Source organism: Anguilla rostrata, chromosome 8 (assembly GCF_018555375.3).
Source record: "Anguilla rostrata isolate EN2019 chromosome 8, ASM1855537v3, whole genome shotgun sequence".
NCBI lineage: Eukaryota > Metazoa > Chordata > Actinopteri > Anguilliformes > Anguillidae > Anguilla > Anguilla rostrata.
This window is the reverse complement of record NC_057940.1, coordinates 27,856,017-28,143,393: the sequence shown is the minus strand read 5'-3', so window position 1 is coordinate 28,143,393 and position 287,377 is coordinate 27,856,017. Positions and strand designations below refer to the sequence as shown.

General features: G+C 42.5%; 12 protein-coding genes and 1 long non-coding RNA gene across 31 annotated transcripts in view; 10 read left to right on the top strand and 3 right to left on the bottom strand.

The window, feature by feature from the left end:
- The first annotated feature begins 70,209 nt into the window (after positions 1 to 70,209).
- ppp2r2aa (protein phosphatase 2, regulatory subunit B, alpha a) lies at positions 70,210 to 87,952 on the top strand. Its single transcript, XM_064347540.1, has 10 exons — positions 70,210 to 70,500; positions 72,908 to 72,985; positions 76,971 to 77,068; positions 77,191 to 77,356; positions 78,908 to 79,020; positions 79,452 to 79,629; positions 80,195 to 80,359; positions 80,908 to 81,077; positions 81,701 to 81,792; positions 83,556 to 87,952. Exons 1-10 carry the CDS (start codon positions 70,494 to 70,496, stop codon positions 83,833 to 83,835), a joined length of 1,347 nt encoding a protein of 448 aa, XP_064203610.1. The 5' UTR covers positions 70,210 to 70,493; the 3' UTR covers positions 83,836 to 87,952.
- Positions 87,953 to 88,233: 281 nt separating this feature from the next.
- Positions 88,234 to 98,933, top strand: bnip3la (BCL2 interacting protein 3 like a). 2 transcript variants are annotated; one of them, XM_064347542.1, is made up of 6 exons: positions 88,234 to 88,385; positions 92,185 to 92,461; positions 94,268 to 94,349; positions 94,439 to 94,545; positions 94,840 to 94,989; positions 95,798 to 98,933. In XM_064347542.1, the coding sequence occupies exons 1-6, from the start codon at positions 88,328 to 88,330 to the stop codon at positions 95,844 to 95,846; spliced, it is 723 nt and encodes a 240-aa protein (XP_064203612.1). In that variant the 5' UTR covers positions 88,234 to 88,327; the 3' UTR covers positions 95,847 to 98,933. The 2 variants fall into 2 exon arrangements, with proteins under 2 accessions (XP_064203612.1, XP_064203613.1); XM_064347543.1 differs by lacking the exon at positions 88,234 to 88,385 and adding an exon at positions 88,804 to 88,864.
- Positions 98,934 to 105,674: 6,741 nt separating this feature from the next.
- On the top strand, positions 105,675 to 133,068 carry dpysl2a (dihydropyrimidinase like 2a). Of its 4 annotated transcripts, none has more exons than XM_064347539.1 (15): positions 110,641 to 110,794; positions 110,964 to 111,064; positions 120,990 to 121,078; positions 121,404 to 121,588; positions 122,999 to 123,163; positions 123,668 to 123,729; positions 124,738 to 124,818; positions 125,188 to 125,256; positions 126,137 to 126,257; positions 126,584 to 126,740; positions 126,954 to 127,095; positions 127,250 to 127,420; positions 128,465 to 128,644; positions 129,152 to 129,320; positions 129,578 to 133,068. In XM_064347539.1, exons 2-15 carry the CDS (start codon positions 111,023 to 111,025, stop codon positions 129,667 to 129,669), a joined length of 1,725 nt encoding a protein of 574 aa, XP_064203609.1. In that variant the 5' UTR covers positions 110,641 to 110,794; positions 110,964 to 111,022; the 3' UTR covers positions 129,670 to 133,068. The 4 variants fall into 4 exon arrangements, with proteins under 4 accessions (XP_064203607.1, XP_064203608.1, XP_064203609.1 ...); XM_064347536.1 differs by having other exon boundaries at positions 110,657 to 110,726; XM_064347537.1 differs by lacking the exons at positions 110,641 to 110,794; positions 110,964 to 111,064 and adding an exon at positions 105,675 to 106,590.
- Positions 133,069 to 133,756: 688 nt separating this feature from the next.
- tmem230b (transmembrane protein 230b) lies at positions 133,757 to 181,062 on the top strand. Of its 5 annotated transcripts, none has more exons than XM_064347535.1 (4): positions 133,757 to 134,213; positions 178,158 to 178,267; positions 178,800 to 178,922; positions 179,418 to 181,062. In XM_064347535.1, exons 2-4 carry the CDS (start codon positions 178,172 to 178,174, stop codon positions 179,556 to 179,558), a joined length of 360 nt encoding a protein of 119 aa, XP_064203605.1. In that variant the 5' UTR covers positions 133,757 to 134,213; positions 178,158 to 178,171; the 3' UTR covers positions 179,559 to 181,062. The 5 variants fall into 5 exon arrangements, with proteins under 5 accessions (XP_064203605.1, XP_064203604.1, XP_064203600.1 ...); XM_064347534.1 differs by lacking the exon at positions 133,757 to 134,213 and adding an exon at positions 177,568 to 177,722; XM_064347530.1 differs by lacking the exon at positions 133,757 to 134,213 and adding an exon at positions 177,568 to 177,722 and having other exon boundaries at positions 178,149 to 178,267.
- Positions 142,030 to 158,551, bottom strand: adra1aa (adrenoceptor alpha 1Aa). The gene is made up of 3 exons (XM_064347529.1): positions 158,271 to 158,551; positions 148,905 to 150,641; positions 142,030 to 143,588 (listed from the first exon to the last, which is right to left on the bottom strand). The coding sequence occupies exons 2-3, from the start codon at positions 149,806 to 149,808 to the stop codon at positions 143,062 to 143,064; spliced, it is 1,431 nt and encodes a 476-aa protein (XP_064203599.1). The 5' UTR covers positions 149,809 to 150,641; positions 158,271 to 158,551; the 3' UTR covers positions 142,030 to 143,061.
- A 1,379-nt stretch (positions 181,063 to 182,441) lies between the features above and the next one.
- igsf9b (immunoglobulin superfamily, member 9b) lies at positions 182,442 to 225,439 on the top strand. Of its 4 annotated transcripts, none has more exons than XM_064347525.1 (22): positions 182,443 to 183,918; positions 196,028 to 196,123; positions 197,611 to 197,817; positions 207,623 to 207,769; positions 209,682 to 209,833; positions 210,521 to 210,638; positions 211,800 to 211,941; positions 212,366 to 212,511; positions 212,795 to 212,937; positions 213,054 to 213,194; positions 213,418 to 213,534; positions 213,960 to 214,110; positions 214,455 to 214,566; positions 214,667 to 214,842; positions 215,176 to 215,414; positions 215,911 to 215,995; positions 216,352 to 216,522; positions 217,226 to 217,262; positions 217,785 to 220,841; positions 221,555 to 221,730; positions 221,951 to 222,160; positions 222,509 to 225,439. In XM_064347525.1, the coding sequence occupies exons 2-21, from the start codon at positions 196,063 to 196,065 to the stop codon at positions 222,142 to 222,144; spliced, it is 5,772 nt and encodes a 1,923-aa protein (XP_064203595.1). In that variant the 5' UTR covers positions 182,443 to 183,918; positions 196,028 to 196,062; the 3' UTR covers positions 222,145 to 222,160; positions 222,509 to 225,439. The 4 variants fall into 4 exon arrangements, with proteins under 4 accessions (XP_064203594.1, XP_064203595.1, XP_064203593.1 ...); XM_064347521.1 differs by having other exon boundaries at positions 182,446 to 183,918; positions 217,785 to 221,282; XM_064347524.1 differs by lacking the exon at positions 221,951 to 222,160 and having other exon boundaries at positions 182,442 to 183,918; positions 217,785 to 221,282.
- A 264-nt stretch (positions 225,440 to 225,703) lies between these two features.
- gatd3l (glutamine amidotransferase class 1 domain containing 3, like) lies at positions 225,704 to 229,290 on the bottom strand. 2 transcript variants are annotated; one of them, XM_064347527.1, is made up of 7 exons: positions 229,078 to 229,290; positions 228,684 to 228,736; positions 228,335 to 228,445; positions 227,769 to 227,900; positions 227,121 to 227,213; positions 226,466 to 226,631; positions 225,704 to 225,984 (listed from the first exon to the last, which is right to left on the bottom strand). In XM_064347527.1, the coding sequence occupies exons 1-7, from the start codon at positions 229,195 to 229,197 to the stop codon at positions 225,850 to 225,852; spliced, it is 810 nt and encodes a 269-aa protein (XP_064203597.1). In that variant the 5' UTR covers positions 229,198 to 229,290; the 3' UTR covers positions 225,704 to 225,849. The 2 variants fall into 2 exon arrangements, with proteins under 2 accessions (XP_064203597.1, XP_064203596.1); XM_064347526.1 differs by having other exon boundaries at positions 225,704 to 226,631.
- A 1,596-nt stretch (positions 229,291 to 230,886) lies between these two features.
- On the top strand, positions 230,887 to 235,438 carry gins4 (GINS complex subunit 4 (Sld5 homolog)). The gene is made up of 7 exons (XM_064347528.1): positions 230,887 to 231,476; positions 231,816 to 231,902; positions 231,992 to 232,105; positions 232,301 to 232,398; positions 232,650 to 232,738; positions 233,205 to 233,295; positions 234,470 to 235,438. The coding sequence occupies exons 1-7, from the start codon at positions 231,384 to 231,386 to the stop codon at positions 234,564 to 234,566; spliced, it is 669 nt and encodes a 222-aa protein (XP_064203598.1). The 5' UTR covers positions 230,887 to 231,383; the 3' UTR covers positions 234,567 to 235,438.
- Positions 235,439 to 243,277: 7,839 nt separating this feature from the next.
- On the top strand, positions 243,278 to 245,728 carry ppp1r3c2b (protein phosphatase 1 regulatory subunit 3C2, duplicate b). The gene is made up of 3 exons (XM_064347520.1): positions 243,278 to 243,521; positions 243,983 to 244,056; positions 244,144 to 245,728. Exons 2-3 carry the CDS (start codon positions 244,046 to 244,048, stop codon positions 245,141 to 245,143), a joined length of 1,011 nt encoding a protein of 336 aa, XP_064203590.1. The 5' UTR covers positions 243,278 to 243,521; positions 243,983 to 244,045; the 3' UTR covers positions 245,144 to 245,728.
- A 2,248-nt stretch (positions 245,729 to 247,976) lies between these two features.
- Positions 247,977 to 249,827, top strand: LOC135261323 (uncharacterized). Of its 2 annotated transcripts, none has more exons than XR_010331876.1 (3): positions 247,977 to 248,019; positions 248,848 to 248,995; positions 249,501 to 249,827. It is a non-coding gene; the product is annotated as an uncharacterized LOC135261323 (long non-coding RNA). The 2 variants fall into 2 exon arrangements; XR_010331877.1 differs by lacking the exon at positions 247,977 to 248,019 and adding an exon at positions 248,454 to 248,758.
- A 1,879-nt stretch (positions 249,828 to 251,706) lies between these two features.
- LOC135261322 (phytanoyl-CoA hydroxylase-interacting protein) lies at positions 251,707 to 261,533 on the bottom strand. The gene is made up of 5 exons (XM_064347519.1): positions 261,260 to 261,533; positions 257,315 to 257,492; positions 255,386 to 255,563; positions 254,611 to 254,728; positions 251,707 to 254,269 (listed from the first exon to the last, which is right to left on the bottom strand). The coding sequence occupies exons 2-5, from the start codon at positions 257,486 to 257,488 to the stop codon at positions 253,726 to 253,728; spliced, it is 1,014 nt and encodes a 337-aa protein (XP_064203589.1). The 5' UTR covers positions 257,489 to 257,492; positions 261,260 to 261,533; the 3' UTR covers positions 251,707 to 253,725.
- Positions 261,534 to 264,209: 2,676 nt separating this feature from the next.
- On the top strand, positions 264,210 to 269,156 carry polr3d (polymerase (RNA) III (DNA directed) polypeptide D). 5 transcript variants are annotated; one of them, XM_064347510.1, is made up of 11 exons: positions 264,229 to 264,415; positions 264,735 to 264,794; positions 264,882 to 264,926; positions 265,170 to 265,339; positions 265,484 to 265,527; positions 265,636 to 265,790; positions 266,287 to 266,411; positions 266,734 to 266,926; positions 267,384 to 267,634; positions 267,744 to 267,896; positions 268,164 to 269,156. In XM_064347510.1, exons 4-11 carry the CDS (start codon positions 265,193 to 265,195, stop codon positions 268,281 to 268,283), a joined length of 1,188 nt encoding a protein of 395 aa, XP_064203580.1. In that variant the 5' UTR covers positions 264,229 to 264,415; positions 264,735 to 264,794; positions 264,882 to 264,926; positions 265,170 to 265,192; the 3' UTR covers positions 268,284 to 269,156. The 5 variants fall into 5 exon arrangements, with proteins under 5 accessions (XP_064203583.1, XP_064203580.1, XP_064203582.1 ...); XM_064347512.1 differs by lacking the exon at positions 264,735 to 264,794; XM_064347511.1 differs by lacking the exon at positions 264,882 to 264,926.
- A 755-nt stretch (positions 269,157 to 269,911) lies between these two features.
- gpat4 (glycerol-3-phosphate acyltransferase 4) overlaps positions 269,912 to 287,377 on the top strand; it is a 26,008-nt gene continuing 8,542 nt past the window's right edge. Inside the window, exons 1-7 of one of the 2 annotated variants that reach the window (XM_064347507.1) lie at positions 269,912 to 270,068; positions 271,664 to 272,391; positions 279,819 to 279,888; positions 280,184 to 280,484; positions 282,948 to 283,022; positions 283,163 to 283,252; positions 287,285 to 287,377. The exon at positions 287,285 to 287,377 is cut by the window's right edge and continues 1 nt beyond it. In XM_064347507.1, coding sequence (XP_064203577.1) covers positions 272,224 to 272,391; positions 279,819 to 279,888; positions 280,184 to 280,484; positions 282,948 to 283,022; positions 283,163 to 283,252; positions 287,285 to 287,377 — 797 coding nt within the window. In that variant the 5' untranslated portion in view covers positions 269,912 to 270,068; positions 271,664 to 272,223. Of the gene's footprint in view, positions 270,069 to 270,329; positions 270,756 to 271,663; positions 272,392 to 279,818; positions 279,889 to 280,183; positions 280,485 to 282,947; positions 283,023 to 283,162; positions 283,253 to 287,284 lie in introns of those variants that run through there. The other variant, XM_064347508.1, reaches the window with a different exon arrangement.

The window sequence follows — 287,377 nt, the reverse complement described above, 5'->3', positions numbered from 1 at the left end:
ACCTCAGTGCTTTCATCATGCTCCCGTCCAGCAAACGCTACACAGAGCATGACCTCTTCAGGAGCTTGTCAAGCAGGCGCTGGACGAACCATTTGGCCTGCCAGTATTTTCCATCTCTAATAGACTGCAAAGTGTGTCTGCTGCTCTCTCAGAATCAAGCAATTAGTTACAGACATGTGTTAATTGGTCTCAATTATTCAGCATTGGAAGAGGCTCATTCGCTCCTTTTGTGGTTGGGAGTTCTGGCTCTTTAATCTGTTAGCTGTTTATATCCAAGTACCACCCGTCATCTTTCATAGGACATTGAGAATTGCACTCATATAGCTCTTTTGGATCTTTTTTCTGTGGTCACAGCTGTTTGGTATGGAGATTATATGAATAGCAAGACAAATGTTTGGCAAATATAAACAAATGGATTAGAAGGCACCAAAATAGACATAGAAATAATTTTGCAGTCAGCCATGGTTGTGTGTCAGTCACATGTTACTTTAAACAATCAATCAAACCTGTTTGCTGTTGGGAAGGCTCATTAGGATAAGGCACCACACTGTGGTCCATTGATGAGCCTTACGGTCTTGGATTGACTACAGACTGTGCCAGTACCAGCTGTGGCCAGTAGATCGATTGGGCAATGTGCAATTGGCAAATTAATTTCCCAGGAAATGGGAGGGTTCTGTCAGATAGGGTCCCACACTTATTGCCATCTAGCCCGCAGATTTCAGTCAAAGCCGCATAGGAAAGGTCTTCCTCCTACTCCATTCTGTGAGCTTAGCTGTATTCTCAGTGTGAAAAGATGCAGCTGGTGACACCATGTGTTTCAGAGGAAAACCATAGATGTCTACATTCTCCTGAATCAGCAATGGGGTCTGCGCAATCTGCGCAATCTGCGCAGCTGCGGTCGCAGATGATTGGATATTCCAAATTGAGGTGGCAATTCGTTATGCTTAGGCATGTTGGGCATAAAATTTCAATTTTTTTACTGTTTGCTTTTTTCAAATAAATACAAAAAACCCTAATTTCCTACTCTTTAGTTTTATCTAAATATTTGTTGTATATACATATATATTTGTAAATTAGTAGCTGTCCACTGCACATTAACTCACATTATTAGATTAGCAGAGACTAACTTAATAGAGACTAATCCTGAAACTAGCTTTTATTGGGTGTCATCAGTGATGTGTGGCATGATCACACATGAGTATGTGTGCAAAAGCTGAACTGGTTATGCACTATTTACACTGCGTATAAAAAGAAATTAAGTCTATTTCAGGGTGCAAATACAAAGTATTTTAGCTGGCAATTCACAAGAAACACATAAGCTTCCTAACAGCCAAAATGTCAATGTCAATTTTTGCAAGACACCTAGATGTATACCAGGCCTAGAATGGGGATCACTTTAGGGCATCATCAGCCAATTAACACAGAGAAATTAACTCAGGTATTTGCAATTTGTCTGGAAGCAGTGCCAGGGCTACTTTGTATTAATTATCACCAATTAACAAAAACCTAATCATGAACCTTGGTCGTTTTTGTGACAGATTACACTGTCTGACATCAGGTTTGGGTAACCCTGACATGTCTGAATGACCCAGATACAACTATCACTGGAAAATGTTGGTACAGTAGGAGATTTTGAATCCAGTGCACATGGATATATAGCTACAGGAACGTTCAGTCACGGAGTTATAACAGACACCACAGTCTGGCATCAGTCAATGGTTCCGGTGGTGAAAGACTTTGACGGCTGACTATTTCTGCCAATGCATGCCCTTCATGTGATAACATTGCATTAATGATTCCGTATAATTTTACATTGGAGAGTGTCAGCACCGGGAACACAGGAAACCTCCAAACCTGTACCAAAAAAAGAGTGCTGTTGACATCCCACTCTCCCACTCACAAAGGCACCCAGTGTAGTTGTAATTTTTATAACCAGCCCTGATGAGGGCAAAACGCAGCACCTCATGCATCACTGAACTGTATACTTCTCTTTAATGCCATCCCTTTAATTAACAAATATAATTGAAAAATAGCATACTCTTCATCGTATACCATGATATCTTATTAAGCAATTAAAGTAATGTTTTCATATCTTAAGCATGTAACATATGCTTAATTATAGCAATGTGCAATTTACAGTTCAGTATTATACATTCATAATTCTTCTCATTAGTTTAATAGATAATAGAACAATATTGCCGCCTATTACTGATACATTTCAGTCATAATAAGAAAAAGCTGGATGCGGTGTGTTTAATCCAGCTCCTTATTGAGACCAAGAGCTGTACCAATGTTCAGTGTTATTATTTAAAAGGATTCTCTTTTTTAAAGTGTTAAATTAAGATTGATACTACTTCTTGGGCACTGAAGTGTTTCTGTGGCAATACCTTGTGGCTAGTGATTGGATTATTCTGTTGAAAGAAATGCCCAAATATTGCAGAATCTTTCCCGTTTACAAATTGGATCTCATGTTCATAAATTCACACATTCAGTATTCTTTATTTCTTACATATGTAAATTAGTGTATGCACAAATGTATTCCAATTCTACACGTATGGCTACCACTTCATATTAAAGCTGACTTTAAAATTCATAGCTCACATTTAAATAAACCTGATGAATTCAAAGACAAATGACCGCCACAACATTATTATAATCCCCTACATTAATCCTGTTTGATGTTACTGTAAAACTTTAAGCAGCTAAATTACTGTCCTTGTGACATATATGAACACAAAACTTTCCAGATGGTGTTGAAAGACACACCACTTATAAAATGACATTTTTAAATGTAGGAACCAAACACTGTCATTGATTTTGTTTATGGGGAGCTGAAATAATGATTTGCTTTGAAACTCTCAATATGTCTGACTCGTGTACCGCCTATGCATATTGCATGATGAATTTAAATATCAATGGCATGTTTGTACTACAAGTTGCTTGCAACTGCTTTTCTGTACATTGATTTTGAGATTTCTCTGTTCTCATTCTTATGAGATGAATTATGTTTCAGTTCTTGGTTCAATGTCTTTTTTTACTTGCATTGGGTGACACAAGAGTCAAAAGAGAAATTAAAATGGATGAGAGAAATTAAAATAATCTCTCATCATTGTATTGTCCCTCTACAAGAAGTCAAAACATCAATGCAGTCAATTTTATCAAGTCCTTTGCATGTAAATTTTGTCCTTGGATATTTACCATTTTTCTTGGCTGCAGCTTTATGTCATGTTTATTTTAAACCAACAGCATGCACGTATGTGCTTAGAAAGTCCCTGAGAAAAGCGGCATTGCTTCTAAATGCTGTCACTGGGATATACTGAAAAATCCTAACTACAGTGACAATGTATAAATGATAAATAACCCTTTCAGAATTGTTCATGAGATTTCTACGAAAACTCATGAGTTTTTCCTTTCTAGCTTTTCCAACTTTTTAGTGATGCAATCCTACCGACATCCCTTGATTCGGCAGCATAGACATTTAGGCAGGTGTTAACAAGTGTTATAAAGCATTGTCTGGTTCTGCCTCAGCAAGTATACATCCCTGTTCTGGGACTAACAGTGAGGAAAGGACTGAGGAGACATGATATTGTCATTCTTATGAGGAGATGGAATCCTTGACACAAATCTATTCTGTGATCCTGCAGGGCATCTGAGACAGAGAGTAAGGTGTTGGCACTTGAGTAGCGAATTACGGAAAGAAGGGCTTGAGCCATATGGCTTGCCAATTGCGGAACAGACCAGGGAGCTTTTAAAATAACTGGCTCTGTGTGTATTGAATATTACTGTTTCCTGTGGTTGCTACCACAACTATCTGTCAATAGCATATTTGTCTTCCAATATTCACATTAAAAAGTAAATATTTCTGATCAATTACTGTGACAATTAGCAATGTAAATGCTACACTCACATTTACATTGGTACAATAGGTTATGTGTGCAGTTTTCTGCATTGTAAATGGTAGTTATATATAAAATATAAAATATTCTAAATTGCAATAACATATTCTAAAAAGGGGGAATGCGAATCCATTACAGAATTTAGTGTGTTCCCAAACAGCGGTCATCGTAATTTTGATTTCTCATATTCAGAATGCTTGAGTACTCCAAATGTGTCTCTCGTGCTAATGCACTGATTGCTTGAGCATGGTCCTCCTGGCCTGTTTGTCTTATCAAATGGGCTCAAATTGGATAATGACAGCTTTGGTAATGTGGCATTTGGCACTATTACAATTGCGAGAATTGTGCCTTGACAGAATTCTATACATCAGTTCTGCTAGAAAAATTAGCTTTTTATGTGTTTGCATTTCCTCTATTTGTATGTCTGTCTGTGTGACAAGAATAATACTTTGAAGTGAAAAAAGCATTGAAATCTGGTATTTATACAGGTAGACGGTATATAAATATAGAATTATGTGGTATCCTTGCTATTCAAAATACAATACTTGACATTGTTTAGTGATGAATAAGAGGCACGAAGCAATAGCAACACAATGAACAACTACGCAGTGATATGCCAGTGGGAAGGACAGCCAAGGCAGGGAGAGCAGCACTGCCGCAAGATCAGCGAGAGAAATGAACTACCTGTCACTTACAAGCCGGAGCAAGCTACAGCCAGAGTGGCCCTTTCAAACCCTTTCGACTAATTCAAGAGGGAGAGTGACATTAAAAACAGGGAAGGAGGAGATGGCGAGAGAAGGACTGCGATTCCTACACTGCGCGAAGCGTAGGAGGAAAAACACAAAGAGGGAAGGTAAAACATGGCAGAGAGACAAGCAAAGAAAAATGCACTCTGTGATTATTCTGTGTTCGTTTGCATTTGTGCCTTGCTTTCTCTTCTTCTCACGCACATTATGTATGAATGTCTATTTTAGACCAGGCAAGCTTTTGCAATGCATTTTTTTTCATCCCGTGTACCTCCCACATCAAGAATGCAGTTCTGACATATCCCAGAAATAGTGAAATTACACTATAAGCGACGTCATACCTTTGCCATGAAATCCCTGTATTCCCTATTCTGTCTATGTGAAAGAATCCAGCAGTACTCAAAGGGGACACAATCAGAAGTATTCTAGCTATGTCCACCAAATGATTTGGTAATATGGGAAGTATGTCATTCAGAAGATTCAGCAAAGAATGTTATGCACATGTAAAGCCAAGTTTTCAGGCCAGACACTGGCTCCAGTTCAGAAAACCCAGTGCAGAAAGTTTCTAGAAGTGCATGCCAAAATCATACCGCATTAAATAAACAAGGACTTGTTGGTTTTTACTTATTACACAGGACTGAATTGGTTATATGAAGCAACCAATTGCACAGTCATTTCACATCTCTTTGGTTCTTGGGTAAAAATTTGTTTCTGATTTTATTGTGCAAACAGAAACCAGCAGGCCCTGTGACTTTCCAAGTGTTGGGAAACTCTTACGTTCTAGTTGTGAATGGATGTCATGCAGACTTGTTAATTCCTACTTGGTGGCATACTTCACAATCTGTAGTCCTCTTCAAAAAGCCAATGAAAAATAAACATACAATAAACCAATAATCCAAGAATAAATTGCTTCATAAACCATTTCCTATCGAACAATACGGAGAGGTGACTATAATGGAAAAAGTTACTAAATTACACACAGGACAAAAATGAAAGATGAGGAAATTGTTGAGCTGTAGACACCAATGAATGCACAAACCTTGGTTCTTTAGTTGCTGTGCCAATAGCTTACAGGAGCTCAGTTTTCCAGTATATCACAGTGCCACCAGTGCGGTGATTTATTTGGAAATCTGACAGTAGAATTTGCAATGTGGAATAATCAGGATCATCTTTTTGTTGTTGTTATTGTTTGTTTTCCTAAGCAAGTGCCCAGGATTGTGTGTGAAGCAGGCCCCATCTGCCACAGTATTGTCTTGTACAGAGGGTGCTCTGTGTATATGATAACCCAGAAATCTCAAGATTAGGAGAGAATGCAGTTAAACTGAAATGTGATTAATGGCTCTCCCTTGTGCCTCAGTTAGGGGAGTGATGATAAATGCCAGGTACCTAAACCACAGTCAAAATATGCTTTATGGAAAATTACGCCCCAAGTACAGATACATCTGGATGCACGTACAGAGGAACGCTGAGTTACAAATCGAAGATTTCAAAGTAGTTTGTTTACTTCCCTTAATTGGCTGAGCTCTGGAGCATTGCAATACTGAGGTTAGAAAAGCCTTTTCTCACTCATAGTGCTCAAACAGCAAAAAACAAACACAGACACATTTTCTTGAAGGGTATTCAGTCTGTCTCTGGAACCCGGACTGCTTGGGAAAGTGCTGTGCTCTGAAAAATCATCATAATTTATGTCTCAGTGAACATTTACAGCATGCTTGTCTAATTAGGGCTTGATATTTCTTTTCTTTTTTCAGAATGCTTGATAAGTACCTGAAAATGAATGCCCCAGAAAGTGTTCACGTTAAGCATACCAAATACACAAAAATTCAGTGGCCCTTAATATGCTGTTTTAGAATTGTTTTGTGTTACTTGCTGCTGTATAGTTCATTGATTTCCTGATTTCAGGAAACATCAAAACGACTTGAAAATATGAAAAAATTGTGTCCAAAACATGCAAAAATATTTTAAAATATATTTGTTGTTGTTGTTTTTTAATTGCTGAATATGATGACACCCAGTGGTGGATCTTGCACACTGTTAAAAATATCTTTTCAAACTGAATTGGAACGCTGCCCAATATGTCTTTGTTTGGCTTTCAAAATATTGATCTATCCATTTTCAGCAGCTACATTACAAACATGGAGGACTGCAGTGAGCCATAGCCAGATCTGGCAGCACTGTGACAGACTTCACAATGGACAGGACGCTTGTCCATTACACAGCACAGACAGTTATGTGTGTGCATATGCACAGAAGAAAGAACCTCACACAAAAAAAGCTTCTTAGCTGTGAGGACAGAGCTCTACATAATGCCATCATACCGCCGATGACATACTCATATTATTCACGTTAACTAATCGTTCGATAAAATTGTTCTATTCAACTGTCAGGTAAATGGTGTTACATATTGATATTATGTACTTAATTACATCATAAGACAAGACTTCTATAAATAGTCATGGATGGATAGTATGGATGGTGAAGGTTAGAATCACTCAGAGATATCTTTATTTTCTGCGATGCTGCTTTTAGCCAGTGTTTTCATGAGGTATTTTTTATTTTTTATTTTTTTTATGTGCTCCAGCTCCAGCTTCAGCTTTCTTTGTGAGGGCCATTTACATCTTATACATCAATATTTTTTTAGGGCTGAACTAAAGTGACACAGGGAGCATCTAACAAACAGAAACTGAAAGACCGGACTAAAATAGCTAAAGCTAAATAGCTCCTGCATCCTGTTTGTTCCGCTCTGTCCCTCTTTGATAAAAATGATATAATGTGCAATACTAACCATTACTTTAATCCAAGCTTGGTTTGTTAGACCACTCCCAAGTAAACGCCAAATAATCAATAAGCTGGAACGAAGTGAGGTCAAAATGATGTGTGTGTCTTATACAGGAAAATAAACACAACCCGAATAGTTTTCAGGCAGCAATTACTCCAAAAGGAACTAAGAGCGAAGTACTCACCCATCTCCTGGAGTGAACACTGAGCTCTCTGTTCAGGCTACTGTTTGTCTCCATGACTGAATGGAGGTGTTCCATGGGTTCTTTTTGGGAAAGCTTAGGCATTTCAGACTATTAACTTTCAGTTCAGACTCATATTTCACTCTTTTTTATTTTTCACTGAATGTGAAAAATGGCCAAACAGAAGATGCAGGACCAGAAAAATCCTCATATTTTAGTTGAGGCCTCCTAAAACTACCGCTAAAGAGCGCTCTAGCTTTGTTGTCAACTATTCAAAGAAGGGTCAAGGGAAGCACCACAGGCGTCAGTACATAAAAATTACAAATCAATGCCTAAAGGAAAAAAATAGCATCAGCACAGCAGTTATCAAACAAAAGCACCTTGAAATCAAACAGCTGAAGGTACTGACAATCAGAAGAACCAGACAGCTTCAATATCGTTGATAACCACATCTGCTGTCTTATTTTCAAAAACAACTAAACCTGACAAAATCACAGGATTTCCAAATGCTCATCACTGCAATAACATTTTGTGCCAGCTGGTTAGTTATACCATACTCAGTTCAGTTTGATTCATTTTTGTTTGTATAACACATTTTTACAGAGACACTGTCGCAAAGACGTTTTACAGAAAAGCAGGAAAACATTAAATTGAGCCTGAGCCCCTAAAACCAGCAAGTGAGGTAAAAATCCCCAGTGGGAAGAAGAAACACTCTAACAGTATGAATACCCACTATATCTTCATTGCATTTAGTTACAAAGTGCCCCACCTTGCTCACCTCAATTGTTTTATTGATTTGTTAAATCATTTAATGTTATGTCTCTGTGGGATATTACAGGTAAATTCAAGACTGGAGATTTAATCTGCAGCAAATAATTTTCTACTGAAATATCTTTATACTTTTTATGTATATTTTATACATGCTTATGTATAAAAATATATGATTATTTGAAAAAATATGAGGCAATCCGCAGAAATAGAAACAGTATTTGACACCAGGAAGGGTGAAAGGAGCAGCCCTCTCTCTCTCTCTCTCTCTCTCTCTCTCTGCTGTATCTGGTGCGATGTTTGTTCAGCACCTCTGGTGTTTCAGTAAACTGGGAGGACTACAGGACCATGGACAGCGCTAGCTCCACTTACAGGCCGGGTAGCAACTGAAACCTGCCAGCCAGGGTGGCTGTCACCCATTGGGCCCTCTAGAAAGACCTACCAGGTCTGAACAGTTGGTTGTTGTTTTCTGGTTTATTTACTGAGTCTTTTCTTTAATTACATTCAAGGCCTGAACAAATAGCAATAAGCCAATAGTTTTCCTCTGTTCATCCGGTCACTGGGACCAATTCAACATTGCGCCACAAGCAATAGACAAAAATAACTCAAATGTGCAACCACAATTATATGATATTAAAAGTTTCATGGCCCACAGGGACACTGTAGAAAATGTCATGTTTCAAATTAAATATTAAGACAGGGTCCTGAGTCCTGACATGCTGTGGTGAACCAAGCCCAGAGGATTTATTTTTCAAATTTTCAAATCTATGAATGGGTGAAAAATATGTAAATCTTTCTGTTGATTGTTAGGCATTACGAGTCCTGCAATACGCCAGTACAACAGGTAACCCTGCTATTATTTGAGTTTCAAAATAAAGGGTTGCCTGTTAAATTTATACTATGATTCCTTGTACAATCTGAACTTAATGAACCTGCTTCTCTACATCTGTAAACAAACACTATGTACCATCACCCAGCTTTATCAAGGCATCCTTCCCCAATCCCCTTCTCCACCTTCTTCTCTCATTTTTTTTTCTTTTTCCTTTTTGTTTCCTGATTTCCCCAGGGGGCCAACAACCTCATCCTTACTGCCAGGTGGAATATCACCCTCCAGCTCAAAGCCCGGGTTAAAATTTACAGAGGCTAATATGCTGTAATTGTCAAAACCCATTTGAACACATTTTATTTCTCAGTAAACAGTTTCCGCGGAACAGGTCCCTATTAGGCTCTGTGCACACTTTCAATTCAATTCAATTCAATTTTAATGAGTATTGCATATGTAAATTGGGGATTGCTATGAGGTAGTCTCTTTTAGTGATGATCTATGTGGGGTAAGCTCTCCAGCAGGACCAAGGAGTCTGCCGTGCTCCATTTTGCTGAAAGGAATGATCGACCTGGTGAAGCAGGCAGCTGTAAGTCCAGCCACACACATATGAATCATAGATGGACATAATGTTTTGCAGCTTGACAAAGACTTTAAGAGATTTACTTGCAGATAGCAGATCATACCAAACATTGTTTTCCATTTTCTGTCCTCACACACATTACGTAACATACACATTCGCATATATATTTTTTTTATGCTGTAATATTGTTCCTTTTATATGCAATCATATTTTCCAATGATGACACTCCTTTTGTTTGTGACTCAGAGTAGCCATTGATGTCAGGTATGTATAAAATCAAAACTGTAAATTATGTTTTACAATGAACACAATATCTCCTAGATTAGCAATGGTAGCATAAGCAAATGCAAGCACAAAATGAAATATTAGACTGCTGAGTGAAGCTAGCCACAAATTAATCTGGAGTTTGACTGTCTTAGCACAGGATGACTGACTACAGAGGACGTGTAATTTGGCCCAAGTTGATATTTAAGCTAAAATGTCATATTTGATATATTAATCAGGAATGACCTAAGTATCATAATTATCAGCCTCAACAACAAATTATATATCAACTTTGTAATAAACCTGTTGTGGTCTGTAGAATAAAGTGCTATACTTGCAGTACAGGAGGCAAACGTGCTGTCCATATGGTCATGCACACACACACATGTACACATACAGTACATACATACAGTACATGGACGCAGAGCTTGCTGTCATTGCATACCTTTATCGATCATGAGCTCTGTGTAATATACAGACAATGAAGGGCTTCTGCGGGCTCTTTTCCAGAGGAGTCACCACACACCTGTTCTCGGGTCAGTTTCCACCGTGGTGCAGTGGGGCCTCGTGCTCCCCTCCCTCTCCCTAATTCACAGGCGTGACTCCGCTCCGGGCAGAGCCCCGGAGGATTTATTGACGGGGAAAGTGAATCTGTCAGCCGGCTGTGGCACCGTCGCCATTCCGCCTCCCCTCCCCGGCTCTGTTTGCTTTCGAAGGGCTGCTAATGCATCGTAATGAGGCGCGTGGCGGAGATGGACAAGTGTGACCACACCTCACCCGGATTCAACATGGGGCAGAGATTTGCTGCGTTGAACACAATCACTGCGGATTCGTTTATATAATTATTCTTCTTCCTTGGGTTCTTGGTACACATGAACGCTAGTCGCTAAACTATAAATATTTGTATCTCAGACAGGCCAATATATAGGCTTTATGACATAATTTTTTCATTCACCTTTGCTTATATCCCTTTGTTTCTGTTTGGTTATCCATCTCCATCTCTCCTCACTTTACCTGTGGTGGTGGTGGGGGGGTCTTCTGTGCCCGAAATCAAAGTGCGCTCAGCCAGAAAAGGCCCCATCAATCTCAGCACGTCACATTGATTTACATTTTCCTGACGGAGAGCAATTTATGACTCGTGGAAATCCAGGCCTTTTTTCCCCCCCTGTTCTGGGCACCGAATCTATCAGGAGTGATCTAATCAGAATCACAGTCGGAGGAAACTGCTTGAAGGGTCCCCATTGATCATCGTTCCTTGGCTCTTAAACATGCTTTTTAGTCATAATTAAACAAAGGCATAGGACACTAATATGCACTGCTGAGCCACAAAGGCATTCCTCCAGAGGGCTGCAGTTTGTGGTGCCTGGAAGGCAGATGAGGTGCTGACCATCAGGGGGCAGCACCAGCACAGCTCACAGGCAGAGTGGCAGCTGAGGCTCATTGTAATTAGCCCAGCTGCTACCTATTGCCTGATCATTGGGCTTTATAAAAGGCCCTCCTGCCAGACCTAAGGAAGCTCTTTCCTCCATGACTGCAATTGTGTTCGATACTGATTCTGGTTTGTTGTGGACTTTTTGGCGTGACTTAGCCTATGGAGGGTTTTGGTTGCCATATTTGACCACTCTTGTTTTATAAAGCATTTCTGTTGTTTTCAGTTTCAGTTCTAAATAAAAGACGGTAAGGCAAGTATTGTTTGAGTTACACTTGTCTCTTTACCACATGATCAGTGGCTACCCCCAGCCCTGTATCACAATTATTATAAGTCCCTAAATGTTCTGTGTTAATATTAACTCTAATAGTCTGAGTACATTTGATCCCTTTCAACTCATATAAACACTGTTAGAGTTGAATTAATACTGAACATGTAAGTTTTTATGGCACAATGAGGTGGGCAATATGCCACCAACTGAACCCCTCCTTGCTTATGCCATACTGCAGCCAATCATCCTTTCAGACTGCCAGACACAGCTGGCACAGGGGTGGTCAAGATTCGGTCTGGTGATCAGACACCTTACTGCATCTATTGCTAATTGGATGCACCATCAAAGAGGTCCCTAACAACAGGATATGTTCAGAACAGTGGCCATTTATAGCAAGGGGCTGTAATATGAGGTATTTAAGCCACTGAAATACTATGTGGAGACCAGGTCTAAATACGTCTTATAACTAACAATAATAATACATTTAATTTATAGAGCAGCTTTCATTGCACCGCTATCTCAAAGTGCTTTACAATTGACCGAATAATAGTGCAGCAATTAGAAGCGACAAATTCCTGAATCAAAGAAACAGAACAGAAAAAAATGTTATAAAATGGCTGAACCATAAACACGAGTTTCTCATGCCTGACTTAAAGACCCACTGGAATTAGAAGGCTTTACGTTATCTGGGAGGCCATTACAGAGACTCAAGCCCAAGTAACAGAAGAGGCTAACCTCAATTGTATGTAGCCCTTTTCTGGGCACATTGAGGAGCCTGGAATTGCCCATTCTGAGTGTTTAAATTGCTTCTCATCTGTGGTCAGGATGTCAAGAACCTTTTTAGATTTCAACCCTAACCTGTACGTGTGCAACCTCTGCATGAGAAATGTCTTTTTCCATTATATGCTGGAAGACAGCAATGGTCTGTGCTGAGTTGGGGTGCATCCCCTGAGACAGTCCCCACATCTTAGGACAGATCACCTTACACCATTATAGCATTCACTAATGTGTTTATCTATCAGCCCTCAGCACCAACCTGCCAGAAATAAACAAACCAAGGGCACCAAGGCTTTAGGTTTGTGCCACATAGTTTAACATATCCTGTCATATCACCAGTAATCTGTTTAGTCAGCACTAGGAAGGGAAATGCATTAAATGAGGAGAGATGCTAATCGTAACACAGATGCAAAATCCATCTTGTGTGCTTTGCTGCTACACAATCATGGGCAGTCAGTTACCACCAAACTGGCTGTGCTGGTTGCACCCTGTCAATTCTCCATAGGTCCCCACTGGTCAAAACCAAAAGATTTAATGATGAACTCAACACTTTCAGGTATAAGTGGACGGTCTTTTCCAGGAAGGCACACACTGAAGAGAGGTTCAGTATGTATGTTTGTGTGGAAGTGGAATTTTCTACAGTCCGCTTGTTATAGTTTGGGGGCATTTGTGAGCACTGCTTTACAGAAAATATATCTTTTCATAACCTTTAGGTTGGCAGCTGATTCACAAGAGACACAGGTCATAAAATTCAAAAGGTCCAGTTTCTCAGAATACACCCCACCCCGGTGGTAATTTTGTGTTGATGCTTCTGTTCGTGTTTTCTGCAAATCTGAATTGAAAATTTTTAGAAAAAAAATGCCATGACGTCAATTTTCTCATAAAAAATAAACAACAGTTCAAAAGCCAGGCTTTGATAGGGGATTTTAGTCATGTCCAACGTGAATTATTTAATAAGAGCTATAATAAACCTATAATCACATATTCTGTGACTGGCCCCAATGCAAGCCTCATTGCTCGTGTTCCACTAGGAAAAATTATTGTTGCCATGGTTCCTACATCTGCAGGCATGCGGACACTGCATATGCTTAATGCTAACCATAATCGACAGGCAGCATCTGTCGGAGCGGATCATTGTAATAAATTATATTTTCTTTTCTTTAGCAAGTAATTTCTCTGAAATATATGTGGCAAGTAAGCAAAAATGAGGCGGTACACACATTGCTTAGTCCTCGGACTAAAACATAAACAAACTGATTAAAATGGTTAAAAAGGCCCAAAAGGAACAGCTGAAGAGATTTGCTTTTCATTAATTATGAAATACAAATATGCTTTTGAACCTTGTGCAAATGGCATGCTGTATCCATTATCACACTTGTTTAATTACGTCTTTGTGTATATACAACACAAAATGTGGTTATGAAACCCAATGTTGTAATGCAAGCAAATATTCCCTGTTAGGGATTCAATCGTAATTCCGAGAATGACAACCACAAATACAAGATAATGTCATCATGAACATCTTGAACAAACAAACACAGTTTTGTTAATCACTTGTTTAAAACCAGTGAAAAGCTCATACTGCACTTGGGTCTGAATGGTGGGTGAGGAAGTATCTGGCAATACGATCTCTCTGTTCTCATATTGGCCTAACATTGTGGACACTTTACCTCTCAGTAAATCTCAATGAGGAGGTCAGAAGCAACACAGGACTTTCTGTGAGACCAGAAAAAAGGCCCATCTGTGGTGAAACATTTGCAGAGACAAAACACTGCCCCAAGGTCATAATTTTCAGTCTTGTTTTGTCTCTGTAGTGAGAGATCATTGTGGAACTTTGCCACTGGACTCTCTGGAACCTTTGCAGCAAACATAATAAAAGGATCTTTCATATGGCACTGACTCCAAATGGAGATGCAAAGATGTTTCATAAAGAACCTAGCTGTCGGCGAGGCAAATTAAATGCTTTAACACCCACATTACCACATTTCACCATTAGGCAGGGTGAAAGAGCACATATTAAGGATGGAGCTATAAATAGTTTTTACTGAGAGAATGATGCCCTGTTCTTGGACAATAAAACAAAAGGAATTTCTGGTCGCCCGCAGAGAGAGAAATTCTGAGAGAATACAATCATGTCCAGTGTTCCGTGAAACACACAGATCTGGGTCAACAGAGAAGAATACAGAGGAAGGGATAGGATCGGTTCTCTGGCAAATAATCAAGGAGAAGCCAACAAGCTCAAACAATCCCTAAACAGACCATTAATAACGAAAGCACACCGAAACTCTTCAGTCCCACACACGTCTGTTCCAGAGCGACCATCCGCACGCTCCAAGACAGTCGATGCGGAGTTATCAGCTGTGTGAGGTCACAACCTGAAAGCCACCATCTCATCAGGCCCAAAATGCCCTGGAGCCTATTGCCCCTGCTTTCCACCATATGTCACCCAGGCTTTCCCCAGGGCACCTCACACATTGTGCCCGCGTTTTATGCAGAAGGGAAGGCCTGGGCTGTGGGGGTTGTGACATTTGTGCTGATGGTCGGGAGCATACTGTTGTGTGACTTTTTGCTCTTGCCTGAGATGTGGGGGGGGGGCTGGTGTTATTTCACAATGCATGTCCATTGGCTGGGCTCCCACATGCTGACATCATGGATAGGGCCTGCCAACCCCTCCCAGCCTCAGAATGCCAATGGCTGCATGTCATCAGTATTTAAGGCCCATCCGGAACAATAAGTTTCGCTGTAATGATAACGATAAGCTATAAATTGTTTGCTAGGGCCCTCACTAGAGAAAATTTCATTTTCCACTCTGTCAGTCAACGCACATGTTTGGATACAATAAATAATGTTTGTGGTTTAAAATGGTTGATTTTACTGATGTTTGTGCAGTGGATGCCTGTGTGTGGGGGGTGCAGTAGTGTGGGGGGGGTTGACTCAAAGTACCAAGGAAAAAGTCCTAGATTTTAATACACTCTGCACCAACTTGCTTTGGCTATTATCATAGTACATTTTGTGTGCACAGCATATCACAAGCATAATAATAATAATAATAATAATAATAATAATAATAATAATAATAATAGCTCTGAATCAAAAGTATTGCACACAATTGGCCAGAAGTTTTTTAAGGCTGTTGAATGTCACTCATCCCAGAAGCAGGGAATTGGAAACTCAGAGCCTTCTTGTTCTCATTTGAATAATTCCACACAGGCTGAAAGCTCAAATTAGGCTAAATGTTACTGCTCTGCCTGGTCACAATCAGAGCTGCCAGCCTGTGCGATGGCAACAACAGTATGTAAATAGATCTCCTTTCTCTGCTGCTGTGTCTGTGAAAGTCTATGCAGAATGGGAAGACACCTTTATTTTGGCGGTTTTTCGCAAAGGGCAAAGAGCTGGAGAGGTGTAAGGCGGGGATGCATAATCAGTGTCCATTCTTTGGTATTTTTGTATTTTCATGAAAAAGTATTTCCTCACTTGAGAAGGTCACAAAGTAAGTTTAAATCAGTGGAGTAGTCTGTCGCATGTTACATTGTGCATGACCCGCACATCCCCACCATTCCCCCTACCCACCCACCCATCCAATCTACGGCTTCAATTGTCAGGCACGGGTCTTCAAAAGTCAGGCAAGGGTCCATCCACAATATGAACAAGAAAAACACAGGAGGAAAATGATTGAATTAGCAGAGATGTTATATGACGACTATGAGAATATTGCCCATGATTAGTCTACCCACCAATTGTCTACTCATTTGCAGTAAAGCATGTTTTTCCTAACAAAACATCCTATTAGTTCTATTCATTCCTATTTAATTGTTTTCATTTTTCATTTAAAAGACACCGCTACCCCTTGATTTACATTTTATGGAAACTTTTGCTCTCAAAAATAAACCAATGGCCTGTGGCAGTCATTTACTGTATGTGTTTATTGTTCAGCTCGCATCTTTCTGTGTTACGCGAACTGTTGTGGCATTCAAAACAAAACCAGAAATCCGATATCCCCGAAAGACTTCCATGGGATTTATTTACTGATTAGAACGTCGCTTGTTCTCCCCTGTCCTATTTCATTAATGAAGGAGGAATTCATTGCAGTTCATTATGGCAATGAGTTCACCAAAATTAATTAATCTGCCATTCAGAAGTACAAAGAGCATAGAAAGCATGCGGGCGATACTCTGTTGATGTTACTTTAAACAGGTTTATTAATCTGAGACTATAAGCAGAAGACATGCATGAAAACTCCTAAGAGAAAAGATGCCAAAGTTGTTTTAAAGTGTTGACAGTCGGGTAGGTGAGGTTCCTTGACAGAGGCAGTTGCTTGATAATATAAGATAGGCCCATTCGTCTTTTGGAAACTTCAGACGTGGCTATGTTTTGTTGTTTATGCGCAGAGCTCGGCAGAGCTGTGTTTGCAGCAAAGTGCTGATTTATTAAATTGCTCGCCTTGCTGCAGTCGTGAGTTCTCACCGAGGATTATGGACGCACTGTCAACGGATGAGCGAGGCTCCACCCTTACAAGACAAGACATAATACCGGGGCAAGCAATAACAGCACAAGCGCACACCTTAACACTCAACACCTAAAGTGAGATTATTTGCTGTGATGACTCCACTAAATCATCCTTGCCCTTTATACGAATGAAGGTATACTATACTAGTCAACATCTTCTACACTTTTAAGTTGAAATCGTGTTCTACACTATTCCTTCTTTTATATTCCTTGAATGTCTGAATTTTCAATGTTTTTTTTTTTTCATGACAGTCTGGTCCTTGGAAAAAATTTGTTAATATAGAGCCAATTTAATTTTCAAATTTCATTTTTATTTTTTTTGCATCATATATTTTATAGGTCATATAAAAGCTGAAATGACTATTTGCTAGCTCATTTGATAGTCGCCTCATTTGACACAGAAAACTATATTTTTGTGAAATTAGTCTTTACACAAAGGTGTTTATACACACTCAATGTTAAGCATTGCCTGAACATCCACTTCAGCAAGTCTTATGCTGATATTTTGTTTTGGCCCTCCGAATCTTTCTGTTCAGTCAGTGTATTACTCTTTAGAGTTAGGGAGACATTGGCAGAGTAAGACTCAAACAGGTCTTTCTACATTGTGGTTATCATGTTTTACTCTGTTTTCTCCTTTTCACCCCTCTGTCTCTGTATTGCTCTGCCTGAGGACAATAGCAAGGAAGACATGTGTGTTGTCAATGAGGACAACTGCAATTAGCCATCCGGGGGCCTGCCACTGGCTTGGCTACAACAAGCCCGATATGGATAGACGATGAGGTGTTAGGGTTATAGGACAGGGAGATGACATTTTACTCCAGCCTGCTGCCACATGCACTGCTTCCGCAAGGAAGCGCTTATCGGTTTTCAGCCCGCTCCTCATTTTCCACATGAAGAGAAATTAAACCGTGGCGAAGGATGCAGAACAGGGGAAGTTATCGCCGGGACCTGCTTGGAGGAACGGGTCAAGATAGATTGCTGCTGTCATTTCTCTTTCTTTTATTTGCCCTTCTTATCTCACTGTTATTGCCTACATGTGCTGAACATGCCATATCACAATTTCCTGCAGGAAACATTTTGTTGTATTGTAACAAGTAAAAGATACGCTGAGGTTCTTAAACATACACTCCGCATTCAACATACTTTGGTCTATTACTATTGAACGGGTTCATGGTCAATGCACAGAAATGGCTATTTAGATGCTTGTACAATGTGTGTGTGTGTGTGTGTGTGTTCAATATTATTATTATTATTATTATTATTATTATTATTATTATTATTATTATTATTAAATCCTATGAGGTTTCCATTTCCTTGCATTCTGTTTTCATACATGAAATAACAGAAACATAATAATTAGAACATCAAATGTATTTTTTCCCCGAGGCATCTTGGCTCCCTAGTGATAAACTAAAAAGGCTTTTTTGTATTATAAGCCCTGAATGTGGAGACCAAAGTGTACGTATTGTCAAAATACAGAGGATCTGGAAATCAAAAGTACCTTCATTAAAGTCCGATAGGTGTAGTCAGGCCTTTCATAACTATCTTTACCTGAAATGGATAATGTATAAAAGGACTGGACTATGTAGGCACTGTTATTTCTACCTGGTGAAACCAAAATAAATGAAGTATAAAAATACCTTTTGATAAAAGCTGAGAATGTACAAACCACATGTGAACTCTTTGATTACAAACTTAAACCTTTGGTGTTAAAGTTTTAAATATCAATAAATATGTAGATTTGTCGCACTTGCTTTTGTGGTCCTATTACCTGTATTGTTGCAGTGTAAATACAGTATTATATAAATAAATAAGCTTAAATATCTTTACATATGTAATTTTGGTATAGCATATTTAATGTTTACATCTGTCATTTCAAATTTTATAAATGTAGGAAAAAAATGTAGGTAAAATGTGGTAAAGGGAATATTTTGTTTAAATCTGGAGGAAAAATGCATGGTAAAATAGTCATATTTGATCTTGCATTCAGCACCCCATGCTATGTAGCAGTTAATCACGCCTGGTCTTAAACACTCAATTGTCCTCAGATGCAAGTCCTGGTAAGCTATTCCAAGCATTAATACATGTGTGTCATTGTGAGGTCTTTAACTAATATCTAAATATGGACTCCTGTTCTGCAGACAGAACCTGGCTTGAAATAGCTTCTGTAATGTACTGTCGCCATTAAGTAAGACAAACTACTGCATGAAAATAATATTATTTTTTGATAAGCAGGCTGGCCATACTTCTATTCCATCAGTATATGGGTATTCCATTTTGTGCACCCACCATATTCTGTAATTAATGAATGAAATATATCTTGCTACTGAGTTTTGACAGATCATAAGGGATCCTGTTGTCAGAGTCATTTTGTCTCAACCACATAGTCCTCTCCACTTCTGAGACATTCATCTCTCTCTGTTGAACCACAAATTCATCCTGCAGCAAACCTTTAAGCCACAACACTCAGAGATAGGAAATGCCAGCCTTATAGGCAAACCCCCAAATGTCTCATTTACAATGTGGAATTTCATCACTTTTTACATGCCTGCTTGCTTACCTGATATAGCTTTCTCATCTTGAAATGCAAGGCATTTCCTGTGGCTTGCTGTTTTGAAGTTTTTATTTGCGGTTCATTTACCACAAATAATATCTCACTTTAACAACCCAACTACTACTTCATTCCAACTTTTCCTTTCAGAACCCTTTAAAAACAAACAGATTATTTTTTATTGGAGAATACTGTTTGACATTGACATTGTATTGAAGTGAGTCAAACAATAACAATACCAACATTTTAGCCATACACTGTATATTTTATGTTTTAAGGAGGAACTTTGCACTAAACTTCTGTTATTGCATTTGATTGATTCCTCGATTGTTTGAAGGTTTGAAACTTTTAGTTATCTATATAGCTTACTTGCTGCATCATTCATCTGAAGCGTGCCTCTTTGACTAAGCTATACATTGACCTTATACTTCCCACAATTTCTCTTTTTAGTTCTGTTAGGAGTTGATTGGACATGAGGAGTTGGGGTGCATGGGATGAGATGGCATGTAAATATACTACCTTTTCTACACTGGAATATCTTCCCTTGACCTCCCTTTCCTATTGTGTTTATTGTATTTGTTTAGCAGGTCTGACAAGCATAAGAGATGCCGTTATGTACTATTAAATACGAAAAAAGGATAACATTCAAAATCAATGAGTTTATAAACTGCAATAGCTACATTAAGTAAGTTAGCAAGCATGCTAGGTATGTTTTGAATAGATACATATCGATCCGATTAGACAAATGCTGGCTACAGAAGACCTGTGTGAAGCATTTCAAAATGTATGTGGAATGATTGCTGGGTAGCTGGCTAGACTACAGATCTGCTTACTATCTGAATATTTAAACATGATATCTGCCATCTAAGCACTGATCTGGTGAGGTAGCAATCTATCAAGCTAGCTAGCAGCCAGCAAGCAGGATGGCATTATTTACATGCTTGCCTTCTTTGTTCCTTTGGGCTTAGATGTCACTTCTAAATGACAGTTGTTCTGGATAAGAAGACATCTGAAACAGAATAGTGTTGTAAGCCACTGGTCTTTAGTGACAGAAATGCTTCACCTATTACTTGCTCTATGGGTGGAGCTGTGAATGTATGAAGATTTTGGGAAATGATTAGCTTTTGAGAGTGGGTGTGGCTGGGTGTGGTCACTCAAGCATATTTTTGCAGGACTGGAGACAGACTAGAAAATTACTAAACTGTAAATTTAAAATATGTAACCTTATTGGGGTGGTGCAGTGGATTGCACTGTTGCCTGCTCATTGCAAGAATATCACAGGTTTGAATCCCTGCCAGGACCTGTGTGGGGTTGACACGTTCTCTCTGCATTCAGGTACTCCAGTTTCTTCAGACAGTACAAAGACATGCATGTTAAACCAACCAGAGACTCAAAATGGGCCGTAGATATGAGTATCTGAGAGAATGGGGTGTGTGCCCTACAATGGATTGGCAACTTGTGTATTCCTGCCTCTAACCCAGTGTATTCTGGGATAGGCTCCAGCCCCCCAGGGACCCAGGCTCCAGCGACCATGACCAGGATTAAGCTGATTAGTTAGTGAATGGATGGACGTAACCTTATTATTGGTGGACAGACTAATTTACTAATTTACTAAGTTTCCCTTTTGGCTTCTTTCAATAACAATGAACATTTATCAGAAGCTATGGTATGGCTATTTTAACTGTGCTGTCTGTTTTGCTTTTCCACATGCTCAGACCTGTTTACAGGCTTTTACATTCAAGGCAGATTTTGTGTTGTTATGCATCCGTAAATGTGTCCATGTCTAAAATGACAGAATCAGCTTGGCTTTCAGATGTTGTGTTCAAGGAGCTTTCTCAGCCTATGTTCCTGTTGTGGAGAAATCCATGCGCTAACCACCGTTTGATTGAATGCATTTTCTCACTAGAACACACACACAAGACGACCTGGAAGCAATGCCCATGTGACAAGCACAAGCAGGTGGGTTAATAGCTCTTTGTTTGTGTGCGAGAGGAGGTGGGGGAAGTAGGGGGCAGATGCCAGTTGCCAGCAGTGGGATCTGGCTAATGTAGGTGCTGTCAGGAGATGCCTGAGATTAGATGTCAGCACCAGATGGGAGGCAAAAGGGAGAGGAAGTGGCTCTTCTACTTGACCGCCTTGTCACAGTGATATAAAAAGCTTTCCAAGGCCCGCCCCCACACCTCTCTCACAGGAAGTGTCTTGTCTAGGGAAGCCAGGAGCAGTCTGTGTTCTCCATCAGCTCAGAGGGCCCTGGCTATCCTGTCAGCTCTGGTAAGTACAGAGAGACCATGTGTCTGTCAGCCCAGAGAAATGGCTCTCCAGGCGGTCTGTTCAATCTTCTTACCCAACCCGTTTTAATTACCACTCTTAACCATTATATTTCTGGATGGTTCCTAATATAACCTGGCAGGTTTTTCAATTGAGTAGCATGCTGTGAGGCCGAGCAGTCTTGATCCTCCACTCTGGCACGCGAGTGCCTTAAAGCAAGTTTGGAGCAGAATCTATGTTTTGGAATTCCAGACCCACAATGTGGTCTTTACAGTGATAGTAGCTTGTGCAGCCAAAATATTTTTCATATTTTTTCAATTGCCATTGTTCACAATGTCTAACATTGCCAATGCTGGTGATGAGTGCATAGCTGGTGTGACAAACCTTTTATACAGAAAAGATTATTCCATTCTGGATTTTATGTGCTAATTTATGTTGCGCTGCACTATTTTCTCCTATGTACAAAATATTCTGCCAGTATATTCTGAGGAAATTTTGCTTGTATATTATTGGGCACTGTGTGGAAAGAAAACATTTAGCTTCCCTTTGTTTTCCTAATGCCATAGTTTCAGCAGGTTAAACAAAGTAGTGAATTGATCAGGTTTGATCATTGACTATGCTTATGAACAAACATGCGTGCTAAAGAAAGGCTGCTGTTTCAGAGTCATTACAACACCAGTCAAAAACAATATGGAGCCTCGTCCAGCACAGTGGAAGAGGATGTGTGGCCTTGAAAGAGTTGATTCAGCTCTTCACAGTGTTTTCTGGGGATGCTGCCAAGTTATGAATGCAAGTCACTTCTGCTTCTTCAAGGTGCACCACCAAGTATTGACAAGGTGAAAGGACTGGACCCACTTTTGACAAAGTGAAAGAAAATTGTTGATTGTCCTCTCAGAAAACATTGCTTTTATGCATTTAAACAGGCAGCCTAGTTATTCATCTTTTATCTGAGGAAGAATAACAAAACTCTTATTGCAGAAAGTTATCCAGTCACCTGCATTCCTTCTCTTGTTTGTTTCTGTTAACATTTTAAAATACCTCTTCAGCTCCCCTGGGTACAGAACTACACTGAAGGGAACCTTTTTCCAAATCACACAGAAGGAGAAAGCAGTGAAACAAAACTGATTGCATCAGTGAAAAAAAAAAGTTCAAATGAGCAACAGAAAACGAGGACAAAAGAAAAACAAACCAAACTACTCAGGACAGGTTTCACCTCCAATAACTGGCACCAAAGGCACATTTGTGGGTAGTAGTGGGGGGTCACCCAAAATATTTAGGATTTCAATGGTGCAATCAGTTGAATTTCTTGAAAAAATAAACTTTTATCTTGTATCAGCTCCACAAGATAATATGAGTGCAGCTCCAAATGCACAAAGTCATTTCCCATACCTTCAGATTTAATTCCAGAGGTGCAAATATTGCACTGTGAGAAATCTACAGTTAGCTCCTGTTTCGTGATTTATATGGAATAGATGACAGCATTTAATCAGACTGCAGGGTGTGATGGAACAACGTTGTCAGCTGTGCAATAGGGGATTGAGAACCGTAAATCTGCAATGCTCCACAGCTCTGTCTGGCTGGTAAAGTGCAGAAAGTGGAGTCAATGCCACATAGATTCAAAATGAATCCAGACTCAGTGTGGAATCAGTTCAGTGTGGATGTGAACAGAATCCTGAGTGTGGTGACTAATGAAAAATGCATAAATCAAATGTGCCTAGCTTAATCCACTGCTCATATTTTGAAGTGTTTTATTTTGAAATGTTGCCTCTGCACAGATTGTTTTTTGTAACAGACTTTCCCTTGATGTCAGTGCGACAGATATTCAAATCCCTTCGCAGGTAATTTGTAGGTCATTTTATCTTTGTTCAGGTGGCAAAACAAGTTAAAGCTGTGAAATGTCTCTTATTTGAAATGTGTTTTGGACTGTATTTCACAAGCGAAATAGTATCAACGGCAGAACAGCACATCCTGAATTATAACATTGAAAATACATTACCTGTTTATGAGGGAATCTCAGCAATTCTGGTTCAGATGTATTCTACTTCTGTTTCTCAAAGGTTGCAGTGGTGAAGGACAGCTTGTTTATGACGGCGTGTGTGTGTGTGTGAGGGTGTGTGTGTTTGTGGTGGGGTTGGTAGAGATCAGAGTAAAAAAAGTTTTGAAGTCTGGGAGACTGACTGATTGGCTCAGATTCCAAGGAGATTAACAGATTATAAATGTTTAGAATTTGGCAGGTCTTTGTTGGGTTTCTAGTCATGAAGCGTGGCTCAGAAGGTGACCTTCACAATAAAAGTATTGCTGTCATGTTACTTGTTGTCCATGAGTGGTTTTCTCTATGTAACAAGTAATCAAAGAGAAGACCAGAGAATCAGTCCTTTTTGTTTCCTGCTGCCAATGGAGCACTTCATTCCTAATGCAATGATTGTGAAAATTATTACTTTGACAGACTGCCGTCTTGTTGACCTCCTGAAATAAACTATGGGGGATGTGATGGACCATCTACATCAGTTGATGGTCCATCACATGCCCCATAGTCTATTTCAGGAGGTTAACAAAAGGTCATACATCATACATCCATCGCTGTCTGGCAATGTGTTATTTTAATCCATATGTTATTTTAATCCAGTACAATTGTGAGAATATAAAACCACTTTAGAAAAATAAAAAAGGCTTAGGATACAGTAAGAGCAAAGTTAATATAGACTTCAAAGTGATGTTCTGAAAGAAATTGGCATCCTCTCGTTTTTCCTCCAAGTTGATAAAGGCAAGAGAGCAAATATGCAAATAGATTTAGTTTGAAATCAGTCGAATCAAATGCAATCCTTAAATGTCAGGTAAAACCCAGAGGAGTAGGAAATTTGGACAAAAACCAATTGCAGCCCTTGAAATCCTATACATGGTCTCCGCTGGTGTGAATTTTTCTTTTTTTAAATGAACACTATCATATCGGATTTGTGTTCTGCGCATTGTATGGCAATTCCAATTTTCCAGGCAATGTTTCGAAATGAATAATGTCTCTTTGCAGAAATCCCTAAGTTAAGGCTGGGTCATTTGTTAAATTGTCATATTGATAAGTGGGGCTATTTCAGACATTATAGGTCTGCAACTAGTGACCCTCAAATGGTGTGACCAGGTCCTTGGAGCACCCTTGGGGGGGGAAAAAACATTATATTCTTAATTTGATAAGAGGTTATTGTTACGAAGGTGATATTTTAAAATATATGCCTCAGTGTAATATCACGCATTGTGAAAACTTTGAAGTATTGTCAGCAAGGTGAGGACTGTTTTATGTTCAGAACCTAGCCGCTTTAACAGCCAACACCCTTGTTTGACATCCGGCACTCTGAATGATGAACACAAGTACATCAACAGTTAAAATGCCTCACTTATCCAACATGTAAACTATATTTATTTGATGTAATTTGGTAATTATTATCAAAGATATCAATTATCAATTCAATCGCCAAATTAATTGATAGGCAGAGCAAACTGTTGGATCACCCTCTATCAAAACAACTCACAACCAGATGAAACAATTAATTTAGGTTAATTAAAACAATTAACAAAGGTTACAGACATGAACAGTCATACACGAAATGAATGTAAGAAGATACCAAACCATAGCACGTTTGTCCCGAAGTAATCCAAGGCTGTGCCAAGACCAAAATTAAAAAACCAAAAGACACCTGAATATTCCAAAAAAAACCAGAGTTTCTCCACATAATGCAATCTAACTGTTCCTGACAATCAACTTGTAAACACCAGCACTGGTGGGTGTATTGCACTGAATGACAGTCAGAACAGAAAGCATATGCATCACAATGATATCCTCATTAAGGGGTGCTGGACACCCAGGGCCCGGAGAGTTTCAGTTAGCTGGGATGACAGTGTCCGATCCACAGCTGGTCAGTCAGACCCCTGCTAGTCCACCCGTTAAGCTGTACATGAAGTGTCCTCCTCTGACCCATGTCTGTGCAAACTGTGCTTGCAAACTGTGATGAGAAACAATGGCACCAAGTGCTTTGGAGGAGAGTACATGCTCGCCTGATCTCTTCTGAATAAATATTGGAGGTTGCAGCAAAAAATGTTGCACTGAAAAAAATGTAACTGGGCATTCCAAACTGGGGAGAAAATATATAAAATCATTAAAAATGCAACCCAAAAGAAGCATAAAATTTTTTTTTAAGCTGTATTGCTCATGGTTTGAAAAGATGAATTAAGTGAGCTTTAATTCGGTCATTTAGCAGGTCGCAGTGTTCAGATCTCCTGCTGGTGAACCCACAGTGGTGACCCGCACTCTGCGGACTGAGCCCTACTGAAGCCGCAACCAGATGGGCCCTTCCCGTCCAACCCAGGATGCCGTCCAAGTCTGCGTCCGAGAGCGGCCTCCACCGCCAAATGTCCGCCACTGGCTGCAATTAAAGTGGTGCGGCGCGACAGAGATGGAGGGCTGAGGTTGCGGGAGGCCGTAATTGCGTGGATGCGCGCCATTACCTGTCCTTCCGAGGTCAGCTCTCATTATTAACCTAATGGTCTTGAACAAACGAGCTGTGCCTAGGACACAACTGAGCACACCAGCATCCCCACTCACCAGAAATTCAGCTTGGTAGTCTCTTATAGAGCACTGGGGTCCCAAGGGCATGGTTTCCTGAACTTTTAGGGGCCTGCGGTTCACCTAATGAGGAAATACACCTTCTGTAATTTATGACTGGTGATAAGTAGCAGATTATTTCCTGAAGGCATAAGGCAACATGCTGGGTCTCAGTAACTTGAGTCAGATCTAAATTAAACTTAATGGTGATTTAGAAAAACTTGGTCTGTACACTCCACATAAAGCAATGCAGCAAAATTCTACCATGGCATGAAGGTTGTATCCCTAAAAGATATAATAGTTATCCTAAATGTACTGTATTATATAACCAACCCTGTAAGCATGCATATGTAGTCGCGACATCTGCATGATATAATCAAATTCTTTGATAATGTTACACAAATACTTTCATCTTATTACCCACAATTCCAAGGAATACCATGGAGTTGCATTGACATTGATGCGCTGATGCTATTAACAATAATTGGCTCTTCTCTGCATGTCTGCAAAGCAGATTTGACTTCATCTCAAGTTGATTCAATGAGGACTTCACTCAATTTTTAAATACACATTTTCTTATTCTATTTTGAGAACAAACAGATAGATCTGAACACATAGTTATGTACTGTAATACATAGCTATTATACAGAGTACTGGGAAATGTTTATGTCAAGGTGACTTCCTGATGTAGCTTACAGATACTTTGGTTAAAATGTACGTATTTAAATGTCGCTATTGTTTAGATCAATGGAACTAAATACTATTTTCCATTGTCTTATCTGCAGACAAGAAATGCAAACCTGGCACTAGAGAGAGGGGAGAATGCTAAAGAGGATAGTCCCTGCTTGAGAATATGAGTCCCAGGGGCAGAGGAACTCTTCAGGGACCGAAGTAAAGCAAACCCTACCCATCACTGCCGCGTAAGATTCCAAATTAATCATGTGTGTCCTGTACAGCTAATTCAAACCAATCAACAGGTTTGAATCTGAGGCCTCCTTTCTGCTCCAACTGACCCAGTCAGCACAGTAGGTGAAGTTGATAAACTACTGCGCATGGGAAGAAAAGGTAGTGTTATGCACAACAAACAAATCACTCAGTTCTTATGCCTCACCATTCCAATAAGGATTCCATTCTCTCATAAGTGAACAGAGGTCCACTGGGCGATGGACCTCTCTTCAGTGCCAGGGAAGGTTTAATTGAATTATTATGAAAATAATTATTTATTAAATAATGGCATATACATATATAACATATGCTCAAACTTTTTGTCGGCTTAACCCAGATGTGGATACTGAATTCACCGTAAGGTTGATAGATTTTCTCAAACACTCACGAAGGAAAAAGTTCCAGTCAGACGAAATGCCAAATTCCATAGTAAGAAGTTAGGTTTACATAAAGTTGGAAATGAACAGGATTTTGTCCCAAGGGAGGCTATGAAACCAACCAGCAATTCCTCATCAGAGTTCTCACAGCATCAACACAAGGTCACAATATGCGACCAACTGACCACCCACACAAAGAATCAGTAACAGATTGGAATTAGCTGGAGGACTGTCTCCAACAGTCTTCCATATTACAGCAGACAGTGACGGATAATACGTTTAGTTTACAGCTTTAGATCGTGGAGTGTGTTTTATATTTGAGCAAAGTTCAAGAAAAGTTCTCAGTAAATACTAATGTGAAAAGAAAGTTTCTAACTCATTTTTATATCATTAGTATTAAGAGTGATCTTGTTTCATTCTGATCTTGTGAAATAGAAATGATGTTTGTTGTTATTCTATCATTCTATTATTCTAATTAGTTAGGCTCTACTGAACAATAGAAATTGCATTGGTGGTCTCCAATATTATTATAGCTTAATCATTTAAATTGTGCCTCATAATAGGAGGAAACCCTCTATCCCATCTTTGAAGAAAAAAAATATATATATTGCACTAAAAGTATTGAGTAGCCAGCACCACAACACAGGACTTAATTTACAGTCGGAGGCTTAGGTTTTCCTGAAAACATGCAACTGAATAAATGAATAAAATTGTATTGTTTTAATACAAAATAAAACACATTCCTCTGTCTGGGAGATGCCAGGTGGTTTTGGAACTGGGTCTGCACCTCCAAGGTTTTTAGTTCAATTCCCAAGTGGGGCACTGCTGTTGTACCCTTGAGCAAGGTGCTTAACCTGAATTGTTTCAGCAAAATATTCAGCTGCGTAAATGGATTGCACGGAAAATAACACAAGTGGTGTAGGTTGCTCAGAATAAGAGCATCTGCTAAATGCTGAAAACGTAATGTAATTGTCTCCTCAAGTTCTCGCTCTGACACCAGCTTATAACCTCGGGTTCATTTGCTGGTAGGCCCGGGGCCCAGTAATGTAATGAGCTGAAACGGGTCAGAATCTGAATTTGATTGCTGTTCAAAATATGATCGTAGTAAAAATAATACTGTAATAAATTAAAAAAATTATTATCTGAACCCTCGTCATAATAATAATCATAATAATGACAAGCACCAGTTGCAGGGGACCAGCACATGCTAATGCCGCTCTTAGTTGAAATGAATGACCTAAATACATTACTTTGGACATCTGTAATTAATTACAAGCAGATTACTTTTGAAAACATGAAATAAATTACGTCCCATCTTATTTAATGAGGACAATATTTTCCCTGAAGACATGCCACTGGTTGACAGAACGCACAGTAATAGACATCAGGGTCATCCTATTACAGGCGTTTTCTTAACCGTTCATGTTGCCAAATACATTCACACTTTTACACACTCTTGATGAACACATTTAATTGTGCAGTCGTTTAGTAAACGAGGCCCCTGATGCAAAGATCATTCAGCTTTTTTTTACCATCAGACTTTGTGCACAGAGACTTTACCTCTGTGTTCTCACAGTAAATACAAATGTGCCCAAGCAAATGGTGCCCGACACCACATTTTAAAAAGGTGCCAAATTCTATTTCTTACTGCTGTTGTTAGATTTGGGTGCATCCTAGCATGTGAAAATATATTAACCCACCTGGCATCTCCCTGACAGAGAAATGTTTTATTTGCACTAATGTCATTTCTTTTTGATACACTGGCCTTCAATGTCCAAGTGCGGTTAAATCCTTTGTTGGCTCCACAGAGCTGGGTGGTTTTTGGATGAATTCAGGACAAGTCTTGAACTTGTCGGTGTGGAGCTTCGCTATGCTAGTTCCATGCTGTTTACAATTAACTATCGCAGCAGATGCATAATGGTACTAAAGATTACTGTACTGTATAATGCCTTCATTCTGGTTCATTGTGCTGCACATAGTTCTGATGTGTTTGGTACTTTGGCATTCTGAATGGAAATGGACCTGAAAGAAGGCAACCATGTAGTTCAAATTCTCTGTATTTTCTGTGACTGGGAGAGATAATCTTTTAAACCACCTAGTCCCTTAAATCACTCCTCAATTCATGATATATGATATGATAATAATTTATTGTCTGATTACACAGAAATATCCCTTGGGGCACAGTTTTGCACAGTTAGAAACATGTATGACAGATACATCTACAGAAAAGCATACAGAAAACATACAGATATTACATACACTGTAAATATCACCCTAGTGAAACTCCTCACCATCAAACAGAGATGACATGTCGGACCTTGCATTGAGCATTCAAATTGATTCTGGGATAAACAATGTTTGAATCTCATGCATCTGTCCTGTGGGACTCTATACCACATCCCTGATGGCATAAGCTTAAAGTCTGAATGTAAGCTTGGGAGCACTGGTGGTATTATCTGCCAAGCACATCATTTTCTACAAACTTTCCTGCCTGAAAGAATCTCAACCATTTTAAAGTCGTGAAATATAAAAAGTTTGTCTATGTGTCTATCAATCCATCCATCCACCCACCCAACCATTTATGGCTCGCCTGCTTGACAATAAAACATTAAAATACAGTGTCTAGCAACCTGATTGTGTCGCATGGGAATGTGGCCTCCAGGGACAGTGGTCCTTCATTGCTGCATATTTGGAGGGACTGCTTGCTATCTCCCAGGCAAAAGCTCATTAGTCATCGGGAGCATCTTGAATAGGTGCATAGAGAATATTCTTCTCTCCTTTCTGAAACTCCAGCTCTTCCATGTGTGCTCTGCAGTACACATGCAGACAGAGCTCAGGTGCAAATACAAAATCTGCCATGTCTCAATCTCATAAGCAGACCATTGAAGAGTAATATGTTGATTACACTTTAGAAGAGACTGTGGGTATTACTACTCAATAAGTAATTGATAAAAATTGTTTTTTGTACATCAAAATATTGGTATATATTTTTAGTACCTTGTGAATTAATAAATGTAAAAATGACATTTAAAAATGAGATCAGGGTAAGAACTTCAAGGTGGCCACCCTACAGCTCTATTTTGTCTTAATTTCACATTAATAATTATGTATATTAGATTTATTCAGCCATTTACTAACATTTATTAATCCTGCTAGAGGAGACCACGATGACTTAGAAAGTGGGGGAGGAATTTGGGGCATATGTGTAGGGAGCTTCAGTGACAAAGACAGCTCAACTTGTTGATGCTTCTTATTGATGTGATGTTGACGTGATGTCAGTGTGGAACTCCAAGGGAAATATATCACCAGCAAAGGGCAACAGTAAGTGGAAGCACATACTTCAGCAGTGTAATCCATTAAGAAAAGCATCTGTAGATCATTTGACTGCATATTTCAAAATGGGGCAAGAGAAGTCAGTTTCATCAGAACCAGCAATGGCCAACACCCCATTCTGTGACTTTATATTTATGCTAGTTTTTTTGTTGTTGGTGTTCACGACTTGTATATATGCTGTAATTTGCAGCATAATGAATGGGTATGTCTTGATACTTTAAATAAGGATGTCGAAACTCCCACTTGCATGGCTGTCTGGATCTGTTTCAAGGTTTCAGGCAAAAAGAAGCCATGCATTCTTTGATACCACACGCATCCACTTGCCCCCAAAATAAGCACAAGGACCAATCTCACACCTGCACGTGGGCTGCAGCTGGCTAATGCTAGATGGATCACAAATGCGCTTCTCTTTTGGCTGGCCACCTGGGGTAGCAGATTGTGGAAGGATCTTCATTTATTCCATTATTCGTCTTCCCCGAACGTCTCTATCGAAGGCAGGGAGGACTGAAGGAGCAGCAGGAGAAAGCGAAACTGAGGTGTTCTTCACGCCGAAGCAACGGCACATGAAATATGCAGCTGTCCCAGTTTCGGGGCCCACAATTAATATAATGTTCCCCGACAATCCTGTTAGCTCCCACTAATCCGGCTCAGAGTGGCAGACTTCCCAGATCAGCCTCGGCGTCCAGCCAGGGATTACCGAGCTACGGAAGCCATCGCTGTGCCAAGGGTGCCCTTCGCTCACCCACCTCAAGGCCTCTCTCGCCACCCGTGTGGGTTCTTCTCCAGGGGGCATGAAACCCCAGTCTCCTAGTTTTGTGGCAGATTTCTCCAAGTAGCAGGAGCAGCGCTGTACTAGTCGGTCAGTGATGGTCTCCATGAGATGGCTTCACTCTCAATTAAGGGATGGGCTTTATTAACATAATTGACATGTCAATTGCCAGTATGCCAGTACAATAAATTGGTTGCAGATTCAGTCAGACTCTCAATTCAAACAGTTATTATTATTATTTTCATACTACAGTGTTGCATTTGGAATTTTTCCACTGGTCTGGTCTTCAAGAACAGAATGGATGAAATCTCCGAAGTGGATTTAAAATGGTAACCCAAAGGAACTTGCATTACAGCAGAAGGCTCAAATGGCTAGAATGGTAACTCAACACAATTACCCTTCTATATCCAGGGGGTGAAATTACCCATAGTAATGTACCCTCACATCGAAGGGAAATGGCATTCGGCAGATAAGCAGCGTTCATCCGCTTACATCAGTGCCATTTGGGGTGAAGGGGCTATGGGCTATGGATGTGCGTGTCTGTGTCCAATAGTGCCTTTATCAGCTTTCCGCAGATGACCTTCGCACTTTGAGTGCTCAGCTTCTCTGGTCTGAATGGCTTAAGTTCTGTGCTCGATTTCAGCACAAGAAAGAAAGGCGCCCGGATCCTGTACTCGCAGGCAAACAGAAGTGCTACTCTGTCACACAATCCCTGATAACCCCTGTCTGGAGGTCTGCAGTCACAAATGGCGGAAAGAAGAAGGAAATTCTTCCAGCGGTTTTTTTTTTTTTCTCACTTTTATTATTTATGATAAGATTCGCATCTGTTGGGTAGATGTATATGGTGCCGGAACTTTTTCCGTCTGGCTGCTGTTCCCGTCCTCATCTGTTTTGCTTTGTTGGCGGTTCCTGCTTTTATGCTTTACATGGCCGTTCCCCGGGGGCTGCTTCAACTGTTCCAGACCATCTATCTAACTGTCCACGGCTGATGCAGACACCAACAAAAGAGGTGCGTATTTATATTACAGAAGCAAAGGAATCGCAGAGGGAAAATAGTGGACAATGCTGCTGCTGCTGCTGCTGCTGCGGCTGCTGTTACTGGATTCCAGCGTAGCACGACAGGGTTTTTTTTTGTACCTGTGAATAAAACATAAATCACATCTTAATTTGTATGCAGCACGCGCAATTAAAGCTAATTGCGCAGATTTTCGATTCGGGCAGCACCAGTCACACATCCAGTGACCACATTAACCGGCTGCACTCTGCCCGCCTCCCCACTCGAGGCGATGGCACTCGGGGAGCTTTTAGTCAGCTCTTAGCGGCGCTACGGCGCACCTGAGAGTTATCGCAAATGCGCGTGGGCAGTCCAGGTTGAAGTCACTTCAAAGGGCGTCTGTCGCCGCAAGCACCCTGCTTGACAGCGAAGTGATGGATTTGTCACTTAATTTATTTTTTAGTAATGTCTGTTCCCCTTGGGGTGGGGGGTGTTCGGCCACCGACCCCAGGACGCTTCCTCGTGGTATCACCCACATGACAGAAAAACAAAGGACAGTAGTGGCAATTGTTTTTTATTAAGAGGAATTTGGTTTCATTTTGTTTTTATAAATAGAGCAGGGTCTCCTGCTTTTACCGCTGCATCCCTACCGTCAGCTTTTGGACCTCTTTCCTGCACCACCTCTGCCCCCAGAGTGCTTCTGCTTTCTCCCTCTTGCTGTCCTAGTCTCTGTTCTTCCTCTCCTCCCCCCACCCCACCCCCCTCCCCGCACTTTAAATGTAGAGGCAGAAGCAGCCCTGGGAATAAAAATGCAGATTTCTGTCTCTTCCCCTCCTTTTTTCACTTGCTCATGCTCGACTTATGCAGTGCAGTGCTTGTAAGATGACAGCAGTGCTTAATTTTAACATAAAGGTATTTGCCGGAGTATTCAAGAAATGAGTTATAGATTTTTCCTTGCGTGAAACGCTAAAGTGCTAATAAGGAAACTGGTTTCTGAGTTTATTAAGGGGGGGGGGTGGTAAATGCATGGTCTGAAACATGAGAGCCATCTTCTTCTGTGGTGCTTCAATTTAGTGGGAAAAAGGTAAAATTGCTTTGATTTAGGCTGGAGGGGAAGACGGGAAACTGACATAATTTAGATGGATTAACCTGACGTCGCTAGACTTGATATTGCGGCGTTTTATCCATCTCTGTCAATTCTTATCTAATTGATGAACTTATCAAAGTCACCAAAGGTGATGTAACATAATGAAAAAAAACAGAGGGACATTTAGAGCTGCGGCAAGATTGTGTTTACTTACATACCGTAGGAGACCCAATGTACTTTTTTCCCTGCCAAGGATGATTCATGCACTGCGGTAGGGGATTGCATAAGGTTTAAGTACGTTTTCCCCACGGATTCTGCGAGCCTCTGAGAATTTAACACATGGTTGGCAGTGTGAGTGTATGGGCATTATGAGTCAGGCCTCCGATGCAGATCTAAGCCTCTGTCACAATTTGGTATCCTTACAAGCGCGTGATAAAATGCGCTTCACTGCAAGGTCCAACGGCATGAGGGATTTAATCACGTAGACCTAAACCCCCGGTAGGCTGCAATCAATAAGCTGGAACTGGAAGGCCTCTTGCATTAATATGAGCCTTGATTCCGCCGCACTGATATTTTAAACCTGAGTATAAACAAAGGGTGTGGGTATGGGTATTTCGGCAGGCTTATTAGTATTGGCTGGCTGGTATCGGTCCCCCTCTGCGCAGGCATCCCATGGTGCTGCTTTCGGTCTCAACGGGCCTGGCTCTTGGGGACCGAGACCGTGGCGACTGAATTGCCAGGGCTTCTGAGTGATCGCGAGTTTCCCAGGAGACCTAATAGCAGTGACTCATTTTCTGCTTTTTGGGGGAGCGGGAAAGGTACCTCCCACACCTGCCTCCATTGCTCTCCCTTTCTCTCAGTTCACACCTTTCTGGTGTCTGTCCTTTCATGCCTTCTGCCTCCGCATTCTTTCAGTTGCTTGCTGCTCAAGTGCTGGTGGTTTTGCAACTCACAGCTAATGGCTTTGACATGGCTTTGAATTTGACTTCAATCAATACCTGCCTCAGTTGTTCCCCATTGCTTTAAAATACATTTTTACCAACAATGATTCCATGGTGCAATAACTTTTTTATATTCTTTTATTCTTGACAAGTATTGCATATCCCTGCCCCCTTTGCACATGGTTTTTATTTTCCTTGGTGATAATTAGTAGAAATCAGTTCTGTCGGGAGAAAGGTTCTGGGGGAGGTTCCCATTTGCTAAAAGCCCTGCAGGAGAATTAGACAACAAAGAAGAACAAATAAGAAATGGCTTGATGAATCTGAACTGTGCGATTCTCATCAGAGATCTAACCTTGAAGAAATCCCACAGTGGCTGAAACCGTAGTTGCAACAACACTGGGGAATTAAGGGAGGTCTTGTGTGTTTCTGTGGTTGGGTTACTGCCTACTACAAACTCAAATAAGCTCCCGAAAACCTGTCTTGTGCGGTTGAGGATCAGCCCAAGAGGAGCCTCAGATTCCATGGAAGTGGGTCACTATAACCCAGATACCATTCCCCTCAAGACACACGTCTTAATTAAATCGCACTACACTTAGCAACAACTGGATGGGCTCAGTCTCCAGACACCAATGAAGGCGGTAGAACAGCGGGACTTTGGAGAGCAAGGCAAAGTTGCAGCACTTAACCCCACCACTTTGTCTTCACTGGTTCCGGTGCCCAAGGAGGGCACGTCACCTCCTGCCACATAGCTCTCCAGACACTCAGGACAAGGTGGTGAGAAGCCCTAACGCCCACAGTCATTCCGCAGAGAGTGCAATTAAAGAGGGATTGATGGCTTTGTTAGCCATGTTAATGTGTCCAATTAAACACTTCAAGTTAAAAAGGCAGCACTGGCGCTCTCTAGGTGAAGCACTGCAGGTTACAGGTTACAGCACAGAGGGAGAAAGAAAGAGGGGTTGGTGTAGAAGTAGTGCAGTGAAGAACTCTCTGTCTTCAAGCATAGTAAGAGCATGGATGGGGGACTAACCCTCATTCCTTCAGCAATGTGCACAGTCTTGGATGACTACGGGCTATCATTTTATTTGTTGCAGCAAAGAAGTGATTTGTTTCTTCTGTATACTTATTAGTATTCACAGATTAACTTTGATCTATTCAAGAAGGCACAAGATTTCCCCCTGGCATTTCCAACTAGATATGCTCAGCTTTATTGGAAACCATTTCAACAACCCTCCCCAAAAGTGCTCTTCAAGCTGAAGTTTAATTTGTAACTGTTCAGTGACTTCCCAAACATGAGCATCCCAATCAAAATTATCCATTGTGAAGAATTACATTCAGCCCTACTCCAGCATTTGATCTATCTAGATTAATACAGAATTTATTTTGCTATGAACAAGGAGAATAAATAGCATCTATTATAAACAGAGAAACAGCATTTGAGTTTTTTTCTTCTTTTTTTGTGCGACTATGACTGAATTCAAAGAGGATGTAAAACACATACAATTTGAGCCAAAAATAGGATCACATCAGAAGTGATGTTCTTGGTCTCTACGTACTCCATTTAGATTACCCTTGAATGTATTTTATTTCTTTACAACCTACTAAAAAACATGGTTTTACATGACAATCAGACCTACCAGGGAAACCTGGAACTGATAACTGTGTTTCTGAAGGTATGACCATTTTAATGACTCTTGCTCCCCTCCATGGTTCTTGTCATGGTGGATGAATGAGCATAAGCTCATCTCTGTATTTGAACCGCAAAGATTGTGTTTTAAAACTCCATTACCATGTGGCACACTGCTAATTTTCTCCATTTCGAATGCTCTCACTCCCTGTCTCCTCTGAGAATAAACGCGGTGGGGAAAGCCAGCAACTATTCTAACCGGCATGCAGAGCCATTAAGGTCTGTCAGCCCGGGACGGCATTTCATGCGGCTCGCCACAACTCTGTTGCATTAGTATGCAGGGGGACACCTAGAACAAATGAATACATAATCTCTTCCATGGAAGGGCCTCTGCTTACATGTGTAAAATCTGCAATAGATTAAAGGTGTAACAGAATACCGGTCAATAGTCTCTCCATGCCTGTGCCCAGAGCTAATGCAGAGCTGTTTAAATGATCTGAACTTGAACTGTAATTTAAATCCGTCAGGATCAAACTATTGTGTAGCATGTGGCAGGGTGGGGGCTGGGAGGCAGCGGCGTATATCTTCTCTCATTGGCAGTTGGATCAATCAGGTCTCTGGACGACATCTTTAGAGTGTTTTGTCCTGGTGTGTACATTTATCATTTCTCTGTTGCGGTTGAACGGTATGTTCCACCTGTTTGACTGCTTTGTTTCGTGCCCACCAATGCAGCCCCCATGGAATCGCGGAGCTCCATTGCAACATTGCAAGCAATTTATCATAATTCTTGCGCTGAAACACAGGTCCCAGGTCCCAGAAGTGCCGAATCTGCTCGCCAATGCAGCAGCACCAGTTCAACTCCCAAAAATGCTGTCCGCTTGCCCCTCTGCGATGTATTAGTATTTCTTTACAAGTGCAGACTCCCTGCTGCGTGACACATCATCTTTATCCAGTCAAAAGTGATGCCCTGCTTTTATGTCAATCCTGAGGTTGAAAAGTGTGTGTTTAAAAGAAATGCAGTTTTCACATTTTTGAGAAGCCATTTTAAAAGCTGGAGTTCATGACAGCTCGTCCATTGAATTTCTTCCCGGGGCAGGTAAAGGAAGGCACGGGCTCTTCAGAAGATCATCAGCGCTCATTCCTCCCCAGCCAATCTCTTTGCAGTGGAACCGGTTTTTTGTCCAGATGTTGGTTATATTTAGGCCTACAGCTGTTGATGCCATTAATGTGTCTCTTGATGATACGTATTAATTATAGCAATCACTTAGACCATGCAGAACATGCAAGCAGTCATTTTATTTTTGTGCATCAAGGTTGAAGTAAAATGAAAGCATGGATGCAAGGGCAGTAACTTTTGTTGGGCAGGTTTTGTCATATTATGACATTTCAGACACTTAGCAATATTTCTTATCTGCTGCTACGTGTAGAGTGTGGATCTGTTTTTGTTATGTTTTTAATATTATGACATTAAGCTGTATGGACTGCTTAGGAGCAATCAGATAGGGATCCAGAAGGCAAGATTAATCTCGATGCCAGAATTAAACTAGACAAGATTAAATATTTTATATCTTATCAAAAGAATTATTTTTGCGATTTATGAAATTCCAAAAACAGTAAATAATCAAGAAGGACTTGATTAGTTTTACCCAGTAGTGTTTGTAATTATCTGCAATGACCAGGGTATGTTGAGTGCTGTGTATGATGGGGGTATAGTGCAGCTATAGTTTATTTGCTTCATTTGTCAGTGTGCTTCAGATATTCTGAAGTCTTATCACTTCGCTATCAGTCCACAAGAGAAATATCCCACCCATACTCAAGGATGGTAATCACTGATCAAAAAATAGCAGACAGTTTGGTGAACAAAGCACAAGGTTACCTTAAGGTTTCGGAGGTTAGGCAGCTTTTGAACAGGAAAACAAACTCAATGTTCCTCTAAACAGACTAATCTGTTACACATCTTTTTTGTTACTATGGTAACAGCCTTCATCGCTGTGTTGGCGCCTTTTTTATTGACAGTGAACAAAACCTTAGAATTGTTAATACTGTATTTCAAATCTCACAAATAAAATATAAAAAATGAATTTGTGTCACCCTTTCATGAATTACTAATCACAAAATCATTGTCACATTATAGGTCTTATTCTTTGAAACAAAGTGGCAAAAATACTACAAGAGACATGTGAAAAGACAATGAAGAGGTCATGAATATGAAAGACTAACAGTACAGTAGGTAAATTAGGATGTGACACATGAAGAGTTCTCAGCAACAATTCAAAACCGCAAACACCACCAAAAACAAACATAACCAAAACTGTCTAGTCAATCAGTAGCCACGTAGAAGATATAGATGAAATATGAAATTCAAATGTTATGTTTCAACCTGTGTGATTATTAACGCACTGTTCTACTAGTAAGAGTCTACCTATTAGACTTCTCAACAATGAGATATGACATGTATGAATCTGAATATAAGTTCTTTGATGAATTGGATCTGATTTATTCATGTTTAACACACTAATTGTTCATAGATGCTATTCAGATTTTACTTTTTGTTTTCTTTGTTTATGTTGATTTTGCATTTATTACATATCACGTTTATTATGCCAGAAATTGTTGCAAAATATTGCATTAATTGTCAAACTCTGTTTATAAATGCACTGTTTTCATAATTTGTTCCAGCACTGTACATGCCATTAGAAAGGAGATACCCCATATGGGCAGCCACTAACATGTTAATGGGTCTATGTAAAAGTGGCTGTACAGGAGGATGGAAGTGAATTAATATCAAACACTGATGATATTAGAAACAAACCACTGCATTTCCAGTATTTAATATCTGACATGCAGTACTCATCTCTTCTGGCTAATATAATATCTTGCATAATTACAGAACAGGGCTCGACATCTCAATATAGTCTGCAATCAATGATATAATCACAACTGTGCACACACTTCCTGTAGTGCCACAGTACTTAGTGACAGAACAACTGCAGGGAAATCTGGGTTCTGTGGAGATGGGCCTAATTTAGAGGGACTAATGACTTCTCTTGGACAGAGCTCTGTTTGGACCAACTCCTGTTTCTGTTCTACTGAGGGGAATAAGCTGTCCATGTTTTTAAATTGGTGTTTCACTTTCACAAACGTCTCGCAAGCCCCACCAAACTCTCGCTTATTTGAGACAGCAGATGTTTTTGGCATGTTCCGCAGTATGCTAAACCATGCGGAAATCTAGCAACCATTTGTCTTTTCTAAAATAAACATCAGGCATTATAAATCTTAATTTATTGAGTAAACATAAAAATATTGTGCTTTCATCACCCAGTGACAATGCAGAGGCTTATGTACTTTTGTAGTAGATTATAATTACAAGTACATACTGTGCAATTTCTCTATGAAAGAGAATGAGGCCAAAATGAAGTGCACCTGCAATGCACATTTGCTCTAGATAATTAAACCAGTATTATTTTCTTTTGTTCTATAAATATTTCATTAATTTCATTTGCTGGTGAACTCATGGGGTAAGTATTTCTGTAGTACCTGCTTTGCCTGAAATTATCTGTATCAATATGGCAAGTACTGTTATATTTAGAGATTATAAATATTGACAGATATCTATACATTCTGAAATTTAGAATTTGAACTTTTTCATGAAACTGAATGTGCCATCATGTCTTATTTATTTGTGTAATAGCTATGCAAAGCACAACACGAAACCTGAAGATGAGTTATGCTATTGCTTTATGCAAATTGTAGTAACCAAATGAAATCATAGAGAACCGTCAATACCCATCCATGAATTCCAATTAAAGGGGCTCTTCTTAAAATTCTTCTCAGCAGGGTGCATATTTCAACTCTTTGAAGGTGATATTCCCATTGAGATCAGTCTGGAAAAAAAAGATTGCTCAAATCGGAATGATGGAAGCAGTCACTTAATTTTTTGAGGGAAAGAGTAAGAGACCAAGAGATTATTGTATGTCTATAGATTTTGTGTGTTAGACATGGATTGTGTGTGCATGTGTGTGTGTGCGTGCGTGTGTGTGTGGGTGTATGTCTGTCTGTCCGTCTGTCTGTGGTGTATATATGAGAGAGGAAGTGTGTTCCTGACTCTCCTTTGTTGTTTCTGTGCTAATTAGTTAGTGTAAGTTCAGAGCATGAAGAGAAGAACCAGTTTAATATTGTTATGATGATTAGTCATGCCAAAAACTAAACATCGCTGAGAGATGCCACTCTGTTTTGGATGGAAGATATTTCTATTTTGTACTCTTCCCACCAGCTGAGTTCTCAATTGCTCCTCAACCCTTCAGTGAACTATATCCATCTGACAACTATCTTAACAAAAGGGATCTAATTAAGAAATTGAGCGCTCATTAAAGCTTCGCTCCAGTAATTGAAAACTTGGTAGGAAATGAAATCAGGGAGAGGCAGGGGTCCATCTTCTTCTTTGACTTAACAGCTGTTTACCACTAACAGTAAAAAAAAAAAAAAAAATTAAGCACTTTGTGGCCTTCTGTCAAAAGTTAAGATTTAAGCCTTCCTCACTCACTTACAGCATAAATGAGAAACCTGAGATTCCTGGAGGCTGTTTTGCATTTCTTTATGTAAACCAAAAAAAAAGTTTTTCAAACCTCTTAGCACAAGTTTACTTCATTAATGTTGTTTTGTTTGTTTGTTTGTTTTTTATTAATGTGTTTTTATTAATCAATGTATAATAAGAACAAGAAGATTCCTGTTGCATCGGATCATCTCATTTGTGCTTCAGATTATAATTATCTCCATTTTGACTGATCACCCCAACATTGATATCATAAATGTGAAATGCTATAGGCAGGTAAGATCTGGTAAGAAAGAAATCATTGCAGACTGAGAATAAGCAGTGAACATGAGGGATGTAAACAGCATTTTATATCAGAACCAAACTGTACATAGATATAAGTGGTACACATAAATGACATTTTTGAGCAATGTCATTTCTGTTGCCCATAAAAGAATTTGAAAATGAAAATTTCACTAGCTACATGTCTCAGAAACCAGGAGTTACAGCTTGTCTGGTTCATTGTGTTGAAATTGAATAATAGATCAGATTTACTTAACTACTACTTCACAATTGCGCCAATCACGGTTTATAAGCCATGTATATTTACAACCGACTTGCTGTCAAAGTCATATTACTGATTACAGACACATGTTGATTTTGGGTTAACTGGTTTACTTTCCTTGGTAACACTGTTATATTTCCTGCAGATATAACTGTATAGGTTGTCTTGTCTACACAAACTGAAGGTCCATATTGACCAAATTACATTTGCCTCTGCTCTAAGACCTGATTTCCAGTGGCTCTTGTTAATTTTTGGTCCCCTGTTAAATACCACTGTGCCATATATTTGCACCAATCCATACCCCCCAAACAACTGACCCAATCCCTTTCCACTTGCCTAATGCAAGCAAATGGTTTTGCTATTTACACTGCTCCAAAATCTTCTTGGCTTTGCAGCGACTACATTTTCGTGGGCTAGGGGCTTATTGCATCCTCAGAATAGATCTTGTGGTGTTTTTGTCATCTCTCATGTCATGTTATTATTTTGAATAGTTGAAATTGAATAATAACCGTAATCAGCATTTCTGTGAACCACGTGATTTGCAACCAACACTTCAGAACTAGAACACAACAGGAGGTTGAACAGCCTGTATTATTGTTTTACAAGGAATAATCTGTGAATGCAATTATTGAAAATTGGTGCATGATTTTGGGAACAAAATGCACCTACAAGATTGCATTTTGGCTTGCAGAGTGCTGTCATTTCTTCTTTTGCTCCCCAATCACATCTTATACACTGGCCACAGGTTACCTAGCAACATAGCTATTGGATCCAAATCAAATGGAAGATGAACTTATGTGTCATTGAGCTTCCATGGGAGCAAGAAGACAAATAAGTGGCTTGGAGCAAGAGCAAAAGGTATCCCAGCTTTAACAGGAACGTTAAAATAAAGTATGTCTAAAATAAAATGCTTAGCTTGCTAACTAGCCGCAAAGCTTTCTGGCTTTCTTTGTCGCTAATTATTTAGCTAGCCAGATATATTACAATAGGCCCTCAACAATAGCTGTCTACAGCAAGCTGTTGTCTTTCACTGAAGTCTAACTATGCCCTTAACTATAGAGTCCTATACCAAACAAAATTCTAAACCTGAACTGAAAAAAGTCTAATCAAACAGTTTGACAAGGTCAGAAACAGCCAAATTATACTGCATAATAAGGTTTTAAAGATGAATCTTACAGTTTTGTTGATTGTTGCTGCATTTAAAGTTAAGAGTTTCACAATTCAATTTACTCGTCGAAACAACAAATACTCCCCTAGAAACGGTTGAGGCATCATAAAGTTCCAGTATCAGTTGGCAGACTGTTCTGCTGAGTCTGGCCAAGTCACATCAGTAGTCCTTTCTTTAATTATTTCATCACACATTTTTCGGCATGTGAGCATAGATAAATACAGTCAAAAAGCATCGGGGGCGTTCCTACCGGAGAGATGTGACAGTTGCTTTGCGCCGTGCCAAACAGAAGGCTGGAATTGGGCGACGGAACCCCGTGGTTATTAATCATTCCGCGGCTGCTCGTCCGCAAGGCCTGCTCACCGTGTGCGGCGAGGAGAGAGAGATTCAGGGGCACGGCGTCAGCCCGCAGAGTCGGACAGAGCCGGGGCTTTAAAATGTACTTAAAAGTCCCCTCGCTGTTGTCGGGGGAACGCACAGGCGGCGCGAGAAAGAAAAAACAAGACGCATTTCTCTCTTTGAGGGGGCCACGGCAAGTTGACTGGTGTCACGCCCAGTGGGAAGTGCGCTGTTTAATGATGCTTAGCGCCAGGCGATGGAGTACTGTAATCACTTGATCTGTGACCGCCGACATGTCCTAGCCGCAACCCCTCTCTGGCGATTAAGATTCACCCCTGTGAGGGTTCTGCGGCGGGGGGAAAGGGCCGCGCTCCAGCCGCGCGCCCTTTGAGTTCACCTTGACCGCGCTGAAATCCGCTCGCGTCCCCCCCCCCCACAACCCCCCCACCCCCCGCCTCCGCGCCCTGGCAAAGCTCTGTTCTCGGAACCTGTCAATATTCTAACACTCGCTGCGTGGAAACAACGCTTTAGAAAAAGGGGGAGCGAGCGAGAGAGACGGCCGCCTGTTGCTAGCCGCTAGCCTCTGTGCTTTGGGTGGCGTTAATTCTGCACTCTTTCCGTGCTTTTGACTAATGAAGACTAATGAAGGCCCGATACGTCAGCGGGCACGGAGCGATCGCGCTAAAAAGCCTGGCATCTTACGATCAGAGGCTTCCCGCGGGTGGGGGGCGACGCGCCGGGCCCTCAAACGGCTGTGTGAAGCGAACAGCCCCCTTCTCCCCAGCCCTGATGGAGCCCGGTTCGTATTTTCACAGGTTTTTTAGTTCCCATTTCCTCATATACATTTTATATCTTTTTCTGAAGGATATGTTTGCCATGAAGTCATGCCTTTGGGAGAAGTGCAGCAACTTGCTTTGGAGCTATGTTCCCAGTAATGTAGCAACATCAAAAGTAAGCATATGTTGGGTGTGATAGTCATGTCATAGCCTTTCGGGCACCTAGCCTGAACATGTGATTTGTACATTTCAAAGCATCTGCCCATGCATTTAAAAAAGGGGTTATATATTGGCAGGGTAACCGAAAATTTTATTTCCACAAAATCATCAGAAAAGTCCTCACGGAAATGTTCATTTAAACTTATAAAGGCATTTTGCATATAAAAAATTATCCTTATTTAGAGATTAATTTGAAATGAAAACCGCCTCACGACTTTAAAATGAGCATTTTTCCCACATTTAATCGGTAGTAAGAGACGGATCCCCGTCGGCGCCAACAGCAATTACCACGGCTGAGTACTCCATTATTTAGATTTCCCAGGTGCTGGAACGTTGGTCCGCATGCAATTTAACAATATCTCTCGTGTGACTTTGGCTCAAGTTCACACTCTCAGAATTCTGACTGGCACACAGGTCAGTACTTTCAGAGGACATTTCTCAAATGCCACTTCCTATCGTAAAAGTCCCAGATTCCAGGTCAGCGGTTTAAATGGGTCTGGGGGACTTTTCTTAAGATTTGTTTCATTTCAGGTGACCATGTACCAATCATTCCTTTGTGACCCATCATTCCTCGAAGTCGAGGAAATAAATATTTGTGTGGAACACATACACAGAGAGCTCCAATCCCTTAGAAGGATGAATTGCAGCTTAGTGATGTCTGTGTTTTTTCAGAAGGATATAATTGCATTTATTGCTGGGTCTTTTGCAAATTATTGAGGGTATTAATCGAATGACTTCACATTTAATATTCAGCTGAAGAAGCACGATTATAGCTCTGTTTTGTGAGCTGGAGCTGTTAGATTGCTCTAGCTTTCAGTTTCTGCACTATACCACCCTATAGAACTGCTATTATTGAAGGCTTGCAGCAAACTAGGGCACAGTTATTGTGAGTTTGACCTCCACTGAAGCAAAGAAAAAAAGTTGTTCTTTACTTTGAGAAGTTCTACCTCTCACATGCACACACTGCTGCCTTCGTATTATGCATGTACCCCATGTCCACAGGGTCTAAAATGTCCCACCCAAACCAGACTCCCCTCTTCACTGAATTTTAAACCCTAAATCTGTATTTTTCATGAAGAAACAACCTGTCACTCATCAATAAATCGGTGAATGACTGTTTTCCAACTTCACAGTCCAGAGAGACTGTATTTCTTCTACCTACACCATTCGTTTTTACTACAAAGCATACATCATAATCAATTTTGTTTTGCTGTAATAGTTGTGTGGCGCTTAACTTTGTTAATGACTTCTGATTTCCTAATCGCAGGGTTAAAAAGGACTCAGCAGGGCTCGGTTTGCAGGAGGAATTCAGGGCAATTAGGGGACCACACCTACTGGTTAAGTTGACACGCACCTGGATTGTGTTAGAAATCAGTCCAGGATTTAAAAGTGTGCTTCTTTCCACAGTAGGCGTCTGAGATCAGGGATCCCCCATGATGGTGAGGAAGGGAGAGCACGGCAAGGCAGAAGTGGGCTGAAAAGCTAAGATTTCCAATATAATTTATTTTGTCTTTGTTGTTTCAGTTTTTTATTTTTACCGGGATCCCGTGAGGGTGACAGGCGAAGGCTTTTCATTTGTTTGTTTTCGTGGGATGAGAACACTCTCTCTCTCTTTCTCTCTTTAAACAAACCCCCGGAGTAATCCGGAATTCATGCATCTCCCTGTGTCCAGCTCTTCTCTCTCTACCAGGGTGGTCACGGTATGTGACAGACTCATAAGACAATATTTGTACCTTTATGGTGTTGGGGAGAGTAGGGAAACAGTTTTTGTATTTGGCTCAACTCTGAGAATATTACTAGAGATAGATTAATCATTTTGTAATACAAACAACCTACATCCCTTGGCTATGATTACACACCACCCTGGTTTTGCCCTACTATCCAATACCACTTTTCTAAAAATATAAAAAAAGGGAAATGTTTAACTTTTCAAAGTGTTGGGTCACTCCCAGAAAAGTAATCACATTTCATGCTGAAAATTAACAATTTTCCTCTTAAGATAGGGTCGTTTTTGACCCTGGGGACAATATGAGGGTCAAGCTCAATTTTTTTTGTCCCTACAATATGATGATAGCTATAGCACACCAACAAGTCCCACACAATGCTTTCTTGTTTTTTGCAGATTGGTACTTAATTTCCACAAAATACAGCAGTTATATGAGTCAGGGTCTCATTGGGTCTGTGCATGCATGCTACATATTCTTTCATGTGTAAAGGCAAAACTTTTTGCATCGACATCCCCGGAGCCTGGTGATTCAGAGGCATGCTGAAGCAGACGTGGGTTTGCAAAATAGGCCCATTTGTGATGGCTCATTGTGAGTTGGGGGTGGGTAGGTGAGTCGGGGGTTGGGGATAGAAAAACACGCCCACAGATCTAGTTAGTGATATCCATCTTTCCATATTGCTATTTGAATATTTGTGACAGGATTAAAAGACTGTTTACATGGTCAAACATACAGAATTCATTATACGCAAGCCACTGGAGAGCCAGTTAACCACCACGCACGCACTGACTCATAGTAGCAACAGAAGTATGACACGACAAACATTTAGTGTCTTCGAGTAGTTCATGAATTTCAGCATCATAATGGAGGATGGGTCACTTTTAAATTGGGTTTACAAATACTCTGGGTTAATTTGGCCTCTGAGCCGAACTGATTCTTCACTATTTCTTGCAAAGAGCATGTCAGAAGCCATATTCATAACAGAAATTCTCAGAGTAAAAAGAACTTTGCTTACAAATAATTAGAATAAGAGTAATCCTCGAAATAATTCCAGAAATACGTCATTCGCATAACATACCCCTTTAGAATACAAGATTACTCATAAATTGTTGGGAGTACGAATGCTTGAGAAGACATGCTGAAAATTTAATGAGAATTGCTCATCACAGATGATTATATCAATCTTTCAGTTTTTCTCAAATTCTTCGAGGTAAACAATGACAATGAATGAATAAGAAGAAACTGATTAAAACAAGTGGAGTTTCTATTTGTGACAGATTTAATTTGAGAATCAGTTTGATCACATATACAAAAATGAATTGTGCTAGCCTCAAATTAAAAGTGATAACAGTCCTGCAAAAATGATCAGATATTTAGCTATCCCAATATGACTTCTTGTTCATAAGTTGTATTGTAAAAAACATTTTGATTATTCATTTTTTATCAGATATTATGTAATGCATTTTACAGAACACTCAGAGGACATACTTTGATTATCCTGCTGAAACTAATGATTGGTATTTCAGTCCATGGTCTTGTTTATTTACCTGTCAAGTGGAACAATGGTTAGACAATAATGGTGATAATTGAAAAATAAAAGGATGAGAGCAATCGCTTTATTTGTGGCATTTTTAGTTATTCTCAAAGCAGATGGAACAGGTTTTCAGTGCAGAAAATAAAAAGAAGAAAGAGGCCTATGATCATATTTCTGATGCATCATAGAGCTTGTCAAGCAAGTATTGTAAGATATGTTTTTCCCAGTTCTCTTCCTAAAGTCACTTACCGCACTTTTAAGAATATGCTCCTGATTTCAACTTTTAGAACAGGAAGAATTTTAAGCTTGAAGCCAAGTCTCCAGAGAAACACACTCCCCACATGCTAGGAATTGTTGTTTTTACATCCACAGACCTCTAACATGTAATTTACATGTGTTGGTGAACATGTGCAGCTAGCTTAATAGCTCCTTGACGATACTTCATGGAAAGACGCTCTTTGTACTCATAGTTTATCAGGGAGATGGCAGACTGGGGAAGGCCTGTATCAAACCTCCTGCAGAATCTTTTGTATTATTTCTACGACTCACATTGCATTGTGACGATCACAACCTGTTGTTGATTACCGAGAAAGTAAAACATGGCCTGTATAGCTGATGAAGCAGAGCCTCTGCTGAAGAGGCACTTATTTATGGAGCAGAGTCACATCCAACTGTACTGCAGAAAGGGACTAGGGAGACAGCCATTGGGTCTTTTGTAATTTTAGTCAAGGCACTCATTTCATGTGCTGTTGAGAACTATTTCATTTATTTTATAGTCGGGCATATTGTGTTGACACCTCTTCTGCAATGCTGTGTACATTAGAGTTTTGGCTGGTTCGGCTAAATGTAAAATTTAATTACTGAATTTCAGCCTACTCTCAATCTGTAATCCAAGCCCTCTCCTCATGCCCCATAGACATAAACAATTGTTCTGTTGTGATATGTAAGCCATAAAAGCTGAAGCATGAAGTACACCAAAGCGTATTCAAAATCTCACAGAAAATTATCCGTTTAAGGCATTTAGTGGCCACTCTTTCCCAAAGCAACTTACACAGATTACATTTTTACATACAATGCATTTAAAGAGCTGAGCATTAATTGGAGTAAATACCATCCTTAAAGGGGTACTGCACCCAAAAAAAATTTCCCCATTATCCTATAAGCCCATCATGAATATGTTCCCCCACCCACCCCCAACAAAAACATTTTATCATCACTTGTTGTCTAGATAGAGCTATTCCAAATTTCTGAAAGAAATATTCTCCAGCCTTCTGCTGATACTTCAACTTCCACAATGCACTGCTTTACAACTTTCCTGGGTATTCCCTGGGGTGGAGAGGGGTGGTGTGGGCAGTGCCCCAGATAGGAATCTAATTCACAACCTTTCAGGTTCAAGCCCAGTTCCCTAACCATTATACTGCCCTGCCAATTTATTGCAAGCGCACACAGCACTACAGACTGACTCTCGTAGGCCTAGTATCTCTCTAGTCATAGGTTTTTCTTTAGTCGTTTTTGGAAACAGAAAAGACATCTTCGTTTTTCTCCTGAAAATTTAGTTGGCAGAAGTTGTTGGTAATGAGTCATGTAGATTAAGCCAACACTTCATTCACGAAGTTTCTCTACACTGAGACAATGCTTCATCTGCTTAAATAATACTGAAACTGAAACTAAAAACAGATCCAGCCTTCTGACAAAAGCGTCATGGGAAATGTAGTTTTTTTCTTGTGATTAGGGTTCAATTTATATGCATCTCTAAATTGCATGGCCAAGAGTGTGGTATAGACTTATTAGTGTGCATAATAATGCCTCAATAAACATGTGAACACTGATCTAATGGGGTGCACAAAGTTATATAGTTAAATATCTTTTTGAGCAACAGTCTACTACTCTAATCTGCTGCTGTGTGTGTGTGTATATATATATATATATATATATGCACTGCACTGAGCGTTCCAGTGGTCAGTTTGCTAGCATTTGAAATAACTCACCTGCCATAACCATCTGCTGTGGGCTGAGCTGATCTCTGGTGGGAAAGAAGACAATTCCATTAACTCCACAATGCTGCTTGTTCCGCTGCAGGGCATAATGCAAATTTCCTGACATGCATGCGGCGGGATTCCTGGGATATGTCAGACATTTACATTTAGATTCAATTACTGAATTTGGCTTGGTAAAAGATAATACTATAATTGTCATGCTGTCACTGTTTCTTGCGAGACCTTTTTTTTTTCTTTTTTTTTTAAACCTACCTCAAGAAAAAAATATCATATGTGGGTGGAGGGAAGGGTGCAAAAGAAGCTAAAAGTCGAGGTTTTCTGTAGAGGTAGCTGATATAACTATAAATACCCTAGAAAGCAGCTAGTCTGGGCTGAACAGCTTTTGTTATTTCTCCCCAGCTCGACATGCTGAGAGGAAGAAGACCCCAAAGTGCTTTTTACGGGCGATTTTATTAACTGTCAGCATTCAGCCGGACATCCTGTTGTTTAATGACATGTGGGCGAAAGTCAATCAGAGAGGGCCTTTCAGTATCCGGGAGTGTAGAAGCCAAATTGGGTGAATAATAACAGAGTAGGGGGTGGAAATAAATAAGGGCTTTGACTAAGTCACACAGTAAGTGATGTTATTTACTTTTCAAAGTGAAACAATGGAAGGAAAATTGAGTCATACATTCGAGTAATTTTTTTTCTTCAACCGTTTGTGGGAGTACATGCACTTGTGTGAGTATGTGCAGTGGGTGGCTGCTGGCTGTTAAAAAAAACAGCATTAGGGGCTCTATTGCTTTTGCCTTCAAGTCGATATGAGCAGCCGTCTGTGCCCATGACAGAATTAATGGATGGAGTTTGTTCTCACGCCTGCCTTTGAGGGTATTCCAAGATCCACAGAAAGTTCATTGTCATCGTCGGGTCTCAGATCAGCTTTGGGGCATGTGTCTCGTTTGTCAGTCAAAGCCAGTGTGTGAAGCCCTCCTTTTGCTGTAGGGAATCCTACTAGTGACACTGGATAGTTGATCCCATGACGTTAAGGTTTCATATTTAAACGCAGAGCTTAGTTTCCTTCCTGTGGCATTAGCGTCAAACACGTACCACAGAGAGAGAAGCACTGTGCTCTGTGCTGCCAGCTAAGGCTCCTGTTATGTTTTGGGTCAATTTGACCCCATTCAGTATTACAAATATCTACAATTAATTTAAAAATAAAGGAGTAAACTTGACCCCTAGCCCTGTACATTCAGACAAAAAAAATAATAAGAACCCTCCCAACCATTTTTTCTCTTCACATAGAAGTACAACTCAACTGTTATTCTCTAATCCTGAACGAGTGTGTGTTTGAGAGGAAATGGAATCGGACCTGCATGAGCGAGGAGGAAAAATGGGAAGTGGACAGAAACCAGGGTAATTTACATGGCTCCGCCCCCCTGGATTTAACATGTCGACCCCACACCTCGCAGGCGGCTCCCCCGCACCTCACCCACACACAGGCACACACCTGGTGTGATTTCCGGAGGCTTGGCTGGTGGCAGAACAGAGACCCTCGGCACCGAGGCACTTCCCTGATTAAGACACGACAAGGTCATTTCATCTTCGGCTGAGGGCACTGCAGAAAAGCCGAGGAATATTTGGGCAAACATTTCATTATTCCAGCCCTGCAGGAGCAATTGTCCGATGAATTAAAAAAGAAGTGAAAGGTTGAAATGAATTGAAGGAGATTTTCCAGTAAAGGCGCTGAGGTGAATTTCCATTAGCGACCAAGGAGGCGGATTAAGGTGGGCAAACAGAGCCCAGAGTGGTGTAGCAATAAAATCGTCCCCTCACCTCTGACGACGGGTGTATCTCTCTCAGCCTCTGCGCTGAGAGACATCAGCTTTTTCTTCTACTTCTTTCATTCATTTGAGAAATGTCATATGGTACCCCTGCATTATTCTGAGAAAGCCAGCACCCCATAGTTAGTCAGCTAAGGTTTGTGAAGGAAGAGTGTCACAGAATGGACAGGTAATATTTTTCTTCCAACATATTTTTCACTGCACACTTAATGACACGAACTTATTTGATCCCTGCTGAAAGAGTGATTTCCTGTCATTTCATTAAAATCAAGACAATGGATTGTAACCTGAATACCGCTTCAAGGCCTTTATTTACAACCCCCCCCCCCCCCCCCCCGAGCTCAGGTATTGCTTCACTGCTGCACAATTTCATGTTGCATTGTAATGGTGTATAGGGTTTAATGTTTTAATGCAATTATAATCATTTCAAATGACTTCCATTAATTCACCAGCTGAATGAATAGACGATGATACAAATGCTTTTTTTGCAGATAATGAGGGTAAGAGATGCTGGCCCAGCGGAAAAATATGGCTCCAATCACAATCATGCAGTGAAGAATGAAAGGCAAGTGGTATCTCACATTCACCAAATAACTCCATTTACTGACTTGTAATGAGATGAAATAAAGCTGCTTGCCTGAAGGGAAATGTGGGGAAGCCAACGTAAGAATATAGAATAGCGAGTTGATATTACACCGGTGGCTTTGTGTAGCGACTGAATAGCTGTGTGTGTGTGTGTGTGTGTGTGTGTGTGTGTGTGTGTGTGTGTGTGTGTGTGTGTGCGTGTCTGTGTCTGTGTCTGTGTGTCTGTGTGTCTCAGCAGTGCTAATGAATGGGTTGCAAGATGTCTGTGTCAGACAGACCTGTGCTCTCTGATGGGACTGTCAGCAGAAAAGGTAGGGGGGATAGGATGATGTATGGCTATTGCAGTAATCACCCACTCAGTGACATCAATTACACTCACTAGTGACAAGCAATACTTCAGTCACCTCTAATGGTTTTTTAAATGAGTGAAGTTGAGATAAACTCCACCATTCTGCCGTAACAAAATTCTTGCAAGAAGCAAAAAGGATGATTGATGGACTACCAAACTCCTTCTGACCTAACAGCAGTTGTCTGGTGGCTTTGTTTTAATAAATTCCTTTAATTTTAAGAAAATTAGCGCATTCTGGACTAGAGGCTTTAATTCAGCCCCCTATGGCCACAGTTTAATGGATGTACAAATCATCATCTTTAATGGTGCTTGAATATGACTGTCTTCAAGTGGTTTGTGAGACACGTGACAGAGGAAGCCGCAGTCCATCATCCCTGTTGAAGGAGATCAGTTTGAACCACATCTGTGCTTAGCTTCAGGCTGATGTATCTAAAACTCACCATCGATTGGCAGTGCAAATATATGTTGTTCTGCAATCCGATTGGTGGCACGATTTGTGGGAGGGCCACTGAAACTCAGAGAAACACAGACTGCACCTCCTGACCTCCTCGGTTTAGACAGAGGCCTGACTGGCTGATGAGCTGGAGTGAAATTCATTGAAATGCAAATGACAGCGATGCTTTCAGGAGGATGAGAGGGAACACGAAGAGTGCCATCGCATAGACTTCACTAATCTGTAGTCTGGACCGATGCACTGTGTGACTGCAGCTTTGTGTATGGGCTGTTGCCTGTCAAGAAATGTGTGTGTGCGTGTGTGCGTGTGTGTGTGTGTGTGTGTGTGTGTCTATGCTTATGTATATGGTATGCATATCTCTATGAGAGTGTGTGTATATACAATCTGTGTATATACATTGTATACACTGTATATTATGTGTATGTTTGTGTGTGTGCGTATGTGTGTATACAGTGCATATGGTGTGTGTGTGTGTGTGTGTGTATGTGTCTATTCTTATGTAAATGGAATGCATATCTGTATGAACATGTGTGTACGTACAATGGGCCTCCTTCAAACTTTTTAAAAATTATTCTTACTTTTGTTCTTAAAAAATATTGCCACGAAAAAACGATATGTGATTTATGACACATATCGCAGACCTTTGTTTTGTGCACATCCCAGGTGTATGAGATGATGAATGCTGGCTGTTAGTAAATTTTATGCACATTCTTGTTCATGTGATTTGCATAAGGAAAAAGCCATGAACAAATACAGATAAGAACAAAATGATGAATGCCGAAATGTTCTTGGAAACGTTCTTACACACCGTTTATGATCAAATGTGATCGTACACATGTTTTGTGAATGAGGCCTAATGTGTGTATATACATTGTATACACTGTATATTATGTGTATGATGTGTGTGTGTGTGTTTGTGTATATACACACATTATATATACACACAATCTCATTCAGATATGCATACCATATATATGAACATAGATACACACACACACACACATAAACACACACAAATTTCATATGTACTATATGACCAAAAGTATCTGGACAACCCTGACCTCAACACCAACCAGCACCTTTGGGATCAATTGGAAAGCCAACCACAAGCAAGGCCTAATCTGTGCTCTACCTCACTAATGATCTTGTGGCTGAATGGAAGCAATGCTCTAACATCTAGTATAAAACCTTCCCAGAAGAGTGGAAGTTGTTATAGCAGCAAAGGGTGGACCAACTCCATATTAATGCCCATAATTTTGGATGAGATGTTGGACATCGGGTGTCATGTAGTGTCTGTGTGTGTGTGCGCATGCATGTATGTGTATATGCCTATGTGTGTGGCATTTGTGTGAGTGCACAAGAAAAGAATGCCCTCTTTTATTGGGTAATAAAATAAAAATACACAAACCTTGTATGACACACGGTCCTTTGGGCCTTGTCACAAAACAATGTGACTACAATTCCTCAACGTCTGAGAAAGAGAAAGGACGCGTTCAGGGAGAGGAGGCCCTGCAGTGGTCACGCTCAAGCCCACGCCAACCTTGACTCTTCAGCCTGACAACCTTCCGGAGAGGAGGGGGGAGGAGGGGGTGGGGGGGGGGGGGGCAGGGAACCCTGGGAGGTGGGGACATCACTCTCCTGTCCGTGTGCACATGAGCGCAAAGCACCAGCTTCTTCCCCGTAATGCAAAACCTAGGGATCAGGGTTTCATGGATGATGATTTATTGCAACGCGGTGTACCCTTAGAGCACAGCGCACGACGGTCCACGGTCCACCCACAGCTCTACTCCCCCCTTCTGCCAGTCTATGCTGCATACCTTTCTGGCCTTAGTACCGGCTTAAAAGAGAATGCGGGGTTTTCCATAGTGCCAAATGGCTTTTAAGTCAGTCCAGCACACGGGCTGCGTTAGAGAAGAGAAATGTTGAGAAATCCCACAAGCTAAGGGTGGATTTGAGATGACTTTAAAGCTGTCTTCTGGTTTTCATCTGACCTGCTCTCTAATTCATCACAGTCAATTAAGGATTCACTTAATAGGACCTCTTAGCCCTTTCTTCCACTGTTTTAAACTCCCAATTCTTTTAGAAGGACGTTTCAAAACAGTTTGGATGGTTAAACCCATAAGGACCAGAGCTGAGCTGTTTGCTTTGATTAATTAATCATTTTTATATAGTCGATGTGTCCTTTCAATAACATTCCAAAAGCTTGTAAGAGAAATAATAGGGATTCCAGTTATTTTCTTTTTTTTGCTTACTTACTTTTTTATTCATTTGTATATTTATATTTATATTATTTTACATTTGTATATATATATATTCTTTTGTTAAATTAAAACCATACGATTCAACAGCCTCTTTTGAATCATAAAAAAGGCTCAGTAGAAGGCCATAGGCATCCAATCACTGTGTACTTCGAAAAGCTAATTAATCAAAGTCAAGAGTTGTTTGTTAAGCAAAAATCTCTCTCTCTCTCTCTCTCTCTCTCTCTCTCTCTCTCTCTCTCTCTGTGTATATATATCCCTCTTTCTCTCACATGGACATGCATACACTTTCATACTAAAGAGACAGTCACTAATGTTTAGCATAGCTGCTTTGTGGGACTGCATGTTCACAAGGACAAAACTGGAATTATCCACTGCAATCTGTATGCATAAATACATCAGGACATTGAATTACGCGCTGTCAGCCCCCCACAGTGATTGTTATCTCGGCATAATGTGTCAGAATAAAAATCTTGCACTTGTGCATTGTCAGTTATGACACATATTGTCTGTTTAACATGCGGAATACATTTCCAAAGTGTAATTTGCGCTCTGCAGTCTCCTTAAAGCGGTACGCCTGACCCCCAGCTGTTCGTAGGGACCAATTTGTCTGAAATGACCAGGTCTCTCATTAAATACCGATGATGGATCGATCCAGGACGCTTTGCCGCTACTCTGTAATTTCCGGGGTGGCGGTCGGGGGTCCGAGGGAGTGTTTTCATCCTCCGCGTCCCTCCTTAAGCCGCCAGAGGGAAGTGCTGAGGAGCAACCATTAGTCTGGGCCCTGTTTAATTTGCATAAAGACGCCTTGGCTCCTAATGAATCTCGTGGCTTCAGCTCCCTGCTTTGTTCCTGTCACTTCCTAAAAATGAAACATGGCTGGCAATTTGTTAAATCAATTATTCCAGGGAGGGAAAGAGAACCACGGAGAGAGCGGGGATTTGAAGGAGGTGGTGGTGGGGACGGGGGGGGGGGGGGCGGGGGGGTAGCGGAACGGAGAGCGAGAGAGGCAGGACGGAAACAGCAGTGGGAGAGCTAGGAGTGGGCGTCCTCAGGGCTTCTTCGTTTGAAACGAACTCAAAACTAAAAAAAAATAAATAAAAAATACAAAGAGCTCAGCGGGCTCTGGCAAAGGAAGGCTCTCCCCTGCTTCAACCCGATACCCCACATCGCGCGCGTCCCCCCAGACGCAGGGAAAGCGCCGCGAGGAGTCCGCGTTGTTTACTCGTCCTCTGCGCGCCACAGCCTTTTTCTCCGGTATCAGTCTCATCGTCACGCCGTCTGTTGTTTAACATCAAGCGCAGGAGCCGGCAATTATCTAGCTCTGAATTATGTTTGTTCTCCATTTGTTTTCGTCCAACATGCGACTTGTTTGATGTCTATATATTTTCAGTCAGTCTCCCCCGTTGGCGGAGTTTTAATAATGCACATGGTGTTTTTGTGGCACGGGAAAACCAAAAGGAATCAATACTGTGTGGAGGAACGGGGGAACAGTGGACCCCATGGAACAAGCCATATCTCTGTTGAGGAGGTTGTTGCACAATAATTCTTGTTTCTTGGTTTAATCCCGAATTGTGAAACCTGTGTGGGTCTCGCAGTGTGAAATAAACACAGTACCTCCTTTGTTGCCGTGAACCCACCTGTCAATATCCGACTCAGAGCTTTTGTTAAGTTCCAGCCTCGAGGACAATAGCACTTGTTGATTGCCATCACCTCTTGAAGAATTAGTCATTCTTGCAATGTCATTGATCAATGTATCACCAGAGTTGCTCTCTCTTTTCATAGCTTAAGGCAATTCCGAGCAGTAGAGAATATGGCTTCCCTTGAAGCAAGTCATGTTCATGGGAAAAGAGAAACCTAACTAGGCTCATCCGAACCTGTTGTGGAGCAGCAGTTAATTTTTTTTTTTTTAAAGCAGCTGTACATAAAGCTTTTTGGATTCTGTACTAATAATTATTGCTGTATAACTGTTGCTCTACCAGCTTGTAGCGAGTCCCATCTCAATCAGGTCTTTGGCAAAGAGATGGTGAGCACAAACTTCCCTCTTTGTATGATGTCAGAGATAGTGCTCAATAAAATTATTGCCCAGATTCAAGTGACCAGAGTAACACTGGCCAGGCATCCTGCACAAAAATAAGAGAGAGACGAGAGGGCAGGAGTATTAAAAAATTTATGTTCTTGAATCTTTCCTGTTTTACTCCAGGTGGAGTTAATGACATGCATGGATGGAAAAAGCCAGCTCCATTTAAATTTGCCTGTGCAATATTGTAGCAAAACATATTTCTCATTAAGTCTAGCAGCTGGAGTGGTGGCATTGCACAGCTACTCATTCATCACACACTCATATCAGGGGTCTCTCTCTCTCTTTCTTTCTCTTTCTTTCTCTCTCTCTTTCTCTCTCTCTCTCTCTCTCTCTCTCACTCTCTTTCCCTCACGCTCTCTCACTCTCTCTCTCCCTTTGTAATTTTGGCCATAAGATAAGAAATCATAAGCCCTGCTTGTATGATTTAAGACCTTGCACTCTCCCAGATACCTTACCTTACCTCAATTTGAGTATCTCTTTTATTTCCCCCCTACATTAAAGTTACCCATAGTTTCTACCAAGTTAATGGTACAAATCATACAGAATTGCGAAGAAAGAGAAACGAGGGCCAATTAATGGTGTGAAACAGGGTTGAGGGTAAAGGGGTTACAGAACAGGGTTTAAAAATGGAATCATTAAGCCTACGACGATGTAGCTTATTCTGTACAGCGGTCTTGCCACTCTGCTCTGGTTATTAGACACCTGATGCCACACAGCTATCCTTGTCAGCTCCTCTGGGGATCTGATTTCCCTCAGCATTGCCATGAAAGAATGTCACTTTCCCCACAATGACGGGTTGGTAGAAGGCCCTCTTGTCGCTGATGGCGAAACTCTCGCAGTAATTGCTACGTTCCATGCGTCCCTTTGCGCCTTCATTTAGCAGCAATTTGCGCTTCTTTCGCCTCTGAAAGAGAGACTTGTACACCAGTAATCCACCTTTTTGAGTACAGGCTGCCTGGTGGCTCATCCTGAGCTTCAGGATGTGATATGCCCCGCAGTCTGCTGCCCAATCCAGAGCTGACTGTGGCCAGCTGTCCTGCAGAGAAGCTCGTAATTGGCTATACTGTTGCCCAGGGAGGGAGGGTCTAAGCCCTTAGGATTGTCATTGGATGACTACAAGAGGATTCAAAGCCTGCTTTGTATGACTGGTTTTCTGTAGAGCCATAAACCTTATTTTTGCAGAATGCCGGTGACATCATTTAAAATAAAACTGCAGCTCACCTCAGAACAACCAAGGATGAAGCATGGGATAGTGATTAAGGCACTGGGTTTATATTCAGTGGAGTGCTACCATTGCACCCTTGAGCGGGGTGCTTCAGCTATATTGGCTCAGTAAATATCTAACTAAGAATGTATGCTATGTCAGTCAATAAATGCATCAGGTGAAGGGCTTTTGCCAAACAAGTACAAATTTTATGTAATAAGGCAGTGTGACAGTAAACAATATTACATTCCATTTAGTCTCAAAATAACGGCAGCTGATTCCATTACATTCAAAGGCACAAAGCAAGCTCACATTTGAAAGAGTCACAGGCGGCATTCCTCACCAAACAAGACTGGAAAAAAGAACACACTGAACAAAAGGGAAAGAGAGGGAGAAATGCACCGAGTGCCAAGGGAGAAAGAAAGCTGAAGAAAGTAAATGTGCAATTGAGTTTGGAGGGATACTGGTGCTGTGAAACTTGGGGGGGGGGGGGGTGGCAGGCAGAGGAGGAGAAGAAATGAAATTGAAGTAAATCCCAGCACTGTCTGGACGGCCGACGGTCAGCCTCTGTCTGGATATTAAAACTTTTCGATGCTCTGAAGTCCAGCTGACATATTAATCTGTTTACGGCTGCCGAGCGAGGAATTACGCCGAGCCGCGTCTGGGTCGGCCCGTGGAAAGAGCTTTCCCACATGTCTCAGTAGCCATGGCGATACACAATTGAAGCCTGATCTTTGCAGACATGTAATCCCTTTTTTATCATCCCTGTGTTTCAGGTGGTCCGGATGGCCTCCCGTGCTTCGACCGCGGCTCCTCTGTGGCAGCTCCAGATCAATATAGGCGTGATTCAAAATAGGCGCCAGCAAAACTAGCGCTGCCTGCCAACCTGTGTGTTTCTCACACGGTGTAAAACAAGTAGGGATGCGAGGAACCTACTCGAACAGGTGATGGAGCGAAAGTATATTTGTGTGTGTGTGTGTGTGTGTGTGCGATTGTGTGGCCCCATTGTGTAAACACATGCGCAGACACACAACACACATGGACAAACTCTGCAAGTGTACAGCTGCAACCTGTTGTCTTTTAGCATTGTCAGTTTATCCTGATCCCTGCACACATCAGGAATAGAGAGTTCTCTTATCTTGTCTCTAGATTACATAGATTAGGGGTTACATAGACTGATCATAGGAGCGCCTACTTCACAGGCAAACCCCCCTTGGGCGAGTATGGGAACTCTGTGTTTTTCTTGAAGATTTGACTATGATTCCCCGCTCGAGGAGACTGCATTAATCCCTCCTACCGTGCATTTCTGACTGTGCAATGCCCTTGCAGCTCTTCACTCACAATACAGCACTTTAATTGAATCCTTCAGAACTTGCCAAATGGCCCCTTTTGTTTTTTTTTGTTTATTTCTATTTTTCTTTCGAGAGCTCACAACAGTATTGTATTGGAAGTAATATCTTTGTAGGCTTCAGACCAAGCCTTGGGTGTGGAGATTAGATTTGTATTTCTGGATAGATTGAGTTTGTCAGCTTGCTAATGGAGCAGTTTAATCCCAGGTTCAGCCACTAATTTATTTACCAAATTAGACCTTGGAGATAGGGCCTTAATGCTGAGGCCATTTTCCCAAATGTTGAATAGAACATTTGAACTATCAAACATGTGACTCTTTCTCCCATCACTTTAAAGTAAAAACAAAGAATTTTTATTTTTTGGACGAATGCCATTTTGATGCAGCTGTTGCCGAGGAAGCTGTTTGGGCCTAGAAGAAACTTTTGCGGCTCGCTGGGGTGATCGAAGACATTTTAGCATTTTTAAATTTGCATAGAGAGTGGCATGTCTGTCCTGATAAATGGGTAATACCACCCCTGCAAGGCACAGAGGTGGGCCAGTGGGAAGTTTTCCACAGGATGTGTCATCTCAAGGAGTTTTAGCTTGACACCGTAGCGTCACATAAATCCACCCACTTTTGTCCCGAATCTGTGGACAGCAAAAATTTACAATGGCTGTGTGATTTTTTTCTCTGCTCTCAAATTTGTAACCGGAGCCACTCCAGTAGCTGCATATAACATGGCTCAAGAGCTGACATTGTGAATTATCCTCGATAAATTGAGGGGAGAAAAGCATTTCCGTCCATTTTAGACCTTGGCTTCTCTAAGCAATAACAGAGGTCACCAAAAAACTGTTGTTGTTTTTTTTATTCTTCTTCTTCTTCTTTTTTCCCCAGCCACAGAAATCAGAAATTCATAGATCCTCAAAAGAGAGTACTTCACTGGAAAGGGCAGAAAAAGAGCAGATTTGAAGGAAGGAATGTTCAAAAAGACGCATTTTAATATCTGATGCAGAGGACTGGCAAGAGGTAAGAGAGGTCACAGTGACAACGAGAATCTGCGAAGACAAGAAAGGTGACTTTGTTCCCGCTAGTTAGTGTAACATGTCTGGATGTAGCGTGGCATTTAAGTGAACAAAGGAAACCTACACAACAGCTAACATGTTTAGAGCCAATGATAAGTGCTCAAACCCTGCTGTTTTCACAAACAGAAAACCACAGGTCTGAATTTAACTGGGGTCCGTCTGGTTAAAAACACTCTTCAAAGAACAATGGATTTTTTATTTTATTCCACGATGAGATAGAGTAACGTCAGTCAACTTCCATCCACCATCCCTTGAAGTTTCAGTCGGTTCAGCCACTTGAAATGTTGAATGTTTAGATGTTGAAATAAAAGGTCACAAAGACTGCTCAGTGTATGGGTCTTGTCCAACTAGCAGCAGATCAAAATGTAGTAGTGCGACAATAATGTTCTGTTAACTAACATGACCATGCATTAGGTCCTCACATGAACTAATGCTTTAGTTGAGATTGACAAATCTTTAAATGATGCATTAACAAAACCTTACTGCATCATGTCAACAAAGCCATTAATTAAAAGCATGTAGGATCGTTCCCCATTTCATATGCTTCCATCAAGTAAAATGAACTTAATCCTTGTTAAAATGCACATATTAATAACTTACATATTAACAAAGCACCAACAATACTTGTTCATGTCAAGAAAATCAACAAAATATGTTTTTTAACTTGAATTATGGTAATGGTGAGGTCTGTAGAAATGGGCAATGAAGCCAATTGACATAGGTTTTTTTGTCAGTGAGTTCATTGACTCATATGTATATTTTGGATAAATTATTCAAGTTATGGCTATGGCTTAATAATATTTGCTGAACATAACCTCAATGTTCTAAATTAAAGATTATATAAAAAGGATGAATAAGATTTTGTGCTTACTGTGCATTTTCCAAGGCTTTGATTTTATCACCTGTGAGTTCAGCGTCAAAGTAGCCCAGTTGAGCTCCAAGAACCATAGACATGGCTGAGTCCAAGTCCAAGTCTTATTGTGACAGAGAACTATCCTGGTTGTGCTATGAAATGCATCTCCATTTCCTGTGGTCCTGTTTCATGAAGGGGCACCAGCCCTCCAGAGGAAACAACATCTCAGACAACAGCTGGTATCATCGCAATTCATCATTTAGTCCACTTAGACTCTGTCTGTTATCACCAGCAGAAGACAACAAGGTTCCTCTTCTGTAGATCTTCATTTTCAGCTCCACAATGCTCTCATACAGTGTTAATGAAATTGTTAATATTGAGTGTATCACCACAAATTAAAATGGAATCTATGGAACCTGATAGCTTTCATCCCTAGAGAGCTATTCCATTATAATTAGCTGTGAAGCAATTACTCTAGTTTTAAGGCTGGGCCTGATATCTGCCAAGCTTTTGTTTAGCTCTATTTTTGTTGTTGTTGTTGTTGTTGTTGTTTGTCATCTCTGAAATACACTGTTAATGCTATTTAAGCATGCCTCTGACCTTACCCAATGTCAGAGATTCCTTCATTCTCCTTATTCCATTTCTATATTTTTTCTTTTTTTTTTTTTAAATCAAAGTAGAATTTTCATCTCATTCTTGTCCATTATGAAAAGACGGGGGCTTAATTCTGAGTTTCTGGAGGTAGACTGCACTATTGAACCATTGACAATTGCAGATAGTGAAATGGAGACTTACAGGGAACTAGAATTATTTAAGTGTAGAAATCAAACGCTTTGTGAGGCTTTCGGTCCCTTACCACCTGCCCAGCAGGCATCCTTGTGTTATCCCATCCTATCCTTACTTCTGTCACGTAACAATGAGTAAAAATGGTTGTAGGAAATTCACTTAATTCAATAATCAATCCTCTTGAGAGGCCATTCAACCTGTGCATCCAGTTCAAGAAAGAAAAGCTAGCAAGAACATCCGTGACAATTAAAAATTTCATACTGATAAAAAGGTTGGTTCAGTGGGTTTTTTAGTTCCATAAACGTTATAATCAGCTTGAAATTGCTTTAATGCGCGCATATTTCTCTACAATATATTATTTTCAGCATTCACACTTAAAATACGTAGACATGCAAAATGAATGATAGTTTTTCTAATCCTACAGCTATTTATGACAGCATGGGCTGCTAGCAATATAGAGTGTAACAATAAATAGAAGTACACAATTCAGGCTCAAGTGGATCATAAAAAATGATCTTTTTAATATTTATAGAGCATTAGGATAATGTTCAAGGTTCAAACTCAACCAAGCAGCTGATTAGTTTATTTTATAATTAGGCAATTGAGTGCAGGACAAACCTTCTCAACATGATCTTGCCTTTTGGCCTAGGGGTTGTGGATCAAAGAAACACCTTTTATCCTCGTATCCTCAAAATGTTTGACTGCAAATGCATGCTGATTTGCACATTGCATGAATTTAATAAAGATTACATATATGTAATGTTAAGATGTATTGACTCTCACAAGTGATTTTTTACCTGAAACCTAAATATAACAAATTGATGAATAAACAGTAAAATTACTTAAAACGGGAAGTGTTAAAGAAAGTGAAGGACAATAATTGGAATTATGAAGTAGAGATTTAATTTCAGAGATCAGAATACATCACATGTGAGATGGACTTGCAAGACAGCCAACAGACTGATTCGCCTCCCCTCCCATTGCTGAGGTATGGCTTTATTATTTGTCTATAAGACCGGAACACAAGATTTCCTTTCAAACGCAGGTTGAATGGTGAATCGGCCTTGTTGAAGGGTTCAAAGCCTGCGTCTCATTTCCTCAGAGATTCTGACAGTCAGTCAGACCCTGAGAAATAAAAATAGAAAATCAAACAGTGAATTAGTTGTGTTTATGAGATGGAGATTTCATTTCCCAGAGCATTCCTGACAGCTGCCTAATGAACATTTGCCCTGATGAAAGGTCAGCTTGGTTCACGCCTAATATTTCCAGGGAGCCGAAATGAAATTGCTTGAATAATAATAATCTAATTGCGAAAGCAATGAATATATTTATGTGGAATGACTGTACTTCGGACAATTTTGGCCCCCTTCCTCGCCTTTCATCCTCACATTTCCGTGCACTTCTCGAGTCACACATCACAAAAGACAGAGAGTGGTTGGTTTGGGCTAGCGCTAAAGACACTTGCAAATCCCATACTGAGTTCATCGGTTGGCTTTTTATGTGAGCAGTCTGGGTAAAGGCTTGACCCCGAGACCTCCATGAACTGCAGCTGTAGACAGTGGCACTGGGCCGTTGGAGCTCCATTGCGGAGCTCAGAAGCCTTTTTCTCCAGTGAATCCCGGGTTGCCGACAGAGGCCACGCATTTGACTTGAGAGCACTTCCACAGAAAGCAAACAAATCACTGCTGCTGCTCTGTATGTGCCACAGCGCCCTACACCTTCTATTACTGTTGATGCGCATCCGACTTCCGTGGGAAATGGATGCAGCTGAATGGATCAGCTCCTGTGTTTTGAAAACCGTCCATATCTCTGTCTGCCTGTCTGTTCGTCCACATTCTCTCTCTGTCTCTCTTTCTCTCTCTCTTCTTCTGTCTCTCTCTGTCACTCTATCTCAGTCTAATGCTCATTGTTTAAGCATATTTCATTCAAAACTTTATCTTAATGTTCTTAGAACATTTAATGCTAATTTACCTACAAAGCATTATTCATTTAAGTATCAATAATCTGCTTCTATTGCAAATCTCGGTCATCTGCTACAGATTAAATAACAATTACAAAGCATTGCAGGTGCTTGTATCCATGCATTCGTGTGTGTGTGTGTGTGTGTGTGAGTGAGAGAGAGAGAGAGATAAAGATAGGGAGAGAGAGAGAGAGAGAGAGAGGGTGTGTTATGTAGATTTATCTGTCTATCCTTGCATCACTACAGTAGTCCGTTCATCAGGTTTTTCCTATCTGCCTCGCTGTGACTGCCTTTGTGACACTTATATCCCGATTTCTTCATTTATGTTTCCCTACTGACTCCTCCTGTATCAACCTTGATGAAATTGAATCCATGGCCAACACATATATATTATGATTTATATTTTAATCAGGTGAAAGCATGCTGAGTTTATATTTAAGATCGTATGACATATGGATACGCACTGGCAGCCATCCATTTTGGCACAGAGTTACGTTTTTATTTACTAAGGGAGAGCAGAGCTGCAGACATCTGCTTCCCTGTGTCAATTCTGCAGTTCACCAGCAAGCACAATGAGCACTGCAGAATAACACTGCAACTATAGTGCTGCACCCCCATCTTGTGGTTAGATTGAAAATTGCATGCATAATTCATTTATTTGACTTTTATCTGGCCTCGAGAGTGCTGCATTTCTATCCATGTCTGTCTTTTTTATGTCTGGCACAATGCTGGCTATCTGGCATATCAGCATATCAGTCTGTTTGACAAAACTGATTTTCCGTGGGCCTTTTTTAAACTCTTTTTTTTTTTAAGTTTTAGATTTAGTAAAGGTTTGTAATTGCAGTAGTCCGCTCTGCCAAAATATTTCTGTCAAACTCTCTGGATGTAAAAACATTTTAATGATGTTTTTGCCTAACAATAATTTAAATAATGATATAGCAACAGCGGCAAATTTACAAAATGTTTTATTTTGCATACCCTATTAATCCTTATCATACTACGTTTTTCTTGCTTATCTTTGCCCTATCATAGGTAGCATTAACTTTCAACACTGTAAAGACATGTTTAATTAATTTATTATTATTTGGGTGTCTGGAGTCTACATATGGGGTGTGAAAATGTGTTAAGGAAAGCATATGCATTGCATATGGTTCCCAGGTGCTTATGATGCCTGTGTGTGTCATCTGCCTCCGTTGTGGTTCATTTGCATTGTTTATTATAACAGATTGTCTTGCTATTTTTCAATATTCATTTAAGGCATCTGACGAAGGACTGTATTTTCATGGTAACAAATTTTGTCCTTACAACACAGTATGCCAGATTATACCTCACTAGAATTCCTCTAAAGCCGCGTTTCCACCGCAGGAACTTTATCCCGGAACTAGGAACCTTTTGAGGAACTCAGTGCATTTCCACCGCAGGAACTAGGGTCTAAATTTAGTTCCGGGGGCTTTATTTTACCCCCCAAAAAGTTCCTGCTCGGGGGGTAGTACTTTCCGAAAGTACAGGAACCTTTTGGGTGGAGCTTGCAGCGCTGAACATTTCTGATTGGTCGAGTACTCGCAGCATTTTTTTGTGTTTGTTTTCAGCCGCCATGTTTAAAAATATGCAGCCGCAAACCAATTTATTTTCATAATAACTTCAAATCAAACTTGTATGTTATGCGGCGCAGTAGCCTAGTTTTGGTTATAGCCTGCCAACGTCTTGGAATTATAACGTGTGCTCTTCTGTTCTTTTCTTGCTTTAGTATTCGTTGTATAAAATGCTAAGCATTCGGGCTGGGACAGCATATTACGTAGGCTACCAAAACATTCAAACGGATTAATTCGGTTGCTGAATATTTTCTTCCAGATTTTCTTTGTTAGCCCGTTGTAATTGACTCAGAACGTTTGATACAGTTATGTGAGGTAAGCGGTAGTTCTGCGTAATTAACATTGGTGATACAGTAAAAGCAAACTGGAAATCACCTTCCGCACTTTTTGTCAGGGTAAAATAACAGGTTAATTCTAGTAATCGTCCCTTTAGCTTTTTCAGACTGCCGTAATTTTACTCCATTTTACTGCCATTCTTCAATTCCACGAAAAGACCAGGAAGACTATGGACTAATTTATGGTGCATGGTTCGCATCTGGAGGGCACACTTCGCTGCTCGGCTAGCAGTAACTTCGAAGGAAAGCAAACGGTGGCTAATACTATACCTGAAACCTGACAAAGATGATCAAAGAGAATAGTTGCTTAAAGAAGACAAAAACAACTCCAGAGATGGTCTGTATTTAAAATGAATGGTTCATTTTTAAGCAAGAAAACAAAGAAGTAAACCTGCAAAGCACAAGTTGTGTCTTTTTGTAGGCAAAGTTAAGATAAGTGACTTCTCTGACGGCATTCCTACACTTTGCTGAACTGCGAGCATATTCGCCGCCCACGAGCAGCTGGGAGTTCACAGGCAGAGTGGAATGAAATAGAGAGACCTGCAATGAAATGGGATGAGTCACCGGGGATCACTTGTTCACTTTATTAACTTAGGACCTCAGCCACTCATGAAATGTGAACTTAGATTTATTGTTCCATACCTCCACCACTAGAGGTCACCAAGTTCCACAAAATATATTTGTGCCACAGTGTGGCAAACAGAAACGCAGTGTTTCATCTTGCACAACAATATTTGGTTAGTTTTGTCTTATTTGTTTGTTATTCAAACATATGGATGTATTCGACAAAGAAATGTTTCTCTAAAACCAACTTTTGCTCTTAATTATTGATTTCTGTAGTTCCTAATCTCATTTCACAAGGCACCAAGCACAAGAGGAGGGGGTGAAGCGGGTCTTGAAAGAATTAACTTACAGTAAATTAATACACTTCCCACTGACATTCACACATAATTAAACATTTGCTTTGTATGTGCACAAATTACAGTGCACAAGCAGCTGTTTTCATACATATTAAAATATGTAATTCCATATGAGAAAATATGTTTGGCCACCTTTCAAGAAAGGGGTGGGTCACAAAATATTTTTTCTCATTAAGTGGGTTGCAAATTCAGAAAATCTCTGAATCCTTTGCTTAAAGTACTATTATACCCCCACCCCCCAACCCCACACCCACCCCCCCACACCAAACCACCACCACCACTGAAAACACACATACAGGTAGACACATGCTCTCAGATGCACCATTTCACACATGCAAACACACGCACACCTTGGACAAATACACACATGCCCATTACAGGAAACATTTGTGTCCATACAACCTCAGATATTTTCAGTTAAAACATACAACTGTTATGTCTCTGTTGGCAGTCAATGATTCTTGCCTGAAACAGTTTTATAATTATGCTTTTAATCATCTGATTATGTACTTAATCACTGCTCTTGTGTTTGCAAGAGACTTATTGCCTATGAGTTTGAATATTAACATTTAAGGTTATACATGTGTAGGCTGAAATGATTCCATTGGTGTATAATTATTTTTTTCAAAGGTCAGTTTCTGGCTTTGGAATGTTGTGATTGCAGTCATGTGATTCATACCTTTTATTCATAATAAAAGGTCAGAACTGATGGTGAACTGGGTTCTGAGCACACATTCTCTCTCTCTCTCCCTCTCTCTCTCTCAACAACAGCAACTACAGCAAAAATGAAAAATGTAATGAATATTTAATAAGCAAATAGAAATTTTAAAACATTTATGTCACAAATCATTTTTTGAACTTCAATATTTGAGTATGGTTAACCCACTATATAATTACATACACAAGGATGACTTTTTTGCTGGTTCAGGTAATAGGCTTTAGAATGCTGGGGCCTGTATCACAAACCAGGATTACGCAGTTGGCTGGATAACTGCACTGAGTAAAGCTCGAAATCCTCACAAATCTGGAACATGGACTAAAGTAAAAACAGTTGTTTTACCCAGCACAGTTATCCAGCTAACTCTAATCCTGCTAATCCTGCTTTGTGAAATGCCCCCAAGGATTATCGAGTTAGCTGGATAACTGCACTCACTAAACCCCAGAACTGCTCTTTTTTCTTCAGTCGACGTTTCTGATTTGGGAGGGTTCCGGGTTTCAGTCAGTGCAGTTACCCAGCCAACTCAGTAATCCTGTTTTATGATACAGGCCCCTGGAGTCAATGAGAGAATACCTATATATTTATTTCAGCCATGCCCTTAAAGCCCTTTTTTTTACACCTCGGCCAGTGATGTAGTAGGGGATTCAACGCTCAAACTAACCAAGTAAAATATCACAAGCTAGTCAGCATATGAGTCATCGTGGAGGACTAGCAACACTTACAGCAATCTCTCAGTTGTTTAGTGAAATGAATAGAACTGTATCTAAACTGAAAAAAGAAGAGAAATACAATATCTATTTTCCAATGCAGACAATCCCCATTAATTCTCATCTTTCTCACCTTTTGCTGGTCCTTTGGATGCCTAGCAGGCTCAATGTGGTAAGGCACTGGTCCTTTGTGTCCATAATTCATTGGATATTACACATCGTCCTTCTTCCTTGAAGCAAAAACATTGTACGTACCACAGTTAGTGTCAGCTACTTGCTACACAGTGTTGGTCTTATAGATCTTCATCAGGCTCTATGTGCATTCAATATTGTGTATGTATTTTCCTACCTATGGTATGCTACAGAAATTACTGCTGCATGCCTACATTTTTTTGCAGTATATCAAAATGATGCAGAATCACTGTTACTGACTGTTCTGTGCCTGTCTGCATTGACCTTGTTTCCTCAGTAATATTAATTGAGTGTACCTTACCATGTTGGCCTTGAAAGTTATAGTTTATTAAAGTGCTTTACATTAATTTAGCACAGGCTCTTATCAAGTGATTTACAAAATAAAGTGCATAAACACATTCATGAGGTTAATAAGAAATGTGGCACTTAAGGAAAAGGGTAAAAATTAATTACTCAATCAAGTAATTAACCAAATTCAATTGATAATTAGGCTTGTAACCAGCCTCGAATCTAAACCTCACTCATATTAAACCTTACCATCAGAGGAAAGTAGTCATTGCAAAGTCTACAAGCACACTATGTCATGATCAAAGAAAATTCCAGAGGAGATTAGAAAAAAAGTTGTTTAAATACATCAGTCTGCAAAGGGTTACAAAAACATTTTTAAGGCTCTGGGACTCTACAGTGAGAGCCATTATCTTCAATTGGAGAACACTTGAAACACTGGTGAATCTTCCCAGGAGTGGCTGCCCTGCCAAATTTTTTCCAAGGGCACAGCAGCAACTCACTCAGGAATTCACAAAAGATCCTAGAAGAACATCCAAAGAACTTCAGGCCTCTCTAGCCTCAGCTAAGGTCAGTGTTCATGACTCCACATTAAGAAACAGACTGGGGGAAATGGTATTCATGGGAGAAACCACTGCTAACCAAAAAAAAAAATTAAAATTAAAAAGCACCTGGATGATCCCCAAAGCTTTTGTAATAGTGTTCTATGAACAGATGAGTTAGAAGTGGAACATTTTGGATGACATGGGTCCCATTACATCTGGTATAAAGAAAATACTGTACAAGTGTCACAGTAAGAACGTCATACGAACAGTTAAACATAGTGTGATGTTGTGGGAATGCTTAACTGCCATGGCTTGTCATTATTGAAGGATACTTTTACACAGCACTGAAAATATTTTTTATGTCCAAATGATTTTCTTGGGTTTCAGAGCATTTATCGCTAAATTACCCATTTACAACTGCTTACATGCAATTTTGGAGACATTACTGTTTTGTTTTAGAAGTTTCGTGTTTGTCCACTCATGAAAAATCATCTCTGTATTATCTAGGCCCAGGGAATTTTGTGAATCTTTAAGGTTTACTGTCACATACGGACTTGTAGTACTCGACTGCGATAACAAATAATGCGCTTCTACGTGGTGCATTAAGGTCTAGACGTATTTAAAATGCGTCAATTCTTGCCGGAAAGGGAAGAGGTATGTATCGATTCTCAGCGCATTTGGCGTTGATTGGGTTAGAGTTAATGAATTTTGGGCAGCCGCCAATCAAAGTCCAATGTTATTGAGGCTTCGATTGGAAAAAATAGTTACGTTTTATGCCACATCCCTCCTCCTCCTTCCCACGGGTTTACGTCGATCTCCCTGACGTCAGTGCGGGAGGAGGTTGCGCCATTTTGAAAGTGTAAGGAGAGAGGGGAATATATCACTGGAATAGAGAGGGAGAGTGACTGGGAGAGTAACGAGTGAGAAAGAGTGAGAAGAAGGCAGGCAGACTCAGAGCCCCGTACTTCTAAGCTTAACGTTCCGCCTCCATCCTAAGCGAGAGTCCGCTTGCACACACCCAAGCCCGGCAAAATTGACAAGACCAGGGCCCAAACCCGCGACAGAGATTCCCTCTCACCATGGCAGGTAACTGTAAAAAGGACAAGTCTGTCGCTACGGTGGCCGGTCTTTTCCGGTGTATCTTGATACAGTTTTACACCCGTTTGCTATGGAGTAAAAGGGTGGTGAAATAAATTCATCATGTTTTGTGCAAAGGTCATTCACGCGATGCTTCCCCCAGCTTTCATTTAGTGGTTCTTCACGTTGTATTCCCAGTGTGAGATGTGCTAAGAAACCTAGCTAGTTAGCTGAAGCCTAGCTAGTTAGCTCTTACAGCAAGTGCGTGCTAGACAGCTCGGCAGAGAGCTAGCCGAGCAGCCCTGTCCTGGCTAGCAAACGTTAGTAAATGTTCGCTGTAGCTATAAGGTATAATGTATAGATTTCATCCAAGAATTGATTAATGGTATCTTCATTCACAACCGCACATTTATACCACAGGCAGCACTGCTAATCTACCTTGTACGAATGTATTGTTTTAATGATAGCGTTACATCGTATTCAGGTACCTTAACTGGCTGTGCGTTTGTGGACTTTGCTAAGTTCCACCATAGATTAACAAGCAGAAAGACATAGCTATAATGGTAGCATGATTTAAATTTTGGCTGACTATGACTGTGCTGGTTCTCTGATGAAAACGGATAAGCTAACTTAGTTGGCTGGGTAACTTGCAAATACCGGTAGCCTACTCGCTGGCATTGCCATTGATATGGGGAGCAGCTAGCTGACGTGAACCTAGGTATTTAATTGTACAAATCAATAACGCAGTTATGTTCAGGTTGGTTGGCTAGCTAGCCACTCATCTAAACAGCACTTTAAATGCATGCCTTGATATTTAAACGTTGAATAGGGAAATACAGGAAAATGAAGATGCGGAGATGGAGTCCGGGTGGCTCGGACTCCCAAATACTTCCTCGATTATGCACAGCAAGCGCGTGCTGGCTAGCTAAGCTAACTAGCTAACGAATTAGATAAATTATACGTTCTTTCATCATCTATGTAACATCATCTAAGATATCTTCTTAATCTTTTCAGTGTGGTATTTTTCTCCTGACTCTTTCTTTTAAATGTTCGCGTGAAATCCATGTCTTGCTGGTTAAATGTATCCCTACTTAACGTAGCTATTTTAGGCGGGGTGCGCTCTGATCTTTTCAATTGTTGCACACGCATAACTAAATCGTCTGACTTGGGGAAGGGCTCCGCTAGCATGCTTGATGGAGTTGAAATTTCACGCTTTCATGTCCCTCCTTCCTCACACTATCGGACGACTGATCGCAAGCTGCTTTTGTGAGCCTGCAACAATGTATTTGCCAGTTTCGTTCATGTTACGATTCAGCATCACAGTGGATAAAATAATTTTATAATACAATAGGCCTATGTAATATAAATTGTCATATTTAGCTACATGCTACATCGTGGTATTGTCAAGGAGCTGTAAACATGACTAGCTTGAAAAGGGGAGCAAAAGTTTGTCATACGGGCGCTATCATGATCTTAAATATCCCACTACATCATGCAGGTGTTTCTTTCTTTGATATGCATGCTATTTTCTTTTAGTTCCTATGCTGTATCAGGCGTGTCTTTAAAATGAGGCCAACCGTATTAATTCTGATGTCATAAGACAGTTACCTGTGCCTCATTCATCCAACCTGTTTTATTGTGCGGCGTGAAAACAACCCGTTGGTTGAATCATTGCAGGGTGTGGTCTGCAAGGATTAAAAAAATATGCAATGGTATTGTAAGTACGAGGAATTTTTCTTCCGTAATTATATCGCATGCATGGAGGTTATTCTTCGACGTAAAGGCTTTTAGGAGGGTGCTGCATCTAATTGAGTTCATGATGCTTCCTATTTTTCCTCAGCAATAACCTCTTGCATGGTTAGATTGGCTCCTAGGCATTATGGTCCTGCACATGTAACATCTAGCTTAAATTAGTATCAGAGCATTAGCTTGCAGGAACTTGTTCTTTTCATAAGTTCATGTTGGAGCCATGAACATTTTCACCTGCTGTGGACTTCTGTTTTACATGCGGGAAGATATGATCTCAGCGGAAATGACGGGAAAGAATTCAACCATTTCTGAACCTGTCTAACCATTAAACCTGTATAGATGATTTTGATGATTTGCACCCTTGCCAATTAAAATGGTCCGTTTTGTTGTTGTGCATTCTTGGCAATGAACAGGGGAAATAGTTTGGTCCCTTGGAATTGGAAGTTATTTGAGGATTTAGGAGTTTGTCCTTATTTGACCTTATTTGGGAGTGTCCTATCACTGTGATGCAATTAATGAAAAAATTTCCATAGTGGTGGCATGAATGGAGCAATAAACAGGCTTTACTGGAATAGATCACATTCAGTTTCTTAGCTGTGGTGTGATCGACTGTTTTAAAATATGGATGAATGATTTGGAGGTAAAAGGGAAATGTTTGTGGTTTCAGGAGCCGGAGGTGGGAGCAATGATGTGCAGTGGTGCTTCTCTCAGGTGAAAGGGGCCATTGACGACGATGTGGCCGAAGGTAAGAGCTGACCTCGGGTTCAACGCAGCCACCGCTCGCCTTTCCTCTCTCTCTCTTCCGTTCGACCGCGCCCCAAATGCACTGCAGGTAGACTCAGCCCTGGAAAGGTCATTGTGATCATGCTGTAAAGATGGGTGGGTGGGTGGGTGAGAGGGCGGGCGAGCAGGCCGCGGCGTTCCGTTACCTCCGTGCTGGTCTCTGTCTCTGGCATCAGTGTTTGTACCTTCTGTGGTGTTTTGCAAGGTCGTTCTATCCGGAGTGAAATGGGTGGCGTAGTTCACAGCGCCTCTTCAGCATGTGCTCCTGCGCTAATGTAGCTAATCGCAGCGCTAGCAGGGTGCGAGGAGCTGCCGGTGAGGTGTACTTTTATGCTCCGACACAGGCGGGAGCAGCAGGCTGTGCAGGTAACTGAAAGCATTAGTCTCCTCATCCTGTAAACTGGCACAGTAAACATGGCTGGTGTTTTGATACTGGCATATAATCCCAAACCTGGGGTCATCAACAGGGCAAACTGGGATTAGAGTGCTATGCTACACCCTAATTTGGATTTTAATAAGGAACATCCTGGTCCTGGGGAATGCTGAACAGGGGGAAAACTTTTAGAATCTGAACAATAGGCACCAACCGGTCCTCCTAAAACTGTACTTTGTCTGCCAGTACAGTCTCACACTCAAGTCACATGTGCTTTGGTTGGAAATGAAACAAAAAATTGCCACTGGTATTCCTCAGTCATTTGTCAGATTTTTTATTTTTTTTGCTTACCTTACAGAAAAAGGTCCTGTGCTCAGGATGGTAGTTAATCATGACAAATGGACTGTGCAAAGGTAGACCATCGACCAGATCTGACCATATATGTTCGAAGGTGCTATGATTTAAACTGCAGTATAGTGAGTTCTTGCAAACTGCTCACACGATTACTAACCTGAATGTTACTATATTAAACTCTCCCTAAAATGAAGGGGATCTTAAAACTCCTGCCACCCTTAGTTGTGTTGTCTCCTGCTCCATATACTATGGGGGAGAATGAATACTTTGTGTGCAAAGTATGTGTGCAACCAGGCTGTCAAAGGTCCCTTTGTCAAAGGGCAGAATGTGAGAGAGACCTGCACAATGAGGGGAGATTGGTTCTGGGATTTCATTCCAGGTTGCTGTTTATCATTCAGGTAGCCCAAATGTGATATGAAATTTTTCATAGTCACAGATTGCACATGTATCCTTTGTGAAAATGTTTTGCTGTGGTTAGGTATGAGCGTGAACTGGCGTCAGAGTGTACAGCGCTATTGAAAACGAAGCCAGAATCATTGTTTGGGACAAAAACCAGCTTAGACCGCAACCATCCTAGACAGGGCGGGTTAACCAACATGTAGCACAGTTATGTGGGGAACTAGACTTAACCGGAATAAGGCACTGTGAAATGTGGCACTGCTCTTACATACATAAGGAATTTACTTAAATAAACATCCAGTTACTAAGAATGTGAAAAGAATGCTAGCTATTGGTTGCCTTCCATCAGGGGAAATCACACGGAAATTATGTCGTATACATTCATCCCAAGAGGCAATGTGCGCTATTGCACTTATGGAGCTGGGCTTGTAACCGCAAGCTTAAATTTTCCTTCATGCAGTCGGTTTTGTTGAGGATACCTTAGATTGGCAGAACCCTAAAGCAAAAAGATTTTGCTCTAATTATAATCTCAACATATGTGGTGCAAGTGTGAGGTTGATTGATGGATTGATTTGAATCGCCCTGGACCCCACCCCCTCACCCCCTCACCCCAGCAACCTTGTATAAACACAGTCTAAGGCATTTACTGAATATTTTTGCAAGATTAGCCATTTTCACAAGTGTCTGCTTGGTGGCAGTGCTATACCTGTTATGGAAGGCTTTGCAACATTGCTATTTCAACTCTTTTTGGTGCAGAAGTGTTGGCTTAGAGCTGCTCGGGCTTTCACCTTGTAAGGGGCATGTGATTGAATGGTCTCCACATTGCTGTATTCCACCCTCAGGTCAAGTCAGTTAGCAGTCCACAACTTGTGCCATCATTTAGTCAACAATCTCATTGCCAGTAGCAATTACTAGGCTAGTTCAAATGCATTTCAAAATGATTTGCATCATATTGTTGATTGGCAGCAGTCTACTACTTTTCATTCTGATTATAATGTGTCTGGGATACCATTTGTCCCAAGGATCAAATATTTATGCTGGTTTTTCCCATGCATTTTAATTATGTCTACCGATCTCTAGTACCTTGCAGTGAAGCAGAAATTTATAATTGAACAAAGAGCATGTGGCTTAATCATTCAGATACCTTTTATACTGATGAAGCGGCAAATTAAAGCCACGTGGAACAGTATTTCAGATTCGCAATGTCAGAGTGTACGATAGCAGTACTTTAAATGTTCTGGTTTTCTGTGTGAATGCTAAAATGCGTGCCCAAAGGCCCTGTACTGTCTACAGTGACAAGAACTTTGACAGTCCCCACTACCTCAAACTAACAGGGGTTCAGTAACCCCTTGATGCTAGTAAAACGCAAAGCAAGCCCTGTAAGGTACAGATATTTGCAAATTTATACTGACCTATAAAATGAAAAACATGATGCCTGTTCCAGAATTCTAGCAGCAAGAACAGTGAGTCCACTGTGGTCCACATTCATCCATGAAAGTGCAGGACAAGAACATAGGAGAACTTCAGAGAACATCGAGGATGGCCTTACTGGAAATGCAACAGAGAAGAATAACCAGAACACAGTATTGGCACATCTGCAAGTAACAGTGAGCCTTGATAATTATAGTAATTACTTTGATCATTGTAAAGCGATACCTCAAACAAGTAAATCCATTCCTCCCATTAAATAATAGGTACTCTCAGAAGCACGCTGCATGGTTGTGTTGAATTGTGTGCGGCTCCCACGGCATCCTCTTGTACCCAGAGCGTCCTTTGGATACAAGAGCCACTCAAGACATGACCCTTCATGTTACGTCTACATGTTGCAATGTTTTGTCTACAAATTGGTGTCTTGATTGTTGAGTCAAAGCAGATGGGGTTGGGTCGTCGAGTGTTTGTGTGTACTTCCGTGTGGGGGAACGAGCACCTAAAACATGCGGAACGGCGGCCCAGAGGGGAATAAGCCAATCGGAGGCCGGCTCCTAGAAGCAGTAGCGCACACGGGCACGCCACCGTGGGGGCCCTCTGTGGGCCCCGTTTGTGCGGAGAACAACAAACATCTTATTTTGTGGCCTGTGGGCCAAAGTGGGGACGTCGCCACCCAATACCGGTCCTGTGCCAGAGATGAGAGCAGGCTTGTCGATGGATCGAGAGACGTGAGAGAAGGCAGCGTTGGCGAGAGCAGCGGGAGTGGGAGTGACACTGCAACCGCATACCCCTCATACCCCTCGCTGAATCATCCATCTCACACAACCCACATTATGCCATTGATGTATGACACACTACTGTACACAAACCTCCAGTAAAGAGACAGAGCCTGCATGCACAGGCTGAGGTTGGAGGGGGGTAGAGTGTTCATCACAACAAAGGGAGATCTCATGCAGACTTTCACATTCAAGGCTATTTATACCACCAGGCACAGCAGCAGTGCTGGAAAAGCCATGAATTGGTGTCAGTTCTCTATATATCTAAAATGAAAAAAGGATGTTACCTCTGGTTAACTTAGCTCATTATTTCTGACTGCAATCGGTGGCTTTCAAGCTGTCAGAGCAGAGTGTTTTCTGTGTAAAGGATTTCATAATTTTTTTTCTTTGCATGTGTGTGACCGAGAGAGAGGCTTTCTTTCACCCATGTTGAATGGAGGACCTCTCAAGAATTGGGAGCAATCCCTATATGTCCCAAAGGCATTCTGCCCCAGACCCACAGAATTGACAGCATTAGGCCATACAGACCATTAGAGGTTCTGCCTGCCTATTCTCCTTGAGTGTTTGGTTCTACAGCCACTTAATACACATGTCTGTGTTTTTTTTTTGTGTGACAGCCGACATCATCTCTACAGTGGAGTTCAATCACTCTGGGGAGCTGCTAGCCACAGGGGACAAGGGTGGCCGTGTCGTCATCTTCCAGCAGGAGCTAGAGGTCAGCGTGGGGCCTCCTGCTACTGCAGCATGCAGTAGTGTCTTGAGGTGAACGTGTAGCTCATTAGCCTAAAGCCCGATGAGGATTTGGCTCAAAGTGGTTCTGCTGTCTCTTTACTGCAGAACAAGTGCCAGCCGCAGAGCCGGGGCGAATACAACGTTTACAGCACCTTCCAGAGCCACGAGCCAGAGTTTGACTACCTGAAGAGCTTGGAGATCGAGGAAAAGATCAACAAAATCCGCTGGCTGCCCCAGAAGAACGCCGCACAGTTCCTGTTGTCCACAAATGGTCAGTACAGCATTTCAGACCATTTTGCTAGCAACTCCCTCTTGGGATTTAAGCTGAACCAATTTGACCAGTAGAAGAAAATTTTACAGACCAGTTTCCTGCGTATGAAATAACATCTTATGTAAAGAACCAAATCCAGTATTCATACTGATCTTTTGGAATTAAAATCTTGTAATCTTTGTTGTGTTTTCAAAAGTTACTTTTTCTTGCATTGAATGTGTTTATTAAGCGATAAAGATGTATTTGTAGTTTTTTCATGATTTATAATTGGGGTAATTATTTAATTTTGTTTTGATGTGAAGTATGTAATTTGTAAACACACAAACTGGAGCATGTCCATTCTGGCAGTGCAAGTTCATTACTTATTGGCAGCACACTAATCAGTGTCGCTTCTAATTGGTTACACTTACATAAGCAACTGTGTGTGGTTCCCCCCCCCCCCCCCCCCCAAAAAAAGCCTATACCAAATCCCAACTAAATAAAATAGCCTTAATTTCACGGTGTTATCCTTTATCTGTTTATGCATAACTATTTAAATTATTCAAATTTAAATAGGTCTAATTTGATTGCACATGGGCTTTCGAAACAGTCTTGTACTTCTGCTAGGTTTGTATTTGTATACTTTCAAAAAACCACCTGGCTAAGCACTCTGTATTTAAGTAGGTCTCAGTATGCAGGCACTTTGACAGCTTCTGCATTAGTATTAATCTGTAATATAAATGGGTGGCGAAAATAGCAGTTAAATAAGTCATGTTAAAGATTTATAGCTTGTCAACCTCAGGCCGGGGACAAAACGAGCTCTGAAACTGGGAGTGTGATAATCAAACCTCATGCATTTTCAGCGTTTAATCCCTGTTCCTGATCCAAAGGCAGGGCAGGGACCGACATAGCTCTCTTAAACCGGCTACACAGGATGTGGTGCCCTGATGCACAGGGCTTGTTAATCTTGTGTATTTAACTTTTTTTTCTCATCTCAAGGCGGGGTTGCGGGTGAAGATTTAAGGTTGGCTCCGGGAGGGTTCTGTGAAGGAAGGGCGATTTGAGCGGCGGCCCAAAATCCCCTGCTGCCTTTTTTTTCCAGATTCTGGAGTCTTGTCCGTTATGCTAATGGTACAACACGGGGCTCAGGCGGAATCAGACTAGCGCGATGCAGCGAATGACTTATTAGGCCGGCGTTGCGGGACGGACCCTTCAGGTGTAATTGCGTGTCGTAACACGATCCCAGCCCGGTCGCTCCGCGTGTTATTCATAGCTCTAGTTTCGCTGATATACGCTCGTATTGGTGAACCGTCCGCATTGTTGCTGACTAAGCTTGCCAGCAGACTGCTGGAGCCGTCCTGCATTAGTGATCAGGTCCTTACTCCACACTCGTACCGTAAGACTGTGTGAAGAGGACAGGCCACCCAGCCCTTCTGGGCTTGTGGATTAGCCTCCCGTCATTTTTCTTTGGAGAATACCATGAATTGGTATATGAAGGCTGCTTTTGAACACCTCACGGTGGGAGTTCTCGGGACTGATTCTGCACGGTTCGCCTTGTGTTTACCCCCTCAGATAAGACTATCAAGCTGTGGAAGATCAGCGAACGTGACAAGCGACCAGAGGGCTATAACCTGAAAGAGGAGGATGGAAGCTACAGAGACCCCAACACCGTCACAACACTAAGGGTCAGCTTGCACTTTAACAAGTCCCCATTTTATCATTTGGGCATCGCCAAGTGATGTAATGGACTCATTGTGGTATACATGATGAAATAAAGAGCATTTTTCATTTCTTACAAAAGCTAGAATATACCATACTGTTTGGGATTACTTGCCTTTAGTTTTTAGTTTAGTTTATATCCAAGCTAGCAAGCAATTCCATTTTGTGTGGATCTTTGCAGTGTCACATTGAGTAATGGTGATGAGCAGACTAAATTTTGAACCGAGGCTCATTATTCTCAGCTGCATCAGGACATCTGTTAAACTGCGTAGACTGTGTCTACTTTGTTCTATTCTGTAACTGTGAAAATCTGAGATAACAGGTGAAGGTGAGGCTGGAAGTGTTCTGAAAGGAACCCTAATCGCGGTGTGTGTGTGTGTGTGTGTGACTCTTCCAGGTGCCTGTGTTCCGGCCCATGGACCTTATGGTGGAAGCCAGCCCCCGGCGAGTGTTCGCCAACGCCCACACCTACCACATCAACTCTATCTCAGTCAACAGTGACTACGAGACCTACCTCTCCGCTGACGACCTTCGCATTAACCTCTGGCACCTGGAGATCACTGACCGCAGCTTCAGTATCCTTTGCTTCGAGTGTTCACGGTTGCGCGTGTGATGTTCACGAGATTTTCCTGTAAATCTGACTGCGCTGACGTTTATCCTTGAAACGTATGGTCAAAAGCATGGGTGTGCGCAGTTACTTATGTGTTCTTGGTGCCCATGGTAATGCTAGGTGGTTTACTCTAGAAGCACAGCCACTTTGGGGATGTGCACCATCTGCCCTAATACTATATCCACTGATATGCACTGGGTGGCAGTGTAGCATAGTGGGTAAGTAACCGGGCTTGTAACCAAAAGGTCATAGGTATGATTCCTTTGTACCCTTAAGCAAGATAAGAGCGTCTGCTAAAGGCCTGTAATGATACTGGCCTTTATGAATGCTGTTGGTGTGGGTGTGTGGCCTCAGTGCTACCTGTTGGCTTCAGAGCCGTAGAGCAGCTGTCGCTGCCTCATTCTGGGCAGGAGATCAGTTAATACTTTATGGATTAATATTCCCTTCACAGCTGACCACCTGCAGAGATTCTTGCAGTTTATAAAAACGTAGACCCGTGACCCGTGTCTCCTTGACTCCCGGGCCCTCAGACATTGTGGACATCAAACCCGCCAACATGGAGGAGCTGACGGAGGTGATCACGGCCTCAGAGTTCCACCCCAACCAGTGCAACACCTTCGTCTACAGCAGCAGCAAGGGCACTATCCGCCTGTGCGACATGAGGGCTTCAGCACTGTGCGACAAGCACTCCAAGCGTCAGTACCGCCCCGGGGCTGGGAGGGGGGGCATGGGGCAGTACTGCATCTGGCAGGGGAATGAGGGGTGTGTGGCCCCAAGGGGAGGGCAGAGGGGGGAGGTTGTAGTCAAAGCCAGGGCAGGAATGGCATGGGGTATTGCTATTCTGTCTAACCAGCTTGCAACTTTGAGGTAATTCATCTCCAGCAGAGGGCAGCAAGTTGTAATAGCCGATAATGAGAAAGAGCAGGAGGAATTGGGAGAGGTTTTTTTTTACTCATTCAATATATTGTCAAAAGATGACTATTTTACTTGATTGTGATCTCAATCTGTTATGTTTTGAATGCTTGTTTATTTTAAGGGTCCTGGTTTACTATAGCAAACAAAATAAACTGCAGGTGTCCAGTCTTTACATTCCTGGTATTGACATAATGAATCCCTCGTTATCTTAAATGATCCCATCCCATAAATGATTTGAATAGGAAAAACTGACTGTGAATTTTCCTTATTGCTTTCGTGCATGTTTACTGCCGTGTATTTACCGGATTGTGGGTTTGTTGTTGGTCAGTGTTCGAGGAGCCGGAGGACCCGAGCAACCGCTCCTTCTTCTCCGAGATCATCTCCTCCATCTCTGACGTCAAGTTCAGCCATAACGGCCGCTACATGATGACCCGGGACTACCTGTCCATCAAAATCTGGGACCTTAACATGGAGACGCGGCCAGTGGAGACCTACCAGGTGAACAGGCATTGAGAATATAGTGCTGAAGCATCTCCAGCCTGAAAAAATAATTTCCCACCAGGGGGCGCTATTGGATAAGATATGTGCACCATTATCTATAGAATGTAATTATGCTCAAGCAACATGTTTAAAAAACACTAAATTAATTTCAACCTGGTGCACTTCTGTTGTTGTCGGTAACTTTAACTGGTTATGGTCCGATGACTTTCAGTATAATTGCTTTATTTTGAGTATGTTAACATTTTAGAAGATTGACGTATGTAATGGAATGCAAGGTACCTATCCACCCTATAATAAGCCTTTTATAAATGACATTGTTTGCATTTCTAGAACATAAATAGTATGCACATACCCTTTTGAACATTCTGCCTGCATAGCCGTGAGGTTGGTCACAAAACACTCCCTCGTCGCCACCCAACTGCAGCGACATACCAACTCACGGTTGCAGACAGAATGCTTGCCAGTTGGGTGGCGACGAGGGAGGGTTTTGTGACCTTGGACCTTTAAGTAAAGGCTGGGAGCGGCAGCCTCTGGTCTATTGTGCAGAAGACACAATGGAAGGAAGGCATGCAAAGCGAAGTGCTTGTGAGTCGAGCTGACCGTGTCTGTCGTGTGGGCAGGTCCACGAGTACCTCAGGAGCAAGCTGTGCTCGCTCTACGAGAACGACTGCATCTTCGACAAGTTCGAGTGCTGCTGGAACGGAAACGACAGGTGAGCCCGGCCGTCGCGAACGTCAGTTTGGGAAGGCAGGGAGACCATCCGCTTCCCTCTCATTTCGGCATGACATTGGCAGGCTTGCCTGTCGGCGTGGTGGGACTCCTAGCAACAGAAATTACCGCTGTGCTATTGCCATTTTCCCCTTTCCCCTTTTTTTTCTTTTTATATGCCTGTATCTGCATGTAGGCCCAGAGCTTGTTTCTCATTTACGCCGATGACCTAGCGAATCCAAGTGGGTAGGGAATGTGAGGAAAAACGGCTATAGGGGGGTGATGAAGACTTATTGTGAGACCATTTTGTGGAATGTGACCGGGACACCAGGGTTAACATGGCCATTATTTCAGAAAATGCTACTGGGTCTTCCGTGACCAGAGAGCAAGACCTTGGAATTTCTCACCCTAAAGACCGCAGCTTTATAAAGAACAGTGTCCTGTGATGTGCCCGGTACTTGATTTTATTTGTTTCTGTTCAGTCCTGTAAAGAGTGTACCATACGGCCCCACCAACACCTGTTCCCTGTGTCAACTTAACTTCCCCAGGAGGCCTGCATTCCAAGCACCAAGTCCAACCCTGTTTTGCTTCAGGTCTCTGACATGAGAGGGCTAGTGGGTGGTATGCCTGCTTGCAGTGGTCTCCTGGTAGAGCTTTTTGACTTCATGGGATGGGTCATGGGATAGTTACGTGCATGGAAATACCCCCTTCGTATATCAGTACTGAGCACTGGCGGTTTGTCGAGGCCTTTCCTTATCTCCGTTTGACAGAGCGAATGAAAATGAAAGGCGGGTTGAGTCACTAAGTGGAGAGAATTTTGTCGCCAGACTAAACTGAACAAGTCTGAACAAAATCAGACTGAGCAAGATTGTGAAGGCAACCAGCAAGTTCAGTAGTCTACAGCTAACAGAAAGTTTCAGCCAATGGGTTGTTCAGAAGATCAGTGTTATTCTTGATTCTCACAACCATCTTCTGCACAGTAACTATGAGTTGCTTCCATCAGGGTATTGATTTAGGTTAGCTAAAGTACAGCAGAACAGAGTAATCCTTGTCCTATACAAGCATAATATTCTGTATTTGCATGTAATTTGATAGTCCTCCTTTTGTTTGCCATTATGCTGACCTGTGTATTTAGTGTATTTTTCATGACACAACTCTCATGTTCCTTTTCACAAGTATTCAGAACAGTGCTCCTGACTAATAGAGCTTGTTGACGGATGTTGTGTTAAGTGGTGTCCTTTTAACCTGTCTGCAAAGCAGATTTACCATCTGCACTTTGAAGTTGAAGCTTGATCTGTCTGGTTTGGGCAAGCAGCCCCTAACATTGCCTGACATTACCACATTTTATTTATGGCATGCTAGAAGTGATCCCTCCCCTGACTGATTTCCTTAAGTGCATATTTAAGTGAAGTAAGTTCTTGAGACGTCATGCCACAGCAGTTGGTGTTTAGTCGTAAGTATTGATCGCATTCATGAGCAAAGGTTGTAAGCAGAGCCATGTCGATGTCCAGCCCAACAAACGTTACAACACTGAAGTGTACCAGCCAAGCATCTTTACCAGGAGAACACAGAATTTTAAAGATTATTTTATTGTAAGATATTGCTTTGAGTCTAATTGCATCGATCTCCTCGAGCCAGTCAGATAACAGGTTGTAAAGGTGAAAGGTTGCGGGTCTTCAGAGCGCGTTCGATGACGAGCGCCCTCCTGTCCTTCATCTCGCCCTGACTCTCCCCCCCCCTCCGCACCCCGCTTTTTTCTTTCTCCAGCGTGGTGATGACCGGCTCCTACAACAACTTCTTCCGGATGTTCGACCGGGGCCAGCAGCGGGACGTGACCCTGGAGGCGTCCCGCGAGAGCAGCAAGCCGCGCTCGGTGCTCAAGCCCCGCAAGGTGTGCGCCGGCGGCAAGCGCAAGAAGGACGAGATCAGCGTCGACAGCCTGGACTTTAACAAGAAGATCCTGCACACGGCCTGGCACCCCCAGGAGAACATCATCGCCGTGGCCACCACCAACAACCTGTACATATTCCAGGACAAACTGAACTAGACCTCAGTCTGACGAAAGGCCCTTCCCTCACCCCCACCCCCACCCCCTCCTCCCCTTTCCCACAGTCTCCATACACGTTCCTCAGCCACACATGCACCAACGCCAGCTCTAGTTTTAATTGCGCTCTTTACTTTCCTGTTCCACTGGCTCCCGCCCCCAACCCACTTTAACCCCTCCCCCCACCTTTCCTGTCACACGCACACATGCACGCACGCACACACACACGCACGCACACACACACACACACAAACCGTTTTCTCTTGTCCCAGCCCAAAGAGAGCACTGAGAGCCTTTTTTATAAACACCATTGCAGTCATCCGTCAGTCTACTTTTTTTTTTTTTCTCCCCCGTTTCTTTTAATGGGGTATTGTTGTCACCTTGTTTTCTCATGTGATTATTTCATTATGTTGTGCCATTGCAGCTTTTTGTATTTTGTGTACATACACTTTTGTTTCCGATTGGTTAGCCGATTAGTCAATATTCAGTACATTTTTTTTGTCAGCGAGGTGCTCCTCGTCGCTTTTCTAGTCTGTTGCCGAGAGGAGAGAGCTCTTTCTTGATCGCCTTGCCAATTGTTTTTCTGCCTCAGCCACGCACTGCACACGCACAAGCCTCTACACTTAGTCGGTGAGCCGCGTTTCTTAGGGGTTGGGGTGGGGGTGGACAGTGGGGGTTCGGGTGATGGGAGCGGTGAACGGTTAGACATGCCGAGCCATCAGTCACTTGGCCGCTAAGTAATAGCAGAGGCGTATCTGCCCCTCCGAGGCAGTGTCGCGCGGTCCTAACTGTCCCGGGTTATCTGGAGATGGGCGTGCGGTCTTTAACACCCAGGCCCATGTTGAAGGAGCGGCCCTTCCCGCGTAGACGAGGCACAGTGCCAGCGCTAATGCTAATGCTAATCAGCACCCCAGGCCTGTGCGGGTGCCTGTGGTTCAGGAAATGGGATTGCCACTCCGTGTTGGGCTGTGTATTTTCACTGAGCTGTACTTTTCTTTTCGAGGGTTAAATGGAAAAAGGCTAAAGGCTTTGAAAGATTATATTTATGAATTGTACAAATCTCTCTAGAATATTTTAGTGATTTTTTTTCATAGTTTTTTTTTTTTTTTTAAATCACTTCATTGTTTGTACAGGAGTTAAAAGAATGATCACTATAGTTTATTTTTGTATGAATAAGGCACAGAATTACCCACAGTGCTCTTCACTGCACCGTCTAGTCTAACTACTGTTTTGTAAGTCACGGCAGTTCCATGAGATTTTTTTTTTCTAGTTTAAAAGGATTTGTTTTTGTAATGTCTATATTTAGGTGTATTTTTTTCAAAGACAAAAGCATGGCACTACCAAAAAGCAGAGAGGAAGAAGGTGTTGCTAGTTTTTGTATTAGGCCAGGTAACTGGTCATACTGCAGAGGCAAGTCGCATATTTAAGCTTTGCATTTAACTCGGACATGCGTTGACCTAACTGAACTAAAGCCACCAAGTTAAGTGTTGCCCTGGTTTGGTACTGGACTGGTCTCATTGACACCCTATGGATCATTAAGCCAGATTCTCAGGTCATCCCAAAGCAAGTGCTTTCGGTGCCTATAGAAGCTTTGGGGTCAAGCAGATGTCAATATTTTTGTTGCGGTGAGGAAGGGTTGTCATCCCAACCTTTGACTGGTTGCCGTTGCCATCCTTCGCCTCCACTGCCTGATAACGACTGGAGTTCTTTCAAGTTTACATCATTAACCGCTGTTACTAAATGGTTAGTGAACTGTAATGTGTGTGTGTGTGTATGTCTGTGCGAGAGATTGAGTGACTGCGAGTGGGTGGCATCTAGTAATTGTCGAAATATTAGCTTAGAGTAGAAGGAAATGAGGTGCAGTTCAAAGGAATGGAAAGTATTTAGGTCCATTGTGTCTCTCTTCTTCCGAATTGATGACAACTTTGGACCGGCGTCTGTCCTGAAGAGCAATCTTTCCGTATTGTTGAATCAAAGACCAAAAAAAAACAAAAACAAATTGTGCACTGATAGTGTGACCTGATCATTGATGTAGAGCTATTTTTTTATTTTTTGAAGGTATTGGTTCTGTTTACAGACTGCTTGCAAAGTTCTTATTTTTTAGAAAGCTTTGAAGCTTAGTAAAAACCTTGGACTTTGTCTTTGGCACATAGTATCTCAGACGACTGGATATCCATTTCCCTCCCCAGATCCTCTTTTGGTGTGAAATTTTACCACTAACTTGGATGTCGGGGACAGCATTTCAGACATTAAGTAGTGTTTGAGAGTATGTACTGTAAATGTGTGTAATTAACAAATATGGATTTTTTCACAATAGTTATGGAATATCAGTGTACATTTTGTATGCGTGTCTTAAAATACATTTGGCATTTGTTTTTGTTTTCTTGACAATAACGGTTTGAGATCAGTCCAGATGTTTGTATTTTCTCATTACAATGGATTACAGTACAGACTCTGGATTTGTTATGGGCCATTAAATCATGACTGTGATGAGATGGAAAGGTTAAATGTATGCCCTCTGATAACTGAAAATTCAATTGATATGAAATTGAAGCATGGGAACGGCACTTTCTGCTTGCTTATGCTGTTACTGTATTTGTCCGGAAAATTCAGTTTCAGCTTTTGGACAACCTGTGAAATGTCTGTACATGCACCGAAAGTGGATGTTTGAACTGTAAGTCCTATGTGGACGTTCCATTAAAACAGCAATTTAGGGTGGGGGAGAGGGCCTCATTTAGTAAATGGTGATCTAGGTTTGGCACAGGAAAAAACTGCACAGATTACATTTTGCGGGTGTTCTGCACATGAAAATTTTTTGGGGGATTGTTGGACATGGTATCTTAAGATTTGCCCTCTTTATTTTTAAGCAGCTTTGACCGTCATAATCAACAGATTTCTTTTGCGGCTGAGAAAGGGTATTTACCAAAATTACTTTATGCTTGGTAACATTTCTTCCTGTTTCTTTAAAAAAAAACTGCCAATTTGTAAACCATTTCTGTTTGATGACTGCAGTTTACAGATTGACATTGCTCAGATTTGTAGATGGTTGAATACACAGTGGTTTCCAACTTAAAACATTTTGGAAATGCACTTTTGTATTGTGGACATTCACATTAAATCTGACCAGGTGGATTGAACCCCAGGTTAAGTGCTCTTGCAGAAGGGTTGTTGGATGGAGTGTTTTAACACTGTCTTCCTGCAGCATTGCCTGCCTTTGGCCTGACCAACCCTTGATCTGTTTTCTTACTGGCATTACAGTTTGATAATTCAATTGGACTGGTTTTCATTGGGGAAGTCGTAGGTGCCAATACGCATTCTGTCTCTGACGCCACCCCCGCTCCCCTTACCTTTGGGCATCAGGGTTCAGGCGAAGCCTCATCCTACCCCCCCCCCTCCCCCCTTCACCCCTTTCAGTGTGATGGAGTGCATGGGCAGTGGCAGGCCCACTCGGTCCAAACTGAAACGCCTCTGCTCCAGCTGTGGTTGGGCCCTATGGGACGCTGGCATCGGTAGCTCCCTTGTCCAGTCCATGTTCTGGAGAGCAACAGTCCACTAGGGACATTTTACTTTGTTTTATTAGTTTTGGTTTTTGTTTTCATGGCATTTTGAGCCTCTTGTTTTCTTTAGTAATGGTTTCAGTTAAGTATGTGAGGAAACGTAAGCCCAGAGATCAATACTTGAACAATTCCCACTTAGACACAACCGGCAAATGCAACCAAGCTCACTTGCAACTCTCCAACTTGGACTAACTTTGCAGCCTCTGCACAGTTTTCAGAGGATCCAATGACCAGGGTTCTTGTTGAACACAGTGCAGTGGTGGTATTTTGAACGATTGCCTTGTTCATGGCCAGGGAGAAGTATTAATTAGATAATCAAATACATTTCTACAAAACCCTCTACAGGATGCACTTTTTTCTGTTAATGATACTTTTTTTTTTTTTTTTTGAGGGTTCCTTGGGGAAAAAAGGGCCCTTAAACTTTGGGTGATCTATGTTTCAATAAATATACAGGTGTTTTAACAAGTTCACTGTAATCTTCTGTTTGCCGTTTGGCACCCAAAAAATAAATGAATAAAGATGAATACAGCACTGAACTACTGAATAAAAAGGAAATTATATAATGGGTCTGAGTGTTGTCTTTCAGGTGTTATCTTGGCTTGCACTCCCGTTTGTGTCATTGTCTTTAGTTTTGCAACGTTATGTGTCCTTTAAGTTTTTTAATGGTTCTCATGTTCATTGAAGCTAGCAAATTTAATTAGTATTGATTGATAAATTAATGTTGGTTTAAAATTATGCGTTATGCTATTAATGATAGTTACATTTTGTGCAGCGTACTGCATACATGCATGCCACATCAAATTACTACGTGTCCCCTGTGTCTACTGACGTCATCTCGGCTCAGGTGGGGCCATATATGGCGGACGCGGTTGCGCGCACGTCCAAATCTGTGAGAGTGCGCGTCACGTTGGTAAACGCGAACGACTCTCACTGACAACATGTCCGTCGCTGCTGCTGCTGCACAGCAAAACAACAACGAAGAACCAGGGCTAAACGGTAAGCGACGTCGGCATTTTTGTATTAAATAAGCTAGAACAAGTGCTTTCGTATATATTTTAGATGTATATGTGGCTATTTTTAATGACGAATATTGGTAACCAATAAATGCCGTTTTGCTTGGCTCAGTGGACGGAATTTCCTCTGGTTTTAGACGGGAGGGGCTGGGGCGGCCTTTTAATGTTACGTAGTTAAAGTTTGAACAGTATGACAGCAGAGCACCAATTGATTTGCTCGGCGTAGAAGAGGGCGTGCAATAGATTCTCTAATTCGCGTATTATTTCTTGATTGACTGAAGCAAAGCCAACCGCAACTCGGCAAAATGTGTTCTTATACAGCATTGGGGGAGGCGGGGCCATGGAACATGTTGATGCCAAAACAAGGCGAGAAGAGGAACTAGAAAAATGGTGGCGGGGGCGGGGTGTCTGCAAACATGTCCGAAATGTTATCTTTTTTTTATCATGGTAACGGTTTACAATGTGCGTGATATTTAAATGCGCGCAATCAGTTCCCGCAATTAAGTCTAACTGCATGGAATTCAAGCAACAAAATTGCTTATTGCCAAACGTGCAGGGGACTCTGCAGTTAGCCATCTAGCTAACCCTTTGTTTAGTCCATGATGGAATCCATGTTTTATGTTCAACAACTTCTTACATAACTTGGCTAACGCAATACACGCTATTATTATGACCGTTATTCGGAATAATTCGATAAAATGCAAATGTGGCTAAGCAGATGTTTTTGTTTTTCTTTGCTAAACAAAGAAGGCTAAGCTGTCTGGGAGAAAGAGAAGTGAACAAACAAAGGCCCTTGAAATTTGGAAGAGAATGTGTGTGTTGGGGGGTGTCTATTGTGGGGTAAGGTAGACCGCTGATCCTTTAATTTACCAAGTAATTGGCTCATTTGCGTTTCTCTTGAGAAAATATTCGTCATGTGATAAAATCAGAGCTCTAGTTGTCTTTTCGAGCTTCAGAGTATGTTCTCCAGCCATGAAAAGCATTGGCAGTGCTGGCTGTTGTCAGGCACCACTGAAAATTTGGTTTGTTGGCTCTTGGCTAACATTTGATCAGTCAGGCATGGTTTGTCTGACATCACATTTATTTGAAGGCACCAGCCCCCTCTGGTGCCTGTAATAATTGGCACCTATCTCCTGGTCTTTCTAGGGAGGTCAGTCTGTCTAAGGACATTTGGTTGAACTAGTGTGAGCTCGGAACTACATAGGGTCAACAACAACTAGGTCAGGCTGCACTCCCAACCAGCTGTCCTAGAAGTGGTAAGCAAGGAGCCTCTGTTTCACATGACACAATGCCCACTGCATATTTAGCAGTGACACAGGCAAATGCAGAACATGTGGAAATTGGGGCTGGGAAGGATACTAAACAGTCACCCGACTGTAGGTCTGACAGGCTGGGATTAATCCTCCATGACTATTACGTAAGGAAAATAATTCTTGCTCAGGATTGCTGAGTAATGGAATATATATGGTGATAGTTTCTTTTTGTGTGAAGTAATCGTAGACTGTGTTTAGGAAATAGTGACCATGAGTGAATTTGCTGCATTTGACCCTTAACTACTTCTGAACAGAATGTTCTTTGCCTGTTTTTTCCCCCTTTGGTCTTCTTGGCCAGTAGACTAGATACCCAGAAACATGCTGGCCTGTGTTATGAAACAATTCCTAAGGTGTCTTCATACTGAAGTCAGATATAGGACCAAGCTTCTAATCCAAACTTGAACCAAAACTACTACATCCAGTGGTTTGTCTGTGCTGTAAGTCTAAGGGGCAGTCTGAGAGTGCTGAGAGGTGCAGTTTCTTTTTTTAATGATGTGTGTGACTGAGATGATGCTTTCAGCCTGATGACAGAATGAAGTTTATGCAGCCGCCATGTGATTTTCATGGCTAACGGCAGAATTGTATTGGATAAAGCAATTCTCCATGTTTTTATTCCATTCAATGATGCGGACTGGGAATCAAAGGTCTGTTTTGTTTAGTCTTACTAGTGAGGACTCCTTAGAGAAGTTTATTTCATTTTGCTTGCTCAGTGGGATTAGCCTAGTTCCAGTTCGAGCCTGCTGCATCATGTAGGCTTGTAATGGGAAATGTTGTGGAAAAAGCTCCCACTTAGGTCAATATTGTGATAAAGCTCCCACTTAGGTCCCAGTTTGTTGCCTTTCCTAAGGAATTTACACGTTTCATAACATTTTGTGCAGTGGGTGTAGTTTTTACCATTGTGACTGCATGGATTATACATTAAATTGTTTTTTCATGATGATGTGATAGAAACCTCTTACACTCATCCATTTGTTTTAGGCTATGTACTTCTAGACAGCCACCGCTGTGAGAATTGTTGTACTACATTAGTAACACATTCAACTAGTCTGTTTCATTTAATACTGATAAACAGTAACCCTCAAAGAAGCTTATTGAGCGTGGGCTAGCTTAAATTTACTTTTGATGCTACGTTTCTTCCTTTACACAAAGACATTGAAAAGCAGCTTCTTGTTTACTGTATGGATATATCCTACATTTTGGACATTGGCCATCCAAACTGCATATGTGCACATTTCTAGAAATCTCTTCTGTGGCCATTAGGCTATCTGAGGTTTTCACCCTGCTGCTGACAACCATTGCCCCCTCCATGAAAAGCTTGCGGAATGCTCAGCTCAAGCGGTGTCATGGCAACTCTTTTATGACGAGCAAAGACAAAGGGCGCTGTCGCTGTCGCAGAGCGTCTGCTGAAAAGCAGGGTGGGGGTGATGCAGCAGCCACTGGCTAATCTGCTGGCTAAGGCTGGACATTAAAACAGGGCTGTGGATTCATGCTTGGCCAGTGAAACCATTCAGACACTCATGTACCAGGTTCAGGCCCTGTGTGACGTTTACTTACTCAGAAATGTGCTGCCATTTTGTATCACTAAAGGTATCCTACCTTTGTTTTCTCTTGTTGCTGTGTCATTTTAATTTTATTCATATTACATTATTGAACTGTTTTCTCCAATATGAATTACAATAGGCTTTAGGCCTGACTCCCTCCTTCCCTTTTTCTGATTGGTTGCCTTTCCCTAACAATTAACACTTCAGACCAAAACCAGAATCTTTTTTTCTTAGGGAACATTAGAGTGTTTATTTTGTGGAAAACACTTCTTAAATATTAAGGACAACTGAAGATATGTAACGTACAGACCAATGCTTAACAGTTGAAGTAGGCCTATGTAACACTGAGATTACATTAAAATGTTCAATATTTTTAAATTTTGTTATCTGAAGGATGGCCTGACAAAGCTAGGGTGGCTTTCTCTGTGGGAAATGTGGACCCACTAAGAAGCAAAATGTAGGCCAATTGGCTAGTCTTCAAAATTAGAGTGGCAGGCGGTCCAGCCACCTTTCTGCCATGCACATTTTTAAAAAAGCCCTGCGGTAGAGTATGCTGCATCACATCTGATAGGCTCTTCCTGTGTCTGCCAACACAAATGTGCTATTAGAGTCAGGCTGAACACAAACACAGGCCGTAAATCTGAGCTTTATGGTGCTTTCAGTACAGGCACAGCCCACATAAAACCCTGTTTCCTGGAGTAAAGCTATTTCCGTCCCCCTCTCTCTATCTGTCTATGCATTTATCCATTTATCTATCTATTAATCTATCTGTCTGTTGGTGTTAATTTTGGTCCAGGTGTAAGGAGGTGAGAATTGATTGAAAGTAAATGTATTTTTGGGGAGTCAGCCAAGGGACACCTCAGCATCCAGTAAATCTGGCGCGACTCACCGTTTGCGTTTGGGCCGTTCCTCTGCTCGCGTTCCGCAGGCTCCTGGGTGGAACTGGAAATGAACGGCAACACGGGGCCCCCCTCCCTGCCAGCGGCGCTCGCCGGCGCGCCCCCCTCCGGCCCCAGCAACGGGAACGAGGGCGAGGGACAGGCCCCGCCCGCTCTGGCCGCCGTGCCGGAGGAGGAGGAGGAGGACGCCGTGACGGGCGGCCTGGAGCACGTGCCCTCCTCGTCCTCCATCCATAACGGGGACATGGAGAAGATCCTGCTGGACGCCCAGCACGAGTCCAGCCAGAGCAGCTCCTCCTGCGACAGGTCAGAGACGGGGGCCGCACGGGACGTGCGAGGGAGGGAGACATGAGAGAGAGGGGGAGAGAGATGGGAGAAAAGAGGGGAAAAGTACTGAGGGGCATACTCACAATGGTGATTTTTGGGTGGAACTGCTGGTTGCTGTTTATTACCTGTTATCAGTAATTGTGTTAGAAAGCAAAACTAAGGCTTATCAGTCTTGAAACCGTCACATTTTTTTGTCCTTCATTTGCACTAGCTTTTTACTATCTGGCCTCCATTTAGAAACTTTCCATAAATAAAGGGGCTCTAACGACAGACCACCCCCTCATCCTGGTTTCTTGGCGTGAAGCCTTATTTATGAAAGTGCTGGTCGGGTTGAGGACGTCACTGTGTTTATTGACCCAACCCAGTGCATCTGCAGCAGTGAAGTCAGATATGACCTAGATCCACATACTTGCAACATAAGGCAGACTGATAAGATATCAGCCAGGACTAAATCACACATTTATTGAAGAAAAAAAAAACAATTTTGTGAATATAATTTGAATGTGGGCATGCGACTGTATATTGGATTATTCTAATAGCACCATCATCACAAATCAATAACATGATCCTTCTAAGACTGTTAATCATGTTTACATAGAATAAGAATTTAATGGAGTGCTTAAAATTGGGTGTGGCTTTTTATTTGAAAGACAGTATATGAGTATCAACACTTTAAAAGATATGTGTATTGATTCTCATTCAATGGTTTATTTTGTAGGTAAGACAAGCTCCCAATTAAATGGAGGCATATGGCATCAACTTAAATCTCACAGTCAGTAGGAGGTGCATTAGTTGGATCAAACTGCATTAGCCTGGACTGTCTGATATCTCTACACTGCATCATCTTACAGTAGTCACGCAAGTTTTGGTTGCCATGGTTTCTGGCAAATGGAATTTTAACATTTTTCTTAAAAAGGAGAAAATAGTGTTGGGTGCTGTTCACAAAATGGTTCATTTTCAGATGGCACCTGGTCACTGAGCTTTCCCACACCACAGTGAGTCAAAAACATAAGTGACCACTCTCAGTGTGCATTTCATTGCTTTATCTTGCTTACCTGAATCCCAAGGGGTTTGACCACAGAATATGTTTAAACCACCATAGTTTTTGGGGCTTAGATATATCTACCTATTTTGTCTTCATCATATGAGTGTCTGTTTTCTTCTTTCTTTCAGCACCTCAGAATTAAAAATTACTGTGTGGTTATTTTATATTACATTACATTACATTTATTTGGCAGACGCTTTTATCCAAAGCGACGTACAAAAGTGCATTTCATGGTCATAGACAACTACTAAACACAGGGTTCAGTAAGATACAATACTTATTTTGTACAGCTATTTCAGTTTAGTTCACACAGTGAACACTATTCAGACCTAACCTCTGCAAAGCCAACTAGGCAGAAGAATAAGCTACAGTATTAGGACAAATACAAATTACCAAAAAGTGCTGGGATGGGGCAACATGCAACAAGTGTCATGAAAAAGGGGGGGGGGGGGGATTTAGAGTGAAATATACAGCGTGGTGGTGGTTAGTCTAGGTATAGTCTGAAGAGATGAGTCTTCAGGCCACGGTGGAAGATGGGTAGTGAGGGGGAGGTTCGGAGGTACATTCCATTATAGTGTATACTTGTCTTTAAAACACTTTGAAATTGTTGATGAAAAGTTTCATATAAAATGCTTTCTTACTGTTATTATGTGCACTTTAAGTGAATACTTGCTTGTTTTTGGAGTCCCAGCACTTGAGTGATGTTCCTCTTTCTGTATTTCCACACGCCATTTCTGCAGTCCTCCCAGACCTCACAGTCCCGACCAGGACGAGGGTCAGATCACCTTCGACGTGGAGATGCCCAGCAGGAGAGAGAGTCAGGTACACCGTCGCACCACTAGCAGCCTCCGCCTTCCAAAGTAACCGTGTTTCTGTTCACCTGAACGCGCTTTTCCCTCCCCCGCGCGCAGTCGGAAGAGGAGGGCCCGGAGAAGGAGCGCGATGAGGACATCCTCATGAGCAAGGGCACAGACTGGGTGGCTGACTGGTCCAGCCGACCGGAGAACATTCCCCCCAAGTGAGTCCTGGTGCCTCGCCAACCCACAAGTCCTTTCTGGAAGGGGCGTCATGGAGTGGGGGAGGAGGGGAGTACACTTCCAGAATACATGCATGTCTCAAGTTTATAAACTGCCTTTGGCGGGTCGTGCTGAAAGGTCAAACCTCGCTGCTTTAGTTTTGTTCTTGTTGTGTCACATTATATTACAAGTTTAGTTAGGAAAAAATAGTTTTGTGTGCCTTTTGGATTCTAGAGAATATATCCAGGAAGCATATTTTCGGTCTTTTTTGGGACTGACGATTTTTGGGTCATCAGGGAGTTCCACTTCCGGCACCCCCGGCGCTCGGTGACGCTCAGCATGAGGAAGACGGGTGCCATGAAGAAAGGGGGCGTGTTCTCCGCCGAATTCCTCAAAGTGTTTATCCCCTCCCTGCTCCTGTCTCACATCCTAGCGCTCGGACTGGGGTGAGAGCCCCGGAAGAATAGCACGCTCACTCACACACATGCACACACACACAGGCTGCTGTGCAAGGACAAACACATACCCATACTCGCTCACACACACACACACACACACACACACACAGGCAGCTGTGCAAGGACAAACACATACCCATACTCGCTCACACACACACACATAGGCAGGCAGCTATGAAAGGACACACATGCACACACACACACACACACACACACACACAGAGGCAGCTATGCAAGGACAAACACATATCCATAGTCACACACACTCACACATGCTCATACACACTCTCCCTCTTACACACAAGCAGCTATGCAAGAACACCGACACGCACGCTCACAGGTTAGGATTTACAATGCTGTTCTTGCCCTACAGCGTGTACACAAACACGTGGGTCTGTAGTTCAGGTGTAGGTCAGCAGAGGGCATCTGAGAGCCTCAGAGCCGAGTCTCTGTGGAGAACCCCGCCCTGTCTGGCTCTCACTGCAGCTGCTTTCATACAGACATGCAACACCTGCTGTCCAAGGCCTTAGTCCCGCACACAACAGATAAACACCCTTTTACACCCATTCAGCCTGAACATAATCACATCATCTCTGCCTGATCTATTAGAATTTCCTTATTAAATAACATGTTTTACGGACAACGGTCAAAATAGTCTACCCAACTACATAACCACATCCAACACGTACACATTGTGATAACTAAACACACACATCCTGTATAATTCAGGGTTTAAAAATATTGTATGCAGTATTCAATGTATTTTTCCCTTACTGTAATTTTCCTCTCTTTTCAGGGTCTATATTGGGAAAAGACTGACCACACCCTCCACCAGTTCTTTCTAATCGCGAATGACAAAGTGCCTGGGATCGATCGAGTCGTGTTGAGACGTCACCATTTGTATGATGAATGCTGTCTCTCCTTCTCCCCCTCCCCTCCTTTATGTTTTTCTCTCTTTGCACCTTCAGTCTTCCTCTCTTCTCCTTCTCGTTTCTTAAAAGCTCGTTCTCTTTTCAAAGCCTGATCAGTCTTTCCCCATCCTTCTGCATCAAGTTTGGGGGAAACGCACCAAGGAAAGAAGCTGGGGTGGGGACAGAGCCACCAGTCCTCCACCCGCACCTCCTTTTTCATCCCCCTTTCTTCCTCTCTTTCCCTGATCCTCTCATTCGTTCACACATCTTGGGTTTGCGTGCCCGTCAATGAGATGTTACGTTTTTTGCTTTCGCTTGGTTTCGTTGTGATCACGGGCTGGTCTTCAGCTGTAGTTTTATTAATGAAGCACCTCCGTCAGGAGAACCTTGTCACTGCTACTCTGAAACTGGACAGGAGAGTATCCCCTTCCAACTGCCACACCGTTCCTGCCAGCACCATAACAGGAGTCACGTCGTTTATCAGGAACAGGCTGTACCAGGAAGTAGTAGACTCGTAGGGTCAATTCAGGGTGTCTGCAGTGGGGGGGGGGATGGAAGGTTGGAGTTTGAGTTGTGGGATAAGATGTTAGTCATTTTCTAGGGTTTCTATAGGAACAAAGGTAAGACAGGCATATTGTATGAAGGCATGGGGCTGTGTGTAGAAGAGCTACATCTGAAGCAGAACCATTTTCTGAACTGAAGTTTACTAGATTCGTCATTTTCTTTACCATTTAAGGAATTTCATCATGGGTCTTTGAAGGATACTAACACCTCAGCTCTACTCAGCTTATCAAATGTGTGTATGTGTGTGTGTGTGTGTGGGGCGGGGAGGGTGCATCAACTTAGTCATGTGGCAATATTGTGGATAAGTACATTTAATTGATGTGTTCACATTATTTTGAGGGTGGTAGGCAGCCCAATGGTGTTGTGCTGAGACTGGAAGCTGGAGTTGTCTATAAACCAATAAACAGACTCCATTACATAAACAGACCTATTATGGGTAAAATCCCCTGCTAAACATGAGCAAGCTGTTAAATGATTATGATTATTACAGTAATTATTACATAATTGTCATTCACATTATTGTAATGATGCTTCCTAGCCTGATTTATTACCTCAACAAATCTTCTATTCTGTGACATGCTGTAATTGACAGCCAAGAAGCGAAGACTGTTCCCCACAGGAAGTGGATAAAGCCTTGCTTCCTGTAACCGCCTCCTGACTATGAACAGGAATAAAGCATAGGTGGTGTCACCGAGGGAACTGGCCCTTAATTAAGGTCAGCGGATGGATGCTGTGATGTTCCGGGTGTAGTTTGGGTGGAGTGGCGGGGAAAGCTGGTCAGCAGCAGCCAGTGGGATCTGTGTTGAAGTGCGAGGTGAGCTATTACGGAAAGGAAGGGGCAGAACCCGCGACTGAATGATCCTAACAGGCATGGGTCAAGTACATATTTGTTTTGGATTCAAATACTTTTCCACGCTTTACTGATCTTCTCTGTTGTATTGGAACCAATGGAATACTCTCAAAAAGTGCAAGACCCGCCTTCTGGTCATATTGGCAGGCTCAATTACACTAGGCAAGATCAATAGAGCACAGAAAAGTATTTGAATCCAAAACAAATATGTATTTGACCCAGGTCTGATTCCTAACCCTGTATGCTGCAGTCTGCACCATTTGTGATGCCTAGACTTTCATGTCATTTACTGGATTTCTGAATTAATTGATTCAGACTGCTTTGTTCTTTGATTTAGTGTTGGTTCTCTTGGAGATTCATGCTTCAAAGCACATGAATATGTATTTAAGCATAGCAAGTGTCTCAGTGGTCTTTCTCAGATTAGAACAGCCCCATTTATTGTGATGTGTACTATGTTTGGTGCTTATCCTTGCTCAACCACCCTGCTGAATGGCTTTTCTCCACCTTTATGAGTTCCTGCTTTTGGGAGATCCCCACCTCTCTGTGAGTGATCAGTCTTGCCTTCTGGGTAACTGGCTTCTGCACTCTGTTCTGGAACGATAAGTTGGTACATATCACAGTTTTAGATTAAGCATGCATGGTCGCGTCCATAACAGTGCCAAAGGTTTTTGGTTGTTCTTTTGGTTTTACTTTTGGTTGGTACTTTTGTTGCTGCTGACCTTGAGCGCCCCTAAATCCTTTTAATTTACCAAAACCTACAACCTTATGTAGGTTTTGAATCCAGACAAAAAGTGTGAATCAGCCAAAGTGAGCTGGGGATTAGATATGTATGATACAACCTTTTTGTTTAATGCCCACTTATTTGCCATGACAATAATGCTAATTTGTATAATCTTTTGTTATATAAGGCCAATTATTTTTTAAGACGTATATTTTCTAGTTTGCTGCTTCTGTGTGGTGGCCAGGTACACCAAGGTACTAAGGCACAAAATAATTCCTGGTTTACCACTGTGTTGGTGCCATAGGAGTAAACAAGAACATACCAACCCTCACTTAGCATGCCAGCTGACTGAGAACTGTGAACTCTCCACCAAACTTGGTTTCCTTCTAGAGAAAATTTTTCACAACTCTTATCAAGCAGCCATTTCATCATCCCCACAGTTGTTTGTGCCTCGAGCTTTGTTTTACAGGATTCTGGCTCTCATTTCGCACATGCCACAGAGATGTTCCTGAGGATCAGAAGGACTTATAAAAAATATAACTGAACGCACAGACGGAGACGGAGGTGTAGCTAACAGCAGAATAAACTAGTCAATCCCTGGCTTCTAGGGAGATTTAAAAAAATGTTTTAAAAATATTGTTTTATTATTTTTTTGTTGTTGGTTTTCTGTTGGTTTTGTTTTTTTTTTAATCATCACCATGCTTACTGGAAAGGACAAGAAAAGATGCGATACTGATTTGTACTGAGGGCAGGGCCCATGTGAAGCAAAGCACATGCAAATGTTTCTTTTGGATGATAATGGTAACCGTAATGTCAGTGCATAAGCTTTGTCCTTTGTTTTGTTTCTCTCCAATTGAAAAAAGCAAATTAAATTTCTCAAAAGCAACACCACGGTTGTGAAGGACACATCTTTGCTTTGTTCTTTGTCTTTTGTTCAGCATCACGTCCATTCGTTTGTCTTTATGTTGATTTTTCAGAGGTACTGTATGTTACCAGGGACAAAGCTTTGAGAAGCGGGGAAGTAGACAGACACACACACAGACAGACACAAATATATTTCATGTTTATGTTTCCTATCTAACCTAATGTTCTACTGGACAAAGTGGCTCTGTTGTGGCTTATTTTGTGAAGAAGAATGTACCCTGGGAGGGGAATCGGAGGATGTGTGCATGCAGGAACAGTGTGTATAGAGTTGCTGTTTGTGGCAGCAGTGAGCCTATTGTCAAAGTGAATGCATGCATTTGGATGGGGGCTGTGGGTTGGGTGGGTGAAATAAATGGGGGAAGGGAGGGGGGGGGGGGTGGTGGTTAAGTGGCGCTTGTGTCGATTTCAGAATGTTACCCATGCTTCCACCCTGTTTTTATGCATGGACCCTGTAGGGGATTGCATGGCTGGGGTTGGGGTGGGGTGGGGTGGGGGGGGCATCTGTTTTGTAAGAAGTCTTGGCATGTATCCAATTCAGCTTTTTGATAAAACGAGTAGTTATAATTGGATTGGGAAGGGGGGAAGGGGGGGGTGCTTTTGCAGAAAAGGCACCTTAATGGCATTAGATATGTTTTTTTTGAGGTCTTGCCCCTCGTGTTCATGTGGCCTGCAAGCATAGTGCATAAGTCTTTTTCTTCACCATGGCGAGCAAAGATTGGGGCAGATGATCACCGTGCACTTCAAACTGTGGCCAAGTGTGTGAAGGTCAGTGTGTTCTGGGTGTTTGTGTTCTCTCTGGCAGGTCCATTCAGTCTTCTGCCACAGCTCAGTTTATTTGTTTGAGTGCGTGAGCTCAACAGTGTTTTTTTTTCCCTTTTTTTCAGAGTACCACTGCTTATCAAATTACATTTTGTTTTTGTTCCAAAGCTGAGCCAACAGTAACAACGGACTCCCTTGAGTTTTATTCAGCTTGGCAAATTGCCTTAATTTGATCATTCCGAATATCTTTTATTTTCTTTGATTGCTTTAGCATTTTTTTTTTTCCAAACGACAGTGGGGGTTTTTTGTAATGTACAGACTTGTTTTACCTAATGACACAAGTTCTGGTGCATTCAACATCAATGCAATCGAGTAATTTGGATTTGCATTGATAGCACACCTCATACCTCAACGAGGAAATGCTCTGCATTCTTACCAGTCAGCCTTCAGATGCTACAGATACGTATAATCAAAAGCGTACAGGCGACAAAACAAAATGCGGTCTGATCTTTCTATTTATACGTGAAGTATGTTTTGCAGGGCATTCTGTGTCAGCAGTCTGTCACCGCCAGGAGCACATCTTGTCCCTAAACCATGTCCGGGGACCAGGTGTCTCTGGTCACTGAGTACACCTGTTGAGGCTGCAGGAGGGTTCTGGTACTGGGAACTGTGTAAAGAGAGATTGTTTGAATTCTGGCTCGGTGAATGAATCTCAATGAATGGGCCTCCCTGTGTGTACAGGACTATGAATCTCCCCTCTGTCTCACTGGGGAAATTTCAGATCTCTTCAGAGATCTCGTCTAGCTTCGGGCACTTCTACTCAATACAGCAGGATTTACAGTACAAAGTTTATCTCTTACCGGTTTTGATGCTAGTTCTTTAGTTTTTTCTTTCTTTTTTTAAAAGAAAGCTGTGCGGTGAAATTCTCTGCAAAGGCGATGAATTGACTGAGCCAAAGTATACCCTTTTCTCTGTCTATGGCTGTCCTTTTGTAAAAATCTGTAATGAACCATCCAGCGTGTAAAAGTAGCACTTCTCATTTTGTGCCATTAAAAATAGTCTCTATATGAATGCTTGCATTTTTATGGAGTTTGTGTGTGTCTGAGAGAGAGAGAAAATGCATGTATGAGCGGGTGTACATGTGAGTTATCTATTGCAATTTGCTGATGCAGAGATTATTCAAAGACCCATATAAATGTTCTTGCATTAGTGCTCAAGTGACACATATTTATCTCCAGTAATTAACCTGCCAGAAATTGTACTAATTCTTTGGAATAATTATTCATTATTCAGGATGTCGGGTTACCTCTTGCAGATAATTATAGGTGTTGGGGTGGTAATGTGCACATTAACCCACAAGTGCAGGGATCTTGCTGACTGGATCAGTGGTGAAAACCTGGCTCCTCTGCATCTGTCTCTCCAGGTCCCAAGAACCTTGGTAATTGAATATCATCTGCATCTCTTTACTTTCAGCGCATTTTTCTTTCCTTTATTACACGCTTATTCCATGCTTTATGGTAAGGTGATATCATGTTTCCTCCTGATACAAGATGGGAGGAAATCTAAGTATGGTATTGATTACAAATGCTATTATGAGGTTGCAGTTTTTTCTGACTCAATGCTGTGATTGCACACTGTAGGATCTCAACGCTACAATCTCCAGTAGTCTCTCTTATAGATTGTGATTTAAAAGCCTCAGTTAATTCATTACTTTACAAAGCATGCTAATCCATGCCTGTGCAAGAAGGAATTGTAAGGTCTGCTGCAAAATGCCTGACTTTGCTGGAGAGTGAATTATCTGTGCTATACTGCCTTCTTGTGGTGAATCTGAAGGCTGCAGGGTGGCGTCTCATATTGGGCAGAAAAATTAATGGAGATGGGTAAGCACTTATTTTTGAGTGATAGTCTGTGGGTGTGAATTCATGTGGAGCTGGGTGTGGACATGATTTTAAATCTCTGATGATTTATCACTGTGTTGCCACACATTAAATAATGTGATAGTCAATAGGGATTGTGTGTGTGTGTGTGCGTGTGTGTGTGTGGGAGGATGTGCGAGTGTGTGCACATTTTCCAGTGTTCCTCTGTCTCTGTAACTGTTGTAGCACAGGTCAGACGTAGATGAGGCAGAGCATGACAATCAATACTGATGCATTGTAGTCTATGTAGTTATGTGCACAGGTTCAGCTTTGACTACAAACTAAGGAGTGCCAGCATGCTATATCAAATACTCCACAATCTGCTGTGTCACGCACTGACATGAATTGATTGGCAGTGATAAGCACAATTGTATACAAGCTACAGATGAACTGAAGGTGGATGGATGTATGCTGTGGTTCAAACAATTGGGTGAATCTCCTTGTCGGAAATGGTGTGGGGGAGGGGTCAGCTCCTTTGTGGTGAACCAGAGAATGATGTACACTACATGACCAAAGTACGTCGACACCCCCTTCTAATTAGTAGGCTTAGCTAGTTCAGCCACAGCCATTGCTGACAGGTGAATAAAATTAAGCATACAGCCATGCAATCTCCATAGACAAGCATTGGTAGTAAGAATGGGTTGTACTGAAGAGCTCAGTGACTCAGCTCACCTTTCCAGCAAGTCAGTTTGTCAAATTTCTGCCCTGCCAGAGCCGCCCCGATCAATTCTTAAGTGCTATTATTGTAAAGTAGAAACGTAAAAGCATCACAAGCTCAGCTACAAGCGGTAGGCCACACAAACTCACAGAATCTGTCCTTGGTTGCAACAGTCACTATCGAGTTCCAGACTGCTTCTGGAACCAACACCAGAACAAGAACTGTTCGTTGGGAGCTTCATGAAATGTGTTTCCATGGCCAAGCAGCTTCACACAAGCCTGAGATCACCATGTGCAATGTCAAGCGTTGGCTGGAGTGATGTAAAGCACACTGCCATTGGACTCAGGAGCAGTGGCAAGGCGTTCTCTGGAGTGATGAATCACTATCTGGCAGTCCGTCAAATGAATCTGGCTTTGGAAAAATGCATAGTGCCAACTGTAAAGTTTGGTGGAGGAGAAATTATGGTCTAGGGCTTTTAATGGTTTGGGCTCCACCCCTGTTCGCGTGCCAAAGGGGAGACCAACTTCATATTAATGTCCATGGTTTTTTAAATGTTCCACGAGCCCATATGGGTGTGCTGTTCAGGTGTCCACATACTTGTAGTGTACATGAAAAATCAGTTTTTACCCTCTGACACTGGAATATAGGGAATAAAAACAGTGGAAATGCTTTTGAGGAACATCAATTGGATAAACTGAGAGGGGAAATATTTCAAAACTATCCCCTCACCAATATTCAGAGAAAACCTGTCTACATCAAAGCCTTTCCTCTTTCTTGAAGTCTTTCTCCAAAACGCATTGAGTTTGTTGGAGCTGGGTGGCTGACATCACCGCTGCAGTCTATATTAACGGATCGTATGGTGAGTACTGGGTAATCAAATCACCTCTGTCCAAGAATCCCGCACTGATCGGCTAATGGGGTCTTGATGCGATTAGGGAAGGAAGGGTAAGATGTGAGTCATACTGTAATCCAGTGAGCAAGACACAAGTAGGAGCAATGTAAAGCTAATACAGCTCAGGCTCAATATGCCTGGAGTACAGTGGTGATCATGGTGATGCTTGCCCTCCTTTTATGCCTTCATTTCCGTAAATGAATAGTTTTTCACTATTCCATCACAGTGCATCACAGTGCTTGCTTTAATGTCTCAGGTGATTTTCTGGACGTCAACCCATATTTGTTTTTTATGCCTAAAAATTCTGGTAAAGGGGAATGGCCACATTTAACTACAACACAAGCAAGCATGCTGTTTTATCTTCCATAAAACAGCATGCTTAATTTAGTTTTGTATATCTGGGGGGGAGACACATAGAAAATAACTGTTTTCTACGTGTTTATTTGTCATAAGGAAATTATACATTGTTCAGTTAAAATGTAATTGTTTGTCTATTAGCGTAACACTTACTTGTAGCAGTAAAGGTAAACAAATACATTATTTTAGCAGCATCCTTTACTATCATTTTGTTGCTGTGCCTCGCCTTGTGCGGGGGTGAATTTCTCCCTGAGGCAGCCAGCACAGTCACCACTCTGTAACCCATGGTAACATGACAAGCTGCACTGGGAGGAGCCAGGGCCCTGCCGCCCTACAATTGGCTGACAGCAGGTGTTCTGAGGTACTGTGGGCATGGGTGGGGGTCTAGGGGCGGTGTCCACTCCAAATAGAGTACTGCGGTTAGAGATCAGGAATTCTCATTTTGGTCAGCTTTCTTTTTTATTTTAAAATAATATTTGGTTTTAGATGTATGATAAAAAGTAGCAAAATAACGAGCCCCTTATGAGGAGAAAGGGTGCACGTGGACTATACTGGGTTTATGAATATGCAATAAGTGGTTTTGAGATCCATATTTGAATGCACAAAATAATGTGACTGAATACAGTAATTTGTGTTTAATTACATATTTTATTTATCCAGGTGTACATGTATCAGTAAATAAATTTATTGTCAGGAAGAAAAGAGGAGGTCAATTCTTTTGACGGAGTTCCCAAGCAGCAATTAACATTTTAATTACTCATGAGTGCTCCCACAACAGTTGCTTACTTCAGCTGTTCAATGCCAGAGGTGTTGTTTTCTAAATTAATCTTAGTGTGCTTGGTCATGTGTTTTGTTCCAGCAGAAATGACAGACTATGATGTGAAATTTCATCCAGTATAAAAAGAGAGGTGCAAGAAATGTTGTGTTTGATGCAGCACCTATAGTGTAAAACTTTCACTGCTTTCATTTGGCCTCATGTCACCAAGTTCGCACGTGCGCACATGCAGGCATCCCGATCCATAGTCCCCTGTAGGGGGAAGGTGGTAGTCGAGAGAGGGGGAGGGTGGGGCTATTGTATGGCCATTATAACATCGTTGTTATGGAAACTGTGCCTTGGCTTCAGTATTCGAAGATCTATTTTAGCAAAGAGAAAAGACTGAGTATGGGGCGCAGAACCGACATGTAAAGTAGGCTATTCCACGGAACCTCTTGTGTCCTTCGCCAAAAACTCTCGCGTGCAGTTCTAAAATATTTTTATCCCAAACTCAAGCCCTAATTACTTCCCATATAATTATCATCGGGATTGTTTGTTTTGTTTTGTTAATCATTCGACACGGTATAGAAGGCATATTAAAAGGCTGATGAGAGCAACTGCAAACGTTATTTGATATTGCAAATATAATTGTACGTTGCCAAAGCTGCTAGATGACTGTATGCCTGTAGCTTCATTGAACCATATATGTCGCCAGGAAATAATATGCTACGTTGAATCATGCTCACTGACGAAAAAAAGTTAAGATATGTGCGCGATTACAAGAACTGGGCGAGCCAAATTCGTTCGGTCACGTGTGCGCGTAGTGCTGAAAGGATAGCGCCGAGAAAAGAGGAGATGACGATGCAAACGCTCAAACGTGGGACCTGTAGATTAAAACATACAGAGAACCTGCTGCTAGGATTCTGTTTCTCAACTTGTCGTAAACATAACCAATAAGGTCATTTTCCAAAGAAAAACTATACACAATTTACAGTACATTTAGCATAGCCTACAAGCATGCAATTACAAGCAATATATCTGGGCTTTACATGTCTTTATTGTGTTAAATAGACTATTGTGACATAAAGCTAGTTCTGTTAATACTTTTAAGTTTACACATTAAGCAGGTAATTCATTTATTAATCAATGTTTGATTTGCTCCAGTTGTTGTTAGCCTATTCTACAGATTAAGTGCCATTTTATCATAAAACAATGGCAATTCTCGCAAGAATCAGTGCGGAAGAACCGTTCATTGATTTAATGTAAGGACAAGGAAACTCCTAAACGCTTACCAAGTGTGTAACTGCCTTCATGATTACTATGATCTAGATATTTAACATAAATAAATTGGATCTTGGAACTGAAATGTTGCTCCGTCACCAATTAGTAAGTGGTTTTGACTGACGGCCTGCCGTATAACGAATTGCATTTATTATACAGTACATCACCAGTGGATCCAGTTGTGTAGCTACAGTAGGATAACACGCATACCACCAATAGACTACTGCATCGCCTCCACGCGAAGTATCACCGCCTCCCTTTCTCTGCGTACTTACTTTGCAGCTTCAGCTGCGCCGCTCATCTTACCGTGTTGCTCGCACCAGTCGTCGCTGATTTCCGGTGATTCACACTTTTTATTGTATAAAAGGGGAAGAATCTGTTGAAGGGCGTCAGAATAGGATTGTTATTCTAGAGGTTATCGCAAGACTTGTGTTTATAAATATTGGTGTTTGCTAGAGTGCAAAAGGCTACCAACGATTTTATGCATGGAGACAACATGTCAGATTAAATTTTGATACCCTGGTATCCTATTAATACAATAAAATCAAGTAGCTAAGATGTCATTGTCGTATTTTATCTTCATTTTTCAGCACTGAATACCTGAAGCACTGCTAGACTGTTGACTGACTAGCCTAACACCTACACTTTCACTACAAGGCGGTTTCTCTCTCTGGTAGGCAGTTTTTTTCTTGACAGTAGACTATCAGCCTCAGCAGCTTGTGTCTGACCATGTCGACCATCGAAGAAATCCCTGGTTTTTTTGGTAACATGGGCTCAGGAAGCCCCAATCCCCGCCAGAAATTCTGTGGCGTGTTCTGTCCGGTGGAGGACTCAACCGAGAACAAGACACTGGATTTCGACTGTCTGTCTATGGGCAGGGCAGGTGGCAAGGCTGACAAACGAGTCATCGACAAGCAGAGGGACATCTCCAAGCCTGTCGCGAGGAAGGTTGAGATCCGAAGAAGCACCGGTAAAGAGGCGCTACAGAACCTTAACGAGGAGGTAAGATCTGATTATTGTGCATAGTCATGCTGAAAGACTCGTTGTGTTGTTAACTCTAGTTGTAAGGTTGTCCAGGTGTTAGCAATACGTTCTCTACTACATAGTTCGTTTTATTTGCCATTAGGAAACACTTTGCTTCAGTGCTTAAAATATTTTTCCTCAATGAATCACGTTTGCATTATTTAGCATTATTATTTTACGTGTTTACCTGTGATTTAGCTTCTTTAGGACGTGCAAGTGAAGAAAATAATCATTGCCAGCACTATTCTGCAGCATCACTCACTTGCCAAGATATCCAAAAGACACGCCCTAAAATGTCGATCATATTGAAAAAAATTCTTAAATGTAACATCTATTACTGTTTCTGTGATCAATTCTGCTTTCTTTTTGTGTATTTTCTAATATATAGTCAAACGCATTTTAAGAATAAAATGTCTTCTTCATGACTATGCTATTTGCAGTTCAGTTCTTTTCCATTAGTGTATAGCTCAGGCCCACACTTTTGCCACAGAAGCTTCATGCAAGAATGATTGAATCTGTACCTTCAACTGTATTTGTTTACACATTTAATTCACACTTTCTTGAAAACACAACTTTATTTAAAAGATGGATTTTTCATGAGGATAGAAGATCTTGCTTACATATGCCAGCATATAATATGTGGGGGAATTCAATGGACACATTTTATGCTGTACAATAAATGATTTTGTCCTGCCAGTCGGATCATTAATTGAAAACTTTTGTGCATTATCCAGTCATATTTGTATTGTGTTCCATTTACACAAGAAGAATTTAAACAGTGCACATAGTTTCTTATTAGCACCCCAATTAATACTGCCATGAAACTGCAGTCATTGCATCTCAGCAATTACAGGTGCAACTGGAATGAATGGCTGTGATTCAATGCATGAATTTCACTGCTTAGCTTGTCACACCTGTTTTATAAGAGTGACATCCTTCTTAAGGCCAGCAACGCCCCTATCCTGTGATGTTTTTTTTCTTCTGCCAAATGGCTGAAGATATTCTGTATAGCAGTGGTCTCCAACCCTGATTCTGGAGAGCTACAGGGTCTGCTGGTTTTCATAGTGACTCTGCACTTCATGAATCAATTAGAGCAGTTGATTACACAGTTAACTCAACTCACCTGGTATCTTGGGTCTCAATTGGGTGCTGATTTTAAGGTGAAAACAAAAACCAGCAGAACCTGTAGCTCTCCAGGACCAGGGTTGGAGACCACTGCTGTATAGGAATGAAACAGTCCGTTTCTGCCAGAAAATGTGTTGGACATGCAGCAGGAGGCACTCTTCCCTAGAAATTAGACAGAAATTACTCAACACTGTCAACTTCCAAAACACACCAACCAGACTAGCCTAGGCTTTTAGCCTAGCCCAGCGACCTCAAACACAAATCCTGGATGGTTGCTGAGGTTTCTGGTTTTTGATGTGTCCCTGCACTTAAGTGCTTATTATAAGTCACTGATTGGCTGAAGAATCCGGGCACCTTGTTTCCAAGGCTTAAATTGGCTACTGATTGTAAGGAAATCCCACAAACCAGCAGAGACTGTGGTCCTCAAGGACTGGAGTTTCAGACCCCTGGTCTAGCCAATCTTTGCTCAGTTAAATTGGTAGAAAACAAACATCATTGTGCTTCCATGGTTTTAATTGGTTTGCATTTGATATTATTGCTTAACTGAGCAGAGCGTACATGCTTCTGCCATTTTTCTCTTGCCATATTACATTACATTTAATTTACCCAATGCCAATCCTATCAATATTTAAGACTGCACTGTTTAATTATGTTTATAATGTTTTGGTCTAATTAATGTATTAGCATTCAGCGAAGTATTGCATATCATTCAGTGATGTATACCAGCTATTTCTATTTCATAAAGTGGCCTTAGTAGTCATAAATATCTAATACAGATCCATTTAAATATATTACTTTAGAGAAACTGTAACGTAGGTCGGTATGAACACCCTGGATCAAGTATAGGAAATTACTATTGCAGATGCCATCTTTCATATGAGACAAGAACCAAGGTGCTAGCTCACTGGCTATTGAAAATTAGGTACTGTGGTACTTATCATAAAGAAGGGGTGTGTCCTGGCCAAAATCCCAATCGGGCTATATTAAACTAGCCAACCAACTGCTGCATCTCAAATGATATGTGGTACATTATTGGTTGTTGCTGAGATTCTTGAAAGGTAATTAATACAAAGGTCATGAACATGTTATTACTAATGCATATTTCTGGGAATGCCCAGGGAATTAATGGGTAAGTAGGCATTTCTGGCTACTGATTTTATACTGTGTTCTCTTGAAATACATAAGCACACTCATTTTGTATTCAGGAATTGCCCCTATCTGCAGCATTCCTAACCATTGCTGTTAGTGAAACACAGGGTCCTTTTTGTCCTGGAAGCCGTGAGTGAGTGAGTGAGTGAGTGAGTGAGTGAGTGAGTGAGTGAGTGAGTGAGTGAGTGAGTGAGTGAGTGAGTGAGTGAGTGAGTGAGTGAGTGAGTGAGTGAGTGAGTGAGTGAGTGAGTGAGTGAGTGAGTGAGTGAGTGAGTGAGTGAGTGAGTGAGTGAGTGAGTGAGTGAGTGAGTGATAATTAAAAATAATCACTTCAAAGTCACTTTCAGCCTTAGACTGCTTTCCTATTTACATGTTTTGGGTCTGCAGAACACATAATGTTTTATTTATGTAGCACATTTCAGAAACAACTGTCACAATACACTTCACAGACGAGCCTCACCTAAACCCCCACAGGATCAAGCCTAAGGCAACAGTGGCAAAGAAAATTTATCTTATCACAATTTCAAATTGGCAAATTACAACTATCCACCAGCCAATAGCTCTCATTTGGCTCTTTCCTTTCCCTTTGGACTGGCTGACCTCCACCAAACAACTGTTGTAGAAGTCACTTCCTAGTGAGAAAAACTTGGCAATAGGAAAGACAACTATGAAAAATGCAGTGTACAATATATGTGCATGGAGAAACATGAATTAGAAACATGAAATGTGACCTTTTTCTTTAATGCACAGTACTGTACTGAATTTAATTTCCATAATCCTGGTGCATTTTACTTTAGATGGGGTGCACTGACTGCACTGCAAGTCCTTTTCCCCTAGATGTTCCACCTTGAAGAATGGAATCATTTTTATGTTTGTTAATGTGACGTTATTGCAGATACCATTTATTTATTTATAGCAACAGGTTTCTACTTGGCACCAAGACTGTGAAGTGTGTGGGAGGTGGCAAAGGGTGCTGGGACTGTGGGTCCCTCTATGTGTGTCATTGGGTTTGTGCTGCTCCAGATCCCTCTTTTTTCAAGAATACCTGTGCGATGCTTAGGCTAAACTGACAGGCAAAGCTTCAACACACTTCCTTCCTGATGGCACATCGTTGATATGAATTTATTTTCTGATGACGCTGCCTTACACTATAGGGAATGCAATGGTTAACAAATAAGTTGACACAAAATAAACATCACATGGCCTGGATTCAGTTTACTTTTATTGTTATATTCCTGATTCCAGCTGACAAAGTTGACCCTTAGTTGAATTGAGCACTATGAATTGATAACTTAGCTGCCCTAACGACTGAACGCTTCACATAAAGAATTTCACACAGCATAAATACTTCTACTATATGTGCAACCCTGCCATTCTTTTCGTCCTATTTTATAAGAATGCTAAGTTGAAATTACTAAGTGACTAGATCCAGCCGGAAGACCTCATCAATTGTATAATACTGCTGATAACGGCACGCAAAATATATTTTATTTATTTACCTTCAGTGATGAAAACAATTTTATTTGTAGCCTGTGTGTTTAGCTACTTTTCGCAATAGGCCTACATCGTACTCAACAAGAACTTACCTAGGATGCTGTTTCGGAATTTGTACGAGGACCAGGCTGTGGAGACTTCTTTCGCAGAAGGCACTGGGGAAGCACTGAGCAGTGTGCCCCATTCCCCGGTCCAGTTCTTCCTCCAGGTTTTAGAAAAAAAAAAGCATTATAAATGGAGTTACGATCTCACTCCTTTGGAACAGGGCGGGGCACTGCGCATGCACGCTGGCCTTCACTGTGCAAATCTCTCCTGTCTGAGTCTGTCTGAACAGGCTTGGTGCAGCGGTAAGGAAAACGCTTACGTTGGAGCCTAAAGATTTTTTCACAAATCTGCGATCACTGACCTCTTCACTGTGAGTGACGTAAAGGCCACTTGGATTTTGTCCCTTTTCTCTGTAATATAACTGGTTCGCGGTGATTGTGACTGTATTTTGCCGGTCGTCATTTGTCCAAAAAACGAGAACCCATTGCTTTGGAAACCGCAGGGGAGCAAGCATCCATTCCTTTGATTGCGGTTCACAGCTAGCTGGGTTGGTGACGAACAATATACACCGAGAAGCTCTGAAGTCTCAACCGTGAAGATGTCCGGGTATCAGGGCAAGAAAAATATCCCTCGCATTACAGTGAGTACCAAAATATTTCGTATGCTCCGGTTCTCCATAGGAAACATCAGAGCGCATTAAACGGTTGTTCATGTTAATTCATGGCTGAATTGCTAAAGCCGTGAGATTAACCACTATGGGCTACATTGTATCTACCGAGTTGTTTTGAAACAAGCTATTTGCATCAGTTGCAAAATATGCTTGGTGTTTTGTTCGTTATTTTGTAAATTAGTTTTCGGTTTTAAATGTAATTATGATGTGCAAGTTTATTAACAGCAATGTAAAACCGTCTGCAAGTGTTCTTATCATCGTTATCGTAGGCTAATGCAGTCTGATAGCAAGGTGTTTTCATTGACATGACGTCTGGGAGTTATCCTTATTATCCGTGTATGTATTTATTTTTGTTTTTAATTTGTAGTAAGATTTAAATTCCGTGATTGTAATCTAACATTCACTGGCAATATTATTCGTATCGTAATATTGGTATATGAGCCTGATTTCATAGCTTATGTATTAAGCAGGAATCGGTTTGATGACCAGCAATATGGTAAAATACATGCTGACTATTTCTGTGAAGACATACAGTTGGAATGAATTATGTATGCATTTCTTCCCAGTGACACGCCGATGTCCTTTTGTATAGTGCTGGTTGAATGAGCTAATGCTAAGGACGGTTAGAATCCGCCCAAGCACTCTGAGTTTATTTCGGGATCTCATTTTTCTCGGTTTAACATGGTTCATATAGGTGTTTATCAGTTTTAGCGAGTGCTTTGCTTTTTGTGCATTTTTGTGATATCCCTACAGAAGCCACAGAATCATGGCGAATGGGGAGTATGGCGAGGAACGATAATAGAAAGAAATAGATGGCAGTGGTTCTTTTCTCCTTTGCTCATTAAGGGGAGTGCGAATAATGCTCAGATCAGTAAGAATGCTAGGGGGGAAATGATCGTGATTTTATGAGCTGCCGGTTATCATGGTAAAAAAAGATAATTTCCCATTTATTTATGGCTACCCCGAAGCCGTGCTTTCAGTATCTCCTTCTCTCACAGTGAACTCCTCAGACGTCCCCACCCTATTATTATGAACAGATGTTACGATCGATTTCAGTATTGTGTCATGGAGAAAATAAATAATTAATCTATTAGCATTCCAGGGTGAACTAGCTACTTTGGGAAATTAGGTCACAAGACGCAGCTCTTCCCTCAGTGAAAGCTGTGAATGTGTAAATGTGTATATTTACATGATAATTGTCCTTTCAGCATGGCCTTTCTTATAACAGGAAAAAAACACTCATGGGCATACACATTTTCCCACGTATTTCCCCACCATGTGTTTTCAAGAAATGAAGTTTAGGACCGGCTTCACCGATGCTTTTGTGTCGACAAAGGAAACGTCTTTGAAGTGGGCTCGGGCAGACAGATGGGGCGGGATTCTTCAAACAGCTGTCAGATTTCCCTCACAACTGGAGGAGTGTCAGCTAAGCCCTTGTCATCTCAGGCATGTCATGCTAACATCTCGTCCAGGGCACCCGACAGGTCTTCAGCCATACAAGCCCCAGTGTGTGTGTGGGGCGGGTAGGCCTGAGCAATCTACATGTGGGACACTGTGATTAATCGATTTCCCTCACCATTTCCAGTGCAGTGCCACTTTCTCTGACAGACTGCACCGGCGACTAGTGGAGCATGCAGGCTTTGTTGTGAGGTTTACCCCTTCCTCCCTGGGGCTGTTCCCATTTTCCAGCCCCCACTCTCTCAGTTGAGAGGGCAGAGCTGTTGTCTGTCTACACCCATTTTGGCAGTGCACACTGTTGTACTGCTGCCTAGCTGCCTGGGACTGTGAACTGGCAGCATCTGCTTAACGCACACATGCTCAGAGATGCACGCGCACGCACACACACACACACACACACACATAGGCATAAGCAGGCTCACACATGGTCAAACACACGCGCACACATACACACACACAGGAATATGCGAACTCACACATGGTCAAATACACACACACACACGCATAGGCATAAGCAGGCTCACACATGGTCAAACACACGCGCACACATACACACACACAGGAATATGCACACTCACACATGGTCAAACATACACACACACATACAGTAGTCATTTGGCAGATGCTTTTAGTCAAAGTGACTTTCACATGGTGAGCTAACTCTCCTATAGCTAGAGATATGCAAAGTATATACCCATACAAGCATATACACACATACAGAACCTCATTCCTCTGGAAATCATTGTTATCAGAATGTAGCTCCTCGTTTGAGCATGGCTCCGTCTAAAAAAGATGAGACGAAGTGTGACTAAGCAATCTGGTTTCATTTGTCAAAGAACATTTTACTTTTGTCATAGAAAATGTGTTATATTGTCACACTAACTGAAGCAAAATCTTTTCCTCATGTTAATTAAAACATGGTTTTTATGAAGACAAATTTAGCTTACTTTGAATAATTTTAACAAGTAATTTAAAACATAGCCAGCATTAAGTCAACTTTAAGTGTGCGCTCAACTGGGTTCACTACCCTGGTTAGGACAGCTATATATAGTTGATATATAAAAAGAGAGAGGGAGAGTAAGTGATAGATGTATATCTATAGATAGATCTGATAGATAAACTTTGATTTGCTGTTTTACACCAACGTTCATCATCAGTATTATGAAAGCACTGCTGAGTACTTTTTTGTGACCATTGAAGTGGAAATGTCTGCTGGGAGACTGATCGCTCTTAATTTCCTTTCCGTTCTACCAGTGGCCTTGGGGCTGGCATGGTGAAGAGCTGCTCGGAATTTACGCGATTGCAACTGTTGGCATCACATGATATTCTCTGTGTGCTCTTTAGGCCTTTTGTTTGACCTGCCAGTTTTTTGTTTGTTTTTGGCTTCAGGAAAATCCGTTTCTCAGATGTGAGATGGTCCCCTGTCACATAGTGTGAACCAAATGAGGGAAATTTGTTGATCTGTGCTAATGGAGTAAAAAATATGGTACTCCCAGTGTACGCCTCAAAGAATTTGGACTTGACAGGCAAATTTGGAAAGCTGTAGATTTAGCTTATTTGTCCCACAAGAGTGATCTGTGTCAAGGAGGCGCTGGAATCTTTCTCCCGCGTGAAAGTTCTTGGGTATAGTTGTGGAAAGACATGTGTTTCCCAGTCACTACTGTTGATGGGGGATCAATGTACGAGGTTGGTTTTTATGATTGACTCTCTCCTTTTGGGGGGCTTCTTGTGGGGATCTGGACGAGTTTTCATGGCCTGGATCGAGGGATAGTTAAAGTTAATTTCCCAAAGATTTACCACCACATGGAGCATTTGCAAAACAATGGTGATTCTGTTAAGGAGGGGGAAAAAAACTGGACAGGGTAGCAGCAGTAGGAAGTTATTCCAACATGCTCTGCTGGTGATAATAAAAGTCATATGGGTCTCCAGCCCTTCGAACATGACACATAATTGCAGCTTAACATTTTTTATGCCTTCTATGTACCACTGTCTCGATTGTGATTTATAAGATGGTACCGATAGCACTTTTACTAGGCACCACAGCAGACTGTTTTTGTTAAGTCAATTAAGTATACAGAGGCCCTTGTAGAGAAACAAAAAGGGGAGGTCTGGAGGACTTTCTTGATAAGCACAGGGCTCCTTGGACATCACCGAACTGTACTTTGTATAAAATATATTTAGGGATGTTTCTGTTGCCCATGTTTGGCTATGTTTTTGTAAAATTCCTTTCCAGTTTTCCAGATTGTGTGACCCTAATGAGTAAACAGTGATATGGTGCAGTGCTGTGGCAGGCTGAAGTCCAGTATCTGTGAGAGCAGTGCATGAATGAAATGTGTTCTCAGTGAACACCACTTAAAATGTACAATACGTGTTAAATAAAAAATATATGTGTACCATTCTGGCTGGAAAGGTAGCATTGTTGTGCTTGATTCAGCCAGGAAGGGCACTGGCCATGATTCTTAGCACTGAAAAAGCAGGGGACTGCCCATGAAATTGTGTTCTCAGCCAAATGTAGCATCTGTTGCACCGTTATGTCTCCTCTATCTTCTTTATTGGTTTAGCACTTCCTTCTTGAGGATGAAGCAACAACCTTAAATACAGGGTGAGCTGGAAACTATTCAAAAGGCCTACTTAAAAGAATGTTAAATATTCATCCCAAATTTGCATAAAGAATGGCAGTGTGTTTTATACTTCCCATTTAACCTTCATTTAATTCCTAGTTGGTCTGTAATGGTAGTTGATGTTTTGAAAGGTCATTGTGCTGGGAGATATAAACACTGCATTTCCTGTAGGTCAGAATGTTGGTGGGCTCTGTGCTCCTCATTATAATCCTCCCTTACCCAAGAGAACTTCTTCTGGAAGAAGCCCATGGAAATTAGGCTGCTTTTAATACGTTCCGTTCAGATAAAGGCTGGCGGTTTGTCCTCAGAGTTCCCCATTACCTCTTGTTTTTTTTTTTTCATTTTGGTTTAAGGCAAAGAACAGTCTCAGTTCTTAAGGCCTGGCATCCTTCCAGCTGAGAGTGATTTCCTGAACAGCAGAAAGTCCTGATTTATCACAATGAAGCTCTCAGAGAGCAGTTGCAGTGCACAGTTCAGGCAGTTTGGAGATGAGGTGGCCCCGAGATCGCTGCTCGCATTGAATTATTTATGGAGTCCATCGCAAGAGGCAATCCCCTCAAGGAATAGTTTCAGTTCTAAAATATAGGAGGTGAGGAAAAGTCAAGATCTCAAGTTGTCAACCACATTTTTTAGACAGACTCTTGTCTCCAAGTCTGCACACGTGCCACAATTAAGAAATGAGTCAAAAGAAACGGCATTTCATGAAAGCTAATTCCATGGCAGCCCAGGAGGAACTGTGCAGGCAAAATCTTGGATGAACAAACACTAACAAAAAGATCAGGAATGTACCTCTTTTCTTTGACCCGCATATGTTAATCACTAATCTGTATCCTAATGGAATGGTTGAAACAGCCAGAAGGAAGGAGTGGAAGACAAATGCAACTCCATAGCTGTTATGAACATTATTATTATTATAATTATAATTATAACAATAACAACAATAATAATAATAATAATAATAAATATTATTATTATTATTATTATTATTGACTGTAAATAAGTAGATTTTAAGGTATTTTTGGAATTGTATTTTAGAACTGAATTCCAGCTTTGCAGTCAGTTTGAAAACATAAAGTATCGGCACAGATTTTTCAAAAGGCACTTGCTTTATTTTTAGTTTCTTGAACTTGCCTTTGTCCTCCCGGCCAGTTGAGTGGGAGCTCCGCTGCCTCGCTAAATGGAACAACAGCGGAATGGCGCAAAACAGCTGAACGTGCCAAGTCAACACTCCGTTTAGTGGAAGTCTGCATTCCTGGAGCGTAATATCCGGCCCACACTTTGTATCCCGTGACCTCATCGCTCTTCTAGAGTGACCACAGCTGCTGCTAAACGGGTGCTGATTAATGCATAGGTCTCTGGGAGATGGAAGCAAACAAAAATGAAGAAAAATGACCATGCCTAAAGAACTTGGAAAAATGGCGTACGTAGCTATTTGTGGTTTTCCGTTGACTCTCCCGTCAAAGTATCCTAGACTGTGGGGCATCGACTTTCTATAAAGAAAAGTTATTAAGAGAACATGGTCATATTTAAAGGTGGAATATCAGCACCCTGATGTCTTTATCTGTGGAGTTATGGCTTCCTTTCTTTATTTATTTTTATTTTTTTCAAATCTTTATAAAATGGCAAAACCTTATAAAATGGCAGGACAAAGCATGACACTGTACCATCTCAATACACATTTAATGCTCTACTTGGCCAGTGTCCATACATATGTATACAGTAAACAAGGCCTGACAAGAAACAGTGTGTAGTGTACAGAAACAGTGTAGAGTTTTATGTGTAACTCAAATGCAAATGCAATAGCATTGAATCTCAGTGTAATACTGTGGCAGTGATCAAGTCTTGTCTCAGTTTTGTTACAAAAAACCTCAATATGCTGTTGGTGCCCAGCCGCCCTATGAATGAGTGACCCTGTTAGGGTGGAACAGTGCTGGCAGTGACAACTGGCTTACGGCCTCTGCTCCAACAACTCTGTGCACTTAGCACGACTCTCAACAAATCAGTTATGTGTGTACTCCCTGTGTTCTTTGGAAATATTTATAGTGCACCTGCAAAATGAGCTGATGTTGCCCGCGTGTGTGTGACTCTGTGTGCTCAGAAAAGTGCTTCATTTCTGTAAGGGGAGACTTCCTCCAGTGATTTGTGAGGAGAAAGTGGTTTAGGGAAATTTCTGGCAGGAATATGAAACGCTCTGTCCTGCTGGCTTGGATTTAACAGGCCAAATAAACAGAATTAGGATGATGTGGATGTTACCAACTGCATTAGCGGTGACACACAGAAGCGGTCACAGCATCGGCCTCGTAGCTATATAAGGGCTCGAGCTGGATGCTGGCGTGTGTGAAGACACGAAAACAGAGAACAGAGGGCCTTTTGTTTGCTCAAACCGGAGGCCTCATGGACCAATCTGTTCCTGTCCCAAGGCAGAGGCCACCGGGTCTGGGAACCGGCCCATCTTCCTGTCCTGCAGGCAGAGAAGCCCATAGTTACGCATGGTAGTGGAGCGCTTTCATACATACCCTTTTCATTTGCAGTTTAATCTGCGTTAAGCCATCTATAATAAGCAAAACCAAAACTTTCTTGTGGATCTTGGGAGCGTTTGGGTGAGGTGGTTGGGAGGCGGGACTAATCTGGTTCGAGTAAAACGATGACAAACCATGAGCCAAAGGAATGTGGGGCTGTCACTGTACTGTACGTTTGTTTGTGCTGGGTCAGTTGTTTGCTTGTGTGGATGGGAAAAAAAACTGGTAACAGGGGTACACCATGGAAGGGAGAGAAACGTTACCATTCTGTCATCATGGATGCATAAAAGTGACAGCGTGTACTATGTAGCTAGTCAGTAAGGTATTTATTTGGTTGTATGGAACGCAATTTATTTTCTTATTTTTGCAGTAGCCTAGTCAGAAACAGTGTAGCTGGGTGGATACTTTAATGTTGCTGCTTTGCTCTCACTAAAATAGAACATTTCCGTTAATTTTACTTGGTATTGAGCTTGCAAATTACCCGAGCAATGTTTCCATAATGCTGACTCCAGCTCTTATTTGCACGTGTCCTGAACCTAAACTTTCTGTCAAATTTAGAGGTAATGCTGCATGGGTGAAAAAAGAATTTTCCTACAACAGAACCTTTAAACAGAAATTTGGCTGTTCAGACTTCACAGTCATGAGGATCTGCCAATGGTGTTTAGTCATATGTTTAGTTTGGAGGGCTGTTCCTGTGTTTAAAGTCCCATATTCTTCACTAGCCTGGGGGGGGACATTCTGAAATGTCTCCAGTAGAGGAGAAGAAAGCTGATGTAGATGATGTGTAGATGATCAGTTCTTCCTGGAAAGCGATGTCGCTGTCATGAGATTACCATAAGGAACTTGAGTTAATGCATTTTCCTTCATACGCAAGGAATGGCTGATCTTTATCAGCTAGACAAAATGTCTTACCGATGTAGATCCTAGCCAGTGGAAGATGCCCCACCCCCCTTTTAACAGATTCTGCTCATGGTTTCTTATTGTTACTGGCCAGGAAGGTTTTTCTTGCCATTGTAATCTCAGGCTTGCTCTTGGGGAGGGGGTTCCAGCTTGATTCAGGCCTAGAACTCTATAAATACATTTCCTTTTCTGGTCTGTCAGCTACAGTTTTACGTATTTTGCCTTTAACAATGAAGCCTTGGTCTTGTGCCAGGCTACCTCCTTCCTTGTCCGTGTGTGTCCTATTATCTTTCAGCAACCCTGACATGGCAGGGAGGAACTGCCCATAACATCCCTGATCAGATAGCAGAGAGGTTTCAGAAAGCTGAGCCTGTTCTATTGCAATGGACCACTTGTATGATTCAGAAATGATAGTAAGCTGGGTCATCTGCCATATTTAGAGACTTGGTGGAAAGGAGGGGATCCAAATCTTGTAATAGCAAAATGTAATAGCACCAATTACCACATGGTCTCTAACCTACTTATAACATGCTCATGCTGTAGTTTGACTATTCATAATATAAGGGTTATAGTCCAGCATGTCGTCAGCTGTTTCCTTGACCAGCAAGGAAACCATTAAAAAGCAGAATTATTCAGCATAATACTGTTAAGAATGTAATATATATGAAAATGTTAGATATATTACTGGAAAACAGAATCCATAAGAAATGTTGGTCGTAAGTAAAAGGTTGAAACTAATTTTTCTAATTAGACCTGCCTAAAAATGGTGCAGACCAGTAGGCACATCATCCATGTAAGTTATCTTGACTTGAATGGGGGCTTTTGCTGAGATATCCTCCTAAGACCCAAAAATAGTTTTCCTCTGAAGAGGAAATGAGCCTCTGGTCTTATCTGCAACATGTTTTTTTATCATCCAAGACTGTAAATGTAAAAAATTTAAGTACTTAATCTAAAGTGCTTCTTTTCTGCCGAGCCTTTGGAGGATAATGACTAATAATAGAAACATGCTGAGAGTAGAAAATTTACAATGATGTACCGCTGACTAAGTAATCATTTGACCACCAGAAATAATCAACCTGTAAAGATCCCTAGCCACTGTTGCATACAAAAATTACTGAGGGATAAAAGATATGGTACACTAAATCTGTTATGAACATTCAGTGTTTTAGTACTTCATTTAGCTAAAACTTATCGTGGGAGTGGTAGTGAAATTCAGTGATGTGGACACAATAAAATGTTTAAAGTACTTTGTAAGATTCCCGTTTGTATGGGGGTAGGGCAGTTGGCCTCACATTATCACTCCCCTATTCGCTTTATGGCCTGACTCAACCTCAAGTTCAAACTAAATAACACCATGCGAAGTAATGCGAAGAACTGTGAATTAATATTGACGGGTTCCTATGTTTAATATAAATTAAGAATGAACTTTTTTTGACCCAGACACATTCAAACAGCAGACGTCACTGAATTGGAATCCAGGAAGGAGATAGTGTCCTTTTTTTTTTTTTTCCACGGTAGTTGCTCTTCCTAACATGAAACGCTGTAGTCCTTCATGTGCAACACTGTCTTCCTCTCCCCTTTTCCTCTTCCCCTCTCTCTCTCTTCCTTTTCTTCTCTCTCTCTCTCTCTGTCCCTCGTGGTAAAATGTGTTTATATTCTGATAAGGCTTCCATGGGGATTTAGCCTACTTGGCAAGCTGCTGCCCAGTACTGCCGCTGTTCTAAATGAGAATGCATGTTCCGGAATCTCTCTCCCCGTCTCCCTGTATTGGGGTTAACCCCACTCACAGTACGCCTCCGCTATTCTTATATTTGATGTCTATGGAAAAATGTGCACCCTCGGAGCAATAGGCTTAGTAATAGGTCTGTTGGCCGACAGTTTAGAACATCTGTCTTGGGGAAACAAAATGTATTGCTGTGGCTTTCGGTGCTCAGTTAATCTGAGCTTCAATGAATGGTGCAATGTTAATTGAGATGTCATTAAAATGTAGAGGGTGCCGTGATTGCGCCAAAAACAACAGTCTGTCTCATAAAAATGACTTCACTAGGCCTGTAAAATTAATTTCATGCTGCTCCAGTTATACACTGGAGTTCACTTCCTTTCAGTGTGTCAGGGCCTGAGAACTTGTTGCAAAGAAGGATTTTGTTACTGCTGAATAGACAGAAAGGCTACCAGAGAAATATATTCCATTTTTGACCATAAATGGGAAAGCTCTTTGTTCTTAGACTTACTTTATTGGTTCTATTTCTCACACCATGATTCATTAATTCATGTAGGTGTGAAAGACTATAGACAGGCTGTGCCAGTGTGTAGCTGAAGAGTCAACCTTGCAAGTTGATAGGTAGGAATAGCTGTTACCAGGCATGGAGTTAAGTGTTTTTTTCTTTCTTCCACCAGAGTGACCGTCTCTTGATCAAAGGGGGCAAAATTGTGAATGATGACCAGTCCTTCCACGCTGATATCTACATGGAAGATGGGGTTATCAAGTAAGCGTGTTCTGTCGAATTGATGTTGATGTGCTGGTGTGTGATGCTCTTACAGGTAGCTTCCCCTCACCCTGCAGTTTCAGCCACCACATTATTAATTGGATTGCAGCGTGATTAGTTTGAATTTTAAATGAAGGGCACTCTTCAGTTATAGCCAATAAACAAAGGGACTGGTGATGTAATTGACATTTAGCTACAAATTTACACAAGTGAACTGTCGTGTGATTTAGCAAAATCTTATTTTAAGACTGGTTTTGTACTTAGAACAAAAGAGCTAAGTCCCTCTTTCTTTCTAACATCCTGCTCCTCCTCTTCCTCTTCAAAGGCAAATTGGGGAGAACCTCATTGTTCCCGGCGGGGTGAAGACCATCGACGCCTATGGGCGCATGCTGATGCCAGGGGGCATCGATGTGCACACGCGCTTCCAGATGCCCGACCGGGGCATGACTGCGGCTGACGACTTCTACCAGGGCACCCGCGCTGCCCTGGCTGGGGGCACCACCATGATCAGTACGTACTGCCACGCCTCAGTCACCCACGTGGAGCATGGCACCGATTGAGATGCAGCAGTACTGTGAAAATCCCAGTTTGAGTGTGTTAGTGTGAATCACACTCACTTTCTGCTTCACCATGCTGCTACTACACACTGTACATAATGTCTAAGATTAGGAGGATCTTTTATTATTATTTTTTAAACTTGATGAAGTTTTGTTTGCAAGTTGGTATTGAGCCTAGGCAGCTTCTGCAGTGCTTTTATATACTTGTAGCAATTATATTCAGTTCTATTGAGTCATATCTTGAGGATATTCCCATATGTTAACCTACAGTGCTGCTTCAAGGTGTTGCTGTCACTAGCATATAAACTTATTTCGTGTTTTATTCCTTTCATGGAACTACAGTCGTATTAGATTACCATTTCAGAGCTACTGACAGTCACAGAAGAGACAGACAACGTGTGTGCACTTAGTGCACTGTTGGGAGGAGCCAGTGCAAGAGTAGCCCATTGAATTATTGCTAATTTAAACCCACCCTCCCACTGGCGAGATAAGGGCCCTGTCACCACATTCTACACCACTCTCACCACTCACATGTTGGTCAGAGTCACTTAGTAATGCAGCCCAAGCTCAAACCTGTGGTCTCTCGGCTATATTACCCTGGCTGCATGTGTAGAAAATGCCTGTATTGACTAAGCCACTCAGAAGCAAACCAAATCAGATATGATTTTTTCTTGAAATACTGTACATGTATTTCTGAAAAACGACTGAGTTTATAAAAGGAGATACATTTTATGTCAGTTAAACTTCCATAAGTTTAAGCCTGACTCCTGCTTAGTCTGGTTCTATGCTTTACAGCTTGGCCGTACTCTCCAAGCTCACACGTTAACACATTGTCTGGTTGGGTTGTGAAATCGGTTGGAACACCAGCTGACATGGCCGCAGCAGGAACATCGCCAACTATTCGCACCACAGGATGAGGATTGTCATTTAAGCCATCTGTAAAATGTGTCTTTAATTGGAAAAGCATGCGCGAGCTTGGCAAACGCAACACGCCATGTTCACATGTCCGGCTTCCTTTGTTATTCTTTAGGCTGTAAAAATGAAACGCAAACACACTTCGCTAAACAAGTCTGCGATTTGTTTTTAACCTGCTGTGGCCCTTGAAGCACTGCTGAGTTGGCCCAGGAAAGAATTTCGATATTTTTTTTATGAACAGAGACAGACTGCGTGCCAGCGTGTGTAATGTCAGTTTAAACTCTGAATTTAAGCTGGCACTTCTCTCTGATGTAATCCTTTTAAAGCTGTCATTCCACTGCAGTTGAGAGCCCTCCAGCTGGTTATCTTGGTTGGTTCTTGCGGTGAAGTAAACGGCAGAAAGCATGCAGTGTTCTGAAGTGGCTGCTGTGCGCGCATGTCTGTGCAGTCGACCACGTGGTGCCGGAGCCCGGGGTCAGCCTGGTGGCAGCCTTCGACCAGTGGCGTGAGTGGGCGGACAGCAAGTCCTGCTGTGACTATTCCCTGCACGTGGACATCACCGAGTGGCACAAGGGCGTGCAGGAGGAGATGGAGGCTCTGGTGAAGGACCACGGTATGAGGCCCGTCGTATCCACACTCACTTCCTGGCACTGTGGGGTTTGTTCAGTCCAGTGCAATACATTTGGCCGTTGGATATGTTCGAATCAATTACATAAAATGGAGGAGAACAAGTAGAAAAACGTTTTGCCATAAAAAGTCCAATAGCCAAAATCTGCTGTAACATATAGCATATTTTTCAATATAGAAAAAAATATATATAGTGTTTGTAATAGAAAGACATTTTGAATTAGCTCTCTGTTTCCTAATTGCCTATAAATTCTCCTATGGCTAAACTCTTTGCAGTGTATTGATTCTGCCCCTCATTTGTTGACCAAAGCAGATTCTTTGCTGACCAAAGCAGATTCTTTCTGACAACCTCCCCCTTTCTCAAATGCCTGATGGGACTTGTAGTGTGTGTATTTCCTTCCGTTGATTTTCCTTTCCTGTACTTTGCTTCTGTCTGTCTCTCTTTCCTTTCCTGGTGCTGCTCCAGCTCACTTTCATTTTTTGTCTTTAGGTGTCAACTCTTTCCTGGTCTATTTGGCTTATAAGGACGTGTTCCAGCTCACGGATTCTCAGGTATGGTGTTGTTTTGTATATCTTTTTTCCCTTTCCTTCTTAATTTGCCATTGTCCATTTTTTCTCCTGCACCAAAGGCAAGATGTACTACCACTGAGGTGCATGTTCCCCTCTGGTGCACCTGTACACCACCCACAATTTCGGTAAAGTCACATGGTTCTACAAAGCAATTTGTGACCCCAGACTGCAGAGTCCTGGTGATAGTCAACTGAAGACATGGCTCCAGTCTGCAACATTGTGACTGTAGGATTAGGGCCCAGTCTATGCTCATGCAAACACCATTACAGACTGAGCCCATCAGAGGTCTCTCTCCCATGTACCATTTATCATAAGTGTACATAAGGTAACATTTTGTTCTAACTTAAATTAATGCAACCACATTAGTCTGAAAAATGAAATCTGAGTTCAGAAGAAAGCTTATTCCCTAAGCTTTCTACCATCTGATGGGAAGATATGGGCGTTTTGTGAACAGTGTGGGAACGACTGCTCTTCCATTCAGTTAGCTCGACTGCGCGCTGTTATCGCTGAGCTTTGGAACGGCCTTATAATCCATCTTCCATGCGGTGTAACTGAGTGAGCAAGGAAGACAGACTGTCGCTTGGGACCGTTCCCTATACAAGCGCGCTGAAACACTTCCTGTTTCCCCTGACCTACTGCAGCTGCGAATTCCTGCTGGCTCTGTTGCCACACGGCAGCCCTCCAAGCACAAGCAGGCCCAGAAGCGCGGCCAGCTGGGGGCTAACGCAGTGAATGAATGAATAAGCATGAGCACTTGACTCATTTCAGAATGCTGAGAATCTTGATCTCGGTGGACACCCACACCCGGGTGAGGAATGTGTTGATGTCTACTGTGCAGTTTTTTGCCAGAGGCCAAAAACATGTCTTGAATATGTTTACATGAAAAGTGTTTTGTTTTACTTGCTTATACACAGAATGTCTGCTGAGAGTGAGGACCCTGCACGACCTCTTGCCCTGTGGTCTGATTGGCTGATTTCCTTCTCCTTGCAGATGTACGAGGTGTTTAGTGTGATCAGGGACCTGGGGGCCATTGCGCAGGTCCATGCCGAGAATGGTGACATCATCGCCGAGGTAAGACAATTGGCCTCGAGATTACAAGCATTGTGTCCATGGTGGATAAACCTTTTTTACTGTAATAGTATTTTTAAACAGTTTCTTTGGGGGGGCAAGCTCCGCAGACCAAAGAATTGAGAGTACAAACTTCAAAAGTCATACAAAATTTTTTGCGAACAAAATTATGGGATATTGGTGGGATATTATCCCACCAGTGTAGGCTTATACAGTGAAAATAAAGCATGTATAGCAAAAGTGAGCAGTTATTTAAAACATGAACAGCAATTAATTAAGGTACATAGAGGGCTCAAAACAGTCTCAAGTCTGCTTTTATTTTTTCACTTTTGTTTTTGCCTGACACTTATATGGTCTGGTTTGCCCCTGCAGGAACAGCATCGGATTCTGGAGCTGGGTATCACTGGACCTGAAGGTCATGTACTCAGTCGACCTGAGGAGGTACATGCGCCACCTCGCTACCTACCCGCTACCTGCCACACCCACGTTGTTTAATTACACAACCTTGGCTAGTAACTGACTGAGGATGCCAATTTTTGTCACTTTTATCTTTGATTTAGTATTTATGTGGGTTTGTCGTCAGCTGATAGTTCTGATTGATCTGATTAAAGTTCTTTTATGAGAGCGATCAGAGTGTTTATGCCAAAAGAAAGATACAATTAAAGGTGTTTTATCAAATGAGTTAGTGTTAATATCTGGCTTTTCAAGTTATTTCAGTTACAGTAAGATGTCTCTGTTGGACAATTATTAGCATTAATGCCTAAAACAGTTAAATTGATCAACCAGTTTTTAGCTGCAATACAGTATTTCTAATATGGGGCAAAAACCTTGTATCATGAACCAACAAACCGACAACGTTTTTCTTTCACAAATGACTAGCAATACATACCATGTGCCCAGATCAATTAGCAGCTCAATTAAGCATAACCAATTAAGAGTTCTGTTAGAATGAAAACACGCAGTGTACCCCCAGAAATGCAGTTGGGGGACACTGAACTCTGCTATTGTCCTGCTCTCATTGCAGCCATTGAGACCCTGTGAGAGATAGAAGTAGCTAAAAGGCAAAGGGGCATCTGCCATACAGAGGTGTACTGTCTTCATTGATACAACCCTCATTATATGGACATTGGAAACTCTGCAGCATATTTACGAACTCATCCCCGCTTTCCGGCTCCACAGAATCTCTGGCAGTCATGACATGAATGCTAAATGGTTGTGTTGTGTAATTACACTCTTAACACACAATTGCTGAGGTTGGAGGAGTAATCGTATTGCCCTTATCTTGAACAGTCCTGACAAAAGCTCTCCCCCATCTCTCCAGGTGGAGGCAGAGGCAGTCAACCGCTCAATCACGGTGGCCAATCAGACCAATTGCCCCCTCTACATCACTAAGGTGATGAGCAAAAGTGCTGCTGATGTCATTGCCCTGGCCAGGAAGAAAGGTGATGATAAATCTATTTAATCTAGAAAACTGATTCCGAGTTGTCTATCTGTTCTATTCCCTATCTGGGAATTGTACACCAATATAGTTATAAGTTTGTTTCTCTTGTTGTTTCAATGCATAATCTCCTTGACGTTTGTTAATTGTTTTGTAAGTAAGCTTTTTTGGAATTGAATTATTTAAATTGAATGTAAAAAACTAACTTACAGTTAATATTAGCTGTCATCCATGGTGAATTCACATACATAGTGAGGACATTCAGTTGCTTAATACTTGGTGGCACAGAGCCTCAAGTGGTTATTTAATGGGGGGGGTCTCCTCTTGCAGGCACTGTGGTGTATGGAGAGCCCATCTCAGCCAGCCTGGGCACCGATGGGTCTCACTACTGGAGCAAGAACTGGGCCAAAGCTGCTGCCTTTGTCACATCTCCACCCCTCAGCCCTGACCCCACCACCCCTGACTATCTCAACTCTCTGCTGTCCTGGTAAGGGTCCTCCAGTATACCACAATCCCATCTCAATCCAATCCAACCTCTTTTAAAAATGCCTCTTTTTATCTTCTTACAGTATGCTCACTGAACTTCAGTTTGCAGCTAGTATAGACAGTCCCCAGCAGAGCCTGTCTAGTTAACAGTTAACAAGCTAACATTTACTGCAATTTTAACAGCCAAACCACCTCCTCCTCCCTCTCTTTGTAGTGGTGATTTGCAAGTGACTGGCAGTGCCCACTGCACATTCAATACCTCTCAGCGTGCCGTGGGCAAGGACGATTTCACCCTCATTCCAGAGGGCACCAACGGCACGGAGGAGCGGCTGTCTATAATCTGGGACAAGTGTGTGGTGAGGAAGAAATATTCTCACATACGCAAATGACTCACATTCTCTCTCTCTCTCTGACACGCACACGCAAGCACACAGAAAATCACCAGTCAATGAAAGTGCTGTGTGTTTGTTAGGAGTCCCACTGTGGTCTTAAGCTCCTGCCTTCCTTCAGGTGACGGGAAAGATGGATGAGAACCAGTTTGTGGCTGTCACCAGCACCAACGCCGCCAAGATCTTCAACCTGTACCCGCGCAAGGGTCGCATCGCCGTGGGCTCCGACGCCGACCTGGTGCTCTGGGACCCAGACGTCACCAAGATCATCTCGGCCAAGAGCCACAATCTGGTGAGGGCATGGCAGCAGTGTTCTCTCAGCCAATGAACATTGCCCATGGCAGCCTTCACTCTCAGCTCACACTCTTAGGAGTCACAGGGATTAAGTCATTTGAAAGACTTAAAAGACTCAATAGCAATAGATTTGTGTGGGATTTGATTTACTCCAGCCCTCAAAAGACATGTCTCATCATATCTGTCACACGCTCAGTATATTTGCACTTAGAATAAGTGATCACCATTGCAGTTTGGATTTCTGTTCATTTGCGACTCCACTACCTCTGCATGGAGTAATAAGAGTCCATGATTACATAAGGGGGGTCGTAATGACGCATGACTTCATGATTTTTTACGCTGCCTTACATGCACCGCCCAGTGGATCCGCCCCTTGTGCCCTCATGCTTTTAGCCTCGTCCAGTCGATTTCCCACAGCGTTCCGGGGGAACAATCACCCTTTCTCTCAGCCCTGAATGACTTGCATCACATGCGGACCGGCTCCCGAGTGGCTTTTCCAGTACTGCCTCTTCACTCAGAGGCACCGTGTGTGTGACTGAAGTGTAACACTGGGCCAGTTAAACTCCCCTGTGATTTACTGCCTAACAGTTTATTTATGTGGAATGGGCCTCTACATCGCGCAACATCCTTTTTGAATTCCATGATTTAATAATTATGAACTTTACAGGTGTGTGCTGGTATGTGTAATTTTTTATTTGCTGTATGTAGTCGATTAAAAGATTGAATGATGACAAGGCAAAGCAGTTTGTGTTGCAATACTTCGCGGTATATTTGTACAGCAGGTACACTGTCCACCAAGTTACAGCATGATGGGACATGCACTACACCTATACAGCACAGATAGTTTGGTGCTCTTCTGGATTTATTACATAAATAAGCAGAGTAACTACAGACTTTCAGTTTTTACGGACATTCAGTGGATTGCAAGGGTGCTACTTACGTTTGTACATTCAGTTGGGGTGCCTGAAGTGCTGTAATTGGGTAAAGGTTTCTCTAACTTTCCATGGATTTGTTCATCTGGACCAACCCTTATCCCCGCCAGGCTGTGGAGTACAACATCTTTGAGGGGACAGAGGTACGTGGCGCTCCCCTGGTGGTGATCAGCCAGGGCAAGATCGTTCTGGAAGACGGTAACCTGCACACCACCGAGGGTTCAGGCCGCTACGTGTCTCGCAAACCCTTCCCCGACTACGTCTACAAGAGGATAAAGGCCCGCAGCAGGGTGAGAGCTGTGTGTGTTCATGTGTGAGCACACATTCATGTGTGTATGTCTGTGTGTATCTTTGTTTATGCGTCCTGGTTTTTGAGTGTTGCCTTCCGGCGTGCTTGCTTGCTTGTCACCTTAATATGTGCCTGTTAGTCCTTTCCATGACCTCAGCCAGTTGCAAGTAGTTCATCTTCTCCCTTAACTACTGACACGTGACAGGTGTTCCTGGTGAAACATACTGTGTTGCTAAGGATATGCTAAAGATATTTAATTTTAAGTGGATCTACTCTGTTCTAGGAATATAGTAACATGTATAATTGGTGAGATTGTTGTCTTGATGGTGGCTGAAATTATAAGTTAAGGATGAATGCTGATTGAGATGGACATCTAGAGTAGACAGGGGTGTTAATATGTTGGGCAGATGGTTATGTAAGCATACTGGCAGAGGAAGAGAGACGATCAGTCTCGGATGGTGGGGACACTGGGGGCTGTTTTAGCTGACGGTGCGTTTTGTCTCTCCAGCTGGCTGAGCTGAGGGGGGTCCCGCGGGGTCTTTACGACGGACCAGTGTGCGAGGTGTCAGCAACTTCTGCGAAGACCATCACCCCAGCAACTTCTGCGAAGACCTCTCCGGCCAAACAGCCCCCCCAGCCTGTCCGCAACCTGCACCAGTCTGGATTCAGTCTGTCTGGTGAGTGCGCACATTTTTCCACGTGCGTGCTGTTTCCAGGGAAATGGGCTGTATTGTCTAAAGACAATAAATTTGGCCTAGTTTCAACAAATCAGAGCTATGAATGTTTTCAAGCTATTATCTGATAATCTACTGGTTTGTCTGTGATAAAACAGGATACAGATAAATGTATCTTTTTGACTTCTCTACTTCGAATTTTAAAAGGTTTGCTCGTCAGCGAGTATTGACTTTTTTCCCCTTTTGATTCATGGTTTCAGGTGCGCAAGTTGATGATAACATTCCTCGACGCACCACCCAGCGCATAGTGGCGCCCCCTGGTGGGAGGGCCAACATTACCAGCCTGGGTTAAGCTCCATCACCTGCTGACTGGGGAGGGGGCAGCCAGGAAGCAGAGGGGCCCAGCCCAGAGAACATGCCCACCACAGGAGCTGCATCTGAGAAGATCCCTGCAAGAATCCCACCCCACCCCCCCCCCCCCTTGCCCCCTAACCACTCCACTTCATTCAGCGCACTACACCCATTATCCCTCATGGAGACACCTACAGAAGCAGAATTTGAAGAATTCATGTTTTAGCACTCCAGACTGTATTATTTAGTGTTTTATACTGTATCTATCTACCTGCCATATGCCATTTTGAGTTTTGAAAAGGAAGAGTCAAGTGAATTGGCGAAGTTTTAGTTTTTTTTACTTTTTAAAGGAAAAAAATTATTTGCAGACAATAGTGCTGTTTTCGAAAGCCAGTGTGTTGAAGACTTAGCAGCCCTTGAGCATCAGTGTAATAGCCTGTTCTTTCCAGTGTTGTGCAGGATGTAGGAATTCCAGAGTGACTGGTTGTTTTCAAATGCATTTCAGTAACCAACTTTGGAAGCCTGTCCTGGTTTGCCAGGGTGCTCCTTTAACTTGCTGATGGGGAGGTCTTGGAAAGCTTGCAGCCATTGGCTCTGAGTGAATAATGCATTTTGTTGTGTCTGAGAACTCTGCCTTGACAGTGCTCTCATGTGTGAGGGCACTGGAAAGAGATGTGAAGGAGCCGGAGGCTGAAAACCGGCCTGTCATTCCTGCACAATGGCGTCTGTCGAGAGAGCGAGACAGAAAAACAGTGAGGTGAAGGATATTTTGTTCCTACGACTGGCTCTGTTTCCTGACATTTTTCTCTCGGAAGTCAGTGGTCATATGTTACCAGAGTAGCAAATGGTTATGCTAACCCTCCTTGTTTTGATTAAACTCAACATTCAGGCCTCAGAAATGCAGTAGTACAGTCTACACAGCCCTTTTGTCTTTGCATCACAGTAGCTAGGAGTAAGTTCATTGTGGTGTTAACATTTTGTGACTAGGACCCCCATGGAGACCAGACCCCAATATCTTGTGTTTCCAAGAATGAGGACCCTGCTTGAGACTACCGGGGTAATTCAAGTTGAAGTTCAATGGAAAGGGAATGTCATTCCCATCTTATCCTCACCACTTCCATATATTTTTCCCTGCCTCTTTGGCTAGATTCAGAACCCATGTAAGACATGTTGACATCAGGGTTTTTGCTACAGAAGTAAAACAATGCAGGTTGTAAACTGTAAAAACAACTTGTAACAACCAAGCGAGTGGCTGCTAGAATTTCTGTATCTGATTATATCTGACTTTTGGTGGCAGTCAGTATTACTGTTATATTTTCCCCAAACATACATGATAGATGTGGCTTTTCTGAGGAAAGGGACAGTTGAAATCCAGCTTCTTTTCTGGTCCCAGAGAGCCATAAAACCTTAAGGAAATCACTCAATCAATAGCTCTGCAGAGCAATCTGTTTTCCATTTAGCAAAGCAATTTTCCAGTTGTGACCGCCCCCCCCTCCCCCTCCCCCTCCCCTTTGCATGTTAGAGAAACATTGGCATCAGTAACTAAACAGTCTCTCCCATACAGTGATCTCTCCATAGACAGCAGGGTTTTAGTAATGCACATGGGATTATGGAGTAACTGCCTTCTCTCCCCTGTCTGGTTGTTGTTTGCACTATTTTGGTACCTCACTGCATGCAGATCATTTGAAAGGGGTTTTATGTTTACGTTTACGGCAGCTGTAGGTACGGGATAGTGGCTTTCGGTGATTGTGTGGTAGTCATGTACAGGAGATCCATAGGGATGGGTCTGTAGCATTCTTGTTGCCATTCAGACTTAAAAGACCAGTTGTCTGTACTAGTCTACTAGTTTCAGATTAGCTTTCTGGCCAGTCCTTCGGCTAACCGAGGCTCAGCAGTCTAGGAAAATGAATTCACTTCAGTCTTCCTTTTTTCTCATATCGATGCACTTGATATTTCCATTTTTTATATTTTGTTTTTATGTTTTTACTCTGCATTTGTGTTTTTTTTTAGAGCACACATTCTTAAAAACCTTGGCTGTTAGTGTTTAGGGCAAGTACCCTATTTGCTTGCTTGGTGTAGTATGGCACACATCTCTAGGCATTAGGACAACAGAGGGTTAAAACAGGTAATTTCCTTGCATCCATCAGCTAAAGGACTGCACTACAAAATCAGGCAAGCCTGCTCTCTCTCGTGACTAAAGAACATTTCCCTTGCTTTTCCATCCCTCCTTTTCCTGCCGCCTTTAACTCCAGCCATCCCATTGCTGCAATCAGAGCGTTGCCAGGACAACAGGCCTATGAGCCACTCTGGCTGTGCTCTTTGTTTGTCATGACAACGCTACTGGATCAGAAGTTGCCCCTAGCAACCCCGCTGGACCTGGTGCTATTAGAACAACACTGTCTGCGGAAACATGGCAGCTCTCTCGCCGCACCATTTTACAGCCACACCCGTTGCACAAAGCCCCATTACCGCTCTCAGACTCCCCTCATGAGCAATAGCTGCTTCCTCTCTGCTAGTCTCCATTGGCAACCCCTGCAGTTTGGACTCATTACAGTTAGCAACGGAACCATCGTATATCAGTTTATAATTTAAGTTGTGAAGGTCAGATTTATTTTTATTTGTATGTATATTTGTTGTTTCAGGGTTTTTTTATATTTCCGTTACAAAAAACACTTCCCTGACTGACTGTTTTCACAATGATTTGTATCTTAACTAGATGCTATTTCAGATGGAAGAGCTGTACTTTGTGTGTGCTTTCCTATTGTGTATATAATCCTGCCAGTCCCCCACCCTCCACCCCCCCATTTAACTGGTTGTTGGATGGGGTTCTTGGCTCCTCTATTGAGTTTGTCATGTTATAGCTATTGGAACCGTGGAATCAGGAGGGCTTGGAGGACCACATCCCATGATCCCTGTGGGCTTGAAAGAGGACCATCTGCCCTCAGTATTTTGCCTCCCACTCATCTCCCACACTTTCTTTAAGAGTCTGGTGTGAGCCAAAATACCTGTCTCGAATAATGCATGACAGAACACACCAGCGCTTGATGCACAGGAACTCACGCATTTGTGCTGATTCTTCTCCACTCCACACTGCTGAACACTTCCCCCATCTTGCCTTTTCACGTTTTTTTTCTGTTCCATGCTAGTATGTGATGTAGGCAAAGTGCAGTTTGAGGTTTTGTTTTTCATTTCTTTTTTTAATTTGATGTCCATTTTTACCATTCATTTTCAGAATCCTCATATTGCTACCCCTTTCCAGGCCATTGTAAAAGTGAAACTGTTGATGGTGTATGTTTCGTAGGTTATGGGATTCAAGGATGCTTTTCCCTGAAAGCATCAGATCCCATTGATGGTTACGTAAAATGGTTGAAAAAATTAAAAACAAAATAAAAATACAAAATGTATGACTGATTTCTTTCAGAGGAATGACAGTGATAGCGGCCTCATGCTCAATCCAACATGAGCTTATTCCTGTGGGTGGTGTAAACCATTGTTTCTGTCAGATGCCAGTTCTTCCATAACCTGGTGACCAGTCTCTCATGAAGTGATCAGTCAATGGTCAGTGGCCCAAATACCATATTGACAAAAATCATAAAGATCCTCTTCCTCCATTTCCTCACACAAAATCAAAATCATGCATTTTTGGAACATCAATCAATTTGGAATAATCCGTTTCAACGGTAAAGAGACAACGTATCACAAAAGGTTGAGGGTGAGCTTCTCTCATAATCCTTCTTGCTAGATGCTCTACATTCCTCTATTTTGAACAATTTTGAACTATTTTTAAGTGCAGATGGACATTATATATGTATTTTTAAAGTGTCTTGTTAGGTTCTTTTGAATGGTGTAATTTTTAGACCAGTGGTCTCCAACCCTGGTCCTGGAGAGCTACAGGGTTTACTGGTTTTTGTTTTCACCTTAAAATCAGCACCCAATTGAGACCCAAGACACCAGGTGAGTTGAGTTAACTGTGTAATCAACTGCTCTAATTGATTCATGAAGTGCAGAGTCACTATGAAAACCAGCAGACCCTGTAGCTCTCCAGGACCAGGGTTGGAGACCACTGTTTTAGACAGATCAAGAAGAAACTAGGCCTATCACAAGAAAGCTACTGCATGTTTGGATAGAATCCATCACAATCCTTCCTGCTAGATGCACTATATGCCTGTATTTCAACAATGTTTTGAGTATAGAAAGGCATTTCAAGTATTTTTAAAATGTATTTTTGTTTGGGCCTTCTCAGTTATGTCATTTTAGACAGACCAAGAAGAAACCAGCCCTATTGTAATGAGACCTGCCATTAATGGCTTAACTTTCTCAAATCCTTTAAATATCGATATATTTAATATCAGTATTATAACCTCTTGAGGAAGAAAAGAAACAGCCGGGGAGGTGGGTTGGCTATCTACGTTCAAAGCCATCTACCATATCAGGTTTGGGCTGACCTCAACCCAGAGAACATTGAAATCCAATGGGCACAGATATATTAGCCATTCACCAAACCAATCCTGGCTGCAGTGATCTACAGACTGCCTAACACTGACTGTGAGTACTTCCATTCTTTGTTTAGATCTATTGAAACAGCATGTGAAGAGGATAAGGAGATTTGTCTTTTGGTGACAACAATACCCTTCTATTGAAGAATAAGCTGAATGAAGCTTTTGTGCAATTTAACTCAAATGGTCAAAGGAACAACGTATATCAGTACAAACAGATAAGGTCGTGGTACAACTACTTGCATTGACCTGATATTCACTAATGCATCGAAGAAGTACACAGCAGCTAGGTCGGTAACTTGGGGTTGCACAGACCATAATATTATTAGTATTAAGGTCATGAAGGAGCATTGAAGTTCCCAAGAAGTCACCACATACTGTACATAGGAGAAGCCATAAAGACTTTAAACCACTGGGATGTTATACAGGAAAAGGCAAGTGCACCATGAGAGCTTATCACTTTGATAATGTTGATGACTCTTTGGATTACTTTATGATACTTTATAATATGGCTGCCAACCATTATGCACCAGTTAGGTGCTTCACTGTCAAGTACATCTCTGTGCCTTGGGTGGATGATGAATTTAAAGAGGCCATGCACCTTCAAGATGAGGCTAAGATTTTTACAGGTGCTTTTGGACTATCTTCAGAAAGAAGTGTACAAGAAATTAAGAAACCATGTTGTTAAGATTAACAGAAAGAAAAATATGTTTTTTCTTTCTAATACTAATACCATGGAGAATTCAAGAGACTCGAAGGTCGTATGGAAGACAGTTAATGTACTCATGGGACGTAACAGCAGGGCTTATCCATGTAATATTGTAGCTGATTGTAAAAACCTAACAAAGCCTCAGGACATTGCAAACCATCTCAATAACTTCTTTTCTGAAAAGATTCGGAAGTATAGGGAGGGTATGAATATGTAGAGTGGTGAAGTCACAGAACAGGATAAGCAAACGCCTGCTATCCAAGTGCCTTCACGTTTCACTGTGCTGCCACAGAGGAAGTGGCCAGGCTGCTGGCTGGTGTACCTCTGGACAAATCACCAGGAATTGATCATATGGAGAATAAGTTAATCAGACTCTCAGCACCATATATTACTGATGCTGTTCATTATATTTAATCATTCTTTAACTTCCTGTTGCTTTCTGAACTTGTGGAAAGTTGCTGAAGTATACCCTCTGCCAAAAGACCCCAGAGCTCCCTTAACTGGCCAGAATAGCAGACCAATTAGCCTCTTGCCAGTGATAAGTAAGTTACTCGGATTGTCCATGATCAAATATTTGTATTGTACCTTAATGCAATTATTATGCATTACTTTGATTTGTTTGTATCTGTGGTGTATTTGTGTATGAACCCAGGAAGAATTGTTCAATTGAACTAATGGGTTTCTAAATAAATAAAAAAATAATTAATGAATTCATTAAATTTAAGAATCATTTAATTAATATTCCCCTTCAATAAATACACCCCCTGGTGGCAGGTAAATCCATCCTTCGATCATTGCTTCAACATTGGATCCCTATACCTCTAATTAGGTTTAAATCATGGTCTCAGCTGAGTAAATGACTTGCAATGACCTTTACTCATATGATAAATATGCTAAAATAAGCTCCCAAAGCTACTCATTTTAAACACATGTAGATATGCTCCAGTGTGAAAATAGCACAGAATAAGATAAGGGGTGAGAGAGTCAACTGAGGAGCAAGCTAGCAGGGTTTTATTGATCTCTTCACACTTCTCCATCGGTTATAATTCATAATTAAGTTGTGTTCAGGTAAATTCCAAATAATCATGTTGGTTATGATGTAACGGCAGGCAGTGTAGTATAATGGCTAAGGAGTTGGTCTTATAACCTAAAGGTCGCAGGTTCGATTCCCTGGTAAGACACTGCCGTTGTACCCTTGAGCAAGGTACTTAACCTGCTCCAGTATATATCCAGCTGTATAATTGGATACAACGTAAGTCGCTCTGGATAAGAGCGTCTGCTAAATGCCTGTAATGTAACATATTAATCGCTGTCATAATCTAGATTAGTTGTCCCACATTCAACCAACAGCAGACTGTATCTGCATGTAGCTACACTTGAGAGCCACTAGATGGCGGCATACGACTTCAATCTTGCTGTCTGTTGGAAGATTTGTAAAATAAACAGTTCGGTGTCATTGATGACAGGTTTGATTTGAGCTTTGCAGACTCTAAGGATCACAGTGCTGTTCTGTGGGAAGAACACTCACCCCTGGCCCTATAATCAGCTGTCTCCAACCTTTGTCAATACTTAGCAAAAACTATGAAATATCATGGGATATTAATTTCTCGGAAGCTAAAAGGAAATAATTTTTTTTTTTTTTTTTTTCAGAACAACTCTTTCAGTCAGTCTGTAGATTGTATTGTTTTATAGGGGAACCTTTTTGCCTGTGGGTCTAACATGTGTAATCATAATGGATTTGAATGTCAGTAATATCACTAATCCATTGTGTGTGGCGTTTTTTGCCTCTTTTTTTGTGGGCATCTCAGCAAGTTCACAGCTGCAAGGTGGATTCTCTCCTTAAGTAGCATTTTACCTGTCTTTGAGTAGGCTATACAAAATAATCTTGACAGTTTCTTAACACAGACTGCTAACCTATGACAGTTAAGAGGCAATTATTTATTTGTTGGATTCCAGATTCTGATTGGTTAATGTGCTACCATTATCATGCCACTATCTTTTAATACAATAGTTCCGGTCAAGATCATTTGTTTGTTTTAAGAGGCATCCCAGCACTATAACTTTTTTGCTGTAACAAATCAGATTTGAAAAGCTTTGTTTGTGGAGTGACACATTGTGTTACACTGTTGGCAAAAAGTCACATAGCAGCTTCATTTGCACAGACAGCCCTAAAATGGTTTGGCCTACACTTCTGAAAATAGGTTGTTGAATGGCATTTTACCCTTTATCTTTTAAATGAACTTAATTAGTGTTGGTTTGGTTTTTTTTTTAAAGCACACAAATGTTTAAACTTTTTTAAACAGCACACCAGCCACAAAGTGGTAGGGAACTGCTGCTGCAGACTGCAGATGATCCAGTTTTTCAAGTTACTTAGCCCACGATTGACTACTAATGTGCTTTATTACAAAATTTGCTAACCGCACCCCTGCTTCTGCAAGGTGAAAACACCATTGTCCAGAATTCCTGGTGTAGTGTGATTAATCTGCCCTCATTAGAAATGTACAGGGCATTCAACTTTGAATTTACACTGAAAATTAATTTTCAAATGTTGAGGCCCAACTGATGTTCAACTTTAACCTGAAATTACTGGCGCCTTTGATAGTCATTTCCTGAAGAATATTGCCAATCAACCCACCCCCCTTTCAACCCACGCAGGCGAGTGTAACCCTATGCAGCCTTCCTGCCTTAAGAAAAGGAAAAACATTTTAAAACTAATAGATAATGCAAGGTTTTTTAGTTCAGCTGGAAGTTGGAAATAGCTGATTAAATAATTTGTGAAATCATAACCATATACTGTAACAACATTAGCAATATTAAGAGAAATATCATTCTTGTAATGCCATAGACAACTGAACACAGGTATGGCATTTTTAATTTGTCGAAAAGGGCCAAAAGGTCATTTTAGCTAACTAGTTCAAGAGGACGTGGAAATATAAACTATTTACTATCAGTTAGTTTTACATCAAAAATGTTTGTTTTGTATTAGAAATGAGTAATTCCACAGACACAATGGAAGTGTCACAAAAAAAATTCTCAGACATCAAATCTCTGGACAAATTTTAATATGATATCATGGCATTGTAAATATTCTTGATCATTGTTCAGTAACATTCCATACTCGTTGTATTAAGGCACTACGCTATTGGCATATCAATGCATGCTGCATATTGACACCACCATGACATGTCAGATGATGTGTAATTAGTCCCTGTCATAGTGATTAGACGAACTTGGCACAGCAGACAGTATGATTGTGTTCTCTTTAATAATGAGTGCCCCGCCGTTTCAAACGGCTTCCTGTATAATCGTTAAGTTAGATAATTATCTTACATGGTGTCAGAGTGGGGTCGTCTGCCGGAACAGACGTCACATTCAGCCAGTTCCTTCCACCGATCCTCTAACTGAAGCGGTTCAGGAAGAGACACCACAAGCTAAAAAGGCGACAGTTCAACTGACCTCCACCGTGAATCCGCCTGACAATGTCCGGTCCGAGTCAGTCCCAGAGGGACCGTCGTCCACTTACCTGGGCTTTGTAGAACACGTAGCTAGCTATATGAGGCAGAATAATCGTCAGCAGATAGGTGAGCGGTAGTCCACCCTCAGGTCATGGAATATTTGTTTGTTTTATCGAAAGAAAAAAGAAAAGACTGTGTCGTTTATTAAAACTGTCACTTTATAAAGGAAAAAAATAATAAAACATGAATTTGTGTATACAAGACACACCCACATTTAATTGTAATCAATAGCCTATGCAGTTATGTTATAGCATACATTCTTTAATGTTAAGATGTAACCTTTCAACCTGTACACTCAAAAGAAAGCACGATGTAAAGTAATGTTCCTTGCTTGTATTAAGGCACTACATTCTTGGCATTTTATGAGTGCTGCACATTCAGACAGCGATTTGGTTTGGTGCTGTGTAATTAGTCCCCATTGCAGTGATTAGACAAACCTGGCACAGCAGACAGTGAGATTTTGTTTGCATTAATAAAGAGTTCCCCGTTGATTGAAACAGCTTCCTCCATATTTGTTAAGATATATAATTATCTTTCAATCATGTTAGCAAACAATATTTTAAATTCTTATATTTCATTTTGACCAAAGTAAAGCATTGTAAAATTAAACATTACATGGTTAAACTGGCATGTGGTGGCACTTCAGCAGTGACACCACAGAACTGTCACCATACACACAAAGTACAGTGTACAATTTCAAATATAACTATGAAATAATCAGGTAATATAACTAATCACTATATCATGTTAAAAAATAATTTAAATAATTTAAAAAATTGAATTCAATAATGTCTGTGGAGTGCGCGGCATGGTGATGCAGTGAGTACTACTGTTACCTCACAGAAAGAAGGTCCTGGGTTCGAACCGACCTTTCTGTGTGGAGTTTGCATGGTCTCGCCGTGTCTGCATGGGTTTCCTCTGGGTAACTCCAGTTTTCTCCTACAGTCCAAAGACATGCAGGTAGGCTAATTGGAGACTATAAATTGCCCATAGGTATGAGTGTGCGAGTGAATGGTCAATGTTGTGTGTGCCCTGCAATAGATTGGCGGCCTGTCCAGGGTGTATTCCTGCCTCTCGCCCAGTGCATGCTGGGATAGGCTCCAGCACTCCCCGTGACCCTGTACACAATGCGTTCACGGTTTGCCAGAAGGTCCAAATACAGACTGGCAGAACATGCCATGATTCTCCAAGTGTAAATATGATGAAGGAATTATTTAGGCATCAGATAGGCAGCCAGGCCGAGGCCCACACCCAAAGCCCGATCTTTAACCTTTGTCCATGGCCAGGGTCCGGCTCCTGCCTTGGGGCCTGCGTTCTCTCAACCACTGCTGAAATGCTGGGAACCATGATCGAAATGCACTAGACCTAATTTATTAACAGTGCCTCCACCCCTTGAGAACTCTCAGCGTAGTCTTGATGTCTCACTGAATTGATGAGTTTTGGAACGATGGAAGCGTGCAGTATCAGAGCTCTGAAACCATATTGGCAAAGCCAAATATCAAAAAATGTTCCATTTCCCTAAAATGACATTACTTTAAACTATTTCTTGCACAGCAGACATCCCTATCCAGGCTGACTTGTATATCTCATTTCTCTCATTCTTTAAAAATGAGTTACAATTATAAAATGCTGCCTTCAAATGCTGCCTTCTAAGGCAGCTCACTTAGTATTTGGACACAGCCTCTGTCTTCCTTTGCCTCCCTTTGGCAGTGCAAATCAACTTGGGGCCTGCATCTAAACTGGTGCATAAATATTCTTTGTGTCTGCACATGTTTCCTGATTCCTCATTGTGGAGCAGCAGTTAGAGAAGTGGACTCGGGAAAGGGAGGTTGTCATTCTGAGCGCTGAGCTGTGCCTCAGGCTACGGAGTGTGAGAGATGATAAGGTTTCAGAACTGCCCAGAAAATCAGCCGCCGAGCTAACGGGCGACCTCTGAGCCCGTGTCATCTCCCGTTCTCTCTGTCGGGACAGGCAAGGAAGTATGTGCCAAGATGCCTGTCAATGGAAGTGACCTCCCGGTGACATCAACCTCCAGGGAATGTTCCTCATAGGCACATGGTGAAGGCACTCTGTGGGGGGGGGGGGCAGGTGAGCTGTTTTTCCGCCCATGACTCTATTAGATCAGCAATTACATTTATGGAAGAGGGTGCTCTGTGTCTCCGGACAACGAGTGGATGGCATACAGATGGGGTACTTGTGACGGCATGAGCCTCACCAGTCTGAACAGAGAGAACGTGATACGCATCCTGCCACCGAGAAAAGAAAAGACCTCTGGCATGCCTTTCAATGAGAGCTGCTTTCCGTAAGCCATAAACCACGTTGTCCCCCTGGAGTCATGCATATACATATACATAGATTTATTGTACTTCCACAAGCCACAATCCAGTTCCTAGCATTGTGCTTTATTTACACGTCTGCATACGTTGGTGCCTGTGCAGCCTATTTGCAAATGTCCCCCTCTCCACACACACACACACATACACTCTTCCCTACCCAGGGTGGAATGCCAGGGAGTGCTCAGCCCTCAGTGGTGGATTTCAGAGCTTGAAAGACAGTTGTAAGAGCTAAAAATGAGCCTTTGACCGCTTTTTCATATTCCCCACTCGCATACAACTCCCACCATGGCACCGAGATAGGCAGCGGACTACCGTGGGAATCAATGGAATTGCCACACCAAATACATGGGCTCAGTGCTCATGGCAAATGTGCGCGGACCTGATTGACTGGCTCCATTAGACGAAAGAGGGACTCCAGACCGACCTTCCGACTCCCAGATTTTTGAAAGCTCATAGTCTTTATTACGGTATTTGACTTGGAGAGACACCATTGTCCCAGGTTCCCACTGCTGCCAAGGCTGCCCAGACTGAGTGCTGTAATTAAAAAGAGCTGGGCAGCTTGCCTGCACTCCGACCCTGGTGGGAGGCTAGGACGACATCACGTCAGTCAAGCGCAATTCTCACAGCAGTCAGACATTTTGGTGGAACACTGAGGGGGATCATGTTTTTTTTTTTTAGAATCTGAACTACATTCCCTACATATTCCCACAGTGTTCCTTAAAGTCTAAAGTTGACTGAAGAGTTTCATTTACAGGAATATCCACAAATGCTTACACACATTTTTACTTTACTGTGAACATCACATCACATTTGATTTGGTCATTTCACACAATGGCAAATAAACGTGAACAATAAACGTTTTTGTATGTTTCGTTGTTTTTCTGCATTACACAGCTGATATAAATATTGTTCTTGGATAATGAATTGTTGATTGGCAGTCTTGATTCCAACAGGAAAAGTAAAAAGCACTGTGGCTTTGGCCCCCTTCAACTGAAATCAATCACTGAGGCTAGTTCTGTGCTTGGTAGGGGTTGAGCATTGGAATGTGACATCTTTAACTTTGATTTCACACTAAGAATAAGAAGCGGTACATGAAAGAAATTAAGCAGCTGCCATCATTTTCTCATTGTCTCTGCTGGTCTGAAAAGACAGCCTGCTCTCATGTATTTCCTACACTCCAATATTTACAGCCATTAAAGTCTTTAAAGCCATTAAAGCATTGACGTCATGTAAATTACATCCAATTCAATTAATACATTAGCACACTAACAGCACAATAGACCCAATTTTCATATAGATTCAAAAAAAAAATCCACTTAATTTTACCTTTTACACCGTCAGAATTCTTAACAATTTCAGCCATTCGTCCATTAATTCTCACTGAAACCAGAACAACACAAGCTTTTTTTTTTCTTTTTTAAAGAGTCCATATAGCAATGGGGATCTTCCTATAGCGTATGCTCTGCTTCTTCATTATATTTACAGAGAGTCCTCTGCTGCTTAAAGTATGGAATCTATATATCACTCTGGCCTTGGGGGCGGAGTCACTTGTTTTGAGTTTGAAGACAGTTCTGAAACAAGAGCTACGAATTTACTTCCAGCCTCACCCTCAGATACCGGTTGTATTCCATGTAGAACGAAATTTCCCAGTCCTGTGCTAACCCAAATCAATATGCCAGTCTTATCCTTAAAGAAGTGTAATTTACTGCTTGATTTGCAAAGCAAATCAGGACTTACAGGATTTACAGAAAGCAATGAACTGTTTTACAGCGGGCAAAAACTTGTTTTGAAGAATAGATACTGAAAAACAAGGTTTTGCCAGTTTGCATATTTACAGTGTTATCGTTCATTGCTTATTGACTGTATCCTTCAGATGGTTATTTATGACCATCAAACATTTGGCATTGATATCTCAGAAAGTGTATCAAGTGCCTGCAGCACTTCAATCGTTTATTAAATAGATCAAAGTGGCAGGAGTGGTTGGCAACCTGGAATGCCTACGAATCCCATCCAGTGTTCTCTCCCTGTGTTGGCCATTCCTCTGTGCTAGCTCAACAGATTCACCCATCAGGCCAAACACCCAAAAATACAGATGTGCAGATTCTATCCGGCTCCCCTGTTTGACAGTTCTGTCCATTCTGCAGTTCTTTGGCTCACTGGGGTAAGGGTTAGCAAACTGAGGAAAGTCTGGCTGTGTTTGAACGGACCCAGAGCTCCAAGCATGATACTGGTTCAGGCCTCTCCAACACCAACCTGTGTTTTCAGTAACTGCCTTGGATTAGCCCCAGGATACCTTTCAGGGTATGAAAGAGATGAGACTTTAGCCTGAGCGCTCAGCTACACCGCCTCCCCGTTCTCAGACAGGGAGAGCTGGTGGATCTTGATGTTTGGCACGGTGCCTTGGCCGGGTGACTGTGACTGGGCGGCTCTCCGGGCGGGTGTGTCCCCACCGATGCAGCAGCAGGTTCTGAGCAGGTTCTTGCTGTGAGCCCGTGCAGTCTTTCTCTTGTCTGGCCCCACCCCTACCCCCGAGGCCCCTGAAAAAGCTTTGCAGTCCTTGCCACCACCGGGGGAGGGTGTGCGTGACAGGGCTGTGTTGGAGGTGGGGCTGAGGCGTGATGCCCCACCTTGGGCCTTCTGGCCCAATGTGTGGAAATTACACTGGCTCTTGCCCGGGTGCCCTGGCTTGGTGTTCTGGGCTTTGCATTTCCGGCAGCCAATCCCAAGAACGTTCTGGAAGGCCTTCTTGAACTCCTGGCTGGAGCAGGGATAGATCATAGGGTTGATGCAGCTGTTGAAATAGCCCAGCCAGAAGGTGATTTTGAAGACCAGGTTTGGGGCTTTGTAGGATGGAAACACGGAGCCTGAAGCCACAAACAGCACACAAAAACACAGAAGAGAACTGTGATTCATTTTTAAAAGAACTTCTAATGGCACATAGGAAAAGGGCTCTGCAAATAAAATTGTTTTTTTTTTTCTTTCATAAATTTGGCACCCAACATGGGGCTGAACATCTCCATTTCCCACCACAGTTTGGAATGGGCAATCGTCTGCAATCACAACCATGTTCATGCTACTAACCCCAAGGCTAATTTGGGGGAATGCAGATTTCTCCTCCAAAATACGTGATGTCACCAGCTATTTCTTTTTATACCGCAGACTACAGCTAAGCTCAAACGGAGTGGAGTCGGAGGACGACCTCTCATATATAATATTGACAGATGTTATAGATTGTATGCATGCTGTTTGTATTTAACATGCTGAAAATCCTATTGTGTCCATTGTGACTGTAGACTATCATATGTGATCTCATATCAAGAACAAAAGAACTATCAGGCACACTTTCCTCCACACTTAGTGATAACCTGTAAATTCAGCTCATTACACTGTGGTTTTAAATAATTTGCTTATTAAATGTGGCTATGTTCAAAAGATAGCCAGCTGTCAGCAGGGAATAAATCTTCAGCTCATTCATAGATTCAAATTTAGAAACCTCCCAAGAAAAAAACATGGGTTGCCATATTGTGTGGCTACCTTTTGTAGTCTGACACCGTTCATCATTTCTGGATTCAATTTCCCTGCCAATGCCCCTGTTCCTAATCAAGGTGAATGGCTTTATTGAAATGATTTCATAAATCCCTCCCTTTCTGACAAGTGGACGAAGGCATCACAGAAAAAATTAATAGCAAAGATCATAGCGGGAAATTAATGGGGTCAGCTCATACGTTATGACAAAGCCACAGTGCTACCTTAAACGTAGGTGACTTTTTAACAGCCAATGCCTGGCGCATTAATGTAATTAAAATGCTCAAAACCCAAATGGCCTTGAAATGATCTGCCTTCAAAGACATATGGGGTAAAAGCTGTCCGCTTTATTGCCAGAGCAGAGAGGTTTGTTAATGGAAGGTTTTTGAAAAATGAGGGAGCAAAAGGAGATTGAGGAAGGAGGTGGAGGTAGAGTGGTACGTGGGGAGGGGGAGGGGGGGAGGGGGAGGGGGACAGTTTCTCTGAAAGCCATTCTCTGCTAGGAAGCTCAACACGCTCATTTCATTTCCTGCCATTCCCAGGGCAAAGGCCACTAGGCTCAGCAGCTGAATCCTCAAATTCTATTATTCTGTCCACAAGCAGTCAACATAATGTCTCAGGAAACCAAAGAGTGCATTAGACTGAATGCAGCGATCTTATTCTTTTTCTTTGAAGAAACGAGAGACACCATCTGTGTTTATATCCCTGAATAACTCAGAGATATGCCTACAGCAGCAGAGCCCAGATGGTTTTCAATCACGTATGATTTCCTTCATTGTCCTTCAGACAGTATATGGCCTGAGAATTCACGCAAAACTAACAACTCTCATGAAAAATATATAAACAAATAACAGGTAATGTAGCAATAATGACATTACCCACCAACCTTTCAACAAGTTCAACATGCGTATATGTCACTTCCTCATTTTGATGAGGTTGGCAACCCCCATTCTGGCACAAGTTCACTACAAAGTTAATTTAATCTTCAAAGTGACAAAGGTTGTACCAAAGTATTGCTTATGCCATACATAGCTATAATTACATTTTGTCCTTGAGTTGCCGGTATGTCATTATGGGGTGGTTATTATTGACAGCGTCTAAACAAAGGTTCCACGAGCTCCTGCTCCATGATAGTGACAGCTCAATGACAGTAGTTGCTGTTCCTTTGTAACATGGGCCACAGGTGTGGACAGTGAAGGACATTTCAACTGCTCCTATCAAAACCACAAAAAAAGGTTCTTTGTAACCCTGCTGCCACCACCGCTTGAATTGATACAAGGGTACATTTGTTTTACGCATTGAACCCGTCTGTAAGAGTCAGAGACCAGACAAGCTCTTGAGGTTATTGGGTTCAAAATGTATTCCACCCCACCGCATGTGGCCACTACCATAAATAGGCCTGCCCATCTCTGCTTTGGTCTGAACTGAAGACTGTTCGTGTTCTGTGTAGAGACTGGAGGGAATGCTGTGGGGGAAAGAGACACTGCTGGTTTGTCATTGGCCAGGATGATCTACTGTCACAGGATCAGCCTCAAAATAGGCCTGATATACGGCAAGCTGACATGTCAGCAAGGCGTGCTCTGTGCCAGCGGCGCTTTGATCCTCTGGAGGAAGCAGAGCATGCTGGGATTTGTAGATAAGTGAGAAGGTGATGGTGTTTTTCATTGTGAATGGAGGTAGCTTGCAGGTCAGGTGCAGCCCACGTCAGCAACAACGTCTGTGGAGATTTCTGTCGCTCACAATCTTCCTGAGACAGCTTGTCTTTCTCCTCTGCAGACTTTGCTATTAATATTCAATTACACATACAAATGTACATTGGACCTATAAGTACTTTTATGCTTAATGCTTTAAGGCTGGGTTGCCATGACAGAAAGGCCTGCATTATCACAAAAACATTATGCACTATATTTCAATGCAGCATTCTGGAATGTTCAAGACTATTAAGCTTTTATGAGGATCTCTGCTTGTTGCAACACCCAGCATTATCCAAAATAAATAGCATCTTACAGAGCAGCTAGTGGTGCATTCTATGACCGCTGTCTCCTATGACTGCTGTCTCCCTAGAATTAAATCCACTCCGCGGCAGCAGTCATAAAGGTGCATTTCCTGAATGATGGAAATATAGCCATTTTCCGATTCTTTACAAGGTCATTGAGACTGCAGCGGAGGAAAATTGGATGCTGCTTGCTCAAGCGCAATAGAACTGTTGATAGCCGCAAAGAAAGAAAGGTTTGTCACCTCCACTTTTCATTTCTAAATATGCTTATCAAAAATAAAAAACCTGTATTTTTCACTGACAAATGAGCAGCAAAATGAATGTGAATAGCGTACATGAGAAGCATCTCAAATAATTGTATTCAACCACGAAGACCGTGGTCTTATCATAACTGTTAAGAATACACCTCTGTAGTGCTCATAATTTATTCCCATTTACATTTGGATTGTATTTACTCATAAATTAAATCAAAACTAAGCATGGCTAATGCATAAATGCATTGCTTTTAATATTCATTAATCCAGAATACTACTAAAATTGGTATATGAAAACAAATGTGTACATGCACAGATGTTACTGTTAACTTGACTGCACCAGTACTGCACTAAAGAACATTACACAGTTAGGAGATCTGTTTGCTTGACAGGCAAAGCACTAATCCCAAATGAAAATGGGGTGCACTGCTCGTGTGCAGACACATATTTTAGATCAAAACCAATAAAAGAACGGCAGAATGGTCTCACCACTATAAGTACACCAAGAATAGGCCATCGGCTTTCCATTTTCTCTCTGTCTTCGAGTCTTTCTGAATACGGTTTCCGCAAATCGTTCTCCACATCTAGATGAGGTTGATTTCTATTTCATGGTTTAACAGACTTCAGCCTTGATAAATGCCCATGCAGACGTAGGAATGGAAATGGTCTATTATAGGAAAATGAAACAATGGTAAAACATCAACACACTCCCTCCTCAAGAGGCTTATGCTTTTTCTGAACATGGAGACACATGGCCTTGCATCAAGAAACGCTGTCACCAGAAAGATAAATGAAAATAGAAAAACCAGATGTGGCCTACGGTCAGAGCCAAGTCCTAGATCCTGTGCATGCCAAAGGACTGTACATGACTTGTATCCTTTCCAAAGCTGTCTCAACCATTTCTTTCTCTATTTTGCCTGATTTATTTGATAAGACACCCAAAGGCCTGGTCAGCTTCAGGGATTTCATTGAAACTGGCCCATGGATGTTTATTCTGTTATGTCATTCAAAGTCATAAAATCAAAATTTGCATTGTAAACATCTACTGGTTGCAAGTGGTGTAGCATTAAAGATTTTTTATGTAAAGCGTTTGTGTACTGTTACATATAAATACAAAAATCCATCTTTCAAGAAGCTAGCAACACATGACTGGAATTCTGTGAGCAGGTGACCGTCCAGTCAGGGTGTTCTGGGAAATGATATTTTCAGTAGGCTCTATTCTTTTGATCTAGAGCCATTCTGTGAAGAGGTGAACAGCTGTATTTCATGGAAAACCTTGCTATTATATTACAATAATGTATTTGTAAAGTAATAAAATGAGGTGCGATAAAGCAGAGGAAATCATACTTGGTATTAATATTTAATTAAAACCATTAATTAAGCGTGTGCAGCCTCCATAAACAATGATTGAGGACTAGCCCATCCAGAGCATAATAAGGTTGTACTTTTATTAAATAGGTGTTATGTATTATGATTAGCTGGTATCCACCAGAATTCATCAATTCTACATTAATATTACTGACTACATTTTAAGTCAAATGTTTGCATTTGCATATGATCATATTCATAAAATGAATGAAATACAATGGTAACACAATTTAAATGCACAAAACAAATTGTGAAAAGGAATTTATTAGCTAGCTCTAATGTTCCTCTTTAGTGCAAGCTGGCCATATCAAATTAGTTAACGTTAGACAGTTAGCTAGCTAGCTGTGTAGTAATGGTGTAACAGCTATACCTAAATAAGTATTTGGTCGAGCCAATGGCGATTGTAGATTGAGATTAAAATTGTTTTTGAAATACCAAGGTTAATAAGAGATAAATAAGAGATATCGAGGTTCATATATCACTGTTTTACACTGGAGAGCTACCACACATCAGTGTAATTAATGAGAGGGGCTCCCAAGTCCATCCAGATAATGTACTAGCACCATGGCAGCACTATCTATGGCTAGGAGTTCCACAAGGTGACATCCAGTTACTCCTTCATCCAGGGAGGACAGCTCAGTCTGGGTTTGTTGCTATATCATCCCATAACAGAAACATCTGTGGCTGACTGGGACCCAGCCATTCTTCTACAAGTATTGCAGCCCTCTAGTGCAATTAATGTGTGACACAGTGGATAATTGAGGAAGTGGTGGCTACCTAAAAATATATATAGGACTCACATGCTAGCCTACCCTCTTCTGAATTGGCTGAGGATGTTGCAGGGATGGGAAAGACAGTAATGCAATGCACAAAGGCTAAAAATGTATCTCAATGGAAAAATAAAACATTACAAAGATTCACAAGCTCCAGTTTGTGTTCTGAATATGAAAACGGACAAAAAAGGTCAGTACAACTGCAAGAGAGGAATGAGGTACCACAGGTATGACCTGTGATTATGCAGCACGGGGGAGACTCACCTATGGGCATCACCAGGAAGAACGGCAGCCAGCAGAGCACGAAGCAGCCGACCACGATGCCCAGTGTCTTTGCGGCTTTCTTCTGCCGGGAGAACTTGATCAGCCGCAGAGCGAGGTTGGAACGGCTGTTCATGGCCTCCTTCTCTGAGGTGGCGGCATTGCCCCGGTGTATGCGAAGCATCACCTCCCCCTCCTTGCGGCCCTCCCTCAGGCTCCGCGTCTCCCGCCGGGCCACCACGTACACTCGGCAGTACATCACCAGGATGACGGTCAACGGCAGGTAGAAGGAGACCACGGAGGAGAAGATGACGTAGGTCGGGTCCTCCGTTATGTTGCAGACCGTCTCGTCCTCCGGCGCCGGCTCCTTCCAGCCGAACAGCGGGGCGATGGAGATGGTGGTGGAGAGGGCCCACAGGCAGACCAGTGCCAGTAGGCCCCGTCGTTTGGTCACGATGGTCGGGTAGCGCAGAGGGTAGCTGACCCCGATGTAGCGGTCCACTGAGATTATGCACAGGCTCATGATGGAGGCCGTGCAGCACAGCACGTCCATCGCCGCCCACATGGCGCAGAAGGGCCGGCCGAACACCCAGCGGCCCAGGACCTCTAAGGTGGCGGAGAAGGGCAGCACGGTGGTACTCAGCAGCAGGTCGGCGATCGCCAGGTTGGCGATGAGAAAGTGGGTGACGGTCCGTAAGTGCCTGTGGCAGACCACTGAGAGGATGACTAGGATGTTTCCCAGCACCCCAAAAAGGATGAAGATTCCCAGTACCAGGCCCAGTGCCACTGCCCTGGTGACGTTGAGTTCTGGCACGGATGCCTGACTGCAGTTAGAGCAGTTCAGGGGTAGAGAGACTGGAGTCATATTCTCTCCTGGAGTTACTACCTGCACATTGTACTCTGCCATTTTTCACTAAGTCAACAATGGTGATTATGTCTACTCACATAAAAAAATGTGTAGGTTTGACTCTCCTCACAATAAATGCAATTAAGTGTAATACAAAATGACTTGCCATGTGTCAGACTCAATCAAACATTCGACAAATTACTTGCTTGTGCGTATTGCCAAGTAAAAAGTGCATACTGGATAAACTACATGCTATTATTCAATAAACATTAAATAAGCTAACTGGAAATTATATTTCAATTTTTTTATATTTGTGCTTTATGGATGTTTGAAGCTGGCGGTCCAATAAGGACTGGAAAGTTGCGAGTTGCGATTTCTACATAACTATTTTCGCCTGGTTCCCTCATGTCACAGTGCCTTCTGGGAGCTCATGCTTGGCAGCAGTTCTTCTCTGGGATTTTTGCCTCCGGTTAATATGTGGTACAACTGCCCAAAGGGATGGTCATTCTGTTCTTTCATCTACAGCATGAAAACCAAGATTGTTTCCTGATAATGCTGACAGTCTCACCTGTGCACAATGTTTGAAGCCCTCCTTTCAACAGTGGGCCACAAGCCCTGTAAACTGGTACCATTTAGTCCATGTTGCTGGAATTTGAAGAGATTCTAGGAAAAGTTATTTCCCACTTGGCACAATGATTGTATTGTGTCCTTGATATCAAATTATAGAAACTGAACGATTAAAATAAAACAAGTGCTGGAGGAATCTGAGAAGAGAAAGTTGTGAAAGGGCAGGTTGATGTCAGCTTCTGTCTCTGAAGTGTGGGAACATCTCGTTGGATTTGCTCAGAGAAAAACAGAGTAACAGTCAAGGTGCACTGCTGCCATAAATCCCCCTGAAACACAGACACACGGACCAGAATGAGAGCTCGGCATTAACTTTGAAAATCATAATTGCACGGAAAACCTTTACCCTCAGGTCTCCAGACAGTAGATCTGAGCCAATGATTGCTACCAGCTTCAGTTTGGAGTACGTTTGTAGACCGGCTCAGTAAATCCCCCACCCTTATAACTTTAAACATTCCCAGCTCTGTCTCTTTCTTATTGGAGGCAGTATCAGAGACATTTTCATGAGTCAAGATCTTTCAAAAATCATAATCCTGTATGGCTTTGTACAAATAATCTGAATACTAGTAAATCGGCTAAATTTGAACTGCATTACTGTTGTTTGGGATGCTTATTTATTAATGCTGTCTCAATGGCTGTTTATTTTATCATCTAAGAGCAAGTTATATTTGCCTCAATCACTGCGGAAACATTTGTTTCCCGAAAACAGAGATACAGAGGATACTCGTGGCCATGTACCAAAATACAGGCACATTAATCAAATCTTCATGCATATTTGGGTGTAATGTTTGGTGAGGTATACCAAAAAACAGGAGCAAACGTTTCTTGATTTAACCTTTTCATTTATCATGAGTATCTATCTATCTATCTATATATATATATAATGCAGTGGGTGGGGTGAAATATGGCAAGAGGTTAATCTGTAACAGCAAATAAGTATCTGCATTGCATATTTACGCATATATATCCCTCTTCCCATTCCAGCACATTGTTATTCTTTGTCTTTGTTTAATCTTTGCAACAATTAATCACCTGCTTCTGGAAAGAACTAAACTGGCATATTTTGAGAAGAATGGGATGAACAGATCCTGGGGAAAGATTCTGCCATCGTCTGTGAGACATATTAAATGAGATTTCTTTTAGTGCTTGAGCCTGACCTTGTGACGGTGGAAATGCAGGGGTGGTCTCCAATCTAAGCGGGTGGCTGATTAATGGAAGGATACTGCTACCAAAGCTCTGAGAAATATTCTTTTTCTACCTTTTTTCTTGTGAGGACAGATTTTCTGATTTCTCTGGCACAAGGTCAAGTCAATAGATCCTTTCAAACAGCTCTGCATCTCAAAATCTCAAAGGGGGATTTCAGACCCTTGGAAAAGTCATGATCGATGTAATTATACTTGGAGATCTAGGGTCTTTTATCTCAACCCTGTTCATTGGAAATTCTGTCCTGGACACAGCAAAGGGCATAGAAAAGAGAACCACAGCATTTGCCCAGATCAATGAATTAGCTAGGAGCAGCTTTGTTATCATTTAGAAAGGAACCAAGGTCTGTGAAGCCTGAGAGAAACTGAGACCAGTTTAATGAAACTCACCATACTTCCTTTTCCTCTCTGAGAGTGGATTTGAAATACTGTATGTCACTTTGCTAGGTTTTAAGTATTTGATGCTTCACTGCACCACCTTTAGTTTTCATCCATTTTTTGTACCACTCAGTTGTTCCACCATGTGATGTAACTCAATGGGCCCCATTTTAAGTCAAAGCGCAGTTGTCTAACACCAGCAGTAACTCACGGTGCTGGCAAATTTGGGTGTGTCCAACTCAATTTCCACGACACCAGACTTAAGCTGAACTATGGTGCGGTAGTAGAAGAGACTGGTTCAATATGAATAAATTAACAGAGGGTGTGATGGAGGTTTGTTTTATTATTGTCAATCAGAGTCCCGTTTCATTCTCTTTAAAAACAGTGCCTAGGTGCCACTGTCAACTGATAATTTTGTCATGGCCTCAAAGCAAGTCTGCTATGAGAGGCTCTGTTACGAACCATTACTTGTGATATCAAAACAAAGATGTGACTGAATAGTTTTAATTTGATATCGATTTCCCCCTCAAACAAAATATATTTTCCATGTATATGCCAGTGCTGGTATCTTTGATGTCAATTTTTGTTTAATACCACTATTTAAAATAAAGTCATACTACTTCAGCTAAGTTTCATTTATGCCAGGCATGCACTTGATGAGATGCACACTCCCTGGAGAAACAACTCTGCAGCCAACCAGTTTCTGCTCTCTCATGCATTTTTGGCATCCATTTATACACAGCTTCTGCATTTTTTTACATCTGTTCACATAGCTGGATAAGTACTGAAGCAGGTTATGTACCTTCCTCAAGGATACAATGGCATCTGAGAATCAGACCTAGGTTACAAGTCCAGGTACTAAACCATAATACTACACTTGTGCCACAGAGTCATGTAGAATACAGCATGCCAGAAGAACAACTTCCTGAGGCCTATATTGTAATGTACCACTGAACTGGAATGAAATGCATTTTTAACATTTCAAAGTTTCGCTGAATCATTAATCTAGCCCTGCCAAATGTACAAATAAAAGAAAGTTGTCAGCATATTCTGGGCTCAATGTATTGAGCCACAATTTTAATGGATAGCAACTGTCCCCTAAAAGCCACTGTAAATGCACTTCCTGTAAATGCACTCTCTGTTGTGCCACGTCATACGTCGTCCCATTATGTATTTTATTTGACTGTAGTGACGTTTAAGAAGCAGTGAACCTACAGGCATTCAGCAAATGTGCATCTTACACTGTTTGATGGGTGTGTAGCCGGTCTTTTGCTTTCCTAGTGACTCTCATTCAAGTAGCTTACATCGATTAGCTCGATACAGGTGCAATGCCTAGCTGACATTAGACTGCATAACTGAACACAGCTTGTGTATCAAATAGTCAAACTGAAATCAATGAAATATTTCTTGCATCTATGTTATGTATTCATGCACTCATGTGTGCAGTGCATTCATAATGCCACCAAAATAGCGCAATGCAGCAGCATTTGCTTTTACACCTAGTCTGGGTTGGTTTAAAGCACAAATGCAGTGTTGAACACCAGACCTGAACAGCGCTGAACGTTCCCCTTGACGCACCCCCTGTTTTACCAATGCGCGTTTGCGCTTCTCTTGTCATGAAAATGGGGCCCTTATAAGTGACTGCATCTTGGCACTCTCGCTGCGGCTTCTCTAGACACAAGACTAAATGAGATTACTTCTGGCCCAGATACAGACGGGAGTGGACTGAATGTCAATGTGTTTTAATGCTTCTGCTGGAACGCACTCTCAGGTCTCCTGTGATATTGTACGTCAAAATTTTATTTCTTCTTAAAAAAAAAAAAGAAAAAGGAAAGCTAATAATAGCAGCCATTTTGAAATTTTTGTCCCATGACTAACAATAGTGCACAGACTTGTATTTTATGCATTCTGAGACTGTTTATCCTTTGCCATTTGTCAAACGCACACCATTTTTGGCAGAGTAATTTCTAACATACATTTTTTGTGTCAAAACGTCAGTAATTCTCTTGTACCATATCCAGGTACAAGATTGTAAATATAAAACGAGTTGTGAATTCCTAAACAGAAATGCCTGCGCATGTGTGCGCATACAAACAACACTCACTTGAGGGTTTGCTTGTCAGGCTTCATTTCTGGCGCCATTAAGTGGATTTAATTTTGGATTTTGAAGTAAAACCAGTAAAAAGGCTTGGTAATGGATTTCAATAATGAAGTCACAGGCCTATTTTAAATAATTTCCACATAGACAAAACTTTCCCTTAAGTCAGTTTGATATACGCCGCAAACTAGATTTACTTCCTTTCTGCTGATAGTAATTAATGCTGTTTTTGTGTTTTTTAGCCTGTTTTTTAGCCTGCCCTCATTTACATTGCAGTTCATCTGTTTAATATCCGCAGTGTAAGAAGACACAGTAGTACATCTTTGCGAAGCCATTATTCTGAATGGCCTCCAAAGTACACCACATCTGACAAAATCAGACACAAGTGCAAAGAATCTAAAGATAAATTTTTCAGTTTCTCGTCCCTGCTCTCTAATCGATGTTTTGCAGATGTGCTGGGTGCACCAGATAACAAAAATATAGTATTGTATTTACTGATTATTTGTGTGCTTTGTTGCTGTTCCCTTATTTGTACATTTCCTGACAATACAGCATTTTGAAATTGAATTTGACTGATAGTGCTGGCAAAGAAATTGTCTACGCTGGATATGGTATTCTGACTGAAAAGGTGTTCGTTTCATCTCTTAGATACTAAATGACCTATTATCACTCATAGCAAAGTCCTGCCTTTGGGCATTAGCTTATTGAAATCAGTATTAATCTGGAATGGTCTAAAATATCAGTCACAGCTGTCCCATGCAGCCAAATGTTCATATTCATAAAACTGTGGCTGCTGTTTACGTCTGGCTTTTTCAGTGACACACATGATGACCAGTATTTCTCTGGAGACTCAAGCATATATAGAGTCTTGCGACATATTAACTGTGTACAAGCTGTGTGCACGTTCAGAGTTGTGCCCTATCCTTAAAAAAAACAGCAATTGTGGACACAGTATTGGTATTTCTTGCTTGATCACACTGCAAACCTAACATTCCACACCTGATAGCCAGTACTGAATTTGTCGCTCCGGTGCAGGAACTTTTAGGGACTTAATTTAAGTTCAGGTTAGAAATGTCACTTGAGAGATCTTTTCCATTCCTCTTGCTTGCCCATACCCAGAACCCCCATTTTCAATTTGCTCTTTGCCATTTTTGCCAAACGGTTCCTTCTGGCTCCCTTCTTGGTGTATTTAAAGGCCATCCAGTATTCTTCTGAGACATATTTGTTGGTATGGGGTCATAAGCATTATTTGCACAGGCAACATCAAAAGGTGTGTATGAAAATAAACCCCACTAACTGTTTATTTGACATGAGACTTTGTTCGATTTCTGGTGACTGCAGCATGGCCTATTCCAAGCCAACTTTCCCTACTCCACCAACCCCTTAGGGCATTCCAATATAACGCACATAAATATGACAGTTACATAATATATATTTCTGAGTACACTGCTGTTATTCAATACACCTTAAGCTGCCTGTGATCAATTTTTCACCTCTTTGAATAAAACGTATTCTTAATTAGACATAAATGAGCAAGTAATCATCTTCAAGAGCCGAAGCTGTTTGAGAAGCGAGAGCCAGTGCGTTCTGCTAACCCGCAGAGGCACTGATATTGAAAACTGTTTTTTTGAAGATAAAGAAACGGTGCAGAAGAGGTCGTGTATTCAGTTAAACTCCGTTGGTAGCTCTGAATTGCTGCAGTCATGACTGGCACTGAAGCCAAGCCTCCTCTGTCTGAGATTAAATCACAATTATAGCTGCATTTCGCTGAACAGATATCAAATGCTGACAGCAGTATGCCTTCTCCAGAAAGCATATTTTGTTGCTAATCCTGTGAAAGGCTGTAAACCAAGTGAGGACTGTGGTCTCTTATCATTGTGATAAAGGAAATGAGAGTCCCTTTAGGAAAATTCCATTCGCTGGTATTCTGAAGTAGGAATAAATAAATAAAAATAATTTGAAATTATTGGAAATAAATGGTGCAGTCTCAGTAAAACCTGGTGCATTAGGAATTAGATACTGGTGCATTAGGAATTGAGGTCATTCAGAATTCTGAAATTCTCATCACTTTGAAGGTGGCATTAAAATATACAAAATTTGAATCCTTTATTGGAAATCATATGCCTACATAATGGTTTCCTTATTTTTAAACCATGCTTAAATTTTTAAGCCTAATAACTTTAAGCTTAATAACTAATAATGAAACCAGCAAGGATTAGAGCCTCTCAGGTAACATGATGCAAACATGGTATTTAGATTGCACCAGAAATCTGCAATAATTATTAAGTTATTTTATTATTTATCCAGGCAGGCCTCCACTAAGACAGACATTTCTTTTTCAAGAGGACGCTGGTCATAGTTATTAGGGGGGTCCTCACAATGACATTACAGTTCCAGTTCATTCTCTTCTCCTTTGCCGTATCTCTAGAGAGGGGTCTGTTGATTTGACTGTTGACTGTTCATGTGAACACTGTTATTCATTTTTCCATGCAAAGGTAACATTGACATAACTTGGTATCCTTTCAACACTTTGTCTTACCTGTGTGCTGCGGCATTGGTTTTTAATGGTAAACAACAATGGAATTCTTCACTTTTTACAATATTAGCCAAAGTGAAACCAAAATCGAACTAAATATTTGAAGAGGATTTGCTTGCTGAACATTCATTTAATAAACCTGCTACCAAAAGTATTCTAGGGATAATATTTACATAAAACATGGTCCAACAAAGGAGTTAAATACCCCTAAATTGCATTTAATTTGCACAGCACAGGGTCTTGATAAAGTGTTCCCTGTGCTGTGCAAATTATCTAATGACCTAGACACCGTGCAGGCGTGGCCCGTTCATGAGGGGGGATTGGCGGGGCTGTTTTGATTGCCATTTCAAATTCTGTTATTATTATTTAGTTCGATCACTTTAAGTAAAATTTATTTAGCGAAATAAAGCAAAAGATAAAATAAAACTTTAACACACTATTATTCGAACCCTAACCCAATACAGATTAACCAACGATATTCCCACGTTAAACAGCAAATGTTCACTGGTTATTTTGGTTATGATCTTTGACAAAAACCAATCAAGCCATTTAATAATAAATTATGATTGATGTTTTATTGTTAATGCGTTCGGGGGGCCTGATAAACGGTTCCAGAAATACAAAAACACGCATGTTAGACAGAGGTACTGCCATTAAGCAAGGTCTTCACATAAAAATGCCAGCAGGCTTTCCCACAACCTTGACATTTCTTGTTTTTACTCGGAGTTTCGTGACTGAGTAGCTAATCTATATCCTACTTAAATGCAAATTACTGTCGGTCCCAAAAGAGCAGAAGAACACAATGAATTACATTTTCAAATCACGTTGAATCTCCTTGGCATTTTCATAATAGCAAGCACTTCAGAGAAATGAATACCTTGCGTTAAATGCGCCCCTAAATGACATTTTTCAACCTGAAGCAGCAGGAAATTAATCGAGTCTATGTATCTGAAAATGTAAATCAGTCTACCACAGTCTCATGAATGAAAATACTTACGTCCTGATTTGCGCTTTCAACGCATAGCGTGCAGAATTTGAAATATATCTATGACGGGATGTAAAATATCCAATTAAAATACAAATGCAAATTTAACATAAAGACCCAGTTGTGTACCTTTGAAACGTCAACGAGATGAAGAAAAAAATTAAGATTATTACAATTAAAGTAAAATATACAGCCTAGTACACTGCTTGACTACATCGTTGTCCCGTGCGCCTTTGTGCACAGAATAGGTGCCAAAATACCGGGAATTTATAACGACAATCACAGCCAGCAACTGGTATAACTGAGCTACATTTTAGACTAAATTTGTCTTAAGCAACGTTTGATGTAGCAACGTTAGTCTACAATAGCCTTGAAGATTATAACGTGTTGTAAAAGCAGATGCCGAGTAACCATAATACTTTGTGTTTCCAAATAATTTTTGGTAAACACGAATTTTAATGTACACTGTAAGTTATTCTATTTCAAACTTTCTCAACAAGCGTATCAAGTCATTTTACAATGAAGCTATGCTTTTTAGGTGCAATCTTTATTGTCGACAATTACTTTTCGAGAAATGTCTGCCCATGAACGCCGTGGGTTATAACTTACATTCTGATAACAAGAACCGTCAATTATTTCTCGAAATCGAACGTTTCAGGTAATTGATAGGTTACAGAATTATCTACACCAGTCACTTACCTTGTTTTTTGCAACTGGATCCTGGAAGGGAGTTATTTGGCTCGACTATATTTTTCAGATAAATTCACATATAGCAAACTGCCACAGATGGTTAAATAGGAAAACGATAAAATAAAACAAACAGATATGAAGAATACTGTACATTAACACTTTATCTAACGTCAATTGCACGAAGCGTGACACTGGATGTGGAATCTTTGCCTTTCAGTCCGCATGACATAGTACTATGAACTTGCTGTTCGCTAAGTCACTGCAAGCAAGCCGAGCGCGCTCCTATTGGAAACTTGGATTTACTGATTGGGGTCTCGCATTACAAGCGCTCTTCTTAAGGAATATGAACTATGAACTCCTTAAACCCCCCCCCCCCCCCCCCCCCCCCCCCCCCCCGTTACACCCGTTTCCATTTACTTCCCCTCCCTCTCACCTTATCTTTGTCCCACCGCCGACCAGGTTTGCCACGAACTAGGAGTCACTTTATAAATTATTAAAGTCCGCAAAATGCTAGTATAAAATTGAAAGCTGGGAGTTTGTAATGTGTGTATACAGACTTCTGATTTATCACAATATTATTAAACAAATAATATCATAAGTTACATGTGTGCGTAAAAGCTTTAGGATAACTTTCTTTCGTTTTATAGATTCACACTATAAACAGCAGCTACATTAATCCTTTAAACCTAGCATGTGGAACGTACTTTCAAATCCGCAAGAGAACACAACATCTTCCACACTTCATACAAATAGTGAAAGTGATTTGTTAAAGATTCGAAGTGACGCTTTTTTGAAAGTAAGTGACAGACCAGTTTAGACTTGTGAAACGGTTAGTTGGATCATCTCCAGATAATTATCGATACATTAAAAACTTGTCAAACTTGTTACTTTTACGATATATTTGAATATCATATTTTCGTTACTAATCAGAGTGGGCCGCTGGCATAAACACTCTGAAGTCGTTACGGCCACAGCCGTCCCTGGGCCACATAATTCAAGTTTTTTTAAATGTGATTTTGTGATTTATGTAGGAGCACTTTGGGGCCAGCCAGCATGTGGGTCACCAAAACCCTAAGGCTGATTCTGTAACTAGTCGTTAGGAGTACTTAAAATGTGGGTGCAACCAATCAGATTTCTTATATATCCATAAAATAAGAAAGATAATTTATTGAAAATGTAGCATGCATTTTCATGTATATCGTATTTTTAATGTGCATAGATCAATTAATCACAGTCTTTTTATGAGCCTGCAGTTGAATTATATTCATTATTTCCTTGCTCAAAGTTTTTGAATCAATTTAGAATTTACTGATCGTTTTGCCTACCCTTACACAGGCCTATTCCATTCCATTTGTCCATTGAGCTCTACCCAACCCAAAAAAAAACATAAATTGTTCTGATGATAGTTATATACAAAAATAATATACAATAATTAATTAATAGATGTTACACACAATTTCCCATCTCAGGATCCATGCAAAATGCAAAATGTAATCACTTTTTAACTTGATTCAATAGAATTATAGATGGAATCTTTCAAGAGGTGTTAAAAGTGGCACCCAAAGCTTCCTAGCTTGTTAGCTGATGGCATTATCGGGGATGGAATGGGGTCAGGACCATGTGAAAGGCTTGACGTTCTGTCTGGGAGGAGTACCTGTTCATAAACTTGCTTCATACCGCAGATATCTGGATAATTTCTGGCCCTATGAGTGACACTCAAATATGTTTTCCATGTTTTATGAGTAGTGAAACACAAACTTAATTAAAATGCAATTGACAGCATTTGGCAGCCTATTAACTGACTTCAATGCTTCGTGGTTACAATGGAGCAATAAGTTATGTGGCCTCTTTGTCAAATACGTTTTACCTGGAAGGTGACTGGAGGAATCCAGAAGTTTGAGACTTGGGCACACAAGATGTTTGATTTAAAATATGATGTGCGCAAATACAGCCGAATAAACCAAACCACAACTTAAGTATATTGCTGTTATTTTCTTGTGTAGTTGCATGATACTTCTGCGGTGTGGTTGTGTTATTCATGCATGAGGCTCAATCAGCAGTTAAATCTACATTTTGAGAGGTTTTACTTTTTTCTAAAGATTACATATTTAAGATTTTAAGCTTTAGAATGTTCAGGTCCCATAACAAAGCATAACATAACATAACAAAGCATTGTCTTGTATGAGACCCCTACAGTATGAAGGACGCAGTGTAGCACAGTGGGTAAGGAACTGGGCTTGTAACCGAAAGGTCGTAGGTTCGATTCCCGGGTAAGGACACTGCCATTGTACCCTTGAGCAAGGTACTTTACCTGCATTGCTTCAGTATATATCCAGCTGTATAAATGGATACAATGTAAAATGCTATGTAAAAAAGTTGTAAGTCGCTCTGGATAAGAGCGTCTGCTAAATGCCTCTAATGTAATGACATCCAAGTAGGTTTAACATGTTTCAGAAAGTAATTTCTTGTGTTCAACCCACTTTTAGATCAACAAAAAGAACTAAATAAAAGAACATTCTTATGGTCAGAACTCATAGAAGATATATACAGGTACATATATACAAACATATACATGCATTGATGGGCAAAAATGTATCTTTGTTTCAAAAAGACACATTACCAGTAAGAACATCCTGATGTTTTTCCTGTACCCCTGTACCTTTCTGTTTCTCTTCTCCTCCCCCCCCCTCCCCCCCCCACCCCCCCATAATTTGCGATTTATGCCTCAAAGAACTGACTTTCCTCCCTCATATTTTCTGTCCTGCATTCTTTGAGGTCTCTCATTAAATCTCCCTACAGTAATTGACCAGTGGCTGAAGGTCTCTCTCAGGGTTAAGTCTGTCTTGGATTTATACAATGGTGACACTGATGACACTAGACAGGACACATGAAGACACAGTGTTCTTCTGTTCTTCTGAGTCTTTAGGTCTTCACTGAGCTATATTGGTCTTGTCGTTTCCACATTAACTTACCGGGACCTTTTTTAACAATCAGGGAGCAATTATGGAATAATAAAATGCTAGCCGTAGCTCAAGTCGCAAGTTGATGGTGCAAGGTGCAGCTGTATTGACTGGTTTGACGTGAATAAATTAGCTGTGGGTGTGACAGGGGTTTTGTTTCATTATTGCAAATCAGATCACCCCATTTCTTTCTCTTTAAAAACAGAGCATTAGCACCACAGCAAATTTTATCATGACCAAAGAGCAATCGCATGATAAGAGACTCTGTTGCACGATTTATACACCATATGACCAAATGTATCTGGAAACCTCTTGGGCTGCGACTGTTTTCCATCGTTTGGGAAAGGCCCCTTGGTTCCAGTGAAGGCAAATATTAATGCTACAGCATACAATCACATTCTAGATGATTCTGTGCTTCCCCAACATTTTGGGGAAGGCCCTTTCCTGTCTCAGCAAGACAGTGCCCCCAGGCAAACAGTGAGGTCCATGTAGAAATGCTTTTATTGATATCGGTGAGGAAGAACTTGACTGGCCTCCACAGAGCCCTGACCTCAGCCTCATCCAACAACTTTGGGATCAATTGGAAAGCCAACTACAAGCAAGCCCTAATTTCCCAATCAGTGCCCAACCTCACGAATGCTCTTCTGACTCAATGGAAGCAAATCCCTGCAGCAATGCTCCAGCATCTACTCTAAAGCCTTTCCAGAAGAGTGGAGGTTGTTAAAGCATCAAAGGGTGGACCAGCCCCATATTAATGCCCATAATGTTGGATGAGATGCTTGATGGTATGTGTCCACATACTTTTGGCCATGTACTGTATGTGTGGCCTATTCTTAAAGCCACAAAAATAGCACAATGCTGCAACCTTTGAGTTTAAACCTGGTGTGGGTTGGTTTAAAATCCAAATGCATTTTTGAACACCAAACTTGTTGCAGAACGTTTCTATTGGCACCACGTCCCCTGATGTGGCACCCAAACCATGTTGACGCAAGCAGGTTTACTGCAAACCACGAAACTACCTGAACTGACATCTACGCTGTTTGTGGGAGACAAAACTATCAATTCTACTTGTGCCCAGGTTGCACTTCCATTGCCACAAAAATTGGGCTCACTGTTCTTGAAAATAGGATGGTGGGTGGCGAGGGGCAGGGAGCAACATATTTACGAGTGGAGGAATCGAATGAGATTCCCCCTACCAGTAAATCATTATTTCTCACCAATGTTGTGTCAGTGACTTATTCTCTGAGTCAACACTTAAAGGAGTCAAGCCACCATGTGAGGGGAATCTTATCTATTTCCCAGCTGACTCCAGATATAAGGGATTTACAGTGGTCCTGGGAACTGTGTGAGACTGGGGCCTTACCATATGATGGGACAACATCATGGTCCTGGAGTTTAATGCCTTTGTCAGTGAAGGATGGATCAGTCTGTGAGAGGGTTATTCAACGAATCATCAACTTAGTGATTTATTGGATCTAAAGATCTCCCCCCCCCCCTCGCTCTCATCCTGTCAGATCAGTATTCCTTTCTTGCCTTTCTGGATTAGATTGGATTATACTTTATTATATTAGATTTCTCAGAAATTTGCCTTGTGTCACAACCCACACAACCCATATACTATATCGCATACAGAGTGACAGGCACACATTGATACAATACAAAAAGGCTACTAGTTGTTGCACATTTCATTGATAATGGATCATTATAAAACATACACAGGTACCTATCTTAATTGTACTGGGCCTCAATGCACCCATAGCCATTTGCCACAATGACACAGCATTTCCCCAGCCCATTGCACTTGCCCATCTTTTTGTTAGCAGCGTGATAGGCTGAAGAATGAATGAGTTCCACGACCTGTTAAATCTAACCTGTGGGACCCAGAGTCGTCGAATTAGGTGGCGTCAGCAGATATTCTTCGAATAAAACATGGGAGGGGTCAGTTGAAACCACCAGCTAGAGCTTTTTATGTATGCAGCTTGAAATATTAGCCAAAGTGTTTAACTTACATTCTTTGAGCATATTTGTGAAAGTCTGGACAAACTGACTTTACGTTGTATACAAAGACAGTTGCACCTAATGGTGATCCCATATTGCATGACACTGTATTGTGGATGTCAAAAATAAAAACAATTTAGCCTTAGCCTTCAGAGAAAACAGATACTCTGCTGTACACTGCTGCAGCTGTAGTCCATGTGCATATTACAAGAAAACTTGGCATCGACATATATACCAAGATATTTATAGGTAGTGACTTGTCTGATCTGCATATTATGGATTGTGACTGAGATTCAAATGGAGCGCTGAAAATGAGCTCAGTTTCATGGTTCATTGAAAACTCAACAGCACAATCAAACCATGCAAAAGCCTTCAGGACAGCTGTCTTTGGATGCCGAGTGAAATGCTTTCACTTTGCCACGGGCAGACGAACAGTGGACTGTTTGTACCTGCTCCTTTTGAGCTGAGAAAAATAAGCTTCTGCTTTCTTTTGTGTCAGCTTTCAAACGTGAAACATCTTATTTACTTCAAGGGGATGCAAGATAATCTAAATGGTGTTCCATAAACAACTGAGCTTTCTTGCTGTTGCTAATGTCTGTGTGTGTGTGTGGGTGGGTGTGCGTGTGTGTGCGTGTGCGTGCATGCATGCTCACGTGTGTTTGTGTGTGTGTAAGAGAAAGAGAAAGGGATTTTTCTATCCAACGCTTCAATCACCTTTGATGATTCTTTTTTTATTGATGTCTTAAATCAGAGTTAAATTAGCCGCAGGACAGAGGGAGGGATGATGTGGCTGTTTTAGAAGTGATTGTGTTGAACAGGTGACAGAGGATGGTAGCAGTGTTGCATTGGTATTTATGTTTGTCTGAACATAGTTGTTAATGGCAACTGTTGATAAGGTAATTAGACTTGCTGTTTGAGGATAAACAACATGAAGGGGTCAGATGAATTAATATAACAGTACTGTAGCAAAACAAGATGGGGTTAGAAGTAATTAGGGGCAGAATTAACATCAGGTAGCTTCACAGTATTGTGCTTTTGTCAGCTTTTTCTTCCTACAGTTGGGTCTTTCAAAATAACGATGCCCTTTGCCATAGAGCACGTTTTCACCCAGCAGTCTGAGTAACATGACACGTTGTCCAAATGTTTTTCCTTCTCAGGCACCAAATCTGATGCAAAATCTATCATTTATGGGACACTTTTGGATCAACGCCTGAGACGGTGTTTTCCACTTTCATGAACAAAGTGTGGAGAATGGTGTGTTCCACCAGAAATATTCAAGATCATGGTAGACTAAATACCACACATGGTAAATGGACTGCATTTATATAGTTCTTTTATCCAAAGCGCTTTACAATTGATGGATTTAGTTCATAGCATTTAGTCCATACAGGACTCCATTGCCATTACCTTTCATTTTGAAATATTGTAGCTGAAATATCTGAGATTGCTAAAAACAATAAGCCAAAGACCCAAAAATATGCTGCATTCAGGATGACAAAAATGATGAAAGCATTCTTGAAGGAGATTTGAACATGCTATGTGTGTCACTGGGAATTAATCATTCAAACATGTGTCACTTAATCATGGGAAGCTGACAGGTTAGTTTTATGCAAATTTCAATGCTGTTGGCATTTGAATTAGTGTGGATTTATGCCTGTTATCTAGAATTTTCACACTCTGATCGCTTGGAAAAAGACATTCCATTCAGTTTTTAAAACATTTTTAAAAACTGAATGGAATTTCACTCTGTTACAGTGTTCCATAAACAGTGTTGTTGCTGTTGGTGTGCATGTGTGCTTGTGTGTGTGTTTGTGTGTGTGTGCGCGCACGTGTGTGCGTGTGTGGTTGTGTGTGTGTGTGAGAGAGCGAGGGAGAGAGGGAGGGGGAGAGGGAGAGGGATAGGGGGAGAGGGAGAGGGAGAGAGACAGAGAGAACAAGACAGATTCTTTCTATACAAATCTCTGATCACTATGACAAGCATTTTTTCTTGATTTTTTTATTGATGTCTTAAATCAGTGACAGAGCCCTCAGGACAGCAGGTGGGATGGTATGAATGTTTTACATTTGAACTGTGTTGAGCAGGTGACGAACGGCTGGTAACGGCACGCATTGGTAATTATGTTCATTTGAACACACCTTGTTAATGGCAACTGCTGATAAAGTGATTAGACTTGCTAATTGAAAATAATCAACATTAAAGGCTCAGGGGAATTAATATTACAGTAAATATTTCAATAAGTTCGAAGAGTTACAAATTAGTTATTCATCCAGGAAGGTGACAAGTAAGTTTTGTGCAAATTGGAATTGTCTCCATCTGAATTAATGTCAATTCATTCTAGTTATCTTGAATTTTCACACATAGTCAGCTTGAAAAAATATATGAAGTACCATTGTGGTACAAAGTGAACAAACTTCCATTCTGATGCAAGCAATTCCTGTTTCCATTTGGCATGTCAAGCATATTTTGGGAATCTTCATTCTAAAATGGGGTGAATGGAAACTTAGCTATTAAAATACCCCCCCGCCCCCCTTCAAAAGAAAAAAAAAACTACACTACAGGAGCCTAGTCACCCTGTGAGCAGGTGCAAAAGAGATGTGATTAACTACTGAAGCCAAAATGCCTCCCACAGAAGCAAACAGTCTAAAGAAAGCAGGTGTCATGCATAGCCATCAGAGCCAGTGTGACGCAAACTATCACAGAGATAAAGAGGAGAAGTAAAGAGAGATACAAAGGGAAAGCAGAGGGTGGGAGAAATACCCTATTTGATATCAAAACCGTACATTCTAGACTAAGTCTGTCCAAACATATTTTAGTTGCTTTTATTCTTAAAAGAGATGTGCCATCCTCCTTCTTCTTCTTTGTAGTGCAATAGCTGTTTATTGTTCTCTCCTATGAGTTTGTCATCATTCCAGCTTCACATTCAATGCTGCAAGCTAAATACCCACTGGCTTATATGTGCAGTTTTGCAATGTGGGGTTTAGGTGAACGTTTCCTCATAGACACATTCCTGTTGAGGATCAGGTTTAAACCCACAGTGCTGTCCAAACATAGGAAGTTTTTTAGAAACATCTGCTATTAAAAAAAGACTTAGCATACAGCACTGTTTTTTTTTTAACAATTTGTGTTCTAAATTACCTCATTATTAACAGTACACATAAATATATAAATGTAAATAAATAAATATAAGTCAATTCAGCTGGACAGTTCAAGCTCAATTAAGAATATTGACTGGCAGAAATGCAGAAGCCATAAGAGAGATTAGCCAGTGGTGCAGATGAGCACCTCCACGTGTTCACTCAATAATTCTGCTATGGAGCCGGGCCTACTGGCAGGCCCCGAAAACCCCCTGCCGTCCTGCCGTCTCTGGGGCTCTAATTCTGGCTCAGTCCCTGTAGCCTCACTGCAGTTAATCACCCCTTAGGGCAGTGGGCCAGGGTAGGCATTGACCACACACACAGCCCTATGGCCCTCAGCCCACTCTTCTGCATGTTGATGGATGCACCGCGTGCATGCATTTCCATGGTAGCTATCTCTTGGCTGGTTTGTGAGTGAGCATTTCATTAGCATTGTGATTACAACAGGCTTTTCTGAAGGTGTTGAGTCCTGCCGGTGGCCAATGAATGGTAGAGAATGTTGCTCTATTCATGGGTGGAAGTGAGAAAGAAAGCTTGAAATATCAATCTAAATTGGATGTACCCAAAAATAATAACAATGGGACAAGTGATGCTTAATTAAATGAGCGGTGCTATCGTACTGTTCCATCAGCAACTCACATTTGTTTTGTTTGTTTTGCTGTAGAGATCAAGGACTTCCAATCGGGCCGTACGAGTGATTGACAACCAGCAGCACAACATAGCTCCACCTATTATGCCATTTTTGCATTACATTTTGAATGTCATCCATGGCCTAGTGAAGGCATTTGAGGTACTTCCCTAGCAGTGGTATTTTTAAATGTTCCATTTTTTGTTTTTGTTTTTGTTTCTGTTTTTTGTTTTTTGTTTTTTTACATAATTAGAATGCGTAAATGAAAACAGTGTTTGCATTTGAAAAATGTCTTATAGTGCTGTTATTTTGACTTCAATATTTAGTAAAATACAGCCATCTAACAAACATCTTAAAATCCCCACTTGTTAAGTCTGAGCCCTAATTAGCTCATGGAAATATGGATTGAGCATGCAGGAGATGAAAGTGGCAAGTGGCATAACGTGGGTGAGAAAAAATAAGACAGTTCGGAAACATCTAATCAATGCAACTGCCTTGCTGGGATAATAGGAATAGACTTTTTGAACACATGACACAAGCAACAATTATCACAATAAAAACGAATTAAACTCATTATTATTTATTTATTATGAATCACCCCCACCCCCTTAATTTTTCCAGCCCACCAGCTAACACTGTTCTCCAGTTATTGATTATTACAAGACAGTGAAATTCTATATTTGGTTATGTACAGCACTTGGCACAAAGGCACTGTGTATTGGCACTGTGTATTGAAAGGCATCATACATTCCTTTTAATCACAGAGCAAGCAAAACAATATTCCAGGTGTTGCATTATGTCACATACAAAAGACATTGGCACATACTGTTTCTTCAAATTGAGACTTGCCATTCACTGTGTGTTCTTCCAAAAAAAATTGTTGTGACATATTATCCTAGAATATTTTGAATACACCTGCTATGATTCTCTTGCATAGACCTCCAGGTATTTAATGAAAGTTAAATATAATTTCGTTTTTAAAAAATGTACATTGAAGCAAGTATTCAGAAATGTTTGTATTGTTATAGGAAATTAGACAGCAAACAATATCATGTACAAAGAAACAAATGAAAGGGTCAGAATGAATTGCATAAATTTCAAAACAGAAAGGGCATTGCCCCAGTATTGCAAGGACGTTTACATGGAAGGCTTAAATATTGTTTAAAATTTTCTATTTTCCCTTTGAATGTAGAGTAATATTAGTGAAATGAAACATTCATCTCTAGTCTGATGGTAATATTTCCCTCAGGACATCCTATGATGTTATTCTATTAAGGAATAGTCATCTGCAGTCAATGACTCAGCCCCCTGAACTGCCTTTGTGAGTTCTTTCAGTAATATTCTATTAATCTCCCTGCTGTTTGCAGTAATAAGATTGTTATTGAAGATCCATGCCTAGAGTGGGCTCTCCCTTTGGGTGAATCATTGACAGGCAGATTTCTGCCGCCCCAGCTGGGTACACTCACAGCCGTGCGGCGAGTGGGAGTTTCTCTGCTCTCTGGCTACGCTCGGGAAGACATCATTTCCTTTTATCGGCTCCAGGTGGCTGAATTATTCATCGGAGAGAAAAGAGCTGCCCTCTATGAGATTGAGTTATTTAGTTTTCTATTTTTCTCCCTTCCAGTTCACTGTTGGGCCTGCAGTGATAATGGTGATGGTTCACCACAAGAAACATGGTGTTCACAGCGCATACGTAAATATCCTCCTCCCTAAACAACACGCACACTCGCACAAGTCCAAATACGCCCCCTCACTCCTCCACGCACACACGCACATGCAAACACACACACACACACACAAACACACAAGCACCCTTCTCCCATTCCAACTCCCACTGTGTATTTGTGGCTGTGCTTTATATAAATTCAGTCGGGAATTAAAAACAGATGCCCAATAGCAACTCGAGACCACCAGAGCCACTAAAGCCTGCAGATAGCCTATGAAGTGGGTCCTTCAACCTCTTTATTCTGAGCACTAGAAAAGCTGAACAGATGTTCATTTGACTACCCACAATGTAGACACTGTGGCCTTACAAGAGTGGCAATATTGCAATAATAGAATTAAGAGGCGGAGGGCCATGCAATTGTGTATTATGCGTTATATATGCAGTTATATTTAATCACTGGCTAAAACGTTCAAAGAAGAAAGTAAAACTGCAGTACTGATGGTAACGATAAGATGAAAGATGGGACTTAGCATGGTCCGTTAAAATAACGTGGCCACAGGCTTAAATAAAGGGTTACACAGCAGATAAATCTATCCACAGCATGACAGTCAGATTTTCTTTTTCAAGCACTGAAAAAATATAAAGGATGTACGTTAAAGTACAGATTAGAATAGCCAGAAGCTTTTTGGAAGACATATTTCGTATATTCCCAATAAGACTTGGATCCTGAAACTAAAATACCACAAAAAAAATTGATTCTCGGCACAATGTGAGCACTTATGTGGAGGACAGCCTCAGTCTGGTCTGAGTCCCTGCAGGTGTTTGGGGGTACCCTAACAAGAACCAAAAATAGCAAACCCATTTGCAAGCCTGACAATGAGTCATCAATGGAAATTCAATGAAAGAGGGAAACAACCTAGACTCCCTGAGGCAATTATTCATTTGTCCGCTGCAGAAAAACCGAAGATCCAAATCCATTGGGTCTCTCCAGCAGACATACCATTTCTCACCTCCAATATCTCGTATCTACGAGACACCAGAGAGAAGCATAGCGGGTGCGCTGTGAAGACACAGGCTGAAATGATTTGCTAGCTATTTATGAATATGATTTCTAATATGAACAAGAGAGCTGTCTTGTATGACCACGTCCTGGCCTCTCTTGATGACTGTGTGTATTCCTTGACGTAGTGGATGCAGGTTGTAGCATGTAATGCCGCCAGTGGGCTCTCTGTCGTTTGACCAGCACCTGGTTATCAATGAGCGGCCACAATGGCTTAAGCATATACGAGTATGCTGAAGGCATGAAAGATGTATGCTATAAAACTGTATTTACACATCTCAAGGGACGGGAGTGGGCCTGTCACCTGACTAAGATTAGAACATGGTTCAGTGACAGTCGGCTCTGATTAATCTCATCGATAAAAATAAATGGCAAGACATGTGTTCTGTCAATAATAGGACCCTTCAGGATGTCTGTCCTTGGAAAGTTCTGAGGTTATTTACAAATTTTCACGACTCCCTTATGAATAAATGCCTTTCTTCTTTTTTTGATTCATAATTTCCATGACTCCCTTATGCATAAATACCTTTATTCTTTTTTTGTTCATAATTTTTATGACTCCCTTAAGTATAAATGGCCTTATTCTTTTTTTATTCAAAGACATGAAGAGGCCACCCAGCCTTCTTTTCAGTTCGGAGTTCATGACAGCAAAGTTTACCAGAAAGCTTTTGTAAAGGAAGAACCACTTTTTGCAGCATGCCTTGTCTTGTTTTATGCTTCTTTATTGACATAATGAAGTGATCTAACACCCTCAGGCCAGGCGTGCTGCACAAATAATCTCATTAAATTTGATCATCTGATTGTCTTCAGTCAAGTAATGAGACCTATGAATCCACTTGGAAATTACCTATGAATAAAAACCAACATTCAGTGCTGAGCTCCAGGAGCTCACATCTCTGCTTTGGAGGCTGAATTTGGATTTAATAGAACTTTCATGGTTCATGGATCCTTTGCTGACACACGCACCGGGCAGACATTGAGAACTGTCTGTAGCTCAGGAACCTCAGCATGCTGCTTGGGCTGTGACATAACCAAGGGTCCAGTCTCTATAATTGAAAATTCTGGAAACATCTGTAGCCCTAGGTAGCAGGCTGTCAGAAAGCTCGGAGGTGTCTGGTTCGAAGGAGAGAAAAATAAAAGGCAGGGTCTACCTCACTGGCACTAGTGGCTCATTTCAAAAGGTGAAGTGTAGTCAGCTTGCACCTTAGTTCAGTGTCTACCTCAGTGAAACACATCTCCACAAAACTGTTGGTTCAGTTATGCCATGTCCACATCAGTGTGTCCACTTCAATTAATTGGATGTAGGAATATTCAAGATACCACACATTTGATCTCAAGTCAGCCTTGCCGTGGTTAAGATTTAATTTGTCCAATTACTACCTTGATTTGGAATTTCCAGTTTGCTATTTACAGCCATGTTCATGTGGAGATCCCTGCTGCTGATTCAGGAGAGTGTAGGCATCCTAATCCGAAACATGTGGTGAAAGTTTGAAGAAGTTATTTCATGTTCAGTGTTGGCATGGAGTTCACTGGTGGCTAATTGACCAGTGGGGGTTGTAAGTGTGCGATGAAGCACAGACCCCTAACCAACTGAGCCCTCCAATCCCTGGACGACGCAGTCAACCGTGGTTAAAATTAATCATCATATTTGTATTAATTTATATCAGTAGTGGTCAGACCACTGTGCTCACAACAGCAGAAAATTAATTTGCGAAACACTCGCAAATCTTTATTATTACACCATGTTCTTTTTAATTATGTTTTGTTTTGCTCCTGAAGTCAGTCAAACGGAATAAACAGGTCTCTTCCTTCTTCTATCTCCTGAAACCCACACACGCACACACACAAACAGAGCGCATGAGTTGTGGTTTTCCCTTTAAAGAAAAATACAGGCAGGATTTAATTCTGCTACAGTGTACATGTGTCTTCAGGGTTTTTGCTTCAAAAAACTGTCAGAAGGTTAATTATGTCACTTCCAATCAAATCAATCCATATTGGGGCTTAGTTGGTATTGTCCCACCAGAGACAGTAATCAAGAATCAAGTAACTGCTGCATTAGCTCCTCCCTCCCAGCAATGCACCAAGCAACCATAGGCTGCCATTTATTCTCAATGCAAGATGCATCTCTTCTCCAGGCATCACAAGTATCCCTTTAGTATTGTACAGCCTGTTGGGTGGAAGAGAGTCACTAGCCCACAGGGGGGTGCATTAGAGATGTGCATGCAGCTCAGCAGCAGTAGTCTCTATGCAGGTGCAGGTGACAGGTGATTATGAAATTGCTCAGGGAATTTTGATGTTACAACACATAATCAGAGCCAGCGTTGCCCAGGGCGGCAGTCATTTTCAGTGGGGCATGATGACAGCGTCTCATTGTGCAGCAGTGACCCCCACTGGTCGATAAGGTGCTTACGTTTAGACAGTTGAACTACACGTATCTCAGGTGTATTCCTCCAACACAGGTCCATACAGGGCTGACTTGTGATTTATGGTTTGATGAAAAGCAGTGGTTGACATCACATGCTTTGGAGGAGAGCACGTATTTGTCAGTGCTCTCCCAAATCAACAGTGGAGCTTTGCAGCCTGAGCCTGATTGGACACTCAACTAAAGGAGGAAAGGGGGGAAATCTTAAAAATTGTACAGTACTAAAAGATAGATGTCTTGTTGCAGGTCATGACAGCATACAAACCCAGTTGTTTATTAGTGAGCCACCACATATTTACAAACTTCATGGGGCTGTTTCTTGGAGGGGGGGGTCCATGAGAGGTGGGCTGCCACGTGAATTTTTATTTTACTTTAATTTTTCTATTTTATTGTTTGGCACCCCCACCAATGGATGACGCTCTAGTCCCTTGCTGCCTACACTTAGAACTAGCCCTGTCCACAGGGACACCAAAATGAAAGCGGGTACTTTCTAATCATATAAGTACCAATATAATTCCTATCCAGTTCAGTACCTTCACCCCCTTTCTTCCATCTGCAGTGCCCAGATCAGTGACTTCTTATCAGGGCACACACTTGGTGCTTCAGGAGGGGAGAGAGAAGAGAATTCATCTTGGCTGGACTGTGGGTGGGATCTATTGGGACCGGTGTGGGGGAAGGGCAGCTAATGGCATCTCTTCCTGGCAGAAGAGTTTGGCCTGAGCTGCAGGGATGTGCAAGTGTGATTACTGAAAATGGCCATATTACTAAATTACTAAATGAATACCCATCATAGGATGGAGCTTTGCTGTTCATTACAGATGTCTGCTACCTGCCCGGGAGCATCTCTATCCTAGGCTGACATATTCCGGCTCTATCGAAACCTCGCTCTATTTCCCGGTGGGGTCAAATCTCCCTCGGCCCACATGCAGTTTATTGATTGCTCTACAGCCGTCAGCTACTGCTCTACGCCACACTGACACCAGACACTTAATCAAATATTTTCCAGTCTGTTAAACACCCTGTCTGTGGTGGTAGCAGCATAGCGCGGTCCACCAACACCAGCACACGCTGACAAACCATGGATTTAATTGTTGATGTGGAAAATTGGTCATTCTTTTAAACCATATGAGCAGGCGTGCTCACAGATCTCAATCCATAAATTGACCTGGGCTGACAAATAGGGTTTTATTGTACAGCATAGATTGCTGTATTTTTTTTTTTTTCAGAACAATATGTCATTTTTGCAGAACCTGGTGTAATCTGCAAGATTGCCCTGCTGAGGAACTCCTGCGGTGAAGCAATTGGCAGAAAAAGGGACCCAACTGAGGGATAGATGTGCTATTAAATCCGATGCACCAGAGTGGCTCCATTAAAAGCACTTAAGGTTGGGCGACGGAGTAGCCCCATACCAAAAAAATAAGCATGCAACTGTGCAATTCTGTACTTTGGCAAACACAAGTGGAAATAATTATTTATAAAAGGAGATACTCCATTAACTAAACTGACTGCTAAAGGGACAGGAAGAAAAAATTCATAAATGACGGACAAAAAAATGAAGACATGGCCAGAGAGAGTGGGTGGACATTTAATAAAGATAGAGAATGAAATTTGTGTGGAGGCCATTTAGCACCGTTTGAAATGAGCCAAGCCCTCATCAGAACCAATTACAAAGGAAATGATCTTTTCTTTCTCAAAATGGTTAGACTCTTTGACAACCTTGTTTTTGGAATATTCAGCTCTTTAGGTTTTTTGACTTTGATCTTGGTGTTCTAGTGACTACTTGAGAGAAACAAGCTGTGGATTGGTATCTTCTTTCATGCATTTCTTTTGTGACTGTAACTTGTCTATGTCTGTAACATTAATAGTTTTTTAAGGTAGTCAACGTTCGTCTTTGATTTAGACGTGGCATACTTATTGTAATAAATCTCTTAATTTTAATCCAGTTGTGAGTTGTACATTTGGATAAAAGTTGATGGACGAATTAGACAATTTAATTGATGATTGATATCTGATAGTAATTAACAAATTAAATCAAATAAATGTATTTTACCTGTTGGGTAAGTGAGGGCTTGTGTTTGGTATATAGAGCGCCAGACATTAAACAAGGCTGTTAGTGGTAAAAACTTCTGGATATATTTTTAACACATTTTACATAATCCTCACTTCCCCTTGCAAAAAGAAAATGTTTTTTGATCACACAAGCTTCATTTTACATATGTTCCACCTTTATTTCCTATAAAAATGTTGTTTTTAGATGTAAGAAAAATATGATGATTAGGTTACTATTCAGCACACAATATTATTGCTGTTATTGAATGTACCTTTAAAACCAACTTGTTCATGTTACTCATTGTCAGACACTGTCCCACATATGGATAATGCAATTAAACAGTAAAACATTGTATGAATTTGAATATTAAACATGTTTTAGGCTATTTATGTGTATTCTTTGACTATTTGTTCTGATTTGTCCTTGAAACTGTTTTGTGCCAAACAAAGGGTGAGTTTTTAAGCAAGGAGAGTCTAGAATAGCAAGTACAATTGGGAAGCTGCATTAAATAGTATGACAGCTTGACAACACGGAACGTCAATGAGGACTGCCAGTTGTTTCAGAGAAATGTGTCATCCTTCCCCACTGTTGCTTCAGTTCATTTAATTTACACAAATTAATTTGCATTACTGCGTTTCTGGCCATGTGTCATGAATTACAAATAAGTATTATCCGGATTACAGATACACCCTAATATACCTCCACTTCAGGAAACTATTGACGGAGGCAAAGGGTGACAATGATGATTGTAGCCGATTTTAGAAGTGATTTTATTCTTACTAGCCATTGCTCCTACTGTAAATGTTTGGACCCTGGACCCTTGCAGAAATTTCACTTCTTTCTTGTGACCTATCATAAACTCCTGAATTAAAGTAAATATTTGGGTACAAAAGGTATTTCATTTTATGTACACTGATTATCCAAAAAGACATTACTTAATGTTTTAACAAAAGCTTTAATGGATATAATTAAATGAATCCAAGATCAACCAAACACTAGTTTGCCTGGGGCCCATTTTGGACCCAAACCTAAAATGAAATAAGCAATGGCTTTAGGTTTCTTGGGTGGTATCTCCAGAATAAACTGATTCTGAGTGCAGGGGTGAGCCCCACAGTGAGAAATGAATATGGATTGTCATCAGGGGTCTGACAGGGCCACACATAATCGATTATATTGTTGCTCAAGGAAGGTTATTCTCAATCAGCAGAGAATTTCCACCTCATCACGCAACAGGGGCTTATTGGATCAATGGAGCACCTGACTTCTGCATGTAACAGTAACATTATTTGTGCAGTCAGCTGATTGACTATGAAAGTCAAATGTTGGACTGTTGAATGAAAAGCATGCATTTCAGAGGATGACGAACCTAGTCAGCACCCTCATGAATGGACACAGGATGTTGCAGCAGTGGAATTGACTTGCAAATACTACTGGGAATTCTAAATTGGGGAATCAAGAAAGAAAATGGGGATTTAACATACATAATCACTGGCTTTTAGAATCACCGTTAAGAGCTGAATATCAGCCACATCCGGCAAACTACATTTGCTATTAGTAGCTATTCTTATTCATAGCACCTTAATCACTTCCTCCATGCAGTCTCTATTGAGCGAGTAGTAATTACTATCTTGTCAATCAACTTGTTTTTTACCTGATGCAGAACAGCCTGATGCACCATCAAATGGCAGGTAATCCACACACTCTTCTTTCGGAAAGTCTAATTACAACAGTTCTGCGGCTAATCTTGGCATACACAGCTGCAAGGAAACTTTTATGGCTTTCCATTTCACAACCAAATCAAACAAACTAAGGATGTGACAAATGTGAATTCATAATCACTCTGGCCTTTCACAATGAAATATTGTATCAATTATTTATTACTATTTGTGCATACATTATTTCACTTGGTAGAGCAGACTAGAAATCTGATTTCAGATCATGCGATATCAATAGTTTTTGCCATAGGAATGGCTGAACCAGGACATAGTTAACATTAGGATGAGAAACCGCCTGGGAAATCCAGCTTGCAATTGGAAGTCCTATTTGTATACCAGTAGGAGGCAGAGTTCCATCATAATACAAGCAGGAAGAAAATGCATCACTCTAGTGATGGGGATGCAGTGCTGGAGGAAAGACTGGTCTGATCAATAACACCTCATCCCTGAGTTTCTGACACTAAAATTGTTCACCTTATTGCAAAGAGCAAGCGTAATCTGATGTTCTGACAAAATTCCCAACACGGCTCTAGCAATCTTGCCATCAACTGGTTTTGCAAATTCCTGAGAGTTTTGGCTTCTGTGCTGTGTTTTTATATTCCAGTTCCTGTAATGAATTTGGTCTACGGAATCTTCACAACATTTTTTAATTTATTTGTTTGTTTTTCTAATCAATTTTTGCGTATAAATATTATGTTTTAAGCTGTTATTTTTAAATATTTTCAGGATAAAGTTCACGTCATTGGGGTGTGAATTCGTTGCCCCTGCTGATTAAATAGTGCTGTTAAAATGTACGAGTTCAGGTTCGTCTGCTTTTCATAGCTTTGGGCTCTATTGAAGCGGCGCGCTAACCCACTTTGTCTTACAGCGCCCCTTGGTGGTGATTCAGCTTCAGTTTAACATTCATTGTGATTAAAATACTTTATAAAATACCGAAGGAAAGTAAATAAATTTAAGATTAACCACAATATAACTGTGTTATCTAATTTATTTTAAAATGAAGAGGTGTTTCTCTCACAAAATATGGGCTGTAGTTGCGCCTTCGTGTGCCGTGCCAGGGGAGGACGCTGCCGAGAGTGCCAACCAGCTCCATTTTCCGTCCACGAAAACATCCGTATTGCCCGGAGTTGTGAATGGGAATCGATGGGATTTTCTCCAATCTTGTGTTATGTTATTTTCCACAGACTAAACTGATAGTATTTAAAACTATCCGTTTGCAATGTATCCATTGGATGGCCAATACAATATTTTGAAGTCTCTAATGTGAAAATAAGTCATATTATATAATTGTAAAAGATACTTGGGCCCGTGAGCAGTATTCATCGCATGCATATGTAATATGCTTGACATTTGTTCTGAATGTACCTTACAGGATTCCCGAAGTGCTCACACTTTCTTATACGACCAACGTATCTAGCTACCTTTGAAACTGTCTAGACATTACTGTTTTGATCAGCGGCCGCTTGGTAATTGGACGCTTATGTAAATCATTATATTGGAAAAACAGTTCGCCTCAACCATGGGGGTATGGGTCACTCATGTCCCCGACTGACTATATTCTGACCACAATTTCGGATACCGTTCTCTATTGGCTTGTAAACTAACATTTGTTTCTTGTAATTTTACCCACAATCTTTGATTTTACGTATGTGTCCAGTTTACGCAGGTACGCGCAGCAGTGGAAAAGGAAACACGGAAATTGGACGTTCTTTTTGAAAAGAGTCTTTTCTGACAACATGAACTTTGTATTAGCTATTACAATTAAAAATAACAACAGAAAAGGTGGCCTGATGCACAAGCGGGGATTTTAAAAGCAACCAAATAGTGGTAACTGGTTAATACTTCCATGTGTGCGATAATTTAACCAACCGGATTTCAGTTCAGGTGAAACAGATATCACTCGCTAGCTAGTTAGACGCAATTCGTTAGCTAGATAGTTTGCCGTGCGTAGCAGCTAACTAGCTGGTAGCCACAAGCTATTAAAATATAGCTTACATGACGATAGATTCAGTTTTTTTGTCGTTTGCTTGCTACGTGTATCTTACTAGTCTATCTTACTTCTGGTTGGCTAACTAAGTAGCGAACTGTTAACGTTTGCTAGCTAGACTAGGTTAAGTTTAATTTTTTAAAGATTTTACCAATTAGCTAGCACCTTTTCATATCTACAAAATGTGTTGGCTAGTCTAGCTAACTAGCTTGCTAAGTAGTCTTAGCAATATGACGCTATCTAACTGTCAATTTCTTTTCTCCCAGTACACGTAGCTAACTAGCTCAGGATGCCAGCCCGCAGCAGTGTGACAAGTGGGATCCCCAGCAGTAAAGTGAAGTACTCCAAGCTAGCGGACAGTGATGACGGGTACATAGACTTGCAGGTAAGGGAGGCATATCCGCGCGTTCCCAAACGTAATAATCTATTTGATTTTGATTTCACTGTATGGTCTGAATTATCTGAAAAGAATAGCATTTTTAAAGTAACTTTGTGGTCATGTTCCTATTTATTGTGGCTCATAAAGTTTGTTTCTGGGAAATGCAGTAACGTCTGTAACCTTCCCAATTTAACTCTGAAGCTTTAGTATTCTTGTGTTTTGGGTAGGTAACAATTTGTTGAATTCTTTTGGGTTCTGACCAGATTGCTTCTTCATTTTTATATGGTCTGTTCAATCAATATACCGTGCCCAGTGTGATAGCTAAAATTCGGATTTTGTGGTGGGTTTATCTCAAAAACTTCATGAACTGACTACCAGATTGTTACTATTGACAGAGAAACCATTCAACATAAAACAATATAAATCACTATATTTTGTGCAAGTTGGATCACCAAGCTCTAGTTTGTATCACCAAGTTTTATGACACAGGGACAGTCTGCGGTCAGTGTTTGATTGCCATGTCTTAACTATTCTGCAGTTTAAAAAGAGCCCACCCAAAGTTCCATATAAGGCTATTGCGCTGGCTGCAGTCCTTTTCCTGATTGGCTCCTTGCTGATTGTCATAGGAGCACTTCTTCTAACGGGATATATTGAAGTCTCGGTGAGTTTTTTTTATTTTTTATTGACAGGATAAAGGAAGGGGCTTTTTGGGAATGGGGCTACAGGTTGAGAATCCCAGTGAAAGTTAAAAAAATAATCCTTACTCAGTAAGAAAATATTGTGGGGATACTTGACATTTTTATCTCAGTGTAGATTAGTAACGTTTTTGAGAGGAGATTTATGGTCTCAATTTCATATGACAATTGGTCTGTTAGATAACTAAAGATCAGTGAGTGAACACACCTGACTCCTGAAAGCACAGCTAAGCATAAAGCATTCAGGTTTTAGTGAAGTATTTTAACACTGTAGACCACCTGTCGTATCACGTATTAAAATTATGCAGCTAAAGTCACTACAGCTCTTGGTTGTTTTATAAGCTTCCATGTGAGCAGTAGGCCATGCTGTGTCAGATGCACAACATTACAAATGTATTTTGTAAAGCTTGATATCTTTGTCCATTACTTTGTCAATAATGTTCTTTTGTTGCCCTCTCCAGCATCCGGATCGCACTGTGCCTGTTCTTATAATTGGAGTCCTCGTTTTCCTTCCTGGATTCTATCACCTGCGGATCGCCTACTATGCATCAAAGGGTTACCGTGGTTACTCCTACGATGACATCCCAGACTTTGACGATTGAGCCAATCGCAGACCGAGTTGATAGTGCTCCAAGCCATGATGAATGAGGTCTTGGTTTCCTTTGTCACATGATAGTGCATGAAATACATAAAGTTTTTTCATTTTAAGATTACCTTCAGAAATTTGAGGTTTTACTCAAAGCACCATAACACTGAAGTGTACGATTTAAAAAAATGAATATGCAGTAGCATTCATAGTATTTCATGTAGAGGCAGCCATTTTCTTGCTTGTAACATTCCAACTCAGACACAAATAGTTCATTTGGTTCTATGTGATTCATTTCGCATTCAGGATTATAAACAAATGAGTGTAATGTGTTCTCGTATAATTGCTTGGGAGAGTTGAAAATATTGATTTTACATTGATTAAAAACACACCACAGAAAAGCATTTAAAAATTTCTTTGTATTTTTGAACATGTTTCTACTTAGATATAGTACTTACTGTACATTAAACGGAGTAGAACATACAAAATGCACTCTGGGACAGTAAAGGATTTGTGCAGAAACCTGGGTGAAGCCTGGTGCCACCTGATCTCTGTTTTTCTCATGAAATATCACCTGTGCATCTAAGACAGTTCCATACTGGAGTGTCTTATGTGGTTAATGAAAATCTGGTGAAGGAGGACACATCGGCCCCCCAACAGTAAAGAGAAAAGAGCTTTAAGGAGATCCTTTCTGCACCTTCTTAGTCAAATTCACTGCATTCTCCCTTAGGTTTTAAAACACCAGTGTATATTGTGAGGTGGCTTGAATAAGTTAAATACATGTGCAGTTTTTAGTTTTGTGTACAGTCAGTCTCATGAGTTGTCCTGGTATCCCACTGTGATACAGGGCTGTTGACTGTAATGCTTCTGCTGTATATTAACTGAGCTACTTTAATAGAAGATAGATAGACTTTAATTTAAAGATCTTGGTATGTGTCAGGATAGGTGATTCAAGGGTCCTTTACAAGTACTCTCCATGTATACGCAGCAAATTTCCTTATGTGGCTGTAGACCATGCATGTTGTTGTTTGCTGCAATTTGTTTTAAATTTTTTATTTTGTTGTAGTGAAGTCATGAAACTTAATATTTATAAATTAAATAATTAGGTTTAATTAGACCAAGCGGTCAATGTTTTTCCTGTATTTGCTATTTTTGTAACATTCCATAAACATGGTTTCGAAGACCCTGCTTCATCTTGTACGGATTATTAAATATTAAAGTACAGAAAAGGACTATAGACTTAATATGAAAAATAAATCTTTTAAAAAGTGTACATATACCATTAGTCTAACCAAACTGTGACTGTGGTGTAGGCTTTATAGAATTATTGCAGGCTGGTGCATGAAGGAATTTCTTGTTTACTTTAATTGAAAATAGAAAGTGCATTTTATGTTCAGGCTGCTGTTGCCACTGCAGTACTAAGCTGTCTGTATCTCAGGGCCTCCAGAAGGCTCACAAGTACCATTGGATTGCTGTCTGCTCTGTGACATTCAACAATAAAAACAAGTTGAATAGACTAATTTGTTGCTGTCCTTGGCTGTTTTCTTATGTGCTTCTGTATTCTATTCTTTTTTCCCACATTATTAGGGAAGTGATGAATAGTGCTTGTTTTAAGGAGGGAAGCTTGCTATTCACCCATGTTTCTCATAACATGGAAATGATATCCACTGTACAGGTCATCCTGAAATAATCCTAAATTTAACGTTTATCTCAACAAAAAACGTTTTCAATGCACAAAAATGCTTTGTTACTTGTGCAAAACACTGTCAACAAGTCCTTAATTAAAACTTGTTAAATCTAGGCCTGCCGTTAAAAGTATTGATATTGGCTCTTAGCTCACAAGCGCCATTCCAAAGCAATGCTGCCCAATTTTTCCTAAATTATTTAGCTACTACTTTGATCAGATGTTGTTATTGGCAGAAGATGTAGCTAAATTGATTGTGTGACTGGAGCATTTGTGATGATGAAATTGGCAGGAAAAAGGAGGAGAAAAATGCAACGTGTGAACTTGTATTTTAATTGTGTATGTTTAATTGAAGTCAGAGGTACAGACGTTAAATATTCTCAAGGGCTGAGAGTCTGTGGTCATTGTGGTGATTTCTGTAGGAAACCCTGAAAAGTGGCAAACTGCCGGTGTTATATAGGCATGTGGCATGCCCCGCCAAGCCGTAACGCTAACTTGGCGGATGGCATATCAAGCATCCCAATGAGAAGATAAAAGCAGGTAGAAATGCACTGTATGGAGAATCTGTCGATTCGCGCCCTCTTCTGGTTATGACTGGAACGAATTTTCGGGAACGCTCATTTAAGTATTGAACACTTCAAATCTTCACGTTGTGAGTGGAATTGAATAGTTAAAACGTGCACGGACCGGCACCTACGTTTGCTATTTAAGCCTGCAGGCTATAGGGTTAAGGCTAAATAAAAGTCCAGTCAAAGAAAAGCACATGGTAGAGGTGGCTCAAACGTTCTTGCTCAGTTGAGTGAAAAAGTACTATGTGGACATCTCACGTACTGGAGACATTTTGTCATTTAAAAAAACACCATTAAAAGTGAAAAGTACTGGGGAAAATCTTATTTTATCTATTTGGCGGAATGGGGCCACGTAGGCTATCGTGATACTTTATTTAACTCTGATAAGTAAACTATGACAAATCAAACATCACAGAGTGGTCATTGATGTCACACAAGGACAAACAAAATGCACAGAAGCAGGGCTTCTATGCATTTTGTCTAATGAGCACGTGGTTGCGCTTCTTAGACCTCGAGTTAACTCTGTCTTGACCTTAAAAGCCAACCAAAAATGTTTAATATTCAATAATTATATTGTAAACCGGTTCAGAAATAATGCAGAATAACACAAAGTAAGACGAATATCTTGGATGAAATGTGATTTGTTTCGAGCCATGTAAATAGAGATTCAAAAGAAGATAAACAATGTTAACTGAAAAGTTGAAAGAAACCCTGTTTTAAAGGGTGTAATACATCACGGGCATTTAAAATGAGTTGACCTTTTCCAGGAGGTCATTAAATGTTCGGGACGCGATGAGGTCAGATCACTGAAAGAACTTCAGTCTAAGCTTTCAATCGAGGGGGAAAAGAATGAAACACGTTTGAATTTGGGGAAGGGGGGAGGGAGGCGTGCGTATTGTCTCTGGGAGCAAAGCGCTTAGTTAGTCGGCAGCACGGAGGGAGGGAGTACACTGAGGGAGGGAAAGAGGTAGAAGGAAGAAAGGAGGCATCGCATGTCAACACCGCACACTTCTGGAACGAACGAGGATGAGCAACAATTTTGGAAATTGCATTATAGCGTTGGACTTGAATTAACAGAACTCAAAACTGAAGAACGTAGCTCTGGGCTGAACTTCAATCACAACCTTGTGCGTTTGACGTTGCACTTCTGGTGCAAAGATAAGCTACAAGATAAACGTCTGGGATGTCTGTCTTTTAAAAACAAAAAAATATTAACTTTCAATTGGGTGCAGTTGCACACTGGCTGTGTTAGTAATTGGTGTTTTAAACTTCTGTATTGCATTAATTTTTTCTTAGCATTGAAACTAGCTGGCTTTCAAGAAAACGCAGCCCATCTAAACACTTCCTGCAAAATCCGAAAAGTTATATTGCGCTCTTACTAGCAAATCTGCGTCAGCACAGAGAATCTGAAGACTGTGAAGATTTCGTGTCGTAGGTGGAGGAAACGACATGTAGCAAGGTAGACCTAACTGGCTTTGGATACATTGGTGAACAACAGAGCTCGAAAGTATTGCCTACTTTCACTGCTTTTAGTTTTATCGTTGTATAGGTCACGGAAAAATCCTTTAACGGAACTATAGCATACTTTTGGGAAATATATAGGCTACGTCAGTCAGATGTTAATTTGTTAGTCAAGGACACCCATTAAGACTGGAAGTCAAATACGTTCGAGGGGATATTTAATTGTACTACACGGGTAATGTGTACGGAAAACCACAGGTATAGGTTAGGTTAAGCTAGGCTACTATTGAATAATAGGCTAGTGAAACGAGTCGGTCCTTGGGCTGCGTGTCCATGTTTACGCTTTGAATGTATTTTTCCTAAATGAAAAGTGATTTCCATCAATTCCTCTGCTATGCCAAGGGTTGACACAGGCGGCACAATCTTCGCATTAGTAGATATTTATTTGGTGACATCAAATTAACTTTTGAAGGAATTGACGGTAGATAAGTATACACCTTTTCACGCGGGAAGCATTTTTGTACATAAATATACCAATATAATTCGGAGCGACTATCGACAGTGATATATGGGAATAAGGAGACAGAAGAATAGAAGATAGTGCCATTTATCAATGGACTGACAACCTGCGTTGATTGCCTCGGAAAAGTGCCTGAAGCAAGGTAAAGTGGATTATATTTTTCTATTTCATAAAAACAAACCACTGAGTGATGCATCAAGTCAGTAATTTACGCTTGAGCATTTTGATATTCTTGCACATTGTTTGAATTACTCTGTGACACGAATGTTGGCAGCGTATACCTGCTGCCTGCTTGAGATACTGTGACCAGTAACAATAATGCCATTTACTTGGGCTGCTCATGTTTTGCACTAGACTGTTAACTATATAAACGGCTGTAGTCTGTAACAAGCAAAACCTCATACAACAAAAAAGCGATGATTTATTATGTTAGTTTATTTTGGATTTTATATTTGTTACTCTGTTATTTGTTTCTTTATTATTTTTGGATGGTGAATAAAATTGTGTGTGTTTGCTATATGCAGCATGTGGCTACACTGAAAATGCAACATGCGTGTGCGCCTGCGGTACAGTGTTGTGTTTCTAGAACAATGGACACCCCAAAACCAGAATGGTGCTCTCCATTTTCATTGTTTACAATAACATTCATTGATCATTTTCCGTTACCTTGAGGGGAAGTTAGCTTGATACCAGTATTATACTGCATTTTTCATATTTTAAAAAGTTTTTTTCTAGTTATTTCAAATCAGAAACCAATTAATCACTCTCCTGCGTTTTCAGCATGTAGCCTAATAGTACCTGTTTTCATCAGCATGGACATGACTTATGCTGAATGAAAACGCGATTATGTTATTAATGCGGTTTTATTGTGGTAGGATACTAAGACTTATATGGCCATAGGAAAGACTTTTGGCGATATAGGCTGCCTAAAAATACAACAAAAATACAAGTTGCAGGTATAGTGTCAGAGTTCAACAGAACAACACAATACATGCTTTGTAAACATTTCATTATTTATGTTTATATTTGAAACCTTGGCTGGTTGCCATGTTGGTCTAGCAGGTGTCTTGGGTAGCTTGACACTCAGGCAATTGAAGTTCCTAGTGCAGTATGCTGGACTGATACTGAGATGCATAGTACTACGGAATGAAGCTGACTATGCTTGTATTTTATCAAATACTGCCTCCTGTAACACAATGAACAAGTAATTCTGAGACATGTTTTTCAGCCACCTTTCAGTGTTGCAATTTCACTCAGTTTCATTATGTCTGCATCCTACTGTGCTAGCCTCTACTCCTGACCCTCCCATCCCCCTACCAGGGTAAACAACCAGCACAAACAAGCAGCATAGTGCTCCACTCTCCAGCACGGATAGCTCACCGTGTGCACTTTCTCAGTCCCTTTCCTTCAGATTCTGTGACATAAATACTATTCACACAGATTACACCCTGCCATAAAATAATTATCTCTTACACACACACACACACACACACACGAACTAGCACATAGCCACCAGGGATTCAATTTAGAGAACAATGGGCCCACCCTGGATATGTACATGTGCGAATGTAGCGTAGACATGTGTGTCAACAGAAGCACTACCTCTCACACTTTCTAATCTTCTACCCCCTGGGTGTCTTTATGCTATGATTTTGGGAGTGTCCCTTAGGACTCGGTGTGTATGGGGAGGGGGGGGGGTGTGGCTGGCTGAGGCAGGAGACACCGTCTGGGAGGGGGGGGGGGGTGGCTTAAGGGTGGCTGTGTGACACTCATTCTATGCTGCCTGTCTGCACATACTCGACACAGACTGCACAATGGCAGCCCTGCTTAGATTTTTCTCTCCCACCTCTCCTTTTAAAAGCAGCGTAATTATGCTGTTAGTGTTTGCAGCTTGTGTCTGCCCTTCCCATTCATTTTTCTACAGTTCTTTTTTAAACATATTAACTGATGCATTCATTACAGACATGTAGCTTTTTAAAATGTTGCACCTAAATGAAGCATCCCAGAGTATTTCAGCCGCATTTGACGTGCGTTCATTGTCCTGTGAAGACCATTAACAGACCTTTAAATGGGTGCTCTAATGATGTGTCTCAGCTGTGTTTTTGTTGTTGAGATATATCGCCTTTATCAAAAATGCATTTTTCTTCCCTCCGCTATTGTTGTTAGGCCTAATTACTGTAGTCTCTCGGTAAGTCTTGGTTGTCAAAGCAGCATCAGAAATAATGGGCTGGATCTTTTTCCTTGTTACTGCTGTTGTCGCTTACATGATGGATGTGCTAGATATGTGTAGAATTAATTCAAGTGTCCCATTTCCAGAACCAAAAGGTCACGTTTGAGCACGGCTATATTTCTGTGTAAGGGTGCAGAGTTTGGGTCTAAACTAGGGGATGTTTGGATGTTTTTTTTGTGACAAATGCCTCATCTTCACTCCAGCTGCCAGTACAAATGTTTTATTGGGGGGGCCATAAAGGCAGAGTTTTAGGGTACTTCCCTCTAATGGGATCGAAAGGTTGCCCTCCTCTCCCAAGCTCTGGTAATTTACTGAATGTAATGACTAATGACACACCTAAGACATTGGGCGCACAGCCTGTACTGCGTCTGATCTTCCAGATTACCTGTGTTGGAGCGCAGGCCTGTTTGAGTTCGCATTCATGTCTCTGACCGACTGACATTGAGGATCAAAGGTCTCTTTGTTTCTTAGCAAAGCAAAGTCACAAAGTCAAGTCCGATCTCACAGTGTTTGTTCATTTGAAGGAAGTTGCGCAGTTCCACTGTAATTTTCGCACTGCACTGCACTTTTGCAAGCATAGTAAAACCTGAAACGCTTTATGGCATAATTGCCGCCCTGGTGGGGTGGGTCTGTTTATAACTCAGAGGTCCAATAACCTCCTACCTGTCTCCTGAGGATCAGTGCCCCCGTTAAAGTTATGGCTGTTGTTTCATGCTGGGACTTAGCACCAAAACCACTTCAAGGTCTTGAGGAAAACAAAAACACTCAAGGTATTTATAGCAGGCATAGAGGGAGACAGAACGCAAGGATATCCACAACTATATATTAGCAATGGTGCAAGGTCAGAAAGAATCCATCACCAACTTGTTCATTTAGGAGGTTACATTAATAAGAACTGAGATTCTCCTGCCTACATCACTCGCTAATTGCACGGTAACTCAGTACCTACAGGCCTTTGTGGACTGTGGATGCCAAAAAGTGTTCCAGAGGCTTAAACGTGCTTTCAGTTCACCTCAGTGCAGTGTCTGAAAGCTGCTCATCCTAATCTGAACTGTGCCAAATTCAGAGCCTGCCCCTACAATCGAGGGTCATTGGGCATGGCCAGTCACTGAGGAAGGCACCCTTTTCAAATTGGAGATGTCAGTCTGTAGGAGGGTGACCTAAGCAGGCCTGTCCGAAGTGCACTGTTTCTTTCAGGGAGGTGTTTGCAATCAGGGTTGGAGTCAATACCCTTTCAGTGCGGTCGATTCAGGAAATGAACGGGTGGGGGTGGGCAGGGCCTGGGTTACATGCTTAAGGGACACATAAACAAGGGAATTTGCTAGGTTCACATTTACACATGTTGAAAACTCAATGAAGGCCAGTGTTATGGAGCCAACAGGGAGTACTGGAGCCATCCCTTCTTTTGAGGGTGTTTTTATCACTTTGAAGGCCACAGCTGAGAACAAGGGACTGCTTATAAAGGCAAGGGCTTCATTCATTGACATCCATGTGCTTGAGTTTGAATTGCTTGCTCTGGTTATGCAGAGAATGGCCCCTTTAAATTGGCATTCCTGTTTAATATGAGTTGGAACATCAAAGAAATGTGCTTTTTCTACCATTTTTTAGCATACTCGCATTTCCCTCTTTAGATGGTAAGTTCTGCCTTGGATGACAGCACACAGATCAGGTCATTCTGAAGGGAACTCCAACACAGCAGCGGATACGCTCTGTGATCGTATCGTTATCCTCTTTCTAATTAAAGAGTCGGGGCTCGTGTTTGCTTTTCCCTGTTGGGTCGCCCTGCTGGGGTGAGCCGCGGCTGAACCGCGGTCTTTGTCGGAGCAGCACCGGCGGTCGGGGTGCATCGTCCCTCCCGCGCTGCCCTGATATGCCCCCCCCCCCGAGCTCTCCCCTGCTCTGGCCTGCGCATCGCTCCCCGGCCCCGGGCAGGATCATCCGGGATTACCGGCAAAGCAAAGCAGCTGCTGAGCGGGGCCCGCCCCCGACGCCACAGGCGCTGGAACGCTGTGCCGCGGGGAGAGGCGGACTGCTGGGCCACCGCACCCTCACACAGACGCGCTCACGTGAGCCCCCCAGGACTCTGGTGGACCCACCCCCTCCCCCACCCCTACCAACAAATCTAATGAGTGTAGCCATGCTGGGTTAACTGAGCTTTAAAGTGAAAGTAGGTGAAAGTGTGACATTTGTGAACAAATTGCAGCCCACACCTCCCCCCACCCCTGGTCCACAATTAGTCTATTTGGCCTGATCCCTGACAAGTTACAACACCATTTGTCAGCTTTCATAAAGATATTCTAGATCACACTGAGACGTGCTAGATCTTACACACTCGCATTTACTCGCACAGAAACTCCTATACTGCACGATTTCTCATTCCAGCACACAGACATAGAAACACACTGATCCGTATTCCCCCACACAGAAACTCCATGTCTTTCTCCATAGAGGGGAGAACATACTCACGGGTGGGCGCACTCACACGTGCAAACGCTCACCAGCTCGTGCACACCTAGCGCTGAGGCTTTAGCATGCATTGGTGAGCACCACTGTGAGCGGATTTCTGGTTCACCGTGCTCTGCTCTCGCACGAGAGCCTGAAGTAGTTATTACCGCACATAGTGTTTTTACTAGCAGAGCCGTAATCTCAGGCAAAATCCCCTCGGCCTCAACGCTACCTTCTTTTTTAGGGTCTGCTTTTAATGAGCTTAGGGCTGGGGGATTTATGCGCCCGTTTGCCTGCTTACTCTGCTTTTAAACCCGGGCGCCTCAAACTGCAGGCTGTCTCACCTGCTTGTGATATATTTCATCACCATGGTGTGTCTTACTGCAAGGTCAGTGGGACGAACTGAAGCCTTTGCTCATAATGTAGAGATTGTCAAGATTCCTTATAGCGAGACTTTATAATGAAGAGATTATCATGATTCCTTCCCGCTCGCTATATTTGCTTTGTCTCCATGCATGTTTGCTATTGATAGATTGATATAGAAATGAGTTCGAGAATGCCTGTCTGCCTTCAGTTAATTTGTATAATGTCGGTGACTGGTTTGCATTCCTTGCCCTATCATGAGGAGCTTTCGTCACCTGTGGTATTCAGAGGCTCTTTAAGATCCGTGGCCCGTGTTAGTTTAGATGCTCAAACAAGTAGCAATGGCCCGAAAGCAGCATCCTAAATTTACAGGAAGGTTAGGTATGCATGATGCGCTGTCCTTACGCACTTACGGATCTGTCCCTTTAAGTAGTTTTCTGGGAACCCACCCTCCCCCCAGATCACCTGATGAGAGCGTCTGTTCTCCAGACGGGACTGCGCCTGCAGGAAGTGCATTAGGCTCCCCGGTGCGCGGTGCGGGAGAGGTGACTTGACCCTGATCCAAGGCCGCCTGGGTGAAGGCAGATAAGTGTGTACGTCGTAGGCTACCTCTAATCTGAGAGGTCTCTCGAGTCTCAGTTGGTTCCATTTGGAGATCAATCGCCTTCCATTAGGCCAATTAAACCCTGTTCCCGTGGAGTGCACCTTGTACTCAACAACAATAAAGGGGCTGTTTGGGAAGCAAAAGAACTGACCACAGGCGAAATTGGAGCTGCTTGTCCCTTCACCTGGAACACCACGGTGCTGACCGTACCTGCGGCCCCCTCAAATGCATTCCCAAATACAAACCAGTTGCAAAATGCTTCTGACACTTGTTGCGAAACTCACACGCTAACAGGGATGTTTGCAGTGTAAGGGAGTGCTTATCTCTAGCCCAAAGGAGGCAGGATAGGAATGCAGGAATATAATCTATTACAATAATATTGTATAACACAATCCTTATATTTTAATATATAATGTAATTCTATAGTTCTGTTTCTAGGACAAAGAACAAGCATTGCAGTAACAGAGCTTTCCTCGTGAGGCTAGGCTGAAGGATAAAGGTTTTAAAAATATTAGCTCTGGAAGGTTCCCTGGAGGGAGGAAGTAAGGCGGTAAGTAACATAAATTACACACTTCTTTGTCAGCCCAACCTTAATATGAGGTGACTTGGTGAAGTGGCAATTGGTGAAGTTGTTTTGGTGACTGAATTATAGTTCTATTTGCTCAAGTTACGCTTTCCAAAGGGTTTCATACTGTGCTCTGTGCAAAGACATGAGTAAAATAGACTTGATGGACAGGGAAGGATACCAGCAGTGGTTTACCTCTGTGCCTTGTTCATGTGTCACAGCCCCTTTTATCTCCGTGGGTTTGGCTTGTTCCTCTCAGGAGACAGGCTGAGTTGCATTCCCAGGTTCTGGCAACCCACGCCTCTGTCCCCCGTGCCACCACACCTTCACAAATGGCCCTTTCTCTCTCCAGAACAGCGTGACACAAGGGCATATTCAGTAGAGAGGGGTGCTCTATGGAGGCTTTTGGCAGAAAGCTGTAAAAAGAAGCCGTTGAGATGTTTTTCATATTTCAGCTGTAATGGTGATGCTTTTCCGGATGCACTTTTGCCAGTGTGAGCATTCAGGCTTCTTTTAGACTTGTTCAGTAAAACCCGGTCCTGTGTTTATCTTGTAATTTGTCTTCCATTAAGGGATTAGTGAAGGGCTCTTTTAAACGCCTGAGAACTGGATCTTGACGTACCCAAGGAGGTTTCGGTGAAACTCGATGTAAATAAAAGTTTTCATTTTCGTGCTTCCTTCCACGCATGATGCAGAAAACCAAGATCAAGTTGCATTATGTATGTTCAAATGCATTATTGGCCCATCTAAAGTGTCACTGCAGCAGTGAATGCTAAAACTTTTTAAATTGTGTGCAGTGACAGTCCTGTTCAGGTCTCCCAGTAATCTGGGTACCCCTACAATTACATATTGTCATACAATATTGCAATTACTGACTTATCTTTGATTCAAATAGCTAAACTTGTGGTAGGTACTGTATGTGCGATTTCACACGTATATTGTTTCAAGTCCTTATGGACGTATGAGCACTTAGCAGTGTATCTTCCAAGAAGAAATCTTAATTAAGCCTTAATATCCCCATGAAGGCGCTTCTCATATCCCTAGAAGTAGGAGGATGTCTATTTGGGTTTGCTATAAGAATCTTCCCAAAGATGCCAATGGATCAAGGTGTGTAACCTGTCTGTACTGCACAGCGAGGTCTGCGAGTGCTACACCGTTTCCTTGGGGACTGTGGCTCACCTGTAAGGCTCTTTACCGCCCGCAGCTCTGCACACACCTGTACACTTTGCCCCCAGGCACTCCCCACAGGCATTCCAGACAGGCTACTCAGACTCAGCCTCCTCCAGCTCAACACCCACCTTTTTAGTCAGTGTCTCAAACGCAGCATGTCTATTGGAATTTCTGTTTCTTGGTACTGCACTTAGAAATGAAACGCTGACCACTGCTGCGGTTCTGATGCTTGATGTCACGCAACCAATCCAAGTTACAGTGCCGTGAAACTGTATTTGCTCCCTTTCTAATTTCCTCTATTATCACGTATTTTTCACACTAAACGGTTTCATATCTTTAGACAAAATGAAATATTAGACAAAGGGAACCGGAGTAAGCACAGAACACATAAAAAAAATTATTATTTCATTTATTTGATGAAAAAAGTTAACACCCACTTTTTCATGGCGCTAAATTGTGTTTTGTTTTGTGATGTACCGATTCTTTGTTTGCTCGTTTATTAACTGTTATTTGATTTAGTCTTTTTAATGACTGCTGTGTGCAGTTTGTATATTCCGGTAAGAACATTTGTGGTTCCAAGCCTGGCTAAGCCACTACTCCAAGGCTGTCTGTGACTCAGCCAACAAAGCTGGGCCCAAAGAGTTATGGGAAAGAATTTGAAGGATTGCTGTTGTACTTTGAGCTGCATGATAACAACCCAACCCAGGTTTTTGTGATTATTCACTAGAAAATGTGTGAGCATTGGCTCATCTTACTTACTAATGCGATAGCTAGCTTGTTAGGTACTAATGAGCTGCCATTCATTAAATCTTTAGCTGACTCATCTCTGAACCCTTAGGCAGTGCAGTAATGTAGTTGGATGTAGTTGCATGTAATTTCATGTTTTACTAATTTTGTTCACTACTATCGCATTCATGGATTCGTTCTTTAACTATTGAGTTTCCCCTGCAAACACTGGTCATTTTAAAGCTATTGTGTGTCAAGAAGTGCCACTGGATGCATAGGGCACATTTTATGTCTTATTGGATCAGTTGGAATATTTCCTGTTTTAACTACCTATAACTTTCTCTGCATTCGGATTAAAGGCTGTGCCAACTGATTGATTCCATGTTAAAGTTCTGTGTTCTGTTTTGAAATTCTCAGTTCTGTCACTACCAGACACAATTTAATTTCATTGGTGATTACACATAACCAGAGAAGTAAGGGCCCTAATTCGAGAGGCGTCTGTGGAAATGGCAAATAATGGATTGCAGGCGATATGTTTATGCTTTTTGAGCAGAACTGGTGAATTAGGCTATGTTAAATTTGTTCATTCTCAGTTGTGCCAGTCGTGATTTAACAGCACGGTGGCTGTTGCTTCAGTTTTGAGGGGAATGATAGTGATTGTGCTTAATGATTGTACTGAAATGGTACATCAGAGGCGATGTTGAAACGCCTAAATCAAAACCAGACCTCGGGTCTCCAATCAGAAACATCTGACTCGCGTCATGCGGCTGGGAACAGCGCACGGTTGCAGCCGGGGTCTTCTGACGCACCCCCACGGCGCTGTTTGTTTTCACGCCTCACCTAACTGGTCTTTAAATCCAAGCGTGTGGCCCTTTTCTCGCTGTAGCCAATGGGCTTCGAGGAAGACGAGGCGAGAGGTTCCTCGGGGGAGCCTGGCTGTGCTTCAGAGAATGATGCAGCTGAGTGCAATCCGGACCGACAGTGTGCAATCACACCTTTCCCTCAACGCTGGTCTGCTCCTCGCGCAAGAAGTGAATGTCACTGTTTCTGCTCCTTACAAACAGAGAGATGGCTATTTTGATACTTTACTGATTTACTTTACTGACTTCAACAATCATGAATTACATTTTTTTTAAACGGACAAAAGACAGATGCATAACTTTGGAATTTACTGAGTTTGAAGTTAGGAGTTTTCAGGAATTAGGCTAGTATTTAAAATTCTTTGCTTACTGGGGGGAGATCTGTGCCAATATTGCCAATATTATTTTACCTGTTGAGCCAAAGTCTACACATTAGTATCCTAAAAAGCACTAGCATCTAATGCCAGAGCCCTGACGTAAAGTCAAACTGACTAGGTAAAGTCTACATGAGTTCACCCCTGGTCTATTAAGCAGCAACCCCATGAAAATAATCCAGTCCATCCATATTTTCACTAGATCGTGCTTCTCATCTGCTGTTCAAATATAAATTTTCAGATTGATGATACCACACACATAAGAAACCAGCCCCATTTTCTGGAAATGAGTCATCAAGCACTTTTTTTACCCTTATGCAATTATAATGCTGGGCTGTAGAACATGATCTGGAACTTCCTCATAGATAACCATTTGCCCCTGAATGTAAAAGAGAGATCTAAATGATCTGTTTTAAGTTATTGTTCCTCTGCAGGTCTAAAGTTTCACTGTCTCCAGTACAGATCCTTAGTGACAAATGTGTCTGTTCACAGGACTGCAGAGGCATGTTTCTGTCATGTGATAGGAGGCTGAATACACTGAAAGGAACATAAGGGCTGAGATGATGAAAGGATTTTTAAAAAGTCCAAACCCTTGACTGGCCCATCACTGCAACATGTATATTGAGTATCACTCGAGAGAGAGAGGGGCTGAGAACCTACAGAAGCACAGCTGGGCGGGTGCTCATTGTTAGCTTTATGTGCAAACACTGCTGGTCATTAAAAAAATCTCTGGTACGCGCGCACGCATACATGTACTACATTAGGCAGTTTGGCATGGCAAATTGTTTTTTTAAGTAGCAATTTACTTGTTCTTTGGATTTGTGGAATACTCATAATTTTGATATATACGGCATCTGCTTCATAGCTGCTGCAGATCAAAGTCTGTTGCCCCAGGATAGATGCCCTGCAGTCTAATGCGCCTGTTATGACACTCTAAGCCGCAAGCCTGGCATCCAGCCTGTACCAACACCGTTTTATTCACCCGATCTGTTTGAGCTTGTGCTGGCTTCAGGGTTTCCCCTCTGGAAACAGTCTTTATTGCAGTTGGGCTGTGCCAGTTCACCAAAAACTCAGTTGAGGCTTAGGCTCTCCTTACGCAACCAAAATCCACCTCGGACCATTTCCGTAGGCGCGAGAGACTGTGGAAGCCACGGGACCCTGTAGCTTTCACTGCAGCCGTTCTCCGAAAGGGTCAGCAGCTAGGAACGGAACGGAATGGGTCACACTGGCTTGTGGCTCCTAGTGCCGCCTTGCTTGTGTGATCGCGCTTGCATTCCTAGCTTGTTCCCAGGATTTTGTAAACTACTGCTCTAGCCAGCAGGCCTGAAATAGCCTACCCCCTTCCATTTGTCTAATTAACTTAAAGTAATAAGCCGGTATTAGTGCCGTTGAATAGAGTGCTTGGGAGAGTGGGGTTGGAAGAGGAGGGGTATCTCAGTGCGGTGGTAGGTGGTCAGCCAGCTAAGCAAGAATTATCCTCCCTGTGGTAAATTCTGGTTCAATTTGTATTTGATTAAATCTCTGAGAAACCCAGACTCATAGGTCTGTGTTGTCCAGACACTGCGGCCAACTGTAGTTTGGTGTTTTGAGTCATGCGGGGAAAAGGAAGATTAGACGAGTTGATTAATTTAAGCTGCTGTGCGTGTCTGCTTTGTGTCTTAAGCTTGTGTTTGGCTGTATACAAGCGATCAGTCTGTGCTACTAAGTATTTTCCCATTTCAGAGTATTACACATTAAGAATTTCTTCTTTTTTTTGATGGGGCTCTTCTGTAAAATTGATATTGAGTTGCTAAGTCTGGTGAAGTAAAACACAGGAGAAGAGAAAACATTGCCGGAAAACACTGCTGGGACCTTGATTGCGTTATTCATAAATAACTGTTGTGTTAATTTGTGTTTATGATGAATCGGAACATTGAATGGTAGACATTGAGCAGAATCCATTCAAATTCCCCCAAGTACGAATGTGTGGTTTCCAAAGCAAACGTAAGAGTTTCAGCGTGTTATGTGAGATGAAATATCCTGCTTTCCCATGCAAAGGGAAGAGGGCAAGGGGTTAGTGATTAAGAAGGAAATGATAGGAGAACAGGGACAGAGAAACAGGAGCAGAGGCCACCCCTCCTATCTCATGTGTCTGTTACCTGTCTGTCACTGTCCACCCAGTTAGAGGGCCTGGACCATGCTGGTCTGCGTGGCTATATCAGTGACACTGACACCTGGCTGATTACCACGGCCCTTCCTTATCATACTGGGATGCTCAGCTGGGGCAGGGGCATTCTTACACAGTGGGATTGTGATCTATTAATTACCTCCTGTGTCATTTCAGTCCTTTATCTTGTCCTAGGACAGATCCAGATTCTCATCATAATTTATCTTCTGTATTTTCTGTTCATCCCCTCCAGAGAAAATGTTCGCTATTATTTTACCAACAACACATGGAAGGTGTTTCTTTTGGGGTTTATGAATTGTTCATTTAGAATGGGATTCACCGAGGGCATTCCCATAGGAATGTTCACATGGAATCCAGTCTGAGAAATTGTTGTTGGTGTTATGACTGCTATTGCTGTATTCAGTAAAATGTGATTGTTGTAAATGAGCTTGACCTTGTGTAGTCTCTCATCCAGTGTAATCAGGCACTCCCAACTCAGACTGCACCTTCAACGCCTTCATAAACCTAGAGGTCACATCCGTGTTTTTCCTAACGCCACGTGACTGTCCCTTAGCTACACTGGGGTCGAAGTCTGTGCGTTCCGCTGGAGACCTTATGCATGGGACACTTAAAGAGGGCGAAGAGAAAAAGCATTTTGGGAAGAGAGCATGAGTGCATTATGGGAAGGGAGCATGAGTGCATTATGGGAGTTTGAGTGTGCTGGGGTAAAGGGCGGTGGAGTGACGCGCGTCTCCGTCCCGTCTGCAGGTGGGGAGATGTGCGAGGGAGTGTGAGCGACGGCCATGGGATTGGACAGACTCCGGCTTCTGTGTGTGACAGCCGCCGCCGCCCTCTGTCTGCTGCGTAAGTACCGCGGTCCTCAGCCGTCCCCTTTATCCCTTTCCTTATCCCCCGTTTCTCAGGTCTGTCTCTCCTCCTCTTTCTCCTCCCTCTGTTTCTGTGCACCTTCTTATCTAATTTGCCCCCCCACTCTGTAATCCTGGCAGAACACATTTTCTGTATTGGCCTGTATTTAATACTCAAATACCTGTAATCACGCCAAACCATTTTTGGCCTCAGTTAGAATTTTTGAAAATTGTTTTGAAGAGGGATAAACCCGTATCTTTTAGGTTTACCCTGCAGTCAGTAAAATGTAGAAGGATCATGACTCTATACAGTGGGCTCTTGTCTTTTGCTCCCAGTGGAAAGGGGGAGGGGGGGTGGTGTTGGGTAGGGGGGTGCAACGCAGTCAGTGAGAGGGAATGGGGTGAAATCCCACGCATGCTGAAAATATCCGCAAAATCCGGATTTGGATCAATCCGGGATTTAGGTCCCCCCTTCGCTTGCAGCACGCGTTTGGGGGACGAGGGGGGGGGTCGCTGTGGGGCACAAGCCATGTGTGCGCCGTCTGGCGGACGGGGGGTGGCGGGTGGGGACAGGTCGGGGGGTGGGTCTGGCGGACGGGGGACGGGTGGGACGGGTCGGGGACAGCGGCGTGGGGCGGGGGGGGGATCTGCTGCTTTCTCTGTTTGAGATTAGCGCATAATCGCCGTGCCAGACAAAGACAAGAAACAACATGTGGCAGCAAGCGCAGGCCTGGCCTCAGGTGCAGTTAATGAGCTCACAGTGTGTTCAGCCCAGCGACCTCAACATCAAATGGCGCACCGAGTCTGCTGCAAACAAGGAATATGATCAGAGAGCTGTCTGCTCTGCAGGCTGAGGCCCATCAGTATGTACATGTGTATATACACACACGCACACGTAGACAGATGTACACCCTGTTTCAGAACTTGGCCTACTTCCCCCCTCATACTGCCTGTATTCCTCTTCTCCTGTATCTCTGCCCCCCCTCCCCCTCCCTCTCCCCCGTATCCTCCCATTCTCCTAACTAGTACCCACAGCCAAGATGCTCCTGTAGAAGGAAGCCCCTGAATCTGTTTAGACCAAGGAAATTAGATTAAATGTTTACTTGATAAATGCTTACAGATTTTGCCTTTAAGCATTCAGGAAAATATTGCTAACAAACTTTTTTTTTTTTTACTGAACTGAAACAAGCTGCATGTCCAGCAGCCTCAGCAATTCTGTCGTTGGAACCCAGTTCGCTGTTGCATAATGACTTGCAAAACCACATAATTTACAAAAATGTTTTAAACATTCCTCGCAGACGATGGCCCTGATTCATATGTGGAGCACGAAATGCATTTGCTTACAGAAAATTCCTCCCCTCAGCCACAAATATTTTTAATGGGAATCTGCAGGAAACGGTAGGCCTGGTTATGAATCCCACCCTTCCTGTAAGCGGGTGTGTCATGAGTGTGTAATGATCTGTGCCCCCCCCCCCTTCCCCACAGGTACCTCCCAGGGTTCCGAGTCGTTGGTTCGTGCCAGAGTCGGGGGCGCAGCGGAGCTGGGTTGCAGCCTCGCCCCGCCCTCTTCGGGCGCCACCACGCCCCGCCTCTTCCCCCTGCACGTGGTGGAGTGGGTGCGCCTGGGCTACAACGTCCCCATCCTCATCAAATTTGGAGTGTACAGCCCCCGCGTGCACCCCAGCTACAGGGGTGAGTCATGCCCGTCCGAGGCCCCCTCAGCCTGCCGCAGCATAAACGATTTTAGCGTCCGCTCAGGCCTCATTGTTGCTGGAACATTCCATTGATCAAAACCAAACTGCGGCTAACTTCGGTTTTGTGAGAACCGGTCGGGAATTGGTTTTCTGACTGGGGTTAAAAGCGTTCCCAAGCCAACTCGTTGATTCAGAGCAACTTTTTAAAGAATGTGATTGTGTTTTTGCCTTAGTGTGGTCGGCGGGAATTTTCGGTAGCTGTTAAAAGGCTTTGGCCAGCTACACAAAAGAGCGCGGTACAGCCGTAAACTGCATTGCGCTCCATTGTAAAGGTACAGCAATGGGGCTCGGAGACAAAGGCGGTTGGTGTGGAAAAATGGCCACTCTGCTCTGAATTGGCTGGGATAATTGTTGTCTTTTTGAGAGACGCACACAAGGACCTGAGAGAGGGTGATTTCCCGGGTAATTTGGGGGGCAGAGGGGGGGGTCCCATCTTGAAATTAGAAAAACTTTCAAAGCTCCTTCGGGAGTTTGCTTTTCCCTGGAAGAGCCTTTAACTTCTCTGTCAATACAGTCAATACAGCTGTGTGTTTGTGTGTGTGTGTGTGTGGGTGTATGCGTGCATGCATACGTGCCTGTGTGTGTGTGTGTGTGTGTGTGTGTGTGTGTGTGTGTGTGTGCGTTTTTATGTGTGGGAAGTGGCAGAGGGGGAAAACTGGTTTATTGAAAGCAAGGGAACCGAAAAGATGAGCAGATTTGCCATATAGGTAATCCATCCAAACAAGAGCCCTGCAATTACTGTGTGTGTGTGTGTGTGTATGTGTGTATTTGTGTGCACATGTGTGTGCATTTGTGTGTGTGTGTGTGTGTGTGTGTGTGTGTATTTGTGTGCATGTGTGTGTGAGAGAGTGGTTGAAGTAGCAATGGGGGAGGGGAAAATGAGAGGTATTTGGTTTTCCTGGGTACTGTATAAGGAAGAGCTTGGGGGGGGGGGGATAGACAGACAGAGTGGGGAGGGCTGTGTCTGCTGGGTGGGAGGTGTGATAGGGGTTTTCAGGATTAAGGAGAGTGGGGTTTAAATGAGGATGGGGTGCGTGGGAGGGGGGGCAGGCCCAGTGACGGTTTCTTTATTGATATCCAACAGGGTGACCCATTAAAAAGGGGATTGTTTTGCTATTGGGTGAGTGGGCTGAGAGTCCAGATTTTTTTCTTGTGCAAGTAGCATAATCCACCTATTGTCTTTCAAAATAAACAAGACAAAGAGCTATCATCGACGCACCCCACGCCTCCCCCCCCCTTCCCTTCCCTTCCCCCGCCACTACCAACGGCATGACCTGTGTCTGTCTGGTGTATGTGAAAAATCCTGTCTCCTTCCAAATAGGTCAGGCCTGAAACATCCCTTTTGGTCATTTTCACACCTGACCAGAGCGATTCTGAAATCAGTCATCAGACAGAAATCAGGAAATGTTTGTCACCTGAAGGAATACCACCCACGGGGGCTCCGCTCTTATAAGACAGGAGCGTTGGAACTCTGCCAAACTGCTCCCCGCCTCCCTGATCAGCCCAGTTCTTGCATGCACAGATTTTTTAAGGGAGGTAGATCATTTGGTAAATCACACATAATTGTACTACTTTACTCGACAAAAACAAAAAAAGCACCGCTGATTCATGTGCTGCCTGGCATTAAGAAACAGGGGTTGCAAATGGCTGCACTTAAGTGCAATTCTAATAATAACAATAATAGTCTTTAATTTCCCCCCCATCTCTCCATCTCGCCGTCTCTCTCTCTCTCTCTCCCTCCCTCCCTCCGCGGAGCGTCTCTGCTTTTCATTCGCCCTCCGCCGGAGCCAGCTGGCGGGGGATGAAGCGCGTCCCCGCGGCTGATCTGATGCGCTCTCCCCCTCCAATTAAAACGCGCGGGGATGCGGTCCCTTCCATCGCGAGGAGAGGAGCGGGTTCTGCAGTCCGTTCTGCCCTGGCGCAAACTTTTACTGGGGAAAAAACACGCTTGTTTTTCTTTCTCCGGTGTCCGTTTACGTGCGCGGAGGCTTCAAAGAACGGCCACGTCTTTGCGTATTTCTTTTGGACCGGAACGGAGCGCGGCGGACATTTTGCTGGAGTCAAAAGGGGTCGCGAAAGAGTGCAGTTGGCCGCCCCATCCCCCAACCGCACCTCTCAGATCCCACTCCAGGTTGAAACCGAGGCCTCTCGTTCACAGGAGGGTGGGGGTGGAGGTCTCGAGGGGGCCTCCCTGTGCAGGAGAACGTGAAGAGCCCATGGAGGCGCTCCGATGGGACAGAGAGGGGTGGGCTGCTGCATTTGGGGTGGGGTCTTATTTCAGCCTGTAGTCTTCTCAGGTGTGTTGCCCTGGGGGGAAGTTCTGTGTCTCTGCTCTTCCTCCAAATGGCCACGAACAGCCTGTCACTCTAATCTGTGGAATCAAGTGTCACACGTGATCCTTAAAATGCACCCCCCCCCCCCCCTTCCTGGATTGGGCCTATAATCCAAGAGCCAGACCATAATAATCCTTCCTGTGATTAGTTGCCAGATGCAATTTATGTTCTTTTATATTCCTGGGGGGTCAGTCACATTTTGAGATGGCTGGTGATGCAGACATTTTCTGAGTGGGGGAAGGGTGTGTTTAAGGTTGTTCAGGGTGAATTTTTTTCCTGTGAGACAATAAAAAATGCCTTTTGAGCATCACACGGTGATTCCAATTTGAAGACAACACAATCGGCTTATACCCAGGAGCACTCCACACGTGTGGGCAGGAAGTCGCTCGATAACAGACAAGAGCGATCTATTTCAGGGAAGTTCAGCTGGGGGGAGCCCAGAACAAATAAAGGCATTTAGAGATAATCTCATCCAATCCAACAGCCCGGTCGATTCGGCGCAGAAGAGTACGGCGATGCCGCCGATGACCCCTCCGAACAGCCGAAGGTGCTTCCTGGGTCCAAGCCGGCCGTTCCCCTGCTCAGCCTCTGCTGTCAGGGGGAGTTACCCTGAAAGGGGCAGATCAAGCACTCCCTCGGTCTCGAAGAAAACGAGCAGAGACGGGTGGTTTGGCGGGGGGGGGGGGTTGTTGGGGGGTGTTGGGGCGGGGAGTTAGTTTAAACCCCAGACTGCCCAGCAGGTCTCCCTTCTCACACAGCCTGAGACGGACTCTGAAATACGTCCTCACTTCACCTCTCTCCGGGTGGAACTCAACCTTCTGTGATTGGCTGTTGCAGCTGGCAGTATATCCTGGTGCTTTGGGAACGGTGCTTATAAACTTAATATTGTAGGTTCAAATCCCACGTGGAGCATTGCAGTTGTGTATGTAGAGCACCGCAGTAAATGTCAAGGCGTATTAATGGATATGTGTATTCAGAATGGGTACGTATAATATCCAGTCTAGGGGGACTTACAAATATTATACTTACCAAGATAAGGGCATCTGTATCGCAGATAATTTCTGATAAGACCCAATGGACTTACGCTTCTGTATGATTATAGTGTATTTGGCATCTGTCCCACTCTCCGTGGCTCGTAGACTTCTTGTTGCTAAGATTTAAGTAAACATGGTCAGATTAGATGGGCTGGTGTGTAACCTGAATGCCCACCGAATCTCAAAAGCCTCCATCTGAGAGACGTTTGCCAAAGGCTGACGCGGCGTCGCAAGAATGCAGCCCCGGCCTCCTGGGTTTCACGTTCTCAGGCCCAGAGGTCTCAGCGGGAACAAAAGGACCTGTTACTTAATTTCACCGTGCGGTAGGTGTGGCCTGTGTCGTGGGATCAGAAGAGAGGGAAACGGATCAGCCGGCATTGTGCTTTGTGCCATTGTTCCGCACGCCGCACTGTGACCGGGCAGTACCCTGTTCTCGTACCCGGGAACTAGGCGGTAGGTAAAGGGAGACACGGTGGGAGATGGAAAAGTGTTAGTGTACAGATAGTGACAAGACCACCGGATCCTTGACCAGAGGATTCTGGAACCTGGGGGAATCAAACGTGTTTCTTCTTGGAGGATCATTCTAACTATCCTACTCAACGCATACTGTTTACTCCTGTTGCTTCAAGGAAAAATTCCCTTCATCCTTTTATGTCTAAAAGGCTAAATCCTGAAATTCTTTCAAGTCTAAATCCTGAAATTAAGGGATTTTAACCATATCCTGTTTGCATATGGGGCGCATATTTTGTATTGTTACACATTTACAGCTGGGTCTTTCCAACCAACTGCAAACCATGAGAAGTGCTAGGGTCTCGCTGTTGGAAGCGCAGGCACATTTAGCAGCATGTGGCTGGAGAGGTTTTGCTGGGACATGTGGCTGGAGCGGTTTTTGTTGGGACATGTGAGCTGAGCGTGCTTGCTGGGGTAGGGGCTAACGCAGCCGGACAGAGAGCGGGGGACAGAGTTAACTGTAATCTGGCCCTGGACAAAGAGCTATTCATAAGAGGGTTAAACTGATTAGGGGAGAGAGGATTGGAGAGTGAAGTTTGGGGGGGGAGGCAATGAAGCCTGTTGGGGGGCTGGGAGGCCAACCCAGACTTATGATTGTATTCAAATCAAAACACATCCCACAATGCACCTCGCCCTGTCTCCCTTAGACTCATACGGACGGGCAAAGAAAAACAAAAGCCGAGGTCTTTCAAAACGCATCAATCTGCCTTCCTACATAGGTGGCAATATTATTGTAGCATGCCAAGGGTGCTTTCCCTTGTATCCATGCATTTGAACACTGGGCTCTGCTGCTCCAATCACACAAGCATTCCTTTATTCCCGGAACAATGGAAGGCAATCCCAGAGCTTTAACTTCGAGGCAGAGGGCGGATCGTAACCGTAAACAGAACGTGCACTACTGGCAACAATTCGCCGGCACGTCCGGGTCACGTCATGCCTAGCGCCACGCGCGAATCGGGACACGGGGGAAGAGGCGCCGCACCTTATTGAGCGCCACGGAACGCAATATTGTTAGCATTAGCGCCGGCGAGTTTGCGCCGGCAGCAGGAAAGCAGCGGTTTCAGATGCGAGCGGCGGCGTCCCACAGAAGGCCTCCTCAGCAGAAATCGCCTGGGGTCCCGGTTATGTAAAGAGGGTCAGAGTCCAAGAACCGCTAGCAGAAACTTGACCGTGGCGCGGCACGATTCGAGAGCCCCGTGCTCTTCAGTCCACCACCCACTGGGAGCACATCTGACTTGCTAATATCAAGAGTGCAGAATCACTGCTGGGCGGATTAGCGCCTGCATTATACTGTCCACTGCACACAGGTCAGACATGTCAGATACAGGACTCCAGCTGGACTGGAGTCTTCATGCTATGTCAGGGGTAAAGAGCCATTGACCAGAACTGATGAGAAGCTGTTGGGGCTGACCATTGTGGCAGACATGGAAGTCGTTCTCCTTAAATTGCATGGAGAGCAAGGAAGATGAAGCATACTGGGTAATTGAAGAAATTTGTATCCCTACCATGGTGTGACATTATCCCCCCTCAAACACCATTAAGGGTTTTTATTTTCAGCTCTGACCTTTAGATTTTGAATTTAGGCATAGGGAGAGCTAATCATTGTCTGGAAGAAGAGTCATTTCCTCTCTTTGCAGCCAGCAGCTCACAGAAGAGAGATGGTCTACATGGTCAGAAGTATGTGGACACCTGACATCCAACATCTCATCCAAAATTATGGGCATTAATATTGAGTTGGTCCACTCTTTGCTGCTATAACAAACTCATTGCTGCAGGGATTTGCTTCCATTCAGCCAGACGAGCATTAGTGAGGATGGGCACTGATTGGGCGGTTAGGCCTAGCTCGCAGTTGGCTTTCCAATGGATCACAGTGGTGTTGCATGGGGTTGAGGTAAGGGCTCTGTGCAGGCTAGTCAAGTTCTTCCACACCATTCTTGACAAAACCATTTTTATATGGACCTCGCTGTGTGCCCGGGGGCATTGTCATGCTGAAACAGGAAAGGGCATTCTTCACACTGTTAGGGAAGCATAGAATCATCTATAATGTAATTGCTGCAGCATTAAGATTTGCCTCACTGGCTACCCCAAACCATGAAAAACAGCCCCAGACCAAAGGGTGTCCAGATACGTTTGGTCATGTAGTGTATGTGGTGTTAAACGATTGGGTCAGGAACATCGTAGATGGTTACTTCATCTGTGTTTATGGGTAGATCTTTGATCCAAAATCCCTGTCTAACCACTCCTCAAGATACCAGCCAGTTCAGTTCTTCGGAATGTGTCCAGTCAATCAATAACCCACCAGAGGGCACATCACTACCCCCAACTCCCCTTTAATATGAGCTTGTTTTGGTTCACTGCACTGTCTGGCGTGGCAGAACAAATTGCCTTGCTTATGCAATTGTTGCAGAATAGCAGTAAATTGTTTGGCATAGTTCTGTATTACAAGACGAGTGCCAAGACCAACGTTCATGATGAGGATGTTCAACAGTCTTTCTTTATGTCTGGGTGGCCATTTGGATTAAACTCTTCATGTGTCTACACTCTGAGGCTGTCTTAGTGTGGTTCTGTTTAAGCAGTCGACTGGCTGAAAGTCAATACCAAACGTCTAAACCAAAATTGAAATAATGGACGTGCTGTGTGAGTAATGCAAGAAACATCTCTTCTTGAGCTTGACTTCAAGGTTTGAAGGTTTATTCCTGTTTATGTTGTGCATATTTGTTATTTTATTTTATTATAAAACGTCTTGTTGTGACCATAAGCCAGTAGCCCTATTGTCGCTCAGAGGCATGTGTACAAACCTGGTATTCTTTGGAGATTCCACATTTAAATGCAAACAAATCTGTCTCCCTCTTTCCACGTCAGGGCTATTGTTTGACCATGAATTTAAATGAAAACAGCTCTCCCCTTCTCTCCCCCACCCTCTCTCTGTCCAAGCCCTTTTCTCGTTATTCAAACCAAAACATGTTTTCGTGTGTAATTTTTCAAATCACAACACTGGCGCAAACGCACACTCCCATGAACCCCCCCCTTTAACACTCCATGTGCTTTGCCCGGTTGCGTTTCTACAGCAACTGAATTCAAATCCAAACTCCTGCCACTGGCCATTCTTGGTGTCATCACTATGGTAACATGAGAGAATTAAAAGGGGTGGGGGGTTGTCGTCTAGATGGACAGAGGATACAACAGAGACAGAAAGAGAGAGAGGGAGGGAGAGGGAGAGGTAAAGAGAAAGGGTTAAGAGTACAATGGTGAAAATGGAATTCCCTCTGGACTAGCCAATTGGCACTGTGCTTGCTGGCCTTTAAAAATCAACATGCTGTGTGTGTCTGCCTGTGTGCCCATGATTAGCTATTTCCTGTTTTTTTCATCTGAATTTTATTTGAATTCTTAAAGGCTGGAAGCTATAATAATGAACTTCATAAATCTTTATCTGTGTGCAGACGTGTAAATAAGGGAAACCTCTTTAAATTATTGCATTGCATTATTTTGAGCTTAGCAGATTTTCTAATGTCATAGCATAACATAGCTTACATTTCCATTAACCAGGAACCCACTAATTATGAAGTCTTTCCTTTGAATGCAATGCCATTCTGTCTAAAAAATAATCAGTTGTCAGTGTTAGGCCAGTGGGTTTAGCGAGTAGGTGTTAATGAGTATATAAATTTTCTTATTGCATCCAGTGACATTTTGGGGGGGGGAAAATCATGCGATATCCTGGGAGGTAAAGGGAGGGAGGACCTCACGGAGAGATAGCGTGTGTTTCTATCCTTTAAACACCTGTTATCACTTCCGTACACATTCTTCCTCGCCTAGCTTCCTGATTACTGCTTTAGGGATATAGACCCAGGATCACAGGAACCTTTTTATGATAACCCAGGGCTGAGTCCCTCCCATTGAGGGTTTGGTCTGTCTGCGAACAGAACAGTCAGTAATCATTAACAATGGCTCCCTAACTATTAGCCTAAGCACCAAACACCCATAAGAAATGTATGCAAGTGGGTTAATTGTTAGTCACCGTAAGCCTTTTTTAAACACGCTTTGGCATTTCACCAGACCTTCAGAGTTTTTTTTGCAGAAATTAATTTTAAGCATTCTCATCGAGTGAAGTTCCAGTTTGAATTTGTTTTTTGTTTATTTTCTGCTTGGGGGCGTGGGTGTAAAGGGGTTTCTTTCAGTCAGATCAGGATTGGGGGGAAAAGGTATAAAATTAAACATTTGATTTATTTGCATACATTTATTGCTTTAATTTTGTCGGTTTTATATTTGGCTTAAATTACTGTTTCTTTGTAGTAGGTGTATGCATTTTCAGCTGTAATTGCTATAAAATGTTTAAAAAGAAGCAAGCAAAAGTTTGTTCTGTTTTCAGCGACAGTGGGGTGTGATGGGGTAGTGGGGGTGCAGTGAGCATTATGAATTCACAGTTGACTCTCTCATGGCATGCTCACTTATGCTTACTTTCAAAAAATATAACGGCTCCTGCGGGCCTTGAGCAAACTTTGGGGCTTGAGTTTCGCCCTCGCTCACGAGAACGCATCCTCGTATCATTTAAAACCCCCGCATTTAAAAAAGACTTCATTGAGAGAAAGATAAAGAAAGGGGGAGTGGGGGAGGGAGGGGTAATTCAGTACTCTGAAAACCAGGCTTCAGTCACCAGGCAACTGGGAGATCAAATTTCAAAGCCCAGAAGTTGTAAGAAGCAGAGAGAGAGAGGGATAGAGAGAGAGACTGAAAGACCTGTTTAGATTTGAATCTGAGGAGTACAGATTGAAGGGGCAAGTGTAACTTTGAACAGATCAAGGAGATATTTTTGGCAGGGGCAACATTTTTGTGTGTCTGTGAGCAAGAGAGAGAGCGACAGAGAGAGAGATTGGGCGTGCATTTCTGTGTGGCTTGGAGAATAATTCACGGTGTGTGTGTGTGTGTGTTTTCCCTTGCCTTCTGCCTCTCTATTCCATATGTTTCAGTGTCCTTTTCCTATGGTTGCCTCAAACAATCCAGACTTTGTACTTAGTTTGCAAATATGTGTAACATCACCTGTGGGTCAAAGCGGAACTATATCCATTATCTATTTAGGGACGTGGTTCATGGTTCCACCAATCACAGAAATGGACCATTAACAGTGTAAATACATCTTTTTTTGCATTCTTACCACATGCACGTAATTTTTGCATAGATTTTTGCAAGCAATGACACTGAATCTTTATTTTCTCTGTGCCAGCAAACTTTGAAGCTTTCTGTGGTATACCGGAGAAATGATGTGCCCTTGTGCAAAGCTTTCAAATTAAGAATCGTTCATCACTGTAGTGCTTTTTATGTTTCAATTGTAAACAATTGGAATGCTAAATACGTGTACTCCACTGACCTATAATCTGACGTAATTTAGTAGAAGTGAAGAATGTGCATTTACACAACCAATTCAAGGTCTCTGGTTGCTCTCTGTGTATAACATTCCTTGCTTTCTGTTGCTCCAAAGCTAAACTTTTGAATTCCACAGTACCGTATTGTAAGATTGTTATTTTGCCATTTAACAGACGTATGCAACATGATTTACATTCCATAAATACTTAAAACCTCAAACGAAATCTTTTCAAAAAAGTTTCCACAGGTTGGTTACCTTAACCTGTTAGTCCAATATATTTTTCGGACTTTCATAATTTTTATGTCATATAGCGTTACGCCAAAGTTAGCTAAGGCCATTGCCACTGACCATCGCCAGCCACCGTGAGGTTTAGAGACTTTTCCCATTAGCGTGTAAAGGCCCATCTCTGTCCCAGTGACCACCTGTATGTGGTGAAGCTGTCGCCGTAGCTCTGTGCTAGGGGCGGCTGGTCTCATGAGCCCGCCCCTGCCCCCTCTCTGCCCCCAGGCCGGGTGTCTCTGACTCGGGGTGCCTCTCTGCTGGTGGAGGGGCTACGCCTGGATGACGAGGGCTGGTTCGAGTGCCGCATCCTCCTGCTGGACAGGACCACGGACGAGTTCCGCAACGGCACCTGGACCTTCCTCTCCATCACAGGTGCGTGTCTGGCGGGTCGTCGCGGCGAGACGGGCGTGGTTGACGGGCCTCCCTTTTTCCGTTATTACAAACGGGGGGGATCCTTATTGCAGCCGGTGAGAAAGTGTTGCATAATACACTTGTTTTTCCTCAAAGCATCCACTTCTGTCTCAGCTGGTGTCTGCTGCATGCCGTCAGAGGAGTTCTGTCGGTGTTTAACGCCATCACGTACGCACAGGAGAGTCTGTGAACTGCCAACCTGCTCAAAGCACGTAGTGAATGTGAATGTGTTTTATGGCCTGTTTGTATGTGTGCGTGCATGTGTGTGTGGAAGTGTGTGTGTGGAAGTGGGGTGTGGTGGGTGGCTGGGTGGGGTGGGTGTTAACCATGTGAAGTAATCTGCGCCAGCCTCTCACCACGTGCCTACTGTGCCTAGGGATTTCAGACCTGCTTCTGTGTTTAACTTGGCACAGGGCTTTTTCCAACTGACACTCTTCTCCAGCCAAAGCAAACACACACTCTGCATAGAGAAACACTACACGTCTCACACCCAAACACTCAGACAAACAACATCTCACACCCACAGACATACTACAGAGAAAACTACACACTATACATCACACACAGACCACACACTGCACAGAGAACATTGCACAAATGGACTCAGGGAAATATGACACATCACACGCAAACACTGACGAACAGCATCTCACTCCCACATGCATAGTTTGCAGAGAAAAATGTAAGTGTTGAGACCAAAATGTATATTTAAAAATACCCTTTAATACAAACTAAGAATCTCCACTTCAAAAACATGTGAATTGTTTGATTTCAAATCTAAAATTGTGGAGTACAGAGCCAAATGAAGAAAAAATATGGCTTTGTCCTGAACCTTATGGAGCTCAATGAACCACACACACACACAACACACATGCACACTCACTCAAAGTGACAGAGGGGAGACCCTGGACCAACGGTGAGCCTGCACTCCTCATCAATGTGTCACCCGCTCAGAAGGTCACCCCGGCCTGCTGCTGCACCCAGTCACCTGGTGAACAGGTCCGCTCTTCATCGCTCTCCAGCCCACTGAGTACATGCAGTATTTAAAGGAAGGGGAGAGTGAGCGGGGATTTGGAGCTATTTCAGGTCTGTCTGTTTGAAGAGGCCTGTGCAAATGCACTGCACTCAGGGGGTCAGGTCTCAACTCATTGTCTCGGCAGACACGAATCATCAACAGGAGGATCCGAGCGAACAAGCCGCTTATTCTGTTAGAGAAACGAGTGGTTTAAGGGTCAAAGAAGAAAAACAGGCTAATGCTGCTGAAAGTCTTGTGTGCTTGTTACAGCTGAATCAAAAGGATGACCTCTGTCTGTGCTCCGTACGCCTTTTGGATAAGTCCACCTGCTAGCTTTAGGAACAATGATGGAACAGAGATTTTTAATTTTACCGTTGCATGTACATTTGTCGTACTGTCAATTCTGTTTGTAAAGGTTATGTTGCTCACCACGACTGTTATTTATTACATAGACCAGGGCTCCCCAACCCCCTTTCTGGAGATCTACCCTCCTGTATGTTCTCATTTCAACCCTACAGTAATTTCACACACTGGTTGTTGCTAATTAGCTGCTCGATGTGATCTATAACTGTTGAATGAGGTTTGTTCTGTTAGGGTTGGAGTGAAAACCTACAGGACTGTAGATCTCCAGGAACAGGGGTGGTCAGCCCTGTTATAGACTAACTTAATTACTGAAATTATTAGCAGAACCCTTAATTATGAGATGTATTAGGTTTCATTTTGATTATTATTTGTTAATGTATGAAGTTGCTTTTCTAATCCATTAGTATTGCTCAAGTTACAGGTACTTTGCAACGCCTGCAGTTGTTTTTCTCTTGAAATTGGTGAATGCTCATTCTCTGATTCCCCTTTCTATAGCACCACCAGTGTTTTTCAAAACTCCACCCCCGTTCCTGGAGGCCCTGCAAGGCAGCGCTGTGTCTCTTACCTGTGGTGCTCATGGGAACCCCCAACCAACTGTGACCTGGCAAAAAGATGATGCCCCTATTGAAAAACAAGACAATGTGAAGGTCAGAGCTTATAAGCCACGATTCTGTCATTCTGGATGAAGTGTTACAGTAGTTGACTGACTGATTGGCCAAGATAAGTTAAATAGCTAATTAATTCCTTTTATTAAAAATACCTTTTAAATCCAAGGAAAAAGTCCTGCCTGTCTTTCTGTGCTATTTTACTATGGCCCTGCCACAGTTACATTAAGGTAAAATGACATTCGTGACATCCAACACATGATGTTAAGTAAGAAGGCATTAGGTTTGGCGAGCTTTGGACAGTGTCAGCTGGAAACCAGCTAAGAATGAGGGAAACTGGAGCTAATCAGAGTGTCCAAGCAAAAAAGAAAAAAAGGCTGAAGGTGGGCAGCCTGTATGGGGGCTGTCAAACTTCCTTACACTGCACAAAATGACTTTAATACAATGTCTCCTGAGCCACACACTTCTCAGCTAAGTCTACAACTCGCATACCTGCAGCTAATTAAACTGCCAATCTATCTGCTGGGATCCAGAAACTTCACAGAGATTTTACCCAAAACAAAAAAAAAATTTTCCATACCAACCATCCAGCATTACAGAATTTTGTTGCTATTGTAGTCGTATTACTGTTCATTATAGTTTTTGCAGTGAATGCTGTGGAACTAGTCCTTCATATGTTACACACGTGGGCTGTGCTAGTAACTGTCTAAAAATCTCTCTCTCTCTCAGGTGCTCAATGGCACCTTGTCCTTAGCCACGGTGACCAGGGAAATGGGAGGAATGTACAAATGTCACGCCTCAAACTCGGAGGGGAATCTGTCGCACTCCACACAGCTTCTGATCAAAGGTCAGTGGTTCACTGTGTTGCGTCCATCATGAATGGGCTTCTTGAGTCATACGCTCCTGCAGTGTGATCCATTTGGCCTCATTGGTCCAAATAATTTCAATGCTCTATGTCATGTTTCTTGTGCAAGTATACTGTAGATATTCCTGCAAGACTTAATCCGTATGGGAGAGATTGAATATATATATACAGTATATAAGTGCATTATACACAAAATCCATTTTGTCGTCTTCCAATATGCACATCTCTATACTGAGTCTCTCAGAGGATGACTGATGGCATTGCTTCCACTTTGGTCTCATTCCAGTTACTTATTTTACCTCCTTTCATCCTTTCCTCACATACTTTCCTCACTCCTTAGCTTCAGCCAATGCTGGGTTGCAAGGAAAGTATGCGAGTATGGAGGCAACAAGGAAACATTTATTAGGAAAATAGAATGTCCTTATTCAGTCAAATGTCAGTTTGAAGCCACGTCAGATACAGAGGTGGCAGATTGGGAGAGGTGGATCCACAGGTCAATCATTTATACGTCACAGGATCTGAGAAAAAAATTCTTCTGCAAAGGATGCACTTGTGGTTCCTTGCTCAAGCATCCTTCGGAAGCCTTCTAGCTCCTCGCTCCTTGCTCCTTCAAGGAGCATTTAACGGGTCCTTAAACCTGGTGGACCTCGATCGATTTCCAGGTCAGGCAAGGACCAAAGAGGTAGGAACAGATAAAGTCAGCGACTGGAATGAGCCCATTGTTTCCTGAAGTGACTTTTTCTTATTGTGGAGACCATATCCAATACCGCCATCTAGTGGTAATCCTGCCATCACTCGGCAATGCCAATATCTAATGCCAATCCTGCTACCTAGTGTTTGTAAAGAGCTTCACCCTTGGCAGTCCTTGTCTTTCAGTGAAAGACATTCAGTGTCTTTCTACCAGATGAATTAGATGAGTTATACAGCTTGATTTGTCCAAATGTCTGCAAGTCCTCACTGTTAAAGAAACTGACATCTGCATGTATACAGCTTTCCAGAAGAACATAATTCTGTTTTTCGTCATTCCTCATAACTTTGAAAAACAAATGTAGATATATCAGAAAATCAAACGGTGGGAGTGGAGATATGTGCTTATGCATTCATGATATTCATAGCTAACCTGCAACTCCTGCTCCAAATCAGGCCCTCCAATCATCATCATTCCCCCGGAGGATGTCACGCTCAACATGTCTCAGGATGGCATTCTGCAGTGCCAGGCTGAAGCCTACCCCACCAACCTAACATATATGTGGCAGAAGCAAGGAGAGAATGTGCACCACATTGAGTGAGTCCTACCATTGGTATTATAGCATAAACTATAATGTGGCTGAAGCTGTATGTTTTATGTAAATAGCAATATTGTATGATATTGTGGTAAAATATAAATATAATTTGCAACCTGTTCCCAGTACTTATAATACCATGAAGCTTAGGGCTTTACAATTTACTCAATTTAACTGTTTCCACCAGTTACAATTAATTGCTTAGAACAAGCCACAGGTATTTCGGTCCCAAATGCTTTTTGAAAATGATGTAAACTGTGCTTATTTTATGTTTTATAATTTAGTATGTCCTGTGATGCAAAATTAGCAAACTAAAAATAGCACACTCATTGAAATTAGTTATCCAGAAAAACTATACAGCTCTTGGTTATTATTTATGTTATTTTTTATATGATGAAGCTCAGATAGAATCGTGTTTGTCCTCAGGTCTCTCAAAACCCGTGTAAAGATCCTAGTTGATGGTACCCTCCTCATACCTCGCCTTCTCCCTGAGGATGCTGGGAACTATACCTGTATGCCCACCAATGGGCTGCTGACTCCACCCACTGCCTCAGCCTACCTCACTGTGAAGCGTAAGAAAGTTTTCTGCTTTTGTGTGCACGTATGTAGTGTTTTCCATCAACTCATTTCTCTGTCTGTCTGTCTGTCTGTCTCTCTGTCTACCTGCCTGTCTACCCACCCTTGGGCTTATGTGTGTTTGTACCCCAGTTTTGTCCTTGCTCCTGTGTCAATTCCCAGTTCTGTTTCAGCAATTCCTTGTATTAGTACATCTATAAGTCAATAGATATGTCACCTGGGTCAGTTTGTCAGTGTGTTTGTAGTGGCTAAGTTCCTCCCTCTCCTGTTCGCTGTTAGACCCTGCTCAGGTGGTGCGAATGCCCCGGGAGACCTACCTTCCAACAGGCATGGGGGGTGTCATCACCTGTCCAGTGAGAGCTGAACCCCCCATGCTCTTTGTTAACTGGACCAAAGATGGGGACAACCTGGACCTCAACATGGTGAGCGAGATAGCTGAGGGTCCTAAAAGCTCTTCACAAAATGACCTGTCTGTGATATTCTGTGCCTTTTATTTTTCTTTAATGGAAAAACTGGTCTCCCTTTTCTTTCTTTTCAGTTCCCTGGTTGGATGGTGAACTCAGAGGGCTCTGTGTTCATAGCAACAGCCAATGATGACGCAGTGGGCATGTACACCTGCACTGCCTATAACAGTTATGGAACAATGGGCCAATCAGAGCCCACTAAGGTGGTTCTGGAGGTAAGGCTCTCATGTTTCCTTTGAGGCATTGAAGGAAGAGTCAATTGTATTTATTTGTGTAGAGCTTTTTAGAGAAAACTATCACAAAGACACTTTGCAGAGCAACAGAAAGAAAATTGGGCAAAAACCTGGCCTGAACCCCCCAAAAAGCAGGCAAGTGAGGTAAAAGTGTTCCAGTTTTAGTGTATATCTGCATTTAAAACACTTTTTCTCAACCCCACAGGACCCCCCCTCATTCCAGGTCTCCCCCCGTGCTGAGTACCTCCAGGAGGTGGGCCGAGATCTGGTCATCCCCTGTCAGGGTCGTGGAGACCCCTCTCCCAATGTCACCTGGAGCAAGGTACAGTAAGGCACTGATACTGAAGCTACTGGAAACACTGACTCCAGCACTCCCTGTTATAGCTTCACACACTGCTGCTCCATTCTCTCTCATAAGCACAACGGCATAGTTAAATTTCATTTTCTTCTGCTATCATTGTTTTAAGCAATCTCTTGTCTGTTTGCCAAAAGTGCTTATATACTTAATTATATCTACTGATGCTTGCTGTTTTCTTATGTAATGTGCCCTCTATGACATTTCTTCTGTATCAAGTCAAATTTGATCAGTTGTCAGATTTTTGTTGGCCCTGATACATAGATGCAGTGATGCTTTATGCAGTTTCTCATCCTGGAGTGCCCATCAGACAGCATACACCACCACAGGGACTAAGACTCATTTATCCTTTCACCTCAATCTTATCGCTTCCTCCCTCTCTTCCTCCAAAGGTCGGTCTCCTGCCTCGCTCTCCATATACTGTGGCTGCCAATGGCTCCCTGGTGTTGCGGCCACTCAAGAAAGACCACCAGGGGGCATGGGAGTGCCACGTCACCAACCGAGTGGCTACCATCAGCACCAGCACTATCGTCTTAGTACTGGGTGAGTGGCTCCTCTATAAGTTACAGTACATGTACACACAGGTCAGATGTAAGAAATAATAAAGAAACGCATCAGCAAACACACTTATTAACCTTTTTCTGTAAAAGTTAGAAACAAACAGAAGTAGTAAGTCTGCATTTATGTCCAAACATAAGAACTGAAAAGACAGTTGTTTGCAAATGGAAAACAGACTGGGTAATTTGAGTGAAAATCATCTGTTTGCTATCTGGGAACATTAAGTAGTTTTTTTGTTTATTTTTTGGTTTATAATTCACGAGTAAAAATATGAAACTTTTGATCAAACGGATATGCAAAAGGCCTACTTTTCTCTCTTATCCTCTCAGGTACCAGTCCCCATGCTGTTTCCTCTGTGTCAGTCATCCCAGAGATGAACCAGGCTAATGTTTCCTGGGAGCCTGGCTTTGATGGGGGGTACACCCAAAAATTCAGCGTTTGGTAGGCGTCTCAGTCGCTCTTTCGTGTGTATCGTATGGCATACATGGCATCATATGGATCTGTGTGTTTAAATCCGGATTCCCTCTCTTTCCATGGCTAGGCTGAGGCAGGCTTCCAGGGGAAAACACGAGTGGACATCCCTGCTCGTACCTACCTCCAAGTCCCACCTGCTAGTGACTGGGCTGCTCCCGGGAACCAGCTACCAGTTCAGCATCTTACCCCAGAACAAACTGGGCTCAGGACCCTTTAGTGAAATCACTACTATCAGAACACTGGGTCAGTACTGTCAGTGCTGGGAACTTACCTTATCATGGGGGTGGAGTCTAATTGGATATGTTGTAGAGCAGTGGTTCCCGACCCTGGAGATCTCTCAATTTCAACCCTAAATTGGCACACCTGATTCTACTGATCAGCAGCTCAGTGAGATCTTTAGCTGTTGCATGAGGTGTGCTTTGTTAGGGCTGGAGTGAAAACTTACAGGAGGGTAGATCTCCAGTAGTAGGGTTGGGAACCACTGTTGTAGAGCACCTCTAGATGCTGAATGGTAATGGAATGTGTTTTTTAAGTGTGAAACTTATCTTGACCCACCCTTTTTATCTCTATTACCAGTTCCCCCAACAGATCCGCCTATGATTGTAACAACGATACCTAAACTGGCCCCACCATCATCGCTATCTGCCAATAGGAGCTCAGAGGGGATTGTGCTGACATGGGAACTGCCCCTGTCTAAGTCTCCGCCCATCACTGCCTTTGTGCTCCAAGCACGCCGTGAAAGGGGGGAGTGGTCAATTCTCAATGGGGCCATTGGGGCCAACAAAACTGAGATACTGGTGGAAGGATTACTAAAGGTGGGTGGTCAAGACTGCTGTCCAGACAGCACAGTTCATTTTTGCATTTGTTTGCTTCTGTGTGCCTCATAAATTGAAATCCTTCAGAATATTTGTCACTTTCTTTTGGTGCATATAATGTATTAGCTTATAGATGACCATGTTGTTACTTAGCACAGTGTGTAAATTCATTGAGTATACTTGAAGTTATAGCACTATATTGTAAACCTGAAGGTGGTAAGTTCAATTCTCACTTGGGATAGCACTGTTTTATTATCGAACAAGGAGCGCTGACACATTTGCTTTCAGGAAAATTTGACTATGAGCATCTGCAAAGTCAAATAGCATCATCAAGGCCTCTCCTTCAGTTGGCTAATTTACTGAAAACATTTTTGCTGCAGTTGATTTGTTTATAGTCCACAACTCTCCTTTCACAAAATGTTGAGCTATGTGCTGTTCAACTGATGTCACCGGCAATTCCCAACCCCCCCCCCCCACCACCACCACCACTCCACAGGACACTGTCTATGAGCTACGGATGCTGTCTCGCAGAAACAGGCTGGTCAGTGAGCCTAGTGAGTCAGTCAACATCTCCACAGCAGGTTGGTAAATGGCTCCTCCTCACTTGTCTTTGAGAACCCTGTCTGACAACCAAAGGGCATATTTCCATAGCTGAGCAGCTGTTAAGCTTGACAGCACATCACCACATCTAGAGCTATTAACATCTCTAGCAATTCATGCTATCATCATTATTGCTGTTAGCATAACTTTCAAAGGTGTCGTTATCATAAAAGCAGCTTGAGAGTGGACCCATGTATATTTATTTCCATTTTGTTTTCACTGTGAATGTAACTAGAAAAATGTTGCATGGTAGACTAAGTATAACCATTACTTATAGTGTTAGTAAGTTCTTCAGGCTCTGCAGAGCAATGAAAGGTACGCTGTGATGTCATTGCAGGCATGGAAGTATATCCAGTTCGAACAAGCCTCTTGGAGTTTGTCCCTGAGCCGCTATTGGCTGGTGTGGTGGGTGGAGTGTGTTTCCTGTTTGTGGCCATCATCCTCTCCCTGTTGACGGCCTGTATCATGAGCCACAGGAGAGACCAGCGGCGCAGGAAAAGGAGGGATGGTAAATGCTCTTCTGCTGTAAAACAGCCTTACTGCCACCTGGTCTGTGTGCACCACTTTATTTCCCACAGGTCCCCATGCTGTGGGGTTGAGAACCCTAATGTACACTTTTAGAGAGAGAAGATTAATCAATAAATCAACTCTCAGAGCATCTGGGTGGCTGTCTAGATGACTGCAGTCCATTTGATCATTTTTATGTGGCATGCAATGCTCAAAGCAAGCTGAGACCTATGCCCAATTACCTTCAAATCCACTTAATTATGAATGTGCATACTTGCCAACATCTTGTTAAGCCATATAGGAGACCCAAGTCAATTTATGTTTTGGAACAAATTGAGAAACCACACCTTGTTGTCACTGAGTGATGTGTTGAATTATCTTGAGTGTCTGAGAAAAGAGGGATCTGAAATGCAATAGTGTTGACAAGTATACTTTCATCCTATCTTTTCCTTTCCTCCACTCCATGAGGGCCAGTCTAGCCAGTGAAAGATGATCATTAAACTTGTTTCCTTTGCTGAAGAGTATCAGATGCAAGGCCCTCAGAGACTGGACATAAGGAAGGGATCTGTATAGAGTGCTGTTGTTTTGCCCTTTGACCATTTGTGGTGTTTTGTTTCAGTTTGAACCTATTTTGGCATCTCATCTTTTCATTTTGTTTGATTTGCACCATTGTATGACCTTTCCCCCCCTACCCCCCTTTTCAGATCTCCCCACTGCCCTCCAGAAGAGCCCACCTACGGAGTAAGTGCCCACCATCTGTCCTGTGTGTTTCTCCATTGTCTTGTGCTCCTCTCATGAACCCCATAGTTTTTTCTTTCCTTTGTGTTTTTGTGAGTCGCTGAATAGAGAGACATTTTGGGGACCATATCCTAACAAATTATCACATCTGTGAATTCTTCCTTTTCTTAGGAATTGCAATCAAAGAGATTTTTCTGAAATGTTGATGCCGATCCAGTCCATGCAAATATTAATTTTGATGAGTCATTGAATCATCATGCTTTCCCATGCCGAAAAACCGTGATGTGCCTTCCATAGAAAGTGTTTAAGGCAAATGTAGACACATAGGATTTAGTGTGTCGGTTGATTGTTTGAGGTGTAAAGGCCAGAAAAGAAACATCCAGCTGAGAATTCTCTCTCTCTCTTGCTCGCTCTCTCTCTCTCATTATTTCTTTGTTTCGATTTAAGTGATGCCTTTGATGTGTTGACTGTGGAAATAAAGGATGGTTAAAATTCTCTCTCTCTCTCTCTCTCTCTCTCTCACAGAGCTGGCTCGCCTACTGACAGCCCCGACAGTGTCCTGAAACTGAAGCTGTGCCCACCCCTGTCCTTCTTCCCCAACTCTTCATCCTCCCAGTCGGACCGCTCCTCCTTCGACAAGGCCAGCCGCAGTGAATATCAGGACCAGCGGCGGCAGCTCCTGTCCAGCTCCTCACCCCCACCCCACTACACCCTCTTTGAGAGCCACCTCGGGGGCACGTCTTCCCCAACCTCTGCCTTGGAGTCCATCTCCCGGGGGCCCGACGGGCGCTTCATTGTCCAGCCTTACGACAAGAGCTCCACCCCCAGCAACATCAAGATAAGCTTAAAGAAGGACTTCCCACAGTGTTCAGCAGGGGGCGACAGCAGCACAGGCAGCAGCAGAGCGTCTTACAGGGGCTCTCCAAAATCGGATTCCCTAGACTCCGAAAGTGCAGAGAAGAAGAACCCCTCCCCAGTCCTCACAGTAGACCTGCCCGGCCCCAGCAAAATCTCACATTCTCCCGGGCGGGTCAAGGCGATGGCCAGGAACTTTTCCCGTCATGGCTGCTTCTACTCAGATGATGAGCAGGGCTGCTCTGAGGCTCTGCTAGAGAGGGCCAGCTTCTACTCTGACAGCAGCGAGAAGAGGGACTATGACCCTTTGAAGAAGTACCGCATGTCTGTCCACCCAGAAGGCGTGTTCCCTAGCCTTAACCGAAAAACAAGGGAGGCGGAGAGAGAGAGGCTCCAACCCAGCTTGGAGAGTGAGAGTCAGCTGACCAACACCAGCACCCTGGTGTCCCAGATGGAACATGAGCGAGAGAGGGACAACCTGAGCAAGTGCCTGCAGCTGGCACGGGAGCGAGAAGAGATGGAGAGGGAACTGGAGCGATATACCGCCAGCCAGAGGGTGCGAGAAGCAGATACAACAGGAAGTAGGAGGGAGCGGAAGGCCCAGGCTGAGGAGCCCATTTGGAAGCTGCAAGATGTCACCCTTCGTCAAAAAGCCCATCATATCAGTGGTCAGGCTCAGCGGATGTCCGACTACAGGAGAGGCTGCTACTTCGGAAACACCAGTAGCCCCATGGGAAGGACCTCTTCCTCCTCTTACATCCATTGGGATATTAGCCCTGTCACATCTGTAACCAGCTTGGTCCCATTGCAGAGCCCCCTGGAAAATATCACACAGAGGTCGCAGCAGCCATGCTCACCCCCAGCAGGTGCAGCCACGAGGGACTCTGTGATCGTGGACTGTTCCCATTCCCCTGTGACTCAGTGCACATCCCTGTCCCTCCTCTCCCCAACCACTCACAGCCTGCCCCTGCTTTCTGGGGGTCTGTGTGGGACTAAGACAAGGTATCCTGAGAGATCCCTGCCAGAAGAAGACTGGAGGGCACAAAGAGAGGGGCTTGAGGGCACTTTCTTTTCTGTGGGAGCCAACGAGAGGGTCAGCAGTCCAGATCAAGGAGCTTTTGTATCAAGGTCCTCCCTCAATTATAATGTCCGGAAGATTGATCCAGGACTGGAGCCAGCAGGAGAAAGCAACGTACACTGTGCTGAAATGGATAAAGTGAGGGCCTTGAGTCCTTCTCACTCTCACGATGAATCCTCTCCCCACCACCCTCCAAAGAGGGAAGGAGGGAAGGACAGCAGTGTTGAGCAGGAAATGCAGAGCCATACTGAGGGTGCTACCTTGCCTTATGAGCACCGGAAATCCACAGAAAGGGGTAAAGATAAACAGAGAGAGAGCAAGACCAGAGACAGTACCGGTAGCCCTCTACTGTCCCCAGAGTTTGAGAAAGAGTGTGTTAGGGCACGCTCGAGAAAGAGCGACAAATGCCTTTACAGCAGTAGCCCCAGTTACGGGTCCCCTTTAACTCTTCTAGAAAATGAAAGCGACAGTGACCAGTCAAATTACTCTGTTGCCAGAATGTCAGACTCTCTGAAACCTAGGTTGGTGATGCAGCCTTCCAAAATATCTCTTCTGCAGACAAGTGCAATTCTTGAGTATTTGAGTCTTCCTGGGTTCATTGAGATGAGTGTGGATGAACCCGTTGATGAAGCCGCAGACCCGGCCTGGCCAAGCATAGATGAGAGGTCTGAAAACCTTTTGCAAGGTGAGCTTGATATGGTTTCAAAAGACTGGGAAACTCAAGATTCTGAAACAAAATCAAGTCCCAAAAATGCTGAAGACAGACCTCTAGGTAGCCAGAGTGCAGATTCAGGGCCAAGTGAAGGGCTAGAGTGTAGACATTCCTCAGTGTTGGATACAAGAGAAAGAGGCTTGAAGGTTAGGGCTTCAAACAAAAACATCAAACGATCACTGAGATCAGAAAGTGAAACAGAACAGAGTTACCATTTGGAATTGCAACCACTACTCCCCGACAAGACTCCATCATCAGGTTTAGAGGCACAGCTTGCAAGAACAGACCTCAGTCAGACATTAGTCCATACTGCTAAGGATGTGGCCGATGTCCTGTCCAGAGCTCCTGAATGTTTTACAAGTAGACAGGAGCCTGCCTTGGAACAATCCCAAAGACTTGATACTCAGGGCAATAGGACTAACAGAATATCTTCTAGGATCTACCAGGCTCCTATGCCTTTCATGAAGAAGTCATTAAGTTTGGGTCCAAGTGGAACCCTCTCTGTCATGGGACCTCCAAGACCTCACCTAAAGAAGTCCATTAGCTTAGGGTCACAGAGATGGGAGCATTATGAGAGCCCCAGGAATTATGTCTCTGAAAAGTGTTATCGGGATGAATTCCCAAACCCAGATGTCCGGATCAAGTCTTTTAGCTTAGGTCGGACCTCAGCATATCCCTTCTCCTCTAGACCAGGCCCCTTCTGGCGAGGATCAGCCACCTTTCGACCACAGAGTACCAGAAGCCTCGAGAGTCCTCCTTGTCCAGAGAGGTCTTCAGTCACTCCACCTCGTCTCGCACCTTTACCTCCACCTATGGAGCCCCTGAGGCACCCAGAAGCCTCAGCTTCCACAAGGCGACAATCTTCAGACCCTCGTCGGCAGGCTACTGCTTTCCCTGACTCATCCAGGTGGCCCATGACCTACCAGGAGGCTCTGAGGTCCGTGCAGCATAAGTCAGCCCCCCGTGACCCCTCCCAGTTTCAGGTCTTCCCCAGACAATTGATGAGGGTGGAGTACCCAAGACCTCTCGAATCCAAGCGGGGCCCACCACGAGCCTTCTTACCCCGGGGCTACAGTTGGCCCTCACCCTACCACTCCCCATTCCCTCCCCGGGAACCGGAAGGCGGAGGACAGAGGGAGAGGGAGTCAGGAAAGGGGGCTGAGGTGGAGATCAGGGACTGCAGGGATGGGAAAGAGGGCAGGGCCAGTTATGCTAGTCAGAGCAGTGGCAGGGGCAGTGTGGGGCCCTCGTACACTCACGCCTTCCTTCGCCAGTCCCTCTCTCTCACCCCTACCCTCCCCAGCTCCCCAGAGACCACTGAAGAATCAGAAATGCACAAAGCCGAAATGGAGCTGCAAAGCAGGAGACTAGCCAAAAGGTGGGGCTGCTCTCTTCGACCATCACGGTCAATCCAAGAGAGAGATTCACACAAGGCATGGAATAGTGCGCGCTATTGACAGTTCAGTTCCGTTTTTCTTGCAGGATGAGAAAATCACTCATTTAATGTGCATTGATCTGTACTTACCAAGTGAATGAGTTTCTTGCTTGCTTAATTCATCATTTCGTGAGTTAAATCATCATATTTGTGAAAAATGCTACACGTTCTTATTGTGAAGCTACCTGCACCTGTTCTTGTACATCTGCCTTTAGGAGAAACACATCAGTTGATGAGAGCTATGAATGGGATGCAACTGATCTTGCTGTGGAGTCAGAATTCCTGGAGGCCACAAAAACAGATTATGCCCAGGAGGGTGTAGGAAAGGGTAGAGGGGAGCGGAGATATCGCCCTTGCTCTACTGCTGGCCTCCGGGACCCTCGTAGCAAAGGTTAGAAGAGTGTTTCATGGATATACCCTGTAACCAAGCTATAGATTTTGTTTGCTACCACTACCTACCATCTGTGTGTCTGACCTTATCCCAAGATGTATGCCATTACTGTATATTGTGACAAGTATGAAGATTATTCCTGCCCCCTCACTGTTCTCCTTGGTCTTTCTGTCCCCCTATGCTCTCCTTCCCCACCCTCCCATCTGAATCTCCCTGCCAGGCCTGTTCCCCTCGGTCAGTCCACCTTTGTCCACCCCCCCACGTGGCCTGTACGCTCGCTCGCTCAGTGAGGCGCGATTTAATGCCCTCCGCCAGGAGTATCAGGAGTACCGTCGTACCCAGGAGTCCATCTGTTCCCGAGATCCTTGCCTCTCCCCTGACCCTGACCTCGACCCCAACACCGCACTGCTCTGACAGCCAAAATGTTCTGGTCCGTTTGTCCTTCTGTCATTCCATGCCACCTCAGTCTCAGCCTAAATTTGTCTACTTCTGTCTACCATCACTGTTTCATGATTTCTGTGTCCTGACGCAACCCTATTTTCAGTATTTTTGTGTTGCTTTATTTGTCATTTTGACCATCTTCTTTGTATTTACAGTTTTACAGTGTCTCTCTGTCCTTCCAACTACCTCACCTTTTATCTGCTATGCCTTAGCTTAAGTGATAAGTGATTTATAATACTGAATCCGAGATGCATTGATTTAAATTCACACTGCAAAAGATAACAACCAACACCAGATTAATCACATTTTTCTATTTCTTATTTCTGTTCTGCTGCAGAACCTTCCAAAGGAGGGGCCAAATAGTATCTGATTCATCTGTGCACAAGAGAAAACTTTCAGGATGCAAAGTGATTGGACGTTAGTTGACCATGAAGGCTGTTGATTGAACAGTTCAAAGCCAGTGTGCTAGATGACAACACTGGAGAATTATTGGACAGCATGGGATTTCAGTCCATATTCACCTAAGACTGAAACTGAATTTCCTCCAGAACTCTGACGGAGAACTGATAGCACAACCAAAAGAAATCTGCAGGATTTCATAAATATACAATCTCCAATGAGTAATGTTACAAGGAAGGGAAATGAATTCACTGATTGTCGTTTGATCCATTTCAAGTTGGCAGGCATCTGGGGTTGGTTCTTCTTGAAGCCCATATAACAAGCTGAATACCTCTAGGTTATCCTGATTTCAGTCCTTTAGATGGGTGAATATAGATTTATATTTCTGTTTCATCTGTATTTATCAGTACCAGCTTTCTTCTGTGCAAGCTTTCACAGAAGGTCAGTGGAATTCAGTATTTTATGACTCACAGTAAATGGAACTGGACGGTATTTATAATTAGACCAACACAAGACAAAAGGCTTAGTAAACAGTCTGTCAGGTAGGTCCTTTGCTTGGTTAGTTCATGTTTGCAGAAACACTATTATATCTGAAGGACTGTTATGTGCTTCCCTGTGGTCTCAGAGCCCTGTATAATCACCATCAATTTTAAGTACAGGCAGACTGCTGTTGCAGGAGTCTAGAGCTATCAGTGATCTGGGGCCTGTGGTACCAGATGAAATAAGAATAGCTTGCCTGTTTTGGGATTGAGTACAGTGGTGGTTCTGAAGAGGACAGTGAGTTAGAAGCATATGAAACAAAGGAAAGTTTCTTAAGGAAAAAAGCCAAATCCATAGAAAATAGGCCTTTACCAGAAGCTTTCCCAGACTGGTCAGACAATCAAACAGTAAAGCCCCCTCTTCAAAGATACAACTGGAAAAGCAAGATGATAAACTTTATTCTCGATATCTCTCAATTTTCTAAAAAAAAACCATGCTCCTTTAGATTAAGTTGTAGGCATACGTTAGTTCTGGACAGTGTTTATGACCAGGCTCAAGCCCTATTGGTTTTAACCGTGATTCACAGGAGAGCTTTAATGGGGTAACAAGCCATAACAGGTCCAGGTAACCAATCATTTGTTTTGTTTATAGAAAATCTTGTATATTTTTTAATTGTTTTTTTTTCCATTGTTTTATATATTTTGTAGCATTTTATGAAATAACCATATTTTATTTGTAGAACTTCTCAGTGCTCTTTCACAAATTGGATCAAAACACGCAACATGGACACATAATGAGAACATAATTGTTTTTGTTTGGTTATGCATCTCCTGTAAAAAAAAAAAAAAAAGCTGAAAAATTGTGTATAAAAATATGTATAATATTTGGAGCCAGCTGCAGAGGAGGAATATATGTGAAGGTAGAATTCAAGAAGTTGTGGCATTTCTCTACTGGGAAAGATAAATCTTTCTTCATGCTCTGTTGTCAGTAGAAGTGTCCACAGGGCAGACAGTGAGTTAACTGCATATGCTGGGTGTTGAGCACCTTAATCACCTGACCATATTGAAGAAGCTTAATACCATATATATTATTAGTTCAGATAGCTTGGATAGCAGCTCATGGCAATTTGGATACCACTTGTAAGTTAAGCCTTTGTGTTAAAAACATCTTTATCTGTTTTTAAAGGCATATATTTTCACATTTTAAAACTGTTATGAAGTAGAAGTATATTGGCATTTGGTGAAGGTTCTTAGGAAAAATCTATTTCAATCAATAGATTTTTCAATCAAATCAATTTCAAAATTTTGTACCCTATCAAACTGAATGAACAACTGAAAGACACCCATTTAATCCAGCATATTCGCCTGCATATCCACATCCAGTCTTTCGATGATATCATTCAGATAGTCAGACTCTTGTGTACAGATGTCTAAAACAGGCTTCAGATTTATGATGTTGTTTTGCTTTGTCTGTTTTGTGGGCAATTGTTAACATCTGTCTTACTTTTCATTGGATGCTTTGTCATGAGGCTTTGTTTCTGCTACACCAGAAATACATAAGTTTTTCAATTTTTCATTTTTTCAACACTCAAAGATGTCATAATTGTATATTCCATTGATGACAGATTAAGTTTGTATTTTTAATCGGACCATAGCCCAGTGCCTAATGCAGTTTTGCACCTTTGCTCAAAAGATGGATTGACACTAATGGGAGGAAAAATATCACCAAGTCTAGTATACACACATTACCTTCAATCATAATTTCAATGAAACAAAAAATATGCCATTTCTTGAATTTAATAAACATTTTGAAATAAGCATTATACTTTCATAATGATTAGGTCATGTTTTTGAATCACCATTATATTCATTCACATTGTTGCAGTTAACATGTTGATGCGCAAAGATGATGTATAAGTGCACTACATAAGTGTCCTTCATCAGTGTTAAAATGTGTGAATAGACACCTCAGTGCTGGTAAATTGTACTTCTCTGTTGGCTCTTGGCAGTGTCTGTTATGTGCTTGAATTTCTCTTGTAAGGATTGTTTGCTTCTTGAAGCAAAGGCCCATTTTTAGATTTTGTACAGTTAAAGCCAATTGAAGTTGCATTGTTTTTCATTTTTTGAAAGAATGAAAAGGTCAGATTTTTACATTTTTTAAAGACAAAAAGAAATAAAAGGAGAGAACAGAAACCTTATCTTATATTTAAGATGTTGCTGTAAATTTTTTTATTGAATTTAGAATGTCATCTTTTTGAGAACTTTTTCAGGTTTTGTACAAATTTGGAAGAAAAATTTATGTCCAGTCGTTATGTTGCTGTTTTTAATGTTGTAAATGTTATTTTTATATGTTTGTTTGTAAAAGATTGAATAAATTGCATTTAAATGGATTTTCTGTTGTTACCTATTCTGGTGAAGGTAATGGGGAGGGAGGTATCCTTGCTTGACAGGGATAGCCCCACTACATATTATGTATTTACTGCTGAGTCTGCTCCAATTAAATATTTACACATTTCAACACACTGTATTTTGAGATGTGTGTGCACGTGTATGTTGATATATACTGTATATACTATATATTGTATATACTGTATATATACACACAAACTGTACCAAAATCAGTATAAAATACATATAAAAACACAACACAACCCTGCTTTCTTAAGTTTATTTGTATCTGCCTGTTTATTCAGGTTAAGCATTAGGTTTCCCCTTTTAGACATTCAAAAGGAAACTAATGTAAGAGCTCCTCTCCCCTCAAAATGACCATGCTTCACAGCCTGACCTCTGGTGCATGGGTTCACTTGGCAACCATACGCATGACATGCTTGACCATGTTGCCAATGCCATCGAAGATGTAGTGGTAGTGGTAGTCTGTCTCCCACATGAAAGTGGGGGTGCTGATGACCTTGTTCTTCTCATCCACATAAGCTTCGTGAAGCAGGGAGTTAAGGAAGATACATTAAATGCTCATAGATTTTTATACCTGAAAGTGAGCTGAAGTGAAGCGAGTAAACATGTCACACAAGTATGTAAATGAATATCCACCTTTACCTGTATTCACTGCTGTTTTGTGCTTAGTCATCTATATGTATGTCTAAACGTACAGTAAGAGGTAAAAACTGTATACGGTGCACTCTCAGAAAATTAGGTATTAAAAAGTGCCTATAAAGGTACAAACGCTTGTCACTGGGGTGGTACCCAATAGGTGCATAAAACTGTAGTCCTAGCCAGCAATATATTTGTACCTCTTTTGCTTGTAAACAACTTGGTACTCAAATAGAACAGTGTTGTACTTTCAGGGTGCATTTGGAAAATTGTACCTCCACTGTTCCTTTATTTCTCAGAGTGTGTTTCAGTTGTTGTGTTTTACTAGAGAAGCTGGTGTGTGTTGGGGCACCTTTTTGTAAGGATATGTAAGGCTCACGGATGTTGTGGCGGGCACCCATGCTCTTGACGGCCTGCACCATGTTGGTGTTTGGCCAGCGGCCCCAACGGCTGTTCTCGTCCCGCTCGTAGCCCATGGTAACCTCCAGGCTGGGCAGAACACGGCAAGCCAGCAAGGGGGCCATGCTAGCTAGGCTAAAACATGGAACATGAGCAGAGGGCGGAAGAGGTGACTTAATCTGCCAAGAAACTGGTAAGAGAACTAATCCTTGTAATGATGTGCAGAAATTCCTGATGGCTTTTGAATTTTGATAAATGTTTACCTGTACCCACCTATCCAACATTACAAAACCACAGTATAAATATTACTTTTACATACCTGATATAGTAATTCTGTAGCTGTTCATGGAGTTTGATAAACTGTAGCCCTGCTAATACCTGCTTAAATCTATTTAGCTATAGCTCTATTGTTATTTATTCATCCATGGCTTCAAAGTAATCTTTGATGTGTTTCCTGTTGACTGAGCTAAATCTTACAGGATTCAGCAAAAGTGCATTGTGGTCACTGAGACGTGAAGGATTGCTGTGACAGTTACAGGGTAACATGAGAATCCAGGGGTCATAGCAGGTTTATTGAACCCTGTGACCTGCAGCCCCATAGAGAGCACAGTCGGAAATACACACCCAATGGGCTTGTGGGATCGGTGGAACTCCTTCAGGATTCTCTCCACGTCATTGTTCAGCTTGCAGTCCTTACCATCCTTGTTGAAGGTGGACCTGCAGGTCAAGGGTAGGTTAAGTTCACAGTGAATTTGAAACTTCAGCATTCTTTCACCTCATCCCCCCCTTTCTCAACCTCTTACTCCATCTTAAAGTGCAAACACATCACATTCTTTAGAGGTTGACCAGGAAAATGTAAATCATTGTTTACTATGGAAGAATGAAAAACCTCAAGAAACAAAAGCTGCTGACCGTACAATTAACCAACTCTACAAAACCACTCATTACATGTTTACCAAGGTAAAGGCAGCTTGGATACTAACTAAATAATTTCCACATTTACCAAATATATGATTGTTAATATATTACAGTTTTATCACCCCCTAATCTAAAATTATTTATTTATTTATTTACATCTAATGATATTCAAACTAGTCATCCCAATAACAAGCAGTTTTAGTATCTAGATCTTTCATGCTTGCATTTTTTACTTTTCAATATATTTTGAATGTAAATTATGACCTCTTTTTCAACTTTTCTCTCTATTCAGTAACCTCTCCCTGCTATTCTACATACACATAAATACACACACGCACACACGGAATCTCTCACAGGTTTTTGGTCACTCCATGTCCCCCAGGAAAGATGACGGCATCAAAGCTGTTGACGTCCAGCCTGGACAGGTCTTGCATTTGCATCCTTCCCTGGCCGTGGCTGAAACGAGCAGCCTCCACCATCATGTTTCTGTTCCAGACACACGCAAGAGTGTTCCGATTATTTTCTTACCTCATGATGTGAAACAATATCCATATTAATGGCATAGGAGCTGGACGGATCAATGCATCCATAAGTGTGTGATTTGCCATTGTTCAGCCAGAGTATATAAATAGTTTACTGAAATCGACAGACTTAAAATTACCTAATGAAAAAGAGGAGAGATTATACCCTTAAATCATGCCACCTGTTGTAGTTCTTTAGACATGGCTATTACTCCTGGAATAATTTGGAGTAAATTTTAACTCAAGCCTTTGCAGAGAGGTCATATCATTTATCCTAGTCACTTAAAATTTAACTATACTGCAATGCCAATATAGATTTTACCATTGTGAAATATTGCATGACAAACCTAAGACTATAAGTCATGGCACTTATGAATTTAAATAATTTCGTTGATGTACCTGTTCTCCCCAGCAGGCTGCTGCTTCATGTGATCCATCACCTGCATTTGTTGTTGGTTTGGGGCGAAAATCTGAAACTGTGCGCCATTGCGGCTCAAGTGATACATCGTGCTATGATGCAAAACATAACATAAGGGCAGGGAAGAGCAGAGCTTAACATCAATACAACTTAACATCAAGAATCTGTAAAATTGTCTAAGAGACACAAATTATGCTCATAAATAAATAAAAAAAACATTAGTATTGATTATTTAGTTACATTACCATGTAGAGCTGTTATTACATCCATGAATGCAATGTGATATAAGGGACTATAATGCTTCTTAACACAATGCTTGTGCATACTCACAATGCAGCCTCATGGATGTCAGTGCCATCCCACCAACCACACCCTGAGAGCACCTGAGAAGAGAGAATTTGCAGACAGTTAACACACATTTCATTGATGACCTGCCTAAATGAATTAAACACTGATTTCTTTCACTTCTTTCTTTCGCACACCACACTGTTGAATTAATGTGCACTGGAATCATTCAATTTTGTCAGGTATTCTGTTTCCATAATTTTTTAGGGGATCTAAAAATGGTAATATATTCAAAATACATATTTATTATAAATTAAATAAAATGTTTTAGAAATAAATCATTGTAACTGATCTGATCTTGGTTTGTTTTCCATTAATTCTGATGTTTCGCTGTTCTAACCTCATTCCATTCAGTAGCCTAGCCTTGCCTCTCACTTACCACTGCGATGTTGGTATTACCCCAGTTGCCCCAGTCCCCACCATGGTGTGCCAGGCAGGCAGGCTGGTGGATCAGGACAGACGCCACCCGCTTCGCTAGCAAAGCTCTTGATGCCAACATGTCAAGTTTCCCCAATGCACATGTATATTGGATCAAAAATGGTCATCAAAACTTGTCTGTTTCGTCTGGCTTACCAGTAGATGTTTTGCAGAACTTGTGCAGTGATATATATACGTTGAGGTTCGTCGCCTGACGTCACCTTGTAAGCTGAGTTCCTGAGAACAGAGGATTCTGAATGCCTTGGCCGGAAGGTACCTTTTCTTGATACGATCACTTCTCTAATTATATCACACTCCTTTATCCAATTAAGTCATTTAGCTACATCTAAGCTCTCCTTCCCAACTTCGGTCCAATTCTCTTATTGAAACTTTTTTTACAGCGAGACTACAGTTTTCCCATTTTCACCATTATTCCTTCAAGCTTAGATCACAAACTTTATGAACAAATTTTAAAAGAGATGATGAAAATGTTATGAACACAGCAAATGAAAGTATTTTTATTTATATGTTGGGAATGAGCAGCTCTTAATTGCATGTGGCTAGGTCGAGTAATTTGTCCTTTAAAGCCAATTACTTCATAAGACTCTTATAGTGCAGTAATAAGATATTGTCTGCTGGCTCAGAGAGCATGATTCCTGGATTCCACAAGAAGTTAAATCACCAAAGTCCATGCAATACTGTATGTCTGCTTGAATGTCTACATCCTCAATCACTTGAGGATTAACTTAATATTAAATGACTACATTCCAAACTGATGGTGAGGCAGCTAAATGTAGAAAAATGTATAGAAAGGTGGCAGATGAGACTCCATGGTCGGACACTGCTGTTGTACGATTGAGGCTTCTTATCCACATTTTTCCATACATGTCCAACTATATAACTAATGTGCATAGTGTAAGCCATGTGGATGAGCCATTCAGTAAGGGCATCTACTAAACAAATAACCATTGCAGTGACATGGAATATTTCATTTGCTGTAATGGTCTTAATACTGGCAATGATGATATCACTTTAGCTATACAGAATATTGTCCGAAAGTCATATGACACATACAAATTATTGCACAATGTTATTGCCACTTTTTGGACCATTGGAACATTGTACTTTGGGGTACGTAACAATGTTGTAGTATCTGTTTTTTTTAACTAAAACATATATATCATTACATTAAACAGTAAACATTACGTTTCGATGAATATATTTTAAAATGTTTACATTTTTGAAAATATATTTTTTTTAGATATTTAAAAAAATCAATGGTAAAATCTTGAATAGCAATGTAGGGTCCCATATCCAGGTAGTCTATAATACAGAGATTGTATACCTTATTGCAGTTTCTTTTGTCAACATTTAAAAAATGACTGTGTAGAAACATTTATTTTCCTCCAGAGAAGGCCTATCATTTAAGGACACAGCACCCCACTTATGAAACTTAGGAATTTCTCTCTGTCTCCATCTCTCTCTGCTGTCCTTGAGTCCTGTCAGGTAGAATCAGCCATGGAGGCAATGTGGTACAGTATCACAAGCTTTACGAGATCACTTCCAAAAGTACTTAACTCCATATCACCTCGAATATCAGGAATAGCAGATTGAGGGAGCAAGGAGGTTAAACCCATGTTAGGCTGGTCTTTTGGCTTCGTCTGTGGAAAGAATCTAATTCAGATCAGTAAGTGAAGCTGATGAGGCATAAAAGCTGAAACTATGGAATGATATTATTCATTTCTAACAGTCATCAGTTCTGCTGTGGCCAACCACAGAACTGTACCGCCAGCCCACCGTCAAGCCTGCTTCCACAACAAAGATGGTTGAAACGTTCAGCCAATCTCAGGTTACGCAGTCAGGGGACGTGACGTCTGGTTGAGGTGGCGCGAAAATTTGGGCGGAAGTTTGACAGCGGTAGGATATTTTGTTTTCTTGTTTTCTTTTTTCCAGCATACTGTAGCTAATCCCCGTATAATAAATTGATAATCTACAGTTAAAATTCTAAATTAAATTTGTCGATAATCAACACGAATAACGCACGCGGATATGCTATGCAGCTAAACCACAATATTAATATGTGATGAAAACTAGTTATCCAGTAGGTTTCTGTGTCAGAAAGTTGTTTTAGCAAGACCACCGTTTTAGGGAAGTAACCTCGTTCGCAAACAAACGTACCTTGGCGCTAACACTTACATTTTGTGATTTAGCTAGCTATCGATTTTTGAGTACCCATTTCAAAAGGTACTATTAGCTAACTCAAAGACGATGTCGGACGCGTTGTCTGAAGCAAGCGACTTGAGTGCCGATGACAGTCAGGATGTAATGACACCGGCTGAGCTGATTGCTAAACTGGAAGAGGTAAGTTAACTTAGTCGACGTGTAGCTTCCCTAAGTAATCTCTATGCAAATTAATATTATGTTAAACCTGTCAAGCCAAGTAGTTCTAATATCTCAGTGAGAAAACAAAAATAAATGTGTCATTTATAATCTCAGGGGAAAAGCTCGGTAGTTAGTTACTTAGTTGTATTTCAGCAACGTGACTACAGCCGTGCAAATGATTTGTAGCATTAACGTTACTGAAATTCTCCCAGTGTTCCCGACCATATTTAGCTTTCTTGTGAGTTTAAAAAGTCCATTGTAATTAGTTCTCCAAGAACACATCAGATTGTGAGGTATCAGTGCTGTCCTGTGTTGCAGGCCTGGCTGAATGAAAAGTTCTCCCCGGAGCTGCTGGAGAACAAGTCCGAGATTGTGGAGTGTGTGATGGAGCAGCTCACTCACATGGTAGGACACTGTAGTGTCAATCTGTTCCTGTGAGCGCGTATGCGTTTCCAGCTGTCAGAATAAAACCGAGTCACTGACCCTGTCAACAGGAGGAGAACCTGCAGCGCGTGCGGAAGGGAGACGTGAAGGCCAGCATCCACCGCATGGAGATCGACAGGATCCGATTCGTCCTCAGCAGCTACCTCCGCTCCCGTTTGCAAAAGGTACCTGCCCATTAAAATTACTGGAATCTCAAAGGGACAGTTGGGGGACAGAATGCCAAATTCCCTGAACCTATGAAACGAGTACCTCTGAGCTGTTATTTCCTGATTTACTTAGCTCGCTGGTTTCAGTGCAAACCCGAATTTAGCTTTTGCTCAGTAAGCATATTCTTTCCTGCAATTGTTTTTTCTTTCTAGGTAGAGAAATACTTCCCACACATCCTGGAGAAAGAGAAGTCGCGGGCAGACGGAGACCCCTCGTTCCTTTCTCCTGAGGAGTTTGCCTTTGCCAAAGAGTGAGCAAAGACATTTCTGATGATTAATATTGCGTAAATCAAGAAGATCAGCAATGACCCTTTAGTGGAATAATCATAATGTACATCACTTGGAGGAAGGGGCTTCTTTGAACAACTGACATGTCAAGCTACTGCTTGGTCACATAATTCCATATTGCAGGTTACAGTATGAAGGCGTGTAACACTACGTTTGGCTTCTGCTGTGCTTGTTGGCAGTTGGTGTGAGTACTATGTGTCCCCTTCCTCTACAGGTACCTGGCCAACACAGAAACATATCTGAAGGCGGTGGCTCTCAGACACATGCCCCCCAATCTACAGACTGTGGATATGCTGAAAGCAGGTTTGATAACTAGATGGATGTGCGGGAGAATCAATTCTTTTGGCTTTGAATAATGCAGTTCTGTTTGTTGGAAAGTACCTCCACACGTCTGTAACAGTGAGAAAACAGTACAACAATGGATCCTGCTTGCGCTGTCTCTGTAGCCTATCACACTGGGTGAACCTCTATAGCTGAGACACCAACTTGACCCATGACATCGTCTTTCCAACAATACAAAACACGGGTACATTGTATAATGGAAAACGTGAAATTCACGGAATACTGATCCAATCGGATGTTTTGCACCTGACTGTCTCTTGATCACTCTTGCCGACTCCCTATCAGCACAGTAAACAGTGTGTTTTCTTTTGGGGCCTGATAAGAGGCAGACCTCTGTGAACTGCCCTACAGTAGCATGGCAGGTATTGCCTTTGCTGAGGTGCAGTGGAATTGTGGCTGAAGAAGCTGTGTGATGCTTCCCTCTCAGTACCCGAGCCCTGCCTGGACTCTTTCGTGTTCCTGCGTGTGAAGGAGCGGCAGGAGAACATCCTGGTGGAGCCCGAGACGGACGAGCAGAGGTACGGTGCCATCGGGACCCCGGTCCCCGGTCCCCGCCTGCGTGCCTCGTCACACCAGTACTCTCTCTGAATCTCTCTGTGTGCCGTGTCATTTAACCAAGAAGGTCCGCTGCGAACTCATTTTGCATTGAGAGCGAGGGAAGCCGGTGAACTGCAGCGGTCAGTTAAGTGACGAGGTCAAGGAAGCACATTTCTACAGCTTCAGAGGTCCAAGCATTATCACTTCCTCTCCTTGCAGAGTGTTGAAATTGCATAAATAGTCACTGGGAATCAGAAACTTGGTTAAAGATACTGGTGCGTTTGGAAAGACGCACATGCAGCTGCAGTGACCGCTGAATTGCAGTGCTGGATTTCATTTGTACCAGCAGAGGTTGTGCACTCCACCCTCGCACCAACACAGCTGCCCGGTTTTCTGTGGAGGTCGTCCACGCGAGTGTTTTGACAAGGGCAGGTCTCGCTGTTCCTCTGAAATTTGTCAAAGCAGGATTCAAGATGATGTGGCTCCTGGCTTACATTTGACCTGGAAGAGCCACATATACTTAGTTATATCTTCGGGTGAATGAAAATACCAGTGCGGTTTATGAAGTAAATTCACCCACGCATGCTTGCGAGACTCTTGAAATGATGTGGCTGTGACTTCTCGTGGTCTAACGATGTTGCATTAAGTTTATCTGAGCATTTCACTTTAATCATTGATTAGGTGCTATATTTAAATTTGGCCAATTGATCGTTAGGCTTGGAGGATTTTTATTTTTTAAACTCATCAGGTAAATCTGACTTAGATGAAGCCATTAAGATATCATTACCCTTGAACGATCAAGGAAATATCAAACACCTGTTCTCATTGGACTGGGAGAATTGCCTTTTAAATTTTAAAAAGTAACCATAATTGTGGTGAACATTAACCATAGTGTATTTAATGTTTATGACCTGCCATGCCTGCAGGTGTCGCCATTGCTCAGATTATGTTGAATGCTCATACAGTGGATTCATTTTCTTTTAAATTGAGCAGATACGCTTTTTCCAGCATACTGTTCCAAGACTAGCTTTTCGAGTATTTACCTTACACGAAAACGGCTATTTTAAGGCCATTTATGGCACAGAATATTGCTTTTGTTTGCAAGACTTAACATGGCAGCAGGACCTTGTGTTGAAATGTAGCCCTCTCTTTCAGGGAGTATGTTGTTGACCTGGAGGAAGGCTCCCAGCATCTGATGAGATACCGCACTATAGCGCCCCTGGTGGTCAGCGGGGCAGTGCAGCTCATATAGGAACGGAGGTCATCTGGACTGGGACCTCACTCTCTTCCCGCCCTGCCTCCAAGCACACACGGCGGCAACGTTTGGAGATGCTGACAAAGTGCACTGTAGCTGTCCAACTATTACATAAGGGAGCTTTAACCAAATTTACCCATTACATTGCAGGACATTTTTGAATTGCTCTTTTTGTGGGGGGTTTATCAACAACTGATGCTCTGTTATTCTAGGTATATCCGTTAAATTAGAAACCTCTTCATGTCTTGTCAGGCTTTCCTCTAACACAGTCAGTATGGATGGTGGTGAAAAAGATATGTGCGAAGGAGACAGGCAGCAGTTGTGGTACCTCAGGAAGCTGTCACTATAATGAGAAATTGATGGCAGCAGCATGCTAGGACTTGACCTGTGCTTGAATAGAGATCAAAAAGGAGTAATAATAATTTTTTTGTGGTTTTGGGCCGATGTGCACTACTTCATAGAGTAGCTGTTGAATTATAGAATAGCTGTTTGCGCTCTTTGCCACTTCACCCACAGCAGTGATTTTCCATGGGCACTAGCATACTAGAATGGCTCGGCACCACAGTCCTCCATATAACACCAGTCACATGTTACCCATGTGCCCGTGCAGTACTCTGAAGAGGACACTGGTCCAGTGGGACAGAGATGCTGAGATTCAAGCATTGAAAATGGTGAGGAGTGGAATTGGTGCACAATGGCAGAGTTTGTCTTTATCATGTAGCACTAGCTGCTGTCACATTCATAAATTAGGAAAATGCAGTTTTCAAGAATAGCTTTCAGGGATCCACTCTTCCTGTAGGTTTTTGAAAACCTTTAATGCAACCTTTAATGTTATGAATGTTAAAATTAAAAGAGTGAAATTTCTTGGATTTTGAGTTTGAACCTTCTTTGTTTTCTCTTGGTGAGTGCATGTTGTGACATTTATATTTTCAGTAAAATATTTTATTACATTTTTTCAATTGTTAATGAATATTCTGGTGTTGAAACCAGGTTGTAACATTGCCCAGGTAGGAGGGGATGTCGGTCACCAGATAATTTATTTGTCATTGCTCACCAGCACCCCCGTCTGGTCAGTTAGGCCCGCCCTGTCTGTCTATGCTTTTACAGACATGCCTGTGCAAGCACATCTAGACTGGAGGGAGAAACAGCAGCGTCTGACTTCACGTGTTTCCGGGGAGAGTGTGCGCTTGTCAGGGTTCGCAGATTTAGAGGTTGCAGCAGTGAGCTTGAATGCGATTAATTGGGCATCCCAAAACTTGGAGAGAATAGGGGGTAAAATTTAGAATCCTGTAAGAGTCTTCCCGTCCCTTCGCTCAGACCTTTGCAGAATGTTAAGCTTTGTCGGGGCAGTATTTAAAACCACGTTGTGAATGTGTTTTATTTTGCATTGCTCATTGTCACTATTTTTTCTAAGTTTGGCTCTGTCTATATGTTTCTCTGTATATGAACCAGTCTGTATCAAGTGGTTGTGCTGATATCTTAAAACTAACAATATTTCAATGGAGTAAGGGTCTGTAATCTGCATTTTCTTTATTTGGTTATTGTTTTGTAAGTAATTGACTTAATGTGTTCCACATGGGGGGGGGGGGGGCTTGAATCATGCACTTTTGATGGACTGAGAGGAAGAAACGTTGACATCTCCTGGACAAGAGAGATTTTTAAGTCTTCAATTTCAGCTTCACTCCAGCCAATAGCAGTGGCAGCAGTCCGTTAACCTGAGTCTTTGTTGAACATCTTCCACAGAGTCTGATTGCCCAGCGACAAGTTTTGTTTGTCCTTGAGATATTGGATTCCTGTTTCCCATGACCTGCATCCAAGAGGATGGCAGTCAATCCTGTGGTTTCTGGGCAGAACTAGTTGGCGGGCTGGTCTGTGGGATTTGCAGCCAAAGTCTTTTTGTTTGTTTTATTGTTTTGTTTGTTTTTTGTTTTTTTCTTCCTTTTTTAAACCCTCCCCTCTGCCCAGTAGATTTGGGGTAATTTCTGCATTTGTATCACTGCCCAAATAAGGCAATCTTTGACTGCATTTAAGCTCAACAAAGAAGAGGCGTGGCATTAGGAGTGTAAATGTGCTGAAGGCAAGTCTTCCAGACAACGGAACTGATTAATTTGAGATTGCGAAACACAGCTTATCATATGAGTATGTTTTCGGAGTCTTGGAGCATGTATGCCTTTCATTTTTGCGTGGCACAGTAATCAAGAAGTTGAGATGTCACAACCAGTTTGGTGCTGTTCCAGATGTTGGGTAATCGGGCTCAGAAATGATGATCCACTCTTGCACCAATTACTGGCAACAAATTTATATGCAAATGCCTGTGTGCTGGAATTGGCTCATTGTTCCAGGTGTTTTTTGTGTTTCACTTATTTAAGAACTTTGGTGAAGGCCCTATACAACCCTGCATTGTGCTTAAGGAACACCACAAACCAAAGGTAGAGAAGATTTGGCCTAATTAACATTCCAATTCATTGGTCACCGTCTTAACTGGCACATATCACAGTACATTCGATGCAGTCTCATGATGAATATAGTAAACCACTCCTAAATGGGTCAAGCCAACACGAAAGACAGTACTGATTTTAATTAGTGGCTTGTCTCTGTGAAACTGCAATATTTATAGCTCTGAATATTAATGCGTATTTTCTAAATAGGCTTTGTCTGTTTGACACTCATTACACAGTGGCTGCATAAATTATTGATGTCAAACATTACAGGCATTTGAGGAAACAAGTTCATGCTCTGGCATCCTTAGTGTGTGTTACTAAAAAAAAGTAAAGTATTAACAGATGGGCACTAGAAGGGCAGGTTCTTAATTTTGGGCATGAAAGTTTTAGAGAAATGCATCAGGGTGTTTTAAAGGAGCAGCTATCTATCAGGACCTTTCAGTCCCTGAGTTTTATAATGGCATGTCAGTGCTGTTTTGAATGGGCCAAATCATGTAGTTTGTTGTTCTTACTATAGCGTGTGACCACAAGGAGAGTGCATTGGCAGATGTACAGTTCAGTCCAAGCACAGGAAATAAAAGTACTGTGGTCTGCTTGGGCTAAACTGTGGTAACATGAAACCCACACTGTATTTAAATGGTTTTTTTTTTTTTTTTTAATGTGAATTGCGCTTTCCTTAGAATTGACAGCGTGTTTCGGTTGTGTGTCACAGGGTTTGCTTCCTTAGACTAAATGGAGGTACTTTCCTCTGTCATCATAAGTGTTATTTCCACCACTTCTAACGTACAGGATGAAGAACCAGAAAAGGAAGCGAAGATTGCACCAAACCTGTTTCGCCGTAAGTGACAGAGAGGAGCGAGCCATTTTCATGGTTTCAGAAAACTAGGTCACCTATGTGCTTAGTAATGCCGTGCGGTTTGCAGTCTGGTTTCAGACCATTCCTCTGCACTGATGCACTGTTCTAGTATGGCCTGTCTGCGCTCTTTGTGTAGCAATGTGCCTGTTCAGCAACGCCAAAGGCCCAACTCTGAATCAAAATAAAAATGACGGCGAGCTCCAAAACAGGAGAACGGGGGGTGTGCAGTCAGTGTCTAGTGTATACAATATATTTTTGTCATTCTTGATCACCAGTAAATGTAAATAAAGTGTATATTACAACTGATTGTCAAGAAGCAAGTTGACAGTGCTTTGTTTGTGACCGCGGAATTGAGTTCTGGTTGATGAGTTGCTGAGTTCCGCGGATCTGGGTTGATCTCATTAGACTGGCTTAATGACCATGCATGCGGGTGAACTACAGGTCCAGTGTACTGTCATTTCAGGAGCGATGCTACACTAAAGTCGTGGGAGGATTGCAGATTCAAGGAATGGTGTAGGCTGTCACTTCTCGCAGAAATGTTTGTGCAATCATTTTTCTCAATCTTTGTCTTGCCCTACCCACCACCCCCAGACATCCTGCCAGCCTGTTGACTGCCTTTCCTTCAAAGGGCTCTAGTGAGTCGTCATTGTGTTGTATTGCCGGTATTGGAGTATCGTTCAGCTAGCTGACTTGATTTCACCAGTGGTGTTGAGTGGGTCATACGGTCCACGCGGTCAGGGTGAGCCTGAGGTCTCTCCAGCCATGGCCAGTGCCCTCCACACCCTGTGCCATCTGTACTGCCTGCTCACACCGAAGAGGCATCTGCGTAGCTTCGATAAACGGCTCCGCGATATTATCTCGTTTCAGTGCGATTCAATTTTTATTCCTCTGATGAAATAACATTCTGATGCGAGTGACATGTTCGCCCGGAGGAAGAGCTATATTTCACCCCCTCGTTTTTATTCTGTGACATAATTGTGATAATTGTGCTGTTATGTAGAGCGCCAAAGGGTGCAATTCATTACAGCCATTGCCTTTTCATGCTGTTGCGGTGCCCTGATGAATCAAGAAATCATAAACACAAGCAATCCCAGCTTATCCACATTCAACATATCCCAGGCTCAATAAATAATTGCAGCAGTAGCGCTTGTTATTTTATAGTGCAAATCTCAAAGTGCTTTACATGGTTAATTTAGTGAAATAATATTTTACGAGTAATACAAACACACAGATGCCATATAGCAAGAGAAGCCGATGTTATAAAACAGTCACAAGGGAGATGTGCCATGTGCAACGAAGAGACTATAAAATACTATAAAAACACATTCATCCTAAAATTGTAAAGTAGTAGTAAATTCAAAAATGTAATAGTAGCTATTGGATGCAGTTCACATAGCGAAGACGTTTTTCAATTCCTTTTCCTAAAGTGAGACAAAAAGAAAAAACGGTGTGACGCGTGTGTATCTGAAGGTCAGAGGCAGGCCTGTGGAACGGAGATACCGCCAAGAGCCTACGAGCGGTTAAAGGATTCGGAGCTCGACTTGGATCCCAGTGGGATAGCTGACAGGGCCAGGAATAGAGCGGCTGGACTGAAGGAATTGTTCTCATGCTGCAAAACCTGGCTCACGTTGCTCAAACGGGCATTTGGTGTTACTCAATGCGCGCACAGCTACCCAATCGATCACCACTTCAGCAAATTTAGCTGAACCTTCCCACTGATACGACCCGTGACAGTAAACCTGGTATAATTGTGCCTTTCATTATTTTAGGACTTTCAGAACCCTTTTTTGTGGATTTGCCCTCATTTATGCAGTTTGTGCCAGTTTTTCCAACTGTAAAAATTCACCAGCTCTTTACCATGCATTGGTACCCTCGGGTTGTTCATTATTACTGATATTATTGTCTTTGAACTCATTTTAGCAGGTGTTATTTTTTCTCTTCTTGCTCACAATAACTAACATAATATAACATAATGACAGAACAGGCCATTCAGCCCAACAATGCTCACCATTTCCTACCACTGTAAGGGTACATAGTGTTTACAAGCCTGAGCTTGAGTATCTGCCTCTGTTATGTGACCTGGCAAAGTGTTCCACACAGTGACTACTCTGTGCGAAGAAACACTGTCTGATGTCTGTTGAATTTACCATTTGCTAATCTACATTCATGCCCCGTTGCTCTACTGACAGAACTGTGCAAAAATATGGGAAATGTATAGAAAGGAAAAGAGCAGGTTTAAGAGTATGGGTGTGGCACCACAGCAGGTTCATTGAGCTGATTGAATTTCATTTCTAAAGAAATAAACAATTAAGAACCAGGCCCCACATGGGTTTGGTTTCATCAGAAAATTCCTCATGGTGATCCGAATCAGATATAGGGTTCCATTTTAGTGTCAATGACTCACTGCTTGTTGACTGCACAGGTGCCTTGAAGGAGGTCAGACTCTTGGCGTGTTTTAACATGGTAGAAAGTTACATAATTTGAAATTTCATGTGACTTTCAGGATTTTCTGGGGCCTTACCCAGCTAAATCCTGACCAAATGACATATTAGCAGCAGCAGCATTTATTTTTGTAACTGTGCCCACAGGACGAATAACAGTGAATGGCCTATGTCTGAGTTAGGAAATGATTTCATTTTTGGTCATTTGTAATAGTTTCTGATATTTATTTTTCAGTATTTTTCTGCCTATTTTGCCACACTATACACTCCTGCTTTTTTCATTTAAAAAATGCATTTCTCAACCAACAGCCAGTCAGTGTTTTAACCCATCAGAAGTTCAGAATCAACATACTTGACTGTTACATCAGCTAGCCTGCTAGCTTTAAAAATAGCAGCTACCTAGCTTCACTTGGCATTGTGAACATGCCGTTTGTTCGGACATCTGGGGTCACAAAGATGAGAAGAAAAGGGCAACAAAAAATCAAAAGACTTCATTGTCACATTTTTAAAAATTTATGATAACAAATGAAAATTGTGATGTGGGTCAGGAGCAAGGACTGAGTGGCAGCCATCCTGCAGAGGTGAGATAACTAGCTTGCAATTCTTCTTACAATTGGGTGATTAAAAGCTGCTGCTATCTGAATGTTCTTTGTGAAAGAGAACAAACAGGGATGGGGAGTATAGATTTTCTGGAAGAGGCAAATTTAGCAATGCCTTAATAAGAAGCAGCAAGGTACTGTTCATTCGTATTGGATGAAAATATAATCATTCATTTCATGCGGGTGCCATTATAATATGCAGAAAAAGTGCTCTGGAAGGACAGGGTATGGAGAAAATAGGGACAAGGTTTCTACTTGGCTTTACACAAGGCAACCAAGTCTTTGTAAGTGTAACTCTTAATCCTTTTGCAGAGTCATATAATCAGACATTTTGGCTGCAGCGTCCAAGAGATAAAGTGTCTTATTTAGAACCGAGATGAAAGAAAACCATTTAATCTTTAATATGGGAAGCTATAAAACACAAATAGAGGAGAGTGTAGGACATTCTATTTAAAAAGCCATCAAATATAAATTATATCACAATGGGAAATGCATCATTGGGCTTATGTGTGATACCAAATTTAGCCCTCAACTAGAAGTAACAAAAAGTCACAAAATGAATTACTTCTCTATCTGTCCCAGGGCAGTGTGTACATTTTTACCAAAGGTCTTTCTCAGGCCGTGTACACAGTCCTGACACAAATTATGGGAACACTGCATTTACAGTTTGAAAATGAATATTTAGCAACACATTCTCTTTTTGGAATAATAAATATAATATGTAACAAATATTACATCAACATAAAGCATAAACGAAGAAAAATTGCCATTTGTGTTAGACAAGTAATTATTACATCTTCCTATATGTATTCAAACCTATGTAATTGAGAAATCTAATGGATCTTAGAGTTAAAATATAATCAGCTTGAACATGTATTTCTTTGTGTAGTATTTTCTATATAATTCACTGATGGTCACATAATGTCATTACCACTCCTGGTCATGAAAATAGCAGGCTGTATTTCATGAAGCAGGATTACAGAGTTAGCTGGATAACTGCTGAGTAAAACCTGGAACAGCTCTTTTTAGTTCACTCCATGTTCCATATTTGGGAGGCTTCCGAGTTTTACACAATGCAGTTATCCAGCTAACTTCCCTAAACCTGCTTCACAAAATACCACCCATTTCAAAAGATTTAAAAGTTGAGAATGTGCACTTTACCACCTGTGAATTGTTTGATTGCAAATCTAAAATTGTGAAGTACAGATTGTGTGTGTATGTGTATATATATATATATACATATATATATATAATGTGGAGACTGTCAGCTTTATTTTAAGGGTATTTACATCCATATGACCACAACTGCATAAATATATTTAAATTGCATTGAATATAATGTAGAACAATACTTGATAGTTGAGAATATAGAGATGATGCAAGTTAATGAAAAAGCCCTCGGGTGTGTATAACAGTCTTCTAGTATATGATTAGCGTTGACTGTGAGTACTGTGTCATACAATCACCAGCCTTTAATTCAATATGTATGATTAAGCTCATTTGCTTGCTATCTTTGGAATCATACCTTACGGGAATATCCTATATTAAAGATCTAATGCAATACAAATAGACCAGCAGATTATCTGTACTTTTGCAGAAATACTTAACACACGCCCAACTGACTGACTGTCATGATAACCTTGAGGTATATGATGTAACAGATGCTGATAAATCGCTTTCTTTCCAGAACTATAATTGAGAAATACCTGTTGTTGACAAATGTTATTGTTACTTTCATCTGTTGGGTTAGGAAAGATTTTCTGCTGCATTACCATCAGGATATGTTGCAGCACTTTTTTATATACTTTCATGCATCTTCCCCAGGTGCAGCTTGCAAATTTGTCATTCTTCATTCATAAACTTTAAAAAAACATTCTAGGTGGTGTTCATCTTTAATAAAAGGTAAATGAGTTAATGTAAAAAGTTTAATAGAAAACCTTTATTCATAAAAATTGTCCATGTGGCTTTATCGAGTAATAAAACTGTTAAACAATTAAATAATCAATGTATATTTGCTGATATATTAAATATTCAAATATCATATACGTGAATTCATTATTTTGGGTTAGCCTTGAAGCTTAAATTAAAACTGGACAGGAACTCTATGTGCTTTTAAAATAATTTTACGGCCAACCCCGGGCTGTGTACATCAAGTACAAGTTCCCACACCAATGTGAAATGTCCAATTAATCCCAACCACGTTCATACCAACACATGCGCATGGGGACACATGGGAGAGTGCCGTTCTGAAAGTGATATTGTAACAGGACTTGATCAGAGCATTGCGCAACGATTTCGGTTGCTCTCATTGGCTAGACAGAATTAGTCAGTTCTGTTGCGTTGATTGGCTGCATTGACTACGTGAAAGCACAAACCAGCTGGTGTAACGCGATATACCTTCAGTGAAGTTTAAATAGTGTCTGCGTTAGTTAAGCTGTCTTCCATGGAGTAGGGTACGATTGTGGCGCTGCTCTGTCAGAGTGCCGGCTGGTATTTGGGGGACTGCTAAAACGAGAAGAAACCAAGTGGTCGGATCACTTTTTTACTTCGATTTTTTTCGGCGCAATTTTAAATCTGCTTTAATGGATCTTTTCCCTTTTTTTACAAGATAGACTGTAAGTAACCAGTAACTTTTTTGTAACCTATATAAAACTAGTCCATATTGAGCTGCGATATTGAGGTTAATTTTCGAAGTTAGCGTTCTTTTGTTACTCGTCCATTTGTTTTCCTTTTGTGTAAGTAAGTCGTGAATACATCTCAAAATTAAATATTTTGCAACTCAAAGAAAATAAACGTTTACTCTTCATTTCGGGCTACTCATTTTCTCCTTGTGGATATCCGCACCTGAGGCTCAACGAAGCCATGTCCAATAGCAGTGACAAATTTCAACAATGCAAACGCCATTTCAACTTCGATCTCGTTTATATCTTTTCTGGTTACTTATTTGCTGTTGTTATTGTGAATGTGTTTGACAACAGTTTACCTAAGAAAGTTTTGAACACCTGTTAGCTTTATCTTTCAGAACATGAAATTAATAGTGATTAATGCTGTTCTAATGTTTAACTTTTTTTTTTAGTTGACATAACAAGGGCCCAGCATTCTATGAACAGTCTGATTTCCTGATTTATCCACCTCGACGATGAGCACAAAGTAAGAATATTTAAGTTTTAATGCACCAAATGAATGGTGATCATGTTTGGAGATTGTGTATTAACCTGTCATGTCCGTCTCTCCCAGAATGCTGCAAGTGTTTGGTGGGTGCTCTGTGCCTCAGCCTATAATGCCGTCAATGCCCGTAGACCTGGCCATGCGTCTGTGCCTGAGCCAGAGTCCGCCCCTCTGCCAGCTCCTGAGGATGTCCTCACTGAAGCCCCTGCGGCCGTGCATCCAGCCCCAATCGCCCGAGTCAGAAATGCCGCAGTCCCACCCCACGGCCTGCCCCTCAGACTGGACCCTGTCCGAGACTGGCATCAGCGGGGACGGCACCAGCACCAAGAAGAAGCGCGTGGTGTTCGCCGACTCCAAGGGCCTCTCGCTCACCGCCGTGCACGTGTTCTCCGAGAGGGAGGAGCCCCCGCGCCCCGAGCCCTCGCCGAGCCTGCGGTTGCTGCGGCGACCGGCGGCGGACAGGAAGCATCCCGGCGGGGCGAGGAAGCCGCCGCCGCGGCTGGGGTTCCAGCAGCCCCTGGCCGACTTCCAGTCGTTCCGCGCCCGGCTGCAGGAGGACCTGGTCCTCCTGGAGAGCTGCAGCGTGACGGAGCGTGCCCTCAGCGGCACCGTCCAGGTGAAGAACGTCAGCTTCCAGAAGGCCGTGCACGTGCGCGTCACTTTCGACTCCTGGCGCAGCTGGCGCGACGTGCCCTGCGCCTTCCTGCAGCAGCAGCGCTACGGCGGCTCGGACACGGACGTCTTCGCCTTCCACGTCCCGCTCCCCGAGGACCTGGACCCCAGGGAGCGGCTGGAGTTTTGTGTGTCTTACCTCCCGGGCAGCCAAAGCACGGCTCTGTGGGACAACAACAAGGGACAGAACTACAGCGTTGTCTGTGGGGAGTGTGAGGCTCCCCCCTCCGCTCAGCCCATCACGTCTAAACAGAAGCCTGGGAGACCGTGGGCAGGCCAGTCTCAGAGCAAAGAGTATGCCCCGAATGATGCAATGCAGGTCCCTTCACCCTATTCCTATGAGATCTTGGTTAACCACAGCTGGGGCAGATTGGGAAACATCTCACCTTTCTGGTGACTCGGTGGTGCCCACCGATGCTTGACACTAGTAAATAATTATAGATGGAATGTTCTACCTTCTGCCAACACCCCCCCCCCCCCCCCTCCTTCAGCTGAAGAATATCTATAATTATGACTACTGACCTCAGGCAAACTTGGAATTAGTCTTCTTTCATTGGTACTTCACTTTGTGACCATCGGCCCATTCACTGGCAGAGAAATTAGTAACTTGCAGGCAATGTTTCAGACGGCCCCAAGACAGAGGCAACTTTTGAACATTGACCTCTGCTACAATTCCTGCCATGAGGACCTAAGAAGCAAACTGATAAAGTAGGCATGACAGATGGAACCTGACCTGAAAATTAACTATGTTTCTCCTTTTATACTGAGCGCTAAGCCAAGACAACTGTGATTATTGTCATTTTTACCCAAACTCACTGACTAATTAAACCCCAAAGTATTAGCAAAGTGTGACTATTGAGTTTGCTCAACGTTTTTCCCCCTTTGTAGGGGGAGCGGATGGACTTCTGTGATGGAAGCTGCCCTGGGTTGTTGAATGAATTTTCCTGCACATTTTTGTAAATAAACTGGCTTTAAATATCAATTTAAATCTGGTGGCTCTAGTTATTTTAAAATCTGCCTCATATGTCTCTTTGGGTCTCACATTTTGGAAGTCCCGCTCCAGCATTATCACAGTTGTCATTTCCATGCCTGTAATGTCTACAGAGGCTAGTAGGCTCTCAATACTGTAGATTGTCACATGGCCAAGGAATGTTACTCCTTACATTTGTAATGATAAACAGTATTTTGTAAGTGTAATTTCTATACTTGTCATAATCTCTTGCAGTGGCAGAATCTAATTCAACACACACTAGTCAACTCTTGTTATATTGTATATTATCAGAATCTATATAAATGAATAATAGTTCCAAGGCCCAGAAATATTTTTTCTTGTTTGTTTGCTGGTACGTGAAACCAGCAATTAAACATGTTTCACATGAGCAGTCAAATTGGTTTTGAATAATACCAACTGAATTTGGTTTTGATCTTTCCCCCTGTTTTTCTGACCTACTTTTTGTCCATATTTGCCATGGTGGCTTAATTGCATCAGATCATACACAAAAGACATGCACACTCGCAGAGGCCTACAATAAGATTGGATAAATGGGACACATCAGCAGTAATCAGAGGAAATGGCACATTGATGCCAGAAAAAGCGAATACAAGGATGAGTGAGTCATCGCTGTTTGCCGTCAAACAATGCTCCTGCCTTGAAATGTATTTTTAAGAGGACTCTGTATCCTCAATCAGATAGTAGAATATCAGTCACACAAAATCACAACTGATTGTTTTCAGTTTCCATTGTGCAGGTGCACTGCATGGCCAAAAGTATGTGGACACCCGAACATCACAAGCAGCTAATCTCTTTTCCAACCTGCTGCTGGCCCTAGGTTATAGGATTAGATATACTGCACTATACTACAATACAATAGTTTTTGGTTTTTATTTTATATTTGGTTCTATTTTATTTTTATTTTGGATTTTATTTAGTTATTTTGGTGAATACCGATTTTAGTTGCTTCAGTGGATTTCCTGCTTTCAGTTTTGTTCTTTTTCTTTTCTTTTTTAAAGCTAAATGTCGGCAAGATGGGAATAAGATCCCTTTTGTGGTCAGGCCTGAATTTACTTGTTTTTCCCCTCTGGCTGTTAGTCCAATAGGCCAGCAGGCTTATTCTTTTTTTGGTGATTTTAAAGATTTTTTACATTTACATTACAGGCATTTAGCAGATGCTCTTATCCAGAGCGACTTACACAACATTTTACATTGTATCCATCTATACAGCTCATTAAATACTGAAGCAATTCTGGTTAGGTATCTTGCTCAAGCATACAACGGCAGTGCCCCACCCGTTGGTCTAGTTCTTACTTTGTTCCTGTGGCATTTATGTTGCAGTCATTGCTGCCAAATGCTTATTGTTAGTTGGAGGCTGTACCATTCACATGCATATAAAAATAGCCATGTCGCATGCTTCATGCACAAAAAACAAACATACAGTAAATTCGACGGAACAGTATTTTTATTTGCCAGTGTTGTTGAAAACCATTTGAAACCTCTTCCTGGAAGCAGCTGTATATAATTTGGGTATACCTCCTGACTTTGTGTGTTTTCAGATTTCTCTTATTTCTCTTTACATGGACTTTTGTTCTTTTGTGTGAACAGCCTGGAATGCTGCAGAAGGAAATCTAAGTATCTAGAGATGGTTCATATGAATTGAGTTTTGCTGTACTCACTGGTTACTTGGCAACAGAGGATGGAGGCTATTCGAACTTGTCTCTCTGCATCATTTATGGCAGGTATGTGATTCTGTAGGATCCCTCTGTGCCAATCAGATTTTAAAATTAGCTTTTTTATATGCAGTTGCTTCTGGACAGTTGTTTTCTAATCAGCAGCTTTTTGGAAACACACATCATGACCAATCTGGTAGGGACAGAAGAGCTAGACACAGGGAGATGTGGGAATACTGAATAACTCCAGGGTTTTTATTCACAGAGAGAGCGTTTTCCACCCATGAAAATAAACAGCGAAAAGATTTCGCCCGTCGCCCTCATGGGACTGGGGTAAAAATAAAAAACTAAAACAACAAAGACAAAATGAATTAAATTACAAATTGTAGCTTTTTTAGCTCACTTCTCTCGTGATGTGCTCTCGCTTTAAACGTCATGGGGATCCCTGGTCTCAGACGCCTACTGTGGAAAGAAGCACACTTCAAAATCCTGGACTGATTCGTGACAGGATTCAGGTGTGTTACCTACTTAACCAGTAGGCGTGGTCCTCTAATTGCCCTGAATTCCTCCCGCAAACTGAGCCCTGCCACAGAAACCGAAATGTAAAAGGTATTTACTTGGTTAGTGCCATTTTTTCTGTAGCTTAAACCTTTGTGTCTATATATGACTGATTTACTGAGTACATTTGCATTTTGTTGTGTTTTAAATCAAATTCAAACATGTGGCAAATATGGCCTTTCACACTTTAAGAAAAATTAAACGTGTACCCATTCTTTACAACTATGAGTAGTGGACAACATGAATTGAAATGGTGTTCCAGCAGCGGCAGGTTCTGGTGGAACCTGTTGGGTCACATTTTCTGGCATGGTTTTGGTACATTCTTACCATTAGATGGCAAGTTTTGTGTGAATTGTTACTTTACGCTACCTGTGGTGTCTAAGTACAATTAACATAAACAGAATATGCAGTATTCTTGGGCCATGGAGCATAAGCTTCAAAACAAATAAAATTTTGATTTATGAACAATGTAACTCACAATTGATTTGGCCGTTATGCAATGGGAGTGTAAAACTTTAATCTAAGTGACACTTGAATCAAATGGTTATTTTTATATTATGGTTCCCCATCTCTGGCAAATTTGAGTTGCTAATGAATTCTTAGTGTACGTCCTCAGCGCATGGTCTGGATCTAATTGCCGTTAGTAACGCCTCAGAATAAGAACACCCTGTCTCCCTTTCTCGGTGTCGTGCTGACCGTGTTGGCGTCACTGAAGCTGTAGGCACATATTCCGAAAAACTACTGTGAACTACTGAAGAATCCGAGGGGCTATATCTTGGAACATTTGACTGTCAGTGAGAAACCTCCACAGGCACAGATTCTGTTGAATGTCACCATTCCGTGGGTGCTCATGATGCTAAACCTTGCTATCTGCCACAGACAGACTGATGCTCTGTCCCCTGTACACTGCTTCCACGCCCATATATGGCTTTTACACTGAGGGAAACTCATGAAGTTCAAGCTACTGCATTTGGTTAGCAGAGGCAAGTGCTTGCTGGAAATTTGGTCAGGGGTCAGGTACGTGCAGGTGAGTTAGTGCTCCCCATACTCCCCCTCCAGGGTTTGGCAGATAAGCAATCATTGTTTGTTTTACACACTTGGCAAGTAGAGACATGCTTCAACATTCAGTTGAAAAGAATGTCTGACTATGTATTGCATCAGTTCCTGTGTCTGACTTACTGGAAATCAAAATATGATTTTATCAGATCATCTTTTAATGAATGCCAAAGTTATTTTTCACCATGTGGGAATCAACATTGTTTATTTCCATTGTAATCTTTCTTATTGTATTTCCTGCTTCTTGGTAGGAAATGTTCATATGTAAATGTATGAAAATTTAATATTGTAATCTGCTCATTTCGGTATTATACCATTTCCAAAACTCATAGCTCTTGACACTTATGGGTTCTAGCACAGTTGAGCTGCTCAGTTTTTTCCCCCACAATTATTCTACAAAATTGCCAGTTGTGGCTCTGTCATGACTATGCTGACTGCAGTATTGCTGAAGTTTGTGTTTTCTGATGCTCTTTCAGAAAAGCCGGTGACTATTTATTCTTAAGGCCATGCAATCCTACTGGAGCTAGCATATACTGGAGGAATGTATCTGTTACTGAGGAGAATCGGAGCATGGTAGAGATTCTGTTAAAGTTGGCAACCAACATGGCCTAGGCTGAACCCTGAAGTGCTATATGGCTGCATCAAGTTTGAGGCAAGACCAAAGATATTGTAATTCAAAGCTATAATCTAAAGTGTCTCTACTAATGCATTCTGTTTAGGTATTTAAACATCTGTTATATGCCGTTTGGATTTATTTGCCTGAAATCTTTCTTTCTCATGAAATGATGAGCAGCAACATGATATGAAAAAATGCCTTGAGTATAATAAAACTAAAATTCAGTATACTCAATAATACTCTTTGCTATATTGCTTTTCGTTTGGCTAATACTGCGGTCTGTGATTTGTGGTGGTCTGATGCCCTGTGCAGTCAGTCAGTGTGTTTGAGAGTAATTGTGCTGTCACACAAGAGTGTGACAGTGTTTTGAGAATATATAACATCCCCACAGCTTCAACCCACATCTGCAGAATTTAAACCCTGCAGTGTTCTCTTCAACAAAGGGAGACTTGTTGACATGCTGACATGCTTTTCTAATGGTAATACAATCAACACATCCGTATTTAAGTGAGTATTCCTCAATCTCCCCTGAGATAAGACCCCCGCTTATCTACCTAACTGTTTAAATATTTGCAGGACAGTGTTTGATTTTTTATTTTCTCGTAAGGTCATCCTTGAATCTGAACTTTTCCCCTCATCAAAACACACGTGACATCCAGATCAGGATCTGGAGCAATAATAGCGGTGCAATCTGATTGCAACCTATTCAAAACCTCCTGTGCAAGAATGGGCATAACTGGGGTTTCACAGACAACTGCAAACTTTCCCTCCTCAGAGAGAGGGACCTGGTGACAAGGGGTCACAGCCCTGATTATGAGGCTATCTAGGGTGGTGACCCTTTTGAAACAGGGTTACTCAGCCTCTGGCATGCACGTGTGTCACTAATATATTAATAGAAAAAAATGATTGTGTGCTTCATTGTACCTATAGAACTAATATATATATATATATATAATGTGCACACGCATGATGGATATACATAATGTTAATGTACTGCTTTTGTATACTGTATGTGGTATAACTATAGAATTGGTTCACAAAAACTTTACATAATTCAAGTGTTATGACACCATTGTTGCCTTACACTTTGCGTTCCTCCTAGAATAAATACTGATTTAAAAAATCATAATTATAGTTTGAAGATCAATAAAAGTAATCTTGCAATAGTGCTCAATATTGTATTTTTATTGTATTGGTTTTCCTTATATGTACAGTAAATAATTATAGATCTGTACTCTGTCAATAATGATGCCTATTTTATGGCTATTGATAATCTCAAGTAGTAAAGTCCATATGCTCACGTTTTACAATGCAGATCCTTCACCCTACGTTTGAAGTTGAGCTTGATCTGTATCAGTCTCTCTGTTTTGCAGGGAATTTCAGTCTTAGAGGTTCTAAATTCCTGCAAATTTGTGCGTTACCTGTAGCTTATTCATATATGTAACAGTTGCGTAGACTTTCTGTAAGAAACACTGACTTGCATTACTAAAAAACAAATCCTTACTTGTACTCAATCAGCTATTTTCAACATTGAATTTTACAGTATGTGAGAACAAGTTATCTGCCATCAACATGGAGGCTTTGTCATTAATTTATTTTGCTGATCCAGATAGCAGCTAGCAGCTCCATTTGACAGTAGTTGAAACTGTAAAGGACGGTTGTAGAATGTCTTTGTTGCTGTGGAAGTCATGAGATTTTGTGGAAACTTATTGCTGTCTTTCCAGCTGAACACTGTGTTTTCCACTAACTCATTTTATTAATTTTTCATTGAAACTGACTCATTGTCTGCATTGTGTACAGTACTTGAATAGCAACATTGGGCTTCATTCACAAAACTATTCTTAAATTATTCTTCCTTTTGTTCTTAAAAATGTTCCTACAAAAAATAAAAACTATATGAGATTCATGACACGTGCAGACCTTTTGTTTTTGTGCATATCCCAGGTTTATAAGATGATGAATGCTGGCTGTTTGTAAATTGTATGCACAATCCTGTTCATGTGATTTGCATAAGGAAACAGCCATGAACAAATAAAGGTAAGAAAAAAATGATGAATGCCAAAATGTTCTTGGTAATGTTCTTTCATGCAGTTTACAATCAAATGTGATCATACACATGTTTCGTGAATGAGGCCCATTTACATTTTGGAAACGTTTAGAAGCATGATGTTCTGTTCAAGAATGCCAGTCAGGCTTCAAACAAACAACTTTGTTTCAAAATCAACCCTCTTGGTGCAGATTTAATCGCCAGAAACATTTAGACACATGAATTGTGTACACATATAGTACAGGAATTGCAAGAATGGAAACTATTTTCACTATGTATATAGTCAGTGACTATTCCATGGTTTGTTGGTCATTTTACACAATACTTGGGACAGTAAAAACACACATTTAGGGATACATAAGACGCTATAAATCACATTATATGCAACAGGTACATGGCCTCCTCACCCTTTCACATTCCATTCAATGATATGTCGTTTGAAGCTTTAAACTGCATTCAAATGTATAATTTCATACACTTATTATCATTTGTGCTTCCTAAGTATTAAGGGGTAAGTTGGATATATCAGCTGTAATTCCAATATGATAAGGAAATGGTGGTTTGCATTGAGGGATACACAGAGAAGGCTGATCTAAAACATAAAGTAAAAGTGAGAAAATAATGAGACTTTTGTTGTGTGATATGTTATCACTATTGTATTATAACACTGCTATGTGTTATTATATGGGGTTTTCATTTTCAAATGATGTGGCTTTATTTAGTTGTTGATAAATTGTTGATCTGGATTCGACATTGAGGTACCTGCTGTTTGTTCATTGCCATGGATATAGATTTTGAACGTGTTTGTTCAAGTACAGGTGCTTCAGAAGTTTATGTAAAGTCATTAACAATATAATTAAGTCAGTATCTCAGGAAGCTTATTAGGATTTATTGATTAATGGTATTTTGTGTTTAATGGGGCCTTGAAGTACAATGAAATAGTAGTCGGTCTTAACTGAGACGGCCTTTTGCTTATAAAATATCTAGATGGTAAAAAATCATTTTGGATAAACCGCATTTTATCTTTTTTTATCAGCACAAATGCATATTTCTTTCTTTCACGTTTCTGTAATTTGTGTATTGTCAGTTAAAGGTCAGTATTTAATTTCATTGCTGAATCAAACCTGAATAACTGTGATGTAGTTGATTCAGCACGAAAATACACACTGTGCTTCCAGGACCATATGTGAGCAACGGAGCATGTATTTTTTGACATTGCACAGTCCCAAGTTGACGGGAGCAATCTGGATATCTAACCAGAATTCAATCACCAAAGATTAGACAAGCCTCTGCGTGACGTGATTGAAGAGTCAAGTCGAGTTTAACGGTCAGCTTAACAAATGTCAGAATCCAGCTCTTCAACAAATTCAGCATCATATTTCCCACCTCAGATTTGCTGGCCTGGATTCCCAGCACTGAGGTAAGTACTGTTGCTAGTTAGGAAATGCAAGAAATAGCCTGTTTTCTCTGTTGGTTTTCTTTGTATTACATATTACACATTTCCTTAGCGGTGGTAAACTTCTAGCCATGATTTTGGATTGGCTCTCGTGGTTTGATGTTTTCTGATTATTATTATTTTTTTTTTTTTAAGTTTTGTGATATTAAAATAGTTTTATGACTAACCCAAGGAATATATAACACATTAGAAACGGAACTGATGTCAGCTGTATGGAATACTTGGCAACAATGTAGCAACCTAAAATGTAAGACTTAGCAATGTAGTACATACAGAATGGCTTTTTCTTAACCAAATACAATCTTACCCTCATCTGCTCCATCAGTTTTATTAACATGTTGTCAACATAAGGGATATCTTTCTATTATGAGGAGTTTCGATTCATAAAATGTAGAGGGGAAATGCAACCCTTGGTAAACTCTGCCAGTGGTGTGTCATCTGCTGAGATAAGGGGCAATTTTCACGGTTGGTCTTTTCCTCCAAGTGTTGTGAAGAGCATGCACACAGTCAAGCAGGTGGGGTATCCCGCATACCTGATCTCCGTCAATCAGGATTAGTCCGAAGCTTGAGTTCCTGCCCACCTTAGCGACCCACGCTGATATTGCAGATCTTGCAGCTGGGATCCTTTTTGGCATTAGCTGTGGACTGGCTCATCTGGTGGTGACCGCTGATCTCTACTAGTGTGCCTTGCTCCAGGTGTAGGGGCTCGGTGAAGAACACTTCCAGGATGACGTCGTGGGCGTGGCAGAAGACAGGCTCCTCCCCCTCCCTCTGTGGGGGGGTGTAGGTCAGGAAGGGATTGGCGGACAGGTCCAGCTGGGGCAGCCGACTGCGGCAGAAGTTATCCCCCTCCGAGCCAGCAGGGGCCAACACCAGGATAACGTAGTGGTAGGCAGTGTACATGCAGTAGAAGTCGGCAAAATAAAGGCAGGTCGTTGGATTGAGCAGGCATCCAGCGGGGACATGGAGGCGCAGGGGGCCGTAGGGGGAGTCATTGGGGGGGAGGCCCGTGTCAAACTCTATGTTGCAGCTGAAGAAGATTCCCTGTAGGGTGCTGTTGATTGGAGAGCCGTGACTCCCGCTGTTGTCTTTCAGCGCCGGATGCATCAGTCCCCCACAAGCCGTCCTATAAGACAGTGCCAGTTCATGATGCGGTCATGAGCACAGGCTACTTTATCCTTCTAACATTCAGCAACACATTCCTGTTCTGCACAGTGTTCAAACACATTTATTTGATTAACACAAAGTTAAATATTGACTGTTAAATCACTCCGATATAGTATACTGTATTTAACTCTGCTATATTTGAACATTTTGTCCATATTGGTCTCATATGAACTCTTTTCATACTGAATTACACATTAGATTTAATTTAATCCTGAAAGTTTTACTATGTATTGAAACTGAAATTATACAAAAAAAGAAACCTCATCATTACTGCCAAGAATTTTCTGGCAAGGCACCCACCTGACGTAGTGGAAGTAATCCGGTTGCTGATTACGATAGAACATAGAGAATCTGAGCATTCTCCCAGATACACCCTGGGCTTTCTCCAAGAGCTGCTGGAGGTGCTCCATAGCATAATCTATAGGAATAAAGGTACATTAAATGAGAACTCAAAATAGCCATTTAATATTCTTCATGGTATGGATTTATCTCAATACGTTATCTGCTATTAAAATGAGTTGTGAACACCTTTTCTAGTCTAGCAATGGGAAACGTTTGCCTTTGAATGAATTATGACAATGGAATTATAGGCTTGTCGGGGGTGATTTATAATGCTTAGGCATTCATGTACATGCTCTGTCCATATCATAAAGCATATCAAATGAAATGGTTTCTCCAGATGTCTTCTTTAAGATTTACAAGATAAATAGGAAGATTTAATATGGATTATATTTATTGCTATCAAGTGCATCAAAATGCACTGGCTAATACAATAATTATACAACAGCAGTTTGCATTAGGAATAAATGTGCTATGCACAGCATTTGAAAAGGAAAATAATTATTTGCTTTCACTGTTTTCACTATTTTTTGTTTTCACTGTCTCTGTTTTCACTTTAATTTGCATGTGCAGGAGCTGAAAGTGTTGTGATGGGACACTTCCACACCCTTAGCTGTCTCCCCACACACCATCTCTCTCCGTCTCCCTCCTACCCTCACTCCCACCATGGGTTTCACCCTTCCCCTCACACTTTTCCTTCTTCACTGGCACCCTCCATCTCTCAGTCTCGACTCACCACCGGTGCAGAACTCCACCACTTGGCTCCAGTCTGATATGTGGTAGTCTCCCCCTTCTGGCAGCCTTATGGCTGTCTGGACAGCCACGCAGTACTCCGTTCTAGGGCTCAGGAACCAGTGCCCCCTCACAGCCATGGGCAGGGGTACTGCCTTGGCCACCAGCTTGGTGGGCACATCCTGGCCAGGCAGACAGAGGTGAGTGGTCAATGGTAGCAGGCACTGTGTTCTCACTTGCATTCTACTGTCAAATGGAATCACTGTTTGATTCACACAGTTTCCTGTATGATTGTACACAGGTCTTTAAATATGTTTAAACCCGTTGAGCCATCAGAATAATCAAGGCTGCATCTGTGCAAGAGAACATTTGCTGTCTTTTCTGTACAAATGAATGCTTAGGGGCAAAAGTGTCTTGTTAAGTCCAGTTATTTTTCAGTTTTGATAATAAGGGTGCCCGAGGCCCAAACATTATGAAGAAGCTGATGAAAAGCGACTTTAACTTTCAGCGTTTCATTCTGGTGAACTCAGTTCTGAGGCTGACAAGATGCTTTAGTGCCTGCATTTTCTCTGTAATTCTATATCCTCAGACAAAGTTATCTCTGAGTACATGCACATTTTTGTTTTGGCTCAGTCCCATAACAAGCTCGGTTAATTGCAGCAAGCTCCGTGGGCCACATATCCATGGCAACCCCTGAATAAGTTTTGTTTCACGATATTGATTCTGCCAGAATATAACTCAGACTGGTTCAAAGATAAGAGTCCTCATGCGTCATGCTGAACGAAAGTCTCAGGCTTTGCAAATGTTAGAGTCAAATGAAAAAGATCAAAAGAAACAAATATTGTCACAATCTTAAAAGGTGGCATTTAGGCTTCCATTTAGATATGTAATGCCTGTCATTACCTCTGACATCAGATGTGAAAGTCAAGCTGTAAACTGGAACAGTCTGTCATACCCTTGCCCCTCTGTATCAGAAACATGTCACACATAAGCTCGATACCTCAGAGAAGCGTGATATTCAAACAACAAATTAACCAAGTCAATTTTGGATGTAGGCCCAGTCAAAACCTCCTACTTCCATTTTAGATGTTTAATTGCAATTTTTCTTTCTTTTAAGGGGCACAGTGCACTGTTTTATGCGTATATCACCAATGTCAAGTTAATGGTAATGGTTAATATGTTTAATCTAAGATTTATCTACCATCTAAATGAAATGCTCCTTTTGATTTTCCAGTGTACAATATTTGTATTTTTCAAACATATATATTCAAAATAATATTCATAGAAAAAAATATTTTAAAATATGAACTGGAAAAGAGCAACCAGACATACAGTATATCTAATTCATTCACAAATAAAATTAATTTTTGGATTATTTTATTATCAATGAAAGTTACATCAGCCCATATTTTGTATTGTGAAAAGGTTGCATGATGTGCAGTGTAGCCGTGAGTGTATATACTTAATAAAATGTTGAGATATTTAGAAATTAACTTTTCAGTATCATTTCCTCTACGCAATAGGATGAACAGAAAACAAGAATACCTTGTTTTACAAAGGCATTCTCACAGTCAAATTTATTCTGAGTACAAGAAAACCCTCAAGCAGTGTTTTTGTTTTTTCACTGCACTGTTGGAAGGTTTAAAAAAATAATGTATTCCTGAAATCTTCACTTGCCAGGTCCAGCTTCTGAAATAGGATTCAGTGATGCATTGCAACTATATTGCTTGGTTGTAAAAGATATTTCCTGTAAAGGAGATGGATATCCTGAAGCATGATATGCTGTAACTGGCACATTTATTTTTTTACTGTATTATTGATGGACTGATCAGCTTACCATAAGAGATTTTTATAGTTCTCCTAATGAAAAATGAAAGTATCTGTGTGAAGTGGGAGAAGAGAACAGGTTAAAGTGTGACTGTGTGACACAGACCCTGTGTTTGAAGCGGTTGGGGTCCCCTCCCTCCTTGCGACTCAGATCAATGAAGTAGTGAGTCACCCTCGCTGTGTCCTCAGGAGCCATCTCCCAGGCGATGCGGAAGGAGTCGCAGGTCACCTCGCTGATCTGGATATTTTGAGGTGTGGAGAGGCAATCCATGTCTGCCATTCAGCTGCCAAAGGCCAAAAGGGGTTTGAGTGTCTGTTTAATACTCCATACATTTGCTTGTGGTCAGCTGATAGGGTTGAATTTAAAGGCTGAATTCAATTGTGTAGTTACCGAAATCCTGAAGTTACTGATTCAGAGCCAGGACAAAGATAAACCTAAAATGCCCCCCAGTGGCTATTTATGAGAAAGGCCTAATGTCATACTTTCCCATTTCTTGAATTTACAGACTTTCCAGAAGTCTGGTAAGTCAGCAGCTGAACTAAACCTTGTGCCCTCAGCCACTGCAAATGTGAATGCCCGGGGAAATAGTGTTTCACAGTGTTTACTATCCATTCAGATCATGATTTGGATCATAAACGTCCAATGTTTTTTTTCTCCCTTGACTTTGTCAATGTTTTCTGTTTTTGTAACTCAATCTTTTTTTTTAGTGAAAGAGGTCTTAAGTAAAATTAGCTGTTGGCTAATGTTTGGCGGAGAGAGACTGATTCTGATGCTGCTGTTACTACCTCAACTCATCAGTTTCTCCCTCACTCCCTTTAACCATTCACTTCCTCCTACATTTGCTTCCCCTCCCCCTAGACACTGATGCGCATTCTCCAAACAAACACCTGATGATGTGTACTGAGCTAGTTACTCCACAGGGATGGCTGAGCGGTAAACTTGCCACTCCTACTGCCCTGCTGAACAACCCATGTTCCCCTAGCAGCAGTCTCCTGGCAACACCTGCTCCTCCATCCTTCAAATTGACTATACGGCCTTTCAAAAAGCCTCCACGGACTGTGTGTGTAAACATGATGTCTGCGCAAATCCCTTGGACCAAAAAGTGTTGCTGTGCTTGTTCATGAAAAGCCTCGTATAGTCAAGAAATCTCAGCGTAGCTGAACCAAATATGCTGTGCTTGCGTGCATCTCCAATTTCACCATTTCCTGTCCTGCGCCTTTTCGAATGTTCAGAGAGTTGGAATAGATGATGAAAATAGCAGAGTAAGCACAAAGCGTGGAGATTCAGACCACAGCCAGCTTCTGTGACATGTGGAAGGTGGGGGGAAATGAAATGCCAGAGGAAACGTGAGATGATATATGCTCATGTGTGTTTATTTATTTCCCCCGTCTGTTTCTGGGGCCATTTGATCCAGCCTGATGCCCACAGCCTTGAAAATGGGATTTAATCAGCGAGCCGGGGCATTGTGTTTGATTAGCCATCACCTTTCCCCGGGAATCGATGATCCAGCTGATGTGTTCTCAGCAAAGACAATTACCTTTCTCTCTGGTCTGAAGCAGGCGTACGTCAAACAGGCAAGACTTACGGGCAGCCTCTTTCACTCTCTCGCTCTTTTTCTCTCTCTCCGGCTCAATCCATAATTCTTTCTGCCCTGTCAGTCATTCTTCCTATCTGCCTCCACTTCAAACTGTGTTTTCGTATCACAGTATTCCCCCTCCTTTTTTAAATGCCATTTTATTTCTCCTTCGGTGCTGCCCCAGTGCCTCCAGTTGAGAACCTACAGCATCAAGGGCCTTGCACAAAAGAGCAAACAGCCATTTCCATTTGATTACAAGCTCTAAGGCACAAGCCATATTCTGGAAGCATGTTCTTGAATGTCACAACATACGATAATGCCAGTACATGTGCAGATGATGCAGTAGGACTCTGGAGCCCGTGATGATCTGCGGGTGTTGGTTTAGGGTGTGTGTTGAGTGTGTGCGTTTGCATGGGTCTGTGCATGTGTTTGATGCATTTGCCTCCCGCGTTTGCGCACAGACAGTGCGCAAGCCCACGTGGCTGCTGTGTGCACACGTGCGCGTCCAATGGCATTCCGACCTGCCCCGTGCAATGGCCGCTGCTGCAGCTCATTAAACCCTATGAGCTGTGAAATGTGTGCGTGCCGGCCGCGGCGTTTCCGCGGCGAGAGAGTGCGGTGGATGCGCCGCGCGCCGCTACGCGGGTCTCCGTTGTTTCCTGCCAGCTGTTCGTCTTGCTCTGTGGTGTCTTCACGTGCGCAGGATGTAGGGCACAAGGAGAGCCTCATAGGAATGAGGCTTGCTCCCCTCCAGTACAGCTTGTTCTACTTTCTGCTTGACTCTATAGTGATTTCAAACATTCCCATTCTCTTTGACTGTTCATCAATCCACATACAAAAAAAATAGATATGTGATTAATATATAAATCTGTCCAATTAATCAGGTTGTTTTATTACTAGCCCTAATGCTTTTAAATATTATTTTTTATTTATCCTGTGAAGGAAATTCACTATCAGCATTGGAATCCCAAACCCTGGGGGGCAGGTGGGGGTATTGGTGTTTTTTCGTCCCTCTATTCTAGTCAAATGTAAAACTATCTGGAAAACTATCTGGGTGAGAGCTGTTAATCCTCTAACCTTCACAGCCCTAGAATTGAACGTGCTCACCACTGGAGTTTCAATATTTCAACAGCACAATATGTAAGGGAAGATGCACGAAGTAACACGACTCCTTCTAGTTCATCATTAAGATGTCAGGATGAATCTGAATGAACGCTGAATGGAAGCGATTTGTTACAAATAAGCGCATCCTCTGTCTTTTATCCTCTGTTGGACACACATTATTGCTTAATCGGTCTGGTTAATGTTGTGTTAGTGCGTGCGTGCATGCATGCGTATGTGTTTTGATACCCTTAGGATGCTGACAGTTATAATGAATCTGTGCTTTGGTGATGTTGTTTTCCAACAGCAGTGAGTAAAGGGTATCAGGTGCAGAAATTGGTGATGAAGTCACCCAAAATATGTGGGACTAGGGAGCAGGAGTGGTGTGTGTGTGTGTATCTGTGCATGTGTATATGCGTGCGTGCGTGTGTGCATAGGTGTGTGCATGTGTGTCAGAGGACGGGGGATGGGTTTTTAATAATGTACCATGCTGACAAGCCCAGGGAATTAATAAGATTTGGCCATAAATAATTGTTATCATGGAACAAAACTGAATGCAAGCAATGTATGGTCTTGACAAAACAATTTTATCTTCGGATAGCCATGTCTTCACGTGACTGGTGTGAAAGTGGACCTGGCTGTGATGCAGCTCTTACTGGAAAAGATCTGCCTTTTTCATTCTCTTCCTATCATAATGGACTATCTGAGCACTTGCGTTTACACAATGCATCTGTGAATGGTTGTTAATGGCTTTATGGTTTGGGATTACGTTGATGAGCAGAGAGTATAACCGCAACTGCACTGCAGTCTGGAGGCAAGTCAGTTCCTAAACAACTTAAACCTCTCAGCCATCTGTATCACTGAACCGTGCAGCCACACAAACTGCCAGAATTAATTAACGCTCTGAGATACTGAACACAGTTAAGATCACCCAGATCTAATTGAGATCCTGAGGAAATTTAAAACCAGAACCCTAACACAAGCAGGAGCAGATCATATTGTGGACCAACGCATGAGCATCTCAGATACGGAACACCAATTCTGAGCACAATTTTGACCAACATACAAACAACATAACATACAGAACACACGGGAGCTGCACAGTCTAACTCATAGGAGCACCTCGAGTGACTGGCACAGGAGCACATTAAGACAATTAACACGCTGAAACAGCCCCAGATGTTCACAGCACTGTACACTGTGAGACCTGTCACACAAACAAACTGAGCAGCTGAGCACGATACTGCCTTCTGAAAACCAAACATCAACAGAAACCCTGCTTGTGTGTCTATATGAAGCGCACTTGATTCGGCTGGTGTGGAGTCAGACTGCAAAAGCATGGAGAACAGACGACACATGATTCAGAACCTTACCTCTGTGCAGTGGTGCTGAGCAGCGAGATAGAATCCGTCTACGTATGGGATCAAAGACTGCAAAGCCAAGTGTTTCGGATTCACCTCTTTTTTCCCCCTCTCTCTCTCTCTCTCTCGCTCGCTCTCTCTCTCTCTCTCTTGCTCTCTCTCTGTCTCTCTTACTCTCGCTGCCTCCTCTGCAGTGGATGATGGATCCCTCAGGAAAAACCATTAGGAAGTAAAATGAGTATCTCTCTCTCTCTCTCTCTCTCTCTCTCAGACACCTCTCTGATCTACGGGCTGAGAGCATAGGGAGAGAATGTGTTTTGAACTGCTGCCTACACAGCTTCACAGTTGTATTCTCTGAATAATACCCACTGGTAGACACACGTACGCACACCCACACACACACACAGTAATTTGCTGAGGTGTTTATGTGATGCAGAGGACCAGCCATACACATTTCTTCCTGCTGGCTCACAAATGTACAAACATTCTTTCACAACCTCACATACCACACTGAGCAATGAGTTTGGTCCTCAGCACACATTTGCCCGAAGGTGATTAAACGATTCTTACAATATGGTGTGGCTGCAATATATCCACCAGATCTGAGCAAGCAAAATCCATTAAAAAGTCATATGTACTTGGTAGTTTGTAACATCTTTGAGGGTGTGTCTGGAGATTGATACACCCACATTAATTCCCATAGTTATGCAGTGAACTACTTAGATCTGCAGAAAATATGTATACCCTCATGTATTTTTTCCTTCTGGGGGGGATGATGGGAAGGGATTTAGCCGCACACCTTCCCAGAAGTCAAAGGGGTTCCAGAATAGGGTAGGGGTGGGGGTTGGTGAGCATAAATACAAATATGACATTGAAAATGTGGTTCTCTATGCAATCCAGGACGGGAGCTCTTTAGAGTTCTCACCAAATGCTGTACCATATGGACCCTCTCAACAGGACACACAACCCACTCATCCATTGGGAGATACATGAAGGAGCACAGCGGGAGATATTAACAAGGCTTTTCTACTGTTACTGTACAAGGGAACCAAGTAAACAGAAGAAATCATCTAATTGAAGGCTTGAATACTGAGCTAAATTGCAGTTTCTGTTTATTCTAAAATAAGTTGTGTTACTTAAACAATTTGTTTAACTGCACCTAATATAATGTATTTTCTTGCTATTTTCTTTGTTATCATATGCAACCTTCAATATAAGGGCAAAGCATTTTGTCAAGATGAACTGTACACAAAATGCTGAACTATATAAATTGGTGGTCGCTATGTGCTGCAACAATGGGGCATATGGTTAAAATAATATCCATCACAGGGCAATGTAAAATTAAGCCATCTGTGCAAGTCAGGGACCGTGTTTGCACAGCAATAATATATCCGGCGGACAGTGTTCCAATGATGTATTGTCCTCAACGAGAAGCTTGGCTCTATCGGCGGCAGTGATCGCAGCTCAGAGCCCATAAAGGGAGACATTTCTGTGTGAATTATCACAGATCGTCCCAGCTCCTTTTACAGGCCAGGTTGGCCGCAGATAACCGGTCTCATCACATAGTAATTAAAATGCAATCATCCATCTTCAGACAAGCCGTGACAGCAGGGCAAGGGCACTACGGGGGCAAGCACGACAGACTGCGCGTCCGTGGGGGCTTAGAGAAATACTGTCACAGGCAAAACGGTTAAACTGTGGGTGTTAACGTTTTGCTTTAATATAGCATAATATCTTAATATTTAATATGAAAATTTAAACAATGCGAATATTTCAATTATATAGTGATCGATAGTAATCGCTTTTTAATTGCATTATTCTTTGTGTTAATGAAATATCACATTTATTTCTTAGTGAACAGGATCAGGTTAGTGAGAATTTCATTTTCATGATACAACTACATTTGCATTGAATCATTTATCAAATGGTCTAATCCAGAGTGATTTATGGATTAGTGCATACTGCATCTGCTTGAGCTATAATGAGGCAAGATAAACAGTGATAGATACAGAAATGACAAGCAGCAAAACAGAAACAATGTTACTTAAAAACCTATGCTACAATAAGCTTATACATAGAGTCAGCAAAACAACGAAGTGAAGACCTCAACCTAAATTAATTAAAGTTGCTCAGTAAACTAACAAATGTGTTTTATATCCTAATGAAGGCCTTGACCAGTAAACATATCAAATAGCTGAATTCTCAATAAGTAGTGGTGGTAGTTATTTATTTAATCATCTAAATAAATAACTACTACTGTTGGCACAACGACGCAAGACAAATATCTGAGTAATCAGACAATAAAGTATTATTGTATTGTATCGTAAACAACACATAGAGCATACTGATCCCCCACTCACAAATAAGTTGCATGTAATTGTTACAAAATTACTGAGATAACATATATTTACAAATTTATTTCCACTGAGGTCTTCCAATTAGTAGTAGGAGGTGAGAAATGATCATTTGGGTATTAGACAAAGAACCTACAGCTCAGGGTCACTGACTGAAATGTCAGTTTATGACAGTTTATGTTACACTAATGCTTTTGGTGACCTTACACTTTTTCAAGGGTAACAAAGGTAATTTAGGCCGGCAAAGAGATTCTAAGTATTGGCAAGCTTTTTTGGCCATTAGCAAAACGTTTAATTGACTCGTCCTTGTTTGTGGCAATAACAGCCTGCTTGGCTGATTGTCGAAGGCAAAAGTAAAAAATAAAAGCAAGCCTACTAAAATAACAACATAAGCTGTCCTTTTCATCATGTACCCTGCTTGGTGTGTGTCTGCTTCATAATGTATAACGTACTGTATAAAGGACTTAAAGCTGACCAACAAAAAAAGGCATTCTGACAAACTCAGAGAAGGACATTGTACAAAAGATAAAGAGGGATTAGACAAAGGCCATATTTAAATACAGGCACACTGAGCGCATGACAGAATGCAGCTTTGGCCCTGACAAAGATGGCGCCTGAACGGAACGTCACACGGGTCAAACGTCAAATTAAGAAACTGTCATGGCAGCATCCACGTGAATTCGTCGGTGGAATGTGTCTGTTTGTCGGGGAATATTTCAGTAAGGATATACTAAACGCATGATATATACAAAAGACCCGCTCTGTTTGTGTCCGTGGACATTATTCCCGTTACGGAGAACAAAGACAAATCCAGGTAATTTGTAATCAGTGCCAGGGATTGTAGTTACAGTATGAAGACCAGCTAGCTAGCTGGCTAAGTAGTAATGACTGTATGTTGCCGTGCTTGTGAGTTGGCATGTTTGTCGTGACTCAACATCTAGATCAGGCTAAGCAGCTAACTAGCTATATAAATATCTGTTGCTGTTTGTTACATCAGATTTACTACTTAGCTTTCTGGGTAGGTGTTAAGACCTGTGCTTTGGCATCAGAATAGCTAAACGTAATTATCGGCTAGCTTTAAAGTTAGTTAAGTAGTCTTGTGTTATTCGTTCCATCCATATTTCGATAAATAGCCAGTATTGACGGAAGACTGGCAACGAGCGCAGGAGACTGAAAGTTATTTAAAAAATAGGGTAAGACATGACCGTTCTCAGCACCTCTTTTGTTCTTTGCCCAATATGCTGCTTTTGTTCAAAGTAGATGACTTGCATATTTTACAGACAAATATGGACATTTGACTTGTGGCAATCAGTAGGTACTGGTAGGTAGGCCTATGTGTAGCCTACATTCAACTCCTTTGCATATTTTGGTATTTGCCTCGTTGTTGATGAAAAGTTTTTTTTTTTTTACAATGTTTCTAGAATGTTGGTAGCATCATAGTAGCAATGAGAAATAAAGTAATTTGTTATTATATCCTGCTTGTCTGTTTGGGCTGTTAAGGTCATAGGTCAGGAGAGAGTTGAGGTGTAATCAGTGTTTTTGAAGATGTGTCCCCTGGCTCTTTTCAGCGTGAAACAGTGACTGAAAGAGAATGGCGGAGGACGGCCGCTCCCAGACGCCGACGCCTGGCGTGCCTGGAAAGGGCGTGCTGGTTGGCCGCAGGCTGCCTGCCACTCTGTCCCCTGGTCGCCTGACCACCATGCGCTCGCGTGACGTCACCTTAGGAGGAGTGAAGAAGGTATGTGCTGCACAGACATGAAAGCACTGTAGTATGCTTTCATACTGGTGTGTTGGTGGGCAGTTATAAAGATGGGTGACGTAAAATATGTTTTTATGTCATGTTTTCATGTTTATGCTAACCAAACCTTTTTTTGTCGTGCAGAAAACATTCACCCCAAATATCATTGGGCGCAAAGTTAAAGAAGAGTAAGTCAATTGTTCAGGCCTGTCTTTCTGAGATGTTTTTTTATGCTGTTGGAACATTTAAAAGGTTTGCAAAAAAAACAGCCAACGAGATCATTTTTGTGTTTACAGGGCAAAAGCGGAAGGAGGACAGAGGCGGGAGAGGAAGGAGTTTGACCGGGGTCGTGGACGGGATGGGCGTGGCAGGGGCCGCGGACGCCCCGAGGTCATCCAGTCACACTCCATTTTCGAGCAGGGGCCGGCTGAGATGATGGTGAAGAAGAGGGGTGAGGAAGGAATACACTAAGGCACATGGACATAGACATCCAGTCAGGCTGAGAAAGTGCAACACTGCCCTTCAGTTTTGGTCACATCAGATTCAGTTATTATTGTATTCGCTATCAACATTACCATTCTCTTCATGGTGATTTGTCTGCAAAGATGTATATATTTCCATCAATAAGGTGAGCCTTTGGGATATCAGGGAGGGACACACACTAAATCAGGGGTGTCAAACTTTAGTCCTGGATAACTGTAGTGTCTGCAGGTATAATTTCCTTTCAGAGTGGAAAATTAAGGCCATGAAACCAAGGTGTGTGGACTATTTAGCTAATCAGCGACTTAAATTAATCAGTTGTGCTGAAACGCACTGAAAACAAGCAGACTGCGGTCCTCCAGGACAGGAGTTTGACCCCCCTACACTAAACAGTCACACTTGCATGTGAAGCTGATCTGAATGCTTCTGGCAGTTGTTTTTAATATTCATGAATTGGATTCTTTCAGGCACCTGGGACGGCGACAAGGAAACGCCTAGCGTGGGGCCTTCACCCATCATCAACATCAAGAAGGAGAAGAGGGAGACTGAGGAGGAAACCAAAGAGATACTGCGCATGCTGGAGAGAGACAACGTGGGTCCCTGCGTGTCTGCTCATTAATATGCTACTCCCCTCTGTTTCATTTCAGTTGGGTCATTCTCAATGTGTCTGATTATTTGAAGGCTTTTACCATAGCTCTTCTTGACTTGGCCACTGCCTGTGTCCCCATCTTTGTTGATACAAAAGCCCTTTATTCTTTGGCTATTTGCTTAGTAAAACCCAGTACTTTGGTTAGTACGCTGATTTGTTTGTCCAGAAAAGAACAGCAACCTGTTGCACTAAATGATGCTGAGTCTCTGACATTTTTTCCTCTTATCTTTTTTTTTCTTCCCTCCCTATTCCTCCTTGCTTCCAGTTTCTGGATGACCCTCGACTGAGGAGCGAGCTTAGGAGCTGTCCCGTGCAGCTGCCTCTGGCCGTGTCGGGATGGGTCTTCAAGGAGGAGTTCAGTGCAGACATCAAAGAGAACCTCAAAGCTGAGGAGGTGAAGGGAGAGGAGGAGGATGGAGAAGGAATGGATGTGGAGAATCCAATAGACAAAGTCAAAGGTAACTTAATAAACAAGATATTAAATTCCAGGGACCACAGCCCCAATCTGTCATGTTGCCTGTTGTCTGACCACTTCTACAATAAAAGATTTACAGTGTGCAGTAATGCTGATTGGAATTATTATGAATTGGGAACACTGTTCTGCAGTCAACAGTCAAGGCTCAGTAAGGTTGTTTCAGTATAGCAATCTAATGACATTGGTTTTATGAAAACAATAAAGCAAAGATGTTTCATTGGACGGCCAGAGTATTTCTAAATCAGCCTGGTGAGGCCTATTGACTTGTAATGCACTCATTCTGCTCTTGCTGTAACTATTGAGTTAGAAAATGGCTTGCTAGACTTGATCCTTGGGGAGTATTTTCAATGAGCCCTTCCAGAAAGCATAAAAATTACAGTGTCTGGTAATACGTAACTGTCGCCTGGCTTCCCTCTGCCCTCTTTTCTTCATCTCTCCAGTGAAGGAGGAGCCTGCAGATTGTCCAGAAGTCAAGAAGGTGGAGCCCAATTTCAGGCCTCCGCCCCTGCCGGAGCCCGAGTCCTTACCCGAGCTGCTGAAAATCTGGACCCAGTCCAAGGGGGAGGAGCTTCTTTTCATGCAACTGCCGGATTCGCTGCCAGGGCAGCCACCTACCGAGGATGTCCGGCCAGTCAAGACGGAAGTCCAGACTGAAGATGGCCAGATACTTATGAAGACTGAAAACGAGCAGGTAAGCTAATGGTCATCTGCAGCATGAAATATAACGTAGCTTTTATGTGCATGTCTGAGTGGCCAGGCGTGTGTAACTACATTGTGTACCCCCCTTGTCCTGAGGGTAGGAGGACGCAGAAGATGAGAATAACTGCTGTCTGGGGCAACTCCGTGAGGGGCTGGTGGGTCGGCTGCTGGTGCGGAAGTCTGGGCGAGTGCAGCTCATCCTGGGGCAGATTACTCTAGACCTGGCCCTCGGGACACCCTGCGCCTTCCTGCAGGTCAGTTTATTGAATAACCTGCTTTTAAGCAGCCTCTGTGTTCCATCTCTGTACTCTTGATACCTGGAGTCCTGTGCCAGTACCACAGAACTATTGTCTGATATTTTGAAAACATTTTGTTTTCTAAATTTGTTCTGTATGAAGGTTTCAGTCATGAACTGTTCACGTCTCTGAAGTACACCAGGATCTTTCATGTGTATTTCTCTAACATGGACTTACACTTGTGTCCCTGATGCAATTTTATATCCCTTGCTCCCTCTCTCTTAGGAATTGGTGTCAGTGGGTACAGGAGAGGGGAGGATTGGTGACCTTTCTGTGCTGGGACATATCAAACACAAACTGGTCTGCTCACCGGACTTTGAGGCTCTGCTGGAGAACAGGGTGTGAAGAACTTGGGTGGGCCATAGGCTGTGCTTTAGAAAAACACCCACACCCAGTCTGCATCAGATCCCTCGACTCAACATGGCATGGATTAACAGCAACTGCAGCTAACTGTCTACCAGGGCCACTCGTATTACCACTATCCTCAGTAGACTTAGTCCTACAGCTGAAACCTGGCAGGAGAGCATTCCACTTTTGCAGGTGGTTTTTGAAACTGACAGTACACCTTTTAGAGAAGGCAGGGCAATATTGTTAACCACACAGCGGGAAGACGGTGAAAATTATTCAGCATATATTTATTTATTTATTGTTTTCTCAGAAAAGTTAAGCAATGGATGACTATTCTTTGGCTAAAATGGTTTTTGAATTTCAGTTTTCACATAATGCTTTGAGAGAGAGCTAACATCAGTGTAGGAAAGGTTGATAATCTTGAATTGGGACTGATGCCAAATCTATTTCCTCCTGTTTTGTATAAAGGTGGCCAGAAGTACCGTTGTTTTGATTATACCCTAGGGTGATGGAAGGGCTTTCTCAGGGACATTGAAATAATTGTGGGGCGCACATAAGTGATTTACTTTTCCAAATATAAATTGCCATCTACTTCCTCCTTTCATGATACTTATGGTAAGACTGAAGGGCTGGAGAGCAAAAAGATGCCATGCATCAAATTCCTTACCTCTCAGTTTGGAATCATTCCAGTCCAGAACCTCCACCCCTATATTCTGATCTGAGACCAGTATTGTCAAGAGGAGTTGGCAGTAGAGGTAGATTGTCATGCCAACCGGTCAACTCTCACCATGGTGCAGATACACCGAATATTCGGAGTGGTGGTTTTGGTTGTGGGTGAAATGCTTTTGTCAATAAATGACTCAAACAGAACAGGCACTTGGGTTTCTTTTGCGCTTTGTTTATTTTCCTTGTTTCATGTCGACAGTTTCCTCCACAAGGTGCATGCAGTCACAGTCACTCTCATCCACATTAGTATGGATGAAGGCCAGTTGAGGGGGCTGCTGAACCAAAATGGAACTGGGTTTGCTTCCAATTTCTAATGTAATGTCACAGTGACCAGTGCGATTATTAACTGTTATGAATGGTTTATTGAATACTACATAAACTAAAGGAAGCACTGCAGCACAACTCGTTGAATACTATCTTTTGCAAGCTGTTTGGTCAGGTTTATTTATTGCGTTTGTCACTCGTTGCTTTTCCACTTCTCTATAGAACCGAACGCCCTGAGTACGCTACTCTTTTAAATATTGACGTTTTGAGTATGTCCGCCAGGTGGCAGAAAGTGATCGCTTTTCATTAGGAAATGCTGTATGGAGCACATGCGTCCAAATTTGAGCCATAAAAAGAAGCCATAAAAAATATGATTTGATTCCCCTCTAAAAACAAAAGCTACGCAGTAGTTTTGTGCAGAAATGTGTAAGATATAAAATCGAATATAATAAAAAATCTGTTGATTTGTCATGCTAGTAAAAACAATACAACGTGGATTAATCCTCGATTAATAAACAATGAATAACCCTTTTATTATTTTTTCCCTGAAGAGGTCATTAGAACGCAACATAACATTTTAAACCATTAGATTCAGCGATTTGGCGTATTTCAGCATGTCAAACGTGCGGCGTGCACGCGGCAGGGACGTCTGTAGAGCACAATGCGCGCGTTCCACGGGATCCCGCAGCGCGTGCTTGTCCAGCCGGGCGTCGGACAGATTTGATGTACGAATTTACAGGCCGGACACAAAGACGAAGCACACTGCGGGAGAAACCTTCATGTCAAATTTGGGTAAGTATTTGAAAATATGTGTGTTAACCCTTGATATTTAAATTGGGGGCTTTAATTTTCGTTTGATTCAACTACAGCTGCAGTGTTATTAGCTGGCTAGCTGTTTAGTGCATTTTATTATTTCCTCCGGTGGTTTTCATACTGAATGAGCTAGCCAGTTATCTAATACAGCCTTAGATGGACGGAAACGTGTCATGACATTGGCATCATTTTGCTGAGCTAGAGTAGCTTTCTAGCTCCCATCACTGTTAGCTACCTCAAAATACGTACCTTGCCCAGATATTTAGCCCAAGGCTAGCGTTCGCTTGGTTATATAGTTAACTCGCTAGCTTGTTAATGTACTTTACATATACACACAGTTGAAATTAAGGAACCAACTACGCATGCTTGTGGTACAGTTAACATTTGGGTAGGCTGCTACTAGATTGTGTTCGTTTTTTGTTAGCGACCTAGCTAGCGTTTGCCTGAGGAATCGCCAGTTTATGTTAGACAGTGTAACATCGTGTGTGTGATGTTATTAACAAGTCGGTTAACTGCTGCTTTCGATAACTAACAATGTCCATTATGGATAAAGTATTTTCAGTCTCTATGCGGTAACGTTAACTTCGCTATTCGGGCAGCGTGACATACTGGAAAATTACTAACTAGCTAGACACGCAAGCATCTACTCGACTTGTTGAGCACACTGTACGTCAGTATTTATCATGTATATATAATGAACGAACAGTTTCTGAAAGCACTTGCCGAATATTAGGGTTTGGAGTATATACTAGCATGCTAGGTGATCGACAAATACAAGAAAACAAGCGATTATATGTTGCTTTCAACTTTGAAAGAAAACTCTCATATCGAGCTAGCCTGGCTTCACTGAAAGTAGTTTGATATCTGGACATCGGCATCTAATTGTACGTCTGTCTCCGGGAATTTAGCTTACCAGCCTGGACTCAATAGAAACCGTATCTATGCAACCCTGCCATTTAAAATATATGCATCGGGATAGGGGCATAGCACATGTGTGTTACATCTCGTCTGCTTTCTGGACATCATCCGTTATTGTGCAATGGATGCAGGCACTGCTTTGTGAACCGTTATTTGTTGAAAAAGATGTCGATGTGGCTGTTCTACAGTGTAGAAGAACTGTCCAGTTGTTAAGATGTCCAGGACCAGTTTAGCTGCAGCTGTTGGTGACGTTACATGGTGTTGGATCACAGACCTGGCACACATATCACATATGTTGTTCAGTGTAGCAAGAAAATAATTTTTTCGACTGTTAGACTATGAATACTTGTGTAGGAAAGATTGTGCCCCCCCCCCCCAAATAGGATTGAAATATTACTCAGCTGAACCCACCTGGGTCAGGCCTGGTAAAGGCTTTAACATTTGAGCAGCTGCTTGCGTTGAGCAGTTCTACCTCCTTTTAATAGCTTGGGGTGTTCTTTCTGATAGCCTTCAAATACCACTGCTGTTATAGGCTATTACTGCCAGAGAGCGATCGCCTGATTATTATGAGGTTTTTTCCTTTCTTGGTTATTGGGAAGTACCTGTCAAACCTGAAAAATAATCTTTTTTCCGTTTTTTTTTTTTTGCTTTCTCAGGTGCCTGAAAATTTGGTAACTCGGAGCCCCAAAGACCCGTTTCTTGAGGATTTATTTGTGTGATGCTGTCCACTCCATCAGTGGCACAAACCAGACGTTCAACTTAAGCAGTTAATACCACCTCGGAGCTGAAGGGGGAAAAAAAAGTATGTGGGGAAAATAAATATAAAGGTGTCTCAATATCCTGCATTTCTCTTGGCGATGCAGTGAAGCCTGACTGGTTGGAGATCGTCTGCATGGCTGTGTTTGTTACGAGAGGGGAACTAAGCTTCTGATTGTACCTGAAGCTGAAACGGGCCCAAGCTGCTGACAGGCGTAAATACAGCTTCAGACTTCCGGCCCGCGGGAGGGACCCAGTGGAATGCGCACCTCCATGGAGGTGGACTCCGCCCTTCTGCCCAGGGGGGCCCAGCGTTCCAGCACAGGCCGCGGAGACTGAGACCCGCCGAGGGGCCCAGGAAGGGGAAGGGCCGCCGGAGCCGAACCGCTCGTCCGCTCACGCAAGAACCCTACCCTGCCCCCGTTCCTCCCCACCCCCCCGCCACCCACGGTCCGCCAAGATGGGCTGGTTCCCCTCCCCCTTCGACAACCTGCTGTGCATGCTCCTGGGCATCTCCTTCACCGTCTGGTTCACCCTGCTGCTCGTCTTCATCATCGTTCCCGCCATCTTCGGCGTCTCCTTCGGCATCCGCCGCCTGTACATGAAGACTCTGCTCAAGATCTTTGAGGTGAGTTTGGTGGATGGACTGCTCTCCACTCCCAGGGCTACTGGTCTCTCTCCAGTGTAACGGATAGCTCTCAGTGCCTCCCGAGCATGGCATGTCACAGTCCACTCAGTGCCCTGACCTTCACACTGACCCCTTTGCCCTCAGGAACTGCTTCCTCTGAAACGTACGTATTTTTGGACGTAGTATTTTAGGGGTGGTAGCGTAGCAACCGTAAGCCTTAACGGTTAGGCTAATTGGGCTTGGAACTGGTAGGTTGTAGGTTTGAATTCCAGGTGGGGCACTACTGTTGTACCCATTAGCATGGTACTTTTGCTGTAGTAAAACATTTTCCTGTATACATCGATTTATTTTTAGAAAACATAAAATAACATAAGCTCTGTAAATTGTTCTGGATTAGAGCATCTGCTAAATGCCCGCAATGTGAAATCTAATCGCTGTTTCAGATGGCTGCATCATTTTGCATGCCAGCGCGCCATGAATAGCAGTATAATGACTAATCCCTGCCACCGTCAAAACAATCCAGACTAAAGTATCAAATCACCCAGGTGGTTCTCGGAATCATCAATGCAAGATTCCGACTGTTTTTAGTCTTAGTCATTCACTGTAACATTAATTGGATGGCGGATTGTAATTGGTCATCTAGATACTGGCACATCTACCTGTGTTCACACTTAGTTCTCAACAGGGCAGATACTGTGTACTGTACTCTTGTTGTGTGGATTGTTGCTTTACTGCATTTCTGTATGATTACTTGGGCATGGTTTACAAGTGCATTTTTTAAAGGAGTACTGGTTAAAATGAAAGTGTTATGAGTTCTGTGCTGTGTGTCAAGGTCTTGCATGCATGATTTGTAGTCCCAGACTGCATCCTGTTAGCCTGGAACTCAACTGTTCTCCTCCGGTCAGTGTCATAAACTGGCTGTACTTCCATCCAGATTGTTTGTTTAGAGGGAAGAGCGAACTGTAACGCACAATGGAAAATGGCAGCTGTTCCACTGATACATCCCCATTCAGCTAAACTGCGAGACCGAGGATCATGTGGAAGAACGTGACAGTCAGTGTGGTGCTTCTGCGTGGCGACCATTTAGCCCAGTTATTTTGGAATCGTGAAAAGCTAGGCTTGCTCTTTTACCTAGTCATCAACTGTATCAAATCACTAGAGAGAATCTTCTGTAGTTTCCGTATCAGCTCTACAGAAGTTAGGTGAATTCCCAAGCTTTTATTTTTGCCAGGTGCGGTTAAGTTGGTTGAAGGCTCAAAGTGAGGTGGTTTGTCATGTACAGTTGTACAGGCAACTGCTTGACACTTATCATAAGAGCACAATAGTTTTTAGTTTAAAAAAAAAAAAAGGATTATGCTTTGGGGCCGGTTCCTGAATTCGCTGTATCGACGGTAGAGTTTACTTGAGGTCATTCGCTGTGCCTCTGTCTCCTCCCTGCTCCCCGCTCCCCCCCCCACCCGCTGTATTGTGTAAGTGCTGGGCAGCTCTTTGTAGTGGCTCTGACAGCCCGCGCCTCCTATCCTTCCCCATTCAGCCAGGAGGGGCCTCTTTCTTTCCGCTGTGTCGCACAGCCCGTTAGCCTAGCAACCGGGAGCCTAACGGAGAGAGTCTCACGCCATCGCTGCAGAGCACAGGGTGTGATGGAATTGCACAATCGGTCATTTTTCCTTCCTTTAACTGAGCGAGCCGTTCAACACTTAACCACATTCTTGAATAAATTAAGACTGGATGAAAGGCCGCTCTTCATTGGCTGATTCTTGGCTTGTGGGGCCCCAGTCCTTGCTTCGGCTTGCTGGGGATGTTTTGTTTTTCACCCCGGCTGTTGCAGTATCTGTAGCCAGGCTGTGTACGGCGTGCCTGGTCTGTGCCGTTAACGCCGTGGGCTGTCTCGCCCCCCCCAGCATTGCGTCAGCCCCAGGTGTGTGCCCAACTTGACTCTGGCTCCAGGCCTGCCCGTGGTTAACCCAGCAAGGGGGTGTGTGGGGGGGGGCAGGCTGACACTGCTGGGTCACCGAACCCTGGCCCTGTTTGCGCAAAGCCCTGCCGGTTCCAGGGAGGGGATCACCTCAGCGTACCGGCGTCTCTCCCGGATCGTACCTCCCCCCCCCCCCCCCCCCCCCCCAGAAACACGGTGTTCCTCTTAAAAGAACATTCCTGCTTAATAGCAGCCACAGGCCTGCACCTCCTCCCTGTGCCGGGCCAGTGGCTGAAACCGGAGAAGGTTATCGTTCCGGTACTCTCCCTGCCGCTTTCGGGGATCGACACCACATCCGTCAGCATTTCCCGGGAATCCGCTCGGCGAGGCCGCAGAGGCACCAGAAATACTCTGACCCCCGGGAGAGGGGGCAGGAGGGAGCTCGTTACTCACAACACGAGCAGAGCTCTCAGAAGAGAGGAGAGGAAGGGCTCCCATGACCACATAACACTCATGTGATGTGTTACAAAGCCGCACTTCTGTGCTTTTTGTCGCACTACAGGCCCAAGTCCCGGTTTTCAGTCAAAATAGAGAAATGTATTTATATAGCGCATTTCACAAATAATAGTCACAATACGCTTCACAGCCAACCCTGGCCTAAACCCCCACAGGAGCAAGCCTAAAGCAACAGTGGCAAGAAAAAACTCCCTGTGGCAGATGGGATGAAACCTCGGGAGGAACCGGGCTCAAAGGGGGGGAACCCATCCTCCTCTGGTCGGCTCTACTGTATTAAAAATGTGTTTTAATACAGTAGAGTTTTCGCCCCCGAGTACAAAAAAGGCCCTGACAAAGGAAACAAAGCAGTTTAAATCTGTGTATGTCTCCCCCATCCATATTCAAGGTAAACAGCTGGGGAGATTACAGTGGGCCCTGTGGGGGGGGGTCCATTTGCATTCAAAGAATCTTTGTTTGATCTGGAAGTGTTCTTCATACGCCCCCCCCCTCCCCCACCCATCCACTGCAGGCTAGGAGCAATTAAACAGGCCCTGAGGAAGTCGCCCACCAAATGGCTGATTAGTTGACCTGATATGTCAAGACTCTGAGGACTGCCTGGGTGGTGATGAATCTTCTGAATCTATTTAGTTGGACTTTGTGTGTGTGTCTGTGTGTGTGTGTGTATATGTACGTGTGCTTGTGTGTGTGTTCATTCTTATATAAACTATCAGCGTTTCCATATATGACTAGTACTAATAGTGTTTTTTCCATGGAGACCCAAGGGAGGCACAAGCAGGAGGGTTTATGAAGTTCAGTCCTTCCCTGGAGGAACAGGCGGTAGATTTTCGCCGTGGCCGCGCCGTTCTCAAAGTCAGGAGCCGAGGCCCGGTGTGGTGCGGTGAGCAATAGTGTGCCCCCCCCTCACGCGGCACGCGGTGTGGGCGGGGTCACCGGCAGCTGATCCCTCCCTGGTGAACAGAAAGCTCTTCTCTGGAGGAGGGGTGTGCTGCAGCTCGTACGCAGACGGGCAGCCCCACAGGGAGACACCGCGCTGCTTTCTCAGCATGGTGACGCAGCACATCGCCGACAAACACGGCGGGGGGGGGGGGGGGGCAGCCGGGGGAAGCTAAGGGGGGAAGGGGGCCTCTTCTAGACTCCGGCTCTTTCTAATCGCTTTCAGGAGGTATGCGAAAACAGGGCCCCCCCATCCCCCCCGCGCTTGCTTTCTTCTACAGTTATGTAACACCCCATGTGGCCGCACCTCTGTCCCAGCATTGATTTGGAAAGGAAACCTGACCGTCTTTCATCTCCCCCGCTCAGACCAGCCAACTTATCGCCCTCCTCGATCAACGCTACACTCTCTTTATACTCTCTTTTCCGGAGAAGAAGTTGGTTTAGAACTCGCAAAGTACACCGACAGGAAATCACGCTTTCATCTTCCTGTTTCATATTCTATTACATTGTTAAAGTATAAATACTTCTGCTAAGATGTGGTCTTGTGGAAGGTGCCCTCTTGAGAAGGCAGTGGCAGTCATATTTCTCTCTGAAGTCCAGAGGACTGTAATGAAATACTTTGGTATGAAGCGTGATATTCCACAGTTTGTTTAATGTTATACTCTGTGTGGATCCATCTGGGAAGAACACACACTGCTCTGACTAACTAACATATGTTACAGAACAAACAGAAACACTCTTTGAATGTTATCTTTCGTATTACTGTGAGGTGATATCAGTGTTGTTGATCACACGCGGGTCGCGCTCTGAAGGAGGGTGGCTCTCTAACGGGTGACAGGGAACGGCGGCTGTTGGGGATTGGCTCCAGGGTTCGCGGCCGGCTTTGAACGGAGGCAGATCTGATCAGACGTGTAACCGTCGGGGAGCTCGACGCCTCCAGCGGCCTACGCCCCCGTCCCGCAGGCCCCGCGCCACGCCCTGCCCGTCAGCCGCAAACCGTCGTTCTTGAGCGCGTTGTTTATTGCTGGGGTTCCCTGCGCAGCTCTTTTGAGGTGGCTAGCGGCAGTAATGGAGAGACCTGGAAGCGGACGTGATAGAAACGATGACCCCGCCCCGAATGACACAAAGCTAATGGGGTTTCCTTTCCCACTGAACTCCGGTGCCATGTTTTCCCATTCCCAGTCCCCAGGCCTTTCCCACTGAACTCCGGTGCCGTGTTTTCCCATTCCCAGTCCCCAGGCCTTTCCCACTGAACTCCGGTGCCGTGTTTTCCCATTCCCAGTCCCAGGCCTTTCCCACTGAACTCCGGTGCGTGTTTTCCCATTCCCAGTCCCCAGGCCTTTCCCACTGAACTCCGGTGCCGTGTTTTCCCATTCCCAGTCCCCAGGCCTTTCCCACTGAACTCCGGTGCCGTGTTTTCCCATTCCCAGTCCCCAGGCCTTTCCCACTGAACTCCGGTGCCGTGTTTTCCCATTCCCAGTCCCCAGGCCTTTCCCACTGAACTCCGGTGCCGTGTTTTCCCATTCCCAGTCCCCAGGCCTTTTTCCACTGAACTCCGGTGCCGTGTTTTCCCATTCCCAGTCCCCAGGCCTTTCCCACTGAACTCCGGTGCTGTGTTTTCCCATTCCCAGTCACAGGGGGGACGCAGCCTGACTGAGGGGAGACATACCCCGTGGCGAGAAGCAGATCTTCTGTGAACGCTGTTATAAAATCGCGAGGTTATATAAAGCCGCCGTTCTCCTCGCGATTCGTTGGATCGCTCAGGCGAAGTCTGGGAAAACGAGGACAGAAGCTTTGCTTGACACGCCTTCCCCCCCCCAGGTGATCGTCGTTACTGTGGCGTTAAGTTCGTGGACCCGTTCACCCCCTCCGAACCCCGCCCCCCCCCCAGCTCAGATCGGCCCACTCTGCATCGCTCCCCATCTCAATGGACAACCTGTCGTAGAGAATGTGAACAATGCCCTTCCTTTCTGCTCTTCTGTGCTCCCGCTGACCCGCAGCCCCCCCCTCATCACATGGGCTGACTTGCGTGTTGGGGCGGGGGAGCGTGTCTCTCTCCGTGGTGCGTGTATGAGTTCTTACGCATGAGTGTGTTTGTGCATATATGTGTGTGTGTGTGCGCACGTGTGTGCATGCGTGCGTTTTTGTGTGTGTGTGTGGGTGTGGGTGTGCGTGCTTTTGTGTATGTGTGCATGCATGTGTGTTTGTGTGTGTACGCTTGTGTGTGTGTGTGTGCATGTGTGCACTCTGTGAATAATGGATTTGACCTGCTGCAGACACCAGAACTGCCCCCCCCCCCATGCTTCTCGTGCTGAAGGAACACGCTGTCCTTTTCAGCTCTGCCCAGAATGTGCTGTGCGTGCGTGAGCATGCGCGCACGTGCACGTGAGTGCAGCGTCAGCTGACTGTTTAAAGAAGCGTGCTCCCTTCTGCCTGAAACCCGTTACAGGGCTATCACATGGCCAATTTGCCATCAATCAGTTACTACTGTTAAAGCTGTGACAAAGTCACACTGTTTTTGTGTCAGTGTTTCGGCATCTCTGTAATGAACAAGCTGAGTATTTTAACATTATTGAGTAACACAAGCTGTTTTTTTTTCATTCTTTGTAGCTCTTTCTTTTTTTATTCTTTGCAAGCATTTGGTGGCTGTTTCAGGGTATTCCTACCACTGCAGAATCTGCAGGGCCTTAACAGTCGCAGTGTTATGTAACGTCCACCGCCCTGTTCATCATGCCAAAGCCACTGATTTGGTGCAGCTGTAATCTTATTCTGTCCAATCACCCCGTCCTTGATCATCAGCGAATTACTTTAACAGTGTTAAAAAGATTCGGGCCTGTGCAAGTTTGTATTGCGGTTCAAATGTAATCTTCTGGCATTGAATGGCAAGTCGTACCACATTAAGCCTGCGTATAAGATCCGAGTCTGATGAACCCGGACGGATATCGCTATTATTAGAGCTCGCTGATGTGGTTATTATCGTCTGCGGAACCAAAGAGTAATAGGAGTTGGCCTGTCTGCTAGCGCTGTGCTGTCGGCTGGGTCTATTAGCTACGGGAAAAAAGCCTGGTCTGTTTACCCTGTCACAGAGTCGGCTTAGAGTCAATAGCAGGGATGGTGTGAAGGTCACATGTATTTCAGAGCAGCTTTTCTTTCTTTTCTTTTTTTTTCCCAGGTAACATTAGTTTGAGTTCCGTGAAGCCGGCTCTGTTTGGCTGGTCGATGTGGCCGTGCCGTGCCGTACGGTGAGGTGTGGTGTGGTGTGGTGTGGTGTGCTGTTCCTGGTCCCGCACCAGCCCACACACCCGTGGGAGCAGACCCATAGGAGACCTTTAAGTACTTTAGTAAATGCATTGTCGGGTCTTCTAGTTTTTACCATTTAGAATGCAGCAGCCTAGTTAAATAGCGAGGTTTACCCATTTGAGTGAGAAACTTCATAGATTCTGGCCTCCAGCAGAGGCCGGGGCTTACCTGTGTTGTGAGTGGGTTTAGGTTCTATGCGTGTTACCGTCAGGTGTGGTTTATCCTTCCTATATGGATTTGTACCTTAAGCTCACTTCTGATTGACAGCCCATTCAATTTTCCCAGAACCGATGAGTAATATGTAAATAGCATGTTAATTACGCAATGAACATGGTTTCCAAATGACTTATACCAAATCCTCCTCTAGCAGGCAGTATAGGAGCGTTGTTGCTTTCATTTAGCCTAAAATCTCAACCAGGTAATATTACATTACATTTATTTGGCCGGCTCTTATCCAAAGTGACGTACAATAAGCCAAGTAATATAGGTTTAGCATCTTAGTATTTGTTTCCTTTAGTTCTTTGTGTATAAATTTAAATGAACAATGATAAATGATTACTTTGAGTGCACAGTGTTGTTAATAAGCTGAAGGAAGAGGACCAATAGCAGTTCTGAATGGACTGTGACACAAAGTTGAGTTGCAGCTCGGAGAAGCCAGTTGTTAAGAGCTTGATTGACAGCCGGGCCGACGGAGCGGGTGCCAGTAAACCTTAGTGTCTGGCACTATCTGACCGGGCATCTTACTTCTCTCCTCTCCTTTCAGTGGGCCACGCTGAGAATAGAGAGAGGGGCCAAGGAGAAGAACCACCTCCTCTACAAACCCTACACTAATGGTATGAATCGGCAGTTCCTGTGTGCTTGGGGAAGCTGGGGCTTGTTTGTGTGTGTGGTTGTGTTTGAGGAAGTGTAAGTCTTTGTGTATGTGCGAGAACTTGCGTGTGTGCATGCCTGCGTGCGTGCCCGTGTGTGCGCCTGGTAGTGCGTGTGTGTGCGTGCGTGTGTGCATGCATGTGTGTGCACGTGCATGTGTTTGTGTTTGAGCTAGTACACGCTTGCATGCATGCATGTCCGTGTGCAAGCATGCGTGTATTGATGCCCCTGTCAATCGCCTCCCCCCTCTCCCACCAGGCATCATCGCCAAGGAGCCCACCTCCCTGGAGGAGGAGATCAACGAGATCCGGCGCAGCGGGAGCAACCGCGACCTGGGCGCGGCCGCCGCCTTCGAGATGTCCGACATCTTCTACTTCTGCCGGCGCGGTGTGGAGAGCATCATGGACGACGAGGTGACCAAGCGCTTCTCGGCCGAGGAGCTGGAGTCCTGGAACCTGCTCACCCGCAGCAACTACAACTTCCAGCACATCAGCCTGCGGCTCACCGTGCTGTGGGGCCTGGGCGTGCTCATCCGCTACGGCTTCCTGCTGCCGCTCAGGTCCGTACGGCGGGGCGGAGTGTGACCCACGCGCACGCAGTTCCCTTCATGTACTTTTATTATTCCAAGATGATAAAAATACAGCCAGGAGTAAAAACATGGGAACGATACAAGTAACACAAGCATAGAAGCCATTCACTATACATGCACTACACACAGTAATTGCAAGTAAGAAAACGGTTGGTGCGCTTAAGTATTGTATTCAGTAAGCAGATCCATAAGCCTGTGGCTATAATATAAACAAGTTTTTCAGTCTATTACATTTTCCCATTGGAAGCCTGTGGCGTGATGGGAGAAGCTCAGAGTTCAGAGGGAGGGCATTGAGTTCTGTGTCAGTATCCAGGAGAGACCCATTTGGAGCGAAAGAGTAAGGGACCTAATATAGGTCAGTGCTGGGAGAGACCCATGCACCCCCCTCCCTCACTCGGGTATCTGCAGTGGCCCAGCAGCCAATCGGCAGGAGGGAAGCGGGCGGCTGAGTGAGCCGTCTCCGGCGACAGGGTCTTCCCTCGCCTGACCGAGACGCCGGCCCCCGCGTCACTCCCCCCTGAAACCCCGCTGCCTCCGATACGACGCAGGCCATTTTAACTTCGCCCCTCACGCAGCCAGCATTATCGCTTGGCTCATTTGTGTGCTGACATCACCGTCAGATTAAGGCAAATGAAAGGTAATGCACACACGGGAGAGGACTGCACCTCACAGACCGCCCAGTGCAATACAGTGGCGCCTTTCCAGGGAGAAGCAGCGAGCGCCACTGAATTAGCCCCAGCGCTGGCCTTATCAGAAAGGGGAGAGGATGGCTTGCTTGGGCTGAAGGTTTTTGCTTGTTTGTAGGGTCACTGTTACTCACAGTGGGAAGTGGGCTGAAGGCCTAGACTCTGCTGTCTTAGAGCCCTGATAGTGTTTCTGAGCAGGGTGGCTCTGGGTTGCTGGCTGAACTTGAGGCTCTTTCCATTCTTCTTTGCCGCCAAATCTAGAGGCTTCCGTCACGCTACAGATGCCTCGAACCCGACCGGTTAACGGCTCTGCTGCGGTTGCGGCGCACGGTCTTCGCTGATCCGGTCTGGGTGCATCGCTGCGTTCATCATTCGAACCGCCGGTGTTACGCAAGCCCCAGAAAGAACCGCTAATGAGAATCCGAGCGAATAAATGAATAAATTTGAATTAATGAGTCGGTGTTATCTAGGGCCAGATAATGATCCGACTGTGTGTTTCATTTACACCCCATATGTGGACTACGCCATTAAGGGTTTTTAATAGGGTGGGTTGTAAAATAGTCTGAGATTCAGGATCTAAATTAGCAGCCTGCTTGGTCCTTATTTAGTCCAGCGAGTCCCCCCATAACCTTTAACCATTACGCTTCATAGCTGAACTCACGCTTGGTCTTTATTTAGTTCCATACACAGCCCTCGTAACCTTCAGCCACTCTGCCTCGTGGCCTAGGCCACGCCCACCTGGCCTTTTCCAGCAGACGCACCTGCGGTTGCATAATTGAGCGTGCTGGCTAGCCCGAGGCGGGCCGCTCCAAGTGTTCCATCGTGTTCCGCTGATCGATCACCGTACAGACAGCAGCCGTCCTTCCCTCCGCTGCCTGTGGAGCCTGTTAGCACGCTGCGTATGAATGTCAAGAATGTCAAGGAGGGTCCCTGCGTGGCTGCTCCACCCCTCAGAGAGGTCCCGCCCCTCCGCACCGCCCGCCATCGGCCCGTCCGGAGACCTCGTTAAAGGACAAAACCGCGGTAGAGGAGCGAAACCGCTCCCCCGCCGCGCCGCGACCGGTCCCATTCCCCCCCGCGCCCAGACCGCGGCTAATGAGCGGCTCGGCTAAATCTGCGCAGCCAGCAGCCATCTGGGGATTTGAGCTGGATTAGGCCTGAGAGGCAGGCAGCCTGCTTTAACCCACATTTCCTAACGTGCTGGTGGGACGGGGGAAATGAGGGGAGTCACCGGCTCTGCTGTTCCCCTGCTGTTTTTACTGGAGTGACCCGTAGCCTTCACTGTGAACCGTTACATTAACAGCCATCCACACAGCAGAGAACCTCAGTGTTTAGTATTAGAACTGCTTCAGTGAAAAGTTTGATATAGCACAGGGTGGTTTGAAGGTCAGTCACCTGGTTATTGTGAGAAATTTGCGCACAGGGATCCTTTGGCTTCCTTTAACGGTCCAGCACATACGGATCCTCTGCCAGTGTCCTTACTAAATCCTCTTTAAAACTTCCTCCACTCCCTTGGTAATGTTTGTTCTTTACCTTTACATGGTTTAATTATTTCCACCGTGGCTATTTCTCTGCCTATCCTGGCCACTGTAAGGACATCAACCTTTTAATATTTGTCTTGAGAGAACAGAGCAAATATAATCTGATCTGGGTGCGACCCATTACTGTAATGTATGAGCTGACGTAACCTTTCAGAGAGCTGTTTGGTGGAGCCCTTGACTGGACTCTCGTGTGTGTGTCCCCACAGGGTAACCTTGGCCTTCACTGGAGTGGGGCTCCTCGTGGTTCTCACCTCCATCATCGGTCTCCTGCCCAACGGGAGGTAGGCCCGAAACTCCCCTCCCCTCCCGCTAGCCTTGCTCATTGGCAGCCCCCCCCCCCCCCTTTCTCAACTCTTGCTTTGATTCCCTCTTAAACTAAGAGAGGCCTGACTAACTGTTGTCTGTTGTGCGCCCCTTGGAGGATGAAGAACGTCCTCAGCGAGAAGGTGCACGTGATGTGCTACCGGATCTGCGTGAGAGCCCTGACCGCCATCATCACCTACCACGACAGGTCAGTGTCCCCGCGAGTCACACAAAGGGCTCACTCCTGCCCAAACGACCAATCAGCACCCAGTATCAGGGCTACTGTGCAGGGTTAGATTAGCCATTTAGGGGTGCCTTTCTATGTAGCCGGCAGTTAGCTGACTCAGCGCTTGTGCGGCTTAGGGAAACACGTCTGTTTTCAACGGTTTTACAGCCAGGGCACCACCTGTCCACACGGGGATATTCTCAGTGTTGCCATGGCAGCCTGGTGTCATTATGGGGTTGCCGTGGGTTCTCCCCGGTGACCTGCAGCACATTTAAAGCAGCGCTAAGCAGCCCTCAATGAATGGCTCCACAGGGACGTTTCTCTTTCATGGGGCTCGTCCGTTGTTATTGCGCTGGTGCCGCCTGCTGTAATGGAAGATGATGAAATGTCTTTCGGGTTGACGGGGGACTGAATGAACTTCGCTGACTTTCCAGATTAAACAGAGGGCTTTAACGCTCAAATATTAACCGCATTCCAGAAAAGGGAAAAGGTTTTTGCATCCTGTGCAAGATGGCCGCACTAGAGCCATGTGGAGGAAAGGAAGCATCCTGTGCAGGATGGCCGCGCTGGAGCCACATGCAGATAAAAGAAGCGCCGTTATCTGGCTTACAGTCTTCCGATGCTCTCAGACATTTTAATTGCTGCTCCCCCGCTCCTGGCTCCCTGGCTTGAGCGCTGTGGAGGCAGCGAGGGGCCGAATCGATAGCTCCTGCGGGCTGTCGACCCCTCATACACAAAGCCTTCAGACAGAACCGCCGAAACGCAGAGCCGGGCCCGGTCAAACGAGGACACTCCGTCCCTCGCCCGCGACCGCGGTCCCAGAGCCGCACGCGCTAACGACGCTAATCCCCAAACCGACGGGGGGGTTTTAGTCCGTATTAACAGAGCGCGACGCGAACAACGGGCGCTACAAAGAGGCGCGAGGCCTCTGCGTCGTGGTTCAGAGCCCACACCGTCACATGAAGCGTTGCGGCCGCTCACGCTCTTAAGCTCTGCGGGGGAAGCTGATTGTTAGGCCTGTCGTCAGGCACCAGGGAGTCCGCTAACCGCGTAACGTACCGCTGGTCACGGCGCTGTAAACCACGGAGCGTTTCATTGCCGTTATTACCGCCCCGCTGGCGAAAAAAAAAAACGTCCATGTTTCGCGCTCGTCCTATCATACGAGTTCGCTAATCTTTCAGTCCACACATGAATGGCACCACTGGACAGCGCTCCCGACTCCCTGCCTGAATGCCACCTGTGGGTTCGGGTCAGTCCGACCGACGCCGTTAACGTCTGGCAGCTTCCTTGTCACTGTGCCCAGCGGATCCGACCTGTGTCGCCGTCCGTCTGCGCGTCCTGGGAACCGTTTGAGGGTGGAAAACGAGATGGTGGGTTTGTTTTTGTTTTAAGTTCTGGGCTTGTTTCCTCTGTTTACTTGCGTCGTGATTCTTTGGACGTGTTGGAGTGGGGACATCTGTTCATAAGTCAGTAACTGTACCCCAGACTGACTAAGCGATTTGTAACACTACGAGGCACAGTCTGGCTCTGATGCTCCTTTTCCACTGTACTGTAATAACCGGTTATTTTGAGTCGCATGCATGCCTGACTTTTGAATGTCTTTTACACGCTACTGGATAAGTCGATCAGCATGTGATGAACTGCAGTATAACAGTATCAGCACTAAAAACAGGAAGGCAAAGCTAACCATCAGAAACCATCACAGATCATTGCCAAAATATACATTTTCTTATTGCAAGATTGTTTTGGCCACTGTTGAAATTATTCATCATTCAGAACAGTTTAATTATTGACTCAACTTGAAATTGTTTTTTTTTTTGCGCAAATATTTCAAGTACTACTAGACCCAGACAGTGTGTGAACGGTCTTGTCTGTGCAATCACTTCACTTCACTGCCATTTGGCAGATGTTCTTATCTAGTGCAAAAATCGAGGATCGAAGTGGTGTCTTTCCCCTGAAGGGAGAAGGGGAAAGTATATCTCCAAAGCATAGAAGTGCAGACTCGATTGACAACTTGTCAAATACTCCATTAAAGATTCAACTAAGTTCTACAAACAAAAAAAAAAGAACTGCCCTCCAATGAACCCCCATTAAACTGCATTAAATGAGCAACAGCAAAGAACCACGGGCTCTGAAAATAAAAACATTGCCTGTAATTGGGTGTCAATGCTAGGCCCAATCTCCAGTGTTCCACCTGCCCTGGGGTTCATGGTTCATTAACATGCAGGACCTCTGGAGCCAGCATGGTGGACTGTTAAGCAGACTGTCCACACACACACACACACACACACACACACACACAGGACAATGGAAACTCAGTCAGCTGAAAGTGATTTTGTGTTCCGTTTGGATGCAGACTTTGTCCCCCGCAGTGACATCACCTGAGGATCACCATAAGCTGTTATTGAAGGAGTTATGAGCTCCGGGTTGTTGGGAAAGCTGCTTTAACTGCACATTTGAGAGCTTGCGTAGCTGCTGGGGAGGTTAATTGGCACTCGCCGTGATTATGGATTCTTTCCTGAGACGCTGCCATTTATACATTCTTCTGATGAGCCCGGGCTTGTGTTTTAGAAGCGGAGGAGAAGCTACGTGCCTCAGTGTGTGTACTGTTGGCCGTTTGTGCTCAAAGGGCCGTTTGGTAATGCGGTGAAATGAGACGTGCCTTTCCAGAGAATCGGATTAAAAGAAAAGCCTTCGCTAATTTCCTCAATTATTTTTTTGCTCACGGAATTTCACAGATCAGAGAACTGGTTTTTCCTAAATGCTTTTCCTAGAGCGTTTACCGCCCTTTTTAATCTCCTCCATTTCGCAAGCGAAATGAAGCTCAAGCGAGTGGCCCGAGTGCGAAGGGGCTTTTCGACGAGACCTTCTCTCGCTTCGCTTGCTGGCGGCGTGGCTTCTTTGGATTTGCACGTGTTCACTGAGAGCCAGGCGTTGAGAGAAGGGATGACGGGGGGGGAGGGGGGGGAAACCGTACACCCACGGAATGCGACCGCCAGCCGCGTCCCGGCGTTCTGAGGGGGGCGGGGCTGGCAGCTGTCCCCGCTCCGTCACGTCCAGGCCCTGCGTCTCACGCGCTTTCTTCTTCTGCGGCACGCCAGCGTGCCGGGGCCTGGCGGACTCAGCGTTCTGAGCCCCCCGCAGGAGAGCGGATGATTAGTTACCAGTTTGCTCCTGAATCGGGTTACGCGAGTCCTTCAGTTGAACGTCTGTGTAACCTTCCTTCCATGCCAACTGTGTGTAACAACCATGGCCTGTTAGCTGGATTATCTTCATTTGTGGATTCTTTTTTATGGAGTACAGTTTGATCTCTTAAGGGCTCTGGATGTTACTGTTTAACTGTTTTTGATGGGCCTGAAGATATGAATAACACATGATACCAACCTTGGTCAATTCAGGATAACTGAGTTTGTTTCACCTGCCAACAAGCTGACTATAATGAAACCAAGCTGGCCCCTCATTCCCTGTCAACATAGTCCGATTTTTCCGAGTAGACGGAACTGAACTCTAGATGGATGTATTGTCATCATTTCGAACTGACACTCTGTTTTATGCTACTTCCTGACAATGTAAATACCAAGCTTGACGTGATATATCCAGCCTCTGCAGAGTGCCAGGGAATGGAACGGGCCCAAAAGGATTGTTGCCCGAGCCATAAAAGCATAGCGCCGTTGCATTTGCATGAACGTGTCGTATAGAAGTTTTTCAAACGGAAAGGAAACGCATCAGCTGGTTTTATGGAAAGCTGATGTGACGGGGCTACTGTGTAAGAGATGTACGCGGGATGGTTTGGGCTTGTCACTACTGTTCCTGTTTGATTAGCACAGCTGGTGTGTCTCTCATTTAGGCTTAGGGCTCAGGCCCTGCTGTTGTAATGGACTGTATGTTATGTAGGCCTGGGTGCACTGCTGGAGGGTGTTAAAGGGAAGCTGATGCTCCCTTTACCCCCTCCCCCCCAAAGGTAACGTGCCCTTTGCCCTGCGCTCATTCTGCCCCTCGGTGCTCTCCCCACAGCGAGAACAAGCCCAAGAACGGCGGGATCTGCGTGGCCAATCACACCTCGCCCATCGACGTCATCATCCTGGCCAGCGACGGCTGCTATGCAAT

Bases quoted from the DNA above. Each gene is read 5' to 3' on its own strand.
- tmem230b (XM_064347535.1), top strand. From the start codon at position 178,172: ATGCCAGCCCGCAGCAGTGTGACAAGTGGGATCCCCAGCAGTAAAGTG. The intron at 178,268-178,799 runs GTAAGGGAGGCA...ACTATTCTGCAG, and splicing joins ACGGGTACATAGACTTGCAG to TTTAAAAAGAGCCCACCCAA. The intron at 178,923-179,417 runs GTGAGTTTTTTT...TGCCCTCTCCAG, and splicing joins CGGGATATATTGAAGTCTCG to CATCCGGATCGCACTGTGCC.
- adra1aa (XM_064347529.1), bottom strand. From the start codon at position 149,808: ATGGCAGAGTACAATGTGCAGGTAGTAACTCCAGGAGAGAATATGACT. The intron at 143,589-148,904 runs GTGAGTCTCCCC...TTGTGGCTTCAG, and splicing joins CTTCCTGGTGATGCCCATAG to GCTCCGTGTTTCCATCCTAC.
- gins4 (XM_064347528.1), top strand. From the start codon at position 231,384: ATGTCGGACGCGTTGTCTGAAGCAAGCGACTTGAGTGCCGATGACAGT. The intron at 231,477-231,815 runs GTAAGTTAACTT...CCTGTGTTGCAG, and splicing joins TGATTGCTAAACTGGAAGAG to GCCTGGCTGAATGAAAAGTT. The intron at 232,106-232,300 runs GTACCTGCCCAT...TTTTCTTTCTAG, and splicing joins TCCGCTCCCGTTTGCAAAAG to GTAGAGAAATACTTCCCACA.
- polr3d (XM_064347513.1), top strand. From the start codon at position 265,193: ATGGCGGAGGACGGCCGCTCCCAGACGCCGACGCCTGGCGTGCCTGGA. The intron at 265,791-266,286 runs GTGAGGAAGGAA...GGATTCTTTCAG, and splicing joins GATGATGGTGAAGAAGAGGG to GCACCTGGGACGGCGACAAG. The intron at 267,635-267,743 runs GTAAGCTAATGG...TCCTGAGGGTAG, and splicing joins TGAAGACTGAAAACGAGCAG to GAGGACGCAGAAGATGAGAA.
- bnip3la (XM_064347542.1), top strand. From the start codon at position 88,328: ATGTCCGTCGCTGCTGCTGCTGCACAGCAAAACAACAACGAAGAACCA. The intron at 88,386-92,184 runs GTAAGCGACGTC...CGCGTTCCGCAG, and splicing joins CGAAGAACCAGGGCTAAACG to GCTCCTGGGTGGAACTGGAA. The intron at 94,546-94,839 runs GTGAGTCCTGGT...TTGGGTCATCAG, and splicing joins CCGGAGAACATTCCCCCCAA to GGAGTTCCACTTCCGGCACC.
- dpysl2a (XM_064347537.1), top strand. From the start codon at position 106,318: ATGTCGACCATCGAAGAAATCCCTGGTTTTTTTGGTAACATGGGCTCA. The intron at 126,258-126,583 runs GTGATGATAAAT...CTCCTCTTGCAG, and splicing joins TGCCCTGGCCAGGAAGAAAG to GCACTGTGGTGTATGGAGAG. The intron at 126,741-126,953 runs GTAAGGGTCCTC...CTCTCTTTGTAG, and splicing joins CTCAACTCTCTGCTGTCCTG to TGGTGATTTGCAAGTGACTG.
- LOC135261322 (XM_064347519.1), bottom strand. From the start codon at position 257,488: ATGGCAGACATGGATTGCCTCTCCACACCTCAAAATATCCAGATCAGC. The intron at 255,564-257,314 runs GTCTGTGTCACA...CTGCCTGGCCAG, and splicing joins CCAACCGCTTCAAACACAGG to GATGTGCCCACCAAGCTGGT. The intron at 254,729-255,385 runs GTGAGTCGAGAC...TTATTCCTATAG, and splicing joins GGTGGAGTTCTGCACCGGTG to ATTATGCTATGGAGCACCTC.
- igsf9b (XM_064347523.1), top strand. From the start codon at position 196,063: ATGGGATTGGACAGACTCCGGCTTCTGTGTGTGACAGCCGCCGCCGCC. The intron at 214,843-215,175 runs GTCAGTACTGTC...CTCTATTACCAG, and splicing joins CACTACTATCAGAACACTGG to TTCCCCCAACAGATCCGCCT. The intron at 221,283-221,554 runs GTGGGGCTGCTC...ATCTGCCTTTAG, and splicing joins AGCAGGAGACTAGCCAAAAG to GAGAAACACATCAGTTGATG.
- ppp2r2aa (XM_064347540.1), top strand. The intron at 77,357-78,907 runs GTCAGTACAGCA...TTACCCCCTCAG, and splicing joins GTTCCTGTTGTCCACAAATG to ATAAGACTATCAAGCTGTGG. The intron at 79,630-80,194 runs GTATCCTTTGCT...CCGGGCCCTCAG, and splicing joins GATCACTGACCGCAGCTTCA to ACATTGTGGACATCAAACCC.
- gatd3l (XM_064347526.1), bottom strand. From the start codon at position 229,197: ATGTTGGCATCAAGAGCTTTGCTAGCGAAGCGGGTGGCGTCTGTCCTG. The intron at 227,214-227,768 runs GTGAGAGATTCC...CTTGACCTGCAG, and splicing joins CATGGAGTGACCAAAAACCT to GTCCACCTTCAACAAGGATG. The intron at 226,632-227,120 runs GTGTGTATTTCC...TCCATGTTTTAG, and splicing joins CGATCCCACAAGCCCATTGG to CCTAGCTAGCATGGCCCCCT.